At 44.4% G+C, this 288,358-nt stretch overlaps 4 protein-coding genes across 10 annotated transcripts in view; 2 read left to right on the top strand and 2 right to left on the bottom strand.

The window, feature by feature from the left end:
* The first annotated feature begins 71,251 nt into the window (after positions 1 to 71,251).
* LOC144504644 (uncharacterized) lies at positions 71,252 to 105,764 on the top strand. Of its 4 annotated transcripts, XM_078230323.1 has the most exons (9): positions 71,263 to 71,427; positions 78,085 to 78,232; positions 78,368 to 78,837; positions 83,711 to 85,054; positions 93,478 to 94,458; positions 95,117 to 95,211; positions 97,768 to 97,935; positions 100,091 to 100,248; positions 104,003 to 105,764. In XM_078230323.1, exons 3-9 carry the CDS (start codon positions 78,806 to 78,808, stop codon positions 104,180 to 104,182), a joined length of 2,958 nt encoding a protein of 985 aa, XP_078086449.1. In that variant the 5' UTR covers positions 71,263 to 71,427; positions 78,085 to 78,232; positions 78,368 to 78,805; the 3' UTR covers positions 104,183 to 105,764. The 4 variants fall into 4 exon arrangements, with proteins under 4 accessions (XP_078086450.1, XP_078086449.1, XP_078086451.1 ...); XM_078230324.1 differs by lacking the exon at positions 78,368 to 78,837 and having other exon boundaries at positions 71,252 to 71,427; XM_078230326.1 differs by lacking the exon at positions 78,368 to 78,837 and having other exon boundaries at positions 71,277 to 71,427; positions 78,151 to 78,232.
* Positions 105,765 to 111,462: 5,698 nt separating this feature from the next.
* gzf1 (GDNF-inducible zinc finger protein 1) lies at positions 111,463 to 145,934 on the top strand. 2 transcript variants are annotated; one of them, XM_078230329.1, is made up of 8 exons: positions 111,463 to 111,662; positions 116,572 to 116,622; positions 119,870 to 119,983; positions 123,160 to 124,598; positions 126,865 to 126,959; positions 137,982 to 138,149; positions 139,554 to 139,711; positions 143,403 to 145,934. In XM_078230329.1, the coding sequence occupies exons 4-8, from the start codon at positions 123,181 to 123,183 to the stop codon at positions 144,066 to 144,068; spliced, it is 2,505 nt and encodes an 834-aa protein (XP_078086455.1). In that variant the 5' UTR covers positions 111,463 to 111,662; positions 116,572 to 116,622; positions 119,870 to 119,983; positions 123,160 to 123,180; the 3' UTR covers positions 144,069 to 145,934. The 2 variants fall into 2 exon arrangements, with proteins under 2 accessions (XP_078086455.1, XP_078086457.1); XM_078230331.1 differs by lacking the exon at positions 119,870 to 119,983 and having other exon boundaries at positions 111,500 to 111,662.
* Positions 145,935 to 162,058: 16,124 nt separating this feature from the next.
* On the bottom strand, positions 162,059 to 202,164 carry LOC144504646 (beta-soluble NSF attachment protein). 2 transcript variants are annotated; one of them, XM_078230327.1, is made up of 11 exons: positions 201,760 to 202,164; positions 198,650 to 198,729; positions 185,751 to 185,867; positions 181,108 to 181,154; positions 180,890 to 180,967; positions 176,739 to 176,794; positions 176,562 to 176,646; positions 175,297 to 175,401; positions 174,066 to 174,134; positions 167,006 to 167,056; positions 162,059 to 163,295 (listed from the first exon to the last, which is right to left on the bottom strand). In XM_078230327.1, exons 1-11 carry the CDS (start codon positions 201,855 to 201,857, stop codon positions 163,197 to 163,199), a joined length of 885 nt encoding a protein of 294 aa, XP_078086453.1. In that variant the 5' UTR covers positions 201,858 to 202,164; the 3' UTR covers positions 162,059 to 163,196. The 2 variants fall into 2 exon arrangements, with proteins under 2 accessions (XP_078086453.1, XP_078086454.1); XM_078230328.1 differs by lacking the exons at positions 181,108 to 181,154; positions 198,650 to 198,729; positions 201,760 to 202,164 and having other exon boundaries at positions 163,066 to 163,295; positions 185,751 to 185,810.
* A 49,473-nt stretch (positions 202,165 to 251,637) lies between these two features.
* gpcpd1 (glycerophosphocholine phosphodiesterase 1) overlaps positions 251,638 to 288,358 on the bottom strand; it is a 56,755-nt gene continuing 20,034 nt past the window's right edge. For both annotated transcript variants that reach the window (XM_078230333.1, XM_078230332.1), the window contains exons 8-22: positions 284,668 to 284,709; positions 278,544 to 278,667; positions 276,000 to 276,243; positions 273,582 to 273,738; positions 271,434 to 271,563; positions 269,538 to 269,592; positions 266,881 to 266,973; positions 265,670 to 265,747; positions 262,936 to 262,975; positions 260,119 to 260,180; positions 259,661 to 259,726; positions 257,983 to 258,119; positions 256,191 to 256,326; positions 255,913 to 256,073; positions 251,638 to 254,512 (exon numbers count right to left, since the gene is read on the bottom strand). In XM_078230333.1, the coding sequence (XP_078086459.1) occupies positions 254,269 to 254,512; positions 255,913 to 256,073; positions 256,191 to 256,326; positions 257,983 to 258,119; positions 259,661 to 259,726; positions 260,119 to 260,180; positions 262,936 to 262,975; positions 265,670 to 265,747; positions 266,881 to 266,973; positions 269,538 to 269,592; positions 271,434 to 271,563; positions 273,582 to 273,738; positions 276,000 to 276,243; positions 278,544 to 278,667; positions 284,668 to 284,709 (1,769 nt within the window). In that variant the 3' untranslated portion in view covers positions 251,638 to 254,268. The remainder of the gene's footprint in view (positions 254,513 to 255,912; positions 256,074 to 256,190; positions 256,327 to 257,982; positions 258,120 to 259,660; positions 259,727 to 260,118; positions 260,181 to 262,935; positions 262,976 to 265,669; positions 265,748 to 266,880; positions 266,974 to 269,537; positions 269,593 to 271,433; positions 271,564 to 273,581; positions 273,739 to 275,999; positions 276,244 to 278,543; positions 278,668 to 284,667; positions 284,710 to 288,358) is intronic.

Below are 288,358 nucleotides of genomic sequence, written 5' to 3' on the forward strand. Positions count from 1 at the left end.
CTTTCCACGCATTTATTTTTTAACATATCATTTTGATGGCTTAGAGCAGACAAAATCCAGAACCACCTGAAAGAAAATGCTGCGGCATCGAAGATGTGTTGTTTAGAAGGAATTAACACTTGGCTGGGAACCTGAAGGTAATCACACTTAATCAAACCACTCTCAATACTCCACTTGAGCGTATCTCCAAACATGCTTCCATTTTCTATGTTTCTATAGCAGAGAATCTGTGGAATTCACGACCACAGAAAGTAGTTGCGGCCAAGACATTGTGCGATTTCAAGAAGAAATTAGATATAGCTCTTTGGGATCAAGTGATATGGAGGGAAGGGGGGGTGGTCAGGATGTTGAATTTGATGATCAGCCATGATCATAATGAATGGCGCAGCAGGCTCGAAGGGCCGAATGGCCTACTCCTGCTTATCGTTTCTATGCTTTTCATGTTCTCTGGCACTGTGGCACAATGGTTAGCACTGATGCCTCACAGGGTCTCAGGTTCAATTCAATTGGGTGACTATCAGTGTGGAGTTTGCACGCTCTCCCAGTGTCTGCGTGGGTTTCCTCTGGGTGCTCCGGTTTCCTCCCACCGCTGAAAGATGTGCAGGTTAGGTTGATTGGCCATAACTAAATCGACGCTTAGATGCTCGGGGAATTAGCGGGGTAAATACATAGGGCTTGGGTAAGATGCTCTATTGAAGTGTCGGTGTAGACTCAACGGCCTTCTTCTGTACTGTAGGTATTTTATGATTCATTCATCAGAACATAAGAACTAGGAGCAGGAGTAGGCCATCTGGCCCCTCAAGCCTGCTCCGCCATTTAATAAGATCATGGCTGATCTTTTTGTGGACTCAGCTCCACTTACCCGCCCGCTCACCATAACCCTTAATTCCTTTACTGTTCAAAAATTTATCTATCCTTGTCTTAAAAACATTCAATGAGGTAGCCTCAACTGCTTCATTGGGCAGAGAATTCCACAGATTTACAATCCTTTGTGTGAAGAAGTTCCTCCTCAACTCAGCCCTAAATCTGTTTCCCCTTATTTTGAGGCTATGCCCTCTAGTTCTAGTTTCACCCGCCAGTGGAAACAACTTAGACCATGAGACCATAAGACATAGGAGCGGAAGTAAGGCCATTCGGCCCATCGAGTCCACTCCACCATTCAATCATGGTTGATTTCAACTCCATTTACCCGCTCTCTCCCCATAGCCCTTAATTCCTCGAGAAATCAAGAATTTATCAATTTCTGTCTTGAAGACGCTCAACGTCTCGGCCTCCACAGCCCTCTGTGGCAATGAATTCCACAGACCCACCACTCTCTGGCTGAAGAAATTTCGCCTCATCTCTGTTCTAAAGTGACTCCCTTTTATTCTAAGGCTGTGCCCCCGCGTCCTAGTCTCCCCTGTTAATGGAAACAACTTCCCTACGTCCATCCTATCTAAGCCGTTCATTCTCTTGTAAGTCTCTATCAGATCTCCCCTCAACCTCCTAAACTCCAAAGAATATAATCCCACGATCCTCAGACGTTCATCGTATGTCAGGCCTACCATTCCTGGGATCATCCGTGTGAATCTCCGCTGGACCCGCTCCAGTGCCAGTATGTCCTTCCTGAGGTGTGGGGCCCAAAATTGCTAACAGTACTCCAAATGGGGCCTAACCAGTGCTTTATAAAGCCTCAGAAGTACATCGCTGCTTTTGTATTCCAAGCCTCTTGAGATAAATGACAACATTACATTTGCTTTCTTAATTACGGACTCAACCTGCAAGTTTACCTTTAGAGAATCCTGGACTAGGACTTCCCTGCTTCTATCTTATCTATTCCCTTCAGAATCTTATATTTTCTATAAGATCTCCCCTCATTCTTCTGAATTCCAATGAGTATAGCCCCAGTCTACTCAGTCTCTCCTCATAAGCCAACACTCTCAACTCCAGAATCAACCTAGTGAATCTCCTCTGCACCCCCTCCAGTGCCAGTATATCCTTTCTCAAGTAAGGGGACCAAAGCTGTACACAGTACTCCAGATATGGCCTCACCAGCACCTTATACAGCTGCAACATAATCTTGCTGTTTTTAAACTCCATCCCTCTAGCAATGAAGGACAAAATTCTATTTGCCTTCTTAATTACCTGCTGCACCTGCAAACCAACTCCTTGAGATTCCTGCGCAAGGACACTCAGGTCCCTCTGCACAGCAGCATGCTGCAATTTTTTACCATTTAAATAATAGTCCATTCATATTCCATCTTTTTCCAAATACTGAAGAAACTCGAAACTTTAATATAAACACTACTTTCGCTTGCACTATGAGCCATTTAATCAACTAAAGCTGGGTATAGTTGAGAGACGCAGTGCACCTGAGTTCATAGAATCATGGAACCCCACAGTGCAGAAGGAGGCCATTCAGCCCATCGAGTCTGCACTGACCACAATCCCACAATCCTATCCCCATAACCCTATGCATTTACCCTAGCTAGTCTCCCTGACAAATTTTAGCAATTTAGCCTGGCCAATGCACTTATCCTGCACATCTTTCGGACTGTGGGAGGAAACCGGAGCGCCCGGAGGAAACCCACGCAGACATGGGGAGAACATGTAGACTCCACACAGACAGTGACCCAAGTCGGGAATCGAACCCGGGTCCCTGGCGCTGTGAGGCAGCAGTGCTAATCAGTGTGCCACCGTGCCATTTGGCACTCAGCTCCAAACTCCATTCACCGCAGCGGGGCCGGAGAATTCGGACGCGGTCCGAGAATTCCGGCCGAGATCTCTGACACAAAAGCTGTTGCACAACACCAGGTTAAAGTCCAACAGGTTTATTTGGTAGCAAAAGCCATTAGCTTTCGGAGCACTTGCTGCTCCTTCAAGGATGTCTCGGCACTTCACACCAGCATCCCCCACGACGATGGCATTGCTGCAACTGCCTCAGTACTCAACGCCGACAACTGCCAGTCTCCAGATGCAATTTTACAACTCATCCGCTTCATCCTGGACCACAATGTCTTCACCTTCAACAACCAGTTCTTCATCCAGACACACGGAACAGCCATGGGGACAAAATTCGCACCTCAATATGCCAACATCTTCATGCACAAGTTCAAACAAGACTTCTTCACCGCACAGGACCTTCAACCGATGCTATACACTAGATACATCGATGACATCTTCTTCCTTTGGACTCATGGTGAACAATCATTGAAACAACTATATGATCTATATGATGACATCAACAAGTTCCATCCCACCATCAGACTCACCATGGACTACTCTCCGGAATCGGTTGCATTCTTGGACACACGCATCTCCATCAAGGACGGTCACCTTAGCATTTCACTGTTCCGCAAGCCCATGGATAACCTCACGATGCTCCACTTCTCCAGTTTCCACCCTAAACACGTTAAAGAAGCCATCCCCTACGGTCAAGCCCTCCGTATACACAGGATCTGCTCAGATGAGGAGGATTGCAACAGACACCTCCAGACGCTGAAAGATGCCCTCATAAGAACAGGATATGGCGCTCGACTCATCGATCGACAGTTCCAACGCGCCATAGTGAAAAGCCGCACCGACCTCCTCAGAAGACAAACACGGGATACAGCGGACAGAGTACCCTTCGTCATCCAGTACTTCCCCGGAGCGGAGAAGCTACGACATCTTCTCCGGAGCCTTCAACATGTCATTGATGAAGACGAACATCTCGTCAACGCCATCCCCACACCCCCACTTCTTGCCTTCAAACAACCGCACAACCTCAAACAGACCATTGTCCGCAGCAAACTACCCAGCCTTCAGGAGAACAGTGACCATGACACCACACAACCCTGCCACAGCAACCTCTGCAAGACGTGCCGGAGCATCGACATGGATGCCATCATCTCACGTGAGAACACCACCCACCAGGTACATGGTACATACTCTTGCAACTCGGCCAACGTTGTCCAACTGATACGCTGCAGGAAAGGATGTCCCGTGGCACGGTACATTGGAGAGACCATGCAGACGCTATGACAACGGATGAATAAACACCACTCGACAATCACCAGGCAAGAGTGTTCTCTTCCTGTTGGGGAACACTTCAGCGGTCACGGGCATTCGGCCTCTGGTCTTTGGGTAAGCGTTCTCCAAGGCGGCCTTCATGACACACGACAGCGCAGAGTCGCTGAGCAGAGACTGATAGCCAAGTTCCGCACACATGAGGACAGCCTCAACCGGGATCTTGGGTTCATGTCACACTATCTGTAACCCCCACGACTTGCCTGGGCTTGCAAAATCTCACTAACTGTCCTGGCTGGAGACAATACAAATCTCTTTAACCTGTGCTTAACCCTCTCTCCACTCACATTGTCTGTACCTTTAAGCCTTGATTACCTGTAAAGACTCGCATTCCAACCATTATTTTGTAAATTGAGTTTGTGTCTTTATATGCCCTGTTTGTGAACAGAATTCCCACTCACCTGATGAAGGAGCAGCGCTCCAAAAGCTAGTGGCTTTTGCTACCAAATAAACCTGTTGGACTTTAACCTGGTGTTGTGAGACTTCTTACTGTACAACGGCATCTTCACATCATGACAAAAGCGGTTTGCCAGGCAGAAAAGATTATACCATAAAAATATTTGACACATCTAAATCATTTTGTAAATATAGTTGCGGTACCAATGTAATGAAATAAAACGGTTTGTTTTCCTTTATCGCCTATTCTTTTTGGAGCAGACCCATTAAGAGGAAGTTTAACATCTAATCTTTCAAGCAAAACCACTTATCAAGCGGTGTAACATGTGCGTAGTTTGTTTCCTTTTCCTTATTTTAGTCTTGGGTAAACATTGTCCTGATGGATGCACAGAATGCTGGCGTTGGGAATTGAAATCCTTCCTTTGAACCATTTTTGGCACTCATCAATTATTCAGCTGTGACAGAGCCAAGCCCAGAATTCACTCTGCTCCGGCTCCATTCTGACCTTTAACCCCAAACGCAGAAGAACGCCCACTTACTGTAACATTCCAACTCACATTTCCCATTAGAGTTGCCAACTGTGATTAAGTGTATTCCTGGAGGTTCCATCACATGACTTGCCTTCACATTCCAGCCTTGAGTCGCAAAATTATCCACTATCCAATTGGATGATGCGTGACTATTGTCCACACAGCCCTTTTGTTTCACGTTTTCAATATTCTTATATCGTAGAATCTCTACAGTGCTGAAATAGGCCATTCGGCCCATTGAATCTGTACCGACAACAATCCCACCCAAGCCCTCTCCTCGTTGCCTCACGTATTTACCCTGCTAATCCCTCTGACACTAAAAGACAACTTATCATGGCCAATCAACCAAACCTGCACATCTTATGACTGCGGGGGGAAACCGGAGCACCCGGAGGAAACCCACGCAGGCGAATGTGCAAACTCCACACAGTCACCTGAGGCCGGAATTGAACCCGGGTCCCTGGCACTGTGAGGCAGAAGTGATAGCTACTCTGCCACCATGCCGGCCCATCTCTGGTGAAGAGAAATGTTCAAAGAAAATGACAGCCAAAAAATAAACCGATCTTTTTTAATGTCTGAATGGTTTTTCTCCAGGGTGGCACACAGCAGTGTCCTGGAGATTGATCTTCAATTGCTGGAGAATCCCAGCCATCTCGAAGGGTTGGCAACCCCTCCCCCATTTTCCATCCCAGTCACTCCTGGGCCTTGCTAAGTTAGACTGCCAACTTGGTAAAGTAGCAAAAGGAAAGACTTCTGTCTATAAAGCACCTTCCACCACCTCAGTCTTCAATGGAAGTTCAATGGAAATGAGAATAAGGGTAAATGTTTAATGAGCAGCTTATCGATGTGAGCCCTCGTACACCATCACCCCAAAAGTCAGTTTCCCATCATCAGGAACAACTCACAATAGATGTTCAGAAAATCCCAATGATGACATTCCTTTTCATAGAATAGATTAGAATCCCTACAGTGCATCGAGCCTTCACCAACAACAATCCCACCCAACTCCCCATCCCGGTAACCACATGTATTTACCTAGCTGATCCCCCTGACACTAACGGGCAATTTAACATGGCCAATCAACCTAACCCCTGGATTGTACCCAACAGTACACAAACTATGAGAGGAAACAGAAGAACCCAGAGGGAACACGGTGGCACAGTGGCTAGCACTGCTGCCTCACAGCGCCAGGGACCCGGGTTCAATTCCCGGCTTGGGTCACTGTCTGTGTGGTGTCTGCACGTTCTCCCCGTGTCTGCGTGGGTTTCCTCCGGGTGCTCCGGTTTCCTCTCACAGTCCGACAGACGTGCTGGTTAGATGCATCGGCCGTGTTAAATTCTCCCTCAGTGTACCCGAACAGGCGCCAGAGTGTGAAGACTGGGGGATTTTCACAGTAACTTAATTGCAATGCCTGTGACACCAATAAATAAATTTCACAAAAAAAAAGAATGTGCAAACTCCACAGGAACAGTTACCCAAGGCTGGAATTGAACCTGGGTCCCTGGCACTAAATGCTAACCATTGTGCCACCGTGCCACCCATTTTTTTCAGAGTTTGTTCCCTAACTGAAGACTTCACCAATGAAGAACAGCAATCCATCGCAGTGACAACTGTTACTAGGCAGTTGATAAGATACACCAGGCCCATGAAAAGAGTACTATGATTCACAAGTCTCAATTCACGATTCAGAAGTCTCAATCCTTGATTGAGCACACCTTCTTTCACCAGCCTTTCTGTGGTCTAAGTAAAATATTTAGACATTTTGTTCTAATCTTGAGGCACTACATTGTTTCTGATTTGATTTATTATTGTCACATGTATTAGTATACAGTGAACTGTATTGTTTCTTGCTTGCTGTACAGACAAAGCATACCATTCATAGAGAAGGAAAGGAGAGAGTGCAGAATGTAGTGTTACTGTCATAGCTAGGGTGTAGAGAAAGATCAACTTAATGCGAAATAGGTCCATTCAAAAGTCTGATGGCAGCAGGGAAGAAACTGTTTTGAGACAGTTTGTACGTGTCCTCAGACATTTGTTTACCTTTTTCCCGGTGGAAGAAGGTGGAAGAGAGAATGTCCGGGGTGCGTGGGGTCCTTGATTATGCGGGCTGCTTTTCCGAGGCAGCGGGAAGTGTAGTCAGAGTCAATGGATGGGAGGCTGGTTTGAGTGATGGACTGGGCTTCATTCATGACCCTTTGTAGTTTCTTGCGGTCTTGCACAGAGCTGGAGCCATACCAAGCTGGGATACATCTCGAAAGAATGCTTTCTATTGTGCATCTGTGGAGGTTGGTGCGAGTTGTAGCTGACATGCCAAATTTCCTTAGTCTCCTGAGAAAGTAGAGACGTTGTGGTGAACCATCGTTGGTTCCCACTAGATAGTACTGAGCCAGGGTCTGGCCAGTACTACACGTATGTATATATGTTGCTGTTGGGTTAGGGATGGGTTGTTCAACTTGTTGCTGTTGGGGTTAGGGTGGGGTTGTTACACCTTTGTATTATAGTATTGTGGTACATCCCAGTCGGGCTCCGCCTCCTGGGAGAGGTATAAAGGTCCCTGCTCTGGCTGGGACCCCTCAGTCTGGGATCGTGTATATAATTGGTAGCTGCCTTGTTACAGCAAATAAAAGCCTTTATTTCCTGAGCAGACGTTAGTATGCTTTCTTAACTATAGCATCCACATGGAGGGACCAGCACAGACTGTTGGTGATCTAGATCAGGTCGATGGTGATCTTGAGATACAGGGGAACTACAAACCAACCAACACTTGCATCAAATATTCTAGTAATTTTTCACAACTATTTATGTCAATGTTACATGAATTTATCTCACTATACACCGCTTGTGAGCACACACATCCGCAAGCCATGTGAGACCACGGATCTGTGATCGAGGCAGCTGCTGTAAGATGTCTTGTGCGATGAAGGCAGTACTTGTCTCAGGTTTCCCATGGGCTTGGGACCTGCTGATTCTTTCTCATGGTCGTACATGGGTGAAACCTTTTGCAGAGGGTTGATAGAGGTGCCCCACTGTGCTGCAGCTGTGGGGGAAGCAGCCTCAGAGTCACGTACACGGGACAGTTTACGACACTGTAACCTGCCTAGTCCAGAATGCTTGGGAACAAGTCATTTCTAGATTTTGACTTTTCCCGGATTTTCGAACGACGTTCAGATGCCTCAGTGCAAGTGTGTGAACAGGCAAACAGCACTGAGATAAATGGTTACCTGAAGCTTAAAACAGCGACTATACATTATGAAGCAGATGGGAACACCATCACCTGCCCCACTTTCCATCCTGACTTGGAAATATATCGCTATTCCCTTACAGTCGCTGCAGCAAAATCCTGGAACTCCCTCCCTAACGGCACTGTGGGTGTACCTACACCAGATAGACAGCAGCGGTTCAGGAAGGCAGCCCTTCTCAAGGACAATTGGGGATGAACAGTAAATGCACATCCTGTGAATGAATAAAATTTACCCAAATACTGTATCTTCCATGTTTCCGCTCCCAAGGCAGTGTATTAAAGTGATGCTATGGGTTGCTTGCATCTGCTCAAACAAATTCTGGACAACTGGTGTCTGCGTACAATAGATTTCCGAACTGGAGAGGTTATTTTTATGCTTATTTATGGGATGTGGGCATTTGCGGCCCATCCCCAATTGCCTTTGAGAAGGTGGTGATGAGCTGCCATCTTGAACCGCCGCAGACCCTGAGCAGTAGGTACACCCCAGTGCTGTTAGGGAGGGAGTTCCAAGATTTTGACCCAACGACAGTGAAGGAACGGCGATATATTTCCAAGTCAGGACCATTCAGTACCAAAACAGTAATAACAGAATCTTAGTCACTCTCAGAAAATATATACAACCAGGTCCGATGGCTTGGAAAAGATTTGGAGCTCTTCTGCAGTTGTCCGCTATCTGAGCTAAGCGCTGTCTGATTTGGTACTTTACACTGGTGAAATGGTGAGTTCTCTTAAGACCTATCTGAAGCTGGCAGAGTTAAGAATTAACTGTTTCAGTTGATCTAACTGCCCTGAACTGCCTTTAACTGCTTCAGTTGACCTGGATCTGGATCTGGCTCTGGCTCTGGCCCTGGCCCTGGCCCTGGCCCTGGCCCTGGCCCTGGCCCTGGCCTTGGCCCTGGCCCTGGCTCTGGCTCTGGCCCTTGCTCTGGCCCTGGCTCGAGAGGTGTTCCTCTGAGATGGCTGTTGCTCTGCCCTTTATACCTGCGATGACCTCACAATGTTCTTACACGATTGGTCTGAGGTTGTCAACAACAGCAAATTCAAATCTGATTGGCTCTTAATACCTGATTGTCTTTTTTATAAACGGATAGGCTATTAAAATGCAAAAGCCTGTTACCAAGGCAACCCTGATGCTTGGTCCTCAAAACAAATGTTGCAACTTAGGAGTGTGTGTCCCTGCATCCAAGCACTGAACTCCAAACCAGCTTTTAAAGGGACGACGCAGTGTTTTTCCCCTTCCAGTATTTTACATTCTTTACAAACTCTACTTCACAACACTACGCTGGTCATTTACAGCTACTGGCCTCTCTGTGGCCTGAGTCTCAACACGTGACAACATCATACCATGCACCTTACCCACGAACCCACCCATCTGTGAATGCCCGCATTCACAGGACGGCCCAAAACCGGGATCTTGGGTTCATGTCACACTATCGGTAACCCCCACAGCTTGCCTCCTGGACTTGCCGAAACTCACTGGCTGTCCTGTCTGGAGACAATACACATTTCTTTAACCTGTGCCTAATGCTCCCTCCACTCACATTGTCTGTATCTTTAAGACCTGATTAGCTGTAAAGATTCGCATTCTAATCAATATTCTGTAACTTGATTTTGTGTCTCTGTATGCCCTGTTTGAGAGCAGATATCCAATCCATTTGACGAAGGAGCAGCGCTCCGAAAGCTAATGGCATTTGCTACCAAATAAATCTGTTGGACTTTAACCTGGTGTTGTTAAAACTCTTACTGTGTTTACCCCAGCCGGCATCCCAACTTCATGAATGCCCGCATGGACATTCTCCTTGGCGGTATTCCTCCTTGGCGGGTAACCAAGAAACCAATCTCATGTTTCTGAATGTAATTTAATCCAAAGCTATTAATATCAATGGACATGTTTGTCACTCAGCCTGGTCATGCGGAGAAGGTTGTCTGCCCACTTATCACCCTGTAGACAGGTTCACCAGATAATCCCGTGGCTCTGGACCTCTTGTGCCGCCTCCAACAAGGCTTGCCTGCTCTACTGGGCGATATCTCTTCCATTCTTCCTGCAGGAAGGGTCCCTCTGGCCCTTCTGTCACAGCCTGGCGGAGGACACACAGGGAGCCCTTATTGAATCCTGGGAACACCCGGGAGATCACCCCCAGCACTGCTGCAGGCGGGACCTCCAGACATTCCAGGCAGGTGGAGACTCGGATCTGATAGGGATGCCCGGGTGCACTGGGTAGCCTGTCAGACTCCACCCTATGCCATTCGCAGGCATGGCAGCTGGAACTGGCAGTGGCCCATGAGGCTGCCAGATCGTCCACAAGAGGTTCTGATGTGCCGCCCCTCCATCTGCGGTGCAACACTATCTTTTGTTCTTTAGTTTTCTTTCCTGCCTCTGAGAACAGCCCCTTGTCGGCCACACATTGCTGGCAACTTTTTAAAATGGCTGGCTGCTCCTGGGACAGTGCCCAGCCCCACCACCTGATATTGGTGTCGCGTTTGCCAGCAATCCTTCCTGGCACCCGTTACGTGACCAGCTGCTGCTTAATCACTGGCGCTCAATCTCCTAACCCACGGGCGAAATGTCCACAAGCTTCCAGTTCCACTCCCATGGATCCACTACATTGCATCAAATTTAGCCGATAATGCAGGCTGGAATCCTGACCCCCCATTCGGCCCCCATGTCCTAACTCAAAACCCAAAGTCTTGCCCAGTGTGTGACGGCCACAGCTCGAGGAAGAGTGACTGTGGTAACGTTCTCTTTCAGAATAATACTAGGTTTTGCTCATCTACAAACATTCCTGAATTGGGGGGCATCATGGTGGCACAGTGGTTAGCACTGCTGCCTCACGTGCCAGGGACCCGGGTTCGATTCCAGCCTTGGGTCACTGTATGTGTGGAGTTTGCACATTCTCCCCGTGTCTGTGTGGGTTTCCTCAGGGTGCTCCGGTTTCCTGAGATGTCCAAAGATGTGCAGGTTAGGTTGATTGGCCATGCTGAAATTAAGCCTAGTGTCGGGGGATTAGCAAGGTAAATATGAGGGGTTAAGGAATAGGGTCTGGGTGGGATAGTGGATGGGCCGAATGGACTCTTCTGCACAGTAGGGATTCTATGAATTAGTTTAATCATAGAATCCCTACAGTGCAGAAGGAGGCCATTCGGCCCATTGAGTCTGCACTGAACACAATCCCACCCAGGCCCTATCCCCATAACCCCATGCATCTTCCCTAGCCAGTCCCCCTGATGCTAAGGGGCAATTTAGCTTGGCCAATCCACCTAACCCACCCATCTTTGGAGTGTGGGAAGAAACCGGAGCACCCGGAGGAAACTCATGCAGACACGGGGAGAACGTGCAAACTCCACGCAGTGACCCAAATCGAACCCGGGTCCCTGGCGCTGTGTCACCGTGCCACCCCCATCATTGCATTATAGCCAGACTGTGGTAAATAGGTACTAAAGGTGGTTAGAAGGCTGGCAGTCATGAATTCTTAAGGAAACTCAACCTATTTGTCACTGTTGACAAAGGCAGTCTTTTGTCAATCCTTGACAATCTGTCTAAGTAGTATCGCTGATGTGATGTATTCCTCCTTGGCGGGTAACCAAGAAACCAATCTCATGTTTCTGAATGTAATTTAATCCAAAGCTATTAATATCAGTGACCAGTGAGCAGGATAAAGATGTCACACTGTGACAGAGGCTAGACTCTACAGCACTCGAGCAATGTGACTGGATTATTAACTCTCCAAGATTTAGGGCGGAATTTTACTGGCACATCCGCCATCCCACCCGAGGCTAACGGAGAATGCCGTTCTCCGAGCCTCGCCCGCCCCCCGGAATGGGGGCAGGCGTGCAGGTAGAATTCCAGCCTTAGAATCGCTGGGCGGGATTTTATGACCTCCCTCGAGCAAGACCGGAAATTCCCGCCCAAGGTCAACAGACATTTCCATTGTCCGCCTTCGTCTGCTCCGATTCTGTGGTGGGTGGGGCCATAGGATTCCAACGATAGAGAGAAGCGGCATGGATACAGGCGCTTCAGCCCTATTCGTCCATGTAGACCTGGTTTCCTAAACTGAGCTAGTCCCATTTGCCTGTGTTTGGCCCATGTCCCTCTAAACCTTTCCCATCCATGACCTGTCCAAATGTCTTTTAAATGTTGTAATTGTACCCGCCTCTACCATCACCTCTGGCAGCTCATTCCAAATACTTACCACCCTCTGTGTGAAAATGTTGCCACTCAGGTCCCTTTTAAACCTTTCCCCTCTCACCTTAAGCCTATATCCTCTGGCTTTGGACTCCCCTACCCTGGGAAGAAGACCTTAGCTATTCACTTTATCTGTGCCCCTCATGATTTTATAAACCTCGATAAGGTCACCCCTCATCCTCCTGCACTCCAGGGAAAAAAAAGTCCCAGCCTATTCAGCCCGTCCTTATAATTCAAAGCTTCCATTCCCACCCAGGCCCTATCCTTGGAAATCTTTTACTTGGACTGAATAACATTGTAAAAATTGATAGTATTTAAGACAGATTTCCATGAATGTGTGGGGAGCTGTACTTCACTGTTCTATAATAATGAATCAAATCAAAGTATCGCTTGGAAAGATCAGCCCTTGAGTGCAGATGTTTCGAAGGAGAGTACGCCAGCACCTTCTGAAGAACCCGGCCCTTAGACCATGGGAAAACAGAGATTTATCCACTCGCACAAGTTTCTCTGGGTTGCTCTCCACTCTCTCCATCCACAGGGCCAATTTTCGCTTGATAGCATCAAGCTGCTTCTCCAGCCAGCTGTCACTGCAGTGTGCAACTGCAAGATTTGGCAAAGATACTCAGGGGAAAGTTGAGGGGCTGCCAAGTGTCGTCCCTTTTGGTTGAAAATGATGATTTATGTGCTGCACTATTCTGTACGAATCATCACGGGAAATATACCAGTGTCATATTTCTGATCCAAGATTTGGAATGGGCGTCATTTCAGCAAAGGAGAGAGAAAGTTAGACTCACCGTGTTCTATAACTGGAGGCAACACGGTGGCGCAGTGGTTAGCACTGCTGCCTCACAGCGCAAGGGACCTGGGTTCGATTCCAGTCACTGTCTGTGTGGGGTTTGCACTTTCTCCTGGTGTCTGCATGGACTTCCTCCAGTTGGTCCGGTTCCTCCCGCACTCCAAAGATATGTAGCGAAGGTTGATTGGCCATGCTAAATTGCCCCTTAGTGTCCAAAGATGTGTAGGTTAGGGGGAATTGGCCATGCCAAATTGCCCCTTAGAGTCCCAAGATGTGCAGGTTAGGTGGATTGGCCATGCTAAATTGCCCATTAGTATCCAAAGATGTGCAGGTTAGGTGGATTGGCCATGTTAAATTGCCCCTTAGTGTCCAAAGATGTGCAGGTTAGGTGGATTGGCCATGCTAAATAGCCCCTTAGAGTCCCAAGATGTGTAGATTGGAAGGGAAATGTGTTGGGGACAGGACAGGGAAAAGGACTGGGTAAGGTGCTTGTAGAGTCGGTGCACACTCGATGGGCCAAATGGCCTTCTCCTGCACTATAGGGATTCTATAAACTGGTGGAAATTGATGGAACCAAGGAGCCAGTGTCCTCTGTTTATGACAGAACACAAGGAAGTCATCCACACAAACTGCAAAGACTATGGGTGGGATGTTCTGACCGCGCTTGCCCCAAGGCCAGAAATTTCCGCCCAAAGTCAACGGATCTTTGTATGGTCCGCCCCCACCTGCTATGATTCCTGTAGCGAGCGGGACGGGAAAATTGGGTTCCCCATTGGTTTCCAAGACATCAACGATCTTACTTCCCACAGACAATCCCGCCAGCTTCCAATGAAAATGGGCACAGCCCCATCTGTATGGCGCGCAAGAAACAATACTTTTCACTGCATACCAAAACATGTGACAATAATAAATCAAATCAAATCACTTGAATTCTTCAAAACCCATATCTCCATTTATAGGTTTTACATATTCAGGGCTATGCCACCAGCAGGTCATGTCTGCTTTAACCAGCACTAACGCTATGAATGCTGTAGAATGTGATGTTAGTCCATGATGCCGAGACAACAAATGCAGAAACAGATTTTGATACAGAGCAAACTAAAAAATAAAACAGCACCGTATCCTTCAATGGCAGTGGGCGATCTGTCTCATTCTTATCTGATATTCACTAGCGTTGACAGCTCTGAAAGGATAGGCCTTTAGAATGCCTACATTCTAAAAGACATTGTTCCTAGGCATGACAATCCAATCTTGTGTTAAAACAAGAGTTGGATTGGAGCACGAAAGACAGCAGTCACTATCTGATTTCACTCCAAACAGATTTCACTGAAAACCCTGTGTGTGTGTCTGTGAGTGTAAATCCAGAATACATTAATCCGGTGGCACGGTGGCACAGTGGTTAGCGCTGCTGCCTCACAGTGCCAGGGACCCGGGTTCAATTCCAGCCTTGGTGTCTACGTGGGTTTCCTCCGGATGCTCTGGTTTCCTCCCATAGTCCGAAAAATGAGCAGGTTTTCATGACTGAGAATTGTTCTGCCACCTCTTGCCTCCCATTATTGTTAATCAAACTTTAAATGAAGATTGAAAAATAAAATGTTAACACTAACCATTAGGGTACCAGATTAGAAACCCCAAGGCATATTTTGAAGACAGCTAGACCCCAACAATTTTCAATTTTGATTTGATTTGATTTGATATATTATTGCCACATGTATTAACATGCAGTGAAAAGTATTGTTTCTTGCGTGCTATACAGACAAAGCATACCGTTCATAGAGGAGGAAAGGAGAGAGTGCAGAATGTAGTGTTACAGTCATAGCTAGCGTGTAGAGAAAGATCAACTTAATGCAAGCTAAGTCCATTCTAAAGTCTGACAGCAGCAGGGAAGAAGCTGTTCTTGAGTCGGTTGGTACGTGATCTCAGACTTTTGTATCCTTTTCCCGACAGAAGAAGGTGGAAGAGAGAATATCTGGGGTGTATGGGGTCCTTAATTATGCTGGCTGCTTTGCCGAGGCAGCGGGAAGTGTAGACAGAGTCAATGGATGGGAGGCTGGTTTGTGTGATGGATTGGGCTACATATACTATTTTGACATTAACGTGGGGATATGGGGATTTCTCCAGCCATTCATGCCAGTGGGATTCCCTGGTCTCACCGCAGTGAACAGAGATCGACCCGAGTGCCTGGCAACTATATCCACTGCATTAGAAACATGAGCTGACACAATGGAAGCAATTATGAAATTTGTAACCTCTGCCTGCCTTCATCAGAAAGAGGTTGAGGCTCCCAAAATAGGGAGGCGATGGCCTAGTGGAATTATGGCTATTAATCCAGAAACTCAGCTGATGTTCTGGGGACCCGGGTTCGAATCCTGCCACAGCAGATGGCGAAATTTGAATACAATGAAAAATATCTGCAAGTAAGAATTTACTGGTGACCATGAAACCATTGTTGATTGTTGGAAAACCCATCTGGTTCCCTTTAGGGAAGGAAATCTACAGTCCTTACCCGGCCTGGCCTACATGTGATTCCAGAGACACAGCAATGTGGTTGACTCTCAGCTGCTCTCTGAACAAGGACAACTAGGGATGGGCAATAAATGCTGGCCAGCCAGCGATGCCCATGTCCCACAAATGAATTTCAAAAAAGGTTCCTCACTTCCACATTAGAGAAGTAAGATCAAATTTTCCCTTTTATCAGTGATTGTGAAACCTGTGATCGCACATTCAAAATGTCAGATATCCCAATGTCAGAAAACAGGTGATGGCTCTCAATGGTAGATTGGGCTTAGACAATGCCAGAGACCCAGAACAAGATCTGGGTTCAAATCCCACCATGGTGAAATTTGAATTCAATTAAAAAATTTACTGATGACTACGAAACCATTGTTGATTGTCGGAAAAACCCATCTGGTTCACTAATGTCCTTTAGGGAAGGAAATCTGCCATCCTTACCTGGTCTGGCCTACATGTGACTCCAGAGCCACAGCAATGTGGTTGACTCTCAACTGCCCTCTGAAATAGTCTAGCAAACCACTCAGTTCAAGGACAATTAGGGATGGATAACAATTGTTGGCCCAGCCAGGATCACCCACATATAATCATAGAATCCCAACAGAGCAGTAGGAGGCCATTCGGCCTATTGAGTCTGCACCGACAACAATTCCACCCAGTCCCTATCCCTGTAACCCCATGTATTTACCCTGCTAATCCCCCTGACACTAATGGTCAATTTAGCATGGCCAATCAACCTAACCCGCACATCTTTGGACTGTGGGAGGAAACCGGAGCACCCGGAGGAAACCCACACAGACACGGGGAGAATGTGCAAACTCCACACAGACAGTGACCCAAGCCAGGAATCGAACCCAGGTGCCTAGAGCTGTGAAGCAGCAGTGCTAACCACTGTGCTACCGTGCCGCCCATGCATTAGTATTGATCCCCCTCAGTCTGAAAGGCCCAGTGCTACAGTGCTACAGACAAAAGTGAATAATAACAGATATTCACATGAAAAAGAAAGATGTAATAACTCGTCCGTTCAGGGTTTCTTTTCAATTGGCCCTCTGTGCTATTGAACTAGTGTGTTTGCTGCTACTACAGAATAGCGCTGATAGTACAGAATTCTATTCCAATTTATTCCTGTGAATGATTAATTCGCTAAATAACGCAATCCCCATACACTGCTGGGAACTAACCAGTTTACAGACTCAGGAGACTAAAGATTGTGAATTATGCAACAAGTGGGTTAAATTGCCGCATACTCACTGGCTTGTTTAATCAAATTTCTCTGACCTCCTTCAGAATCATTTACAATCCTCTGGAAATTGATCATTCAAATGAACGCTTGCCAAAAATAACATATTAAATACATGTTATTTCTAGTTTCTTATGCGGACAGGCCACAGGTTAGCACCTAATAACAAAATGAAGAATGTATGTCAGGTATTTGCCAATTTTTTTATTTTTAGATTAGATTCTCAAGAGTCCGCCTTCATCTGTATATTTAATGAAGTAATTGTATATTTTCAATGCCCTGTGTGTGACGTTAGTGTACCTTTAAGAATTTTTTAAAAACCATGTTCTCTGCAGTTGTAAGCAGAACTTTTCAGTTTCTTTTCCCATTGTTGCCGGGCCATCTGCTAGAAGTCCTTTTATCACTACTTCAATGGCTTAAATGGGGGTTTGTTAATTTTTACTCTGGGATCTTTTATGGCCTTGCATTGTGAGGGCGATGATTCATTGACAAGTCAGAGTCAGGTGGTTCCTCCCCAGGAAAAAATCTAAGGATTCATTTTCAGTTTTGGTTTGGAAGGGGGTCACCGTCAGACTGGAAAGCAGTGTTTCTCTCTCTCTCTCTCTCTCTCCCTGGTTTTGGAAATTCTGCTGTTCGATGGAAGCAAGGTTCCTGGCCTTCCTGGAGTAGAAAATCTGCTGTTGTTGATTGGCTTGACTATAGTCGCCCTGGTGTTTTGGGAAGTTGTTCTGACTCCAAGCTTGTCTGAGTGTGTCTCAAGAGAACTGCAGCATTCAACCAAAGGACTAAATTCTAGTATCACATGAGCATTAGTCTTTGCTGCATTAAACCTGCGGCAAAAGTTTTGTTTATGGGATTTGTTTTGCTGGAATGGTGTTTAGCAGTTAAGGTTTATAAAATATCATGATTGTCTATTCTCTTGTTTGTAATTGATAAAAGTTCTTGCTAATTTTCTTTCTATACATGTTAACTGTATTCTTAAATAAACTTTGTTTGATAAAAGCTCCCCAGTGGGTCACTTGAATTATACTGAAGTGAAACATCTCATGCTTATCCTAGCCAAATTCAAGATGCAAAACTTATGATCCAGGCGGACTCTGTAGAACACTTTGCACTTTCTGACCTGAATGTGTTTGTGAGTGGATTATTGTGATAATGTTACCCTTCTGTGCCTCCTTATAGAAACTTTGGTCTCAATATTTACTGGGGTGGGTTTGATGAGTGGGTTGAACCGTTTGGGGGGGGGGTCTGGTGTCACTCTTATGCTATTTTAACAGCAGGGGGGGTGGATCTCTTTTTTTTAACTGGGCTCCCCACCTGGAAGCCAGCCTGATTGATAGGCTTGGCTCCCTAAAGGACGGAGGGGCATGACATCTCAGGGAGGGTTGATCACTGATTTGGAGGGGGTCCGATCTCCAATCCCAGGGGTTCTGACCATGGGCAGGCCTGAGACATGAGCATAGTGGTGGGGGAGAGGGGGTGGGTGCGAGGGAGCTGGTCGCTGATCTGATGAGTGGCCCCGAGAGGACCAAATGCAGGGTGGTTGTTTGGATTAGGTGGGATGAAGAGTGGGGACCCCAATGGTGGGCAGAGAAGAAATCAAGATTGGTGGGCTTGGTGGGAGCACTCCAGTTTCTCTTAGCCCACAAGCAGTGCTCTAAAAGGCTCTCGCATTTCCCATGAAGCAATCATTATCTCCGTTTAACCAGCCAAGATTAAATCTGGAAAATTGATTTAAAATGAGGCATAGAATCTCTGCAGTACAGAAGGAGGCCATTTGGCCCATCGAGCCTGTACCAACGACAATCCCAGCCAGGCCCTAATCCCATAATCCCACGTATTTACCCATCTAGTCCCCCTGGCACTGAGCGTTAATTTAGCACGGCCAATCAACCTAACCCACACATCTTTGGACTGTGGGAGGAAACCGGAGCACCCAGAGGAAACCCACGCAGACACAGTGGAGAACATGCATACGTCCACAGACAGTGACCCGTGGCAGGAATTGAACCCGAGTCCCTGGCACTGTGAGACAGCAGTGCTAACCAATGTGCCGTCATGCCACCCTGATGATTATATTCAAATGTCCAATGGGTATCCTAGGAGTGGGTTGCTCCCATCATGCCTCTGTTAAAACAGGAACTGAAAGATTCGGAGGGATGTTTAGGATTGGGTTTTAGTTTTTACAGATTTTAACACCTCACATGACTCTATCCCCTCTTCCTTTTTTTGGTTAATGATACCATAATTTTCTCTCATTTTGGAAGCAGCACTTTTTACTTTTAGTAATCTATCCTTGACAAAGTTGTATCGAGCAAACATTGACAATTATCCTACTCGTAATAACCTGCTTGTTAGGCTAAACAGAAGCATGTGTTGCATGGTCACTCTCACTTTGGAAGTTAAATGCAGGTCAGCGTTTTTGTACAGAATACACCAGCTCGCAACATTTATTTACAATTACTGGTTAAAAGAGAGAGATATAGATCATAGAACAGTACAGAACAGGAACAGGCCCTTCGGCCCACATGTTGTGCCAAACATGAAGCCAAATTAAATCATTCCCTTCTGCCTGCTCTTGGTTCATATCCCTCTATCCTTGCATATTCATGTGCTTATCTAAAAGCCTCTTAAATGCTCCAATCACATCTGCCTCCACGACCACCCCGGTAGTGCATCCCAGACACCCACCACTCTCTGTGTAAAAAACTTGCCCCTCACATCTCCTTTGCCTCATCAGGCAGTGATTGACCTGTAGGAAGGAAGAGCAAACTGTTACAACAGCACAATATTGTTGTATTGTGCACAGTTTTGGTCCCCTTATTTGAGGAAAGTTGCAGTGGCATTGGAGGCAGTTCAGAGGAGGTTCGCTAGATTGACTCCAGAGATGAGGGGTTTGTCGTATGAAGAGAGATTGAACAGTTTAGGCCTACACTCTCTGGAAGAATGAGGGGAGATCAAATTGAGGTATACAAAATGATAAAAGGTCTGGATAAAATAGACGTGGAGCGGATGCTTCCTCTTGTGGGGCATTCTAGGATGAGATCCCTGTTCAGGATAAGGGGTGGCAAATTTAAAGCAGAGTTGGGGAGAAACTACTTCTCCCAAAGGGTTGTGAATCTGTGGAATTCGTTGTCCCAAAGTGCGGTGGATGCTGAGAGAGTGAGTAAATTGAAGGAGGAGTTAGACAGATTTTTAATTGGTAATGGGTTGAAGGATTATGGGGAGAAGGCAGGAAAATGGGGATGAGGAGCAAATAGAATCATAGAATCCTATAGTGCCGAAGGAGGCCATTCGGCCCATTGAGTCTGCACCGAGGCCCTATCCCCGTAACCCCATGCATTTCCCCTAGCTTGTCCCCCTGACACTAATGGCCAATCCACCTAACCCGCACATCTTTATCAGGCATGATGGAATGGCGGAGCAGGCTCGATGGGCCGAATGACCTAATTCTGCTCCTATATCCTATGAACTTATGAACATAGTCGTCTGCCACCTCACAGAAGTTCCGTCTTCACGTTGCCAGCGGCAAAGCTGCCAAATGCGAGATGCTGCTGATTGGAGCATGTGGCTGGGGCTGTCGACACTTTTGAATATAAACCTCGTTCTTTATTCGTGGAGGATGCATGCTCCCACACAAAAGGCTGTCCTCTGTTCAGCCGCAGTCCTGATGGCGAGGGAACTTCAGGGCTTCCCCAGCTGCAGCATACATTGTAAGGGCTGCCTCCTCAGCTAACCAAGCCCCTTCGATGGCTGTAGGTTCTGGACAGCAGAAAAATTAGGCGTTCCCAATAGGACGCATCTCTCTCTTTTCACCAATCATTGGGCAACAAGGTAAAAGTTAAAAAAGTTCATTTATTAGTGTCACAAGTAGGCTTACATTAACACTGCAATGAAGTTACAGTGAAAATCTCCTAGTCGCCACACTTTGGCGCCTGTTCGGGTACACTGAGGGAGAATTTAGCACCTAACCAGCTCATCTTTCGAACTATGGGAGGAAACCGGAGCACCCGGAGGAAATCCACGCAGACACAGGGAGAATGTGCAGACCCCACACAGACAGTGACTCATGCCGGGAATTGAACCCGGGTCCCTGGCGCTGTGTGGCAGCAGTGCTAACCGCTGTGCCACCGTGCTGCCCATGGCACAGCGGTTAGCACTGCAGCCTCACAGCGCCAGGGAGCCAGGTTCAATTCCCGCCTCGGTCTGCGTGGAGTTTGCACATTCTGCCCGTGACTGCATGGGTTTTCTCCGGATGCTCCGGTTTCCTCCCACACTCCAAAGATGTGCTGGTTAGGTTGATTGGCCGTGATAAATTAACCCTTAGTGTCAGGGGGGATTAGCAGGGTAAATATGTAGGGTTATGAGGATAAGGCCTGGGTGGGATTGTGGTCAGTGCAGACTCGATGGGCTGAATGACCTCCTTCTGCACTGTAGGGATTCTATGATTCTATGACGCTCAAACAATCACTCATGGACATGTTCTATGCACCCAGAAACTGAATGGCTGCTTCTTTTTGCACACCAACTATATCCTCAGAAAATATAGAAAAAAATGCTTGGCATATCTGGAAGGAGTTTAACAACACCAGGTTAAAGTCCAACAGGTTTATTTGGTAGCAAAAGCCACACAAGCTTTCGAGGCTCTGAGCCCCTTCTTCAGGTGAGTGGGAATTCTGTTCACAAACAGAACTTATAAAGACACAGACTCAATTTACATGAATAATGGTTGGAATGCGAATACTTACAACTAATCCAGTCTTTAAGAAACAAAACAATGGGAGTGGAGAGAGCATCAAGACAGGCTAAAAAGATGTGTATTGTCTCCAGACAAGACAGCCAGTGAAACTCTGCAGGTCCACGCAACTGTGGGAGTTACAAATAGTGTGACATAAATTCTGATTCTAGGATCGCATGATAAAGACTCAGGAGGAAAAAAGCAGAAATATTTATGTGAAATAGTGTGACATAAACCCAATATCCCGGTTGAGGCCGTCCTTGTGTGTGCGGAACCTGGCTATCAGTTTCTGCTCCGCGACTCTGCGCTGTCGTGTGTCGCGAAGGCCGCCTTGGAGAACGCTTACCCGAATATCAGAGGCCGAATGCCCGTGACCGCTGAAGTGCTCCCCAACAGGAAGAGAACAGTCTTGCCTGGTGATTGTCGAGCGGTGTTCATTCATCCGTTGTCGCAGCGTCTGCATAGTTTCCCCAAACAGAATTCCCACTCACCTGAAGAAGGGGCTCAGAGCCTCGAAAGCTTGTGTGGCTTTTGCTACCAAATAAACCTGTTGGACTTTAACCTGGTGTTGTTAAACTTCTTACTGTGTTTACCCCAGTCCAACGCCGGCATCTCCACATCATATCTGGAAGGAACACTTTTATCTAATATCTGTTATTAAGAAATGCCATTGACTTAAGTTTTGCTCAGAAGAGGTTAAATTCGCAAGGCTGTAAAATCTGTGAGATGTGAATTAAGATTCGAATGGGGTGTCTACGATTTCTTGAAGATTAGTTTGGACATTTCAATGACTGTTTATTTCCACTCTAGCTGAGGTGAAGCAATTCATTTGGATTCTTCGGGGATAGGTTCCAAAGTCAGTCTGCTAAGATTCTTGCTACCTGGGGGTCAGAGTTAACAAATGAAAAGAGAAAGATCCCTGTTCACTGTCAGTCAAGTGTAACACATTTTCTGAAAACACTGGCCTTGGACTTAAAGTGGAATTAAAGCAGAGCAGATAACCTTTTCCCAATCTAAGGCTCATCCAAAGGGGAATGAAACAGAAAATTCTGACCATTATTTGGAGCAGCTGAGAGTGTTTCATATTCTGCAAAAAAAATGCTGACTTCTTGAAGTGTCACCTACCTGACTTAATGTAACGTAACCCAACCAGACTCAAAACATTAGCTCTAAGCCCAATTCAGCACCTCATCTTCCAAGGAGACACTTTGCAGTCTTCGCATTGAGTTCAACAACTTCAAAGCATGAACTTGCTCCTCTACCTCCACTCCATCTCCATTTATTCGATTTTATTTCATTTTGTTTTACCTTACGATTCCATTTTTATTACTTTGTATTCTTATTATTATTTTTCATTTTCATTTCTTCCACCATTTCATTTGTCCACTTCTTAAAATTCTTGCTTTCCATCTTGTTTCCAATTCCCCTTTCCCCCTCCTTACTCGGGCCAACTGCCACATGCCTCAGGTTGTCCATTGACACTCTGCACCTTTTTACTGCAATTTACATATTGCAATCTCTTAATGGACGCTCTAAGCACCATTCTCAGCCTTTACATTCATAGAATCATAGAAACCCTACAGTGCAGAAAGAGGCCATTGGGCCCATCGAGTCTGCACCGACCATAATCCCGCCAAAGACCCTACCCCCATATCCCTACATATTTTACCAGCTAATCCCTCTAGCCTACGTATCTCTGGACACTAAGGGGCAATTTTTTTTTAGCATGGCCAATCGACCTAACCCGCACATCTTTGGACTATGGGAGGAAACCAGAGCACCTGGAGGAAACCCACGCAGACACGAGGAGAATGTGAAAACTCCACACAGACAGTGACCCAAGCCGGGAATCGAACCCAGGTCCCTGGAGCTGTGAAGCAGCAGTGCTAACCACTGTGCTACCGTGCCGCCCTTTTCTCTTTTTGTCTATGTCATCTTTGTCAATTACATCCCCCCGCCCTCACCCCAAAAGTTTAAATCTCATCCTATTTTCTTTGTCTTTAGCTCTGGTGAAGTGTCATCCAAACGCAAAACTCTATTTTCCCTCCAAAGGTGCTGTCAGACCTGCTGAGATTTTCCAGCAGTTTCTATTTTTATCACTCTCCCAAGTCAAACAGACTCGAAACATAGGCCGGAATTCTCCAATCTCATTTGCACCACCGGCGTTGCCCAGCGAGGATGGAGAATTTGGCACTCAGCCCAAAACTCCGTTCACTGCAGAGGGATCGGAGAATCCCAGCCGTGGGCGAGGTCGGAGAATTCTGGCCATTAACTATGTTTTTCTCTTTCGACAGATGTTGCCAGGCCTGCTGAGTTTTTCCAGCACCCTCAGTTTTTGCATCACTGTCCTCAATTGTCTTTCATAGAATCCTACAGTGTGGAAGGAGGCCATTCGATCCATTGAATCTGCAGTGACAACAATCCCACCCTGGCCCCATCGCCACAACCCCATAACCCCATGCATTTACCCTAGCTAGTCTCCCTGACACTAAGAGGCAATTTAGCATGGCCAATCCACCTAACCCGCACACCTTTGGGCTTTCCTCAGGTGCTGCCTAATGTCCTCAGTATTTTCTGTCTCTGTTTCAGGTGGGAGAAGGTGGTGACGGAGTGATGATGTCACTGGACCAGTAATCCAGAGGGTCAGGCTGTTGCTCTAACGTAGTGGGCTTGAATCCCACCAAAGGTACCTGGTGGAATTTAAATGCAATTAATAAAATCTAGAATTGATGTATATTAGAGCAACAGCCTGTCTCGGCCGCCACGGGTTTCATAGCTGGCAGGACACAAACCGTGCAAAGGTCCATTGACCTCGGGTGGGATTTTCCAGCCTTGGGGTGAGCATGGCCGGAAAATCCTGCCCATTGTCTCAATGTTTGTTTGTAAGGTTCACTGATGCCCCTTTAGGAAAGGGTATCTGCTGCCCGGTGTGGCCAATGAGTGACTCCAGATCCACAGCAATGTGGTTGAATCTAAACTGCCCTCTGAAATGGTCTAGGAAAACGCACAGTTCAAGGGCAATTGGAAATGGGAAACAAATACCGGCCTTGTCAGCGATGCCCACATCTGATGAAAGAATAAATATTTTTTAAAATTGCCCAGCAACTTTTTTTTGATTCATTCCTGGGACATGGGCATCGCTGGCTGGCCAGCATTTATTGCCCATCTTTAACTGCACTTGAGAAGGTGGTGATGAGCTGCCTTCTTGAATCGCTGCAGTCCATGTACCGTGAGTTGACCCACAATGCCGTTAGGGAGGGAATTCCAAGAATTTGACCCAGCGACTGCGAAGGAATGGTGATATATTTCCAAGTCAGGATGGTGAGTGGCTTGGAGGGGAACTCCTGTAGTGTATTTTTAATCTAACTCCTTCTTGCATGTATACACTCCTGCTTTCTCTCTCAACCCCCCCTACAAAATCTACAATTTATTTGCATTATTACAGAAATGTCTATCAGCCACTAACATGTCATTCCACTGTCCTCCGGCATACTGGGGATATTAACGTATTAAATTATCTATTTACAGATAAAGGTTTGAGTGATGAATCATGCAGACATTTTTATGTTAATATCACAGAGCTAAATTTATAGGCTAGCTTTCTTCATAAAAGCTATTCTTAATGAAAATAATCCAGTATTATTGATTAAATGTGGGCGGCATGGTGGCACAGTGGTTAGCACTGCTGTCTCACAGGGGTGCCAGGGACCCGGGTTCGATTCCTGGCTTGGGTCACTGCCAGTGTGGAGTTTGCATGTTCTCCCCGTGTCTGCGTGGGTTTCCTCCGGGTGCTCTGGTTTCCTCCCACAAGATGAGCTGGTTAGGTGCATTGGCCATGCTAAATTCTCCCTCAGTGCACCCGAACAGGCGCCGGAGTGTGGCGACTAGGGGATTTTCACAGTAACTTCATTGCAGTGTTAATGTAAGCCTACTTGTAGCACTAATAAATAAACTTAAACTATTATAATATATATATTGTATAAAGGGACAATGAATTGGATTCAATTGAACATTGAATTTGGTTTATGGAGGCAAGCAAAGAATGGATTTGGGTTTTCCCGGTTCCTTCTGAGCATTGGGTTTGTATTTTTAAGGATTGAGTAAAAAAAATTAAAAATAGATCTTTATTTACTTTTGGGTATCTCAATATGCCTGAGTAAAGTTAAGTTAGTGCAGCTTGTGGATTAAGTGTTTCAATTTATGCAGAAATTTGATGATTTGAGCGACTGTAGCTATTCTGTTTACTTTTCTTTTTTTTAATGTTCATGTGACATGGGCGTCGCTGGCTGGCCAGCATTTATTGTCCATCCCTAGTTGCCCGAGGACAGTTAACAGTTGTTGTAGCTCTGGAGTCACATGCAGGCCAGACCAGGTAAGGACGGCAGATTTCTTTCCCTGAAGGACATTAGAGAATCTCCTCCAGGTGAAAGCACTGCAGTGGTTTGCCATTGTCTTCTGTATTATAGCTGACCACAAAACTCTCCCACTCTTCCTGCCTGCCACCAGGAGAAAGTGACACTTGATACCTGTTTGACCTCACCATGCAAACACTTTCCCACGGCCCTCAAGCCCTGGAGTGGGACTTGAACCCACGATGCCTGGCCTGGAAGCAGGGAACACTACCACTGCGCTACAATGACCTGCGTGCTTGACTTTAAAAGGGTTTCTTCCCTTCTTTAGCTAAGAGCAGTTATGCAATCTGTAGGCTTGAAATATGAACATTGAAATGGGGAAGTATAGATCTTTCTGATAGATCTATAGAACTTTCTATAGATCCCCAGGGCCTGATGGCATCTATCCTAGACTGCTCAGGGAGACAAGAGATGTAATTGCTGGGCCTCTGACGGAAATCTTTGTCTCTTCATTGGACACAGGTGAGGTCCCTGAGGATTGGAGGACAGCGAATGTTGAACCGTTATTTAAGAAGGGTAGCTGGGATAATCCGGATTATTATAGGCCAGTGAGCTTGACGTCCGTGGTAGGGAAGTTGTTGGAGAGGATTCTTAGAGACAGGATGTATGTGCATTTAGAACGGAACAATCTCATTAGTGACAGACAGCATGGTTTTGTAAGAGGGAGGTCGTGCCTTACAAATTTGGTGGAGTTTTTTGAGGAAGTGGCAAAAATGGTTGACGAAGGAAGGGCCGTGGATGTCGTCTATATGGATTTCAGTAAGGCATTTGACAAAGTCCCTCATGGCAGGTTGGTTAAGAAGGTTAAGGCTCATGGGATACAAGGAGAAGTGGCTAGATGGGTAGAAAACTGGCTTGACCACAGGAAACAGAGGGTAGCAGTCAAAGGTTTTTTTTCCGGCTGGAGGTCTGTGACCAGTGGTGTTCCGCAGGGCTCTGTACTAGGACCTCTGCAATTTGTGATATATATAAATGATTTGGAAGAAGGTGTAACTGGTGTTATCAGCAAGTTTGCGGATGACACGAAGATGGCTGGACTTGCGGATAGCGATGAACATTGTCGGGCAATACAGCAGGATATAGATAGGCTGGAAAATTGGGCGGAGAAATGGCAGATGGAATTTAATCCAGATAAATGCGAAGTGATGCATTTTGGAAGAACTAATGTAGGGGGGAGTTATACAATAAATGGCAAAGCCATCAGGAGTATAGAAACACAGAGAGACCTGGGTGTGCAAGTCCACAAATCCTTGAAGGTGGCAGCACAGGTGGAGAAGGTGGTGAAGAAGGCATATGGTATGCTTGCCTTTATAGGACAGGGCATAGAGTATAAAAGCTGGAGTCTGATGTTGCAGCTGTATAGAACGCTGGTTAGGCCACATTTGGAGTACTGCGTCCAGTTCTGGTCACCGCACTACTAGAAGGTCGTGGAGGCTTTAGAGAGAGTGCAGAGAAGGTTTACCAGGATGTTGCCTGGTATGGAGGGTCTTAGCTATGAGGAGAGATTGGGTAAACTGGGCTTGTTCTCCCTGGAAAGACGGAGAATGAGGGGAGACCTAATGGAGGTGTACAAAATTATGAAGGGTATAGATAGGGTGAACAGTGGGAAGCTTTTTCCCAGGTCGGAGGTGACGATCATGAGGGGTCACGGGCTCAAGGTGAGAGGGGCGAGGTATAACTCAGATATCAGAGGGATGTTTTTTACACAGAGAGTGGTGGGGGCCAGGAATGCGCTGCCAAGTAGGGTGGTGGAGGCAGACACGCTGGCATCTTTTTAAACTTACCTGGATAGTCACATGAGCAGTCTGGGAATGGAGGGATACAAACAAATGGTCTAGTTGGACCAATGAGCGGCACAGGCTTGGAGGGCCGAAGGGCCTGTTTCCTGTGCTGTACTGTTCTTTGTTCTTTGAGTAGATTTATTTCATCTGACAACTGAAATATATGCCACTTTAATCGATACTGACACAGACTGAATAATTGTCATAAGTTAGGTCTCAAATTCTAGTCATACTTTTCATAAGGCCTAATGCAATCACTTTGTTGGATGAACGCCGTGCCGTTATTTCTGCGAATATATGACACCAGTACCTCTAACAGCCCTGAATATACAGCAGTAGATATGAGAATTATTAGAAGGTAAGTCAGATTCAATCCTCAGTCAGAGTCTTTCAACAATTTCCCACTGTCAGCTGTTGCAAAGGGAAAGGAATTGTACCACAGTCATACCCCAGAGGCATCTGGTCAATTGGAGGCAATTATTGAGAATGCAAATGGACAACAGGCATGCATAGAACGGTACAAAGAACAAAGGAGGTCATTCAGGCTATTTTGTCTTGCCTGTGCATCTAGAACAGTGATGAGCAACCTAGGCTAGTGAGTGGGCCACATTAAAATAAATAAATAAAGTAATGTTTATTTATTAGCCACATTAACACTGCAATGAAGTCACTGTGAAAATCCACTAGTTGTCACACTCCGGGTGCCTGTTTGGGTAATGAGGGAGAATTTAACATGGCCATTGCACCTAACCTGCACATCTTTGGACTGTAGGAGGAAACCAGAGCAGCCGGAGGAAGCCCACACCGACACAGGGAGAATGTGCAAACTCCACACAGACAGTGACCCAATCCAGGAATCGAACCCATGTCCCCCTGGCGCTGTGAGGCAACAGTCCTAACCACTCTGCCACCGTGCCCAAGTGGCCCTCCTTCATCTCAGTGGGCCACAAGATTGAAATCAGGCTTGTTCACTAACCATGGTCCCATGAATAAGATGAAATAGATTTAATGCACGCTGAATATTTCATAACGAGTTATAGAAAATGCTGAATCATTTATCGATTAATATTCATTCGTGGGACTTGGGCGTCACCAGCTAGCCAACATTTATTGTCCATCCCAAGTTGCCCTTGAACTGAGTAGCTTACTAGGTCCTTTCAGAGGGCAGTTGAGAGCCAACCACATTGCTGTGGCTCTGGAGTCACATGTAGACCAGACCGGGTAAGGATGGCAAATTTCCTTCCCTAAAGGACATCAGTGAACCAGATGGGTTTTTCCAACAATCGACAGTGGTTCCATGGTCATCATTAGACTGTTAATTCCAGTTTCATGTTGAATTCAAATTTGACCATGATGTATTCGAACCCGGGTCAACAATGATTTCATGGTCATCAGTAGATTCTTAATTCCAGACACTTAATTCCAGATACTTAATACATTTAATTCAATACATTTAATACACGTTGAATATTTCATAATGAGTAATAGAAAATGCTGAATCATTTATATATTAATGGAACTGTCAGCAACGTCAAATGGTAAAACCATAAGAAATATCTACACTTTAGACCAGCAGGAGCACAGTTTCCACAGTCAATGCTGTGAGTAACCAGCACACACCTCACTTCACTTTAAACTTATTTAAAAGTATCTGGATCTGCACCTTAATTGCGATAAGCTGCAAGGCCATTTGCAGGAAGATGGGATTAGAAAGGGTACCTGGGTGTGTTTGGGTCAGCGTGGACAAGATGGACTAAATGGGCAACACAGTGGTTAGCACTGCTGCCTCACAGCTCCAGAGACCCGGGTTCAATTCCGGCCTCGGGTCACTGTCTGTGTGGAGTTTACATATTCTCCCCGTGTCTGCGTGGGTTTCCTCCGGGTGCTCCGGTTTCCTCCCACACTCCAAAGATGTGTGGATTAGGTTGATTGGCCGTGATCAATTGCCCCTCAGTGTCGGTGGGATTAGAAGGCAAATATGAGGGTTAAATACAGGGATAGGATCTGGGTGGGATTGTTGTCGGTGCAGGCTTGATGGGCTGAATGGCCGCCTTCTGCACTGTAGGGATTCAATGGCCCCCTTCTGAGCTGTATCATTTCTATGGCTCTTCTATTTGCCCTTGCTTTACGTGCGAATCACTTCAGTCAGACCAGTAGGAAAAAAACTACATGGTTGGAAATCATTGGAATGTAGTAACTCTATGCATGAGCAACAGTCAACAAAATGCCTAGAGGGCTACACTCAAAACTCTGATGACCACCCCCCCCCCCCAGCCCAACCCCCCACCCCCAGACTGCAGGTTGCCTACCACTGATCCAGAGGAAGTTTGACTATGAATAAGTAGTGTAATTCAGATGAACAGTGAGACTAGTTCTGGAGTGTGCTGTGCTGTTATGGTGGCCCTGTATCCAAAAATATATTAATTCAATAGAAACATTGCAGAGGCTTTCATTTCAGTGTTAATGTAGGCTGGAGAAGTAGAAGAAATCAAGCTGGAAAGATCACAAATCTCTAGAGTGTATTTGGGACAGATTTCTGGAGCCATGTGCTATTGAGCCAACATGGGAACAGGCCACACTGGATTCAATGATTAAGAGACATGGCAGTGGACATTCAGTGAGTGACTGGTGTCATGAGGATGGAGAAAAAAACATAGAATTATACATAAAAAATTAGACTTGAAAAAGACCTGAAACACACCAATTTTTACAGATGCACCATAGAAAGTATCCTTTCCAGATGTGTCACATCTTGGTATGGCTTCTGCTCTGACCAAGACCGCAAGAAACTACAAAGGATCATGAATGTAGCCCAGTCCATCACACAACCCAGCCTCCCATCCATTGACTCCGTCGACACTTCCTGCTGCCTCGGGAAAAGCAGCCAGCATAATCAAGGGCCCCACGCATCCCGGACATTCTCTCTTCCACCTTCTTCCATCAGGAAAAAGATATAAAAGTCTGAGATCACATGCCAACCGATACAAGATCAGCTTCTTCCCTGCTGCCATCAGACTTTTGAATGGGCTTATCATATATTAAGCTGATCTTTCTCTGTGCCCTAGCTATGGCTATAACACTACATTCTGCACTCTCTCCTTTCCTTCTCCCCAATATACTCTTTTGTATGCTATGTATGCTTTTGTCCATTTGGCACGCAAGAAACAATACTTTTCACTGTATCCCAATACATGTGACAATAATAAATCAATCAATCAAAATGGACACAAAACCCAAAGATGGCTGAGAATTTGCAGTTAGCCACAGATGGAATGGTTGCAGGGTGTTTCTCTAAGTGACATTGGTTGCAGATTACTTCTAAGATTAGTGTACTTCTGAGATTAGTGTATTCTGGTGCTCCTGAAATGTACATAAGAGAGGGTTAAAAGCCTGCTTGCTACTGGCTTGCTGGTGTCTATCTGTGTGTGTGTTTGTGTGTGCTGCGAGAAAGAGCAGCAGAACCTTTTCCACATTGAAGGTATGTGAAATAGTAACCAAAGCAGGACCCCTGCAAAAGTAGTGATCTTTTGCAGGAATATCTCAAAACTCTCTATCTGACTGTGGAAGCCAAACAACCAGCAAAAGGATTGCAGCTGGAAAAAGAACTGAAATCTCTCTACTGCACCACAGTGAATGCGGCCAGCTTCCAACAAGATGTTTTTTAATATAGCGCTAAAGATCACAGAGATTTGAATTGCTCCAAACTTATGCTTAATATTCTACAACCTTTTGTACTGCAGTCATGTTGATTTTGTACAAATTGTGCCAATAAAGACAGGGCCACCTAATGGAACTGCCAGGCCTTGATGTCTGTTTTTCAAATATAGAATCATAGAATCCCGACAGTACAGAAGGAGGCCATTTGGCCCATCGAGTCTGTACCAACTCTCCAAAAGACCAGGTCCAACTCGCCATCCCCATTCCCGTAATCCTGCGCATTTACTATGGCTAATCCACCTAGCCAAAACATCTTTGGTCCTTAGGGGCAATGTAGCATGGTCAATCCATCTAAATGCATATCTTTGGACTGTGGGAGGAAATCAGAGCATCTGGAAAAAACCCACACAGATATGGGAAGAACATGCAACCTCCTGTGTGGATTATGGACAATATATCCACATAAATCATCCACCTCCTAATTTCTTAAACGTGTGTGTTGGCATACCATTGTAACTTAAAGCTACTCAGCAGATCAAGAATTAATGTGGGACGGGAGAATAACACCGTCCAAGGTATAATGTATAGAGTCACATGGTAATAGACTCAGAGAACAGTCGAGGATAAACCTGTATAGGAGCAGCACCGTGCATGGCAGTAACTGGTTAACATAGTTAAGGATTACTAACCAAGGTTCATGTATAAACACAGTGTAATGACTTCAATCAGGCCATTGAGGTTGGCCTATTGGAATACGAACTCCTTGATTAAGGAGTCAATTGATGGGCCAATCAGGGAGTCTTTTCCTTGTATTTAACCGGGAGTGTCAGTTCCTCTGGCACTCCCGAAGGGCGGCACGGTGGCACAGTGGTTAGCACTTCTGTCTCACAGCGCCAGGGACCTGGGTTCGAATCCCGACTTGGGTCACAGTCTGCACGTTCTCCCCGTGTCTGTGTGGGATTCCTCCGGGTGGTCTGGTTTCCTCCCACAGTCCGAAAAACAAGCTGGTTAGGTGCATTGACCCAAAAAGTCGCCAGAGTGTGGCGACGAGGGAATTTCACAGCAACTTCATTGGTGTTGAAGTAAGTCCACTTGTGACACTAATAAATAAATTTTACACTTTAGACTCCATTCTGCGTACTGCTGTTGGAATTGTAAATAAAGGGATTCTGGTGAAGGGACTTGTGCCTCCGAAGACTTATTACACACAGGAGTCACAAGCACTCATCAATGAGACTCTAAGGGGGAAATTTTACCATTTTGAGTCTAAGTGCCGGATCTGGGCATCAAATAGATCTGCGCCTGGAATCCTCTTTCTAGCGCGCCCAACCGCGTTTTGCCGGCTCCGGCGCAGTGGGCGGGGCTTAGCGCTGGCGGACCAATCGGAGCTCCAAACTGCGCATGTGCAGTTCGGAAAAAATCTGACAGCGCGCCCGGGTGTGAAAAAATAAGCAGAAAGCGGAGAGAGGCTCTCTGACGTTCACCCTCTGGTCGGTGGGAGGGGAGGGAGTGTGACCGATCATCCCCTGGGGGGAGGGGGTGGGAGGAGAGGGGGTGTGACGTCTCATCCTCTTGGGGGGGGCGGGGGGGGTGAGGGGAGGAGAGGGGGTGTGACGTCTCATCCCCTGGGGCGGGGGGAGGTGGAGAGGGGGTATGACATCTCATCCTCTTGGGGGAGGGGGGGGAAGAGAGGGGGTGTGATGTCCCACCCCCTGGGGGGGGGGTGGTGGAGAGGGGGTGTGACATCTCATCCCCTGGGAGGGGTGGAGAGGGGATGAGATGTCACCATCCCTCCCCTCTCACCCCCCCAAGAGGATGAGATGTCACACCCCTCCCCTCCCACCACCCCCCCGCCCCCCACCCCCTGTCCCCCAGGGGATGAGACGTCACACCCCCTCTCCTCCACCCCCCCCCCCCCCCCCCCAGCGGGGATGATCGGTCACACCCCCTCCCCTCCCACCGCCCCCCCGCCCCCCCTGCCAGGGGATGAGACGTCACACCTCCTCTCCTCCTCCCACCCCCCTCCCGCCCCAACCAGAGGACCTGGGTCAGAGAGCCATTGAAGTCTCTGACCCCACTCTTCGGAGGCTGCTGCGGCGACTGCAGACTTTTATTTTGCAGGTAGGTAAAAGCGCAGACGCGGATCAGGCCAGAAGATGGTAAAGTGGGCTTTGGCGGTAGAGTTGGGCGCGCGGTTCATTAAGTCGATTCAAATGCATGCAAATGCATTTAAATCAGCAGGCCGCCCAATTCGGGAGCGGGCCGGACCCGCGCTTGAATCGGGTGCTGGTAAAGCCGCGATCTGCTCGGAATCGGGCGCAGATCGCGGTCTAGGCCGACGCCTAACTTTACCGTGATTTCACACCCGAAAACGGGCGCGAAGATTTGGTAAAATCAGGCCCTAAACAAGACCATTATACAACAATGACAACTGGCGGGAAGACACAGTCAGCTAAGGGTTACTTTGCATGTCAAATGTAGTTTATCTAATACAGGAGGCTTGCCATGTATCTCCATCCTTGCCCATGTAAATGATTGGACTCCAAATGAGTGCCTGAGATGAATACCACTGCTGAAGAGGATACTAGTTAGATAGAGAGGGGAGCTGCATTTTCAAGGCTTAAACAGTTGAACGATTTGATTTTTGATTTGATTTATTATTGTCTCATGTATTAGCATACAGTGAAAAGTATTGTCTCTTGCGCACTATACAGACATAGCATACCGTTCATAGAGAAGGAAAGGAGAGAGTGCAGAATGTAGTGTTACAGTCATAGCTAGGGTGTTTAAAAGAGTTAGAATGAAGTTTTAGAAGCATAGAATGAGAGTAAAAGATAGAATCAGAAGGTACGCTGGGCACAGCTTGCAAGAAGTCGCCTCGCTCCGGTGCCATCTGTTCATGTTAACATTGGACGATGCATCCTCCTCAGGAATGTCTCTCTACTGAAAAAAAAACACCTTACATTTCTTTGTGACCAGATTCTAAAAAAAGACACGAAACAGTTTGAAGGAAGGCTAACAAAAAAAAACTCTTGCAAATTCCTGACACTAAGATCTGAACACGTACTGACTCACTTTGTGATTCTCGGGTGCCACAGTAATCAGAATACGTGTTGGTAATTGATTTGAAAGAGTGTTTTGTCACTCACTGTTTCGCATCGACTTGCAGAATGCATTGATTGGAGCCAGCACATTAGAGGGAGCACAATTACCTGCATTGAGGTCTGTTTTATTTCTTGCAGCCGCAGCGCCCCAGGAAGCAATATCATAAAACAATTTTGTAACAGCCAAATTAGGGCCTTTACTGGTGAAATTAATATTATTGTCGTCAATAAAGTGCACTTAAAAGTATAAAGAGGGTAACTAATCCTTCAACAAAGTCTCGACTCCTAAGGGGCAAACATCTGATTATAATGCCGCAGATGTTGTGAGAGGAACAGTTGTGAAACCGTTACATTCCTCTGGCACCTGTATTTGAAGAAATCATTCCAACTGGGAAAAGGCCAGAGGGTGTGACACAGTAACCGTAACCAAAATCAACATGCAAGTACAATGAAATGTGTGTGCTGCCCGGCACCTCAGCAAAAATGTTTTGTAAGTTTTAAAGCTTTAAAAAGTTGATTTATTAGTGTCACAAGTAGGCTCACATTAACACTGCAATGAAGTTACTGTGAAAATCCTCTATTCAGCCCACCGAGCCTGCACCGACAGCAATCCAACCCAAGTCCTATCAACGTAACCTTGCTAATTCCCTGACCCTAAGGGACAATTTTAGCATTGCCAATCTATCATGTTAAATGATTAAACAGTGGGGCGGCACGGTAGCACAGTGGTTAGCACTGCTGCTTCACAGCTCCAGGGACCTGGGTTCGATTCCCGGCTCGGGTCACTGTCTGTGTGGAGTTTGCACATTCTCCTCGTGTCTGCGTGGGTTTCCTCCGGGTACTCCGGTTTCCTCCCACAGTCCAAAGATGTGCGGGTTAGGTTGATTGGCCATGCTAAAAAAAAAACTGCCCTCAGTGTCCTGAGATGTGTAGGTTAGAGGGATTAGTGGGTAAATATGTAGGGATGTTGGGGTAGGGCCTGGGTGGCAATGTGGTTGGTGCAGACTCGATGGGCCGAATGGCCTCTTTCTGTACTGTAGGGTTTCTATGATTTCTATGAAAAATTCCCATCATCGATATCCATTACTGCAATATAAAGAAGAAGAATGTATTTATATGTGATCAATTTGATTTTTGATTTGATTTATTATTGTCACATGTATTAGTATACAGTGAAAAGTATTGTTTCTTGTGCGCGATACAGACAGAGCATACCGTTCATAGAGAAGGAAACAAGAGGGTGCAGAATGTAGTGTTACAGTCATGGCTAGAGTGTAGAGAAAGATCAACTTAATGCGAGGTAGGTCCATTCAAACGTCTGATGGCAGCAGGGAAGAAGCTGTTCTTGTGTCAGTTGGTACGTGACCTCAGATCGAGTTTAAACTTTATTTTATTAGTGTCACAAGTAGGCTTACATTAACACTGCAATGAAGTTACTATGAAAATCCCCTAGTCGCAACATTCCGTCGCCTGTTCATAGAACCCTACAGTGCACAAGGAGGCCATTCGGCCCATCACGTCTACACCGAACACAATCCCATCCAGGCCCTATCCCCATCACCCCGTGTATTTACCTCAGCTGGTCCCCCTGAAACTAAGGGGCAATTTAGCGTGGCCAATCCACCTAACCCGCACATCTTTGGACTGTGGGAGGAAACCGGAGCACCCGGAGGAAAGCCACGCAGACACAGGGAGAACGTGCAAATCCCGCACAAAAAGTGACCCAAGCTGGGAATCGAACCCGGGTCCCTGGCACTGTGAGGCAGCAGCGCTAACCACTGTGCCTACTGAGAATTTAAAAATGGTTTAATCAACAGTAATTCCCAATCAGGCTGTACTTGGTTATAGTTAACGTGTTCTGGTCTCCGACACTATTGCCAGTGATTTCAAGAAAACTCTTGTGATGAGAAGCTGTTCCAATCATCTTCATTTCATTTGTATCAAGAGCTGAATATTTCACTTGAATTTGATTGTTAAAGTATCGCACTCTCCTGCTCAAACGGTCTGTCCTTCTTTCAGGCGTTGAATCTCAGCTGTGTCATATTGTTCATGTTTATGTCATTCAGTGAACAAAATTGTTTTTTTTTATTTGTTCATGGGATGTGGGCGGCGCTGGCTGAATCAGCATTCATTGCCCATCCCTGAGGGTAGTTAAGAGTCAACCACATTGCTGTGGCTCTGGAGTCAGATGTAGGCCAGACCAGGTAAGATTTCCTTCCCTAAAGGACATTAGTGAACCAGATAGATTTTTAACGGTCATCATTAGACTTTTAATTCCAGATTTTCATTGAATTCAAATTTCACCATCTGCCATGGTGGGATTCAAACCCAGCTCCCCAGAGCGTTACCCTGGCTCTCTGGGTTACTTGTCCAGTGATAATACCACTATGCAGGGGCGGTGATGGCTGAGTGGTATTATCACTAGCCTATCAATCCAGAAATTCAGCTAATGTTCTGGGGATCTGGGGTCAGACAAATGTGAGGTAATCCATTTTGGAAGGTCTAATACAGATAGGAAATATACAGTAAATGGCAGGATCCTTAAGAGTATTGATAGGCAAAGGGATTTGGGTGTACAGGTACTCAGATCACTGAAAGTGGCAATGTAGGTGCAGAAGGTAGTCAAGAAGGCATACGGCATGCTTGCCTTCATCGGCCGGGGCATTGAGTTTGACAATTGGGTAGTCATGTTGCAGCTTCATAGAACCTTAGTTAGGCCGCACTTGGAATGTAGTGTTCAGTTCTGGTCGCCACACTACCAGAAGGATGTGGAGGCTTTGGAGAGAGTACAGAAAAGATTTACCAGGATGTTGCCTGGTATGGAGGGCATTAGCTATGAGGAGAGGTTGGAGAAACTTCGTTTGTTCTCACTGGAGCGACGGAGGTTGAGGGGCGACCTGATAGAAGTCTACAAGATTATGAGAGGCACGGACAGAGTGGATAGTCAGAAGCTTTTTCCCAGGGTGGAAGAGTCAATTACTAGGGGGCACAGGTTTAAGGTGCAAGGGGCAAGGTTTAAAGGAGATGTACGAGGCACGTTTTTTACACAGAGGGTGGTGGGTGCCTGGAACTCGCTGCTGGGGGAGGTAGTGGAAGCAGATACGATAGTGAGTTTTAAGGGCCGTCTGGACAAATACATGAGTAGGATGGGAATAGAGGGATACGGTCCCCGGAAGGGTAGGGGGTTTTAGTTAGTCGGGCAGTATGGTCGGTGCAGGCTTGGAGGGCCGAAGGGCCTGTTCCTGTGCTGTAATTTTCTTTGTTCTTTGTTCTTCTTTGTTCGAATCCCATCACGGCAGATGGTGGAATTTGAATTCAATAAAAAATATCTGGAATTCAGAATCTACTGATGACCATGAGACCGTTGTTGGAAAAATCCATCTGGTTCCCTAATGTCCTTTAGGGGAGGAAATCTGCCTTCCTTACCTGGTCTGACCTACACGTGACACCAGAGCCACAGCAATGTGGTTGACCCTCTGAAATGGCCTAGCAAGCCACTCAGTTCAAGGGTGACTCGGGATGGGCAATAAATGCTGGCCAGCCAGCGACGCCCATGTCCCAAGAATGAATAAAAAACAAATATGCCTCCCCTAAACCTTTCTTAAAGCTGCAAAGCTTGCGCAGTTAGAGCCTCATACACCACCATTAACAGGATGTGGAGACTTATGGTGATCAAGAAGGCAAATGGGATGTTGGCCTATATCGCAAGGGGGATAGAATATAAAAGCAGAGATGTCTTGCTGCATCTGTACAGGGCATTGGTGAGGCCGCAGCTGGAATACTGTGTGCAGTATTGGTCCCCTTATTTGCGGAAGGATATATTGGCCTTCGAGGGAATGCAGAGAAGGTGCACCAGGTTGATACCAGAGATGAGGGGTGTTGATTATGAGGAGAGACTGAGCAGATTGGGTTTGTACTCATTGGAATTTAGAAGGCTGAGGGGGGATCTTATAGAGACCTATAAGATAATGAAGGGGCTCGATAGGGTAGAGGTGGAGAGACTCTTTCCACTTAGAAAGGAAACTAGAACTAGAGGGCACAGCCTCAAAATAAAGGGGGGTCAGTTTAGGACAGAGTTGAGGAGGAGCTTCTTCTCTCAGAGGGTGGTGAATCTCTGGAATTCTCTACCCAATGAAGTGGTGGAGGCTACCTCGTTGAATATGTTTAAATCACAGATAGATGGATTCCTGATCGGTAAGGGAATTAGGGGTTATAGGGATCAGGCGGGTAAGTGGAACTGATCCACTTCAGATCAGCCGTGATCTTATTGAATGGCGGGGCAAGCTCGAGGGGCTAGATGGCCTACTCCTGCTCCTATTTCTTATGTTCTTATGTTCGTCTGAGGTTGTGCCCTCTGGTTCTAGTTTTTCCTCCTCGTGGAAACATCCTCTCCATGTCCGCTCTATCCAGGCCTCGCAGCATTCTGTAAGTTTCAATAAGATCCCCCCCTCATCCTTCTAAACTCCAACGAGCACAGACCCAGAGTCCTCAACCGTTCCTCATACGACATGGTGGTATCCGTGTCGATGATCCGGCACATCTTACAGAGCTTTGGCAGGGTTGTGTGGTGTCGTGGTCGCTGTTCCCCTGAAAGCTGGGTAGGTTGCTGCAAACAATGGTCTGTTCGGTGTTGCGTGGTTGTTTGAAGGCAAGTAGTGGGGGGGGGAAGGTAACTGGAAGGTTATAGTTCACAGCAGGAGCGCGCTGAATGACACAATTGATCATCAGCCGGAGTGAATGATGTGGGCCGGCTGCACAGGGGAGGCTGCTGTACTGAGGGATTCATAGCTCAAGGAGAGAACATTGTACCACTGTTGCCTTTAGATAACCTTCACTGGCTGAATTTCTGATCCTGTAAGGATTGTAATTACTGCGGTTGATGTTATCTGATAAACACTTAATATCCTCATATCAAACCCAACATTTTGCTGTTTTAAACGAGGCGTGGATTTTAAGCAGATTATTGACTTTAAAATTAATGGAATACAAAAGCATCGTTACGATAACATCAGAGACAGTCACTTCTATCCCTGTGTGGTCGGCATCCATGCAACAACATCAATTAAAGTGATTTTTACTCAATCTTATCTTGCAAACACAGTGTGCAAGCAAATTAAGACAAAGTCGCTGATTGCTGAGAACAGCCTGATCTGTCCATATAAGCATCAGCTTAGTAACAACAAAGTCATGGCTGAAATGTAAGCGGTCTGCCTGGATTGCAAAGGATTGTCTTGCTACTGTGCTTTCAAAGCACTAATATACACAAAGGCTTGAAAATTCTTGTTTTTCATATAGTGGCACAGTGGTTAGCACTGCTGCCTCACACCGCCACGGACCTGTGTTCGATTCCCAGCTTGTGTGGAGTTTGCATGTTCTCCCTGTGTCTGTGTGGGTTCCCTCTGGATATTCCAGTTACCTCCCACAGTATAAAGATGTGCGGGAAAGGTTGATTGGCCATGCTAAATTGCCCTTTAGTGTCCCAGGATGTGTCGGTTAGCGGGGTAAATATGTGGGGTTGCGGGGATAGGGCCTGAGTGGGATTGTTGTCGGTGCAGACTCGATGGGCCGAATGGCCTCCTCCTGCACTGTAGGGTTTCTATGATTATTATTAATAATCACACCTTATCCCAAGCTAAGAAGAACTGCTGCCCCTTTTCTTTAAATTCATTACTATCCATTTCCAAACCAATCATAGAATCCCTACAGTGCAGAAGCAGGCCGTTTGGCTCATCGAGTCTGCACCAACTACAATCCCACCCAAGTCTTATCCCCGTAACTCCACGTATCTACCCTGCTAATCCCCCTGACACTGAGGGGAAATTTAACACGGCCAACCCACCTAACACACACATCATTCTCTGTTAAAAATATACTCAATTTTGGTGCAGATTTATGGATCGGTGTCTGGCAGGAATGTTGAACAAGCTGTCCTGGAGTCTATTATTGTAACACTGCTCCTGAATTCAAATTATATTGCCTGAATTTTTAATCAGTAAGGAAATCAAGGGTTATGGGGATATGGTGGGAAAGTGGAGTTGAGGATTATCGTATTGGATCAGCCATGATCTCATTGAATGGTAGAGCAGACTCAGTGGGCTGAATGGCCTGCTTCTGCTCCTATGTCTTATGGTCTTATGGAATGTTAACCTTCGATATTTGCTTGCTAAGCAAGGAAATATGAGTCAGTTCAGAGTGGTGACCACTGGGCTGGTGTGCTTGAGCTGGCTGGGTCGCAATGCCCACTTACAGGATGAAGTAACATGGGACGGCACGGTGGCACAGTGGTTAGCGCTGCTGCCTCACAGCGCCATGGACCCGAATTCAATTCTGGCCTTGGGTGACAGTCTGTTTGGAGTTTGCACATTCTCCCCATGTCTGTGTGGGTTTTCTCCGGGTGCTCCGGTTTCCTCCCACAGTCCAAAGATGCGTAGGTTAGATGGCTTGGCCATGCTAAATTGTCCCTTAGTGTTCTAAGATTTGCAGGCTAGGTGGATTGGCCATGTTAAAATGCCCCTTAATGTCTCAAGATGTGCAGGTTAGGAGGATTGGCCATGCTAAATTACCCCTTAGCTTCCCAGATGTGCAGATTAGGTGGATTGGCCATGATCAATGCGTGGGGTTACAGGGTCAGGGTGGGGGATTTGGCCTAGGTAGGGTGCTCTTTCGAAGGGTTGGTACAGACTCATTGGGCCGAATGGCCTCTTCTGCACTGGAAGGATTCCAGGATTCTCTAATAACAAGAAACTTAATTAACATTGTAGGTTGCTTCCTAACATTTCAGAGAACTTTATGACTCTGTGGATAAATAATTAATTCCTCACAGGAAAATATCCAGGGATGTCTAATCCCTTTCAATCGATACCAAGAAGACAGAAACAAAGAAAGGTTTTTTTCACTTGGTGAAATAGTAATTATACATAATAAGAGTGAACCTATTGATCAGATAGTAAAGCAAGGAGTTGTTACGCCTTCTTGTTCCCAGCATTTTCAAATAATCACACTTTTAAACTCAAAATACTGGAGCTTCATTGAGTTTATTTCTCAGAGCTCTCCTGATGACAGGTGGTCTGATATATTAGAATCATAGAATCATAGAATCCCTACAGTGCAGAAGGAGGCCATTTGGCCCATCGAACTTGCACCAACAACAATCCCACCCAAACCCTATCCCCGCAACCTCACCCTGCTAATCCACCTGACGCTAAGGGGCAATTTAGCATGGCCAATCAGCCTAACCTGCACATCTTTGGACACTAAGGGGCAATTCACCATGGCTAATCCACCTAACCCGCACGTCTTTGGACACTAACGGGCAATTTAGCATGGCCAATCCACCTAACCTACACACCTAAGGATACTAAGGGGCAATTTAGCATGGCCAATCACCCTAACCCACACATCTTTGAGGAGACCGAAGCACCCGCAGGAAACCCACTCAGACATGGGGAGAATGTGCAACTTCCACACAGACCATGACCCAAGGCTGGAATCGAATCCGTGCCCCGGGTGCTGTGAGTCAGCAGTGCCAACGTGGCACACCAATATGGCCAATGTTGCTCAGCAGTGCGACAGTGAATGTGACCCCCCTGGATGTACAGCCCCACGCAATCTCTTAACTTTTATATTTGGGCTTGCGTCTCGTTCGTAACCTGTGTGCGTGTACATTATTTTTTTTAATTATTTTCATCTCGTGTTTTAGTAATCTATAAACTCACCGGAATACATGTGGACTGGGAAAAGGGATCCACAAGGGAAGGGATCCTTTTCAAAATTAACTTTGTGATGACCAACCGAGAGAGTTTTGAATAAAGAAGGGGGAACCAGTTCACCCCTACTCACCGGCAACAGAACAATTTGGGGGACAACAGCTGTACTAGTCGTAACATTCTTTTAAAAGATATCACGCCACCATATAAAAAGAAGCTGTTCCATTCATTAACATTTTTTTGCTGAAGTAAAAAGGATTAATGATCAACCTTTATAATTAAACAGAATAAATTCCTTTAAATATCCCAACTGAGAGCTTGGAAATCAAGTACAAAGAAAATTACAGCACAGGAACAGGCTCTTCGGCCCTCCATACCTGCACCAACCATGCTGCCCGACAGAACTAAAACCTCCTACTCTTCCGGGGACCATATCCCTCTATTCCCATCCTATTCATGTACTTGTCCCGACGCCTCTTAAAAGTCACTATTGTATCTGCTTCCACTACCTCCCCCGGCAACGAGTTCCAGGCACCCACCACCCTCTGTTGAAAAAAGTTGCCTTGTACATCTCCGTTAAACCTTGCCCCAGGCCCCCTAGTAATTGACTCTTCCACCCATAGGATGGTTACAGCAACGAAGAAGGCCATTAGACCCATCATGTATGTGCCAGCTCTCTGCATGGGCAATTCGCCCGGTTCCACAAATACGAATTTCCGGCTGCGCTCGCCCTAAGACCGGAAAATTCTGCCCAAGGTCCACGGATCTTTGCATGGTCCGTGCCCCGCCTCCCATGAATCCTGTGGAGGGCGGGACAGGAAAATTCCATCCAATACCTTCTTCGTGTTTAAAGTTTACTTATTAGCATCACAAGTAGGCTTGCATTAACACTGCAATGAAATTACAGTGAAAACTCCCCAGTCACCCGGCTCCGGCGCCTGTTCGGGAGGGAGAATTTAGCATGGCCGATGCACCTAACTTTCGGACTGTGGGGGGAAACTCAGGCAGACACAGGGAGAATGTATAAATTCCACACAGACAGTGGCTCAAGCAAGGAATTGAACCCGGGTGCCTGGCGCTGTGAGGTAGCAGTGCTAACCACTGTGCTACCATACACACCAAGATTCCATCACAGCTACAACTTAATTAAACAAGAACATTTGTCTTGCAGCAAGGTATTTTTCATTCCAAATGTTAAGCAATTTTTAAACGTCCCAGTTATCTTTCTGCTGGATTAGGTTACTAACTTCCCAGGACCTCTTAGCTTCTTTTGCTGCTGCCCACCCCCACCCCACCACCGCCCCCCCCCCCACCGCCCCCCCCCCCCCCCCCCCCGGTCCCCCACCCCCCACCACCGCCAACCCCCTTCTGTTAAAATGATTGTTTAAAAAAAAGATTATTAGTGTCACAAGTAGGTTTATACTAACACTGCAATGAAGTTACTGTGAAAATCCCCTAGTCACCACACTCCGGCGCCTGTTCGGGTACAATGAGGGAGAATTTAACAGCGAACCCTCACATCTTTCAGACTGTGGGAGGAAACTGCAGCACCCGGAGGAAACCCACGCAGACACGGGGAGAACGTGCAAACTCCACGCAGACAGTGACCCAAGCCGGGAATCGAACCCGGGTCCCTGCTGTGAGGCAGCAGTGCTAACCACTGTGCCACCGTAAAATGTGCAGTCTGATGACATGGTGGATATGAATTCAACTGTCGCCTCCAAAAGGGGTAGGATAAATAGTTGAAGGAGAGAGAAAATTGCGGGGAGCTGAGGAATGAGCAAGAGGGTGTGGGGGCTAACTATGTTGCCCCTCAGATTACGAGCCGGCACAGACTCGGTGAGTCAAAGAGTCTCCTTCTGTCCTGTACTATTCCACAATTCTTGATTCTAGAAAATCCATTATTCATTTTGCTTCCTGTCGCGCAGCGGTTTCTGTAGCTTCTTTGAAAACGCAACAACAACAACACGGGAAAGAAATTGAGGAGGTAAAACAATCACAGAGGACGTCGAGAGATTTGTGTGGAATTGGCAAAGGCTTGGAGAAAAGAAACTGTGCCGGGAGGAACAGATAACAAGGCAACAAAGGAGTCCAGCCAAGTGCCAAAGAACATTCAATGCCCCAAACTGATTCTTAGACAGACAGGGAATCAGTGAAGATCTGTATCATAAATGTGTAATACCTGGAAGAGAGCACTCGGAATAAGCTACTAAAGATTATTTCAACCAATTCGCACTCATTTTTGTCAACGTATTTAAAATTAAATGCCTTATGTTTAAATAAATCTCAAAATCTGCTCCCAAAGCAGAGTTGGTTATTCCGTTGAGTTTAGTTAAATTGATATGTTATGGACAACACGCAGAGCTGTCCAAAGATCGCTGACACAAGGCAGGTAATGAGGCAGTGTGGCTGAGGTTAGCAATTTAGGCTGTGGAAGATCATGTTTTGAACTAAATTCTCCACATCCCATTGTGTTGTTTGTTGGGGCTCCAACGCATTCATAAATTATTGGAAATTAATATTTTACGTTGTTTATGAGCACTGCGTAGGTCATTCTGACCTCCAGTAACCTACAGCAGGCACACTTCAACTTCGGGCTGTGTGTCTCGATGGAACATGATGAATATAGAATCATAGAATCACTGCAGTGCAGAAGGAGGTCATTCGGCCCATCAAACCTGCACCAGCAACAATCCTACCCTATCTCTGTAACCCCACATAGTTACACTGCTAATCCCCCTGACAGGTATGTCAAAATCCATGGGAGTCTCATCCAAGCTCCTAATAAACTTGTTGATCCAAGATGGTGCCCAAGCATGGCAACTTCTTGCGAGCTGTGCCCAGGACTCCCTCTATTCTATCTTTTACTCTCATTCTATGCTTTTAAAACTCTACTCTAACTCTAATACACTCTAGCGATGACTAACACTACATTCTACACTACATTGCAACACGAGGGGTGGCACTGTGGCACCAGAGGGCACAACCTCAGGCTAAAGGTACGATCCTTTAAAACAGAGATGAGGAGGAATTTCTTCAGCCAGAGAGTGCTGAATCTGTGGAACTCTTTGCCGCAGAAGGCTGTGGAGGCCGGGTCATTGAGTGTCTTTAAGACAGAGATAGATAGGTTCTTGATTAATAAGGGGATCAGGGGTTATGGGGTAAAGGCAGGAGAATGGGGATGAGAAAAGTATCAGTCATGATTGAATGGCGGAGCAGACTCGATGGGCCGAGTGGCCTAATTCTGCTCCTATTTCTTATGGTCTTACGGTGGTTAGCACTGCTGTCTCACACCGCCAGGGACTGGGTTCGATTCCCGGCTTGGGTCACTGCCTGTGCAGTGTCTACACGTTCTCCCCGTGTCTGCGTCAGTTCCCTCCGGGTGCTCCGGTTTCCTCCCACAGTCCGAAAGACGTGCTGGTGCGTTGGTCATGCTAAATTCTCCCTCAGTGTACCCGGACAGGCACCAGAATGTGGTAACTAGGGGATTTTCACAATAACTTCATTGCAGTGTTAATGTAAGCCTACTTGTGACAATAACAAACATTCTGCACCCTCCTTTCTTTCACTATGAACAGTATGCTTTGTATAGCACGCAAGGAACAATACTTTTTGCTGTATATTGATATATGTGACATATGTATTATGAATTTTGGGTCAGCATGGTGGCACAATGGTTGGCACTGCTGCCTCTCAGTGCCAGGGACCTGAGTTCAATTCACGGCTTGGATCGCTGTCTGTGTGGAGTTTGCACATTCTCACCGTGTCTGCGTGAGTTTCCTCCGGGTGCTCTGGTTTCCTCCCACAGTCCAAAGATGTGCGGGTTAGGTTGATTGGACATGCTAAATTGACCCTAGTGTCAGAGGATTAGCAGGGTAAATACGTGGAGTTACGGGAATAGGGCCTGGGTGGATTGTTGTCGATGCAGACTCAATGGGTTGAATGGCCCCCTTCTGCACTGTAGGGATTCGATGAATAATAAATCAAATCAAATTAGCATTGTAAATTGTGAAATGTGTGGAGCAGGGGTCATAGTCTAAGGATACAGGGTAAACGTTTGAGGACTGAGATGAGGAGAAATTTCATAACCCAAGATGGTAGGCCAACAATCCCTCATTCATGTTTATGTGTAGCCTGGACACTGAAAGTTGTGAGATCAGAGAAAGAGCATTTTCACAATCGGTTCCAATCACACCCTCACCTGGTCTCCACGCAAGAACAGTTCAGAGCAGTACCTATCAGGTTAGGGATGGGTGCAGAATTTCAAGATGAACTCTTTCTCTTGCAGAGATGAAGTGAGATAAGGGCAGTTGCAGCCTTGTCACTGTAGCCGGGATCATATAACATGTGAAAAACCAGGACATGCCGGTGATGAGGCTACACCTACATCCACTTCATTGTCCAGTTTTGGAGGCAGCCGCTTCACATATTTGACAAGAACATAGGAAACTTCACATTTTGAAGTTTGACAGTAAGAAACTACAAAGGGTTGTGAAGGTAGCCAAGTCCATTACGCCATCCATTGACTCTGTCTACACTTCCCGCTGCCTCGGGAAAGCAGCCAGCATAATTAAGGGCCCCACGCACCCCAGACATTCTCTCTTCCACCTTCTTCAATCGGGAAAAAGATACAAAGGTCTGAGGTCACGTACCAATTGACTCAAGCACAGCTTCTTCCCTACTGCCATCAGACTTCTGAATGGGCCTACCATATATTAACCTGCTCTTTCTCTACCCCTACCTAAGGCTGTAACACTATATTCTGCACCCTCTCCTTTCCTTCTCCCCTATGTACTTTATGAATGGTATGCTTTGTATAGCGCGCAAGAAACAATACTTTTCACTGTATCCCAATACATGTGACAATAATAAATCAAATCAAACATGGAATGGAGATATGGCAGAGAGGAGACAAATTGTCCAATTGTGTAAAAAATGGTTAATGTTAAATTTCCTAATTTAACATTAACTCTCAGCAATTTTTACAGATGCACCATAGAAAGCATCCTTTCCGGATGTATTACAGCTTGGTATGGCTCCTGCTTTGACCAAGACCGCAAGAAACCATAAAGGGTTGTGAACGTAACCCAGTCCATCACGCAAACCAGCCTCCCATCCATTGAATTGTATGCTTTGTCTGTATAATGCGCAAGAAACAATGCTTTTCACTGTATCCCAATGATAAATTGAATCAAATCAAAGAAATGTGCATGGATTAGAAATCTTTTATTCTGACCAAATGAAAATAATAAGTAAAAGAATAAATGATACAGATACTTTAAATCTGTAACTAAAAGCAAAAAGCAAAGAAGGATTTACACTCTAGCCTGTCCTTAACCTTTGTAGATGAGGACTGATCAATTGCAGACATGGGGGGTTATTTTCCCAACCCGCCTGCCACGGGAATCATAGCAGGCAGGGGGCAGCCCATACAAAGGTTGGTTGACCTCGGGGAGGATTTTCCGGCCTTTGTGCAACCATGGCCAGGGAATTCCGCCCCCGGTATTTTCTGTGGGAAGAAGTTTAACACAGGAAGGACTGTTTGATGGGCATGTCTGGAGGGTGGTAACAAAGGCAGTTGTTGCAACCTGAAGGAATGCAACATGTACCAGAAAAAGGTTCAATGACCTCAGAAGGGTAGTCAAGATAAGAGAAGGCTCTGTTGCCAATGCACACAGCCTCTACCACTCACAAAGATTTACTTAGCCGGCGTAACATTTTCTAAAGAAGAGTCAGTTTTAACTCGAAATGTTAACTGTTTCTCACCCCACAGATGCTGCCAGACCTGCCGAGTGTTTCCAGTAATTGCTGTTTTCTATTTCAGATTCCCAGCATCCACGGTTTCTTTGGGCTTTTATTTTCTCAATGTGTCTGCGCGTCAACCTCACATCAGAACAGGGCAAACGCTTCAAATTTTCAATCACTGCCTTTACACAAAATCACTTTCTCCGACTGTCACAGGACTATCCATACGACTTAAGGACAAGTGTAAAAAGACAAGTCACTGCAGCCTTTCATGGCATTCATCATCTCTTATAATCTCCATGACACCCATAAACCTTGGTACCATCTCCTCTTCAGGCCTTTAAGAATACATTCTACTCTGTTTGCTGACGCAAACCTGCCCCAAAATAGATAGCAATTCAAAGGGGGAATTAAGGTCAATGTGTCTCAACATTTCATCAGTAAGAATCAGACACTTTTTACTCAAGTTATTAGCGATTAAATGATAAAGTTTTGTATTATCACCTGGAGTCAACCTTTTTCTCTCCAAATTGAACCGTCGTGCATTTTCTACCTTTACAAAACTCAATAGTGTTGAACCTTTAGTACTACACAGCTACAACACTGCCATCTAGCCAGCGATGTGGAAAATTGCCCCAGTATGTCCTGTCCAAATAAAGCAGGACAAAAATTCAACTCGGCAAATTACAGCCCCATCGGGCTACTCCCAATCATCAGCAAAATGATGGAAGCAGCTGTCTACAATGCTCCCAAGTGCCACTTGCTCGGCAATTACCCGCTCACTGCCACTCATTCCGCTTCCTGCCACTCAGCTCCTGACCTCATTACAGCCTTGGTCCAAGCATGGGCAAAAGAGCTGGAGTCAAGAGGTGAGGCGTGAGTGGCTGCCCTTGACATCAAGGCAGGATTTGAGCAAGTGTGGCATCAATGGGTGGCACGGTGGCACAGTGGTTAGCACAGCTGCCTCACAGCGCCAGGGACCCGGGTTCGATTCCCGGCTTGGGTCACTGTCCTTGTGGAGTTTGCACGTTCTCCCCATGTCTACGTGGGTTTCGTCCGGGTGCTGCGGTTTCCTCCCACAGCCTGAAACCAGAGAGGAGGGTTCGATACTCAAGAGAGATTGTAAGACCTGGAACCAGGAGTAAATATTAGGGATAAAGCATCATTAGTTCCTAAGTCATAGCAAGAAAACTGATGGGAGGTTTTGAAGGTTAAACTAGATAGATTGATGGGCTTCTGCTTAAAATATGATCACATTGCTGCAGACGATGCATCAGCTCCTTCCCCCCACCCTACCTGTTTAGGATTTTCGAGTCACCGGGAATGTTTTTATTTGAGCTCTTGAGCTGGACCGGAAATTCCCACCCCAGGTCAATGGACATTTCTGGTGTCCGCCTCTCGCCCACTCCGATTCCGCAGCAGGCGGGGCGGTTGAATTCCAACAATAGAGTCATAGAGATATACAGCATGGAAACAGGCCCATCAGCCCAACTCGTCCATACTGGCCAGGTTTCCTAAACTGAATTAGTCCCATTTACCTGCATTTGGCCCATATCCCTCTAAACCTTTCCCATCCATGTACCTGTCCAAATGTCTTTTAAATATTATAATTGTACCCGCCTCTACCACCTTTTTTTTAAAGTTTATTTTTAGTTTATTTTATTAGTGTCACCAGTAGGCTTACATTCACACTACAATGAAGTTACTGTGAAAATCCCCTAGTCAAACTGGATCACCCGGAAGAAACCCACGGAGACACGGGGAGAACATGCAAACTCCACACAGACAGTGACCCAAGCCGGGAATCGAACCCGGGTCCCTGGCACTGTGCTAACCACTGTGCCACCATGCCGTCCCCTCTGGCAGCTCATTCCATAGACGCACCACCCTCTGTGTGAAAAAGTTGCCTCTCAAGCCTTTTTTAAATCTTTTCCCGCTCACCTTAAACCTCTGCCCTCTGGCTTTGGACTCCCCGACCCTGAGGGAAAAGACCTTGGCTATTCACCTTATCAATGCCCCTCATGATTTTATAAACCTCTATTAAGCCACCCCTTATCTTCCTACGCTCCAGGGAAAAATGTCCCAACCTATCCAGCCTGTCCTTGTAATTCAAACCTTCCAGCCCCAGTAACATCCTTGTAAATCTTTTTTGCACCCTTTCCAGTTTAATAGCATCCTTCCTATCACAGGGCGACCAGAATTGTACGCCGTTCTTTTGCATGTGGCAAGCAGAGACAAAGGGAGTGAATAATTGGCCGCACCACATTAGGAGCAGTGCTGGCAAATGCCAGGGTCAAGTTTCCTCGACAAACAGAGAATACGTAATGAATGATATTTCTGATAGGCAGGAGTGAGACAGATTGGAACCGTTATAAATGTCAAGCGATGTTAATTGTATCCATGGCATGCATTAAAAAGATTACATTAAAAAAATAAGGAAGTGTTTTTCACTCCTGATTGACACTTGGAAGGTTGCCCGAGAAATGTGCAGGAAGGCTGGGTACTATTTTCAAGAAGTTACTTCTTTTCATAGAATCATAGAATCCCCTACAGTGCAAAAGGAGGCCTTTCGGCCCATTGAGACTGCACCGACAGCAATCCCACCCAGTTCCTATACCCGTAACCCTGACACTAAGGGACAACTTAGCATGGCTGATCTATCATTGAAAAATTCCCATCATTGATAACCATTACTGTAACGTAAAAAAGAGGAATATATTTATATGTGATCGAGTTTAAAGTTTATTTATTAGTGTCGCAAGTTGGCTTACATTAACACTGCAATGAAGTTACTGTGAAAATCCCCTAGTCATAGAGTCATAGAGACATAGAGGTTTATAGCATGAAAACAGGCCCTTCGGCCCAAGTTGCCCATGCCGCCCTTTTTTTTAAACCCCTAAGCTAGTCCCAATTGCCCACATTTGGCCCATATCTCTCTATACCCACCTTATCCATGTAACTGTCTAAATGCTTTTTAAAAGACAAAATTGTACCCGCCTCTACTACTACCTCTGGCAGTTTGTTCCAGGCACTCACCACCCTCTGTGTGAAAAAATTGCCCCTCTGGACCCTTTTGTATCTCTCCCCTCTCACCTTAAACCTATGCCCTCTAATTTTAGACTCCCCTACCTTTGGGAAAAGATATTGACTATCGAGCTGATCTGTGCCCATTATTATTTTATAAACCTCTATAAGATCACCCCTCAGCCTCCTACGCTCCAGGGAAAGAAGTCCCAGTCTATCCAGCCTCTCCTTATAACTCAAACCATCAAGTCCCAGTAGCATCCGAGTAATTATTTTCTGCACTCTTTCTAGTTAAATAATATCCTTTCTATAACATAGAAACATAGAAACCCTACAGTGCAGAAGGAGGCCATTCGGCCCATCGAGTCTGCACCGACCACAATCCCACCCAGGCCCTACCCCCAGATATTTACCCACTAATCCCTCTAACCTACGCATCCCAGGACACTAAGGGCCAATTTTAGCATGGCCAATCAACCTAACCTGCACATCCTTGGACTGTGGGAGGAAACCGGAGCACCCGGAGGAAACCCACGCAGACACGAGGAGAATGTGCAAACTCCACACAACTTCAACAAGACGTCCCAACTCCTCTATTCAATGTTCTGACCAATGAAACCAAGCATGCTGAATGCCTTCTTCACCACTCTGTCCACCTGTGACTCCACTTTCAAGGAGCTATGAACCTGTACCCCTAGATCTCTTTGTTCTGTAACTCTCCCCAACGCCCTACCATTAACTGAGTAAGTCCTGCCCTGGTTCAATCTACCAAAATGCATCACCTCGCGTTTATCTAAACTCCATCTGCCATTTGTCAGCCCACTGGCCCAATTGATCAAGATCCTGTTGCAATCCAAGACAACCTTCTTCACTGTCCACTATGCCACCAATCTTGGTGCCATCTGCAAACTTACTAACCATGTCTCCTATATTCTCATCCAAATCATTAATATAAATGACAAATAACAGTGGACCCAGCACTGATGCCTAAGGCACACCGCTGGTCACTGGCCTCCAGTTTGAAAAACAACACTCTACAACCACCCTCTGACTTCTGCCATCAAGCCAATTTTGCATCCATTTAGCTACCTCACCCTGGATCCTGTGAGATTTAACCCTGCCCCCCTGCACCAGCTCTCAAGCCAGGCATTCATCTGCCTAAATGGCACCAGTAGTAGTCCTGAAATTACTACCTTCAATGTCCTGCACTTTAGCCTTCTACCTAACTCTCCATATTCACACTTCAGGACCTCATCCCTTTTTCCTACCTATGTCGTTGGTACCAATATGTACAACGACTCTGGCTGCTCACCCTCCCCCTTAAGAATGTCCTGCAACTGCTCAGAGACGTCCTTGACCCTGGCACCAGGGAGGCAACACACCATCCTGAAGTCTCAATCGCGGTGACCGAAACGCCTGTCTGTGCCTCTAACTAGCAAGTCCCCTATTACTACTGCTCACTTGCTCTTTTCCCAACCCGTTCTACAGCAGAACCAGCTGTGGTGCCACAGGCCTGGCTGCTGTTGGTATCTCCCCCTGACAGGCTATCCCACTCAAAAGTGTCAAAAAACGTATACCTGTTTGAAAGGGGAATAGCCACAGGAGACTCCTGCACGACCTGCCTGCCTCTCCTGGTGGTCACCCATCTACCTGTCTGAACTTGTGGTGTGACAACCTCCCTGTAACTAGTGCCTATCACACTCTCTGCCTCCTGTATGCTCCGCAGTGCATCCACCTGCCGCTCCAACCGAACAATGCGGTCTGTGAGGAGCTGCAACTGGACACACTTCCCTGACAAAGTTGTCATAGAGACTAGATTGCTCCCTAATTTCCCACATCTGGCAGGAGGAGCATTTCACTGCCCTAACTGCCATACTGCCTTTACACAGGTAAAAGGATAGAATCATAGAATCCCTACAGTGTAGAAGGAGGCCATTCGGCCCATCGAGTCTGCACCTACACCGATCCCACTCAGGTCCTATCCCTGCTTAGCTACCCTGCTAATCCCTCTAACCTACCACATCCCTGGAATCTAAGGGTTAATTTAGCATGTCCAATCAGCCTAACGTGCGCATCTTTGGACTGTGGGAGGAAACCGGAGCACCGGGAGGAAACCCACGCAGACACGGGGAGAATGTGCAAACTCCACACAGACAGTGACCCAAGCCGGGAATTGAACCCGGGTTCCTGGAGTTGTGAGGCAGCAGTGTTAACCACTGTGCCACCATGCCGCCTACGATTCATAAAAGAATCTCAACTCATCTTTCCCTTGCTTTGTGGTCCTGCCGACGACTTTGTTTTTTGGTTAGAAGAGGAGGTAGGAAGGGAAACACTGAAGTAGTGTTTGGGGTTTAACTGTCCCTTTACAACAGCTCCTTCACAGACCACCCGCAGTGACTGCGCCTATGCAAATCTTACCTGCAACACTCCGGCGCCTGTTCCAGTACGTTGAGGGAGAATTTAGTATGGCCTCTCCTTCTAATTTAAATCTTCCAGTCCAGGTAGCATCCTTGTAAATTCTATTTTGCACCCTTTCCAGTTTAATAACATCCTTCTTATAGCAGGGCGACCAGAATTGTACACAGTACTCCAAATGTGGCCTTTCCAATGTCTTGTACAGTTGTAACATAACATTCCAACCATAGTGAGAACATTGCACAGACTAGTCACTGAGATTCTACATGTGGCTCCAAATGCTTTCCAGTAACCCAACCTGCAAAAGGATTTAAACAATTGTTTTTTTTATATAAAAACACATCTCACAATAACATGACTACTTTTATCCACAGTGTCATCATTTATACTTAAAGGTTTCTTTAAGATTTCTAACACAGATAACTCAACCTCTCCTGGACGCCTGGGCTTTGAGATGATACTCTGTCTCAAGCTGTGACCCCATGCTGGAATTTATCTGGTTCACGCTCCTACGTTTCCTGTCATCTTGGGAGGCTTTTCCTCACCTCCAGCACTTTTGGCAATTCAGTTTCAAAGTTTTCGCTGAGATAAAGTAAGACTGAGGGCTTATTTATGAATAAAAAATACCCAAACCCAATCAATGGGGAGAGGGGGTGGGGGAGGAGGAGAGAGAGAGAGAGAGAGAGGGAGAGAGTGTGGGGTAGAATGGAATGGAGTCTTTAAAGTGAGGTGAGTGGTGCTGGAGCAAGTGAAAAATTGGTTGGTCAAAGGGGAAGAGATAGGAACAGTCATTGGAATAAAGGGATAGCATGAAGGCCAATGGGTAGTGGGAGGCTGATGGGGAGAGAAATTGATAGGACTAAAATGGTTGGAGGAAGCACAAGTGAGACTGAGGGATGGAAAGAGTACCACTGAAGGGTACACTTTTGCCACAGCCCCTCCCAAAATGCAGCTCCCTCCCCAGCTCCTCCCACACAGAAAGAAAAAAGAAAAAAGTAGAGTACGAAATAGAAATGGACAGGGAAGCTAAAAGGAGATTTAGCAAGACAGAGGCAGCAAAGAGACACGCCCAATATTGTTCCAATATCCTCCAATTTAAGTGGCCTGCAATGTATATTGGGGCATGCCCCTTTAAGGGAATGGATCAGGTGACCCAGGACACAAGCTCCACCCCGGGTGGAGCCTGCCGAGCCAGGGGGCGATTCTCCCATCCCACTGCTGCTTTTTTTGCACAGGGGGCCGGGAGATGCAGTGGCAGCCGAGTTGTGCTGGGCGTCCAGGCCTCTGAATTTCCACACCGTCAGCTGCCGAATATATGCAGCAGCTCATTTCAATATAATTTAAATAGCAATAGCGGGCTCGGGACTGAAGTCTCTGGGCCCACTAGTCTTCCCCTCCCCCCCGCCCCGCCACCCCCCAAGGCCAAGAGTATTTCACTCCAGAGGGATTTACTATAGCTCCCCAATTGCGAGGAGCTGGCAGCCTGACCCCGCTGGAGTGAAGTGTCAGGCGTCTGACCCCCCCCCCCCCTCAGAGGGTCAGGCGCCAGGGGGTTGCCCCCATGGGCATTACCACTTTGGCAGTGCCAGCCTGAGCCCCCTGGCACTGTGCAAGGGGCAAGGTGGCATTGGCCTTTGGGCAGTGCCAAGGAGGTGGGGCCTAATGGGGGCGGGGCCTGATGGGGCAGGGCCTCTGGGAGGATGATCGGTGGGGATAGAGGGTCCCACTTGCAGTCGAGGTCGATGGGGGAGGGGGGCCAACAATCGGGACTGGCCATTGGGGTGGGGTTGGGGGGCAGCCTGCTACGGGATTCAGGGGTGCAGGGAGGGGGGGGGTTGGGACTACCGGTGGGGGGAAGGGGGGTGATTGGGTAGCAGGAGATTGAGGCGGGCCGGGGAGTGGGGGTCGGGGCTGGGCTTGGACATGTTCGGGGGGGGGGGGCAGTGATCGGGCCGTGGGGGTGTTGCATGGCCGGCGATGCAGGGGTCACGGAGCTGGCCACCGATTGAGCTGACCAGCAATTGGGAGGCTGGCAGACAGGGGCCGATCTCGGCGTGGTCAGATTGGCACATGCGCAATGGCTCGCTCAGCGCTATGTTGCCGGCCTCTCGAGCGGGAATAAGCCCCACTAGTTTCTGGAGTGAGTCACACTAGTGCACTCTGCAGTGCACAGAGTGTGGGAGATTCATTGTAAAACGCCCGCTGAAAAAGTCAATGTGACTTACTCCAGTTTTAATGCAAATTTGACACTAATTATTTTTTGGGAGAATCCCACCCCCAGTCTTGCGCTGACTGTACTGGAGAATAGACGTGTTAATAAACAGGTGCCGTTAGTTTACTGCCACTTACCTCGTGGTCTTTAATTAGTCCATATTAGACCTCATACATAATAGAGAATGGACTCATTCATTATCAGATTCAAAACTCTGGTCCCTTCTGAACACCAACTTGATTGTTTCTCAATTTTCTTTCTGACAACATAATTAATTTGAAATGTAACAGGCTGAGCTTTTTGTGGAACAGCTTTATGAAACATTCACTAGTTTGTGACGTAGAGTGGGATTCTCCAAACTCGTTCGCGGCTGGGATTCTCCGCTCCTGCTGCTGCGAATGAAGATTGGGCTGAGCTCCAAATTCTCTGTTCTCGCTGGCAGTGGCAGCGAGACGTGCCAGATCGGAGAATACCAGCCAGAGTGTCTTGACTGTATCAGAGCAAACCATGCTGCTATAATACACATTTTCAACTGTAACATCAGGGAATAAACCGTGGACATGATTGTTCAGAACACTTCCCATTCCTTCAAACATGCAGGGCGGGAATTTCTGGCCACGCTCGCCCCAAAGCCGGAAAATCCTGCCCGAGGTCAACGGACCTTTACATGGTCCACCACGATTCCCGTGGCGAGTGGGACGGGAAAATTCCAGTCTCAGTGTCAATATTTGGCGCTCAGCCAAATCTCCATTCACTGCAGGAGATGGGAGAATCCCAGCTGCGAGCGAGGTCGGAAAATCCATTGTCTGGTTGACTGGCTGGTGTTTGGGCAACTCGTGGCACTGTGGTTAGCACTGCTGCCTCACAGCGCCAGGGACCCGGGCTTGATTCCCGACTCGGGACACTGTCTCTGTGGAGTTTGCACATTCTCCCCATGTCTGCGTGGGTTTCCTTCGGGTGCTCCGGTTTCCTCCCATAGTCCAAAAATGTGCGGGTTAGGTGCATTGGCCATGCTAAATTGCCCCTTAGTGTCAGGGGGACTAGCGAGGGTAAATGTATGAGGTTATAGGGATAGGGCCTGGGTGGGATTGTGGTCAATGCAGACTCGATGGGCTGAATGGCCTCCTTCTGCATTGTAGGATTCTATGATTCTATGATTTCCGCTGTGAAAGAATTCATCCAATTAGCTATTAATTATGTCCTTCAATGATATTCCACTGATACCAGGCAGGTGCCTCTAAATACAAGAAAGCTATCAAAGGCCTTTCCATAATGAAACTAAAACATCCACCAGAAGACACATGGTAGCACCTCCTTCTTGGAACACAGTACCAGCCGGTCCACAAGACAATGGGTTGGATTTTCCGACCTCGCTCGCAGCCGGGAGTCTCCCGTCTCCTGCAGTGAACGGAGACTTGGCTGAGTGCCACATTCTCCGGCCCTCCCCGCAGCGGGGGCAGGGTGTGAATGGCCGGGGAATTCCGGCCAATTTTTCACATTATTTGCACAGCGTTGTGTAGTTCAGGGGGATTAGCTGGGTAAATATGTGGGGTTATGGGGATAGGGCCTGGTTGGGATTGTTGTTGGTGCAGACTCGATGGGCTGAATGGCCTCCTTCTGCACTGTAAGGATTTGATTCTAGATAAACAATGTTAAAATACATGTAAATGCCAATCTTCAGTGTGTAACTAACTGTTCTAATGACTAGACCTCATGAATACTCACAAGAAAGGATTTGAACCAACGATTCAAGAGGGATATCTTTCTCTTATTAATCATATTTTACTTCCTTTTATCAACATGAACCCAGTTATCTGTATGCTCTAAACCTACCCGGCAAGATAAAAAGGGACAATTCAAAGCACTTGGAGCCAGTGCATCCTCTTACTTGAGACATTTTGCAATACACACAGGATTTGAAAGAAAATGCTAGCAATAAAGTCTAGAGTCACGATTGCTTCATTCTGATGCAAATTAATCTCTTACTTGCTCTATTTTAGAATCTGCTATGAGGATAATTTCCCCCAAGTTGGGTAGGGCGCATTATGTTTACAATCTTTACTTCATTTCTCCCTTCATAATAGCGGAAGGTCTCAAATGTATTTATTTGTAGAAAGTGATTTTATTTATAGCTAAACAAGGTGATACAATGCTTTGAATTCACCCTTTCTATCTTGCAGGATAGGTTTAGAGCATACAGACATCTAGGTTCATCTTGATAAAAGGAAGTAAAATATGATTAATAAGAGAAAGATATTCTTCTTGAATCATTGGTTCAAGTCCTTTCCCGTGAGTATTCATGAGATCTGGTAGTTAGGACAGTTAGTTACACCCAGAAGATTGGCATTTATAACTATTTTAACATTGTTTATCATAGAATCAAATCCTTACAGTGTAGAAGGAGGCCATTCAGCCCACCGAGCCTGCACCAATAACAATCCCAACCAGGCCCTAACCGGTGGTTAGCACTGCTGTCTCACAGCGCCAGGGACCCGGGTTCAAATCCAGCCTCAGGTATCTTTGCACGTTCTCCCCTTATCTGTGCAAGTTTCCTCCGAGTGCTCTGGTTTCCTCTCACAGTAAGAAGTCTCACAACACCAGGTTAAAGTCCAACAGGTTTATTTGGTAGCATAAGCCACAAGCTTTCGGAGCACTGCCCCTTCATCAGGTGACTCACCTGATGAAGGGGCAGTGCTCCGAAACCTTGTGGCTTGTGCTACCAAATAAATCTGTTGGACTTTAACCTGGTGTTGTGAGACTTCTTACTGTGCTTACCCCAGTCCAATGCTGGCATCTCCACATCATTCCTCTCACAGGCCAAAGGTGTGCAGGTTAGGTGGATTGGCCATGCTAAATTTCCCCTTCGTGTCCCAAGATGTGCGGGTTAGGTGGATTGGCCATGCTAAATTGCCCCTTCATGTCCCAAGATGTGCGGGTTAGGTGGATTGGCCATGCTAAATTGCCCCTTCATGTCCCAAGATTTGCAGGTTAGGTGGATTAACCATGCTGAATCGCCCCTAAATGTCCAAAGATGTGCAGGTTAGGTGTATTGGCCATGCTGATTTGCCCCTTAGTGTTCCAAGATGTACAGGTTAGGTTGATTGGCTATGCTAAACTGCTCCTTAGTGTCTAAAGATGTGTCGGTTAGGGAGATTAGCAGGGTAAATATGTGGGGTTACAAGGATAGGGCCTGGTTGGGATTGTTGATATGCAGCCTCGATGGGCTGAAGGCCTCCTTCTGCACTGTAAGGATTCAATTCTATGATAAACATTAACAAAATACATATAAACACCAGTTTCCTGGGTGTAACTAACTGTTCTAAATATTAGACCTCATGAATACTCACGGAAAAGGATTTGAACCAATAATTCAAGAAGGATATCTTTCTCTTATTAATCATATTTTCCTTCATCTTATCAATATGCATCATTCCCTCATTATGTCGATGTTTCCTTTGAAAGCCAGTTCACAGTGGATATGAATAAACATCATAAACTCTTACAGATTTGCCACTAATGAAATGATCTTACCTTCAAGGGATACTTGGATACAAAATGCAATAAGATCAATTCAATCTAGCATCAGGAGTTGTTCTGCTCCAATTCACTTGGACTGTCACGTACACTGATGTTAAATGAGCCTAACTGCCCTTCCTCTTCTCTTGATTGCTGAGGGTTGCTCTAGTGAACCTTTTTTTAGAATCATAGAATCCCTCCAGTGCAGGAGAAGGCCATTCAGCCCATCGAGCCTGCACCGACTACAATCCCACCCTATTCCTGTAACCCCACATATTTACCCTGCTCCATCCCCCGACGCTAAGGGGCAATTGAGCATGGTCTATCAACCCAACCTAGCTTTGGAGTGTGGGAGGGAACCAGAGCATCTGGAGGAAACCCATGCAGACACGGGAAGAATGTGCAAACTCCACATAGACAGTGACCTGAGGCCAGATTTGAACCCAGGTCCTTGGCGGAGTGAGGCAGCAGCGCTAACCACTGTGGTGTCGGATTTAAGAACAACAATTGCACTCCATTGCAGTATCAACAGAGTGCTAGATTGTTGCAGGTACCTTTTCTCAGATGAGGTGTTGAACTGTGGCCCTGTTTGAAAGGTTAAAGTTTATTTATTCGTCACAAGTAAGGTTTACATTAACACTGCAATGAAGTTACTGTAAAAATCCCCCAGTCGCCACAGTCAGGCGCCTGTTCGGGTCAATGCACCTAACCAGAATGTGGGAGGAAACCAGAGCACCCGGAGGAAACCCATGCAGTCACGGGGAGAACGTGCAGACTCCACACAGACAGTGACCTGAGCCGGGAATCGAACCCAGGTCCCTGGCGCTGTGAGGCAGCAGTGCTAACCACTGTGCTACCGTGCCGCCTACTGTAAGATCCCATGACATTACTTCGGTGACACAGTGGTTAGCACTGCTGCCTCACAGCGCCAGGGACCCGAGTTCGATTCCCGGCTTGGGCCACTGTGTGGAGTTTGCACATTCTCCCCGTGTCTGCATGGGTTTCCTCCGGGTGCTCCGGTTTCCTCCCACAGTCCAAAGATGTGCGGGTTAGGAGGATTGGCCATGCTAAATTGCCCCTTAGTGTCAGGGGGACTAGCTAGGGTAAATGCATGGGGTTATGGGGATAAGGCCTGGGTGGGATTGTGGTCGGTGCAGACTCGATGGCCTCCTTCGGCAATGTAGGATTCTATGATTCTAACAGACAGAAAGTTATCCCTGGCTTACATTTATCATCACTCAAAAGCAAATTATCTTGTTATTATTACATTGCCATTTGTGGGAGCTTGCTGTGCGCAAACTGACTGCTGCATTTCCCATACTACAGCAGTGCCTACAGCTCAAGGTTCTGGTCATTCACTTCTGGGAGCCAAAACATTGAGATCAAAATCGTGGGAAGAATTTTCTAGCCGTTTGCACCAACGGGATTTTCTGGTCCTGCTGCAATGAATGGAGATTTGGCTGAGCGCCAAATTCTCCGTACTTGCTGGCAGTGGCAATGGGGCGAGGGACGGCCGGTAAGGTCACGCCCCATGGTTCAGAGGTTAACTATTTAAACACACTTTTATTTCAGTATTCCAACTCTGTGTTCTTCCCAAAAGCATCTTGGCCGAAAATTGAATTTAGATATGGTTTTCCTCCAGTAAGCCAAGGTCAATATATGAGGAACAGATTTAATTTGTTAACTTGTGTGTCACATGGTGTGTTGACTATTGTAGTTCTGTGTCAGACATTGCAGAGCTGTAAATTGGGAGAGGGGAGTGTGCAGAGAGACCTGGGTGTCCTTGTACACCAGTCGCTGAAGGTAAGCATGCAGTTGCAGCAGGCGGTAAAGAAGGCTAATGGTATGTTGGCCTTCATTACGAGAGGTTTTGAGTACAGGAGCAGGGATGTGTTGTTGCAACTATACAGGGCCTTGGTGAGACCACACCTAGAATATTGTGTGCAGTTTTGGTCTCCTTTTCTGAGGAAGGATGTTCTTGCTCTCGAGGGAGTGCAGCGAAGGTTTACCAGGCTGATTCCGGGGATGGCAGGACTGATGTATGAGGAGAGATTGACTAGGTTAGGATTGCTTTCGCTGGAATTCAGACAAATGAGGGAGGATCTCATAGAGACTTACAAAATTCTAACAGGACTAGACAAGGTAGATGCAGGGAGGATGTTCTCGATGGTGGGGGAGTCCAGAACCAGGGGTCTCAGTCTGAGGATTCGAGGTAGACCATTTAGGACGGAGGTGAGGAGACATTTCTTCACCCAAAGAGTGGTGAGCCTGTGGAATTCATTACCACAGGAAGTAGTTGATGCCAAAACATTGAATGTATTCACGAGGCGGCTGGATATAGCACCTGGGGTGAATGGGATCAAAGATTATGGGGAGAAAGCAGGATTAGGCTATTGCGTTGGACGATCAGCCATGATCGTAATGAATGGCGGAGCAGGCTCGAAGGGTCAAATGGCCTCATCCTGCTCCTATCTTCTATGTTTCTATAATCAATCTGCCAGTTCATAAGCAGATCTAAGCTGTACCATATCACTGGCCTAATTATTAAGCACTGTGAGTCTAAATCCTCTTAATTAAATTTTAGTTGCCAATCAGGTTGTATATATTGCAGTTTCCCCATTACTGTGAAATATAAAAGGATAACTTTAAGTTTATTTATTAGTGTCACAAGTAGGCTTATACTAACACTGCAATGAAGTCACTGTGAAAATCCCCTAATCGTCACACTCTGGCACCTGTTCGGGTACACAGAGGGAGAATTTCGCATGGCCGATGCACCTAACCAGCACGTCTTTCAGACTGTGGGAAGAAACCGGAGCACCCGGAGGAAACCCACGCAGACACAGGGAGAACGTGCAAACTCCACATAGACAGTGACCCAAGATGGGAATCGAACCCGGGTCCATGGCACTGTGAGGCAGCAGCGCTAACCACTGATTTGATGGGCATCTTTAGATTTTCAAAGGAATTGCTTACGTAGATAGAGAGAAACCTTTGCCACGGGTGGTGACACCACTCGCTGGGGCAAGTGAATAGTAGATTAGAATCAGAACCAGGCCTCACAGGAGAGAAGTTAGGAAATACTCCTTCATTCATCGCATGTTAGTATTGATCATTTCTCCCACAGGAAAAACAATCGATTCAAGCTTCATTTTCTTTTAAACCTGAGATCAATAGATCAGATGGTAGCCAAAGAAAGGAAATGGATCCAGTGCAGGTGGATGCTATTAAAGTACCACAATCTTATTGAATAACAGCAGGTTTGAGGAGCTGCTTAGGGGGAGGTGATGGCCAAGTGGCATTATCACTAGACTATTGATCCAGAAACTCAGCTAATGTTCTGGGAACCAGGGTTCGAAACCTGCCACAGCAGATGCTGTAATTTGAATTCAATTTTTAAAATCTGGAATTAAAAATCTACTGATGACCAATTCTCCCTCTGTGTACCCGAACAGGCACTGGAGTGTGGTGATTAGGGGATTTTTACAGTAACTTCTGTGGTGGACCTCAGTTGTGCCTTTGTCCTATACGGACCACCGTTGTGTGTGTTTGTCATACCTGGACACATCCCCTTCCAGTTTGGTTCCTCCCCTCAGCACCTAGTATAAAGGTGGCTGTCTCCTCCCCCTTGTTCAGTCCAGGTCGGCTATTTGTTGGGATCTGCTCCTGATTCTGTTGTGAATAAAAGCCTACACTTATATTGGCATATCGGTAGTCTTTCGCCTTATTGATAGCGCATCAACTTCATTGCAGTGTTAATGTCAGCCTACTTGTGACACTGATACATAAACATTTATTGACCATCACTTGAGTGGTGTTGAAGCCGCCTTCTTTTGTACAACTAAATAACTTGCTCAGCCATTTCCGTGGGCAGTTAAAAGTCAACCAGGTTGCTGTGGGTCCGGAGAGATGGTCTGTGTCACCAGTTGCTTGAGTATCAATCTGTATCTGTACACTGTTGTAAGCTAAATGCAGAATTTTATTCACGCAAATAATAAATGGTATGGGTGGAAAAAACGTTGAATGTTACAATCCGATTTGTTCCATTATTTTAATCTCTCTCTATTGCGTATCCTCAATGCCATTCTGTTTTCTTTTACCCTTTGGCGAATAGGGGGGAAAGGATTTCTGAGCCGATAATCGGCCTGCTGAACTGCATTGAGTGCTCCTTCCGTGGCCATTGGATTAGACTCGAGCGGCACAGTGGCACAGTGGTTAGCATTGCTGCCTCACAGCGCCAGGGATCTGGGTTTGATTCCTGGCTTGGGTCACTGTCTGGGTGGATGTTTGCATGTTCTCCCTGTGTCTGCGTAGGTTTCCACCGGGTGTTCTGGTTTTCTCCCACAGTCTGAAAAGATGTGCTGGTTAGGTGCATTGGCCATGCTAAATTCTCCCTCAGTGTACCTGAACAGGCGCCGGAGTGTGGCGACTAGGGGATTTTCACCGTAACTTCATTGCAGTGTTAATGTAAGCCTAATTGTGATGCTAATATTAAGCTTCTGGCCTCGCAGTAGGGGTGCTACTCACTGTGCCAGAAGGCTTCCAGGCGATATTTTAAATTTATTTATTAGTCACAAGTAGGCTTACATTAACACTTCAGTGAAGTTACTGTGGAATTCCCCTAGTTGCCACACTCCGGCGCCTGTTCGGGTACACTGAGGGAGAATTTAGCACGGCCAATGCACCTAACCAGCACGTCTTTCGGACTGTGGGAGGAAACCGGAGCACCCGGAGGAAACCCACGCAGACACGGGGAGAATGTGCAGACTCTGGACAGACAGTGACCCAAAAAAGTAGAATCAATCATTTCTGTCCTCAAAGCGTTTTGGTTTTTTTCTGCATTTTGTTCGCATCATTTCATATTGCTTTTCGATAATGATTCGGTGGAAAATTCTGCAGGAGTCTGAAAAGCTGGAAAGATATCAATTGTTTCGGTGTGCAGACAGGTTGGCAAGACCAGCTATTTTAAAATTCTGTCTGGCACTCGGCAGCTAGTACATCCTGTGCTGCGGTCCTGCTTTGTTCCACAAATGCACCACCATTTGTTCCATCAGAGATGAATGTTATGGTGAAGAATATTGGCCTCGCATCTTCTATATAAAGCTTCCAAATTAATGTCCCATTACTCGTCCTTTTATTATTCTGTACTTTCCTTCTTTTAAGTTTTGCCAAAATTCAATTAGAATTCATGGGGATGGGAAAATCGATTGAGCCGTGCCTGTCTTGTAGATATAAAATAAGCAGCTAAGGATCCAATATGTTGGAGCAAGTTTATTTTATTTATTAGTGACACAAGTAGGTTTACAATGAAGTTACTGTGAAAATCCCCTATACGTGTATTGCCTCAATGCAACACTCCCCTCCACTCCCCCCTCCCTCTTCTGTATTGCCTCAATGCAATCCCCCCCTATCCCCCTCCCCCCCCCACCACACCCCACTACCCCCCCTCCCTCTCACACCAGGTCATCTGTCTTTTGTTCTTAATGTTGTTACTTTTTGTTGCAGTTTCTGCAACTTGAACACAGGGCGGAATTTTACCGGCACGTCCACCCGAGGTTCGTACAATCCCGCCCGAGGCCAACGGAGAATGCCCTTCTCCGAGCCTTGCCCGCCCCCGGAATCGGGGCGGGCGTGCCGATAAAATTCCGGCCACAGTCTCCCTCCCTTCGCTTCTGACAAAGAGTCAAAGGACTCGAAATGTTAACTCTGTTTCTCCCCTAACAAGTGCTGGCAGACCTGCTGAGTTTTTCCAGTGTCCACTGTTCTTGTGGAAGGTATCTCATAGAATCCCTACAATGCAGAAGGAGGCCATTCGGCCTATCGAGCCTGCCCCGCCAACATTGCCACTCAGGCCCTATCGCTGTAACCCTACATATTTACCCCAGCTAGTCCCCCTGACACTAAGGGGCAATTTAGCATGGCCAATCAACCTAACCTGCACATCTTTGGACTGTGGGAGGAAACCGCAGCACCCGGAGGAAACCCACGCAGACACGGGGAGAACGTGCAAACTCCACACAGACAGTGACCCAAGCCAGGAATTGAACCCGGTCCCTGGCGCTGTGAGGCAGCAGTGCTAACCGCTGTGCACGAATAAACATGAGTCAGGAAACAGAAAGCCAGTAGTGCTGATACATCGTCCATGTGAAACATAACTTCTTATTTAAAACAATGCTACACCAATATATTGTATTCATTCAATAGGAACAGAACACCTAGAATGTCAATGTTACTTGTGAATTATCCTTACAGTACAGTGGTTAGCACTGCTGCCTCACAGCACCAGGGACCCGGGTTCAATTCCCAGATTGGGTCACTGTCTGTGTGGGATCTGCATGTTCTCTCCGTGTCTGCGTGGGTTTCCTCCGGGTGCTCTGGTTTCCTCCCACAGTCTGAAAGACGTGCTGATTAGGTGCATTGACCATGCTAAATTCTCCCTCAGAGTACCCAGGCACCGGAGAGTGGCAACTAGGGGATTTTCAGAGTAACTTCATTGCAGAGTTAATGTAAGCTTACTTGTGACACTGATAGATAAACTTAAAAAGGCAACTCGCCCTGTTGGTCGTATAATCTTCATTTCACAGTAGCACTCTGACCTCTAGTGGATACTGTCATTTGTGCACAAGAACTAGAATTATAAAGAGTTCATTTCAATGTTCCAAATTCTAGAGTAAACAAATTTCAATTGCTTTATTTTACCTAGTCTGCAGGTTACAGCAGCCACATTCTTTTATTACACACTTAAAAAAGTTTTAAAGTTGGAAAGGTTTTCTGTAGTTGGCAGGGCTGAAGCCATTGTCCCAGAATTCCGAGCTGTGGGAATGATGAACAGGTTGCCGTTCCACTTGAAAATTCCTCCGACTCAGCACCGTGGCACGTTTCCTCCAGAGTCTCCCAATCCAGACTACATTTTTTTTGTAAAGATGTACCATATTTATAAAGTATCTGAAAGAACATTACAAAATTGCTGCCTCAGAGCGCCAGGGACCCAGGTTTGATTCCCAGCTTAGGTTACTGTCCGCGCAGAGAATGCACGTTCTCCCCATGCCTGCACGGGTTTCCTCCGGGTGCTCCGGTTTCCTCCCACAGTCCAAAGATGTGTGAGTTAGGTTGATTGGCCATGCTAAATTGACCCTAGTGTCAGGGGCATTAGGAGTGTAAATGTGTGGGGTTACAGGAATAGAGCCTGGGTGGGATTGTGGTCGGTGCAGCCTCGATGGGTTCGATTCCCGACTTGGGTCACTGTCTGCGCAGAGTCTGCACGTTCTCCCCGTGTCTGCGTGGGTTTCCTCCGGGTGCTCCGGTTTCCTCCCACAGTCCGAAAGACGTGCTGGTTAGGTGCATTGGCCGTGCTAAATTCTCCCTCAGTGTACCCAAACAGGCGCTGGGAGTGTGGCAACTAGGGGATTTTCATTGCAGTGTTAATGTCAGCCTACTTGTGACTAATGAATAAACTTTAACACTTCAAAGTGGCCATCACACAAAGTGCAATAATGTTCAGGTTCTCTACATGTATTATGTTGCCCTCTTGAGGTGATTCAATGCAGTCAAAGAAACATTACACACATTTTAAAGTGGTCATTACAAATGGTGCAACAGTATTTAAGTTGTCTACCTAGAGCAAGTTGCATTCTGAGGTGTTTCAATACCATGATGATACATGTAATATTCACTGTGCACATTCAATGTGAGATGTACAGCCCGAGGGGTTTTGATGCAATTCCACTCCTCTCCTGGCCAAAAGCTCTTAGACAGTGACTTTCCCCCGTTGCATCTCCATGGCAGCTGCCCCAAGCTTCAGTGTGTTCCTCTGCACATGGTCCTGGTCTTTGAAATGTGCCAGTCTGCATCACTCTGTCAGGGACACCAACTTGTACTTGGGCGGCACAGTGGCACAGCGGTTTTAGCACTGCTGCCTCACAGTGCCAGGGATCTGGGTTCGATTCCCGGCTTGGGTCACTATCTGTTTGAAGTTTCCTCTGGGTGCTCCGGTTTCCTCCCACAGTCTGAAAGACGTGCTGGTTAGGTGCATTGACCCAAATAGGCGCTGGAATGTGACGATGAGGGGAATTTCACAGGAACTTCATTGCTTAATGTAAGCCTTACTTGTGACTAATAAATAAACTTTAAAGACCAGCAAGTTTCGGGCAGGCCAAAAGAGTGTCTTTCACCCAGTCGATAGCTCCCCTGAAGCAGCTAATGTTTGATGCGGAGTGCATCCCTGGGAACACCCCATGGAGCCCAGAGTCCTGCGTCACAGAGTTGCTCAGGATGAACCTTGACACAAACCATCTCACTTCTCTCCAGGCCTCCTTTGCAAAGGCACGGATAGTCAGCCAAATTGCTATCTAGCGATGCCCATTTTGTAGAGCGCAGCTCAGTACAACTTATATCTTTGCGACATGTGGAAAATAAAAACAGTTTTCACTTATAGGAAATTGCAATTCCGCTGCAGATCCATTTCAATGCTGGACGTATTCAAGGCAACTCCTTTCTCCTCAAAACACAATTCCATTATGACAAATAGAAGGTCCAATCTTTCATCATAGAATAGAATCATAAAATCACTACAGTACAGAATGAGGCCATGTGGCCCATCGAGTCTGTACCGACCACAATCCCACTTAGGCCCTATTCCCTTACACATTTACCCTGGTAATGCCCCTGACACTAGGATCAATTTAATATGGCCAATCAACCTAATCCACATGTCTTTGGAGTTTGGGAGGAAAACAGAGCACCCAGAGGACATCCACGCAGACACGGGGAGAAAGAGCAAACTCCACACAGACAGTCACCTGAGACCGGAATCGAACCCAGGTCCCTGGCGCTGTGAGGCAGCAGCGCTAACCACTGTGCCACCGTGGCGTCCCACTACAGCCACATCAAGGGCAACAAGCAGACGGGGGGAGATTCAAAGCATGTCAGAAAGATCTGACTGGAAAGGTTTTTCTCATCACCAGCCAAGCTAGGTCTTGGTGCTTGTTTGAAAGTTTTGGTCTTGAGCCCTTCTGCCAGTCTGATAGTCTGCTCAGGGAACCCCCGACAGGATCCACCATCTCCTATTCCCATAGGGCCTCTGGCACATTGCCTGGTGGATTTGTGGTCAAAGGTGTATCTCTCCTCAGGGAAGTCAGAGGGAGGGCAGGACATGCCCCTTTCCTATGGCGGTAGTTCCTGGACTGTACGTATTTAAAGGTTAACTCTTTGAAAGTTAGTGAATGGATGAATAGGTGAGTGGGTGGGTGAGTAAGTGGCTGGGTGGGTAAATGTACAGGTCAGCAGGGTGGGTAAGTGTGTAGGGTGACTAGGTGGGTGAGCTGGAGAGGTGGCTGGGTGAATGAATGGGCAGTCATAGAAACATAAAAGATAGGAGCAGGAGGAGGCCCTTTGGCCCTTGGAGTCTGCTCCGCCATTCATTAAGATCATGGCTGATCATCCAGCTCAATAGCCTAATCCTGCTTTTTCCCCATAACCTTTGATCCCATTTCCCCCAAGGGCTATATTCTACCGCCTCTTGAATGCATTCAATGTTTTGACATCAACTACTTCCTGTGGTAATGAATTCCTCAGGCTCACCACTCTTTGGGTGAAGAAATGTCTCCTCACCTCCGTCCTAAATGGTCTACCCCGAATCCTCAGACTGTGACCCCTGGTTCTGGACTCCCCCACCATTGGAAACACCCTCCCTGCATCTACCCTGTCTAGACCTGTTAGAATTTTATAAGTCTCTGTGAGATCCCCCCTAGTCGAGAATGGTGGGGATAGTTGGGTCTGGGGGATAGTTGGATCTGGAGGGTAGTCGGAGAGTCAGGAGGGTGGTCAGGTGATTGGGAGGGGTAGTCAAGTTGGGGGGGGCAGATGGAGTAGGTGGGTTTGGTTAAAAGTGAGTGTTCAGGGGAGTAGTCAGCTGGTCAGAATTCCAGTAGTCAGGTCTGGGCAGGTGGTGATGGATTGTATACCGTTTAATTGGGGGTGGAGCAGATGGTGCAGAGTAGAAGGTCAGTGATTGGTGGGAGCAAGGTTAAGATTGTAAAAAGATCTGTGGGTCACGAAACAGAGGAAGCGTTAATAGCAGGAGAAGGTGCTCAAAGCTGTGTAAAGGGAAGGTACCAGAAGGTGTTAACAGGACAATAAAGGTCAGTGCTCAGTGAAAGCTAAACAGAAGAACAAGTGACAGATGGCCCAGTGGAGGTGGGGGGGAGCATTTTTGCACTGGGACAAAAAACGTTTTGGATCATTAAAAAAAAGTCAAGATAGAGGGGAAAGCTCGCAGTCCAAAGTTGTTGAGCTCGAAGTTGAGTCCTGAGGGTTGTAACATGCTGACTTGGAAGATAAAGTGCTGCTGCTCCAGTTTGTGTTGGGCTTCGCTTGAGCATTGCAACAGGCCAAGGACGGACCATGTGGGCAGGAGAGCAAAGGTGCTGAGTTGAAGTGGCGATCGACAGGAAGGTTGGGGTGATGCTTGCGGGGCTAAGTGAAGGTGTCCCGCAAAGTGGTCACCCAGTCAGCCTTTATACTCCACAATGTCGAGGGGACCACATTGGGCCGACAGTTGACCAAATTGGAGGAGGTACAAATGAAAAGCTGCTTCACATGAAGTGACCTGCTGAGATTTTCTAGGTATCCAGATCACCAACAGTCTATCCTGGTCTCTTGATGCTGACGCTATAGTTAATAAAGCCCACTAAAGCCTCTACTTTCTCAGGAGGCAAAGGAAATTTGGCAAGTCCGCTCCGACTCTCACCAATGTTTACAGATGCACTATAGAAAGCACCCTTTCTGGCTGTATTACAGCTTGGTATGGCTCCTGCTCTGCCCAAGACCACGAAAAAACTAAAGGGTCGTGAGAGTAGCCCAATCCATCGCACAAACCAGCCTCCCATCCATTGACTCTCTCTATACTTCCCGCTGCCTCGGCAAAGCAGCCAGCATAATTAGGACCCCACGCAGCCCAGACATTCTCTCTTCCACCTTCTTCCGTTGGGAAAAAGATACAAAGTCTGAGGTCAGGTACCAACCGACTCAAGAACAGCTTCTTCACTGCTGCTGTCAGACTTTTGAATGGACCTACTTTGCATTAAACTGATCTTTCTCTACACCCAAGCTATGACTGTAACACTACATTCTGCACCCTCTCCTTTCCTTCTCTATGAACGGTATGCTCTGTCTGTATCACGCGCAAGAAACAATACTGTTCACTGTATCCCAATACATGTGACAATAATAAATCAAATCATTTTTCTGTTTTTCTTTCAGATTCCAGTATTTGATCATGGGGTGGGAGACTGTGAGGGGGCGGGGAATGCAGATGATTGACGTGCTGACCGACCAATGGTAGGTGTGTCTGTACATGGGGCGGGATCTGGAATGATGGATGTGTTGGACAGCCAATGGTGGCTGTGCTTGCCCGTGAGGGGCAGAGCTGGGAGTGATTGACGTTCTGGGCGACCAATGGAGAGAGAAAATGAAGGGGGCGGGTGATTGACATTGCCGGGTGACCAGTGGAGTGGGAGAGTGAAGCGGGGGGGTGGGGAGAAGAGAAAGGGGCTGATGATTGACGTCTTGGACGACCAATGAAGGCCGGGTGTGTGTGTGAGGGCTGGGTCTGAAATGATGGACGTGCTGAGCGACCAATGAGGTGGGGGAACGATAGAGGGGGGGGCCCGGCGTCTTGTGCACCCAACGGTTGGGCCAGTGTGCGCGAGCTGAGCGCAATTCTAAACCACGTGACGAAGACGGTTGCCTCGGCGCGCGGCGACGTCAGGCCCCGCCCACCACTGCACGCGCGTGTACACACTTTGTTGGCCAGTGCCGTTTTGCAGCGGGCTGTCTCTGGCCTGCCGAGGCGCTTGCGCGACATGCTACCCTCTCTCTCTCTCTCTCTCTCCTCCCCCTCCCCGCCATCCCCATCCAATCAGCAACAGCGGCGCGCGCTGGTGCCGGCGGAGCGCGAGGCGCGGCGGTTGGGACCGCCTGCGCCGGGAGGGGAGAGGCGGGGCCTGAGTGGCGCGTGCGCGGAGTTGACGGGCCGTTGGAGCAGCCCCCGATGGTCGGCTAGAGTCCCGCCGCCCGGGGGTGAGGGGGGGGCAACAAACCACCTCCTCCCTCAACCCCCAACACTTCCCCCAACACGCACATACACCCTGTACAGGCCGAGTCCCGGACAGCAGGTCAGTCGGTGCGGGGGAAAGTCGTTTGTTTTGGGAGAGAGGGAGGCAGGGGAAGCGCGTTCGGCCCGGGGCTCAACCCCCTCCCTCACAGTCTGTATGGGGGGAGACAGGCTGCAGGCCCGGGGGGGAGACAGGGGACAGGCTGCAGGCCCGGGGGGGGGGGAGACAGGGGACAGGCTGCAGGCCCGGGGGGGGAGGTGAGAGACCGACAGGCAGTGGGGGACAGGCTCATGTCCAGCACTGGACACCCCTCTCCCCTTCATTTTGTCCCCACTGCTTGGAGGTGGAGAGGCTCCAGGCAACCAACTGTCAGCTACCCCCCCCCCCCCCCCCCCCGCCACGCAGCAGCCCCTATGGATCTATTTTGTTCATCTTCAGCCTGCATTTGGTTCAGTAAGGAGTCCTCCCCCCCCCCCCCCCAGACATTACTGAGCTACCCCTTTTCATCTTGGGTGGCACAGTGGGTTAGCACTGCAGCCCCACGATGCCAGGGACTCGGGTTCGATTCCCAGTTTGGGTCACTGTCTGTGCAGAGTCTGCACGTTCTCCCTGAGTCTGCATGGGTTTCGTCTGGGTGCTCCGGTTTCCTCCCGCAGTCCGCAAAGACGTGCTAATTAGGTGCATTGGCCGTGCTAAATTGTCCCACAGTGTGGCGATTCGGGGATTTTCATAGTAACTTCATTGCAGTGTTAGTGTAGCCATGATGTGGAGATGCCGGCGTTGGACTGGGGTGGGCACAGTAAGAAGTCTCAACACCGGGTTAAAGTCCAACAGGTTTATTTGGAATCATTAGCTTTTGAAGTGCTGCTCCTTCATCAGGTGAGTCTAATGAAGGAGCAGCACGCCGAAAGCTAATGATTCCAAATAAACCTGTTGGACTTTAACCTGTTGTTGTGAGACTTTTTATAGTGTCAATGTAAACCTACTTGTGACACTAATAAATAAACTTAACATTTCCCAGTTCAGGTGCAGCTTAAAGGTCTACCTGGGTTGGGGCAACCCAAGTCTTTGTGAATTGATGTAAGGCTTGTTTCTGCTGCTGGAGTGTGGAGTGACACAGTGGTTAGCACTGCTGCCTCCCGGCACCAGGGATCTGGGTTCAATTCCCGGCTTGGGTCACTGTCTGTGTAGAGTTTGCACATTTCCCCATGTCTGCGTGGGTTTCCTCCCACCGCCCAAAGATGTGCGGGTTTGGTGGATTAGCCATGGTAAATGTGTGGGGTTATGGGGATAGGATAAGGGGGTGGTGAACCTGGGTAAGATGCCATGTCGGAGAGTCCAGGCTGAATGGCCTCCTTTTGTCATGTGGGAATTCTATGGGATGCTTCAATGGGGGTGATTAGTTGGGGAGGTGCTGGATGCTGTGACAGCAGAGGCATATGTGAGAAAGACGTTACAATTAACTCAAATTACTAACTTGAGTCATAACATTATCATCTCTCTGCTCGCTAATTCACTCATCTGCAGTTCTGTTGCAATCACTCAAGCTCGCCCTGGAGACTCCCAGGTTTAGGCTCCCTGAGAAAGGTGTCCCTGAAGGAACATGGACAAGCAGTCAAAGGATAAACCCTTAAAATACAGGCCAGTTGGTTGCGATGGGCTGTAAGTACAGAAGTGGTCCTGGGGCTAAACTTTTTAGTCAGCATCTTATTCCCATCATACAATAAAGAGCACGGACTGTGGGGGGTAAAAGTCAGAGGGTGTTGGAATGTCAGCATCTCAACTGGGAAAGGACAGGTTAGCAATGTCAGAGGTGCACAACACTGCTATAATAGCGCTGTCTAAAGTAATCTCTTGATTTTTATGAAGAATCATTCATTGCTGGTGAGGCTTGCTTGTATTTACAGTATATGCATTGTTTCATTGCATGTTTTCGCCTTAAAACTCCTGCAGACCTCACGTCACATATTATGCTGTGGTTTGTTATGACTGCAGCAGTTGATATTAGACCAAGAAATGAAGAGCCTGGCAGCATCTTGTGGAGTGAGAACAGCAGCAATACAGCTTTGGGTCTGTGATCTTTCATCAGAAAGGACCTGAAATGTTAACTCTGCTTTTCACTTCACAAATGCTGCCTGTCCTGCTGGGTATTTTCATCATTTTCGGTTTTTGCTTTTGTGTTGTAGTTAATATGTCAGTGCCGTGCTGGACCACAATAGTGTCAAGCATCAACCATGTTTGACCGGGTTACATATCGGCCAGATCAAGTAATGACGGAAGATTTCCTTCTCTAATGGACATTTAATGAATCATTTTTTTAATGACAATCTTTTGCGACGATCTAGTAATCTTATTTTTTACTGTCACAACCATTTATTTCCAGATTTTTAAAAACTGAATTCATATTCTCAAACTGTCATCATGGGTTTTGAAGCGGTCTCTAATACCTGGTTCAATAACAAGTACTGCACTTCTGTCATAGATACTAATTGACTTGCATATGAATTAGGAACAGTAGTGGACCATTTGGCCCCTTGAGCTTGCCCCGCCATTCAGGAAGAGCATGGCTGATCTGATTGTGGTCTCTAATCCACATTCCATCTACCTCCAATAACCTTTAATTCCCTTGTTAATCAAGAATCTAGCCTTACAAATACTCGATGGCCCTGCCTTCACTGTGCCCTGGGGAAGAAAATTCCAAAGATTCACGAGGGAATCTGAGGGAAAGGATTTCTTCTCATCTGCCTGAAAGGGGTGACCCCTTATTTTTATACTTTGTCCCCTAGTTCTGGATACAAGTAGCCTTGCTGTATAATCCCAGAATTTGTTCTTATTAAAATTCACTAACCAGTAAGATAAAATTTTCATGCATCCCGAGCAAAAAATGTTTTTAAGAAATTCATGTGGGTGATGAGGGATTTGCTGACCTTCAGTTTTGCGAGCCTTTTTTCATTTTTCTGTGCAGGTTTATAAGCTGAAGCCTGCTCCTTTGCGGAAAGCAAGGCTATTTTAAATATTGAAGTGTTAGTCCTAAAACCCCAGCTTCGTTTTTGCTGAATTGTTTTATGACTGCTATCACTCAGCTCCCAGTAGCATCTGTGGGTTCAATGAACAAAAAGATGTAAACTAGATCCAAATGATTGTGGTATGGAGCGGCACAGTGGTTAGCACTGCTGCCTCACAGTGCCAGAAACTGGATTCGATTCCTGGTTTGGGTCACTATCTGTGTGGAGTATGCATGTTCTCCCCGTCTCTGCATGGGTTTCCTCTGGGTGCTCCAATTTCCTCCCACAGTCCGAAAGACATGCTGGTTAGGTGTATTAGCCATGCTAAATTCTCCCTCAGTGTACCTGAATAGACGCCGGAGGCGACTAGAGGATTTTCACAGTAATTTCATTGCAGTGTTAATGTAAGCCTACTTGTGACACTAATAAATAAACTCTAAACTTTAATTTGTTAAATCTTATCTAGAAATTCAAAACTCTTTAAATTGTCTGATTTCATTTTTTAGCATTATATGTTTATAACGGTTAATTCAAATTATTGGATAAATCAATTTGAATATAGATTATTGAATATAGAAAGTGTGTTTTAATTATTTTGATTGTTTTTAACCTTTTGAACCAAATTCCATTCACAGAAAAAGACTTAAAAACAATATTGCTTTTTTTTTCTTTTAATAGGCCAACCAGGTTTTTGTTTTGTTAACTTATTCTTGAAGTGCAGGACAGAGTTAGAAGGTTGAGGTGAATTAGAAATGATATTTAAATTTTACCAAACTGAAGTTTTAGAAGTACAAATACAAACTGCAAATCCGAAACTAAATTAAAAATGTTGGAGAAACAATTCGGTTAGTGCCTTCAAAAACAAAAGCAGATTATAATGCTCAAGGTGAATATCAGGCTTGACTTTTCTCATTGCAGGTGCTGACTGCCTTTTTAAGTGCACTTTCTCCATTGTTATGAGTTCTATTCAAAGATGTGCGGGTTAGGTGGATTGGGCATGGTAAATTGGCTCTTAGTGTCAGCGGGATTAGTAGGGTACATGTGTGGGGTTACGGGGATAGAGTCTGGGTGGAATTGTTGTTGGTGCAGGCTTGATAGGCCGAATGTCCTTCTTCTGCACCGTAGGGATTCTAACTTGTAAAAGGAAAGAATGATCAAGAGAGACAGGTTTCACAGTTTTTAGACAAATGCATTATGGTAGGAGTATAAGATAAGCTTTGGTTTCAACACAGTGTAGAGACACAGGAGCATATGGAATGACACATTTACAACTTAAAACAAAAGTTCTGAAGGATCTGATCATAGCGGTTTCAATAAAATAAAAATAAAGCTTCCGGAGAAGAAAAAAGAGAAGTTGGAGACTAGAGATGCCTTTTCTTGTATCTCTCCTCTAGTGTGTGACATATTAGAATCCTATCGATGTGGGGTTGTCAATTTGGAATTGAATCAGTCTAAGCTTGATGTGAAAGCAAGGAAATTTGATTTCCATTTGAAGTCCAAGAGTTCCTGATAAGGGAAAAAAAAGTAAGCTTATAGCTATGAAATGCAGCAGCAGTTAGATTGAGGGACATCCAATTGAAAAACCTGAAAATATATTGTCCAGGAGGCCAAAGGGCACCGACTAATCTTTTAAGACTAGAACAGATAAACATTTGAAGTTGATGAAGCCACAGAATATGGGGAGAAGCCAGGAAGTGGGGTTAGTTTCAGATTGCATAAATCCAGACACAATAGGCCAAGTAACAACCTGCTCCACTGTAAACCTCTGTTCTATGTAGTGATTATTACTCTGCAAGGGGAGAATAGGTTGTGTGCAGTTAGGAATTGTAATCGGAACTAAATTGATCATCAGTAAAAGAATTTGAGGTCAAATGCTAAATTTAGGAGGTAATTTGTATGGAGTAAGAACAGAGTGGAAGAGGAGAGAGCACTGGGAAACTCCTGAGTTAATGGAAAACAGCCTTGGAACATGCTACCAATTACAGTGCAGATGGAGGGTAATAATCAGCAAAGTTATGTTCATGATAAATTGCCAGTTTTTGACACTTCATTTTTAAACATTGTAAAAGGCAAATCCCAGGGCTGGATCATGCCGGCATTTTGAAATGATGAAAGTCATGATTCATTAAAATGTAGAAGTATACAATTCTAGGGCAGAAAATAAAAATTGAGCTGCTTCAATCGTTTTTTTAGAACTTGTAAGTTTTAATTGGCAGTGCTGCTGAGAGCCAATGTATTCATGACTTTCGAAACCATTAAAGCGCAGAACTGTTCCGAGATGGCATTGGTGCCTCTGAAAGAACACTCCAGTTTGTGTTTTCATCCTTTTTAGGCTAGAATTTAGTGTCTATTGGCATAATCTGTCTCCCTTCGCCATGCCCCATGAATGTTTCTGTTGCCAATGTACCTTTCGTCTGGAATTTCAGCAAGTCGCCACTAGCTCTTTGACTGAGGTAAATTGGTATATTCACTTTGACTAGGTGCCAACAATGTCAACTTGGCACTGAAATTGTATGTATTGGCACCAGATGCTTGGAAGACAATTTTGCCAACAAAATGCTGAAAATTATTAATAGAAAACTTAAGAGGAGAAATCTTTGTTTGATCAAATTAGTTTTAGAAGTTCCTTTTTAACTCAGATATGGTTTAGTCTCTAAGAACTAAAAAAGTCAAGTGAGAGAAAATGGATTGGTCTTGCCTGTTGAAACACATTGCTTAAAAATAACTTGGAGGTATTTGCTTTGTGGACTGTTAGTGGTTATGTTTATGCTTAACTGAAATACTGTGGCCCACTGAGTATTGACAAGATAATGTGTTTCATCTCAAAGAGCCTTTTGATTTGCGCTCTGATTGCTACTGGTCTAAGCTGCTTGTTTGAAAAAATGGGGGAAACTTTGTCCAAGGGAACTGTTACATGCTTTGGCACTAACTTTGAGCATATATTGATGTGGAATAACTGTCATATTTTCCTTCCATTATAATTTGCAGCTGGCAATTACGATCCATAATTAAATTATGCGTAATTAGAAATAAATCTCTTGGGAACAAGTTGCTCTAATTTGCAATTAAAGTAACCAAGATAACTTGCAAAAAGAAGTTCATTTTTAAAAACAAAATCCTAACTTTTAAAATGAAGATTAAAAGTCGCATATAATGCATTGTGTGGTACTAGATTGGTGCTCGTGTGATCACTAAACACTGATTTCTTAGCACTGCTAGCATATTCAATATCCGGCAGGTTCCACACAGCCCTCTGTTTTCTCTATACATAAGTAACAAAAGCAAATTTCTGAGATTTGCTGTTTGTCTGCTAAAGAGTTGGAGAGAGATTTCACTGCAGGGAAACGTGCCACTTACATAAAGCCAGAGAACCTTGGGGCAAGTTGGTCCTGGCTTGTGTTCTTTCTTTCATGGCTACTTTATAAAGGGGATGCAGAAAGGTTGTTCGACCAATGCCCATTTTGTAAATGATTCTGTGGCAATAGTTGAAGAGGAGAGGGGAGTTCTCATTGTGTCCTGAAAGGGGTGCACAGCTTATAGGTACTCTCACTGGAGGACAGTGATTTCTAGTTTAAAAAGAAAGAAAATAATTTAGTTGGTTGTAACAGCTTGCATCTTCAGGTTCAGCAAAAAACACTATTGTTTAACAAAATATCTGACCAGCATATAGAAAATAAAATTGATTAATTTTATGAATTTTAACCTGTAAAAGGTTGCTGAATCAAAGTGAATTGAAGGTGGCACACAGTGATACAAGACTCCACTGCTATGCCCTTAGGAAAATCTTACCAGCTGCTGTAAGGAGGATAAGCTTCAGCTTTATTACACAGGAGAAGATTCAAATAACTCATTTATATCTGGTAAGTTGATTTCCATTATATACATTATGCACTTTTATGCAACTATGGCAGATAATTTGATCTAAATTACTTAGAGTATTAATTTGAAGTTTTAATGTTCATTGTCAACTTACATAAGCAATTTTTTATTCGTAGGTTGTTATTCAGATCAGAAAGGTTCACCGATCTTTCGATCAACATAAATTCAGTATTTCAGCTTTCATATATTCACAGATTGAGTTTGCTTTACGATCCGGTGAGAAAACTTGCCCCTGCAAAGAAGGGGCTAACAACAAAATTACCACCTTTGGAGGAGTTAACATCTAGTACGTTGGGAGGAAGACCTCTCCAAGACAAGGATCTCTGCAGTCACCTCCAAAGGCGATGATGTGTTAGCCATAGGGATCAGTGCTAAAGTTGATTCAACAATGCTGTTCCACAGTCAGATCTGGAACATGTTGAGACTCGGGACATCGTGACTGAGGTTGCATCCAGAATGCTACTTTATGCAGCTGCTTGAAACTAAATTCCAGTGCATCACAAAGATGATCCAGTACCCAAACCTTGCAGTCAATCTGTTGTTGATGCATATGTATGACCACCTATGACCTTCAGTGCCATGCAAGGTGATGACCAGAATTGTCAAAGAAATAGCCTAAAGTACCACGATACCTGATGATGTCATTTTGATCTTGAGGAAGAACCTGTGGAGATTAATGCCATAGAGAGAACAACGCTAAAAATTGTAAAGGAAAAAATCCTATGTGATTTGCTATTGCCAGCCTGGCTTAGTTGTTAGCAGGCATTCTTGAATCAAAAGATTGTGGATTCAAGCCTAAATATAGACTTGAGCATGTAATCCAGGCTGAGGTTTTCGTACTCTGCTGAGGGAGTGCTGTAAACCTAATCTGCACCTGCCTAGCTGGATGTAAACGTTCCTGTGACATATTGCTCTGGCCAATTCCCCTCCCCTCCCCCTCACCCACTTAGACCAATAGATCCAAAATAGATTACCTGTTCATTAATTTGCCATCCATAGGAACTTTATTTTATGCAAATTGGCTGTTGTATTTGCTTCAAAAAAAGTCAAAATAGTTATTGAGCATTTTGGAATGCCCTGAGAACATTAGTCATGATATTCAGTTTCCTTCTTCCTTTCAAGTAACCATGTGAGTTGTTTTGAATTTTGCATTTACTGTGTAGCAAGTAATTGATTCATGAACTATTGTTCATTTTTGCAGAATAAACGGCTGAATTTCACCATCTAGTGCTTCTCCGATTTGTTTTTTCCTCTACATAGATGGTTAATTAAAATACCTGAGGAATATCTCTCTCTCCCAACCACTCTTCTACCAATCACCTCGTACACACATTGTACTGCAGCGTAGTTTCTTGTCTTCTAGATCCATGTTTTAAACTTTTTGCAACATAGCTTTGAAAATAGGAATGCAAAACAAAATAAATGATTAATTTCATAATCTATAATAGTGGGCTAGAAATACAATTGGACATTTATCGTGAATGTTTTATATCAGTGTCTTGTTTTTAAATTGGAGTGTGGAAGGGTTGCATTTGGTGGTTATGTGGTGTGGATGAGAAGATTGAGAAATACCAGCGTGATTGCAGTTTTCTTCTAGGAGAACTTGAAGATGGTTCTAATTTTTTTTGCAGGTGTTGGGAAAGGGTCAGGCTGGAGAATTCAAGAACATGTGGAAATGGGATGAGAATAGTTAGAGGGAACACTGGAGGGAGAACAACATTGAGGATTGCTGAAGTCAGGGTGGGGAGCTCAATAATTGCAATGTTTGTAATCTGTCAGCAAATTACTAGTGATAGTTCAAAGGGTTTCGCGTTCAAAATTCAACATGTTGAAACTGAAGACCTGTTTTCTGACACATTTTGGAAATGAGAATATTTAAAAGACTGAGGAAAGATATTGCCTTTTTGGCCAAAGATCAACAACATGAAACATTAATTCTGTTTCTCTCTCCACAGATGCTGACAGAGAATATTGTTGGTTATTGACCACCTCTTCCCAATTCCAATAATCCTTCCCTCAGTTCTCTTCATCCCCCAATCCCCAGATTTCCTCCAGTATTCCCACTAACTCGTCTCAGCCCATACCCACAAGGAATTGAATTCTCCAGCCTGATTGCCTCCCCAAACTCCACAAAATAAAAATAGAGCCACCTTAAAGTTCTCCCAGAATAGACTGCAGTCACACTCATTTCTCACCCATATCACCTGATGCAGCCGTCCCACACTCTAACTCACTTGTTTGCTACGAAAAGCATCAGCTGAATGTTTTCAGCTGTTTCTGTTTTTATTAGTGCCTATCACTATGTGTCATGGTTCAGAGCTTTCTGGAATTTATACATCTGCTGCACCTTTAATCAGTACAGCTGTCTCTTTTGGTTGCACTCACTCTCAAAACCTATGTACAATACCTACAATCTCTCTGTTCTAAAAGGTCAGCCTAAATTTTACCTGACGACAATGCTTTGAAATTTGTCCTCAAGCTTTCCTTAACTTCATTTTCAAAAATAACCGAATTGTTTGTTAGAAGCTGCAAGAACATTGCATTACCAGGCGCAAGGTGTAATTAGTGCATTTTAGGGCATAGTGCACACGATCTGCTTTCAGTTGACAGTGTCAACACTCAAAAATATGAAATCTGAACCTCACCCTCAATTTGTGGCATTTAATCAAAGTGGCCAATTTACCCCATAAATGCACTAATGATGAGTTGGCTGTCTTGTAAAGTCTTTAACGAATAGAAATTCACATGATCTAAATCGTTCTGATGAAACACTCAAGTTCATAAATTGCAGTTTCCAATTTTCCATATGAAGAAAAACCTAAACCTCATTGTTTCAACTGCATTCCTGCATGAAAGCAAGTGACTGAAAAGAAACTTTATTCTCAAACTCTCTTCTAACCACAAACAAAAAAATCATAATTATAGGCAATGTCTGCTTGCGGAATTCATAACAGAAAAATACAATGAATAAGTAGTCGTACTGAGACCTTTAATGAGGTAGTGGTGAGGGCTTGTGGGGCGAGTGGTGAGGTTTTGTGAGCGAGGATTTCTTTGCTTCAAATGGTTTTTTAAGAATTCAACTTGTTTGGAAAGGTTTTGAAGATTTTTAATTCAATTCCACACACGCAGTGCATCATCCCGCACTGATGCGGACAAATTCTGCAAACAGCATGTGCTCAGCAGGCACAGATGTGTTTGAAAGTTTGTTCAACTGCACTGAGCCGAAAAACCCACTGATGCTCAGGTGCAACAAATTGAGACCTTGAAGTAAAAGCCACATGATTAGTGGGTAAATGTAATCTTGTTGTTATGAAATAAATTTTTATTTTGTTTAAAAATTTATTCTGGACCCAAGTTTCTGTCGCTAAAATAAGACGGTGAATGAATTTGTTTCGCAAAATGTGATTTCTGTTGGTTTCTCAAAATATGGCAAATGTTTATATAGGGACCCAATTCGGGCCTCAGATGACTGTCTATGTGGAGTTGGCACTTTCTCCTCATGTCTGCATGGGTTTCCTCAAGGAGCTTCGGTTTCCTCCCACAGTCTAAAGATGTGCGGGTTAGGTTGATTGGCCATGCTAAATTGACCCTAGTGTCGGGGATTAGAGTTTAAATATGTGGGGTTGCGGGAATAGGCCCTGGGTGGGATTGTGGTCGGTGCAGATTCGATGGGCCGAATGGCCTCCTGTACTGTAGGGATTCTATGACTGGTTATGCCTGGCAGCGATGACTCAGTTAGACCTCCCAGCTCTTGAGTCACAACGTTGTGGTTTCAAGTGCTGCATTAGAGAGCACAGAAATTTTGGCTGATGCTCCAGTGCAGTACTGAGCAAGTACTGCGCCATCTGAGATGGATTCTTTTAGATGAAGCATTAAGTTGAGGCCCCATCTGTCCCACATGAATGTAAAAGATCACATGGCACTTTTTCAAAGAAGAGCAGGGATCTGATCTTCGGTGTCCTCGCCAATATCCCTCAATCAACATCTCAAAAAATAAAATCTGCTCACTATCATATTGTTTGTGGCAATTAGCTAATTGTGTAAATTTGCTGCTGCATTTGCTACGTTACAATAGTGACTACACTTCAAAAGGACTTCACTGGTTTTAAAGTGCTTTGGAATGCCCGGTGGTTGTGAAATGTGTAATATAAATGCAAATCTTTTGAGTTTTCCCATCATGTACGTTTGCGTAACGATTTGCAGTGTTGAATGTCGATGTAAAATGGCATGTCTCAAAAACGTGATGCAAGAATTTGGATTTGTAGACAGGGATTGTGTTTTGAATGCTAGATGGTGCATGAAATGTACCAAATATTCAGAAAAGGAAAAGAAAAGAGCCTAATATAAAAAGAGACTATATGAAGTGTCATTAAGAGAATTTAGGAGGCGTGCTGAAATGAAAAGATGTAAATAAAGATACCAGTGTCTACTTTTCAAATTATGTGCAGAGGCACAGAAAAATTGCCCTTTTCTGCCATTAGTCAAACGATTCTATTGATTTGAAAGGTTCATGGTTGAAGTTTTAACGCTGGAATAGTTCCACTGGAGTCTTAGTGCCAGAAGAAAATGTATATTCGTTAGGTCTTTAATCTGGTCAAAATTAAGACTTCTAAATTTCATCATCGAAGAACTACTGTCATCATATGGAGAGACCTCTGTTTTTTAGGAGATGTGCAAGTAAATGTTCATCACAAGGTTTGAACTTTGGCATGTTTGTGTAATCTTAATTAAAATTATAATGAAAGCACGATGCACATTTTATAATTTTTCTTACAATTGGACATAGATTTTTTCAAATGTGAACTTTCTGCTGTTAAACTGATTTTTAAAATAAACTCTCATCTCAAATGCTGAATACCTGTAAAATCATTAGACCGTAACTTATGTAATCCCTGTGGGACATATTCAATGTTGTATGTTCATTTTTGAGCATCAAGTTCAATGTCGGATGAATTTTGGGCACAATGTCCTATGTCCGATTGCCCCAGAAGTGCAGTGGCTGTCAAATTAAGTTCGTAGAGTGCCTGCCTGAAACAGCAAATGCATCTTGCAATGTAAATCAAGGTCTTAACACATTTTGTACGATCCACCTGAAATTGATCAAGTCATAGGAGCTTCCAGCCAAATGTTCTAATTTAATAAAGCAAAATATTGCGGATGCTAGGAATCTGAAATAGTAACAGAAAATGCTGAAAGACCTTGGCAGGTTTGGCAGGATCTGTGGAGATAGGAAAACAGAGTTAAAGTTTCGCATCCGTATGACTCTGCCAGAAAGTTAATTAAGATCACTAAGTTCTAGATTTGGAAGTGGAATTATTGCCTTGAATAAATAATTCATTCAAAATTGATTGTTATTTACCCCTTTGTTTACTAGTTGAGTCATTGATAGATGTAAGAGTAATACTTTTAATTGTCCTGTTTTATTTCAATTTTATATTTTCCTGTTCCTATTCCAAAAGGATGGATCCATACAGAGTTACCATGGAATCAAAGGCTGCTGCTTCAAATCTTCTGAGTGCGCTGCATTCTTTCTATCAGTTTGGCCATCTGTGTGATGTGACTGTCCATACAGAGCACCTTGGGGTTCAAGAAGAGTTTGCTGCTCACAGGGCGGTGCTGGCCGCATCTAGCAATTACTTCAGAGAAATATTCCTCAGGGAGGAGCTGTCTGAGAAAAAGGAAACTACAGTCACCTTGCAAGATATTTACACTGAGGATTTTACCTCCTTTTTAGAGTTTGTGTACACAGCAAAAATGGAGATTGAACCTCAGAAAGTGTATCGAATGCAGGACATTGCTGAGAGATTAGAATGCAAAGATCTTGTGGAAGCCTGCGAGCATCTAAAGGTTGAGCTATCGAGGCAAAGCCCGGAGGTGAAGGGGCAGGTCTGCCAAGAGTACCAGCTTGCTGGTAGATCGGAAAGTGTTTGGAATACAACCGACTCAGAGCATCTGGATAGCCAGGAGATGGAGAGTTCATCCAGGATTGTAGCTGCACCAATGAAAAACAGACTTTGGGACAAAGCACCAAAAAAGAAAACCTTTGAAACCGGGCAGCCAGCGGTAGAACACTGCACACAACAGGGAAATGTAAAAGAAGTCACTGAGTCAATCACTGTTATTGATCCTAGCACAGGAATGGTTAAATCGAATACCTATACCACAGAAGAGGTGAACGAGGAAGATGCTGATGCTGCTGATCTTGGTCAGAAAGATGATTGTAAAACCAATCCAATAATCCATGCAGATTCCCCAGAAACACGAATTGTGATCAAGAAACTGCACTGTCTGGAAGATGAGGACGGAATGCATGATGAGCCTGAAGGCTCAGAGAATAACAAACTAAAAAAAATGACTAGGAGCATGTCCAAGCGAATGCCGCAGAGTTATACATGCGACAAATGTCACCAGATTTTTCAATTCCTGAAACCATATCAAACTCACATGACCGCCCAGCATGGCATTACCATTGTGGTAAAATACAGCTGCAGTATGTGTTCTCAGCTTTTTTCTAATCATCAGAACCTAAGACAGCACAGACTTACTGTTCACAACAATGAGCGCCCCTTTGCATGTTCATTATGCGACAAGCGATTTAAGCGCCAAAAGGACATCAATGATCATGTTAGGAGAGTGCACGAGAAGAGAAGGACTCCACAGACATGTCCTTATTGTGATAAAATTATTAGTTCAAAATGCGGACTGACGGTTCACATCAGAACACATACGGGGGAAAAGCCATATAAATGCCAATTTTGTCCAGCAAGCTTTGCTCAGAGATCTGCTTACAACACTCACGTAAGGTATTCCCAATTTCTGTATATATTACTGTTCCACTTTTGAAACTGATTTGTTTCTTTATATGATACCAATGCACCCATACTGGGGTTTTAAAAGGAAGTTGAAATCAAGACTAGTATTAAATTGTGGTTCCTAATAGTGGCAGAAAAAATATAACGTAGAATTCCTACAGTGCAGAAGGAGGCCATTCGGTCCATCAAGTCTGCACGGACTTTGACAGAGCATCTTAACCAGGCCCAGCCCCTGCCCTGTCCCTGTAACCCCACACATTTATCCTACTAATTCCCCTAGCCTACATCTTTAGGGGCACTAAGGGGCAATTTAGCATAGCCAATCTACCTAACCTGCCCATCTTTGGGCTACATAAACAGAAAATGTTGGAAATGCTCAGAGAGCATCTATGAAGAGAGAGCGTTACTGTTTCACTTTTCATGAAATATCTGCTTAGTACTTCCAGCATTTTCTGTTTATATTCCAGATTTCCAAGGTACTTTGCATGTTTGATAAAATTTGAAATAGCTCTGATATATCATTTTAAGCCTGGCACACTTTCCAACACACTGTAGATGGTGAGAGCATGCCCAACTCCTGAATGTTTGTTTATCCTTGAGGAAATGGAGCCATAGGATTCTGTCTCTCAGGAAATAAATCTACCTGATCATACTTTTTGTTTATTATGATGGGAGAGAGAACATCTCAACAAATTATAAGAAAGCAGCCAGAATATCTGTTACCATTGCCAAGAAAAGAGCTCTCTGCTGTCAAACATGCTGAGGTTTCAATTGCGTTGCCAGGGTTGTTAAATCCCCATTCTAATGCCAGTGAACAAAGTAATATTGTTTGACCCTTTGAATACTGATTGGGGAATAGAAATGAGTGCACTGACTAAGTAAAGAATGCAAAGCATTTCACGTTTTTAGTGGCATGAGTGCCAAAACACATTGGACCAGATCCTGTTGGAATGGGGCATCTTGTAACATAGAGCATTAGTTAGTTAGACTTTCTCCTACACCATTCAGTTCAAGGTTTTTGCACCATAGCTTGCTGGAAGCACAAAGCTGGTCATGTGGTCACTGCATGTGAGGCCAATGAATCATCTGGATCTTGGTTACATGTGGGACCAACCGTCTATCTCCTTAACCAAGAGATTTAAGGATTGAGAATGGAACAAGAACAACAGAGAAGGGGAGGATGAATTAGTCACATCAGGTATAGAAAAATAAATAAATAGGAAAGGAAAAAAAAGAGAAAATGCTGGAAAATTTCAGCAGGCCAGACAGCATCTGTGGAGAGAGAATAAAGACAACGTTCCGAGTCTGGATGACCCTTTCGGAGTCTCCAGACTCAACGTTGGTGGGTCTGATGCTGTTTTTTGTTTCAGATTCCAACATCCACAGTATTTTGCTTTTATCTTTAGGGAAAAAAAAATTCCAGCAAGACTTGGAACAAAGGGACAGAGCAAAAGAGTACTTTTTAAAAAAGAATACATTTTTTAAAATCTCAAAGCAATTGAATCCATGAAGGAATGAAATTGAGCCTTTTAAAATATTTCTTCCTGGGTCAGAGAGGTTGACTGGATTTGCATTAACAATTGTTAATTGTCATGCAATTAAAGAGGTACTTATGTTAATTACCCAACTTGGCTTTGTGTGTTGAGTTTAATGACCAGGTAATATGTAATTCCAGGAAGCTCTGTTGGGGGGTCTTGGAAATAAACGTGGCTTAAGAAAACAAATACCAGGGAGGGTGAGATGCTGTTTGTGAAAATCAAATGATAGTGCAGTGTTGTAGAGAAATGCAACTCTGTCAACCTTAATCACATGGATTTGCTGACTGATTTGCACATTAATAATACTGGGTCATTAACACGCTTTTTTAAAACATCATTCGGCCCATTGTGTGAAGGTGTTTTATGCTCATTTTGGGTTTTAGAAGAGCAACACTACACCTAATCGGTGTTACGGGTAATATATTAGCATGGATAGAGGATTGGTTAACTAACAAAGCAAAGAGTGGGGGTAAATGCGTGTTTTTCTGGTTGGCGATCAGTGACTAGTGGTGTGCCTCAGGGATCAGCGTTGGGATCGCAATTGTTTACGATTTACATAGATGATTTAGAGTTGGGGACCAAGTGTAGTGTGTCAAAATTTGCAGGTGACACTAAGATGTTTGGCAGAGCAAAGGACGCTGAAAGTCTGCAAGGGATATAGATAGTCTTAAGTGAGTGGGTGAGGGTCTGGCAGATGGACTACAATGTTGGTAAATGTGAGGTCATCCATTTTGGTAGAAATAACAGCAAAATGGACTATTATTTAAATGGTTAAAAAATTGCAGCGTGCTGCTGTGCAGAGGGACCTGGGTGTCCTTGTGCAGGAACCTCAAGGAGTTGGTTTGCAGGTGCAGCAGGTAATGAAGAAAGCAAAGGGAATTTTGTCCTTTATTGCTAGAGGGATGGAGTTTAAAAGCAGTGAGGTTATGTTGCAGCTGTATAAGGTGTTGGTGAGGCCACACCTGGAGTACTGTGTACTGTTTTGGTCTCCTTACTTGAGAGAGGATATACTGGCGCTGGGTGGGGTGCAGAGGAGATTCACTAGGTTGATTCCGGAGTTGAGAGAGTTGGCTTATGAGGAGAGACTGAGTATACTGGGGCTATACTCATTGGAATTCAGAAGAATGAGGGGAGATCTTATCGAAACATATAAGATTATGAAGGGAATAGGTAAGATAGAAGCAGGGAGGTTGTTTCCACTGGCGGGTGAAACTAGAACTAGAGGGCATAGCCTCAAAATAAGGGGAAGCAGATTTAGGACTGAGTTGAGGAGGAACTTCTTCACACAAAGGGTTGTGAATCTATGGAATTTCCTGCCCAGTGAAGCAGTTGAGGCTACCTCATTGAATGTTTTTAAGGCAAGGATAGATAAATCTTTGAACAGTAAAGGAATTAAGGGTTATGGTGAGCGGGTGGGTAAGTGGAGCTGAGTCCACAAAAAGATCAACCATGATCTTATTGAATGGTGGAGCAGGCTCAAGGGACCAGATGGCCTACTCCTGCTCCTAGTTCTTACGTTCCACTGTTCAACACTCACCTACGTCTATACATTATGTGCCTCAACTGTCCTTTCCCATCATTCAATGTGGATTTCTAAAATAAGAGGCCTGGCAATTGCCTGAATCTGTCCCCTCCAGTTATCCCTCGGGAGGTTGGAAGAATATTTTGCTGGGAGGCACTAAGCTACTTAATCATAGAAATCATAGAAACCCTACAGTGCAGAAGGAGGCCATTCGGCCCATCGAGTCTGCACCGACCACAATCCCACCCAGGCCCTACCCCCACATATTTTTACCCACTAATCCCTCTAACCTACACATCCCAGGACTCTAAGGGGCAATTTTTTAACCTGGCCAATCAACCTAACCTGCACATCTTTGGACTGTGGGAGGAAACCGGAGCACCCGGAGGAAACCCACGCAGACACGAGGAGAATGTGCAAACTCCACACAGACAGTGACCCGAGCCGGGAATCGAACCTGGGACCCTGGAGCTGTAAAGCAGCAGTGCTAACCACTGTGCTACCGTGCCGCCCAAGTTACTTAAGGTAACTTGGTTGAATAGGTGCATAATTATCAGTAGCAATTTTACATCATGACCTAAGCATGCTGAGTCAGCTAAGCATGGTTAGATGCAAAGATGGGAATTGTAATGGTGGCTTTATAAATGGGAACACAAAAAATGGGGGTCCTCCAATGCTTTCAATTGAATGAAGGCAGGTAGCTTTACTTTGGGTGGTGTTGTTGACTGTGCTGGACCTGTGTTATGAATAGATGGCATAATAATGTAAAGATAACATTATACCTGTTGGTAAGAATCAAAGATGTCCCGCTGTTTGTTTATCAGATCTGCCACTTTAGGAAAGTTGTCTCACCAAGAGCTAATAGTAACATGGTAATATTTTGGACAGGGTGGGACCATGTCATCGTGACACAGTGGTTAGCACTGCTGCTACACAGCGCCAGGGACCTGGGTTCGATTCCTGGCTCGGGTTACTCGGGTCTGCGCGGAGTCTACACGTTCTCCCTGTGTCTGTGTGGGTTTCCTCCGGGTGCTCCGATTTCCTCCCACAGTCCAAAAGACGTGCTGGTTAGGTGCATTGGCCATGCTAAATTCTCCCTCAGTGTACCCGAACAGTGTGGCGACCAGAGGATTTTCACACTAACTTAATTGCAGTGTTAATGTAAGCCTACTTGTGACTAATAAATAGACTTTAACTTTTCTTCTAAATCTCCCATTAGTTTCCATACTGTAATTTTAAAATCAATGATACTGAATGCTTAACTGTACACTGAAAAATTTTATTTGCGAACTTGACTGCTTGTGAGGATTGTAACAAGTTTTAATAATCAACCAATTCCCAGCACTCTCTTTCTTGCTCTGTTGCCCCAAAATGCTTATCCATTTAATACATACTCCCACAAGTTGCCCCTTTTACCTAATCTTGAGTGCACGCTAATTTCTGTTGACCTCTATCTGCCAACTCTCCACCTATTGATTAAACCTATACAGAAACATTTTTAAAGTTTCAACCATTGTTTAGTACCCAATTTGATCTCATCAACAATCTATCCTCGTTACTGTAACGGTGTCCAAGAAAGAATGAGAGGTTATTTGGACTGAAAAACTACCATCCGATCCTATATTATGAAGTTACTGAGCATAGATTGCTTCATTGATTGCAGAGTAGATGCCTTCGACACAGTAATTCATTCTCAACCCTGTGAGGAAGAAAAAAAATCATTTTCGTTTATTCCAAGTAATAGGGCTTAATTTAAGTATGCAAAGTGTTGTATTAATGTACAGTAAAGCCAGACTGAGAAATTGAAACCAGGTAAAATGCTACCGGTAGAAGCAAATGTTTGTTCCTGCCAACAGTATGTCATTAAAAGCAGAGATAACGATGCAAATAATGCTAGAATATTTTGTAACCACACTTGATGAAGGTGAAAATCATTATCACAAATATACTGTATTTTACTTTTACTCTGGAAGATGTAGCTCACTATCAGCTCTCCAACTGAGTTGATTATGGTTGGTCTGGGATCTGCAGCACAGTTTGTACTGCTGATCTGGCATAACTGGCCAGCCTGAAGCTATTGATGTGCTGTGTCAAAATGAGTTCTGAGATCAAATACTGTTATGGGAGGTTTTATCTAGTTTGATTAAAGCCTGTAATCTGCCATGTTATCTGAACCTTCTCTTCAGATTATCTCAAATGCAGGAAATGATCAAGAAATATTTTTTAAAATCCTAGAAAAACTCTTGTGGGTATGGCTGCAACTGCAGAGAAATAAAAGTTAGCGTTTTGACTCTTATTGGAAAAATCATGAAATAACTGGGTTTCTTCATAAAACTGCCTTTCACACATCAGTGCAGGGGGATTGTAATATGTTATATACTTATACCCAGGATACATCCACTTAATGTTAATCAGTCACGTGTATTATGCTATCAGATTTCAATATTTGATTTGTCAGGTTTTAATTATCTAAAAAAAATATTGTGGACTCTTTTTCTGAAATAAAATGATGACATAATCAAGCTTTATATTGCCAGTGATCAGTAAGAATGTTAAATTTTGTCTAACTTCATAAAATTGAGAAGCTGGTAATATACATAAACAGGTTAGTCACCTGGCACATTATCGTATCAAAAGCAGAGTCTGTCTGCAACATTTTAGATAAAATTAGATAATCATTTTAAAATCCAGACAAATACAAGCAAAAATCCATCAATAAATTTGCCTAAATTAAAAATTAAGCTATTAACAGGTATTATGCTGCCCATATCAGGAAATGGAGGTTCATTTTTTTTCTATTAAAAAATTGGTTTATTGTATAATTAGATTTGGTTGTATTCTGCTGGGACTTTGATATTGGTAGTAGTGAAACCCAGGGTGCTGGTTTATTTATGTTCATTATTTATCCTATAAAGAGAATTACGTTTTATTTTGGGCTGATTAATCACACTTGCATTGGACACCTAAAATCAATGATCATGGATAACAGGGGAGTCTTAGTGCTTGCAGAACGTGCTGCACAGTAGTTGCTAAGGAAGCAGTTTCCAACATAGAGGTTGCCTCATTAAAACTCCCTTACCATGTGCCGAATCCATGAACCCTTTGTAGCCAACGCAAAGCAAGGTTACTTCAGTCTTTCAAAATCAAAGTCTCCAAGATTGCAACTATTTTTTCAGATCTTTCTGTAACAGGTGAGGGCGGGTTAAAAAGAGATGAGGAAGAAATACAGTTTACATTGAATCAATGCGGAAAGGTGATTTGGCAAGGATATCACAGCAGGAAAAATTAGAAGGTGTAAATCAATAATGCTACATTATGCCGTAATTAAAACTGAGAGTGCTTTATTAAAATAACAAAATTCATAGATCTCCTTTAAAATTTAAGAACTAGCAAAAACTGAGCTCTTAAAAACCTTCAGTTATAACATTATCTTTTGAAGTTCTGATATTACAGCTGAAAGCAGCACTTAATATTGATTAAAGAGTTAGATTTAGTTGACATTAGATTTATTCAGGATATGTGAAACCTTGCAGGGAAATTGCAGTATAGTGTCTTCATAAACTAATACAGCGGACTAACTTAAGCTCCATTTATAGGAACAAGCAAAGATTAGATACCTCAGAAATCTGACCTTCATTTGCAACTTAAGTTACGAATTCTAAATCAGAAATAGTATCAACTAGATATTACTTAGAAGTCATTTGTTCACACATTGGCATTGTTTTCATCAGCCCTATCTTTCAAATAACATGACATATTCCTCCTTCTGTTTTAAAAATCAAGTACTTTATTTTCCTTATCTACTTTCTGATCCCATAGTTTCCAAATGCCACAACATGAAAGATAGCAGCAGGAGTAGGCCATTTGGCCCATCGAACCTGCTCCACCATTCAGTATGAGCATGGCTGATCCTCCATCTCAATACCATACTTCCGGTCTCTCCCAGTACCCATTGCCACCTTTAGTGTCTAGAAATCTCATGTATTTCTTTCTTACATCCAGGACTTTGCCACACAGCCTTCTATGGTAGAGAATTCCACAGGTTCACCATTCTCTGAATGAAAGAAATTCTCCTCATCTCAGTCCTAAATCACCACCACATATCCTGAGACAGTGACCCCTTGTTTTAAACTCCTCCTCCCCCCTCCCCCCAAGCCTGGGAAAAGGTCACCCCTGCACCCAGTCTGTCCAATGGCTGGCTGTAGAGATTTGCATTCTAATTAGTATTCTGTAACTTGATTTCTGTGTCTGTGCACTGTTGGAGAACAGAGACCACTCCATCTGACGAAGGAGCAGCAAGCTCCGAAAGCTTATGGTATTTGCTACCAAATAAACCTGTTGGACTTTAACCTGGTGTTGTGAGACTTCTTACTGGATTTTGAAGTCAGTGGCACAGGAACTTTCTATATCACAAAGACCACCTCTATAGCCTTTTCTGCCTTTGTTTGTACCGTAGCCTTTCCGTCGATTGGAATCCTCATTAAGGCCTATAATGCTTCCAGACCCAGCTGTTGCAATATTCTCCAAGCCAGTCTCTGATCGTCTACCTTCCATAGACAATGGCCAGTATTGGTTCTTGATCCATACATTTACATATTGAATTTAAAATTATATTTAACATTTAAATCCATCCAACACTTTGCTCCTCCTCAACCTCTAACCTTCTGTAGTGCGACAGCTACCTCCTTCTCCCCAGAGCTTTCTGTTCTGAGTACAGCTTGCACGTTTTCCACTTTACCCAACCATTAGTGGTTGCCTTCACCTTGGTTTTACTACATTAGTGTCACCATACATGATTGTTCCCAAAAGTGTGATAAATTATGAACTGGAGGATGATTTCAATATTGCTTATCTAAAAGTATTAGCGATGAGAAATCAAATTATTATATCAATCTCTGATCATATGAGTTTCACTTGTGATTTGATTATGTTCCAAGGAATCCAAGGGAGGCATGGTGGCACAGTGGTTAGCACTGCTGTCTCATAGCACAGGGACCCAGGTTTGATTCCTGGCTTGGGTCACTGCCTGTGCAGAGTCTGCACGTTCTCCCCGTGTCTGCGTGGGTTTCCTCCCACAGTCCAAAAGATGTGCTGGCTAAGTGCATTGGCCATGCTAAATTCTCCCTCAGTATACCCGAACAGGTGCTGGAGTGTGGCAACTAGGGGATTTTCACGGTAACTTCATTGCAGTGTTAATGTAAACCTACTTGTGACACTGATAAATAAACTTTAAACTTAAATTAGGTTTATGTGAACAGGAGAAAACTATTCATGAGATTTATGTTGTGATGCCATTGTACTTTTTGAACCTAGAAAACTACATTTAAAATTAAATGAGGTGTTTTTCTTTACAGAAAGATACACGAATCTGGCCAAGAGAAGAAGCAGCCATTTATTTACTGGAAAGTAGTGCCACAAGTAGAGAAGTCAGATAATGTGGCTGGTTTTGTCATGGACGTCAATAGTAACAGGGACAAATGGGATAGATCAGAAGATAATGACTTGGTCATGGATGTTAATGATAACAAAGAAACAGATCATGAAAAAGAGCAACAGAGCACATTCGATACAGAAATTGGATGTAATAATAGCAGTGAAATGGAAGACGAGAGAGGTGCAGGTACCAGGAATTCACAGAATAGTCCACTAAATCTCAAAGGAGCTCATGTTAAGAATGAAGATGATACTGGAGAGGATGAAACTGAAGACTTGGAAAATGACGACGATGATGATGACAACGATGGTGACACAGAATGTGAGTTAGAGGCTGAAGAAGAAAATAGTACAGACGCTGAAGATCATAATAGTAAAGATGAAGACTATCCACATGAGCATGATCCTGAACCAAACGATTCCGATGAGGACTTTGATGTGAAGAAAAACAGCAAGAGGGGAAGATCACGAAAATCAAATCACATCATTAAATGTGACAAGTGCGATGATGAATTTGATTCCAGAAAGGATTATGTTGTTCACTGCAAAGATGTTCACCAATCATTACCGGGGAAAGTCTATCACTGTGAGATCTGTGGGAAGGCTTTTGCAACCCATAATAGTTGGAAAGAGCATTGCGCTTGTGTTCACAGTGATGAAAGACACTTTGCTTGCACTCTGTGCAATGCAACCTTTAAGAGAAAAAGAGATGTACGAACTCACTATGCTCGGAAGCATGAAGGGCGTATCAAACGTCCGCTATGCTCTGTTTGTGGCAAAATTCTGAGCTCACGAACAGCACTGGTATTCCACATGCGGACACACACTGGAGAGAAGCCTTATGAATGTTCCATTTGCCATTCTCGATTTGCCCAACCATCACAGCTGAAAATTCACACAAGGTCATGCCCTTATATTTAGTTTCTATTTATCCACAATTTTCTTTCTTCCTTGCAGACGTCCATCTGTACAAGACATCCCTTTCTAAGCAAAAGGGCAAGCAGGCTTTCCCCCTCTGCAGACTTTTTCCTTCTAGTAGTGTGGACTAAAAGCAAACTCTTACTTCATTAAGTGTACTGTGTTGGTTGGATGGGTAGGTGAGCAGACAGGCAGCTGTCATCTCCACGTTTGCACCAACTTGGGTTAGAGCTGGGTAACTTCTTCCTGCAGCAGCGTTGCTTATTTGAATGTTTTTGCTATTCAACAACCTGTGCAAGAACTAATAAAGCTCATCACAATTGTTGGCTGGTGCTGTGTCACATCTCAGACAATTCTGGGACTTGTGGAGCAAGTGGCTTATCTGTACAATATTAGATTTATCCCTAAAGGTTTTCAGAATGTTGTAATAAACTTTTAAAGTGATAGATTAACTGTTGCATAATAGTTTTTAATTTAAACATATATATGTTATCTAATTATATTAAAATGTCGGATCATGTGGTGGTGAATCTTGTTTGTCTACGTAGTGTCTGTAATGTTACTTATTATTGCTTTCATAAGATTACTTATTTTGAATCGAAGGTCGTTTTAAAACCTGATATCGTTTTATACAAATTTCAGGTCACACACTGGAGAGAGACCCTATATTTGTGAGGACTGCGGGGCCTGTTTCACTGATAAGGCTAAATTAAACGGTCATAAGAGGACGCACACAGGTACAAAAATGTTGTAGGTATATGCTAAAATTATTGGTAGAATAATCATGACTGCTAAGGTAGTGAATTTCCTGATATTCTACCAGGAAGGCTGAAATAAAAAAAACTTGTTGACAATTGTCCATTCCAGATGTATTGGGAACTAAGGTCCTCCAGCCTCTCCAGATAGATACTATTGACATTGATTGTTACTGTTGGCCTGGTAACTATCAATTGCTAGAAGAGTTATCTTTCATCTCCAGCACATAGGCTGTGGAAGATGTATCCTGTGTCTAATTTTAGTTGTGGAATTTATAGAGTATTAAACTAAAATTGAGCTATTCATTATAAGAACATAAGAACATAAGAAATAGGAGCAGGAGTAGGCCATCTAGCCCCTCGAGCCTGCCCCGCCATTCAATAAGATCATGGCTGATCTGACGTGGATCAGTACCACTTACTTGTTTATGGGTTCTAAGATTATGGGTTCTATGATTTTGTATTGCTCAATTCCTAGAAGCTGTTAATTTTCTAGAAACTACACTAAATATATGTGCTATACTGCTATTATTGGGGGAGGTAATGGCCTAGTGATATTATCGCCAGACTGTTAATCCAGAAGCTCAGCTAATATTCTGGGGACCCGGGTTCGAATCCCACCACGGCAGGTGGTGGAATTTGAATTCAATAAAAAATATCTGGAAGTAAGAGTCGACTGATGACCGTGAAACTATTGTCGATTGTCAGAAAAACCCTCCTGGTTCACTAATGTCCTTTAGGGAAGGAAATCTGCCATCCTTACCTGGTCTGGCCTACATGTGACTCCAGAGCCACAGCAATGTGGTTGACTCTCAACTGTCCTCGGGCAACTAGGGATGGGCAATAAATGCTGGCCAGCCAGCGACACCCATATCCCATGAACGAATAAAAAAAATTGAAACTGTGAAAATGTTAGGATTTATGAAGTGACCACAATTGCTCCCTTGATCAGGTCTGTATTGCATTTGTCAATTATAGGTGTCCTAACCAGTGCAATTTTTATGGTACAGCTCTACCTGTGTGATAAAGTTAAAGTTCATTTATTAGTCACAAGTAAGCTTACATTAACACTGCAATGAAATTACTGTAAAAATCCCCCAGTGGCCACACTTCGGCACCTGTTCGGGTGCACTGAGGGAGAATTTAGCATGGCCAATGCATCTAATCAGCATGTCTTTCGGACCGTGGGAGGAAGCCGGAGTACCCGGAGGAAACCCACGCAGACACAGGGAGGACAGATCGTGACTCAAGCCAGGAATTGAACCCGGATCCCTGGCACTGTGAGGCAGCAGTGCGAACCACTGTGTCGCCCTATGCTCTACGATACTCTGTATACGATGATTACTGTGGCTGCATCAATCTACAATGGGAGCCTTTTCTCATCAACTAGATTCATACAGCCAAGAAGACACATTACTCAATTATTTTCAAGCAATGATCATTTTGTTTGAAGAAAAACAACATAAAGAATCATCATTTATAAAATTCTCACCGATTTTCTGGAAGTTACTGGAGGATTTTCACAGTATCTTCATTGCAGTGTTAATGTAAGCCTACTTGTGACAAATAAGCTTTAAACTTTATCTCTTCCTGCTTTGCACTACTGTTCAACATTAAAAGTACTGGATGCAAGTAAACTACATTTTGCTTCTTAGATGTAAAACTTAAAATAACTTTCTTAGAATTCTTTTCTTAGAATCCCTACAGTACAGAAAGAGGCCATTCGGCCCATCGAGTCTGCACCGACCACAATCCCACCCAGGCCCTACCCCCATATCCCTACATATTTATCCACTAATCCCTCTAACCTACGCATCTCAGGACACTAAGGGCAATTTTAGCATAGCCAATCAACCTAACCCGCACATCTTTGGACTGTGGGAAGAAACCCACGCAGACATGAGGAGAATGTGCAAACTCCACACAGACAGTGACCCAAGCCGGGAATTGAACCCAGGTCCTTGGAGCTGTGAAGCAGCAGTGCTAACCACTGTGCTACCGTTGTCAAAGCTTCTCTGTTCGTGCTCCTCAAATGGCTCAGCTACTTAAGTTAGTGAGTCATACAGACCAGAAGGAAGCCAGACCTGATTCTCTGAATTACCTGAGTTTGCTGATTTCAGCACTTCTGGCAAAAGACAGAAAAGAAGGTGCCAGATTCCCACTTGTAATTGCTATCCAGTGATCGCTGGTGGAAGTGCAATTGTATGAGTATTGGGTGAGGGGACAGGATGGACTCAGCAACACTCAGTCCTAAGGCGCATGCTTTAGGAATTGTCACTTAATTGACGCTTTGGGGTTCGGATGGGCAGTCAGTGTTTTGTTAATTTACTCAGCAAAGAATCAACTTTAAGAGACAAGTAGAGGAGAGATTTGGCACAAAAACATAGAAGAAACATTAAATCTTTTGCGTTATGAATGTATTTCTGGTCAATGCAACATTGGTTAGACCTAACCGTGTGCTTTAGTGGGTCCTTTATATCTTGATTTAAAGAGGCTAGTTTGATCAATAACTGATAAATTTAATGATTTATATTGCAGGGGAGCGCCTTTTCGGGTGTGATGTTTGTGGGAAACATTTTGCCACCAATGAGTATTTGAAGTGCCACAAGCGATGTCACATGGGTGCCAAACCTTATAAGTGTGATGTATGTGGGAAAACCTTTGGGTTGAGAGCATCCTTGGCCCAGCACAGCAATATACATGCAGGTGCGTAGCAATTCTACTACATCTCAATTTGAAATCTCTGCATAGGTTATAATAGTTTTTATTCTGGCATAAAAAACAACAGTGATTCAAGATATCAGGTAGACTTTGTGTAAAACATTGTTAGAGAGCCAACCAAAGTGGTCATGTTAGAAAAGAGCCTGTCTGAACTATTGACAGATGTTCATGGTGGTACTTTTACAAAATGTAGATGTTTTAATTGCCAGTATTTGTCAATACTTCTGATACTAAGCAGCGGTGTTTTGAGGTTGAAATGTCTAAAACCACTGTTACCATCCCAGTTGGTGTTACTACTGGACAGGAAGATTCCAGAATGGAACTTTGGCTCAGATGATCCTAACTTTTACCTTTCTTTTAGAAAAAGTGGAAGAACAGAGTCACATGACCGCTAATTAGTTTTAACAACAAGAAAATACATTTATTAAACATGAAAACTTTGATTGTGATACAATACTCCTTTACTCCCCCCAACTTCACAAATGTTCACTGAATCAAAAGACCGATGCCACTTAGCTGATCTCTCATGGCTTTCTCTCTCAATCCCACCAGATAATTGTCACGTCAGAGTTTCCAAATTCCACTCCCAAAAAAACACCCTTTGAAATCTTCTTTCATAGAAATCATAGAAACCCTACAATGCAGGAAGAGGCCATTCGGCCCATCGAGTCTGCACCGACCACAATCCCACCCAGGCCCTACCCCAATATCCCTACATATTTTTACCCACTAATCCCTCTAACCTACACATCTCAGGACACTAAGGGGCAATTTACCATGGCCAATCAACCTAACCAGCACATCTTTGGACTGTGGGAGGAAACCGGAGCACCTGGAGGAAAGCCACACAGACACGAGGAGAATGTGCACACTCCACACAGACAGTGACCCAAGCCGGGAATCGAACCCAGGTCCCTGGAGCTGTGAAGCAGCACTGCTAACCACTGTGCTACCGTGCCACCCAAACAATGTTGCAAACAATGTTTTCCATCAACTCCAAAAATGTGCAGGTTGGGTTGATTTTTCATGCTAAATTGCTCCAGGGTGAGTAGGTTAGGGGGATTAGTGGGGTAAATGTGCATGATTATGGGAATGGGACCTGGTTAAGCAGCTCTGTCCGAGAGTCAGTGCAGACTCGATGGGCTGAATGGCCTCCTGCACTGTGGAGATTCTGTGATTATTTATAATGTTGATAAGTTAAGCACGATGATCATACTGCCCAAGTTCAGCAATGTTGCAGCATAAAATACAGGTAAATAGCTAGCTCCTGTGGCATTTATTTTTTTTAGAACAAACCACCTTACATCTTGACCTGGACCTGCTAAACCTCAGTGGCTGAACCATAGGGACCAGGAAGGTCCCATAATTAAGCCCTAGCCTCCACTGAACTAGCTAGTCTCAGCACGGACAGAACCATAAAGTGGTACAGCACAGAAGGAGTCTGTATCTGTGCCAACTATTTCAAGTACCTCTATGATCTTGTCCTTTCCCCATAATTCACCTTGTTCCATTCTTCTGCCTTTTCCCTCCTTTTCAGATGACAGTCAAACTCCCTTTGGAATGCTTCAGTTGAGCTTGTCTCCAGAGCATTCCAGACCCTAACCACTCGCTGCATGAAACTCGTAGATTAGACCTGTTTAGATTTCTTTACCTTGGGGAATGAGAGACTTCCCAAACACCAATCTTCCTTCAGCTCCACTAAGTGCTTGTTTAATAGCAATCAGACACTGAAGCCCCGATAGGAGAATTTTATGTAGAAACGGTAAAATGACCTCAACTGGTCAGTGATTTATAATAAAGCAGTGGACTGAATAGATTTAAGCAATACATTTTGTAGATATGTAACAGACAATTTTAAGACGCTCATTAACAAATTTTGCAAGCGTACCAAGTGAGCAAATTGATCAAGTTCAAAATTTGTGTCCAAAGTATACATAATTAAAATAAATAACAGTAGCATGACCTCATACAGAAATTAGAGTCTGAATTACATTCCTGGGCCCCAAAGGACTGGATTGACTTGCATGTTTAATCATAAAGTCAGACGTTTAGACATAGTTATTATGAATGAATGTGGCAATGTCTTATTGCCTCTCTATATCTTGTGGAACTTTTCCTTGACTCCTGTAATTTTCCACAGAAACACGTCCATATTTTTGTGAACAGTGTGGAAAGGCGTTTACTCAGCAGGGAGCACTTCGACGTCACCAGCGAATTCACACAGGGGAAAAGCCTTATAAATGCAAGGCCTGTGAACGAACTTTCACAGATATGTCCACTTTGAGAAGACACGTGTCTGTAAGTGCTCCCTGACTTTGCATTTTGAGACAATACATTTTCTTTCTCACTGAAAATACATGTTGGAAAATAAAGTAAAACCAGTTTATTTATTAGTCACAAGTAGGCTTACATTAACACTGCAATGAAGTTACTGTGAAATTCCCCAAGTCGCCACACTCCAGCGTCTGTTTGGGTCAGTGCACCTAACCAGCACATCTTTCAGAATATGGGAGAAAACCCGGATGAAACCCATGCAGACACAGGAAGAACGTGCAAACTCCACACAGATAGTGACCCAAGTCAGGAATCGAACCCAGGTCCCTGGCTCTGTGAAGCAGCAGTGCTAACCGCTGTGCTACCAATCACATATTGTCAATGATTATCACTATTAAACCCCTCATCCCCATTCTTGGGCTGTATAATTATATTAGTTGGCATATGTCTGTACCCGATAGGATGTCATTTGTGCTCTGTTTCGGTGCTACCTGATTGAAGGGTTCAAATATGGAGTTCCCAACACATGATATGTACAAAGGCTTTGGAGACGAGAGCAGTTTTCCACATAGGCTGGAGCCAAGGTTTGGCTTTTGAGGAGAAGGGTGATGGCAGCAGATTTAAAGGAGTGAAGGACAACTGAAGAGAGAATTGTTTTCGATATTAGCTAACAAATGGGCTAGGAGGGGAAGTTGGGTGGCCAACAGTTTAGTGGGAATATGATTGAAGGGGGCAGGAGGTGGGTCAATAAGACATTGTCACATCCTATCCGACTGTGGCAAAGGTAAACGATCCTTCCTCGACCTGTCTGCAGCCTTTGGCATGGTTGACCGCACGATTCTTCTCCAACCCCTCTCCACCAGCTGGGTGTGACTGCTCTCTGTCACATTCTAATCTACCCATTGTAGCCAGAGTATCACCTGCAGTGGCTTCTATTCCCACTCCTGCACTATTGTCTCTTGTATCCCCAAGATCTATCCTTGGCATTTTCCTATTTCTCATCTACATGCTGCTCCTCAGCGACTTATCCGAAGGCACAGCATTTGTTTCCACATGCACACTGACATCCAGCTTTATCTCCCCACCACCTCCACTGACTTCTCCACTGTTGCTAAATTATCACACTGCTTATCAGAAGGGGACGACTCCAACTGGGGGTGGGGAGCAAAGCCCCCTGAGACTTCTGTGGTGGGCTGGTGTGAAGATTTATACAGGTTCTGATTGGGTGCCCTTTAAAGTTGGCACCCTGATCTCTATGCAGCCAGGTTTTGCTGGTATGTTTAGGCCCAGCCCCCTGTATGATGGCGTGGGACATGTCCCCTCATTTCTTTGGCACTCCTAATGCTGACCAACAGTATGTTCTTCAGAGGTTTTCCGTTATAATTCTGTTCCAGGACACCTTCAGAAGCTCACTGAATAGTGTAGTTCAAGGTTCAATAGATGTGTCCGCTATTCAAACTCTAAGTTGGAGCTGTGCAGGCATAGTATTGTGCGCCTAGTTAAATGTGGGAAAAGGACCAGCTAATGGACAACTGCAAGGAGGTTGGGGGAGGGGGAACGTACTCAGAAACCCCAGGAACACTTTTTCTTTCACAAAAGGTTAATGATTTCCCTCAACTGTCCTCATTTGTCAGCCACACATGTCACTGAATAACTATCAGAAGAGTTAACCCTACTTGATTTTCATACCTGATGCAATGAAAATCCCTTTCACTTTGGATTTCCTCTGGCACCTCATCCAACTGGCCAATATTCATGTGTGGACTGGTAGGTAAGTGCTGGCAGGTTATTCCTTGGGGGCATTAAAGCCAAGCTGAGTCATGTTCACACTCGAAGCATTCTGCAGTTGATCGCAGGAACCCTGGCAAGCCCAGGCAAGTCGTGGGGGTTACAGATAGTGTGACATGAACCCAAGATCCTGGTTGAGGCTGTCCTCGTGTGCGGAACTTGGCTATCAGTCTCTTCTCAGCGACTCTGCATTGTCATGTGTCGTGAAGGCCGCCTTGGAGAACGCTTACCCGAACGCTTAGACCTCGTCACCGCACAGGACCTTCAACCGATGCTATAGACTAGATACATCAATGACATTTTCTTCCTTTGGACCCATGGTGAACAATCACTGAAACAACTATATGATGACATCAACAAGTTCCATCCCACCATCAGATTCACCATGGACTACTCTCTGGAATCGGTTGCATTCTTGAACACGCACCTCCATCAAGGACGGTCACCTCAGCACTTCACTGTACTGCAAGCCCACGGATAACCTCACAATGCTCCACTTCTCCAGCTTCCACCCTAAACACGTTAAAGAAGCCATCCCCTACGGACAAGCAGGGTCTGCTCAGAGGAGGAGGATCGCAACAGACACCTCCAGGCGCTGAAAGATGCCCTCATAAGAACAGGATATGGCGCTCGACTCATCGATCGACAGTTCCGACGCGCCACAGCGAAAAACCGCACCGACCTCCTCAGAAAACAACCACGGGACATGGCGGACAGCGTACCCTTCGTCGTCCAGTACTTCCCCGGAGCGGAGAAGCTACGACGTCCTCTCCAGAGCCTTCAACATGTCATCGATGAAGATGAACATCTCGCCAAGGCCATCCCCACTTCTTGTCTTCAAACAACCGCACAACCTCAAACAGACCATTGTCTGCAGCAAACTACCCAGCCTTCAGGAGAACAGTGACCACGACACCACACAACCCTGCCACAGCAACCTCTGCAAGACATGCCGGATCATCGACACGGATGCCATCATCTCATGTGAGAACACCATCCACCAGGTACATGGTACATATTCTTGCAACTCGGCCAACGTTGTCTACCTGATACGCTGCAGGAAAGGATGTCCCGCGGCATGGTACATTGGGGAGACCATGCAGATGCTACGACAGCGGATGAATGAACACCGCTCGACAATCACCAGGCAAGAGTGTTCTCTTCCTGTTGGGGAACACTTCAGCGGTCACGGGCATTCGGCCTCTGATCTTCGGGTAAGCGTTCTCCAAGGCGACCTTCACGACACACGACAACGCAGAGTCGCTGAGCAGAGACTGATAGCCAAGTTCCCACACATGAAAACGGCCTCAACCGGGATCTTGGGTTCATGTCACACTATCTGTAACCCTCACTACTTGCCTGGGCTTGCAAAATCTCACCAACTGTCCTGGCTGGAGTCAATACACATCTCTTTAACCTGTGCTTAACCCTCTCTCCACTCACATTGTCTGTACCTTTCAGACTTGATTACCTGTAAAGACTCGCATTCCAACCATTATTTTGTAAATTGAGTTTGTGTCTTTATATGCCCTGTTTGGGAACAGAACTCCCACTCACCTGATGAAGGGGCAGCGTTCCGAAAGCTTGTAGCTTGTGCTACCAAATAAACCTGTTGGACTTTAACCTGGTGTTGTGAGACTTCTTACTATTTCTTCCTCATCAGGGAGGATGATCGTGCAGTCAAACTGTATAATACTTGCTGTTCACTTAACTCAGAGATCAGGTGTTGAACATGGGTACTTCTTGTCTAGCTTTTTCCTGTCACCAGACAATACGTTACCCATTTGGCGATCAAGAGAGTTAATACAATCTGTCGTCTTGTATATATAGAAGACTTTTACTATAATATGCACATACATTGTATGTTGTCTGGTTCCTCAAGTACCTAATTAAAAAGTTGCAGTTTAATGAATTTGTGCTAAAACATTTGTTGGCAATTTGTTTAAAAGGTGTCAATTCAATTTTCTGGTTGCATTATGTTTGCTTCTAGGTCCATGACCGAAATGCTCATTGGAGATCCTACTTGATTGATCTTACCTCAAAGAAAGATCATAATTGGTCCAAAATTGAAACTTTAGCAGACGTGTGCCTCTCTGATGATCCTGTACCTGTTAGCTGGATGAATATTCGCAATGAACGACCAGTGGGAGGAATGCAACCAAGTCATTGACCAATGTGACTAAAACAGGCGCACACAACACAAACTATGTATTGTTTTCAAATTGATAATGAAATATAGGGTATATTTTTATTTCTACTGAACTGTTTCTGTATAAAGCTAGTAATTTAATCATATACGTCGCATACATACACTCAGTGAGTCAAATATACAACGATCGACCACATTGTCATTTATAGATCTTTTGTTGTGCATCAGGCACAGTTTCTGTAGTCAGTCCATTAATGCAAACCTGAACTATCAAAGTCCATCATATTGATTCGGTATTAGTGAAGCATGATAGGTAATCCATGTCAGACATCTGCTTATTTCCAATGGTGAAAGTAATTATTTTGTACTTGGCTATTGGAGTTCAGCGTATCACCAGGGCATTGTATGGTCTGACAGAAATAAAACCTTTTCCTCAGAACCATTATCTTTTTTTTAAAACAATTACCAGTAAGCAGTGGCGAGTGGAGGAAGTATGCTTCATTGGTGCAATGGATTAAAGTGCATCTGCAGGTTAAATCTACACGGGCTAAATTGTTTTAATAAATCACTTCAGTAATATTCTAAAATGTAACTCTATCTTTGTTTAAGATTAGATTATTTCTAAGATGTTAAAGTGTATTTCTTGTAATATTAGAGAAGTATAATTCGTAACATGTTTTCTGTGAAGGTGGCTGTTTGCATCTCTGCTTGTATCCCTAGATTAATTTTTAATCTTTTTTAACGTATTTAAATGTGATAGCGTAACTTCTGAATTTGGGAATTTAGAAGAATTTGGTTAATGACATAAATTGCCATGGGATTTTTTTTCCAATGCTTGCAATATGTTTAGAATCAAATATGCAGCATAATACTGCAGAAGATGAACGGTTTGCAAGTAGGGAAGCAAAAACGCCATCGAGAAGCATTGTTATTGATCAGAATAGACCTTCACAAGGTGTCCGCTTTTGGTACTTGCTGCAGACCTACTGTTGATCATTTTTCAGCATTGTGATTGATACCTGAAAATTGAATGTCCTTTCCCTCCACTGATCAAACCTTGGTAACACTGTATATGTTGGAACATACTACACTCTGATCCTACTCAGACTAGTTGTAAACTTTTAGTGTGCAATAAAAACTCAGTGTTAGACATGTACTTGCTCAGCATCTAAAGGATTACGATGTCTCGTTTGCCAATAATATCATGTCACTGCATTGTAATATCCTGCCTGAAGGATTACAACTATATGATGTTATTTTACTGGCCTTTTGTGTATTGTGCACCATTTATTCCAGTGTGGTCATAGAGAGTGAACATCTGCTCTGATACAAAGCTTGTTATTTTTAAGAGACATTCATTGTAATTTAAGGATGCATTAATTAATCCTAGTCTGTCAAATATACCATAATGGTATATTTTAATGAATTTAACTTTGAATTGTTAATAGAGATGTCACATTGGAAATTTTAGTGCAATAATCATAGCAAAACATATGATTGTTAATCTATTGCAGCAGCAGTATGAAATCAAGAAGCATTAAAGTGTTTTATTTCAAACAACCTTTAGAAATTAGTATTTATTTTATTAAAGCAACAGCATATGAAAACTAGATGTTTTAATACCTATCTTGACAGTTTTTTCTAGCGATTCTCATACAGTATTAGTGAATGTAACTTTTACAATTGATGAATTTTACATTTTCACAAATTTAGAAAAAGACTATGTGTGGATTTCACAGTAAAAATGACGGTGAGGTTGTTAGCTTCAGACTGAACCAAGGCCTAACAAAAAGCAAGGGAGGGAAAGGTCCCCAATATCAGACCATCTGCCTTGAAAATGTACATCAGCAAGTCTAACACTGCCACTCCATCTCCTGGTGATCTCAAGACAAAGGTGGCATGGGCAGAAAGTAAGGTATTGGGCAGCGAGCCTGGCTCCAACTCACCAATGTTACCAAGGTCCAATGGGCAGGGAAGAGATGACGAACAGCCATCGTTATTGGAGCGGGAGAGATTAACAGGGTAGTATTATATTATGGTCAGATTTCCCCATGTTTTTCTCCATTTTTAACAGCTGACTAATTCCCAGACAGGAAGAGTTACAGGTCATTCCCTTCACTTGTCCAACATGAGAGCACAGGCATGTGATTTGTTCAACAATTGAACATAAGAAATAGGAGCAGGAGTAGGCTATCTAGCCCCTCAAGCCTGCTCCGCCATTTAATAAGATCATGGCAGATCTGATAGTGGGTTCAGTTCCAGTTACCCGCCCGCTCCCCATAACCCTTAATTCTCTTAATGGTTAAAAATCTATCTGTGACTTAAACACATTTAACGAGGTAGCCTCTACTGCTTCATTGGGCAGAGAATTCCAAAGATTCACTACCCTCTGGGAGAAGAAGTTCCTCCTCAACTCTGTTCTAAATTGACTCCCCCATACTTTGAGGCTATGCCCCCTAGTTCTTGTTTCCATTGTAAGTGGAAATAACCTTACTGCTTCTACCCTGTCTAGCCCCTTCATTATCTTGTATGTCTCTATAAGATCTCCCCTCAACCTTCTAAACTCCAATGAGTACAGGCCCAGTCTACTCAATCTCTCCTCATAAGCTAACCCCTTCATCTCCGAAATCAACCTGGTGAACCTTCTCTGTACCCCCTCCAAAGCTAATATATCCTTTCTTAAATAAAGGGGCCAAAATTGTACACAGTGCTCAAGGTGCGGCCTCACCAGTACCCTGTACAGTTGCAGCATGATCTCCCTGCTTTTATACTCCATCCCTCTCGCGATAAAGGCCAACATTCCATTTGCCGCCTTGATTACCTGCTGCACCTGCAAACTGAGTTTTTGTGATTCATGCAAAGGACCCCCAGGTCCCTCTGCACAGTAGCATGTTGTAATTTTTCACTGTTTAAATAATAGTCCATTTTACTATTATTCCTTCCAAAGTGGATAACCTCACACTTACCAACGTTAGCCTATCCAAATCTCTCTGCAGACTCTGTGTCCTCCATGCAATTTGCTTTTCCAATCATCTTTGTGTCATCCGCGAACTTTGTTACCCTACACTCAGTCCCCTCCTCCAGATCGTCTATGTATATGGTAAATATTTGAGGCCCCAGCACCGATCCCTGCGGCACGCCACTAGTCACTGATTGCCAACCGGAAAAGCACCCATTTATTCCGACTTTCTGCTTTCTGTTAGATACCAGGTTAAAGTCCAACAGGTTTATTTGGTAGCAAATAAACCTGTTGGACTTTAACCTGGTGTTGTGAGACTTCTTACTGTGTTCACCCTAGTCCAACGCCGGCATCTCCACATTCTGTTAGATAGCCAATCCTCAATCCACGCTAACACCCCAACTCCGTGTACCTTTATCTTATGCAGCAACCTTTTGTGAGGCACCTTATCGAATGCCTTTTGGAAATCTAAATACACTACATCCGCCAGTTCCCCTCTGTCAACTGCACTCGTTATATCCTCAAAAAATTCCAGTAAATTAGTCAAACATGACTTTCCCTTCATGAATCCATGCTGCGTCTGCTTGATTGAACCATTCTGTTCCAGGTGTCCTGCTATTTTTTCCTTAATGATAGATTCCAGCATTTTCCCAACTACAGATGTTAAGCTAACTGGCCTGTAGTTACCTGCCTTTTGTCTACCTCCTTTTTTAAACAGTGGCGTTACATTAGCTGTTTTCCAATCAGTTGGCACCTCCCCAGAGTCCAGTGAATTTTGATTAAATTACAACTAATGCATTTGCTATTTCTTCTGCTGTTTCTTTTAGTACCCTGGGATGCATTCCATCCGGACCAGGGGACTTGTCTACCTTTAGTCCCATTAGCCTACCCCAGCACTACCTCTTTAGTAATAGTGATCGTTTTAAGCTTCTCACCCTCTACAGTCCCATGACCGTCAATTATTGGTAAGCTATTTGTGTCCTCCACTGTGAAGACCGACAAAAAACTTGTTTAAGGCCTCGGCCATTTCCTATTATTAAATCCCCCTTCTCATCTTCTAAGGGACCAACATTTACTTTAGCCACTCTTTTCCGTTTTTGTATTTGTAAAAACTTTTACTATCAGTTTTTATATTTTGCGCTAGTTTACTTTCATAATCCATCTTTCCTTTCTTTCTTGCTTAGTAGTTCTTTGTTGTTTGTTAAAGCCTTCCCAATCTCCTAGTTCCCCACTAATTTTGGCCACTCTGTATGCATTGGTTTTTAATTTGAAACTCTCCTTTATTTCCTTAGTTATCCATGGCTGGTTATCCCTTTTCTTACATTCCTTTTTCACTGGAATATATTTTTGCTGAGTACTGAGAAAAATCTTTAAAATCCTCCACTGTTCCTCAACAGTCCCACCAATTAGTCTGTGTTCCCAGTCTACATTAGCCAACTCTGCCCTCATCCTATTGTAATCCCCCTTGTTTAAGCAGAGGACACTGGTTTGGGACCCTACTTTCTCATCCTCCGTCTGTATTAGAAATTCAACCATATTGTGATGACTCATTCCAAGAGGATCCCTCACAAGGAGATCATTAATTTTACCTGTCTCATTACACAGGACCAGATCCAAGATAGCTTGCTCCCTCGTAGGTTCTGTGACATACTGTTTGATTGAGATGATATCAGTCATATTAAGATAGAACCAGTTAGATTCAGAAAGAACTAACATAACAGGCAAAATGTCATTTTGTTTCCTTTGTCACGTGAAATGATGCAGTATTATACTGAAGTGCATTTGGATTGCTCCAATTTTTTTTTAATTCACTCAATAATTGTACAATAAACCAGTTGGCTGATTTGTATTATTTTAGAAGATAAAGGTGCAAATGTGAGAATTGAATATGCCCCTCAATCAAAATGAGGACACACTATCACTCGATTAATTATTGGGCAGTAAAGCTGGACTCCTGAACATAAATGGCTTTTGGAAAAATTAATGATGCTGGGTATTGTACATATTCACAACTGGGTCTGAAGCTGACACTTTCGAACTTGGAAATGCCCAGTCTACTTCAAATTACCCTGGAAAGGTATGGTATTTCAAAACTTTGAGCAATAGGTGAAGCTAGCCGTTGTGCAGTAGCAACATCAGTAGTATTTTCCACTTCCGCCTTGCTGCCATTATGTCAAAATGTTGTTCTGCCTACCACACAAATGAGTAATGTGTATGAATTTCAGTGCCAGGTACGTAGGCCATATGTCCCAATGACTGCTGGATCATGTCAGACAGTACGTCCCTTCAGCTGTTCGCAGTGGACAGAATACTAACCGTACTCAACCAGCCTGTGGTTGTAAAACCCAGAACATAATGCCTAACAGTAGATGTGATTCTGCAATTGGACAGCACTTGCTGAACAATACCAAGTGTGCCAAGAATTACACTAACAACTGATTTAAGATATCAGCCTGGCTTACAATGTGGCTCACTTAGGCTTGCTAGAAGCTATAATATTCATAAGTAGAGACCTGTCCTCTGCAGCAAAAGAAACATGTCAAGGCATTGCATTGATTTTGAATTGAACCAAAGCATGAGGACAGCAGTTCCCTGGTGCATTCTCCACGACTACACCTCTACCAATCAAACTTGAAATGTTTCTCCCTTTGAAATTTGGCATTCTTCCATCTATCCTGATGAATGCAAGATGAAAAGCTTCGACAGTGTGTCTCTTTTTTATGCAATATTTCATACCACTTTTTTGGAAGCCATTCTTCGTGCTAAAAAAATGAAGATTCACTAGACTTGAATGTAAATGCTTTAGAAAAACTGTTAGGTGAATTAAAAGAATATGTCAGATGAAGATGATAGGCCTATACCTTAAAGTTTCTGCACAGTCTAAATCAAATGGGCATGCCAAGGCACAAACTTAGACTCAAGAAAGGATCGTGCTGTTGGTACGAAATTTGAATCCTAAACATATCACAGAACAAATTGATATTTATGGAGCTGTTTTTTTCATTGATAGAAATGAGGAAATATTTTTCTTTGAGGGTGTGGATCTTTGGCATACTATTTGCAAAGGTTAAGGCAGTCTTTGAATATCTTTAACACAAAAGTAGATAGATTAATGAGCAAAAGGGGTGAAAGGTTACTGGGGCTAGACAGGAATGCAGAGTTGAGGTTAAAACGAGGTCAGCCATATTATTGAATGGCGGAGCAGGTTTGAGTGGCCTACTCCTGCTCTTAATTCATACGTTTCTATAGATGCTGAAATTATAACAGGCAGATTTCAAGAAAATAGTGTTTATTCTCAAGTAATACTGAGTCCATCAGATGTTGAGTCTTTCATATTCCATGACTATAAACAAGGCACAAGCGTCTTGACAACATTTGTACTTTTATTCAGAGGCTTAGTCTGCTGTAGCCTTTTTTCCCAATTGAAGCATTAGAAGGGAATTAAAGCTTATTTATTAGTGTCACAAGTAGGCTTGTATTAACACTGCAATGAAGTTACTGTGAAAATCCCCCAGTTGCCACACTCTGTACACAGAGAAAATTTAGCATAGCGAATGCACATAACCAGCACGTCTTTCAGACTGTGGGAGGAAACCGGAGCACCCAGAGGAAACCCATGCAGGCACGGGAAGAACATGCAAGCTCTGCACAGACAGTGACCCAAGCCAGGAATCGAACCTGGGTCCCTGGCACTGCAAGGCAGCAGTGCTAACCACTGTGGTGCCCACTTGTAAATTAAACTTCTTTCTGAAAAATAAGAATGTGCAGGATTACAGGGACAAAGCAGGAGAATTAGGCACCAAGCGAATGCTCATACGGGGACACCTGCAGTGTAACAATTTTGAGGGAAGTTCTGATCCTGTTAAAAAGTTTCTCCTGAAATAAGAAGCAGAAATCCTGCAGTTCATTTGCCATAAAGATACCAATCTGGAGACCAGGGGATTGAGGGGCTGTGTTGGTATATTTTCAAAGGGAGGTGGCCAGATCCATATTGCTGCAAACCCGCCCCCCTGGGTCTTTCCCAAACTCAACCTCTTATCTGTTGCTGCTGGAGTAGGGGACCCCGCGCATGCGTGTCACGGCAGTGCCGGGGAGCATTCTGGACGCATGCGCGTCACGGCGTTGCCGAGGACAGAGGATGGGTCGTATGGTGGGCGCATGCGCATCACGGCAGTGACGGAAATAGCATTCTGGATGCATGCGCGTCACGGCCGTGCCGAGGAGCGTTCGGGGCGCATGCGCGTCACGCCAGGGACAGCGAGCATAGTGGACGCATGCGTATCGTGGCGGCGATGAGGCGGAGCATGCTAGGCGCCTGCGCATTGTCACGCCCCGCCCCCCCAGCGGCGCGCGCAGGTGCCGGGAGCGCGAGGCGCGGCCTTGGCCTCGGAGTGCGCATGCGCCGAGTTGAGGGCCGCTGGAGCAGTTCCGATGGTCAGCTAGAGCCCCGCCGCCCGGGGGGAGGGGGCAACAAACCCCCTCCCCCCTCAATACCCCCCAACACACACACGCACCCTGTACAGGCCGAGTCCCGGACAGCAGGTCAGTCGGTGCGGGAAAAAGTCGTTTGTTTTGTGAGGGAGGGGAACCGCGTTCGGCCCGGGGCTCAGCACCCCCCCCCCCCCCCCGTCTGTATTGAGGGGGGTGGAGAGAGACTGACAGGCAGTCGGGGAGAGGACATTGTCTGCGGGGCAGGGATTGGGGGCAAAGAGGCTCAGAGGCTGTGTGCAGAACTCCCCCCATCACCAGGACCTGCTGCCAGGAGAATGGGGTCACTGACCCCCCTCCCCATTTCCCCCTCCATCTACCCCAGCCCCCCCCTCAGCACCGCCCCCTCCCCCCCTCAGCACCGCCCCCTCCCCCCCTCAGCACCGCCCCCTCCCCCCCTCAGCACCGCCCCCTCCCCCCCTCAGCACCGCCCCCTCCCCCCCTCAGCACCGCCCCCTCCCCCCCTCAGCACCGCCCCCTCCCCCCCTCAGCACCGCCCCCTCCCCCCCTCAGCACCGCCCCCTCCCCCCCTCAGCACCGCCCCCTCCCCCCCTCAGCACCGCCCCCTCCCCCCCTCAGCACCGCCCCCTCCCCCCCTCAGCACCGCCCCCTCCCCCCCTCAGCACCGCCCCCTCCCCCCCTCAGCACCGCCCCATCCCCCCCCTCAGCACCGCCCCATCCCCCCCCTCAGCACCGCCCCATCCCCCCCCTCAGCACCGCCCCATCCCCCCCCTCAGCACCGCCCCATCCCCCCCCTCAGCACCGCCCCATCCCCCCCCTCAGCACCGCCCCATCCCCCCCCTCAGCACCGCCCCATCCCCCCCCTCAGCACCGCCCCATCCCCCCCCTCAGCACCGCCCCATCCCCCCCCTCAGCACCGCCCCATCCCCCCCCTCAGCACCGCCCCATCCCCCCCTCAGCACCGCCCCCTCCCCCCCTCAGCACCGCCCCCTCCCCCCCTCAGCACCGCCCCCTCCCCCCCTCAGCACCGCCCCCCCCCCCCCTCAGCACCGCCCCCCCCCCCCTCAGCACCGCCCCATCCCCCCTCAGCACCGCCCCATCCCCCCCCTCAGCACCGCCCCATCCCCCCCCTCAGCACCGCCCCATCCCCCCCCTCAGCACCGCCCCATCCCCCCCCTCAGCACCGCCCCATCCCCCCCCTCAGCACCGCCCCATCCCCCCCCTCAGCACCGCCCCATCCCCCCCCTCAGCACCGCCCCATCCCCCCCCTCAGCACCGCCCCATCCCCCCCCTCAGCACCGCCCCATCCCCCCCTCAGCACCGCCCCATCCCCCCCCTCAGCACCGCCCCATCCCCCCCCTCAGCACCGCCCCATCCCCCCCCTCAGCACCGCCCCATCCCCCCCCTCAGCACCGCCCCATCCCCCCCCTCAGCACCGCCCCATCCCCCCCCTCAGCACCGCCCCATCCCCCCCCTCAGCACCGCCCCATCCCCCCCCTCAGCACCGCCCCATCCCCCCCCTCAGCACCGCCCCATCCCCCCCCTCAGCACCGCCCCATCCCCCCCCTCAGCACCGCCCCATCCCCCCCCTCAGCACCGCCCCATCCCCCCCCTCAGCACCGCCCCATCCCCCCCCTCAGCACCGCCCCATCCCCCCCCTCAGCACCGCCCCATCCCCCCCCTCAGCACCGCCCCATCCCCCCCCTCAGCACCGCCCCATCCCCCCCCTCAGCACCGCCCCATCCCCCCCCTCAGCACCGCCCCATCCCCCCCCTCAGCACCGCCCCATCCCCCCCCTCAGCACCGCCCCATCCCCCCCCTCAGCACCGCCCCATCCCCCCCCTCAGCACCGCCCCATCCCCCCCCTCAGCACCGCCCCATCCCCCCCCTCAGCACCGCCCCATCCCCCCCCTCAGCACCGCCCCATCCCCCCCCTCAGCACCGCCCCATCCCCCCCCTCAGCACCGCCCCATCCCCCCCCTCAGCACCGCCCCATCCCCCCCCTCAGCACCGCCCCATCCCCCCCCTCAGCACCGCCCCATCCCCCCCCTCAGCACCGCCCCATCCCCCCCCTCAGCACCGCCCCCCCAGCACCGCCCCATCCCCAGCCCCCCTCCCCCATCCCCATGCTGTTTGCACACCATTGCACCTCAGGTTTGCATGTTGACAGCCACAGGGCAAGGAAGGAGTCTCTGGTCCATCCATCTGCTGATATTAAGGCGGCGTGTTAGCACTGCTGCCCCACAGCGCCAGGGGTCTGGTAATATACAGGCCCAATCTGGCCCATGGGCCACATTTTGCTCACCTCTGTTGTAACCCTTGTGGAGATGCCAGCGTTGGATTGGGGTAAACACAGTAAGAAGTCTCACAACACCAGGTTAAAGTCCAACAGGTTTATTTGGTAGCAAAAGCCACTAGCTTTCGGAGCGCTCGCTGCTCCTTCATCAGGTGAGTGGGAGTTCTGTTCATAAACGGGGCATATAAAGACACACACTCAATTTACAAAATAACGGTTGGAATGCGAGTCTTTACAGGTAATCAAGTCTCAAAGGTACAGATAATGTGACTGGAGAGAGCATTAAGCACAGGTTAAAGAGATGTGTATTGTCTCCAGACAGGACAGTGAGATTTTGCAAGCCCAGGCAAGTCGTGGGGGTTACAGACAGTGTGACATGAACCCAAGATCCCGGTTGAGGCCGTCCTCGTGTGCGGAACTTGGCTTGGCTTGACTGTAACCCTCGTTACCCAGTATCCATCTAACCAGAATGGTTAGCACTGCTGCCTCACAGCGCCAAGGACCCGAGTTCAATTTCGGCCTTGGGTCACTGTCTGTGTGGCGTTTGCACGTTCTCCCGATGTCAGTGTGGGTCTCTTCCAGGTGCACCGGTTTCCTCTTACAGTCTGAAAGACATGCTGGTTAGGTGGATTGTCCATGCCAAATTGCCCCTTAGTGTTCCAAGATGTGGAGGTTAGGGAGATTGGCCATGGTAAATGTGTTGGGTATAATGTAGGCCTGGGTAAGATGCTCCTTTGGAGTGTCGGTGCAGACTCGATGGGCCAAATGGCCTCTTTCTGCAGAGTAGGGATTCTATGATTGAGAGAGGCCGATCCAAAAGCAGCAGCTTTCAACCACCCCCCATGGCAGTTGTAACTAGTCCAGAAGATCAATCTGACCCGGCATTCCAGGTTCTACCCTCTGTACAGGGTGAGTTGTGTTACGGTCGGAAGCTGGTGCTGTTTGTGCTTTGGGGAATTTGATAATCCAGTGTCCCCTGTGCATGCCTGTTCCAGGGTTTCAGGTCCAGCCTTGTGCGGAATTGTGACATCTTTAATTGGGGCAAACTGTTATGTTGAACACAACCTATTGTTTCCATTATCATAAAACCTCAATTAAATGACACGCCCCTTTCCCCTCCCCAATTATTCTTCTCTAGGAGGGAAGCCTCCTTAAACTGTTTTTAAAAGAACTGCTCCCAGAAGCAGTAGAGTTATAGAGTCATAGAGGTTTACAGCATGGAAACAGGCCCTTCGGCCAAAATTGTCGATGCCACCCTTTTTTTTAAGCCCCTAAGCTAGTCCCAATTGCCTATGTTTGGCCCATATCCCTCTATACCTATCTTATCCGTGTAACTATCTAAATGCTTTTTAAAAGACAAAATTGTACTCGCCTCTACTACTACCTCTGGCAGCTTGTTCCAGACACTTACCAGCCTCTGTGTGAAAATATTGCCCCCCCTGGACCCTTTTGTGTATCTCCCCTCTCACCTTAAACCTATGCCCTCTAGTTTTAGACTCCCCTACTTATGGGAAAAGAAATTGACTAACTGATCTAGGTCCCCTGTCTAGCTGATCTATGCCCCATGGATGGACATGTGACGTGTGGTCGCCCAATTCTGATGGAACCTTTGGATTTGGTCCCAGTTGAAGTGGAGCAGATCCATATGCTGCAATTCTCATTTCTCATATTTAGAGGACCAATCCAAAGATCTAAATTGGAGGAATTAGGAGATTGAACAAAGAAAGAATTTATAACCGTAGGGCAGCCCAAAATGCTTTACAGCCTTTACATCTACTTTTGAAGTGCAGTCACTGTTTTAATATAGGGGATGTGGTAGCCATCATTACACACAGCAAGATCCCACAAACGGCTCTGTCGACTAAATAATCGATTTAAATGACATTACTTGTTATATAAATATGGCACTGGGAAGAATTCCTTTCTTTAAAATACAGCAATGGGACCTTTATGTCCAGCTGAGAGAGCAGAAGAGGCCTTAATTTAACGTCTCATCTGAAAGCCTTCTTATGGATTCAAAACTGTCAAAGATTGTGCTCAATTTAATCTTGCTCTGCTTGAGTGAGGAGTAGGAGAGGGATACACTTCCCCAGCAATGGGAGGAAGATATCTACTGCTGCAGTGAAAACGGCACGCAGGAGGTGACCCAGCGGTTCAGTAGCCCCACTTTTGCCTTGCTAATATCTGAGCACCAATGGGGCAACATAACATTTGCTTGACCCCTTTAGCATTTCACAGCATCAGAAGGCTGTCTGGAGTAAGCATGCTTGCCAGCAATTTGAACATTCAGTGGTGTTTATGTGCAATCTAGGAAGTGTTCAAACTATCCGGTTGACCTTTAGGCTGATCTGAATCAGTAGCAGTGTTGGAAAAGAGCACTATATGTATAAAACATAGATTGCCAATTTTAAAAGAAAGATCAAGTTTAATTGCCATTTTGGCAACAGACTGCTGTATACAAATAATTTGCTGAAACCAATTTCTTATTACGCTGTAATGAAATTGTCTAACACTCTTGCAACTTTTTTTTACCTACCTAATAGGATTATATAAGAATGTAAGAATTTGTGCGGGATTAGGCCATAAGGCCCCTCAAGATCATCCTCAAAATCCATCAATCCTCTTTGCTTTATCATTTCACATTTTCATCTGATCTTATAAGATGATTCTTTTAACTTATCCATGATTTTATATTTACCATTTTAGGAAACAACACTATTTCAAAATATTGTGATATTTCGCAGTACAATCATTCTGGTAAGTTTTCTGAAAGCAAGTGATTATATTTGTGCAATTAATTATGCTCTTCCCCAATTCACAATTTTCAAAGCAGGAGCACTGCTACCTCACAGCGGCAGGGATCTGGTTTAATTCCCGGCTTGGGTCACTGTCTGTGTGGAGTTTGAATGTTCTCCCCGTATCTGCAAGGGTTTCCTCCAGGTATTCTGGTTTCCTCCCACAGTCTGAAAGACATGCTGGTTAGGGTGCATTGACCCGAACAGGCGCCGAAGTGTGGCGACTAGGGAAATTTCACAGTAACTTCATTGCATTCATGTAAGCCTTACTTGTGACTGACAAACTTTTTAGATCTGACCAAACGGAACAATGTGCCCTGCTTCTGTGACAAGACATTGCGGACTGCTGCTGATAAAGTATTGTAAAAGTGGAGACCATTTTAACTTTTGGCTGTGCCGAGGACAGCTTTATTTCTGCCCGTTCTGGGTTACTGAGGCAATAAATCACGGAACAGGAAAACCACTCAGTCCGTCGAGCCTGCTCCTTCCACAGACGCCTCATAATCAGATCAACAATGGGATCTATTCCACTCACAATGGGAACATAATTTTTGGCGTTGTAATTATTTTATCTTCCTGCGTAACCACTGAAAGTCTTGTGTGAGACATGGCAAGCCTGTTTACACCAGTTTTTTCCTGCCTAATATAAATCGCCTCCCCAAGAAAAATTAAATTCAGTTTGAACTTGTTTTCATTCCAATGTCTGGGGAATTGCCGTTCCGTGCATGCAAAACTAAAATTTGGAACTCTTCAGCAGTTTCCATTATTCATGTTTGGGTCCCCTCCATTTGGTGAATAATAGACGTTCCACTGTATCCTCAAGTGGCATGTTCTGTATAAATACTCCCAGTTCTCCAAAGGTAATCAGGCAAAACTCCAGAAGAGTTAATTTATTCCAACATCTGTACGATTAAGCAAAGCTCTATTGTCCTCAACAGATAATACTCACCCGCGAAACACAACGGCAAAAATGTTTTTTTGGAATATTCATTTCATTCAACATGTTTATCAAAAGGCAATCAGTTTGATCTTTCACTTCATAATGCAGCTCACACTCAACTTATGGGGTGGCACACTGGCGATGGGGCAACACGGTGGCACAGTGATTAGCACTGCTGCCTCACAGGGACCTGCGTTTGATTCCCGGCTCTGTGCGGAGTCTGCACATTCTCCCCGTGTCTGCGTGGGTTTCCTCCGGGTGCTCCGGTTTCCTCCCACAGTCCAAAAGACGTGCTGGTGCATTGGCCATGCTAAGTTCTCCCTCAGTGTACCCAAACAAGTGCCGGAGTGTGGTGACTAGGGGATTTTCGCAGTAACTTCATTGCAGTGTTAGTATAAGCCTACTTGTGTCACTAATGAATAAACTTTAAAACTACACAACAGAAAATGCTATTGAGCAGCCACAGATGCAGTTCTTTTAAGGAAAAGCTGCTACTGAGAACCATCATTGTTAACAATGCAAGTGTAGAATTTTTCTGGACAGGATGAATTTTTTTATCTTGCAGCTTGTTCTTGTTGGAGGTGTTCTAAAAATATAAGTTTTAGAATCAAAGCAATACACTGCGGATGCTGTTTTTTTAAAGTTTATTTATTAGTGTCACAAGTAGGCTTACATTGACATTGCAATTAAGTTAGTGTGAAATCCCCTAGTCGCCACACTCAGACGCCAGTTCGGGTACACTGAGGGGGAATTTAGCATGGCCAATACACCTAACCAGCACATCTTTCAGACAGGGAGGAAACCGGAGCACCCGGAGGAAGCCCACACAGACATGGGGAGAGCCCACACATGCAGTGACCCAAGCTGGGAATTGAACCCGGGTCCCTGGCGCTGTGAGGCAGCAGTGCTAACCACTATGCCACCGTGCTGCCTTGATATGTAAAACATACATGGAAACAGGTTGTTCCGTCCAAGGGATGTATGTCAATATTTATACTCCATGTGACCTCTTTCCAGCCTTCTCTTCCCTTCTCATATACATGCACCAAGCCTCGCCTTAAATGCAGCAATGCTTTCTGCTTCATTCATTCCTATTTAGTAGTGAGTTCAACTCTCACCACTCTCTCTCGTCACGTGTAGGAGTGCTGAATTAATTTGGCTTCTAGGTCTGGATAAGTGCCAACTTCCCAGTTCAGCTGGGCTGTGACATTAACCAAGCACCATCCATAGTCTCAAAAGCATGGGTTGGTAGTAATTGCCAATCAAGCCTTGATTATAGATTATACTTTACAGCAAGAATTCGAAATGGAAAATTGATACTGTGGAAGATTAAAGAGGATGAGACCTTGCCTCAGCAACAGTTCTGTTTTATCAGTCAGAACTATTTTTTATGACTGAGACTTAATATATCTTGCATGAAAATTCAGGTATTAGTTTGAAATTATTCAGTGATGTAAGTGTGTGAGTAACATCCTCCAAATTCCTTGTTTGAAGTAATGCGTCTTTTTTTGTAATACGCACTGATTTTCCCAACTAGTCATATTCAAAAGTCAACTTTTGCAAAGTTCTGCCATTCCTTCCACTACACTATAAGAAGAGAGATTGGATACTTTGAGATATGTAGAATAAACAGTGATATATTGTTGAATTTTTTTCACCTACGGAATAGGGAGTGTAATTCAGATGGGATGTTCATTGAATCATATCTCTAGCAGCTATCTGAGACATCGATTACAAACTGCCTTCCAGTCCTCTCTCCTATAGAAGGAGACTAACCTAGTGGAGAGAAAACAAGGTTGTCTTCATATAAATGGGGTGCATGCCCTCCCTGCAAAAACTGCATAGCTTCCTTAATGTGATCATTTAAATGATGCTAAAGTTAAGTTTATTTATCAGCCACAAGTAAGGCTTACATTAACATTGCGATGAAGTTACTGTGACAATCTCCCTAGTCGCCACACTCCGGCGCCTGTTCGGGTACACTGAGGGAGAATTTAGCATGGCCATTGCGCCTAACTAGCACGTCTTTCAGACTGTGGGAGAAAACCGGAGAAAACCTGGATGGAACCCACGCAGACATGGGGAAAATGTGCAGACTCCACACAGACAGCGACCCAAGCGGGGAATCGAACCAGGATCCCTGGCGCTGTGAGGCAGCAGTGCTAATCACTGTGCCACCATGTCACCCTAATGTTGTTAGATCAGATTTGAATGAATGTGGCTTTTATTCATTGTTAAATGTGTTAACAATTATACTGTTTTTATTAAGGTTGACAACATCACTAGAATTTAATCTGCACTTGATTTATATTTATACTTCAAATACACAATGGCGATCATCATAATCGTGACAAAATTGACTCTGGCACACTAAACCTCGCAAGTAAGTGTGCATCATTTAGGTTTTTTTTTGCTGCTTAAACTGAATTGCATTGTTGGGCCTTTAAGGCTTGCAATCTCCAATGTAATGCCAATTGTATTGGTGGCAGCAACTTTTGTTTACGTAGTGCCTTTAACTTAGAAAAATATCCCAAGGTCAGACTTAGAAGTTGAATCCGAATGGACGCCGTACCTAAGAAGAAGCCATGAGGAAGTTAACAAAAGCTTGGTAAAAGCCTTGGATTATAATTTGGTCTCAAAGGGGGAAAAGGCGATGGAAAGTTTTAGGGAGGAAATGCCAGAGCATTCGACCTAGATGGTTGAAGGCATGCCACTGATGATGGGAAGATTGGAGGGAAAGATACCTAAGAGGCCAAAGTTGGAAAGCAGAGTTTTGGGGGCATATACACTGGTGAGAGGGAAGGCAACCTGGGGGAAGTTGCACACATGGAACAGACAAAGGTCATGAAGGGATTTAAACCACGGGGGTGAACATTTAAAGTTGAAAGTATTTGAAGACTCAACCCAACATAGTAAGAAGTCTCACAACACCAGGCTAATGTCCAACAGGTTTATTTGGAATCACGAGCTTTCGGAGCGCTGCTCCTTCATCAGGTGAGTGACAAACCAACATAGATCAGCAAAGGTAATGGGTAATTGCTATTTATTGTCAGATGTTTACTTTTAAAAAGATCTAAGTTGAGTTGAAACTTGTGCAGGACGAGTGGCCAGGACTGTGTTAGAACAGTCAAATCTGAGATGGGTAAATATTTAACAGCATGTGGGCTGAAGTAATCCAGCCATGGAGGAGAAAGTAGGCACTCTATCTGACAGAGTAGATGTGGGGTCACAAGCTAAAATTGGTGTTGAGTCAGAGGTGAATATGGCAAACAGTTTGTTTCAACCTGAGACAGCGGCTGGGGAGAACGACAGAATGAGTGGCCAAGAACATGGTGTTTGAGGGAGGGATTGCTTTGGTGTTCTGTGGTTCTGAATGTCAGACAAGCAATCTGACAAGACAGAGAAAACCGTGTGGTCAAATCAGGTGGTGGAGAAATAAACATAGAAACTAGAAGTAGGAGAAGGCCATCCGACCCTTCGAGCCTGCTCCGCCATTCGTTTTGATCATGGCTGATCATCGAATTCAGTATCCTGATTCCCCCTTCCTCCCATATCCCTTGATCCCTTTAGCCCCTAGAGCTATATCTAATTTCTTCTTCATTCTATGGTAGTGAATTCCATACATTCACCACCCTCTGGGTGAAGAAGTTTCTCCACCTCAGTTCTAAAAGGTTTACCCCTTATCCTCAAACTATGATCCCTAGTTCTGGACTCACCCACCACATGGAAAAACTGATTCAACATTCAAAATTCAATAGTTAACATTTGCTGATTTTTATAGGACAATATTATGCTTCACCTGATAGCTTTTGAACTCCTTGATTGGATTTCTAGCTTGTAACAATTATCTTGCACTTTCCAAGGGAATGGATAATTTAAGTCATGGGAGCTATATAATAGCATGTGATATTCATTTAGCCTATTGTTTATCTAGTTTTTAAATTAATCTCTTGTTGAAGACAGGTTGTCATGTCCATCGGTAGTTGATAAACAAAAGTGCTCTTTTTTTTGCTTTATATGGTCCTAAACGTTTCAGCTGGGAAGAAAAAATATCTAGATTTATTTTTGATTTGAAGCCCAAAGTAAGGCAATCCAGACCCTTGCAGTTCATAGAATCCCTACAGTGCAGAAGGAGGCCATTCAGCCCATCGGGTACGGAAACAATCCCACCCAGGCCCTATCCTTGTAACCCCACGTAATCCCCTGACACTAAGGGACAATCTCACCCAGACCTGTTCCCCATAACCTCAAGTATTTACCCTGCTAATCCTCTTAACCTACACATCTTGGGGCACTAAGGGGCAATTTAACATGGCCAATGCACCTAATCTGCACACTTTTGGAGTGTGGGAGGAAACTGGAGCACCTGGAGGAAACCCATGCAGACACGGGCAGAAAGTGCAAACTGCACTCTGTTAGAAAAGATATCTTCATATGTCAAAAATAAGTTTAATTCTTATGTGGATTTTGTGTGTTGCTGTTCTACATGGGTTAGCTCAGTTGGCTGGACAGCTGGTTCATGATGCGGAGCAATGCCAACAGCGCCGGTTCAACTCCCATACCTAATGAGATTATTCATGAAGGCTCCACTTTCTCAACCTTGCTCCTCACCTGAGGTGCAGTGACCCTCAGGTTAAATCACTACCAGTCAGCTCTCCCTCTCTCTCCGAAAGGGGGAGATCAGCCTTTAGTCTTCTGGGACGTTGGCGACTTTCATTAACTGGCAGTGAGCTAATTTTTATATAAGAGGACTGGTTCAGGGGATGGTTTCAATATGTCCTCATCATGAATGCATTGATTCAAATAAATTGGTAATTTGTAAGATCAGATTTTTTTTCTAAAAACGTGGTTGCTAAATTAAATTGGAAAAATCTGAAGAGACAATGTTGAAAACATTATTGTGCACTTTTTAAGGATAATTAAATGTTTGTAATGTGGGCTTGTATTAAACTTTGCACCGTATGATAACTCGTATATAACACACAAAAAATGAAAAGTTATCACATTATGCTTGGATTCATTTTTTTCTTCAAATCCAAAAGAAAAGTTGTTTTTATTAGATCCATTTTACATAATACTTGGCTATTTGCCATCCAAATTTAGAATGCAAGACATGAACGTAACTAACGAACAAAGAAAAGTACAACACAGGAACGGGCCCTTCAGCCCCCCAAGCTGAAAATAAACTGTGGGGGGAAAAACCTTCCTCCCTTACTTGGTCTGTGTCCCTCTATTCCCTCTCTATTCATGTACCCATCCAGATGCCTCTCACAATACTCCAAATGCGGCCTAACCAAGGTTTTATATAGCTCCAACATGAATTGCCAACTCCTGTACTCAATGCCTCGGCTGAAGCACGCCATATGCCTTCTTAATCACCTTGGCCACCTGTGTTGCCACTTATAGGGAACTGTGGACCTGCACGCCCAGCTCGCTCTGTCTGTTAATGTTCCCAAGTGTTCTGCCATATACAGTACAATTCACACCTAAATTTGATCCTCCAAAATACAGCACCTGGCATTTGTTGAGCTTGACTATGTAATTTCTGTTACATTGCAGGGGTTGACGAAATAAAGGAAGATGGTCAGCAATCAAGTAGTACTGGAGTCCGGGACAGCCCCTAAAAACTTGTTGGATGAGATGCACAAACTGCGGATCCTGTGCTGTTTGTGTGATGTGACAGTGCAGATAGAGCACCAGGGCAACAAGGAGGAGTTTGTTGCTCACAAAGCTGTGTTGGCAGCTGCCAGCAGTTACTTTAAGGAGCTATTCCTCAGTGAAATGGTGAACACCAAGATTACCATTGTCACTTTGCAAGACATTTACACAGCAGACTTTGCCTCTTTCCTGGATTTCGTATACACCGCAAAAGTGGAAGTTGAGGCTGACCGGGTGCAACGATTGCAGGAGATTGCGGAGAAGTTGAAGTGCAGAGAACTGGCAGAAGTCTGCAGTCAAGTAAAAACGCAGATACTTGAGTCGGCTCTGATGGACTTGGGCAATTTGGCTGACTCCCAGGGAGTAGAGGGGATTAGGGGCAATCGACAGGACAGCGATTCTGTTCCAGTTTCTTCTCCGAACGCAGCAGCAATTCCTTCAGCGCACAATCGGCAAGCACCCACTGCCCAAGAAGTTTCAGACGAAGAGAAATCTCGTCAGCAGGATTGCAAGCCGTCGCTAGCGGCCACTCGGAGCAAAGGATGGGAAAAGGAGAAGAAAATGGGGAAGCCTGTGAGCGTAAAGCCGAAACGAGCCAGCGGAAGGCTGGCGGGACGAAAGGTCTTTCTGGAAATCCCCAAAAAGAAATATACGCGCAAGCTTCGCGAGCAAGAGAGGGTTGATCAAAATTTGGAAGAGGAGTCTGGAAAACTGACCTGTGTAGATGATAATCAAGACATTGAAGACCAAGTTAAAAAAGAAGCAATGACAGACATTGTTGAAGAGCCGGAGGGTGACGTTGAGATGATGGGGGGCGATGAAGATGAGGAAGAGGAAGCAGGGAGCGATGATAGCGACTTTGAATTGGATGAGGATGCAAAAAAAACACCTGATGAGATAGAGAAGAAGAGAAGAGGTGGAAACTTCAAGTGTGACAAATGTGAGAAAGATTTTCAGTACGAGAAGAGCTACTTGAAGCACATAGAGCAAAATCACGGTGTTACGCCTGAAATCATTTACCGCTGTGAGACCTGCAACCAGACATTTGCCAATCGGTGCAACTTAAAAAGCCACCAAAGGCATGTCCACGTTGAAGAGCGCCGCTTCCCCTGCTCTCTGTGTGGTAAAAAATTTAAAAGGAAAAAAGATGTGAAACGGCATAACCTACAGGTTCACGAGGGTGGTGGGGAGCGCCACTTATGCTTGCAATGTGGCAAAGGACTGAGTTCCAAAACTGCCTTGAGACTCCATGAAAGGACGCACACCGGAGACAAACCTTATGAGTGCACGGAATGCCATGCTAAGTTTTCTCAGCCATCTGCACTGAAGGTGCACTTGAGGTACAGCGTAACTTTTTATAGTATGCACTTTTCACCAACTCAGTTAGATGTGTATGGTGGCACAGTGGTTAGCACTGCTGTCTCACAGCTTCGATTCCTGGCTTGGGTCACTGCCCGTGCGGAGTTTGCACATTCTCCCTGTGTCTGTGTCGGTTTCTGCAGGGTGCCTGTCCGGTTCCCTCGTACACTCCAAAGCCGGTTAGGTGCATCGGCCATGTTAAATTCTCCCTCCGTGTACCCAAACAGGCACAGGAGTGTGGTGACTAGGAGATTTTCACAGTAACTTCATTACAGTGTGAATGTAAGCCTATTTGTGACTAATAAATAAACTTTAAACTTTTATTACCTGGATATGAGATTGTGAAGAAGTTGTCCGATCAGTCTTGTTCTTGTTCCAGCAGTATAATCTCGCTTCTTAATAGTCACAAAACTAAAGTATTACCTTGAAGGAGTAAGTAATCAGTATAAAAGTACAGCAATCAGAATTCTCGATCATACAATTTGTGAAAAAAACTCTGTTTTCTGTTCTTATTGTTTCGTTGAATTCTCATGCTGTATCTCAGACCAAAAACTACATGACTAGCTCACCAAAATAAAATACAAGGGATTATGTGATGAGGCAGCCTCATACCTATGGTTCCACATAGCCAATTCCCTGAGGGAATTGAGGGTTTTGCAATGTAGATGCAATATCTTCTGCAGGGAAGAACCAGAAATTGAAAGGCAAATTAGATGCTTACTTCCTGAAACCTAGCACTGGGTTAGAAACCAGCAGTGACGGCAACCCGATGTTCCTTCTCATTTCCCTTTGTTGTGTGAAACCTGTTTTGTTGCACTGTACGGTCCCTTTAAGACTACCATCTGGCCGTGTATGTGCACATCTTAAAATAACCACTGTTTGCAAACAGCCTGTTTGTCCATTACACAGACGTAGTTTATGTACTATGTGGTTTGTCCACACTACATGTGGGTGGCACAGTGGTTAGCACTGCTGCCTCACAGCTCCAGGGACCCGGGTTCGATTCCAGGCCGTGGGTCACTGTCTGTGTGGAGCTTGCACATTCTCCCGTGTCTGCGTGGGTTTCCTACAGCTGCTCCCGTTTCCTCCTACAGTCTGAAAGACATGCTGGTTAGGTGCATTGTCCATGCTAAATTCTCCCTCAGTGTACCCGAATAGGCGCCGGAGTGTGGCGACAAGGGGATTTTCATGATAATTTCATTGCAGTTTCATAAGCCTACTTGTGACACTAATAAACTAAACTTAAAACTTAAACTTCAATGGCACATTCCCTATTGCGTTGTAGTCATGAACACACAAACGTAGAAAGTCAATGATGACTTTTATATAATGTTGTACCTCTGCAATAATGTTAAAAACAAAGGCATGGGTACTAAGCTGGAAAAGTTTAAAGTTTATTTATTAGTGTCACAAGTAGGCTTACATTTACATTGCAACGAAGTTACTGTGAAAATCTCCTAGTCGCCACACTCCGGCCCCTGCTCAGGTACACTGAGGGCGAATTTAGCATGGTCAGCTCACCCATCCAACACGTCTTTCAGACTGTGGGAGGAAACCAGAGCACCCGGAGGAAACCCACGCAGACACGGGGAGAGCGTGCAAACTCCACACAGACAGTGACCCAAGCCGGGAATCGAACCTGGGGCCCCTGGCGCTGTGAGGCAGCAGCGCTAACCACTGTGCCAACCGTGCCGCCCCAGGGGGTCGGGGAGAAATCCCAAATCACACCTGAAGCTTAAGGAGACAGTTGAAGGCGGAGAAAGTTAGTTAACAAGACAAAGTTGTTTCCGGAGTGAATTTCAGCAGATAGTGGTGCAGGCGCACACTGCTTTCTTATCAGCCCCTTTGTTTCGTGACTGAGATTGTCGAGGAAATTAGGGGAAAACTGAGTTCACGTGTGGTTCACGTGTCAAAAAATTGATTTTTTTTTAGACTGATGTTGTAAAACAGTCATCATGTTTAACATCTGAATAATTTATCAATAAAAGGAGAAAGCAACTCTGGATACCCAGTTGAAAATTGAGATTTTGTCAGAAAGAGTTCCTAATGCACTAAATTTTAGTACACATGGAAAAGTAAACAGCTAACTGACACTGGGTGTTTTGGAGTGGTAACTATGGTGCATACAGCATTGGAAAAGCCTTTGAGAATTCAATCTAGTTCTTTTACAGCCTTTGAAGTTTAATCTTTAAACAATAGTACCTGTATGTCAAGACTCTCTTTCTCTCTCTTGTATGCACTCTCAAGGGTCCATACCGGTGAAAAGCCATTTGCCTGTGATGAATGTGGTGCCAGGTTTACACAGAATCACATGTTGATATATCACAAGAGATCTCACACAGGTAACTTGTTTCATGTGTCTTTTTCTGAACTCTTATTTGTATAACTGCTTCGAGCAGTTCATTTAGTACAACCTGAAGCAAGATGTTTTTGATTTGATTTATTGTTGTCACATGTATTAGTATACAGTGAAAAGTATTGTTTCTCGCACGCTATACAAACAAAGCATACTGTTCATAGAGAAGGAAAGGAGAGAATGCAGAATGTAGTGTTATAGTCATAGCTAGGGTGTAGAGAAAGATCAACTTAATGCGAGGTAGGTCCATTCAAAAGTCTGAAGACAGCAGGGAAGAAGCTGTTCTTGAGTCGGTTAGTACGTGATCTCAGACTTTTGTATCTTTTTCCTGACGGAAGAAGGTGGAAGAGAGAATGTCCAGGGTGCGTGGGGTCCTTAATTATGCTGGCTGCTTTGCTGAGGCAGCAGGTAGACGGAGTCAATGGATGAGAGGCTGGTTTGTCATGATGGATTGGGCTACATTCACGACCCTTTGTAGTTTCTTGCAGTCTTGGGCAGAGCAGGAGCCATACCAAGCTGTGATACAACCAGAAGGAACGTGCAGTGTAAGTCAAGATTGTGACTCGCCCATGTCTCATCGCCTGTTAGCGAGTATTTGAAATCGGCTACACTGATGAAAACAGCTTGGAGTTGTGCCACAGCAAACCGCGCACAATTGAAGGGGAGAGAAGATTGAAACCAAAAAAAGGAGTAAATATAAATAATAAAAGAATTGTGTGCATCACAGGTGTGTATAGGAAAATATAATGACAATATGAAACTTCTATATCTGGAGCGGTCTTAACATGACCAACACTGGCTAGTGTATTGTTAATCAGCACCAATAGCCCATGGGCATATTAGCCTCTGAAAGGGAAGTCTCCAGACACTAGAGATATTGAGGAAGTTTCTCAGTATGGCAATGTTGGTGGAAATTGAGTGAAAATATAGTCCTGCCAAGGACTGCCTTCTACATTGTTAGTTTTTACAATATTAAATCAGGCTGTGGGGAAGTTATGTTCTTTGTGCTCACTGGATGGCAGTCAGGAGCACAACTGTGACCACTTTTCCTCATCCTGCTGCTAGCTGACAGACCAAATAAGCCATTGCTGACTGGAGATTGAAGTTAGGACTCTTTTTTTTCCTCGTGTGTAGCTTAGTTACTCATGTGATGAACTTGTTGAGACCCAGAGACAGCCCTGAGGAGATCTTTTCAAATTTTTTTTTTTTGAGTTTGCAAAAGTTTCGAAAGGAAAGAAGGGTGCTTGTGTGTAAATAGCAAACTGCTGAAAGTAATTGTAACTGCCACTTTCTGGGTAGTTCCAGACGTGTGAAGAAATTTAGGAACTGCTGCTATTCCGCTAAAGTTTGAGTGTTTCTACAAGCTTAAATTATCGAAGAAACCCGAGAGCCAGGATTTTCTGGGGAATTAATTTGCTCTGTCGATGGGAATAATTCGCAGATAGTTAATCAGTGTTAACATCGAGTTCAAAGTTTTAGCGACTGTGAGTTACAGTTTATTTCTCCAGCGTACCAATGCTTAGTGTTTAGTGGTGTGGTATGCATAGTTTGTGCATCTGAAGACTTGGAAATGGTTGCAGAAGAACTGCGACGGAACTGGTTATTGAAGGATACAAAATTAAATGCTCCAACTTATGGAATACATCAACACAGTGCTAAAATGCCAAACTTCATGTGAGCCCATTACTGCTTGAAGTGCAGAATGACTCATTTGATGTTTCTCAATGAAAAGAGAATGTAGGTTTCACGGAAATGCCTTTGCGATTAACTTCCATAATGTAAATGTTCCAATGGCTGAAATCCGAAAAGTTGAAATGTTTGTTTCTAACTGAAATGCTTTTACTGGCTCCGGGTCTTTCCTGCACTCTCAAAGATTTTGTTTTGGGTCGTGGTACGGTTTAGAGGTGGCAGTGGCCCCCTCTGTACATTCACTGGTTGATGATTCTTCCTTTTGAGAACTTGGCAATGAGCTTTACTGTAGAGAGCATGAGAATCAAGTCTGATTCTCATCCTCGGCTGACGTTTGTCTCCGTGTACTTTGCGGCAGGGACTCCAGAACAGCCAGGAAAGCTGCATGAACCGGGATCCTGGGATAATTCTGATGCTCTACCTACTGCCCTGGCTAATATCAGCTCGCAACTTTTCTGATCTGTTCTGTTTTATGCAATGTAATTGTAAATATCAGATTGACCTATTTGACGAACTCCAGCCAACAGGTTGACAATTCAAGACCCACTCCACAGTTAGGGCGCTCACTTCATTGCAGTTGAATTGTACTGTCAGTTGAAGTGAACATTGAAACACTATGACTGCGTTTGAAACACAGAATCTTTCCACATTTAATTTGATTTTGATTTGATTTATTATTGTCACACTTATTAACATACAGTGAAAAGTATTGTTTCTTGCACGCTACACAGACAAAGCATACCGTTCATAGAGAAGGAAAGGAGAGAGTGCAGCATGTAGTGTTACAGTCATAGCTAGGGTGTAGAGAAAGATCAACTTAATGCAAGGTAAGTCCATTCAAAAGTCTGATGGCAGCAGGGAAGAAGCTGTTCTTGAGTCGGTTGATACGTGACCTCAGACTTCTGTATCTTTTTCCCGAGGGAAGAAGGTGGAAGAGAGAATGTCCGGGGTGCGTGGGGACCTTAATTATGCTGGCTGCTTTGCTGAGGCAGCGGGAAGTGTAGACAGAGTCATTTAATTTATCTCCATGGGAAGAATCATTACGTTGTAATTCATTGATTGTGCCGTGCTTTGCGACATTCCTAAGAAATAGAATAAGGTACTTTATGAGAGCAAGTTTGTTCATTAAATTAAGGAAAGCAAACTGGTACAAGTCGCAACCACCCATTTGTAGAAGAAATATTGATGGATGTAGCTACTGCATAGAATCTCTACATTGCAGGAGGCGGCCATTCAGCCCATCAAATGTCCCAGGATGTGTAGGTTAGAGGGATTAGTGGGGTAAATGTGTGGGGTTGTGGGGATAGGGCTTGGGGTGGGATTGTTGTCAGTGCAGATTCGATGGGTCGAATGGCCTCCTTCTGCACTGTAGGGTTTCTATGAAGTCTGCACCGACAACACTGCCACCCAGGCCCAATTTCAGTAACCCCACATATTTACCCTGCTGATCCCCTGACACTAGGTTTAGCATGGCCTATCAACCCTAACCCGCATATCTTTGGACAATGGGAAGAAACCCGGAGCACCCGGAGGAAACCCGCACAGACACGGGGAGAATGTGCAAACTCCACACAGTGACCCGAAGCTGGAATTGAACCCAGGTCCCTGGCGCTGTGAGGCAGCAGTGCTAACCCCTGTGCCACCGTGCCGCCCCTAAAAAGAAAGCTGCTGGTTAATGGATCTAGACCTGTGGAAGCAGAAAATGATGGAAGAGTATAGCTGGTTTAATGAGCATCCAAAGAAAAGGATAGAATTATATTTTGGATGCAGTTCTTATCTCCAAAACGTTTAACATGTTCTTCTTGACAATACCAGGTTAAAGTTCAACAGGTTTATTTGGTAGCATGAGCTTTCGGAGCGCTGCTCCTTCATCAGGTTAGAAGGAGCAGCGCTCTGAAAGCTCGGGCTACCAAATAAACCTATTGGGCTTTAACCTGGTGTTGTGAGGCTTCTTACTGTGCCCACCCCAGTCCAACGTCGGCATCTCCACATCATGTTCTTCTGAACTGATGAGCCTACTGTGAGTTTCTAAAGCTTTCTAGTTTTTATTTCATGTATCAGCCATAAATAGTTTTCTTTGTAAAAGATCGCAATGTGAATACCTGATGATCTACCATGTTGTTCAAACGGTTGTATCAGTCAAACTTCAGTCTCAACTTGTGCGCATCTAACAAAGAGGGTATAATGTATAAACGCTTCCACAATATGGTACATGGTCATCTGAATAAAATTCAGCTGAAACTTCCTAATAGACGTAAGTTGGCGTTCTGGTTATTTGTTTGACTTTGTTCAATCGCCAGTGGTTTCGGTATGTATCAGGTTTGTATTTTGTATTTTACTTTAATGCTGTTGAAAATAGGAATTAGGAGCAGAAGTGGGCAAATCCAGCCCTTCCAACCTGCTCCGCCGTTCAATCAGATCATGGCTGATCTCTTCCCTGGTCTCAAATCCACCTCCCCACCTCTTGAGGCCTATGAGGTCTTTTGTATTCTATTAGTTGGCTGGTATATATTTTTTCCCCTATCCCTTGTATTATTTTGATGAAATGGTTGACGTTTGGGTTTATACTCGCTGGAGTTTAGAAGGACGAGAGGGGATCTGATCGAGGTATATAAAATACTTAAAGGCATTGATAAAGTAAATGTAGACCAAATGTTTCCCCTTGTGAGGCAACCTCGAACAAGAGGTCACAGGTAAAGGTTGAGTCAGATACATATTGTTATTAGAACCTGGGTGGCATGGGGGCACAGTGGTTAGCACTGCTGCCTCACAGTGCCAGTGAGCCGGGTTCGATTCCTGGCTTGGGTCACTGTGTGGTGTTTGCACGTTCTCCCCGTGTCTGCGTGGGTTTCCTCCGGGTGCTCCGGTTTCCTCCCACAGTCTGAAAAACGAGCTGGTTAGGGTGCATTGACCCAAACAGGCGCCAGAGTGTGGCGACGTGGGGAATTTCACAGAAACTTCATTGCAGTGTTAATGTAAGCCTTACTTGTGACTAATAAATAAACTTTAAACCTGGGAGCACGGGTGAAAATTTAATGCCTTCATGAACTGGAGGAAAGGGCCATAAATATCGTAGCTAGTTGGAATGGATTGTCTTTACAAGATTTTATAGTTCTGATTAAAAATCCACAGGATAAACCTCAGATTGCAGTCTTGACCAGGCAATTCTTGTTAGTTAGACTTCATTATTAAAACCTCTTGAAGCCGTTAATAAAGTTTATAATTACAACAGTTTGTCAAACTGATTGGCCTCTTGCAGAATTTTCAATTCTGGAATTTCTTCATTTGTTTAGTGACATTATTGACAATTATTCTAGTTGATCCACAGACTGGGTTACAGTTGGCAAAATAAATGTTTCAGTAAGTTAACTGTCTCTAAAGTCTTGTTAACTATCCTCTAATTTCTGGCATGTTTCCGCCATTTGTGTAACTCAAAAAAATTTTTATTCGTTCATGTTTCATGGGCGTCGCTGGCTGGCCAGCATTTATTGCCCATCCCTAGTTGCCCTTGAGAAGGTGGTGGTGAGCTGCCTTCTTGAATCGCTGCAGTCCATGCGCTGTGGGCTGACCCACAATGCCGTTAGGAAGAGAATTCCAGGGTTTTGACCCAGCGACTGCGAAGGAACGGCAATATATTTCCAAGTTGGGATGGTGAGTGGCTTGGAGGGGAACTTGCAGGTGGTGGTGTTCCCATGTATCTGCTGCCCTTGTCCTTCTAGATGGAAGTGGTCGTGGGTTTGAAAGGTGCTGTCTAAGGATCTTTGGTGACTTGCTGGCTTGAATTGCCATTTTCTCTGACCCTGAAAGCCTCTGACTGCTTCTGTTTTCTCCTTCGAAATGGGAAGGGAATAAAGATAGGTTTTGGGAAATACTGTTGGAGCATTATTGAAAACTGACCAACTCGGACTTAGCTTAATTCCCTTCTGCCCTCTGTTTTATTAGCCATGCTCTCACTACGATATCCATCCAAGGTTTGTACTTTATTTTTGTAAATTCTTCAACAAAATGAGGGTGACCGCCATTTCAAAAAATAAAATCTAATCCATAACTTGAGCTGATTGGCAGCAGAAGTTTGAGTTTGATTTTACCAAGGTTCAAGCACCAAGAGCCATTATCTTGAAAAAGTAATGAGTGAAGCAAGCTTAAATTTTCAACGCTGATCGGAAGAAAAGGCAGGGAAGGTGAAGAGCTCATAGCTGTGAGGTCAGGAGAAGAAATGGATCTCGATTTCATTGCATTGAGAAGGACGGGAAAGCATTTGCGGCTTAGAACTGTATTGCAAAGCACTAATCAAAAATCTTGATAAAACAAAGGTCACAACACAGTGAGGGGTGAATCGTCTATCACCACCTTAGGCGCAAGAATTGGAGAGAGGAAAATGGATACTTGAAATAGAGAACTGAATTTAAAGGCAGCTTTAACAATTGGAAGAGTTATGGCAACTATATTTGAACTGAGGAGAGAGAATGGGCAAGATGTTAACAGTTGAAAACTATTTGAGGTGGAGCCATTGATGGTATCTGGTTGGGTTTGCAGGAGGCATGAAGAAACTAGAGTTCTGATCCTGATCTGTCAGCCAAGAACAGGGGAATGGACTTTTCTCTTTAATTATAGACACTAACAAAATTGCGCAGAAATAAAAAATATGATATTTCTATAGCACAGTTCACGCAGTCCAAATGTCCCAAGCCTTGTCACTAATAATTAGGATGCGAGCTACAATGGCATAGTGGTTAGCACTGCTGCCTTAGTGCCAAGGACCCGGGTTCGATTCCCGGCTTGAGTCACTGTCTGTGTGGAGTCTGCACATTCTCTCCGTATCTGCGTGGGTTTCCTCTGAGTGCTCCGGTTTCCTCCCACAGTCCGAAAGAGGTGCTGGTTAGGTGCATTGGCTGTGCTAAATTCTCCCTCAGTGTACCCGAACAGGCACGAGGGTGTGGCGACTGGGGGATTTTCACAGTAACTTCATTGTAGTGTTAATGTAAGCCTACTTGTGACACTAATAAATAAAACTTTACAAACTTAGATTACTGCTGTAATGAAGACAAACGCAGTAGGAGTTTGTACATATCAAGGTCCAACAAACAGCAGTGCAATGAATGACCATACCACTGGGACATGCAAACCATCCCTACCACTGGGACATAGGAACCACCCCTACCACTGGGACATGCAAACCATCCCTACCCCTGGGACATAGGAACCACCCCTACCACTGGGACATGCAAACCATCCCTACCCCTGGGACATAGGAACCACCCCTACCACTGGGACATGCAAACCATCCCTACCACTGGGACATGCAAACCATCCCTACCACTGGGACATAGGAACCACCCCTACCACTGGGACATGCAAACCATCCCTACCACTGGGACATAGGAACCATCCCTACCCCTGGAGCATGCAAACCATCCCTACCCCTGGAGCATGCAAACCATCCCTACCCCTGGAGCATGCAAACCATCCCTACCCCTGGAGCATGCAAACCATCCCTACCCCTGGAGCATGCAAACCATCCCTACCCCTGGAGCATGCAAACCATCCCTACCCCTGGAGCATGCAAACCATCCCTACCCCTGGAGCATGCAAACCATCCCTACCCCTGGAGCATGCAAACCATCCCTACCCCTGGAGCATGCAAACCATCCCTACCCCTGGAGCATGCAAACCATCCCTACCCCTGGAGCATGCAAACCATCCCTACCCCTGGAGCATGCAAACCATCCCTACCCCTGGAGCATGCAAACCATCCCTACCCCTGGAGCATGCAAACCATCCCTACCCCTGGAGCATGCAAACCATCCCTACCCCTGGAGCATGCAAACCATCCCTACCCCTGGAGCATGCAAACCATCCCTACCCCTGGAGCATGCAAACCATCCCTACCCCTGGAGCATGCAAACCATCCCTACCCCTGGAGCATGCAAACCATCCCTACCCCTGGAGCATGCAAACCATCCCTACCCCTGGAGCATGCAAACCATCCCTACCCCTGGAGCATGCAAACCATCCCTACCCCTGGAGCATGCAAACCGTCCCTACCCCTGGAGCATGCAAACCGTCCCTACCCCTGGAGCATGCAAACCGTCCCTACCCCTGGAGCATGCAAACCGTCCCTACCCCTGGAGCATGCAAACCGTCCCTACCCCTGGAGCATGCAAACCGTCCCTACCCCTGGAGCATGCAAACCGTCCCTACCACTGGAGCATCCAAACCGTCCCTACCACTGGAGCATCCAAACCGTCCCTACCCCTGGAGCATGCAAACCGTCCCTACCACTGGAGCATCCAAACCGTCCCTACCCCTGGAGCATGCAAACCATCCCTACCCCTGGGACATAGGAACCATCCCTACCCCTGGGACATGCAAACCATCCCTGCCACTGGAGCATCAGGAGCCCACATGCTGTCTGAAGCATAATCTCAAGTTGGGATCACTTGACTCTCAAACTCTGCATTTAAAATAACCAAACATACAGCATTTCTCAGGGCTGGTCTGTTCCCCGAGAGCATTTTGATTCTGGTACACATCTTTATCTGGAGTTTCTCCATGCTCAAACTTTACCTTGTATCGGCATTTGGAATAAAAGCTTTCTGCAGATTTGTAGAATGTAAGCAATATTTGCAGAGTGCAGGCCAAAAGCAGCTTTGACAGAATAGGGAAAAAAGGAATAAATGGAACACTCTCTCCACAATAGGCTAACGTTTCAAACATCAGCTCTGTGTAGGCATATTCTTTGCATACTCTGCTGTCAATTCATTAAACTGCTCTTTCGACTTGAACCCATTATCGCATTTTGTTCTTGCATTCTTGGATCTATTGATCCTCGTGTGTGGGAACAGTTACAACAGTTTGTACCATTTGATGTTTCAGTTAGCCTGTCTTTCTCTTTCAGATGCTGACCGGTCCATCTATATTTCCGCAATTTGTGCTTTTGTTTCCGAATTCCAGCAATTACACTTTCTCTTTATATCTCTGTGAAGGGGGAACTGTTGTCACAATTATAGAAGTCCAGATTTGGACTGCAAGTGGAATAGTGTGCACGGTTCTGGACAAGGCACCTGAGGATATATTGGCTTTAGAAGAAGTCAGTTTACAGTCACCAAGGCTCCAAGAGTTAGGTTATGAGGAGAGTTTGCATAAATGTATGCACTGGAATATTGAAGGTTAAGGGGTGAATTGATTAAAGTGTCTAGTATTTTGAAAAGAATTGATAGGGAAGAAAGAAATTTTTCGCTGGTGGAGTTGTCTAGGACCAAGGGACATGACCTTAAAGTCAGCCAGGCCATTCAGTGGGAACTAGGAGAATCTTGTTCAGGTAAAGGATGATAGGAGTGTTGAACTCTCTTCCACAAAGCAGTGGATGCTAACTCAGTTAGTAATTTTAAATTTGCTATCAATATGGAGCTAAGGTATATGAACGAGCCGACACAGTGGTTAGCACTGCTGCCTCACATCTCCAGGGACCTGGGTTCGATTCCCAGCTTGGTTCACTGTCTGTGTGGAGTTTGCACATTCTCCCCGTGTCTGCATGGATTTCCTCCGGGTGCTCTCGTTTCCTCCCACAGTCCAAAGACGTGCGCGTTAGGTGCGTTGGCCATGCTATATTGCCCCTTAGTGTCCAAAGATGCATCAGTTTGAGGGATTAGCGGGGTAGACATTAGGGTTACGGGGATAGGGCCTGGGTGGGATTGTTGTCAGTGCAGACCTGGTGGGCTGAATGGCCTCCTTTCTGCACTGTAGGGATCCTTGGATTCTCTGAACATATGAATTAGGAGCAGGAGTAGGCCAATCGTCTCCTGAAGCCTGCTCCACCATTCAATAAGATCATGGCTGATCTGATTGTGGCTTCAACCCCACATTCCTGCGGACTCCCGCTCACCTTTCACCCCCTTGTTAATCACGAATCTACCTAACTAGGCCTTAAAATTTTTCAGAGACTCTGCTTCCAATGCATTTTGAGGGAGCGAGTTCCAGAGACTCACCACCCTCTGAGATAATTTTTTTTTTCCTCATCTCTGTCTTAAATGGGCAGTCCCTTATTTTTAAACAGTGACTCCTAGTTCTAGATTCTCCCACAAGAGGAAACGGCCTCTCCACATCCACCCTGTCAATACCCCTCTGGAGTGTAAAGGTTTCGATCAGGTTGCCTCTTACTTTTCTAAACTCTAGTGGATACAAACCTAACCTCTCCAACCTTTTCTCATAAGACAACCTGCCCATTCCTGGTATTAGTTTGGCAAACCTTCTCCAAATTGCTGCTAACGCATTTACATACTTTCTTAAATAAGGAGACCAATACAATACACAATACTCCTGGTGTCCTGTATAACTGAAGCATTACCTCCCGGGCAACCCAGTGGCACAGTGGTTAGCACTGCTGCCTCACAACGCCAGGGCCCTGGGTTTGATTCCCGGCTTGGGTCACTGTCTGCACGTGCAGAGTCTGCACGTTCTCGCCATGTCTGCGTGGGTTTCCTCCGGGTGCTCCTGTTTCCACCCAGAGTCCAAAAGACGTGCTGGTTAGGTGCATTGGCCATGCTAAATTCTCCCTCAGTGTACCCAAACAGGTGCCTGAGTGTGGTGACTAGGGGATTTTCACAGCAACTTCATTGCAGTGTTAATGTGAGCCTACTTGTGACACTAATAAATAAGCTTTAAACTTCACATTTGTAGTCAATTTCCCTCACATTAATTGATAGCTTACTGCACCTGCATACCTAGTACTTGCTGTACCTGCATACTTAGAATATTAGAAACCCTACAGCACAAAAAGAGGCCATTCGGCCCATTGAGTCTGCACCGACCACAATCCCACCCAGGCCCTACCCCCATATCCCTACATATTTACCCATCAATCCCTCTAACCTACACATCCCAGGACACTAAGGGCAATTTTAGCATAGCCAATCAACCTAACCCGCACATCTTTGGACTGTGGGAGGAAACCGGAGCACCCGGAGGAAACCCACGCAGACACGGGGAGAGTGTGCAAACTCCACACAGACAGTGACCCAAGCCGGGAATTGAACCCAGATCCCTGGAGCTGTGAAGCAGCAGTGCTAACCACTGTGCTACCGTGCCGCCCTACCGTACTAGCCTTTTGTGATTCATGCACGAGGACACTCAGATCCCTCTGCACCTCAGAGCTCTGCAGATGGATGGAGTTAGTATATGGGTCAGCCATCATCTCATTGAATGGTGGGACAGGCTTGTGGAGCTGAACGACCTTCTGTTCCTATGTGATAGTCACCGCAGTTTCTGATCACGAATTTCAATATTATGCAGTTGTATTAATTTGACTTTTATCTTGCAGGTGAAAGACCCTTTATGTGTGAAACATGTGGCAAGAGCTTTGCTTCAAAGGAGTACCTGAAGCATCATAATAGAATCCACACCGGATCAAAGCCATTTGTATGTGAGATCTGCTACCGCGCTTTCGCACAAAGAAATTCTCTTCACCAACACCTTAGAGTTCACACAGGTGTGACAGGATCTGTTCAAACTTTTATTCCTTATGAAAGCTGAGTGGACCAAAACACAGGCCTCATTTTATTATTTACTTCAGTCAAACGCTAAACCTGAGCATGCTTTAATGTAGATTCTCTAAATGTAGCAGTCATCTGGAGCAGTTGTTTCAAAACAAGTGGCATTACAAATCAAAAACGCAACCCAATTGGAGGAAAGAAATGTCTGGCTTTGTTATGGGGGCGGGGGGAAATAGTTTTTGCTCTGTTTCTGATATAGGTATTAAAAATCTTTGTAATAATTTACTAACTTGAATTTTGAAATAATTTCTCAGGCTGTAAAGTATATATCAGAATCCTTTGCCATGCCATTACTGTTGGAAAGCATGTGTCATACAACAGATCAGTCTCGGTTGTAAAGTCCTCAAATGCCACCCATTCAACTCCAAACATGGAAGGAAGCCGGTTGGGTGGAGCAGCACAGTGGCCCAGTGGTTAACACTGCTGCCTCACGGTGCCAGGGACCCAGGTTCGATTCCTGGCTTTATTTTTTATTTATTTATTAGTCACAAGTAGGCTTACATTCACACTGTAATGAAGTTACTGTGAAAATCCCCTAGTCGCCACACTCCAGCGTCTGTTTGGGTACACTGAGGGAGAATTTAGCACGGCCAATGCACCTAACCAGCACGTCTTTCAGACTGTGGGAGGAAACCGGAGCACCCGGAGGAAACCCACGCAGACACGGGAAGAACTTGCAGACTCCACACAGACAGTGACCCAAGCTGGGAATCGAACCAGGGTCCCTGGCGCTGTGAGGCAGCAGTGCTAACCACTAGGCCGCTTGGGTCACTCTGTGTGGAGTTTGCAGGTTTTCCCCATGTCTATGTGGGTTTCCTCCCACAGTCTGAAAGACGTACTGGTTAGGTCCATTGGCCATGCTAAATTCTCCCTCGGTGTACCCGAACAGGCGCCGGAGTGTGACGACTAGGGGATTTTCATAATAACTTAATTGCAGTGTTAATGTAAGCCCACTTGTGACAGCAATAAATAAACTTATTAACTTTTTAGCAATGAGCTCTTGGTGTGAGTCGTCAGCACCCTAAGAAAGGAGAAGGAAAAAAAATAATCATGAAGTTATGGGTGACCTTCGGCTAAGTGCGTTGGCCTTGGAAGGAGTGTTCATGTCACAGCTTGTCCTGCTGAATCAGCCTGCGATCACTTCCACTCCTTCACCCTACTTCCTAAAGGAAGTGTGTAAAGAGATTAAACAGCACCACCCTGGATGCATAATTTGAAATTTGTATTTGCTCTTATAATACTGCCAGCAAATTGCTAAAGGTCCCGATGTTTGAAGGTTTTTGAAACATTAAGGCAAGCAGTGTTGTGTTTTAGCCTCCAGTAATTTGTGTCTTTTTCAGGGGAGAGGCCCTATTGCTGTGATCAGTGTGGCAAACAGTTCACACAGTTGAATGCCCTGCAACGCCACTATCGCATACATTCAGGAGAAAAACCTTTTATGTGCAGTGCATGTGGGAGGACCTTTACTGATAAATCTACACTCAGAAGACACGCTTCCGTAAGTATCTGAGTGGTTCCACTTACTAAATCTGTTTCCTCTGTAAAGCCCGCTTCAGTGTTCTGGGGGCGGCGATGGCCGAGTGGTAGTACCTCTGGACTATTAATCCAGAAACAACTCTCATGTTCTGGGGACCTGGGTTCGAATCCCATCATGACAAATGGTGGAATTTCAATTCAGTAAAAGATATCTGGAATTAAGAATCTACTGATGACCGTGAAACCATTGTCGGAAAAACCCATCTGGTTCACTAATGTCCTTTCGGGAAGGAAATCTGCTACCCTTTCCCGGCCTGGCCTACATGCGACTCCACAGCCACAGCAATGTGGTTGATTCTCAACTATCCTCCAAGGGCAACTAGGGATGGGCAATAAATGCTGGCCAACCAGCGACGCCCATGTCCCACAAATGAATATTTTAAAAAAGCTTCAGTCTCAATTGGAGCATCGTGTCTGAATCTGGGCACCACCCTTTAGGAAGGATATGAATTCTTTATAAAAATAACGCAGAAAATATTCATGACAATGATTCCAAGGGTGAGGGACTTAAGGTCCGTGGCTAGATTGGAGAGACTGGTGCTTTTCTCCTCAGAGAAGAGAAGGCTGAGACGAGATTTTATAGAGGTGTTCAAAATCCGTCAAGGAGTCTGGACCAAGAAGAGAAAGAGAAATCTCTTCCATTGGTAAAGGGTGAAAAAGCAGAGGATGGCAAATTTAAGAATAAGGGGACAACAGAGGAAAATTATTTTACACAGTGGGTGGTTAGGATCTGGAAAGCCTGTCAGTGTGTGCTAGCGGCAGATTTAATCATGGCTTTCCAAAGGGAATTGTATAATTATCTAAAGAGGAAAAAAAATGTGGGGCTAGTGGGCAAAGGCAGTGTAGTGGAACTAGCTGAATTCTTCTTGCAGGGAGCCAGCATGGGATGTGATCATCATCATACCATCCGTACGGTGCAGGAGGAGGCCATTGGGTCTGCACAACTTTCCGACAGAGAGCATTCCACCCAGACCCCCCATCCTGGCAGTCCAATGCCCCAATAATTCCCCCTTTATCTAAGTTTAAATCTACTTATTAGTGTCACAAGTAGGCTTACACTGCAATAAAGTTACTGTGAAAATCCCCTAGTCACCACACTCCGGCGCCTGTTCAGGTACACGGAGGGAGAATTTTTAGCATAGCCAGCACATCTTTCAGACTGTGGGAGGAAACCGGAGCACCCGGAGGAAACCCACGCAGAGACAGGGAGAACGTGCAAACTCTGCACAGACACTGACCCAAGCTGGGAATCAAACCCGGGTCCCTGGCTCTGTGAGGCAGCAGCGCTAACCACTGTGCCACCATGCCACCCCACAGTTGGAAGAAAGAGTTGCATTCCTTTATTTTGATGAATGGTCATTTTTCTCTCATGTTAAAACCTCATTGTCCTTATTGCATTAAATATTGTTTAAATATCTTTAGTTTTCTAGCCTTCGATATTCGCTAAAGCAGTCACAGAATACTGCAGTGCAAAAGAGGCTCTTTGGCCCATCGAGTCTGCACCGATACATGAAAGGCCCCGATCTGCCCACCTAATCCCACTCGCCAGCACTTGGCCCATCGTCTACTGAAAAATCTTTCCTAGCGTTGGAATGCTACAGTTTCTGTTCTGTAGGCTGCATCATCTATAATTGAAATTAATTTATAAAACAACTTTGACACAGTCTTATTTTCCAACGTTCCACTAGCAGTTCTAAATTTCGAGGTTTTCTGCTTTAGTTGAGACCAGCGCCTCGAACTGAATCCTGCATTCCATGTCTGATCCAGCTTCTCCTCCGCATCATTTTAATGGATTTGTCTTAAATTGGGATATTCTGTCTCTCATTACATGGACAAAAGACTCAAACAGCTTAATGGGCTTTTCGCTGCTAAAAACCCCATTCGCTGACCCTTAAATTTAGAGGCTCAATCAAAGTACTGCAATGTGGAATCAAAGTGAGTACCAACAGAAAGGTGCATTGGCCATGCTAAATTCTGCCTCAGTATAGGCACTGGGGTGTTGTGACTTCATCACAGTGTGAATGTAAGCCTACTTGTGACTAATGAATTAACTTTAGCTGGTTACTGTAGCACCTGGCCTTTCCCTAGATGGTCCTACAGAATAAACACGATCCACTTTGCTCCGCATTGATACCAAATAACGGGGACATGACTATCCTTTGCACAGGTCAAATTTCTTCTGCAAATTTTGGTTATTCTGAATTTTGCTAATTTTATTGAATGAAATCATTGCTTTCGCCATCACCTTGTAAATCTGTAGAATTATGTGAAATGCTTTTGAAATTCCTGTGAAATTCTATGATGCTGAACTATCAAAATTATTTGTCCTGCGCTGGTCTTTTAAAGCAAGATTTCATGTGACTTCCAAAGTATTTCATGCTCTTGGGAACACTGATATATAGTTAAAGATAACAATGATATCCTTCATGGTGAAAGTGAGACTTGTGGATCTATTCCACCTGCTTTTCATACTCTAAAATGTTTCTGTTGCACTATGTAGAATTTCCAGCAGAGGAACAGGCTATTTGGTCCAACTGGTCAGCACTCAGGATTATGCTCCTTGCATCTCCCACCCTATTTTCTCCAACCCTGACAACATAGCCTTCCATTCCTTTCTCCTTCATTCATTTATCTAACCGCCCCATAATTGCAACCATGCTTTTGTCTTTAACACTTCATGTGTAGTATGTTTCAAATTCTAATCGATTTCTGGGTAAAGAAGTTACTTCTGAATTCCTCATTAGCGAATATTTTAGTGGAACCATACTTTCTATGTCATCTCTTATTCAACCCCTTCATAATTTTAAAAACTTGTTATCAGGCCACCCTTCAACCTTTTAGAGAAATATCCCAGCACCTAATAGTTATGGCCTCTCAGTGCTGGTACCTCTTGCAGCTTGTCTTGTTATCCCGTAAAACTTCTCTAACCTTGATTACAAACATAGGAATCATAGAATCCCAATGTGCAAGAGGAAGCCATTCGGCCCATCTAGTCTGCACAATCCCACCCAGGCCCTATTCCCGTAACCCCATGTATTTACCCTGCTAATCCCCCTGATACTAACGGACAATTTAGCATGGCCAATCCACCAACCCGTACATCTTTGGACTGTGGGAGGAAACCGGAGCACCCGGAGGAAACCCACGCAGACACGGGGAGAACGTGCAGACTCCTCACAGACAATGGTTAGGAATCATATGCCAAAGAGCCCATTACCTGCTTCAAATCATCAGCTGATGCACTAGTCGGTTCCGAGACCAAAATTGAACCCGGGTTCCTGGCGCTGAGCGGCAGCAGTGCTAACCACTGTGCCGCTCCTAATTAGACATTAGGAGTTGCAGGAGGCCATTCGGCCCCTGGATCCTGCTGCACCATTCAAAAGACCATGACTGATTATGGCCTCAACTCCACGTTCCGCTGTTTATGCTATTTCTGGACCATTTTCGCTTTCGGTCTGTAATAGTCATGAAAGTGACATATAGCGTGACAGAATGAGCACATTCAGCAAGGTTCCAGTTCGGGTGCATTGTGCTTGGTAAGTGCTTCATTAATTATTTAAAACTTGTGTGCATTTGAGCTGTGCTGTGTTCTAAACTGTTTAAGTAATCTTTCAATGACTGCTGCAATTTTTTTTTAAATTCATTGTTAACAGGTTCATAACAAGAATGCACCATGGCAATCCTTCCTTGTCATTTTGGATGAGGGCTCTAAAAAGAGCCATATTCAAAGAACGGATCTCCACCCATTTGTCGATTGTGAGCAAGTTGCCCCCTCAGAAACCCAAGAGGAATCAGTGGCTTGTCCAGAAATAATCAGTGACCAGAATGCAGTAACGCTCCATGGAAGCATCTCTTCGCACGAACAACATACGTCTGGTACGTCAGATTGGAGGTCAGCTGGTTTGCCTTCCATTACAATGGTAACTCAAGCAGCCCCCATGACAGCCACTTTCAATGAGCTTGCCGTACTCCACGCGCCAACAGATTCAGTGCAACCTCACTTGCACACCTTGGCTAATGTTGAACAGCTGGGCGCTGCAAGTGCACAAGCTCTGGTGCTTGACAGCAGTGCATTGGAAAAAAGCGGGACCCCTAGCACGAGCATCGTGACTACAATTTCTGTACCTGCATGTCTAGCCATGACTAGTCACATCGGTAACATGTTAACACATGCCGCTGGGGTTGGGCAAATGCAGAGTGCAACACCTGTCACCATATCAACAGGTTCTTCACAGCTAACTGTTATGCAGACTGATAATCTGCCAACATTGCAGAGTACGGTGAATGGAGTGACCAGTATGCAGAATATTCAAATGTAGATTGTATTAATCAGCTGTATTGTTTCCACAATCCCCTAGATTTATGGATTAACTTTAAAGTGATCAAAATCTAGGTTTTGGAAGGGAGTAAAGAATAAATTATAAGTCACGTTTTGCCACCTTTCGGTTATCTGTGAAATACTTGCAATTTTTACCCTGCAGCCGGATAATCTGGAATATCAAGAGCACTGGTTTATATCCTTAACTCCTTTTGAACCTCAGAAAGCTGCAATTGAGTTTATTTTTGTGCTTCCAATTTTTCCTGATATATTTTGTGCTGGGTTTCCATGCAATGTGTTTTTCCTTGAAGCAAGTACATTTTAATGAGCAGTTAAGCTTTGACTATTGGATGATGAAGGGTCGGAGGCCCTTTTTACCTGGTATGATTTGGTGGGTCCTCCAGAGCAAATCCAGTGATGCTAAAAGGGCAGGATTTTCCGGCTGCGCTCACCCCGAGACCGGAAAATCCCACCCAAGGTCAACGGATCTATGCCCGCTACAATTCCCGGCGGGACAGGAAGATTCTGCCAAGTGTTTAATTGTCCTTTCGTTACACAGAGTGATTAATCTGTAATCTGGCATTAATTGTGGATTCGTAATATGGCACATAATTCTTTGATAACCAAAACTGCATGTTTAGGTTTTCTTCAAAAAAATCTCGGTTAACAATGGACAAATGTGCTTTCTTACTATTTTTGTGGATAACCGTAGCGTTTCAGGCCCGTAGCCTTACGATGTGGGTAACAGCATTTACCTCCCAGTATCCCCCATGGAAATGCACGTACCTTTTAATACCGTGTAGACAGATGAGTAGTTTTGAAAGAAAAAATTGTCATTTGATTTCACAATTTTTTTGGTAACGTCATAAAACCAAACACGTGTGTAAATTGAACATGTTTTTTTTTTAAAAAAACTTCTTTAAAGATTGCAAATTACCCGCCAATGTCTTGAAGCTTAAGCCAGGACGATGATTAACCCTGTAAAACACATGACGTGGTAATTTAGAATGTATAAGGCATATAGTGAATTCTTGTAGTAGGTGAGATTTGCTTCACTCCATCGCTGAATATGATATTCGGGTTTTGTGAACATCTTGTAAACCTGTATTTAACTTTATTATAATTTTTGATTTTTTTGCAAATCTCGCAAATGCGGTTGTGGGGAAGATGAAGTCAAAATGTCGTGCGTCTCTCTCTCTCTCTCTCTGTGTGCTAACTTAACAGCTTCAGACTTGCTTTTTGGGAAATTTATCAGTTTTTCTGATTGATTTTTTTTTTGTCAGATTGTGATCTCTTTTGAAAACGAATGTGGTGGGAAAGTTTTTAAACACCAATATGTCCGATCAGTAACGAACAAACTCCTCATCAGTTTGTCCAGACTTTCTTCAACCTTATTTCATTTACCAACTCGACATCTGGCTCTTCTCAAAAAGAAAACTTGTTAGAGGTTTATCGATCTAATTCAATATCTTGATAGACACTCTGTGCCCTTCAGTCTATCTTCCTATTTTCATTTAAAAGTTATGGAAGAACTTTAAAAGTAAAATCACATTGCCTTCTTCCCCCTCCCTTGATCCAGTAAGGCGGCACAGTGGTTAGCACTGCTGCCTCACAGCGCCAGGGTTCGATTCCCGGCTTGGGTCACTGTCTATGTGGAGTTTGCACATTCTTCCCGTGTCTGCGTGGGTTTCCTCCGGGTGCTCTGATTTCCTCCCACAGTCTGAAAGACGTGTTGGTTAGGTGCATTGACCCGAATAGGCACTGGAGTGTGGCGACTAGGGGAACTTCACAATAACTTAATTGCAGTGTTAATGTAAGCCTTACATGTGACTAATAAATAAACTTTACTTACTTTACTTTTACAGTGATGGAAAATTGTGGATGCCTTTCAATTTGCCCACTTCTCTCACCAAACAGCTGATAAAGTCTGCCTGACCTCAGGCTTACTTACAGCAATAGGACTCTGTGGTCTTAAAGAGCCAGGGCTCATTAAACCACGTTAGCATTACATGGACACGCCTGGGTTATTTTAACACTTAGAATGGGTCCCATCGTAGGCAGTGCTTGGGGAGGCCCCCTGGCAAGGTGTTTCATCTTCAGATTCCATCTGGGAAGGTGGGAAAAAAAGTTTTACCTCAGCTTTTCCCTGCTGCCAGGCATTTAAGCAAGATTGAGAAATCCTTGTCAACCCTTGGAGGCCACCCTTCAACCATCAAAGATGTGTGTCATGAGGGTCTGGTGACCTATCCTTTCCGACTTCTTTCAGAACCAACTCTTTTTCCACAGCAGTTGTTCCACATCGTCTGGTTGTACTTAAATTTTCACTTGCACTGCAATTCATTTTTTAAAAACCACTAAATATTCACTTAATCCCTCAACCTCCATTCTCCACAGTTAAACCGGCTTCATCCCTGAGTGGTTCTCCCTCTTTAACTATTTTTACTTTTGATTTACCTATGAAAGCTCTTACTCTTTTCCTTCTCCCGCAAGTCTTTTCATACGTTCTTTTAACCTTTAAAGTTTATTTATTAGTGTCACAAGTAGGCTTGCATTAACACTGCAATGAAGTTACTGTGAAAATCCCCTAGTCGCCACACTCTGGTGCATGTTCGGATGAACCGAGGGAGAATTTAGCACGGCCAGTGTACCTAACCAGTATATCTTTCGGACTGTGGGAGGAAATCGGAACACCCGGAGGAAACCCACGCAGACACAAGGGAAACGTGCAGACTGCACACAGACAGTGACCCAAGCCGGGTCCCTGGCACTGAGTGCTAACCACTGTCGCCTGGCAGTTCTAATCTTCCCTTTCACCTTATGATTAATTTTATCAGATGTTGCCTTTTAAGTTTCATTTCAGTTTTAATCTCTATCTAGGGCTCTCTACCCGCTTTCTGTTTAGGTTCTTGCTGCTGGTCCATAGGTAGTCTTGCAAAAGATTCCTGCCCTGTGAACCTAAACTGTGTCCTTGCCAAATTTTACTCGTCTCCATAATTGCACAAGCAGAAATATGATTTTTGTTGCTGTCACAAATGAAACGACATCTCTGTCATAGCTTCAGTATCATATTCCCTCACAGCAGTGAGGAAATGTGGGTGCCCTGGCTAGGGCCAGCATTTATCGTCCACTCCTAACTTCCTTTGAGAAGTTGGTGGTGAGCCACCCCCTTGAGCTGCTGCAGTCTGTGTTATAGGAAAAGAGTTCCAAGATTTTGACTCTGCACCAGTGAAGGAGTCGTGTTACGCTTCAAGCCCAGATGGTGTGCAGTTTGGAGGGGAATATGCAGGTGGTGGTGGTGTTACCGTGTAGCTGCTGCTCTTGTTTTCCCAGATGGTAGAGGTTGCAGGTTTGGCGCGCGCTGGTGAAGAAGCTTTGGCAAGTTGCTGCAGTGCAGCATCCAGATGGTTTCAAACTCTTGACTCTTGTTTTGAATACTTTGTACATTCATACATGTGCCACTCAAATCTGCCACTGTTATTTTTGAACATTTACTTCTATTCACCAATTTTCTAATGTTTTATTCCCCTTTGCCCCTTCTGCACTAGTGTTTTCACATAGAATCCCTACAGTGCGGAAGGAGGCCATTCAACCCATCGAGTCTGCATCAATCACAATCCCACCCAGGCCCTATCCCCGTAACCCCACATATTTACCCTGCTCATCCCCCTGACAGTAGGGTCTATTTAGCATGGCCAATCAACCTAACCCGCACATCTTTGGACTGTGGGAGGAAAACGGAGCACCCGGAGGAAACCCACGCAGACACGGGGAGAAAGCGCAGACTCCTCACCGACAGTGACCCGAGGCCGGAATTGAACCCGGGTCCCTGGCGCTGTGAGGCAGCAGTGTTAACCACTGTGCCAACTCTACGCCTTGTCGCTGCATTCTACCCTCCAGTGGTGGCAGGATCCATTTTAGATGTTCTGTTGATCCTTCTGGATTTTAGATGGTCTAATCTACCATTGTTTAATACGTATCGTCTATTTTTCAGTTTTGAGCACAGATTGGTAATGTCACCTTGTCCCACCCCAGTCGGATTTTCCATTAGTTGATTATGAAACAAGATGATTGCAGTCGTTTGGAGTTCTTGGCCCAATTACCCCCCTCTCAGCCTGAGGATTATGTTGTGGAAAGTGCCTTCGATAGAAAATATTTTGGAGATAAACAAAGGTATCACTTCCATTTGCAAATAATAGCATTTTCTGCTCCGCGGAAATGAAGTAGTTTCAGTCCAAATTCCTCGGTCAAATATCCCGTTTATAGGGTTGAGCAATTTTCACTGGGTCACACGAGCAACGATTGACGGAAATAAAAGCAAATTACTGCGGATGCTGGAATCTGAAGCCAAAAGAGAAAACGCTGGAAAATCTCAGCAGGTCTGGCAGCATCTGTAAGGAGAGAGAAGAGCCGACGTTTCCAGTGCGGACGACCCTTTGTCAAAGCCCAAACAATTGACGGTTGTGCAGAGTGACATTTTCAATTGGTGATGGTAATTACGTGACAAAACTGCTCGAGAGCATTCCGGCTTCCTGTGTCCCCATCCAAGATAGTGGGCACAAACCAAACTGCTGCCAATGGCACCTTTTGTTTTAAATCACCAGGTGAACCCTCCCTAAAGGTGGGAGTTCAAATGCTTCCAATGCTACTGATGTTGCTTGATTCAATGGTTTCCCCCCCCTCCTCCCCAACAGGTGTGTAGCCTGAGGCAAACGTGTAAAAAAAAAATATGGGGGTGAATGTGTATATTTTTTAGGGTGATTAAAGCATACAGAAGGCTTGCCACGCTTGAAACCTTCTGAAGTTTTGAATTTGAGAACAGTATCTTAGTTTTTTGTAAATTTTTCTCTTTCTCCTGTTTTAAGTTGACGTGATGAAGTGTTCCGATTTTGCAACTCTTTTGTGATCAGATATATTAATAGCAATTTGAAATACGAACTGAATTTTTAACCAGAGCAGTCAAAGTGTCTGTTAGAGTAGAATTTAAAAGCTCCACGTGAGACAAGTTCATTACGGTGCTGGCTCGGTTACATTTGTGCATGATCCAAGCGGCAATAATTGGTTTTTTCACAATTATTTTGAAAGTTCTGATGAGCAAAGTTTCCAGTAGCTTTTGATGCTCTCACACTGGCCATGTATTTCCCCAAATGCTGGCATTTTCTGTTCTCTTGTCCTGTAGCATCCCTGCCTATCTATTTCAATCTCTCTGTCTGTGTGTGTCTCTCTCTCTCTCTCTCTTGCGGTCTCTCTCTCCCCCTGCCTCCCTCCCTCTCCCCCCCCATCTCCCCCTCTTCACTCCCCCCCCCCCCCCCTCACCCCCCCCCCTCACCCCCCCCCCCCCCTCACCCCCCCCTCACCCCCCCCTCCTCACCTCACCCTCCTCCTCACCCTCCTCCTCACCCTCCTCCTCACCCTCCTCCTCACCCTCCTCCTCACCCTCCTCCTCACCCTCCTCCTCACCCTCCTCCTCACCCTCCTCCTCACCCTCCTCCTCACCCTCCTCCTCACCCTCCTCCTCACCCTCCTCCTCACCCTCCTCCTCACCCTCCTCCTCACCCTCCTCCTCACCCTCCTCCTCACCCTCCTCCTCACCCTCCTCCTCACCCTCCTCCTCACCCTCCTCCTCACCCTCCTCCTCACCCTCCTCCTCACCCTCCCTCCTCACCCCCATCCTCACACACCCCCCCGTCGTCCCTCCCCCCTCCTCTTGCCCCTCTCCCCCATCTCCTCCACCCCCTCCCCTCTCTCTCTCTCTCTCTTTCCGCCTCTCTCTCTCCCCCTCCCTGATGTGGAGATGCCGCTATTGGACTGGGGTGGGCACAGTAAGCAGTCTCACAACACCAGGTTAAAGTCTAACAGGTGTATTTAGAATCACGAGCTATCGGAGCGCTGCTCCTTCATCAGGTGAGTGGAGAGATTTTTTGTGAACCTACCTACCTCTCCACTCATCTGATGAAGGAGCAGCGCTCCGAAAGCTCGTGATTCTAAATACACCTGTTAGACTTTAACCTGGTGTTGTGAGTCTTACTCTCCCCACACCCTGCTCATACCCTCCACCCGTTTGCAGAAAGAAAATTGGCAAAGTAAATGCAACCTTTAACTTCGAATGCAGTGTTGCGTCGCTGCACCCACTCTAATATTTCATTCTGTCTTCCACATAGCAAATCTTGCTGAAAACTGAGTGATGCAGGAAAGGAATTTATTAGTGGAAAAGTAAATACTGCACACGGTCTAAATAAGGAAATGTCACAGACAAAGCACCCATTAAATTCAGGCTATGTTACAGACTTGACAGATTGTACATTGGGAATTTTTAGATAATTAAAAACTCAATAGTCAAACTTTGACATGAATGGTTCTCCCAAAAATGTCTTATTTATTTTATTTTCATACCTCAAGTATGTCATGGTGTGTATTTTCATCATGTGAAAATCAGAGCAATTGAGCATTGCCATTATTACTAATGATTTGTTTGCATTTTTAGTCTAATGCTTCAAACAAAAATGTTATTTATCTTAGAAAACATCAAGTACTATGTTTATTTTCTTATTTTCCTATGAAAGTGCTTATATAGGTAGTAAAAGATATAAATGTACAACTGACCCTTTTTATGTTGTGTTTTCCTTTACCTGCTCTCCACACACTTGAACAGCTTGTAAAAGTTTTACGAATCTAGTATTTCATTTAAATGTAATAGGTCTTGGCAAAATAATAAACACCGCACACCGAGAAAGAATATAGGAACAGGAATAGGCCATTCACCTCCTTAAGCATGAACAGAACAAAGAACAGTATAGCACAGGAACAGGCCTTCCAAGCCTGCGCCGATCATGATGCTTGCCTAAACTAGAACCATATGCACTTAAGAGTCCGTATCCTTCCATTCCCATCCTATTCATGGTGGGCGGCACAGTGGTTAGCACTGCTGCCTCACAGCGCCAGGGACCTGGGTTCAATTCCCAGCTTGGGTCACTGTCTGTGTGGAGTCTGCATGTTCTCCCCGTGTCTGCGTGGGCTTCCTCCGGGTGTTCCGGTTTCCTCCCACAGTCTGAAAGATGTGCTGGTTAAGTGCATTGACCCAAACAGGTGCCGGAGTGTGGCGACTAGGAATTTCACAGTAACTTCACTGCAGTGTTAATGTAAACCTTACTTGTGACTCATAAATAAACTTCAAAAAACTTAAACTTAATTTTTTATTCATGTATTCGTCTAGTTGCTCCTTGAATGCTGCTATCTTACCTGCTCCCACCACCTCCCTGGGCAGCGTGTTCCAGACATTCACCACCCTCTGCCTCGCACGTCTCATCTAAACGTTTCCCCACGCACCTTAATTCCATGCCCCCTGGTACTTTTCTGCCCTAGGAAAGAGCATGCTCCACCATTCAATTAGACCATGGCTGCTGTACCCCTGAACCCCATTTACTCACATTTGTTCCCTACCACTTAACAAATATCTGTTAATCCGTCTACACTTTCCGCTGCCTCAGAAAAGCAGCCAGCATAATCAAGGACACCACACACCCTGGACATTCTCTCTTCCACCTTCATCCGTCAGTAAAAATACAAAAGTCTGAGGACACGTACCAACCGACTCGAGAACAGCTTTTTCCTTGCTGCCATCAGACTTTTAAATGCACATACCATATATTAAGCTGATCTTTCATAGAATCTACAGTGCAGAAGGAGGCCATTTGGTCCATCGTGCCTGCACCAACAACTATCCCACCCAGGTCCTATCCTTGTAACCCGATATATTTACCCTCCTAATCCCCCTGACACTCGGGGGCAATTTAGCATAGCCAATCAACCTGACCCACGCATCTTCGGACTTTGGGAGGAAACCCACGCAGACATGGGGAGAACTATCCCTACACCCTATCTAACTGCAACACTATATTCTGCACCCTATCCTTTCCTTCTCCCCTGTGTACTCTGAATAGTGTTCTGCCTGTACATGATCTAAATAAGGAAATGTCACAGACAAAAGTATTGTTGAGAAATGGACCAATTGCCCGCATAATCAAGGACCCCACGCACCTCGGACATCCTTTCTTCCATCGGGGAAAGGATACAAAGTCTGTGGTCAGGTACCAAACAACTCGAACAGTTTCTTTCCTGGTGCCATCAGACTTTTGAATGGATCTACCTCGCACTAAGTTGGTCTTTCTCTACACCCTAGCTATGAGTGTAACACTACATTCTGCACTCTCTCCTTCTCCCCAATGTACTCTATAAATGATATGCTTTGTCTGTAGAGCGCGCAAGAAACAATACTTTTCACTGTATCCCAATACATGTGACAATAAATCAAATTAAATCTTTGTCTTGTAGGCTCCAATTATCCTGTCATCCACACCCTTTGGGATGGGCTAGAGGTGTGGATAGAATTCTAGATATCTACGGTCTATCTTTAGTATTAAAATTAAGGCCACTTGTCCCTGATTCCAGTGAACACGGGGTAGGTACGGAGAACTTTCAGATCATAATTCAAACACCTTGATTCACTTTCCCTTCCACGCTCAAGTGAGTACAAGCCCAGTTTACGTCCTTATAATCTAACCCTCTAGAATTCTACAATCCCTATAGAGCAAGAGGAGACCACTTGGTCCATTGAGTCTGCGCTGACCACAATCCCACCCAGGCCCTATCCCCATAACCCCACGTATTTACCCTAGCTAGTCCCCCTGACACTAAGGAGCAATTTTAGCATAGCCAATCCACCTAACCCGCACATCTTTGGAGCGTGGGAGGAAACTGGAGCACCTGGAGGAAACCCACGAAGACACATGGCGAATGTGTAAATTCCACACAGTCACCAGAGGCCAGAATTGAACCAGGGTCCCTGGCACTGTGAGGCAGGAGTGCTAACCACTGTGCTGCCCTAGCTCTCTATCATTTTGGTGAATATATACTGCATTCCCTCAGTGGCCAATGCATCGTCTTTGAGATGCAGTACTCCAAATGGGAGATATACAACTGAAGTAATTCTTCACTTTGTATTCCAAGTACCTTGATGTCAAGGCCAACTCTACATTATCCTTTTTCATTGTTTTAGTACCTGTCCACTAGCTTTTAATAATTGCTCTGCTTGGACACTCTACCAGTCCTAGTTTCTCAGTAATTGGAAAATGATCTTCCTTGGGTCCAATGTGGATGATCTCTCAATCGCCCATGTCAAACTCCAGCGTCCACATTTTTGCCCACTCTGCAACTTACTGTTCCCACTTTCACCACTTGCTGATCCTTCCAGCTTGGTATTGTCTGCAAACTTGGATATGCAACTTATCCTTAATCCAAGCTGTTTCTGAATACGGTGAAAAGTTGAGTCCACATAAAGGGATACCTGGGGCACGCCACTTTCATAGCATCCTGATAATCAGAGTGCGTACCCTATGCCCCACACCGAACTCCCAACCAAGTTCTCACCCAAGCGAAAGGCTAACTCCAATTTTGTGTGCACTCATCTTTGCTGATGTCCTGCTCATTTTTGGGTTGTATATATGAAAGAACACTGTACTTTAGGAATCCTTAAAGTGTAGAAAGAGATCATTTGGCCCATCATGCTTGCACCAACAACAATCGCACCCAGGCCCTATCCCCACGTATTTACCCTGCGAATCCCCCTGACACTAATGGTCAAATGAGCATAGCCAAAACCTAACCCACACATCTTTGGACTGGGGAGGAAACCGGAGCACCCGGAGGAAACCTACGCAGACACGGGGAGAATGTGCAGACTCCACACAGACAGTTACCCAAGGCCGGAATTGAACCTGGGTCCCTGGCGCTGTGAGGTAGCAGTGCTAACCACTGTGCCACCATGCCACCCTAGCTGTACCATGTGCTCCCGATGTTTCAAGGTACTTCTCACCCACAAATTACTTTGGATTGGATCACTGTCACTTCTGCCCAGCATAGCCTCCCCACCCCCACCCTACCCCAGCAGCAACTGGAAATAAGGCAAGCAATATCGATCTGGACAGCTGGAGACCTGTGAATGGTGATGGGGGATCCTTGATGGCAACCTTCAGGGGTAGGCAAGGCCATTGTTCGATATGTGATTAAAAATATAGCAGCACCTCCAATCAAATGGTGGAGAGCTTCAAGCTTCTAGGTGTCCAGATCACCAACAATCCGTCCTGGTCCCCCCATGCTGACATTATAGTTAAGAAAGCCCACCAATGCCTCTACTTTCTCAGAAGACTAAGGAAATTTGGCATGTCAGCTACGACTCTCACCAACTTTTACAGATGCACCATAGAAAGTATTCTTTCTGGTTGTATCGCAGCTTGGTATGGTTCCTGCTCTGCCCAAGACCGCAAGGAACTACAAAAGGTCGTGAACGAAGCCCAGTCCATCGCGCAAACCATCCACCCATCCATTGACTCTGTCTACACTTCTTGCTGCCTCGGCAAAGCAGCCAGCATAATTAAGGACCCCTCGCACCCCGGACATTCTCTCTTCCACTCCTTCCTTCTGGAAAAAGATACAAAAGTCTGAGGTCACATACCAACCGACTCGAGAACAGCTTCTTCCCTGCTGCCATCAGACTTTTGAATGGACCGACCTCGCATTAAGTTGATCTTTCTCTACACCCTAGCTTAGTAGAGGCATCCACCTTTCTGAGCTAGCAGTGGTGTTTGTGTTTGGATTTAATTTATTTTTCAAAGTTTAAGCTTATTTATTAATGTCACAAGTAGGCTTACATTAACACTGCAATGAAGTTACTGTGAAAATCCCCTAATCGCCACACTCTGGTGCCTGTTCGGCTACACTGAGGGAGCATTTAGCACGGCCAATGCACATAACCAGCCTGTCTTTTGGACTGTGGGAGGAAACCGGAGCACTCGGAGGAAACCCATGCAGACATGGGGAGAACGTGCAGACTCTGCACGGACAGTGACCCAAGCCGGGAATCGAACCCGTGTCCCTGGCGCTGTGAGGCAGTAGTGCCAACCACTGTACCACCATGCCGCCCAAATACTGAGTTTTAAAAATTTGTTCATGGGATCTGACTAGACCAGCTTTTACTGCCCATCCCTAATTGCCCTTGAGAAAGTGGTGATGAGCTGCCTTCTTGAACCGCTGCAGAAACACCCACAGTGCTGTTAAGGAGTCAGTTCCAGAATTTTCACCGAGCAACAGTGGAGGAATGGTGATATATCTTCCAAGTCAGAATGGTTTATGGTTTGAGGGGAACTTGCAGGTGATGGCGTTCCCATGCATCTGCTGCCCTTGGCCAAGAGGATAGCAGTCATGGGTTTGCTGTTTGGAGCCTCAGTGAATTCCCCTGGTGCATCTTATCGATGGAACATTTAAATGGCTAGTCCAGTTTCTGGTCAATGGTAACCCACAGGATATTATTAGTGGGGGATTCCATGATAGTAATGCCATGTCATGGGGCAATGGTTAGATTCTCTGCTGTTGCAGATGGTCATTGCCTGGCACTTGTGTGGCACGAATGTTAGTTGCCACTTATTGCCACGAGGGACAGCTCGGTGGATAGGATATTGGTATCCTATTGGTATATTGGTATGAAGATAGGCTGGAAAATTGGGCGGGGATCCTGGATTCAGGATTCAATCCTGGACCGGGGGGCGGCGCGGGCTTGGAGGGCCGAAGGGCCTGTTCCTGTGCTGTATTGTTCTTTGTTCTTTGTTCTTTGTTATCAGCACAAGCCTGGATATTGCCCTGGTCTTGCTGCATTTGGACATGAGCTGATACTGATGAATTAGTTTGTGTTAAAATTGACTTTTTCATGCCATTAATTCATTAATAAATATTTATTGTAAAAATGGTGCATGAATTTATCTTTTGAAATTAAACTGAAAGCACTTTTGTGTTTTCTCCTATATTTAAGAGCAGATGTGAGAGGGGCTTTAATGCGCTTCCAGTCATTTTTACTGCAGCGTAAATAATATTTTTCTTCAGATTTCAGTTGTTTTTCTTTGGTAGAGCATTTAAGACACTGAGATCACAGATCAGTAGCTCATTCTCAATTTTCTATATTAATCATGATGAGCAACTCCACTATCGTGTACAATCACGGTGGCACAGTGGTTAGCACTGCTGCCTCACAGCGCCAGGGACCCGGGGCAGCACGGTGGCACAGTGGTTAGCAGTGCTGCCTCACGGCGCCAGGGATTCGGGTTCAATTCCTGGCTTGGGTCACTATCTGTGTGGAGTCGACACGTCCTCCCTGTGTCTGCGTGGGTTTCCTCCGGGTGCTCCAGTTTCCTCCCACAGTCCGAAAGATATGCTGGTCAGGTGCATTGTCCATGCTAAATTCTCCCTCAGTGTACCCGAACAGGCGCCGGAGTGTAGCGACTGAAGGTTTTCACATTAACTTCATTGTAGTGTTAATGTAAGCCTACTTGCAACACTAATCAATAAATTTATTAACTTTTTAGCAAAGGGCTCTTGGTGTGAGTAGTCAGCACCTTTGTTGCAGTGTTTATGTAATCCTACTTGTGACAATAATAAATAAATTTTAAAACTTCAATCAAGTTTTTAGTCAGTCCTTTGAAACCATAAGCAATCTGTGACACTGTGGATTTCTGACCTCTTCTGTACGATGGGAGATAATGAAACAAAAGGTAAAAGATGTATTGATTGCTCAGTGTAAAAGTTCACTAAAGCAAAATTATAGGCTAGGGAACTCTTTCCTCCCACAGTCCATAGAAGTGTGGGTTAGGTGGATTGGCTATGCTAAATTGCCCCTTAGTGTCCCAAGTTATGTGGGTCAGGGGGATTAGCAGGGTAAATACATGAGGGTAGGGCCTGGGTAAGATGCTCTGGTCATAGAATCAGTGTAGGCATGATTGACCGAATGACCTCCTTCTGTAATGGATTCTACAATTCTGCCTTACAGCACCAGGGACCCGGGTTCCGGCCTCAGGTGACTGTGTGGAGTTTTTGCACATTCTCCCTGTGTCTGCGTGGGTTTCCTCCCACACTCCAAGGATGTGCAGGTTCGGTGGATTGGCCATGGCAAATTGCCCCTTAGTGTCCCAAGGTGTGTAAGTGAGGTGGATTAGCTATGGAAAATGCACTGGGTTATGGTGATAGGCAAGATGGTCTTTTGGAGATTTGATGCAGACTCCGTGTGCCAGATGGCCTCCTTCTGCATTGTGGGGATTCTATTCTATGGTTCTAAGATTACTGACACCAGAAACCTAAGTCCTCTGACCTCTTGCCTGTCCCAAGGGTAGTAAGAACCACAGGACCAGATTTGGGCTCTGTGGCCCAAATTTCCAAAATATGCCACTGATGTATCAAGCTTCCTGATGGGAGAATAAATGAAGAGGACCCACTTTGTAGTGCTTTAGCTCTTAGAGCAGGAATAATGTTACGCTTTTTCTCATATTTCTTTAACAACAACAATGTCCCTGTGTAGGTTGAGTTTTCTGTTTGTAGGATATATATCCCAACAATTCCCCTGAATGATTCAGAACCTCTTGTTGCACCTTAGAGAGGTTTCCATTTGACCCGTGTGGAAGGGATCCAGAACCAAGCTGAGACACTTTGTTCTTAAAAAGACTATTTGCTTGATATTATCAACCTGCATTTTGTAACAATTATATTGATAGAAAAATAGTTTTTGTTTATGGTGTTAACATTCTTCCACTGAACAAAATAAAGCTTGAGAAAATGATTGGTGTACTCTGCATCCCACTGTTATTTTTATATCCCGTGTTGAAGGCAATAGATTTCACAGTAGTGCTGATAGACACCAATATAGACGGGGTGGCACAGTGGTTAGCACGGCTGCTTCACAGCGCCAGGGACCCAGGTTCGATTCCTGGCTTGGGTCACTGTATGGAGTCTGCAAGTTCTCCCTGTGTCTGCATGGGCTTCCTCTGGGTGCTCCAGTTTCCTCCGACAGTCCAAAGATGTGTGGGTTAGGTGGATTGGCCGTGCTAAATCGTCCCATAGTGTCAGGGGGACTACAAGTTCAAGTTTAGTTATTATTGTCACAAGTAGGCTTACATTAACACTGCAATGAAGTTACTGTGACAAGCCCCTAGTTGCCACACTCCGGCACCTGTTTAGATACATTGAGGGAGAATTTAGCACTGTGCTAAGTGTAGGTGTTACCGGGTAAAGTGGAAACAGCCTCTGTTCCTCTGTAACCCACCGCTCAATATTATTATCCAATGTGCATGAGCAACTGCAGTAAGTAGTCTCACAACACCAGGTTAAAGTCCAACAGGTTTATTTGATAGCACGAGCTTTCGGAGTGCTGCTCCTTCTTCAGGTGCTCCTACTTCAGCACTCACCTGAAGAAGGAGCAGTGCTCCGAAAGCTCATGATACCAAATAAACCTGTTGGACTTTAACCTGGTGTTGTGAGACTACTTACTGTGCCCACCCCAGTCCAACGCCGACATCTCCACATAATGAGCAAGTGGATAGGAACTAAGGGTGGAACCCCAATGTGAGATCAAGGCTCAGGGAAAAACAAGTCAAGGAACACAAAGCTTTGATAATAGGCGGGATATTTTATTTTAATGGAGGAATTGGGGTTTTTTTTTATTTGTCTTTCAGTATCAGACCAATTTTCAGAATCACTGGTCTTCACATTTCTGCAAAACTGACAAAACACCACAAAGACTCGATTGTCTTGATGCATTCGATATTAAACGATTTCTAATACACAGTCACAGATTTGTTAACGATACCTATGAAGACATAACATGCCGCATGTAAATAATTACACTGGGACAACGCTCCGTAACATCTAAACACAACACGTTGAAACAAGCGTACAATCTGCACAACATAGTGGCAAACAGCTCGGTGCTATTACGAACAGGCGGGGTAAAATACCAAGGAAAAAGCCAGTGAAATTCCTGCCAAAATACTCGCTGGTCATCCTAACGAAAAGGGATACACAGCTTTGCAGATACAAAGGACCTTCATTTCAAATTTAAACCGGGGAGATGGACGGAGGAAGTACTTATAATGACCTCTGAACACTAGTGCACCACAGCCAGTCCTTAGAACATTAAAGGGGTGTCAGAATACCTTCTCAAGTGGAAATAACAGCACCATTTTCAACCCCATCTTCTTTCAAAAACTCTCTGGCTTTCTCTGGCGCTGTTAAAGCTATCATGTCCCACAGTTGTCAAACATTTTCAACTAAGTTTGGTGAGAGCTAATGGGATCTCGCCCATACTTGCCAAAATGAAAGTCATCCATTCTGAATATATTTACAATTTTACAGGCGGGAATGTTTTTAAAAAAAATTCCAGTGTTGCATACTTGGATGAGCGCTTCTCTTGTACCCCTGTTTTTAACCAATCACCTAGCCAGTGTATGGAAGGTACAGTTTTGTATATAAATTGCTGGGTCTCTTGCTACATCTTGTTTGTGGTATCACCAGATTTATCAAGAAATTGTAGCTATGGATTTTATTCTTAAAAAGGGATGAGGAAGGAGACTGGATTTCTCAATTCCTACTATAAAATTGGCAGGGTTGCAGGGGGAAATATTCCTGGCAACTGTGGGTCAGTGTGTTTCTGGTCAACTTGGGTTTTGAGGGGGGAGGGGGTCTAACTCAATCTAAACAACTTCTTTAAAACAAGGAGATGGAGCTTTATTCATTTGAAAGTCATTTGCTAAAACCTCCAATGAAACAAGTTGCAGCCATTTTCAAACAGTACTGAAGCGACATACTTCAAAGGAACGCAAGAGAAGTTATTTAAATGATTACTACATTTGTGTGCGACAGGTTGCAACTCACTGGATTACCACATGTTGACATTTTGCTGTATTTCACTGGGAACATAACAGAGGAAACCCCAAGTAAAGTATTCTTATTTAGTATCTTAAGCATAAAAAGTTTATCCAGCGCAAATAATTCATACTGCAATAAAATTTGGCCTCCTTCTGCACTGTAGGGATTCTATGGTTCTAATCAAATCCACCATGAATAGATTGCCTAATAAGGAAGTTTCATCTACTTTTGTAAGCAAATGATTGGAGAATTGCATTTAGTGAAAATAACCAAGCTTGCTAAATTGGACCTTTGCAATAACTTGAACCGTGGTCACAGACGTTTGTCTAATTATTATTCACTCAATTGTAACTTCTGTTTTTTGCTTTCACACAATTTCCAATTGCAGGTACAAATTGGACGAACTAACTAGACATTGTAGCTTCTAGTTTCTCTCCACTCGTCAAAAATAAATAACTTTCGTTCAATCGATTAACTGTTGAGGATTTAGTTTTTTTTAAAAATCAATTTACAAAATACTGAGACAAAGGAACATAAATTACTCAATATAACTAAACAATATAACTAAACTAAGCATTAGTGAACATGGAAGATACTGTCCTGACTTTTGTTTTTATTTGTTCATGGGATGTTTTGTGCGCTGGGTCAGCGTTTACTGCCCATCCCTGAGGGAGTTAGCCACATTGCTGTGGGTCTGGAGTCACATGGAGGCCAGATCAGGTAAGGATGGCAGATTTCCTTCCCCGAAGGACATGAGTGAACCAGATGGGGTTTTATGACAATGGTTTCATGGTCATCATTAGACTTTTAATTCCACCTTTTTATCGAATTCAAATTTCACCATCTGCCATAGTGGGAATCGAACCCGCGTCCCCACAGCATTACCCTGGGTCGCTGGATTACAAATCCAGTGGCAATACCACTACGCCCACCGCCTACCCTTAACTGACACCAAAACCTCTCGCTTTAAGATCAGCCTGCAGCTTTCATTCTGAAAATAGTGAAATTGTCACAAACTGAAATTACACAGCAATACCTGGACTCAGCTCGTCTGGCAGTACACAGCATTTGCATTTTACAAAATTAAAATATTCTGAAACATAAAATGCCTATTCGTGCAACATGAGCCAACAAGTCTTATGTTTTCATCAAACGGCCAAGTTTGAGGCCGTGAAGCAGGTCAACAGGTTAAAGGTCAGAGTCAAGACTGAATGCGCAATTTCACAAACACAGGAAACAAGATGTCATTGAATGAAGTCATGTGTGTGGCTAAAATGTGTCAATTACATCCACAGGGAACACTCACTGGCCAACTTCTTTGGGACACTTTACAAAACTCCCACAAGAACACATATATATATTGGCCTCTAAAGGTTAAATAAGGGGAAGGTTTGTATTTATTTGATGAAGTATACTTTACAAAACCGGACACTTGGAATAGATTTATCTGCATCTCCGTCTCCCTCCCATGCCCCGAGTTGCTACGTCTTGTCCTCCATTCAGCTAATTGGCCGGAATTCTCCGGCCGTTCAAGCCGGCGGGATTCTCCGGTCCTGCTGGCAGCGCAGCCCCACCCGTGCATTTCCCACCGGATTGGTGGTGATGTCAACGGGAATTCCCATGGACAGCGGCGGGACCAGAGAATCCCGCCACAAGCAAACAACGCGTCACCTCCCGACGGTGGGGAACGTGTGGCTGGAAGGCCGGAGAATCTCACCCATTGTCTCTACTTGTCATTGGTAGATGGACATTTATTTAGTCTTGAAAACACTAAGGATAAAACTGCTTATCTAAATCCAGGACACTTGAGGTGTTATGACTCTGGGTGGCTTTTCGGAACAAAAGCAAAAAGGAAAACAGTGGGATTTGGTGACATTTCTTTTTGTTCTCATGAAGCTGAGAGACTAGGAAATAGAATATTTCAGACCATTGTTATACATAGTTTCATTAGACATGTGTTTACCATTATTTGTGGGAGGCAGTATTTGATCAGTGGACTCATCTGTTGCATCAAGTGCTTACAGTGAAATAACAAGACCCTAACTAAATCATTTCTATTTTTCTAGAACATAGGTAGATGTTTCACGCAGTAACCAAGTGAATAATTTTGCTCTGGGAAGCTTCACCTTACAGGAACTTCTGCAAAATCGTTGCCAACAATAACAGTTCGTAGCTGAACACCTGGCTAATATTGTGTCAATGATGGACTTGCACCCGCATACAACAACATAGCAGCACACAATGAGACGCAAGATAGGCAATTATAAACTTTGTTACAGCCACAAACACACACATACATACACGGGGGGAAAAACTTGCGAAAGCCTTTCACAAAATATTCAATTTTCTGGATTTACAAAAAAAAACAACCTTCCGTTTATATAAAACATTACACGGAGCATTCTTGTAGCTTGCAACTCAATCATACATGTTGCCAGTTGGAAAAGTCTCCACATCATCAACTATGCACCTCAAACAGAAACAACTTGTGCCTGCCACTATGTTATATAACCAGTTTAAAACAACCCTTTTCCACCACGTCTAAGGTTAAAAATAAATAACTAATAGAGTAAGTGGTTAAAAGAGCGCCAATTAAAAAGAAAAACGCACCTCAGCCATCCCAACAGGAATGTTTACAGCTGAGAGATAATTGTGTTTTAATACATTCTTGATCCATTCCAAGAGTCAGATAGAGCTAACCAGTTTACAAACCATTCAATCCATAACCCTACATGATATGGCTAATGTCAAACAGTTTGAATCAATACAAAACCGGAATTGAAGGACTTGTTGAATTTCTCCTGTTCCTTATAGTCATCTATAAATCCTGACAAATATATATATATATTTTAACTCAACTCCTAAGAAAAAGTGCAGGTTAAGTTTTCCAGTGGACCATTTGGTACGGCTACAGAATCAACATTTTTTAAAACTGTTTTAACGATGTGCCATTTGGTAAATTAGCACCATGAACTTCAGGGTTGCTCAGAGTAGCAGAATTTCTGGAAACAGTACTCCAACGTAAGACTCTCCACAATCCTTAGCCGTTACCGCCCGGGAGACTTTCACAAAACAGGAAATTTTACTAGGTTTCAGAACAGCGGACAAGCAAGAAATGAACGTTACGGTGTCTTAACCATGCCCCTCACAGTGCTGCCATGCTTATGGCTGGGATCATTGCCCCCAAATTGGACGTTAATCAGCAGGATGGGCAAAAAAAAAACCCAAAACAAAACCCAAAATAGTTGAATGATACATTACTCCGGCGTGTTACACAAAGAAAACAAAACTGAACTATTAACATTGAAACAGGTATATCCATGTTTGTCACAACCCAGTACACACAATAGCATGTCACAACTTGGGAACGATGGCTCAATGTGTGCAAAGGCTTTCACTTGAGGTCTCCCTCTCCGTGGATGGACTTCTTGATGCGCAGCAACATTGTCGTCAGCCACTGGTCCAGTCGTGATATCGAATCGAATTCTTTCACCTGCGGGAACAGACAAAAATGATGCCCATCTAACTGACAAGGACTATTTGACGTGAGAAAATTTCACCTGCTTAATAAAAACACACGCGCACACCTAGAGATAGCGACCAACTGGGCTGCCACACAATTCCCTTTAAGTTAAGTTTAGGTTTATTTATTCGTGTAACAAATAGGCTTATATTAACACCGCAATGAAGCCACTGTGAAAATTCCCTAGTCGCCACACTATGGTGCCTTTCGGCTACGCTGAGGGAGAATTTAGCACCTAACCAGCATATCTTTTGGACTGTGGGAGGAAACAGGCCCTATCCCTGTAACCCCATGTATTTACCCTGCTAATCCCCCTGACACTAAGGGTCAATTTAGCATGGCCAATCCACCTAACCCGCACATCTTCGGACTGCGGAAGGAAGCCGGAGCACCCGGAGGAAACCCACGCAGACACAGGGAGAATGTGCAAACTCCACACAGACAGTGACCCAAGCTGGGAATCGAACCCGGGTTCCTGGTGCTGTGAGGCAGCAGTGCTAACCACTGTGCCAACATGCAGCCAAACATTACGGACAGTCTGGCAGACAGCAACACAGGGGAAACGACTATTGTTGTTGGCAATGAACATACCAATTAGATGTACACCATTCAGTCTGTGGAGCCTGCTGCCCCTTTCAATATGATCATGGCTGATTATCCATTTCAATGCCTTTCTTTCCCCCACACTTGTATCCCTTTATATCATTGGTATTTAGAAATCTATCAAACCCTTGCTCTAAACACATTCATTGACTGAGCTTCCACAGCCCTCCAGGGGAGAGAATTCCAAAGATTCATAACCCTTTGATTAAAGAGATTCCCCTCATCTTGGTCCGAGTGGTTTCCCCCTCATTTTAAAATTATGTCTCTTGGTCTAGACTCCCCAACGGGGGAAACATCTTACCTCGCATCTACCTGGAACTTCTGGTCAGTTTCCAAAAGGTGCTCAGTCAGAGCTTTCTTTGCCCATGTTTGATCTGATGCCATGAGACTTCATGTAGTCCAGATTCAATACTAAATGCTCCCTCCTACGGCTTACTACTGGGATGGCACAGTGGCACAGTGGCTAGCACTGCTGCCTCACAGTGCCTAGGGGCAGCACGGTGGCACAGTGGTTAGCACTGCTGCCTCACAGCGCCAGGGACCCGGGTTCGATCACTGTCTGTGCAGAGTTTGCATGTTCTCCCCGTGTCTGCGTGGGTTTCCTCCAGGTGCTCCGGTTTCCTCCCACAGTTCGAAAGGCGTGCTGGTTAGGTGCTGAATTCTCCCTCAGTGTACCCGAACCGGCGCCGGAGTGTGGCGACTAGAAGATTTTCACAGTAACTTCATTGCAGTGTCAATGTAAGCCTACTTGTGACACTAATAAATAAACTATAAACTTTAAAACCTGTGCCATCACCTCCTGTGTTTCAGGACATTCCCAGTGATGGTGATGAAGGAAACTGGGGACAGGTATAGCTGCAAGTAACGATTCAGTGAGTATGGTTAAGTTGCGTTATTGCCTGACTGGTCTGTGAGACAGCTCTCCCAATATTGGTACCTAGATGTTAGTAAGGAGGACTTTGCAGTGTTAGTGAGATCAGGGTGTCCATCTGTCATCTCCAATGCTTAGATCAATACTGTCCAAACTGTCCAATTCTTGTTTGACTTTTCTGTAATGGTTTGATAGAACCGAGTAGCCCACAAGGCTGTTTCAGATGGTAATTCGGAGTCAAGTAGGCAGTACGGTGGCACAGTGGTTAGCACTGCTGCCTCAGAGTGCCCAGGGACTCGGGTTCAATTCCCGGCTTGGGTCACTGTCTGTGACTGCACGTTCTCCCCATGTCTGCGTGGGTTTCCTCCGGGTGCTCCAGTTTCCTCCCACAGTCCGAAAGACGTGCTGGTTAGGTGCATTGACCGTGCTAAATTCTCCCTCAGTGTACCCGAACAGGCGCCGGAGTGTGGCGACTCAGGGATTTTCACAGTAACTTCATTGCAGTGTTAATGTAAGCCTACTTGTGACACTAATAAATAAACTTAAAACTATCTGTGGGTTGGGGGCATTAGCAGGGTAAGTATGTGAGGTTGCAGTGATAGAGCGGGGGTGAGCCTGGGTAGGATGTTCTGTCAGAGAGGCAGAGCAAACTCAATGGGCTGAATGACCTCCTTCTGCTTTGTAGGGATGCTATAAAGTACATTGCTGTGGGTCTGGAATCCTGTGTAAAGCCAGCCTGCCTAAGGACAACAGATCTCATTCTCCAAAGGCGGTTAATGAATCAGATGGGTACCCAGAGCAATCTGATCGTCTCAGGATCATGATTAATGAGGCTAGCATTTTTTAACCAGTCGTATTCAAATTCCCCCAGCTGCCATGGTGGGATTAGCATTAGTCCAGGCCTCTGTAGTGCTAGTCCAATAACATTACCACCAGGTGACTATCCCCATATATCTTGCAATATGGCCTTGCAGGAGTTGAAATTTCTCGATAGAAAAAGTGAACCAATATCAACAGTAAAATCAATAATATCCATCAGCCCCGTATCTCGTTACAACTGAGAGATTTATAAGATGCTTATGTTTTGGGATTGCGTCTATAATTTAAGGTAAAATGAAGTTGACAATGCAACCTGCTCTGAGGTCTGCCTGACAGCCAAGCTTGGCTCCTCTGATTGTTAAGAGATTAAAGAGGGGCCAGATTGCTTACTTGGAGAAAGATGCAAGGTATTTACATATTGAGTCAATGCCAGGAGCCTCTGTGCTAACAGACTGCAAGTCTCCAAAGTCCCAGAAAAGTGTCAAGAATGTCTGATTGTAAATAGTTATGCTTTACATTAGTCAAGTACTTTAAAGATTTAAAAAAAGTTGGAGTCTCAGGGATAACTAATCAGCATTTCTACCTGGATACAGGACCCATGTGATTCACATCACCATGGATATGTGCTTTGCGAGGGGAAGGATGTGAGATATCCCTGAAAACTCTCAAACAAGGTTAGTCTTCCAGAATCCCGGAGACAGAGAGCAGCTATAGACAGCAAGACACTGCGGTTCACATGAGAAAGAGGGTGGGGATTCACACTCAGACTAAAAAGACCAAATTCACGAGGAGTTAAAATGAGACTGGAAGATTCGTCTAGCATGCACTTATAGGAAGAGCTTGTGAGGGGAAAGCTTCACTGTGAAAGACAGTTCTTAGATTAAAAGCTACCATGCTGAGGGAGGAAAAGAGCAGCAGTAAACCCTCATGAGCTACAGATTTTCTCGGACTGATGCTGGGAGAATTGAATGTCTGCTTAAAGGACAGTGTACATCTCTGAGGCGTGTTTCTGGTTCATACTAAAAAGAAAAAGGGGAATGTTCAGTTTTGTAATTTGTAGTATAAATTACCCACAAAGATAGTGTTTGGTCAGTAGTGTTTTAGCCTTTTGTTACAGTAAAAGTCATAAAACGTGAAATTTTGTTTGGTAATCCTTTCAGCTATTAACTGGAAATTTAAATTTGTTTTTAAAAGGTTATTGGTCTCTATAGAGATCTTAACATTATGCATCCAATTCCAGAGCTCTTTCAACAAGCGAAACAATGAATAAATTTAAACTCTCACATCACAATGGATGTACAGCTATGTTTGTGAAACAAATGTCATTCAGAACATGCACATTGAAGTATTAATGGGTATGAACCTTCCACAATTTGTCAGTACTTACTGCCTCGGTGTAAGCTTCACCATTTTGTTCCTCGTGAGCTTCAAGCAATTTCTATCAACAGGAAAAGAAGAACAGTCAATGCGGAAGCAGTAGTGAATACACAATCCATCTGCCGTCACGCGTGTCGCAATGGAAACCGGGATTACGCAGGCGAAGAGGTTAAGACTCAACAAGGAGCTGAGGGGGGGATATCCTGGGGAGTTCTGATTTTTTTTAAAAAAGGGACGACTTAAAGGACTTGCAGAGATATAGCACCTTTGATGACCACGAGACTTTACAAAGAGCGTTACGGCCAACGAAGCAATTTTAGAGAGTGAGAAATAGCCCACGCCAAAGATAAAAATATAGTGAGGGGAAATCCTGATGACAGATCCTGCTCCCATGTCCACATGTCTGTCCTTGGCCTGCTGCAACGTTCCAGTGAAGCTCAACGCAAACTGGAGGAACAGCATCTCATCTTCCGGCTCAGCACTTTACAGCTTTCTGGTCTCAACATCGAATTCAACAACTTCAGATGATTAGCTCTACCCCACCTCCACCGCTGTGATTTTATTTTATTTTATTTTTAAACTGTGCTCTACCTTTTATTTCTTTATTGTCTTTCTTTATTTTTCTTCCCCCCAATCTTTCCCCCCCTTTCTCTCAATTCTACCTCTCTCCCACCCCTCTCCCCCCACATCTTCATCTGTCACAGTTTACCCTCTGATTTCAGCTTCTCTGCCATTTGGCCATTCACACCTATTCTCTCGATGGGCTGCCATTAGCAGCCTTTCCCTTGGTTTTTGTGGCTATTACTCCTCTATCATTCCCTCCCCCTGCAGTATAAATATCTCCCACTTTCTCTGCCTTTTAGCTTTAACAAAGGGTCATCTGGACTAGAAACATCAGCTCTTTTCTCTCCTTGCTGATGCTGAGATCTGCTGAGATTTTCCAGCATTTTCTCCTTTGGTCACTGAGGACGGATCTTAAATTGGGGCCGGAATTTTCTGACCGTTCATGGCAGTGGGATTTTCCCATCCCGCTGCAGTGAACAGAGATTTGGCTGGGTGGCAAATTCTCAGTCTTCGCTGCAGCGGGAGCTTGAAGTGAACGGGTGGTAAAATCATACGATCAATGCATTTCTAACTGTTGTTTTTAATTCTGTCGATGATACAAATATTTATTCTGATTTATTCTCGCAACTTTATTTATTTTTTAAGTAGTTTTGGGACTGATGCTTTCCCCGAACCTTGAAGAATAATCCCTGTACTGCAAGATTACCATAATAACATAGCAATAGCAGGTGCAGCATGGTGGCACAGTGGTTAGCACTGCTGCCTCACAATTCCCGGCTTGGGTCAATGTCTGCGGAGTTTGCACATTCTCCCCGCGTATGCGTGGGTTTCCTCCGGGTGCTCCAGTTTCCTCCCACAGCCTGAATGATGTGCTGATTAGGTGCATTGGTCATAATAAATTCTCCCTCAGTGTACTCGAACAGGCGCCGGAGTGAGGCAACTAGGGGATTTTCACACTGACTAATCTAGGGGGAGGAAGGGGGAATCAGGATAATGAATTCGATGATCAGCCATGATCAAAATGAATGGCAGAGCAGACTCGAAGGGCCGAATGGCCTCCTCCTTCTTCTAGTTCCTATCATTCTTACAAGATTCAACTTTAGCTGAACTGCAATAAAAAGAGAAGGCTTGAACGTTTCATGACCTCATAATGCATGGGGGGCATGGCAGCACAGTGGTTAGCACTGCTGCTTCACAGCACCAGGGACCCAGGTTCGATTCCCGGCTTGGGTCACTGTCTGTGTGGAGTTTGCACGTTCTCCCCGTGTCTGCGTGGGTTTCCTCCGGGTGCTCCGGTTTCCTCCCACAGTCCAAAAGACGTGCTGGTTAGGTGCATTGACCTAAACAGGTGCCAGACTGTGGCGACTAGGGGAATTTCACAGTAACTTCATTGCAATGTTAATGTAGGCATATTTGTGACCAATAAATAAACTTTAACTTTAATGCACAAGGGAATATTAAGCTGTCCGTGCACTGAAAGCTTAAACCCATTCTTATAAAATACAACTTCTGAGAAAAAGAAAGGAGTAAAAAGTCATCACAGACGTTGCCGCTGGAAGGTATTGCAAACAGACATTGGCCAGATACACAATGTTCACATAAAAAAGCAATCCTTAACAACTCAAAAATGATCAATAATAGGCCTTATGAAAAGGGAAGGGGTTTATACAGAGAGGTTGCACCCACAGCTATCAAAAATGATGTGATTTAATTCAATAGAATATAAAATGATCAGTTCAGACAGACGTGTCGAATGGAAATCTTTGTGTCAATACTTCTCGCCCCAGAGATCACTAAACCACTCGGGATTCAAGGTACCAGTTTGCTTTAATTATTTAATGGATATTCTAAGACATCTTAGTCTGTAGTAAGAGTCGTTTTTAATACAGAATTCCATGTAAGAAATATTATATTTTCTAATGTCTTTAAGGTTGCAATGTGCTTCATGATTTAGAGTATATTGCCAGTTATGGTTCTGTAATTAATTTTTTTAATTCATTCGTGGACATGGCTGGCCAGCATTCATTGCCCATCCCTTGTTGCCTGGAGGTAGTTGAGAGTCAATCACATTGCTGTGGCTCTGGAGTCACCTGTAGTCATGATGTGGAGATGCCGGCGTTGGACTGGGGTAAACAAAGTAAGAAGTCTCACAACACCAGGTTAAAGTCCACCAGGTTTATTTGGTAGCAAAAGCTACAAGCTTTCGGAGCGCTGCTCCTTCGTCAGGTAAGTGGGAGTTCTGTTCACAAACAGGGCATATAAAGACACAAACTCAATTTACAAAATAATGGTTGGAATGCGAGTCTTTACAGGTAATCAAGTCTTAAAGGTACAATGTGAGTGGAGAGAGCGTTAAGCACAGGTTAAAGAGATGTGTATTGTCTCCAGACAGGACAGCCTATAACACAGGCTACGCTGAGAGACTTTGCCGTCGCAACTCTCTCATACTCCTCAACCACCTCATACACCAGCTCTGCAGCAAACGCCGCATCCTGGAAACCAAGATAGAGTCCATATTCTCAGCTTGCACTCAGGACGCAGACCAGCTGCGAAACTCTGCCAAGCAGACAAGACAAAGGAACTACGCCATCTACATGCACACCAAGAACAGGAAACCTGAGAAACTCGGCATCACCACCAGCAGCAACCAAGCCCCCCCCGGTACCACAGTAGAAAACAGTACCACTGCAGGGAAGTCCATTGTCAACTTGTGGGACTACACACTTCAACCAGACGAAATCGAAGTTCTCAGCCGAGGGCTCAATTTTTGCCCCACCACCAAAATAGACCCCATCAGTCTCGCAGCAGACACAGAGGAATTCATCAGGCGAATGAGGCTGCAGGAGTTCTTCCACAAACCCAACAGGCCAACAACGAACACAATGAGACAGCCAATGAAACGGAACAGCCGACAGAGAGATCCGCAGTGCAGCAACCGAAGAGGATAGATTCGAATTGGACTCCTCCGGAAGGCCGCTGCCCTCGACTTGACATGTATGCCCAAGCCGTCAGGAGGTGCGTCAACACCAGATTAATCAGCCGCACTCACAAGACAGCCCTGAACATCACCCAAGCACAACGCAACACCATCCACGCTCTCAAGACCAACCGCAACATTGTCATCAAACCGGCAGACAAAGGAGGTCATACTGACCAGAACGGATTACTGCAAAGAAGTGTACCGACAACTGAACAACGAGGAACACTACAGACAGTTACCCTTAAATCTGACCAAAGAACACATCCGTCAACTCAACAGACTGATCAAGACCTTTGATCTGGACCTTCAGAACACCCTCCGTGCGCTCATCCCACGTACTCCCCGCGTTGGAGATCTCTACTGCCTCCCGTGGATACACAAGGCAAACACACCCGGCCGTCCCATCGTATCGGGCAATGAGACCCTGTGTGAGAACCTCTCCGGCTACGTCGAGGGCATCCTGAAACCCACTGTACAAAGAACCCCCAGCTTTTGTCGCAACACTACGGACTTCCTATAGAAACTCAGCACACATGGAGCAGTTGAACCAGGAGCACTCCTCATCACAATGGATGTCTCGGCACTCTACACCAGCATCCCCCATGACGATGACAACTGCCTCAGTACTCAACACCGACAACTGCCAGTTTCCAGATGCAATTTTACAACTCATCCACTTCATCCTGGACCACAATGTCTTCACCTTCAACAACCATGGAACAGTGTGTCTGGATGAAGGGGACCAAATTCGCACCTCAATATGCCAACATCTTCATGCACAGGTTCGAACAAGACCTCTTCACCACACAGGACCTTCAACCGATGCTATTCACTAAATACATCAATGACATTTTCTTCCTTTGGACTCATGGTGAACAATCACTGAAACAACTCTATGATGACATCAACAAGTTCCATCCCACCATCAGACTCACCATGGTCTACTCTCCAGAAACGGTTGCATTCTTGGACACACGCACCTCCATCAAGGACGGTCACCTCAGCACCTCACTGTACCTCAAGCCCACGGATAACCTCACGATGCTCCACTTCTCCAGCTTCCACCCTAAACACGTTAAAGAAGCCATCCCCTACGAACAAGCCCTCCGTATACACAGGATCTGCTCGGATGAGGAGGATCGCAACAGACATCTCCAGACGCTGAAAGATGCCCTCACAAGAACAGGATATGGCGCTCGACTCATCGATCAACAGTTCTGACGCGCCACAGCGAAAAACCACACCGACCTCCTCAGGAGATAAACACGGGACACAGTGGACAGAGTACCCTTCGTCATCCAGTACTTCCCTGGAGCAGAGAAGCTACGACATCTTCTCCGGAGCCTTCAACACGTCATTGATGAAGACGAACATCTCGCCAAGGCCATCCCCACACTCCCACTTCTTGCCTTCAAACAACCGCACAACCTCAAACAGACCATTGTCTGCAGCAAACTACCCAGCCTTCAGGAGAACAGTGACCACGACACCACACAACCCTGCCACAGCAACCTCTGCAAGACGTGCCGGATCATCGACATGGATGCCATCATCTCACTCGAGAACACCATCCACCAGGTACACGGTACATACTCTTGCTACTCGGCCAACGTTGTCTACCTGATACGCTGCAGGAAAGGATGTCCCGAGGCATGGTACATTGGGGAGACCATGCAGACACTACGACGACAGATGAATGAACATCACGCAATAATCACCAGGCAAGAGTGTTCTCTTCTTGTTGGGGAACACTTCAGCGGTCACGGGCATTCAGCCTCTTGTCTTCGGGTAAGCGTTCTCCAAGGCGGCCTTCACGACACATGACAACGCAGAGTCGCCTAGCAGAGACTGATAGCCAAGTTCCGCACACATGAGGACGGCCTCAACCGGGTCTTGGGTTCATGTCACATTATCTGTAACCCCCATGACTTGCCTGGGCTTGCAAAATCTCACTAACTGTCCTGGCTGGAGACAATACACATCTCTTTAACCTGTGCTTAACCATCTCTCCACTCACATTGTCTGTACCTTTAAGACTTGATTACCTGTAAAGACTCGCATTCCAACCATTATTTTGTAAATTGAGTTTGTGTCTTTATATGCCCTGTTTGTGAACAGAACTCTCATTTACTTGACGAAGGAGCAGTGCTCCGAAAGCTAGTGGCTTTTGCTACCAAATAAACCTGTTGGACTTTAACCTGGTGTTGTGAGACTTCTTACTGTGTCACATGTAGGCCAGACCAGGTAAGGACAGTAGACTTCCTTCCCTAAGCGACGTTAGTGAACCAGATGGGTTTTTCCGACAATTGACGTTGGTTTCATGGTATTCAAAAGATTCTTAATTCCAGATTTTTTTTAAATTGATAGAATCCTACAGTGCAGAAGGTGGCCATTCAGCCCATCGAGTCGGCACCAATCTCAATCCCACCCAGGCCCTATCCCCACAAGCCTATCCATTTACCTTAGGTGGTCCCCCTGGAACTAACGGTCAATTTTGTGTGGCTAATCCACTGAGTCCAAAGGTGTGCAGGTTGTGGGAGGAAACCGGAGCACCCGGAGGAAACCCACACAGACACGGGGAGAATGTGCAAACTCCACACAGACATTGACCCAAGCTGGGAATCAAACCTGGATCCCTGGTGATTTGAGGTAGCAGTGCTAATCACTGTGCCACCGTGGCGTCCATTGAATTCAAATTCCACCATCTGCTGTGGTGGGATTTGAATCCAGGTTCCCAGAACATTAGTTGAGTTTCTGGATAAATAGTCTAGTGATAATACCACTAGGCCATCGCTTCCCCCTAAGTTAGTAAAGTATAACAGCTCATGTATGCAACTTTTAAGAACACCTTTCCTTGTACACTCCTAGTAAAGAGGGACTCCTGGATATAATATCCTGGTAATTGCAACATATTTGATCATTATTAAAAAGGCTGTCTGGAAGGAGATATCTCCTGATGATTATCTTCCTTGGGAAAGTAGTTCACTTGCTTTGACCCAAAGTAAGTGTCTGCAGGAAGTGGCTGCTATAACCTCAAGTGAAGGTCTTTGTTAAGGGAGAATTCCTCATACAATCATAGAATTCCTACAGTGCAGAAGGAGGCCTTTCGGCCCATTGAGTCTATACTGACAACAATCCCTCCCAGGCCCTATCCCCGTAACCCCACATATTTACCCCGCTAATCCCTCTAACCTACGCATTCCGGGACACTAAGGGACAATTGAGCATGGCCAATCAACCTAACCCACACAACTTTGGACTGTGGGAGGAAACCGGAGCACCCGGAGGAAACCCACGCAGACATGGGGAGCATGTGACAGTGACAGACACACAGACAGTGACCCAAGCTGGGAATCGAACCCGGGTCCCTGGCGCTGTGAGGCAGCAGTGCTAACCACTGTGCCACCGTGCCGCCCATTGTGCCAGCATTATGCTCATGATCGGAGATGGCTTTCAGTAAAGGAGTTAGGGTTAAAATCCACTTCAAGCCCTCTGGTTTTTTTTTGAGAACCTGGTAGTGCATTACCTTTAAAAGTTTGCATTCTCGTGAATCTGAAAATGCTGGGAACATTTCTTCATACTTCTCCAGAGCAAGCTGTGGATAAAACAAATGATTTAATTTCATTATACACTCACCAAATACGCAAATCAAAATGGGAGGATAAAAGAAAATATTGAACCAATTTTTTATGTGAATCAGTTCTCGGGATGGGGGGAATTCTCTTGGCTGTTCAGGCCGACGGGATTCTCTGATCCCGCTAGTAGCACGCCCCCTCCTGTGGGTTTTGTGGCGGCATTGGGTGACACCAAGGGAAAGCCCAGTGACAGCGGCGGGACCAGAGAATCTCACTGGCAGTGCTACTCGTGGGGTTTATAAACTGAGGCCCCAGATTAACTTTCTTTTTGGTCCGCTCAGGGGATCCCAGCTGCACTAGCAATTATTATTCATCCTTAATTGCTTCATCTTATTCATTAATGGGACGCGGGCATCGCTGACTAGATCAGCATTTGTCGCCCACCCCTAGTTCCCCACTAGAAGGAGCTGCCTTCTTGAACTGCTGCAGTCCATGAGGTGTGGGTACACCCACAGTGCTGTTAGGGAGAGAGTTCCAGGAGTTTGACACAACACCCTTCAACTGAGTGGTTTTCTAAGCCATTTAAGAGTTAACCACATTGCTGTGGGTCTGGAGTCACATGTGAGCCAGACCAGGTATTTGGATATTTAATTTGATTTATTATTGTCACATGTATTAGTATACAGTGAAAAGTATTGTTTCTTGAGTGCTATACAGACAAAGCATACCATTCATAGAGAAGGAAAGGAAAGGGTGCAGAATGTAGTGTTACAGACATAGCTAGGGTGTAGAGAAAGATCAACATAACGCAAGGTAGGTCCATTCAAAAGTCTGATGGCAGATATCCTCACCAGTTGGGATTTTACGACAATCGACAATGGTTTTATGGTCATTAGACTTTTAATTCCATATTTTAAAAAATTGAATTAAAATTTCACCACCTGCCGTGTTGGGATTTGAACCTGGGTCCCCAGAGCTTTACCCTGGGTCTCTAGATTCCTAGTCCAGTGACAGTGCCGCCATGCTTCCCTAAGAACAGGGTTAAGGCTGTGGAAACTAATTTTATTTGCAGGCCTTACAAAATAAACTTGCAACTCACCAACCGGAGCTTGACCTTTAGCCGAATTCTGCTGTACACCCAGCTCCCCAAGTAATGATGCGTGAGAATGAACTTGCACCCACCTTAGCATTCAGCTCATCGACAATAAAATGGCACAGCGCTGCTTTGAAGAAATATTCCTTTGCACTATATTTCAGCAATGGGTTGTCCATGGTATTGGTCCCAACCTGGAGAACAAAACAAAACCACCACAACATACTTGACTGGCACGTAACAGAACAATGGGAATTTTTCTTCCTAATCAGAGATCCAATATCTGAAAGCAATTATCACAGCCCGTCATGCACCTCAGCACTCCAAAAACCACAACCGGGTCTCAAGGCTAGAATCGGATACCCTCCAAAGGTGTGAAGAGCTGGGACGCCTCGAGAGTGATCCGAGGTAAGAGAATGGAAATTATCCAGGGTTGTGAGGTTAGAAAGACCTAAAACGTTGCAACACTGCAGTATAACCAAGATGCCTCTCCCACTCTGGCTTACAAAGAAGCATTCAAGTGGTACAGAATATATATGTGGATTACAGGGTCAAAGGTAGGGTTCTGAAGACTGTGGAGGAACAGAGAGATCTTGGGGTCCATATCCACAGATCTCTAAAGGTTGCCACTCAAGTAGATAGAGCTGTGAAGAAGGCCTATAGTGTGTTAGCTTTTATTAACAGGGGGTTGGAGTTTAAGAGCCGTGGGGTTATGCTGCAACTGTACAGGACCTTGGTGAGACCACATTTGGAATATTGTGTGCAGTTCTGGTCACCTCACTATAAGAAGGATGTGGAAGCGCTGGAAAGAGTGCAGAGGAGATTTACCAGGATGCTGCCTGGTTTGGAGGGTAGGTCTTATGAGGAAAGGTTGAGGGAGATAGGGCTGTTCTCTCTGGAGTGGAGGAGGCTGAGGGGAGACTTAATAAAGGTTTATAAAATGATGAAGGGGATAGATAGAGTGAACGTTCAAAGACTATTTCCTCGGGTGGATGGAGCTATTACAAGGGGGCATAACTATAGAGTTCGTGGTGGGAGATATAGGAAGGATATCAGAGGTAGGTTCTTTACGCAGAGAGTGGTTGGGGTGTGGAATGGACTGCCTGCAGTGATAGTGGAGTCAGACACTTTAGGAACATTTAAGCGGTTATTGGATAGGCACATGGAGCACACCAGGATGATAGGGAGTGGGATAGCTTGATCTTGGTTTCAGATAAAGCTCGGCACAACATCGTGGGCCGAAGGGCCTGTTCTGTGCTGTACTGTTCTATGTTTTTATATTCGGGATGATACAAACATGGGGGAAAGAGGTAGGACAAACACAGAGTAAAACAAATTCCTTCTGGCAACTGACCTGCTCGTAGATTTCTATTGCCTTCTGATATTGCTCCAGCTGCGCTGCGTAAGCAGCCACTTTTAGCAGACACTTGTTGGCAGAACTGAAAGAAGATTGGCCAAATCAGTAGTGCTTCTAGTAACGTGAATAGAAATATGATGTATTTATTTATTGCCGGTATAAACTTTTAAATACCTGTTTGATTCTTCTCCTTTGTAGTAATCTGCAGCTTGCTCATAGTGAGCGATAGCCTGAGAAATTAAACATGTATTAAATGGTTAATTGTCACCATAAGAAATAGGAGCAGGAGTAGGCCATTCGGCCCCTCATGCCTGTTCTGTCACAGTTCCACTCTTCGCAGTCCTTACCAGCTTCTGTTGACCTCATAGAATCATAGAAACCCTACAGTGCAGAAAGAGGCCATCTGGCCCATCGAGTCTGCACCGACCACAATCCCACCCAGGCCCTACCCCCATATCCCTACACATTTACCCGCTAATCCCTCTAACCTACGCATCTCAGGACACTAAGGGGCAATTTTAGCATGGCCAATCAACCTAACCCGCACATCTTTGGAGTGTGGGAGGAAACCGGAGCACCCGGAGGAAACCCACGCAGACACGAGGAGAATGTGCAAACTCCACACAGACAGTGACCCAAGCTGGGAATCGAACCCAGGCCCCTGGGGCTGTGAAGCAGCAGTACTAACCACTGTGCTACCGTGCCGAATTTTTAAAAAAAATTCATTTGTGGCACATGGGTGTCACTGGCTGGCCAGCATTTATTGCCCATCCCTAGTTGCCCTTCGAGGGCAGTTGAGAGTCAACCACATTGCTGTGGCTCTGGAATCACACGTAGGCCAGACCGGGTAAGGATGGCAGATTTCCTTCCCTAAAGGACATTAGTGAGCCAGATGGGTTTTTCCTGACAATCGACAATGGTTTCATGGTCACCAGCAGATTATTAATTCCAGATATTTTTAATTGAATTCAAATTCCACAATCTGCCATGGTGGGATTCGAACCCGGGTCCCCAGAACATGAGCTGAGTTTCTGGATTAATCGTCTAGCAATAATACCACTAGGCCACCGCCTCCCCTGATCTCTGTGCTATACATTGCCAAAGGAGCCACCTGTGCTATACATTGCCAAAAGAAACACCTATGCATTATCATAAAAGACTTTGGCCAGAATTCTCCAGTCTCACCCGTGGTTGGGATTCTCCAGTTCCGCTGCAGTGAATGGAGAGTTGGCTGAGCGCCACATTCTCCATTCTCGCTGGCAGCAGTGGTGGATGAATGAGATCGGAGAGTTCAGGCCTTTATTTTTCTTATCACCAGTCTTAGACAGGTTCCTCCTCCAATCCAGAGGATATTATTTTAATTCATTATTTCATGTGATGTGGATGTCACTGGCAAGGCCAGCATTTATCGCCCACCCTTGAATCGAGTGGTTGGCCACACCATTTCTGAGGCCAGTTAAGAGACAACCACATTGCTGTGGCTCTGGAGTCACATGTAGGCCAGACCCGGTAAGGGCAGCACATTTCCTTCCCTAAAGAACATTAGTGAACCAGGATTTTGGGACAATTGACAATGGTTTCATGGTCAGCATTACTGAGACGAGGGGAGGGATTCTCTGATCCCACCCCGTGGCCAGCGAGAATGGAGAATTTGGCATTCCTGGGATGGCAGGCCTGTCATATGAGGAGAGACTAAGTCAGTTAGGATTATATTCACTGGAGTTCAGAAGAGTAAGAGGGGATCTCATAGAAACTTATAAAATTCTAACAGTTTTATTCAGGGTAGATTCAGAAAGAATGTTCCCGATGGTGGGGGAGTCTAGAACTAGGGGTCGTAGTTTGAGGATAAGGGGTAAACCTTTTAGAACTGAGGCGAGGAGAAATTTCTTCACCCAGAGAGTGGTGAATGTGTGGAATTTATTACCACAGAATGTAGGTAAGGCCAAAATGTGTGATTTCAAGAAGAAATTAGATATAGCTCTTGGGGCTAAAGGGATTGTTCCAATTTGATCAATTTGTAACATAGAATCCCTACAGTGCAGAAGGAGGAAATTCGGCCCATCAAGCCTGCACGGACAACATTCCCACCCAGGCCCTCTCCCTGCAACCCCAGGTATTTACCCTGCTAATCCCCCTGACACTAAGGCCAATGGCCAACCAACCTAACCCGCACATCTTTGGACTGTGCCTATCATCATCATTTAGTCCTTTTAGCAGCAGGGGCAAATGAAGGCTGCATCTCCGGAGCACCTGGAGGAAACCCACGCAGATACAGGGAGAACGCGCAGACTCTGCACAGTCACCCGAGGCCGGAATTGAACCCGGGTCCCCTGGTGCTGCGAGGCAGCAGTGCTAACCACTGTGCCACCGTGCTGGCCGGGGGTTTCAACTCCAAATAATCACTGGAAGAATGAAGGGGAAATTGGAAGAGCTTTTTTTCCTCCCGCCACCCCCAACCCTTCTCCCACCCCTGCTACCCCACACAGAGGTTTGTGAGCATGCAACAACAAAACCAACAATAAAAGGAAAATGAACATGAACAGAGCAAGAAAAATCATGACAGGAAATGAAATTCAATCGGGTAAATTGTGCTGAAATTTGAGCAGCGATAATGCCCAGCGTTACGATCCCGCCGCAGAGCCAGGTAACGTTTAAAGGAAAGGAATCCTCACAATGCCATTGGAAACAAAAGCGATAGACAAGATTTATTTTACTGTAACAAACCAACCAAAAGCAACATAATTCAAACATTTCCAGACAAAGGATATTTCATATAAAACTTTAGATAGTCAATTCAACAAAGCTGTGGCTACAGTCGTTACAAGGACTTGCATTACTTCCTGGGGGCAGCACGGTGGCACAGTGGTTAGCACTGCTGCCTCACAGCGCCAGGTACCCGGGTTTGATTCCCGGCTTGGGTCACTGTTTGTGTGGAGTCTGCACGTTCTCCCCGTGTCTGCGTGGGTTTCCTCCGGGTGCTCCGGTTTCCTCCCAGAGTCTGAAAGACCTGCCGGGTAGATGCATTGGCACGCTAAATTCTCCCTCAGTGTACCCGAACAGGCGTCGGAGTGTGGCGACTAGCGATTTTCACAGTAACTTCATTGCAGTGTTAATGTAAGCCGACTTGTAAGGGCGGCACGGTCGCACAGTGGTTAGCACTGCTGCTTCACAGCTCCAGGGACCTGGGTTCGATTCCCGTGCTTGGGTCACTGTGTGTGTGGAGTTTGCACATTCTCCTCGTGTCTGCATGGGTTTCCTCCAGGTGCTCCGGTTTCCTCCCACAGTCCAAAGATGTGCGTGTTAGGTTGATTGGCCATGCTAAAATTGCCCCTTACTGTCCTGAGATGTGTAGGTTAGAGTGATTAGCGGGTAAATATGTAGGGATATGGGGATAGGGCCTGGGTGGGATTCTGGTCGGTGCAGACTCGATGGGCCAAATGGCCTCTTTCTGCACTGTAGGGTTTCTATGATTCTACTTGTGACACTAATAAACTTAAACTTACAGACATGTGGCACCAAATGCAAGATTATAGTCTTCCCCGCATAACCTCCTCTATATAGGATCTCTCATTTCCCATTCAACCATTGAGTTACATTCACCAGTAGCCATATTCCAACCGCAGTTCCTGGACCCTGTTAACACCAACTAGGCACATGCCAATGACCCCCTCTCACTTGAGTCATGACAATCTTATTGGGACAGAATTCCCAGAACCTCCTGCGGACCCCTTTAAATGGTCTGGTTGGCCCCGGAAACATTGAAATTGTAGCGGTGTGTCTGTCCCAATCCACCCATCTTCTGCTCTTCCCATCTTCAGCCCACTGCCCTTTCCAGCTGTATAACGTCCACACGTTAACACAGTCTCTGCTCTATTCTCAGAGACCTGCTTCAACACCAGGATCTGTTCTGAAGGCCGGACAGAAAACAGACCCATTCGAAAAGAGCCCGTTTCTATCACTCCAATTGTGTGTTCTGAACTGCCCCGTACCAGACAGGTTGCTATCCCACCATTTTGTACCTAGCTTCTTTGTTTCTTAACTTTTTATCCCCGTGTCAACCTCATGTCGCGTGGGCATTCCTTGGAACCTAATTTTGTCAAGGTCAGGAAACTAACTAACCGCCTTCCAGAACACTCCCAAATTCACCTTGGCTTAATGGAGACAACACACAAAAAGAATGGGCCTCTCCGAATGCACATGGGCTGTTACAACAGTGTCTGCAAGCTCTACGATGATACAAAATGGGTACAAAGCGGTTTCACAGTTCAAACACATTATAACAAAAGGCACATGGTGCGCGAAGAAGATTCTGTCTAACATCGTACCTTTTCAATATCTACCAGTTCCGACTCATAGATTTCTGCAATGGTGATATGGTGCTTTGCTGCAATTGTAAACCTCCCCTATGGAATGAAATTAGAGAATCAGTCATTAAACAGTGCCTTCAAATGAATTTGCCATGTAAACATCGTCCGTTATTCTGCACAGCCCAGGTACATTAATTCATTTCTGAGATCGCAACAACTTAAATGAAGCTTCTTACCATATCGGTGTAAATGTCAATGGCGGCATTTAAGCAGCTGATCGCCTCTGTGGGGAAACAACAAAGGTTACTTCAGAAAAGCAAAGTCCAGTTTTCTAACTCTTCAATCCGGGGAGGGTATCGCAGTCACTTCTATCTATTTTCCCACGAAGGCACAGGGGTCTGCTCAAGTGTCCCATGGTGTTATTTTTTTTATTCATATATTGGACATGGGTGTCGCTGGCTGACCAGCATTTATTGCCCATCCCTAGTTGCCCTTGAGAAGGTGGTGGTGAGCTGCCTTCTTGAATCGTTGCAGTCCACGTGCTGTGGGTTGACCCACAATGCCGTTAGGGAGGGAATTCCAGGATTTTGACCCAGCGACTGCGAAGGAACGGGGATATATTTCCAAGTCAGGATGGTGAGTGGCTTAGAGGGGAACTTGCAGGTGGTGGTGTTCCCATGAATCTTCTGCCCTTGTCCTTCTAGATGGAAGTGGTCATGGGTTTGGAAGGCGCTGCCTAAGGATCTTTGGTGAATTGCTGCAGTGCATCTTGTAGATGGTACACACTGCTGCTACTGAGCGTCGGTGATGGAGGGAGTGGATGTTTGTAGATGTGGTGCCAATCAAGCGGGCTGTTTTGTCCTGGATGGTGTCAAGCTTTTTGAGTGTTGTTGGAGCTGCACCCATCCAGGCAAGTGGAGAGTATTCCATCACACTCCTGACTTGTGCCTTGTAGATGGTGGACAGGCTTTGGGGAGTCAGGAGGTGAGTTACTCACCGCAGTATTCCTCTGACCTGCTTTTGTAGCCGTTGTGTTTATGTGGTGAGCCCAGTTGAGTTTCTGGTCAATGGTAACCCCAAGGATGCTGACAGTAGGGGATTCAGTGATGGTAACACCAATGAATGTCAAGGGGTGGTGGTTAGAATGTCTCTTATTAATGAACCAAATGCAATATTTAGGCAGGCATATATTATTTAGGATGTAAATCAATAATCTGCAAAGATTGACAATCATGTGGATAAACCTGATCCAACAGGATCACCCTCTCAGTTTTTCTATTGGCCACAGGACAATTGTGCTTTCTTTAATAAAACATAAACTAATGTTTTGTATGGGCTTGATTCATTCATCTGGGCCTAGACACACTCTGGTCCTCCCATCTTCTACACACTGCAAACTTGGCGCCATCCAAATCTTGCAGCCCATGTCCTGACGCCAACTCCCATTCACCCATCATCCCTGTCCTCATTGCCCATCCCCCTCCCCCGCTCCCCCAATGTTTCAACTTTTGGTTTGATGTATTATTGTCACATGTATTAGTATACAGTGAAAAGTATTGTTTCTTACGCGCTACACAGACAAAGCATATCGTTCATAGATAAGGAAAGGAGAGAGTGCAGAATGTAGTGTTACCGTTATAGCTAGAGTGTAGAGAAAGATCAACTTAATATGAGGTAGGTCCATTCAAAAGTCTGATGGCAGCAGGGAAGATGCTGTTCTTGAGTCGGTTGGTATGTGACCTCAGGCTTTTGTATCTTTTTCCCGACGGAAGAAGGTGGAAGAGAGTATGTTTGGGGTGCGTGGGGTCCTTAATTATGTTGGCTGTTTTGCCGAGGCAGCGGGAAGTGAAGACAGAGTCAATGGATGGGAGACTGGTTTGCGTGATGGATTGGGCTATATTCACGACCTTTTGTAGTTTCTTGAGCGTTGTTGGAGCTGCATCCATCTAGGCAAGTGGGGGGTATTGCATCACACTCCTGACTTGTGCCTTGTTGATGGTGGACAGGCTTTGGGAAGTCAGGAGGTGAGCTACTTGCTGCAGTATTCCTAGCCTCTGACCTGCGCTTGTAGCCAGTGTGAAAATGCTCATCTTAGTTTTCAGTTCCCTCCATTGTTTCAGCCCCTCCCTTTCTCTGTTGTTCCACCCCCCACCCCCACTCCCCCAGCCTTACAACCCTCAAGAGATATCTGTGCTTCTGGCCTCTTGAGCATCCCCGATTTTAATCGCTCCCAGCTTTCACTGCGCCCATATTTTTTGTCTGGATAGAGATGAAACACTAATTTTCCGGGGAGGGGCTGCTGAGGGACATGGGCTCACCTGTACAAACATGGCGGTTGACCCCACTGAGGACTGAAGTCAATACACCAATTCCCACACATGCCGCCTTCCTTTGGCAAGAGAAAGGTTTGTGTGCAAAAGGGGCAGTTCAATTCTTTTAATGGACCAGGTGATACCAAGGGTTTCCCAACTTATCACGCTGGGCGAGCCATAAAAATGTGTACAAAAACAGGAGAACCTTTATCTTAGTCTTTCCCCCAATGCCCATTTCTTCCTCAAATGTCACCAGGTCTGAGGGTTTTTATTATTCATTCAGGGGATGCAGGCGTTTTATTGCCCATCCCTATTTACCCTTCAACTGATTGGCTTGCTTGGCCATTGCAGAGGGCATTTAAGAGTCAACCACATTGCTGTGGGTCTGGAGTCACGTGTAGGCCAGACCGGGTAAGAACGGCAGATTTCCTTCCCTAAAAGGACATTAGTGAATCAGATGGATTCATGGCCATCAGCTGTTTTTAATTTCAGATATTTGTTGACTTCAAATTTCTTGATCTGCCGTGGCGGGATTTGAACCCATGTCCCCAGAACATTAGCTGAGTTTCTAGATTAATCGTCTCGCAATACTACCACTAGGCCAAAGCCTCCTCCAATTGACAGTGGTTTCATGGTCATCATTAGACTTGTTAATTCCAGATATTTGTTGATTTCAAATTTCACTATCTGCCGTGGTGAGATTCGAACCCAGGTCCCCAGAGTATTACCCTGGATCACTCAATTACTAGACCAGTGACCACTACACCACCACCTCCCCACTGCAATAACTCAGTCAAGGCCGTCTCTGGCACCAGGCGGCTTTGCTTCAGATGGGACCATTCTCCTTTGGTGCATCCCCTGCAGTAGAACAGACAACCCTCCCACCTCAATTTTAAGAGTCCTGCCCACACGTGTCCTCTGAGACATTTCAGTATGTTTTGCCACAGTTACAATTCCCTTTATTAAAATGGCGAGCCACAGTGTCTGTTGCCTTGCTGTATTTGACGTATTCCCTGACCAAATGCAAAGCCCTCAGGGCAAACCTTTCACATGCCAGGCGCCTGCCCATTCAACTAAAAAAGGCTTCCATGACAAGATTAAGCAAAGGCATTCCCGCTAAACCTCCGCTGCAGGTGGGCCCAGCATCCTAACCATCTCTCCCCACTCTTGCACAACTGATGCTTGCAGGGGTAATCCTAGATTGGGGGAAGTTGCTGATGGAGCATACTTGGGGCTCTAAACAACTCACCAACAGAAGGACAAAGTATGCTACTTTATAGCAGCAATTCTTCACTCTCAGATATCAGGGGACATGCTGACCTGTCCTGGTCCCCCCATGCTGACATTATAGTTAAGAAAACCCACCAAAGCCTCTACTTTCTCAGAAGACTAAGGAAATTTGGCATGTCCGCTACGACTCTCACCAACTTTTACAGGTGCACCACAGAAAGCATTCTTTCTGGTTGTATCACAGCTTGGTATGGGCTCCTGCTCTGTCCAAGACCGCAAGGAACTACAAAAGGTTGTGAATGTAGCCCAATCCATCACGCAAACCAGCCTCCCATCCATTGACTCTGTCTACACTTCCCGCTGCTTCGACAAAGCAGCCAGCATAATTAAGAACCCCACGCACCCCGGGCATACTCTCTTCCACCTTCTTCCGTCGGGAAAAAGATACAAAAGTCTGAGGTCACGTACCAACCGACTCAAGAACAGCTTCTTCCCTGCTACCATCAAACTTTTGAATGGACCTACCTCGCATTAAGTTGATCTTTCTCTACACTTTAGCTATGACTGTAACACTACATTCTGCACTCTCTCCTTTCCTTCTCTGTCAATGGTATGTTTTGTCTGTATAGCGTGCAAGAAGCAATGCTTTTCACTATATGTTAATACATGTGACAATAATAAATCAATCAATCAATCACTCTTGCACAAATGCAGCTTGGGGGGGGGGTAATCCTAGATTGGGGGAAGCTGCTGATGCAACTTGCTTGGGGTTCTAACCAACTCACCAACAGAATGACAAAGTGTGCACCTTATAGCAGCAATTCCTTACCCTCAGCTATCAGGGGATGTAATGAGTGCAAAACTAGATGCCTCCTCCTCACAGGAATCTTCAAACTGGGTGGCTTGCTAGGCCATTTCAGAGGGCAGTTGAGAGTCAACCACATTGCTGTGGCTCTGGAGTCACATGTAGGCCAGACCAGGTAAGGACGGCAGATTTCCTTCCCTAAAGGACATTAGTGAACCAGATGGGGTTTTGTTTTTACAACAATCAACAATGGTTTCATGGTCATCAGTAGACGAGATATTTGTTGAGTTCAAACTTCACCATCTGCCGTGTGAGATTATGGCACGAATTGGAGAAGGGCTGGACATGGAGATCTGAAAGCAGGTCGCACTTAAAGAGGAAATAACAGGAGTATTGCTTATGCCCTCTCCCACCCATCCACCAACAATTCCCCCACCCAATTATTACCAAGGCCCTGCGTCACTCAAACAGAACGTCTGAATAAATAAACGAAGCAGGAATTCTGCATCCGGCTTATTTTAACAACTCTTACCTTGTGGGTCTGCCTTCTTGTACGCATTCCCGGCATCCACAAAACTGGTGGCAGCGTCATGTTTGCTCTGTAGCTGTAGATGCAACTTGGCAGCTTGGCAAAATGCATTCCCCGCAGCTAGACAAGGCAAAGAAAACAATAGAATCTGCTGTAACACATGGAGGGCGACAGTAACTTCCCCCGTGGAACCCATCAAGACAGCCTCTGCCGTCCAGGACATTTAAACAGCCTGCGGATCGTCATAAATCATTACATCTGTGATGACTAAATTCTGTGACCAAGTTCTGGTTTACATCATTGCATGGAAACGGGATGCATGGACAGGGCGGCACAGTGGCAAGCACTGCTGCCTCACAACGCCAGTTCAATTCCAGCCTGGGTCACCGTCTGTGCGGAGTCTGCACGCTCTCCCTGTGTCTGCATGGGTTTCCTCCAAGTGCTCTGGTTTCCTCCCACACTCTAAAGATGTGCGGGTTAGGTTAGATTGGCCATGCTAAATTTTCCCCCGAGTGTCAGGGAGATTAGCAGGGAAAATACATGGGGTTACAGGGATAGGGCCTGGGTGGGATTGTTGTCGGTGCAGACTCGATGGGCTGAATGGCCTCCTTTTGCACTGTAGGGATTCAATGTAATTCTATGTTTTGCTGTACGCTTTGATCCTTTAACAACTGCTCCAACAGCATTAATTTGTATCGACAGTATTCTCATCTGAGGTGCACCTTCCTTTTACACCCTTGCCTTGAATTCTACAAATCCATTGAAACTCCTTTGCAAAGCTGGGCTAAAGAAACGCAGGTAGGAATTACTGTTGCCAATATCAGTGGGTTGACACATATCTATGTGACATTGTCTGGATTCATGCCCAGTTAAAATAGCATTAAGAAGAATGCCATCTGAAAATTTGAATGGTTCACCCATAAATTGTGGGTGGCACGGTGGCACAGTGGTTAGCACTGCTGCCTCATAGTGCCAGGGACCCGGGATCAAGTCCAGGTCACGGTCTGTTTGGAGTTTGCACATTCTCCTCGTGTCTGTGTGGGTTTCCTCTGTGTCCTCCCACACTCCAAAGATGTGTGGGTTAGGCCGATTGGCCATGCTAAATTGCCCCTTAGTATCAGGGGGATTAGCTGGGGTAAATTAGCTGGGGTTACGGAGATAGGGCCTGGGTGGGATTGTTGTCAGTGCAGACTTGATGGGCCGAATGGCTTCCCTCTGCGCCGTAGGAATTCTATGATTCTATAAAAATGACGTCCAATAAGGTAGCTTATTCAAACGACTCTACAAAAAGCTTGGAGTTGCTAGCACATCCAATTCGATCATTTATTCCATTTTAGTTTCTCTTGGATTAATACAGTTTAACACAGCAATGAACTGCTACCAATGTGCGGGTGGGTAACTGAACTAAATGTTCAGATAAATGCCACTCAATCGTATTTCAAAGGCTCTGCAAAAAGAATCAAATGTCTCTGCCACACTATGAATAAAGGTGGAAAAGTCATCCATAAAGAAAATATCTTTGATGTGACATTAATGAGACTATCCCATTCACATTCAATTATAAGGGAAAAAGAAGATTCTATTGTGTGCTCCACGGCAGTACTAACAAACGTTCTGTTAAAACAAAAAGTTTATGTGGGAATTAAGCATGTAAAAAGGACACAAGTTCAGAACACTTTTGTCTTTACCATGGTGCTAGTGAACTTCACAAATAGGAAGAAAGCAATTCATGAAGGTCACAGGTCACACACAGGTCAAGAGGTCACAGGGAAAGGTTGCGAGGCAGTAGAGTTAAAACTGAGATGAGGAGGAACTACATCTCGCAGAGGGTGGTGAGTTTGTGGAACTCGCTGCCCCCATAGCGCGGTGGAGTCTGAATCGTTGAATGGTTTTAAGAAGGAAGTAGATATATTTCTAATTTTAAAAAACGGATTAAAGGGATATGGGGAACAGGTGGGGAGGTGGATTTGGGACCAGGGAGAGATCAGCCATGATCTGATTGAATGGCGGAGCAGGCTCGAAGGGCTAAATTGTCTATTTTATTTATTAGTGTCACAAGTAAGCTTACATTAACACTGCAATGAAGTCCCTGTGAAAATCCCCCAGTCACCACACTCCAGTGCCTGTTCAGATACACTGAGGGAGAATTTAGCACGGCCAATGCACCTAACCAGCACGTCTTTCGTACTTCTGCTCCCAATTCCTAATGTTCCTAAAGCTGAACCCAGGGTCGAAGGGTAGTATCTCGGATGGTGGTCACACTAAAAGTAAAGTCGCCACAGTCCCAGATGACCATAGGCTGCTCTCTCCTTTGAGGGGAAGAGCTGACTGGTGGCGATTTAACCTGAGGAGCTCCACACCTCAGGCGAGGGGCAAGGTTGAGAAGGCGGGGTCTTCATGAACAACATAGTTAAAATCAGCAATTAAAAATCTGAGCATCAAAAAGAATCATTTTCATCCAGGCTGAAACTGCATCAAAAGGTACTTTGAAAACTAAGTAAGAAGTCTCTCAACATCAGGTTAAAATCCAACAGGTTTATTTGGAATCACGTGCTTTTGGAGCACTGCTCCTTCATCAGGTGAGTAGAGAGGTAGGTTTCACAAACACGGCATATATAGACAGAGACATAATTGCAAGATAATGGTTGGAATGCGAGTCTTTACAGATAATCAAGTCTTTACAGGTACAGACAGTGCGAGTGGAGAGAGGGATAATCACAGGTTAAAGAGGTATGAATTGTCTCAAGCCAAGATAGTAAGATTTTGCAAGCCCAGGCCACACTACGTGTAACCCCCCATTATTTGGCTTGGGCTTGCAAAATCCTACTAACTGTCCTGGCTTGAGACACTTCATACCTCTCTAACCTGTGATTATCCCTCTCTCCACTTGCATTGTCTGTACCTGTAAAGACTTGATCACCTGTAAAGACTCGCATTCCAAACATTATCTTACAATTGTGCCTTTGTCTATAGCAACGCCGTGTTTGTGAAACCTACCTCTCCACTCAACTAATGAAGGAGCAGCGCTCCGAAAGCTCATGATTCCAAATAAACCTGTTGGACTTTAACCTGGTGTTGTGAGACTTCTTACTGTGCCTACCCTGAGTCCATTGCTGGCATCTCCACATCTTGAAATCTAAGGGCCTAACTTGTAGCCATAAGGATGTAGGAGGTCCCCACTTTTATCATTGGTTGTTGCCTATTCAAGGGATGAGGTAGTGCTGTCTTAATATGTTTTGATGACCATGTCCCTATTTATGGACATCTTCTTTCCTGGAAATTCCATGTTTCTTTTAATCTGTACTTATTATTCTTCTTCAAGTGACTGCATAAACACTTCCACAGTAGCTCTGTTTATTAAGGTAGTGAACAGTTTAGCCATATTAAACAGGGGGAAGTCCCCAGTAGAGATGCTACAATTGGCCGCAACAGTTCTGAGATTGCAGGTTAGAAAATAATAATCACTCAGCCAGTCTTCCTGCCATTGACTGGTTCTCAGTAACAATGCTGGATGTTTATATGTGTGCCTAGTATGTGAGGACAGGCACAGGCTGCTTTGATACCGTTCCATGACCAAACTGCGTGACGATACTAACTGTCCAAACTCAAAAGGGGGATGGCTAAATGGGTGAAGTTTCTAGAGGAGGAATTAATCCCTGCAAACTAACCCGAGAAGAGGGACTTTTGGTGAAAAAGGCACTGGATACTGCAGAGGCGATGGACCTTGACAACATCCCAGCAATAGCACTGAGGACTTGTGTTGCGGAACTTGCCACACCCCTAGCCAAGCTGTTCCAGTACAGCTACAACATTGCCATCTGCCCAGCAATGTGGGAGATTGATCAGGTGTGTCCTGTATGCAAAAAGCAGCTCAAATTCAATCGGGTCACTTACCACTCCAACAGTCTACTCTTGATCATAGGAAGAATGGTTGAAGGGTTTATCAACAGTGCTATTACGCAGCACTTACTCAACAATAACCTGCGCACAAACACTCAGTTTGGGTTTCGCCAGGGCCACTCAGCTCCTGACCTCACTACAGCCTTGATCCAAACATGGACAAAAGAGATAAGCCCCCAGAGAGTAAGTGCCCTTGACATCAAGGCAGTATTTGACTGAGTATGGCATGAAGGATCCTTAGCAATTCTGGAGTTAATGGGAATCAAAGGGAAAACTCTCTGCTGGTTGGAGTCGTACCTAGCGCAAAGGAAGATGGTTCTAGTTGTTGGAAGTCAACACGTCAGGGGTTCCAACCATCTTCAGCTGCTTCATCAATGACCTTCCTTCTGTCATAAGGTCAGAAGTGGGGATATTCGCTGATGATTGCACAATGTTCATTACCTTCTGTGACTCCTCAGATACTGAAGCAGTCCATGTCCAAATGCAGCAAGACCTGGCCAATATCCAGGTTTGGGTTGACAAGTGGCAAGTAACATTCACACTATGTAAGTGCCGGGAAATGACCATCTCCAACAAGGGAGAGTCTAACTACTACTCCTTGACATTCAAAGGTATTACCATTACTGAATCCCCAACTATCAACAGCCTGGGGAGTTACCATTGACCACAAACTGAACTGGACTAGCCATTGTCCAGGGGTGGCACAGTGGTTAGCACTGCTGCCTCACAGCACCAGGTACACCCCGGGTTCGATTCCTGGCTTGGGTCACTGTCAGTGAGAAGTTTGCACATTCTCCCCGTGTCTGCGTGGGTTTCCTCCGGGTGCTCCAGTTTCCTCCCACAGCCTGAAAGACGTGCTGGTTAGGTGCATTGGCCATGCTAAATTCTCCCTTGGTGTACCTGAACAGGCGCCAGAACGTGGTGACTAGGGGATTTTCACAGTAACTTCATTGTAGTGTGAATGTAAGCCCACTTGTGACTAATAAATAAACTTTGACTTTAAACTTTTATAAATAAATAGAATAACTATCACTGGAAAAAAAGTACTAGGGAAACCAATGGGGCTAAAGATCAATAAATCCCCTGGGTCTGATGTATTGCATTCTAGGATATTAAAGGAAGTAGCTACAGAGATAGTGGATACGCTGGTAGTAATCTTCCAAGAGTCCTTAAGTTCTAGAAAAGTCCCAGAGGAATGGAAAATTGCCAAAAAGGGAGAGAGACAAAAAACAGGTAACTATAGGCTAGTTAACTTAACTTCTGTCATTGGGAAAATGTTAAGAGTCCATTATAAAGGATGTAATAGCAGAGTATTTAGAAATTCATAATATAACCAAGCAGAATCAGTGGTACTTCATGAAGGAAAAATCATGGCTGTCAAATTCATTAGAGATGGTAATGAGCAGGATAGATAAAGGGGAACCAGTAGATGTAATATACTTGGATTTCCAAAAAGCTTTCAATGAGGTACCACATAACAGATTACATAATAAGATTCCATGATGTCGGGGGATAATATATTAGATGGACAGAGGATTGGCTAACTAACAGGAGACGGAGAGTTGGGATAAGAGGGGCATTTACAGGATGCCAACTTGTAATGAATGGAGTGCCACAGGGATCAGTGCTGGTGTCGCAATTATTTACCATATATATTAATGACTTGGATGAGGGGAGTGAATGTATTATTGCTAAGTTTGCGGGTGGATAACACAAAAAATAGTTGGGAAGGCAAGTGGTGAGAACGACACAAAGAGTCTATAGAAGGATACAGATAGGTTAAGTGAGAGGGCGAAAACTTGTTAGATGGAATATAATGCAGGAAAAGGTGAAATTATGCACTTTGGTAGGAAGAATAAAGGAGCTGAATGTTATTTAAATGGAGAAAGACTGCAGAAAGCTGCAGCACAGAGGGGATTTGGGGGTCCTCATGCCTAAGTCACAAAAAGCTAGCATGCAAATTTAGCAGGTAATAGGGAAGGCAAATGGAATGTTGGCCTTTATTTCAAAGGGAATGGAGTATAGAAATAGGGAAGCTTTGCTAAAACTATACAGGCGCTAGTTAGACCACACCTGGAATACCGTGAACAACTTGGTCCCCATATCTAAGGAAAGATATATTGGCATTGGAGGCAGTCCAGAGAAGATTCACTAGGTTGATCCTGGGTCTGGAGGGATTTTCTCATGTGCAGAGGTTGAGTAGGTTGGGTCTGTACTCATTGGCGTTTAGAAGAATGAGAGGCGACCTTATTGAGACATATAGGATTCTCAGGGGGCTTGACAGAGTAGACACTGAGAGGTTGATTCCTCTTGTGGGACCGGAAGGGCACAATCTCAGAGTAAGATGGTCACCCATTTAAGACAGAGAAATTGAGTAATTTCTTCTCTCAGACAGTAGTGAATCTGTGGAATTCTTCACTGCAGAGGGCTGTGGAGACTGGGTCGTTAAGTATGTTCACGGGCTGAGATAGACAGATTTTGAATCAGTGAGGGGATCAAGGGTTATGGGGATAAGGTGGGAAAGTGGAGATGAGGATTCAGGGGGAATAATATCCATTCTAATAATTCTGGAGGTGAATAGTAGCCATATTAATAACTGTGTCCAGTGAAAGGGTTAAAAGAGATAAACCACTAAAGCCTGCACAACGTTTCACTGCAGGATAGTGAGCAGCTAGTTCCAGACACCTGACCTTCAGATAAGAAAGGGAGAAATACACTAGAGTGTGGGGACTGTTCCTGTCTCAGACTGATAAACACCACTAAACCAGACATTTGGAAAGGTCTATTGATGTAATTAAATCTCACGCTGAGTGGATATTATAATTAAACAAGTGTGAAGTTATTGTGATTGATTTTAATATCGGAATGATGTAACCTTAATCAATAACCGTGAGTGGATAGAGATAATACCCTTACCTTGAGTGGTATATGCTAATTACTTGTAACCAAATTTGAAACTATAATTACTTGTGTATTTCTGAATTCTGCACTCTGACTGGATCACAATGGCACAGTAGTTAGCACTGCTGCCTCACAGCACCAGAGACCTGGGTTCGATTCCCGGCTTGGGCCACTGTCTGTGTGGATTTTGCACATTCTCCCGAGTCTGTGTGGGTTTCCTCTGGACGCTCCAGTTTTCTCCCACAGTCCACAGATGTGCGGGCTGGGTGGATTGCCCATGCTAAAATTGCCCCTTAGTTTCAGGGGGACTAGCTAGGGTACATGCATGGGGTTATGGGGATAGGGCCTGGGTGGGATTATGGTCGGTGCAGACTGGATGGGCTGAATGGCCTCCTTCTGCACTGTATGCTGTTAAGGTGCTGCAATGAAACGTTGTGCAATCAATAAATTGTCTTGAATCCACTCTGCGACTTTGTCTGGCTATTTGAGGAGAATGGCAGTTTTAACTACAACAACAAATAAAACATTGTGATAGGCCTGTAACAAAGATTATCACATCAGATCAGTCATTGAATGGCAGAGCAGACCTGATGGGCCGAATGGCCTGCTTCTAATCCTACGTTTCACAGTCTTCGTGTAAAAACAGGCATTGGCAAACAGAATTGAATGTAAAAGAATTGAAATGAATATCGATGGCCCAAATTGACTATTTTCCCTCCTGCGTTCTCTGATTCCCTCTGCAGGGATGGAGGCAGCCTGTCCTGCAACAACTGCGCAGTGTTTTACTATAATTCACTGCGACTGAAGACAATCTGCTGTACAATGATTATCTATCACCCGGTTTGACAGAAACCTTTGCACCGACTGTTGCAAACATTGAATAGAATGCAAAAAAGCTCAAGTTGCCAGCATCAATTTGCACAGTTAAATCATTGGTATGAAATTTAAACAGCAAAACGAAGCAGAATCTATTAACACCCCTATAAAGGATAACAATGAGCAGGTGAACTATTCCATTACATAACCTATTGGTTAAAAGCCAAGGAAGCTGATCAGATAACGTTCAGCGCTGAGATTCTTGCTTGTGGGCGGCTCAGAATCTACATTTTTAAAGTCAGTGATTCAATAATAACAGCAGTTTGTGTGGGGGAAATAAGCTAAAAGGCTGAGGGCCACTTTCCTGAAAGCTAAGAAATCTCATCCAAATAGCCCTGCATTTCCTAAGTGGGAGCTGCTCCTGCTGGGAATCCCGCTGCACTGTTGGAGATTAATTGCAACACAAGAAAGCTAGAATATCATAGAATAGAATATCATAGAATCACTACAGTACAGAAGGAGGCCATTCAGCCCATCGAGTCTGCACCGACCACAATCCTACCCAGGCCCTATTCCCAGCAACCCCATGCATTTTACCCTGCTAATCCCCCTGACGCTAACGGACAACTTAGCACGGCCAATCAACCTAACCCGCACATCTTTGGACTGTGGGAGGAAACCGGAGCACCCGGAGGAAACCCACGCAGACACGGGGAGAATGTGCAAACTCCACACAGACAGTGACCCGAGGCCGGAATTGAACCTGGAACGCTGGTGCTGTGAGGCAGCAGTGCTAACCACTGTGCCACAGTGCCGCCCTAACTCGGAATAAAATCCCAGCCAGTGCCAGCGGGGCTTGTTCCGTGCTTGCACTGGAGAAGGAAGCTATCCGTCCATTTCCTGGACAGCAAGGTCGATACTGCAATCCTCTTCAGCCTGTGTTATTCCTCTACCCACATTTAACCTAATGGATCTTGACAGAGCTGTCGGAAGGTATCAAGGGGTGGGAGTTCCTCGGGGGAAGCAATCTAATCCTTCTAAGTGGGAGAAAGGAGGGGCATTTAGAGTGACACTGTTGTTACCCTGGGCAGCATGGTGGCACAGTGGTTAGCACTGCTGCCTCACAGCGCCAGGGACCCGGGTTCGATTCCCAGCTTGGGTCACTGTCTGTGTGGAGTTTGCACGGTCTCTCCGTGTCTGCGTGGGTTTCCTCTGGTTTCCTCCCACAGTCCAAAAGACATGTTGGTTAGGTGTATTGGCCATGCTAAATTCTCCCTCAGTGTATCCAAACAGGCGCCGGAGTGTGGCGACTAGGAGATTTTCACAGTAACTTCATTGCAGTGTTAATGTAAGCCTACTTGTGACACGAATAAATAAACTTAAACTTGTATCTTGCCAATGCAAGATGGCTGCCAATAGCCATCTGTGCAGAACAAGCAAAGAACAAAGAACAGTACTGCTCAGGAACAGGCCCTTCGGCCCTCCAAGCCTGCACTGATCATGATGCCTGCCGAAACTAAAACCGTATGCACTTACGGAGTCCGTATCCTTCCATTCCCATCCTGTTCATGTATTCGTCTAGTTGCCCTTTAAATGCCGCTATCGTACCCGCTCCCACCACCTCCCCCAGGCAGTGCGTTCCAGACATTCACCCCCCTCTGTGTAAAATCCAACAGCAACACTCCAGTGGGCCGAACCTGGCAGTATTCTTAATGTTTGAGGTTGATGGTCTCTCATCAACAACTCTGCTGAAAGGTCATAGACCTGTTTAACTCTGTTTCTCCCTCAATCCCCAGAGGTACCACCAAAGCTGCTGTGTATTTTTGGCATTTTCTGTTTGTATTTCAGATTTGCAGCATCCGCAGTATTTTTGCATTTATAATTTATTAGCGGGTGGTGGTGATTGGGCGGGAGCGGGGGGGGGGGGGGGGGGGGGATTAGGTGCTGAAACCAAACCGGGGAACTTGTGTTTGTTCTTAGAATAATGACATCATACAACTGCCATGTTACACGGTTAATCAAATGAACCACACATTTGCTTCAAGCTACAAGTTGAATTCACATATTATGTGTACATAGCTACAAACATAACGCCAATCAGTGCATGTAAGACATAGGAGCAGAATTAGGCCACTCGGCCCATCGGGTCTGCTCCGCCATTCAATCATAGCTGATATTTTTTTCTCATCCCCATTCTCCTGCCTTTTCCCCATAACCCCTGATCCCCTTATTAATCAACAACCTATCTATCTCTGTCTTAAAGACACTCAATGACCTGGCCTCCACAGCCTTCTGCAGCAAAGCGTTCCACAGATTCACCGCTCTCTGGCTGAAGAAATTCCTCCTCCTGTTTTAAAGGATCATCCCTTTAGCCTGAGGTTGTGCCCTCTGGTTCTAGTTTTTCCTACTCGTGGAAACATCCTCTCCACGTCCAGTCTATCCAGGCCTCGCAGTATCCTGTAAGTTTCAATAAGACCCCCCCCTTCATCCTTCTAAACTCCAACGAGTACAGACCCAGAGTCCTCAACCGTTCCTCATACGACAAGCTCTTCATTCCAGGGATCATTCCTGTGAACCTCCTCTGGACCCTTTCCAAGGCCAGCACATCCTTCCTTAGATATGGGGCCCAAAACATGTAGAAATATATGGCATTAAAAAATTAGAGGTGCTGTAGCAATTATTTTTCGGAGACCACTTGCTCAAGCTTAACAGTGGATTTTACAAATGGGTATCATCGTCGAAGAGATAATTTTGCACTGCAAATTGTGACAAGACTGTGCCTTTAAGGAATGTATTTATGTCATGTACCTTGTGCAGGATTTTCTTTAGCAGACAGTTCTCTTGTCGATGCCGCTTTGTTTGTCCCTGGCAGCCCATGTTGTTACTGCAGCAGCCTAACTGATCTTAATTGCTGGTATGTTTGTTTTAATGCAGTTCTGGTATTTCAGTGTGTCCCCCCCCCCCCCAAGTTTTTTCAGAATGGGGCTTGATTCGGTTGATTGACAAGTGAGGTTGTGTGACTGGGCAGGGCTAGGCTCACAGAGAGAAACCCAGTTCAATTGCTGTAGAGAGAAGAAATAGCTCTGTGTCTATCTCTTTCTTTCTTTGGGTTTGGAGACTAGGATCTGCCAGAAATCAGGTCTCTCACTCTGAAGTTCTGCTGCTCGAAGGTCGATCTTTCTCTGGAAACTGCTGCATGGGAGTCAGAGGGCAGGTATCTTTCTGTCTAGGGAGGTTAAAAGGCTGGAAATCCAGCATCCATGTGAGCATATTTGTTTTTGGTGCTAATTGGTTCTGAAGAAGGATGTATGTCTATGGGGATATTGCTTAAATTGGAACTACAGAAATAGATAACTGCTAAGAATTATCATGTTTCAGTATTTTAATTAATTACACTAATTCTTTTGTTATATTCTAATTCAGTTCTTAAATAAAGTTTGCTTTCATAAAATCTAACTCGTGGGTCAATAGAATAAAAGTTGGAGTGAAACACCTTATGCTCACACTAATGCCGAAATGAAATAAAGTTGGGGTCTAGGCTAACTTCATAACATACCTTGGAGTTTCTGATCTGGTCCCTAATAGAATCAAGTTTCACATCATTACTGCTGACAAGTAGCGGATGGTTTTATTTTGAGTCCTGTTTTTGGGCAGCGTGGTGGCACAGTGGTTAGCATTGTTGCCTCACAGCACCAGGGTCCTGGGTTCGATTCTCAGCTTGGATCACTGTCTGTGTGGAGTTTGCACGTTCTCCCCATGTCTGCGTGGGTTTCCTCCGGGTGCTCCGGTTTCCTCCCACATTCTGAAAGACGTGCTGGTTAGGTGCGTTGACCCGAACAGGCGTCGGAGTGTGGCGACTGGGGGAATTTCACAGTGACTACATTGCAGTGTTACTTGTGACTAATAAATAAACTTTACTTTTTTTTTTAAAAACAGAAAATCCCAATCATGTTTTTTCTTTAGCTCAATCTATTTGGAGTAAGAGAGTCAGAGGTTTACAGCATGGAAACAGGCCCTACTTGTCCATGCTGCCCTTTTTTAAAAAACCACTAAGCTAGTCCCAATTGCCCGTGTTTGGCCCATTTAATATGACATCTGTGTAATATCTACACACTGAAGCTACTTTCTGTTCACTCCCAAGAACAGTTTGAAGAGTTTGGACATGATGGCAGGTAAACCTGGTCAAAACACCTCAAAGTGCAACTAGCTGAAGTGTGAAAGGTAAGCCATGTGCGAACAATTAAATGATGCAAGTTAAAATAGGAATCGCCTTCGAAACTCACGAGAAGCTTCAGCAATCCATTGGCATGTGATTACCTCCAAACGTCACAGTTAATCCTCTAATCTCCTTTCATCCATTTTTTGTAGTGTTTTTCAATGAAGATTTATTTTTGCTCACCCTCCCTAAGTAGATCTGTCGTTTTTTTTTTAATCTGTTCTTCCATCTATCTATCTATAAGATCTCAAATACTGAGCATTATTGTTTAGAGTTAAATTTAGTTTGCAAACAGCTGATGTGGTGGAGGTGGGGTTTATTGCAGAGACTGGATGAGGAATGATTTCCTCACTCGCTGAAATCAGAATTCATTACAAAAGTAAGCAACAGATAAAACAAAAAGAAGCCTGAAGCTGCCACCAGTCACATTCTGATCGGCGCTGTTGGCAAAGCAGCATTGTGGCTCTGCAGAGGCTGAGTGTAGGCACACATGCTTGACTGCAGCATGACTCAGTTTCACGGGAGGCCGCTGGTACAGTAACATAAGCCACAGGCAATCTGTTGCATTTATCAGTCCAGCAGATGTGGAGGAAGGCAGCCTCCCCCCCATTGCACATGTCGGGACTGCTGCACTGAAATCGATGGGGCGAACATGTCCTTCGACTTTGCTGAATTTTAATCCCATTTAATCAAATCTTGCATTGTGTGGGATTGCAGCCTCACTACACACTCAGAATTTGTATTGTTGAAAGCAAGGTTCAGATCACACAGAGATTCCACCCCCCCCTCCCCGGTAATCTCTGCCGACAAGAAATCTGGGGAGATCTCAGAATCCACAAACAGGATTCAGTCATTTACCCAAGGACTGATTTGAAATGTAACAGCGCTGTTAGTAATAATTTCACCCATAGATCATGGAGCCATGCAGTCCAACCATGTTGCATTAACTTGATATCATTCCCTTGGACACAACGAGTGCCTAGGATGTGTTAAGTGTAATTATCCCTGTACCTTGAGCAACATTGAGAAAGCATTCACCCTGTAACCCGGGTTTAAAAACGTAACTCACCATTCCAGTTTTTAGCCATCTTGAACATGTTTGCAGCCCTGGCAAACATTTCGCACGCCTCTTCCACTCTTGTGTTTCCTCTGTTATGAAATACAACATTAAAGATATAACCAGCTGTGAAATACTTACTCCATTTGTCCTGTTTTCCTTCCTGTAATGTTATCATAGAATCATCGTAGCATCCCTACAGAGCAGAAGGAGGACATTCGGCCCATCAGGCCTGCATTGACTCTTCGCAAGAGCATCTCACCCAGGCCCAATCCCCGCCGCCCTATCCCCATAACCCTATGCATTTACTATGGCCAATCCACCTAACCTTCACATCTTTGGACATTAAGGGGCAATTTAACATGGCCAATCCCCCTAACCTGCATATCTTGGGACACTAAGGGGCAATTTAGCATCGCCATTATCCTGCGACTACCCTCTCCTCACCCCCCTCACTGGAAAGTGTGCCAGGGTAGATATTCAGCGAGGACAGAATTGGAAGGGGCAGTGATGGCCCCACAGGTCAAATAGCCTGTCGATGCTCACCTACAAGACTCACATAAAGCAATGACCATTTAGACGAGGTATTAACACCTGGTGGGTGTACAGTTTTCTGCAAGGAGGAGGGGAGGGTGGGGGGGGGGGAATTTGGCTTTTTAGCCAATTTTGCCTTGAATGCATAGACAGGCTCTAAGTGTTACATCTTGCACATTTCCAATAGAATCATTGAATCCTTAGTGCAGAAGGAGGCTATTCGGCCTGCACAGACAACAATCCCACCCAGGCCCCATTCCTGTAACCCCATGTATTTACCCTGCTGATCCCCCCTGATACTAAGGGGTAATTTAGCATGGCCAACTCACCTAACCTGCACATCTTGGCACACTAAGGGGCAATTTAGCTTGGCCAATCTACCTGCACATCTTAAGAATAGAATTCTCTTCCCGAATCACTGTTTCCAGATAATTTTTCATTTAACCACATTTTCAGTTATTTTTGCTACGATGGGATGCTGCTGTATGCATTTGATTGTGTCAGGAGATAGGAATTATTTATTATAAAACATTCTTTCTTAATGAATACAAGACAGAGATTGGCAGATTTCGGGATACTAATAACATCAAGAGATATGGGGATAGCATGAGTAAATGGTGCTGAGACCAATGATCAGTCATGATCTAGTTGAATGGTGCAACTCGATGGGCTGAATGGCCCACTCCTGCTCCTATGTTCCTACATCATATACTATGGAATATAGGCAGAGGTAGGCCTCAGGCTTGTTCTGCCATTCAGGAAGATCATGGCTGATCTATGATCTTAACTTTACTTTCCTGCCTGGTCTCATATCCAAAATCTGTCAATCTCAAGCCTTGAGTTTATCGAGTAACTCTGGGATGGAGAGTTCCAGAGTAGCAATTACTCCTTCTCTCAGATCCAGGTGGCCAATCCCATATCCTGAGACTGCCCCCCCTCCTTCAGGACTCTTTAACCAAGGAAATGCCTTTAGCATCTACCCTGTCAATCCATTCTCAGAGTGAGGCCACCTCTTGTTCTGCCACAGAGCACGTAGGGCCCATTCTGCTTGACCTAATCTCATAGGGCAACTGTCCCAATCAATCCAGCAAATTTTCAATGCACCCACTCTAAGGCAATCCTGAGGTATGTTAAACTATTACAGAGAAAACTTTGATCCAGGAACCTATAGAATCACCACAGTGCAGAAGGAAGGCATTTGGCCCATCGAGTCTGCACCGACTTTTCAACAGAATATCCCTCCCAGGCCCTATCCCCATAGCCCCATGTATTTTTCCCACTAATCCCACTGACCTGCACACCTTGGGACACTAAGGGGCAATTTAGCATGGCCAATCCACCTAACCTACACATCTTAGGACACTAAGGGACAATTTAGTATGTCCAGTTCACCTGACCTGCACATCTTTGGATGGTGGGAGTTAACTGGAGCACCCGGAGGAAACCCCCGCAGACACCCAAACATCAGGAATGAAATCTGATACACTAATAAACTACACTTCAAGTCTACACCAGAAGAGATATTTTAAGTCCCATTTTATGGCAAACTCCACACAGACAGTCACCCAGGGTATGGGAGGAAACCGGAACACCTGGAGGAAGCCCACGCAGACGCGTCGAGAACGTGCAGACTCCACACAGTCAACAGAATCGAACCCGGGTCCCTGGAGCTGTGAGACAGCAGTGCTAACCACCATGCAGCCCAATAAGAATAAATAACCCTGAACTTTAGCAATATTGTGCGAAATCACATCCCTTAGCCTTCAAAAAAAAATCAAACCTTAAAAATGTTGATGTCATGAATTTTCAGTTAAATTAATTAGAGACACAAAAATTAAACACAACTTTTATTTGAACAGCATATTAATTTTCTTAAAAGTCACTTGGGGACATTTCAGGGATCAATTTAAATATCTGTGCGACCATGGCTGGTAGGCGTTTTTGCCACTTGCAGTCTTCAGGGCTGTACCATGTGGTCAAAGTCTAATATTGTGCAGAGGCCACACAGCAAAAGCTCATCATGATTGTCAGGAATCAGCACCAGAGACTGGACAGCTCCTGTCACCTTGAACTGCAACCCTTGATTGCATATACACCTCCCTTTGATACTCTGCAACGCCGCATTTGAGACAATTTCAGGGGGAAAAAATCATCAAAATTCCCCCCCAAAATGGAAAAGATATTTCCCAACTCCCTGGAAGATCAGTTCTACATGTCATTAACCCATGTCAATCTTAATACATGCAGTGCAGATGAAGAAAAATATCATAAATTCTCCCTTTTATTCCCAAGCAGAGAGGGAAAAAAAATGCACCTGAAATTCTGCCAACCCCCCCATCCCCCCCCCAACCAAGATAGAAAGATGGCAGCCAGTACACACTGCAGTATTTTCAATGAATCTGCAGAATAATGCACCCCAGAGAGAGGGAGAGAAATTCTGAATTGCAATTTTGTACAATATTATTTCATTTTTAAAAAAAGATTGCAAGCATTATTTGACGGAGGCAACCTGGAGCATTAAAGGCAAAAAAAAAACAGGGCTGCCCCACAAGACAAAACACAGAGCAATGCTGCTGTGCTGTTCTTACCCGAATAAACCTCCCAGGAAGGAATGCGATGATTTCACCTTCTTCTCGGCATCAGCCATCAGCTGCATGGCTTCTTTCTCCTTGCCGGAGTTGTCCATGTTCTTTACTGTTCGTGCTGTCTGTCTGTGTGTCTCTCTCCCCCGTCCTTAATTCAAAGCAACATGCAATTTATTGCTGCTGCCCTCTCCACCCCAGGCTTTGCAGATGGTACAAGCTTGTTAATTTTTCCCCCTCCCTCCCCCCACTTCCCCCCAAAAAAACACCTCCTCCTCCTCCTTCTTCTCCTCCTCCTTCCCCCCCCCACCCCGGCTTTGGCACAGTGAGAGGGATCTGAGTCTCTTTAATCCGCCCGCAGCAGAGCCCTGACTCACTCTCTGTCTCCACCAGCTGATCGCAGCTCCCCCCCTGGAGCAGCGCCGCGCGCAAAGCTTACCGGTCTTTGTAGTCCTCGGGCCCCTCCGCCTCCCAGCGCTCCCGGCGCCCGGCGCCCACCAGAAAGACTACAGGTCCCAGGGGGCCGTGCGCCCACTGCTGGGACTTGTTACATTGGATTTGTTACATTGTCCCCACATTGCTACACAAGCAGCCTTGATGCCCACTGCATCAAGACTATTAGATCAAATGAGTCTAGTGAATCTGCATCAAGACTCACTAGACCTGGCTGCTGGAGGATAATTATTCAGCAATTATTCTAACAAACTCAAAATTGCAATCTTTTTTTATTTGATTTATTATTTTAAAAGTTTATTGATTAGCGTCACTAGTCGGCTTACATTAACACTGAAAACCCCCCATTCGCCACACTTCAGCGCCTGTTCGGGTTACACTGAGGGAGAATTTAGCGCGGCCAATGCACCAAACCAGCACGTCTTTCGGACTGTGGGTGGAAACAAGAACACCCAGAGGAAACCCACACAGACACGGGGAGAACGTGCAGACTCCGCACAGACAGACAGTGACCCAAGCCGGGAAAGACAGACACGAGGAGAATTCTGAAAGACGTGCTGGTTAGGTGCATTGACCCGAACAGGTGCCGGGCTGTGGCGACCAGGGGAATTTCACAGTAACTTCAGTGCAGTGTTAATGTAAGCCTTTACTTGTGACTAATAAATAAACTTTAAAAAAAGAACATGCGAACTCCACACAGCCAGTGACCCAAGGCAGGAATCAAACCCGGGGCCCTGGCACTGTGAGGCAGCAGTGCTCACCACTGCGCACAGTGCTACCCTAGTTGCATTCTTTAAAAATGTGACTTCAAGTTTATTCATTAGTGTCACTAGTAAGCTCACATTAACATTGCAATGAAGTTACTGTGAAAATCCCCGAGTCGCCACACTCCAGGTTCAGGTACACTGTTCAGGTACACTGAAGGGAGAATTTCGCATGGTCAATGCACCTAACCAGCATGTCTTTCAGACTGTGCGGAGTCCAGCCCTGTAGCAAAAAAAGGAAAGGAAAGGAGTAGGAAGGCAGTGGTGATTGGGGACTCCACAGTGAGGGGGTCAGACAGGCGTTTCTGTGGAAGAAGTCGAGAAACGTGGATGGTGGTTTGCCTCCCTGGAGCCGGGATCAGGGATGTTTCCGACAGGGTCCAAGAAATCCTTAAGTGGGAGGGAGAGGAGCCAGAGGTCGTGGTGCATACTGGTACTGCCGATGTAGGCAGGAAAGGGGAAGGGGTTATGAAAAGAGAATATAGGGAGTTAGGTAGGGAGTTAAGTAAAAGGAACGCTAAGGTCGTAATCTCAGGATTGCTGCCTGTGCCACGAGACAGTGAGGGAAGGAACGGAATAAGGTGGAGGATGAATGAGTGGCTGAGGGATTGGAGCAGGGGGCAGGGATTCAGGTTCCTGGATCATTGGGACCTCTTTAGGAGCAGGTGCGACCTGTACAAAAAGGACGGGTTTCACTTAAATCCCAGGGGGACCAATATCCTGGCGGGAAGGTTTGCTAAGGTTACTGGGGACGATTTAAACTAGAATGGTTGGGGGGTGGGAATCAAAATGTGGTGACTGAGAGAGAGGAGGTTAGAGTAAAAATAAGAGGGGCTGGTCGGCAGTGTGAGAGGGAGGATAGGCAGATGAAGGGGAAGGGGAGCTCTCAGACCGAAGGGTTGAGGTGTGTTTATTTTAACGCAAGGAGTATAGTGAACAAAATGGATGAGCTTAGAGCGTGGATCGCTGCTTGGAAGTGTGATGTGGTGGCCATTACAGAGACTTGGTTATCTCAGGGTCAGGACTGGGTACTTCAAGTGCCGGGTTTCAGATGTTTCAGGAGGGACAGGGAAGGAGGCAAAAGAGGTGGGGGAGTGGCACTGTTGATCAGGGATAGTGTCACAGCTGTAGAAAAGATGGATGCCACGGAAGGATTGTCTACGGAATCCCTGTGGGTGGAGGTTAGGAACAGGAAGGGGTCGGTAACTTTACTGGGTGTTTTCTATAGGCCGCCCAATAGTAGCAGAGATGTGGAGGAGCAGATTGGGAAGCAGATTCTGGAGAGATGTGATAATAACAGAGTGGTTGTGATGGGAGATTTTAATTTCCCAAATATCAATTGGAATATCCCTAGGGTAAGGGTTTAGATGGAGAGGAGTTTGTTAGGTGTGTTCAGGAGAGCTTCCTGACACAGTATGTGGATAAGCCTACAAGAGAAGAGGCTGTGCTTGATTTGATATTAGGGAATGAACCTGGGCAGATGTCAGAGCTGTGGGAGAGCATTTTGGGGATAGTGACCATAACTCTACCTCCTTTACACCAGCATTGGAGAGAGATAGGATCAGCCGAGCTAGGAAAGTGTTTATCTGGAGTAAGGGCAACTATGATGCTATTAGGCAGGAAATTAGAGGCATAAATTGGAAGGAGGTTTTCTCAGGGAAATGTACAGAAGAAATGTGGCAAATTTTCAAGGAAAATTTCTCTGGAGCTCTGCACGGCAACGTTCCGGTGCGACAGGGGAGTTATGGTAGGTTACAGGAACCGTGGTGCACGAAAGCTGTAATGGATTTAGTCAGGAAGAAAAGAAAAGCCGACAAAAGGTTCAGGGAGCTAGGTAATGTTAGAAATCTAGAAGAGTATACAACTAGTAGGAAGGAACTAAAGAGGGAAATTAGAAGAGCCAGGAGGGGACATGAGAAGGCCTTGGCAGACAGGATAAAGGAAAACCCCAAGGCAAGTATACAAGTATGTGAAGAGCAAGAGGATAAGATGTGAAGGAGTAGGACCTATCAAATGTGATGGTGGGAAAGTCTGTATTGAACCGGTTGAAATAGCAGAGGTACTCAATGAATACTTTGCTTCAGTATTCACAGTGGAAAAGGATCTTGGTAGTTGCAGTGCAGACTTGCAGTGGACTGAGAAGATTGAGCATGTGGACATTAGGAAAGAGGATGTGTTGGAGCTGTTGAAAAGCATCAAGTTAGATAAATCTCCGGGACTGGATGGGATTACCCCAGGTTACTGTGGGAGGCGAGGGAAGAGATTGCTGATCCTCTGGCGATGATCTTTGCGTCGTCAATGGAGACGGGAGAGGTTCTGGAGGATTGGAGGATGGCGGATGTGGTTCCGTTATTCAAGAAAGGGAGTAGAGATAGCCCAGGAAATTATAGACCGGTGAGTCTAACCTCAGTGGTAGGTACGTTGATGGAGAAGATCCTGAGAGGCAGGGTTTATGAACATTTGGGAAGGAATAGTGTGATCAGAAGTAGCCAGCACGGCTTTGTCCAAGGCAGATCATGCCTTACGAGTCTGATTGAGTTTTTGAAGATGTGACTAGACACTTAGACGGGGGAAGGGCGGTAGATGTGGTTTATATGGATTTCAGTAAGGCGTTTGATAAGGTGCCCCATGCAAGGCTTATGGAGAAAATGAAGGGGCATAGGATACAAAGGGACGTTGCTTTGTGGATTCAGAACTGGCTTGCCCACAGAAGGCAAAGAGTGGTTGTAGAAGGGTCTTTTTCAGAGTGGAGGTCGGTCACCAGTGGGGTGCCCCAGGGATCTGTTCTGGGACCCTTGCTCTTTGTGATTTTTATAAATGACCTGGATGAGGAAGTGGAAGGATGGGTTGGCAAGTTTGCTGATGACACAAAGGTTGAAGGTGTTGTGGATAGTGTAGAGGGATGTCAGCAGTTGCAGCGAGACATAGATAAGATGCAAGACTGGGCAGAGAAGTGGCAGATGGACTTCAACCCAGATAAGTGTGTGGTGGTTCATTTTGGCGGGTTGAATAGGATGGAAGAATATAAAATTAAGGGTAAGACGCTTGGCAGTGTGGAAGATCAGAGGGATCTTGGGGTCCGGGTTCATAGGACGCTCAAAGCGGCGTCGCAGGTGGAGGCTGTGGTTAAGAAGGCGTATGGAATACTGGCCTTCATCAATAGAGCAATTGAGTTTAGAAATCGGGAGATAATGCTGCAGCTGTATAGGACCCTGATCAGACCCCACCTGGAGTACTGTGCCCAGTTCTGGTCGCCTCATTACAGAAAGGATGTGGAAGCCATAGAACGGGTGCAGAGGAGATTTACGAGGATGTTGCCGGGATTAAGTGGTATGCCTTATGAGGATAGGTTGAGAGAGCTAGGTCTATTCTCCTTGGAGAGGCGAAGGATGAGAGGTGACCTGATAGAGGTGTATAACATGTTGAGAGGTATTGATAGAGTGGATTCTCAGAGGCTTTTACCCAGGGCTGAAATGGTTGTCACGAGAGGCCACAGGTTTAGGGTGCTGGGGAGTAGGTATTGAGGAGATGTTAGGGGTAAGTTTTTCACTCAGAGGGTGGTGGGTGCGTGGAATCGGCTGCCGGTAGTGGTGGTGGAAGCGGATTCGATTGAGTCTTTTAAGAGACTTTTGGATAGGTTCATGGAGGTTAGTAAGATAGAGGGTTATAGATGATCCTAGAAGGTAAGGAAATTGTTCGGCGCAACTTGTGGGCCGAAGGGCCTGTTTGTGCTGTAGCTTTTCTATGTTCTATGAAGCCCACACAGACACGGGGAGAATGTGCAATCTCCACACAGACAGACGGTGACCCAAGCCGAGAATTGAACCCGGGTCCCTGGCACTGCGAGGCAGCAGTGCTAACCACTGTGCCGCCTCAAGACCTGGCTGTCAGAGGCAACTTCTTCAACAATTATTTTAATTTTAAAAATTGCAACCTTTTTTTATTTGATTTGATTTATTATTGTCACTCTACAGACAAAGCATACCATTCATAGAGAAGGAAAGGAGAGGGTGCAGAATGTAGTGTTACAGTCATAAAAGTGTTAAAGTAAAGTTTTAAAAGCATGGAACGAGTAAAAGATAGAATTAGAGGGTCTGCTGGGGCACAGCTTGCAAGAAGTCGCCTCGTTCTGGCGCCATCTTCGAATTGAGTATTAGTATACAGTGAAAAGTATTTTTAAAGTTTACTTTTTTTGTCTTTGTTACTCTGGACTTAGCAATGCAGAGGTGCTGGAAATAATGAGACCAAAAGATCTGAGTTAAAAGTTGGAATTTCTTGGGTACATATTAAGAAATCATGATTTAGAAAGTCTGATACTGATGGGGAAAGATCGAAGGTAAAAGATATCATAGAAAAGACATAGAAACATAGAAACTACAAGCAGGAGGAGGCCATTTGGCCCTTCGAGCCTAGTCCACCCCGCCATTCATTCTGATCATGGCTGATCATCAAATTCAATATCCTGATCCCCCCCCCCCCCCATATCCCTTGATCCCTTGAGCCCCAAGAGCTATATCTAATTTCTTCTTGAAATCACACAATGTTTTGGCCTCAACTACTTTCTGTGGTAGTGAATTCCACACATTCATCACTCTCTGGGTGAAGAAATTTCTCCTCACCTCAGTTCTAATTGGTTTACCTCTTATCCTCAAAGTATGACTTCTAGTTCTGGACTCCCCCCACCATCGGGAACATTCTTTCTGAATCTACCCTGCCTAACCCTGTTAGAATTTTATAAGTTTCTCTCAGATCCCATCTCACTCTTATAAACTTCAGTAAATACAATATAATCCGTCTGCACTTCCTGCTGCCTCAAAAAAGTAGCCAGAATAATCAAGGACCCCACACACCCCGGACATTCTCTCTTCCACCTTCTTCCATTGGGAGAAAGATGCAAAAGTCTGAGGTCACGTACCAACCAACTCAACAATAGCTTCTTCCCTGCTGCTATCAGGATGGGCCTACCTTATTGATGCGCTATTCAGACACGAGGCTTGAAGCTCAGTAAATGAAAGGCTTTTATTTACTGTTAACGAAGCTACCAGAACTTATGTACACTATCCCAGACTGAAGGGGTCCCGGCCAGAGCAGGGACTCTTATACCTCTCCCAGGAGGCGGAGCCCGACTGGGATGTGCCACAACACTACAGTACAAAGGTGTAACAACCCCACCCTAACCCAACAGCAACAATAGCACAACCCAACAGTAACATATGTACATCCTTGTAGTCCTGGCCAGCCCCTGGCTCAGCACTATCCAGTGGAAACCAACGATGGTTCACCACACTTATATAACGCTGATCTTTCTCAACACCCTAGCTATGACGGTAACACTACATTCTGCACTCTCTCCTTTCCTTTTCTATGAACGGTATGCTTTGTCTGTATACTGCGCAAGAAACAATACTTTTCACTGTATGTTAATATATGTGACAATAATAAATCAAATCAAATCAAAAACAATCCAAGATCGTGGTAGACAAAGAATGATCTTTTTAAAGAGCCTTGCAAACTGGACGAATGTTCCACCAATGAAGGTAACCCACGTCTCCAGAGCAAGATTATCATAGAGGGCATGACCACTTTGGGCATGGTACCTGAAGAGAGAACAAGAGAGAGAGAGAGAGACCTCTAGGCTTGACTGTTCTGATGCACTCCTGAAAAAACACAGTGAAACTTGGGAAATGATTGGCACTGGCCTAAGCTGGTCTTGTGCACCTTAACATGGAACTCCAATTCAGATACAATCAGGTTCAAGAGCAGGGATGTACTTCTGAGGCTGTATAAGGCTCTGGTCAGACCCCATTTGGTGTATTGTGAACAGGTTTGGGCCCCATATCTAAGGAAGGATGTGCTGGCCTTGGAAAGGGTCCAGAGGGGGTTCACAAGAATGATCCCTGGAATGAAGAGCTTGTCGTATGAGGAACGGTTGAGGACTCTGGGTCTGTACTCGTTGGAGTTCAGAAGGATGAGGGGGGATCTTATTGAAACTTACAGGATACTGCGAGGCCTGGATAGAGTGGATGTGGAGAGGATGTTTCCACTGGTAGGAAAAACTAGAATCAGAGGGCACAACCTCAGGCGAAAGGGACGATCCTTTAAAACTGAGATGAGGGGGAATTTCTTCAGCCAGAGTGGTGAATCTGTGGAACTTTTTGCCGCAGAAGGCTGTGGAGGCCGGGTCATTGAGTGTCTTTAAGACAGAGATAGATAGGTTCTTGATTAATAAGGGGATCAGGGGTTATGGGGAAAAGGCAGGAGAATGGGGATGAGAAAAATATCAGCCATGATTGAATGGCGGAGCAGACTCGATGGGCCGAGTGGCCTAATTCTGCTCCTATGTCTTATGGCCTTATGGTACTAAGGTTCCATGATAACACATCCTGTTACAGCATACATATCTAAGTATGATTGTGATTGATCCCCAATGCACACTCCTTACACAATACATTTGGTTGTACTATTCCTTTGTAAACTCTGGGATTGTGGTCGGAAAGTCCAAGGTGTCAGGACATTTGTAAAGTGTCTCAGTTACTCGTGTTACAAAACAATATTTCCATCTTCCAGCACATACACCAGGGGCTATTCTCTGCACAGATTTCATTCAGTCTCTCGGTCCACGTGCCACTCTGAGGAAGGAGGAGATGGGATTTTAACTGTTTGTTTGAACAATCACAATTGAGTTTGAGGGAGGTCTTGTGGAGCAATGGGCAGTATCCAATCTCAGATTAAGGGCGGCACGGTAGCACAGAGGGCGGCATGGTAGCACAGTGGTTAGCACTGCTGCTTCACAGCTCCAGGGTCCCGGGTTCGATTCCCGGCTCGGGTCACTGTCTGTGTGGAGTTTGCACATTCTCCTCGTGTCTGCGTGGGTTTCCTCCGGGTGCTCCGGTTTCCTCCCACAGTCCAAAGATGTCCGGGTTAGGTTGATTGGCCAGGTTAAAAAATTGTCCCTTAGAGTCCTGGGATGTGTAGGTTAGAGGGATTAGCGGGTAAAATATGTGGGGGTAGGGCCTGGGTGGGATTGTGGTCGGTGCAGACTCGATGGGCCGAATGACCTCCTTCTGCACTGTAGGGTTTCTATGATTTCTATGATCCAGACGTTCTGTGTTCGAACCCCACTCTCAGACTAGATGGCCACAGAAGGTGAACTCATTCCACAGCCAAACAGGTTGACTAGCAACCTACAAATCCATCCAACACACCAATGGCAGGTGGTAGGAGTAAGAGAGTCTCCTAGTCGGCCAAGATCCTATGATAGCTACAGTCTCCAGACTTATATAAATTTCTTGCAGAAGTAGGCCATTTAGCCCCAGAGCCTGCTTCACCATTCAGTGAGATCATGGCTAATCTGACCGTGGCCCTCATCTCCACATTCCCTCCTACCCCCTGATAACATTTCACTCCCTCGCTATGAATTAGGAGCAAGAGTGGGCTATCAAAAGGTTCCACACATTGGGTTTTGGACGGCACGGTGGCTAGCACTGCTGCCTCACGGCGCCAGGGACCCGGGTTCGATTCCCGGCTTGGGTCACTGTCTGTGGAGTTCGTACGTTCTCCCCGTGTCTGCGTGGGTTTCCTCCGGGTGCTCCGGTTTCCTCCCACAGTCCAAAGATGTGCGGGTTCGGTGGATTGGCCGTGCTCAATTGCGCCCACAGTTTGACTCTATTTCATGCTGCCGCATTCAGTCTCCTCTCACTTTCACCCAGCACTTTATTCTCCACTCTTTCCCCCTCCATATAACCTGAAAGATCAGAGTCTTTCCAATAGCCTCGAAGGACGTTTGCCTCCCTCCATCCCAGTCACTCCCCTCTCAGTATCTTTAAATCATTCAATCCCTTTCAGAGTCAGCTGAAATATAATTTCCCAAAATAATAATCTCCATCCAAAGCCTGTGCTTCCTGAAGAACTGCGATTAGTAACGCAAATCCTTTTTTCATTCCTTTCACCAGATCTGGGCGTCTCTGGCTGGGCTGGGATTTTTATTGCCCTTTGCTAATCACAAATGAGCCAATTGCCAGCATAATCAAGGACCTCACGCACCCCGGACATTCTCTCTTCCACCTTCTTCTGTCGGGAAAAAGATACAAAACTCTGAGGTCATGTACCAACCAACTCAAGAACAGCTTCTCCCCTGCTGCTGTCAGACTTTTGAACGGACCTATCTTGCACTGAGTTGACCTTTCTCTACACCCTAGCTATGACTGTAACACCACATTCTGCACTCTCTCCTTTCCTTCTCCCCTATGTACTCTATGAATGGTATGCTTTATCTGTATACTGTGCAAGAAACAATGCTTTTCACTGTATCCCGATACATGTGACAATAATAAATCAAATTAAATCAAAATCAATGGTAGGAAACTGTAGGCAGCCCAATTACTGTTTAGTCAGCCCACTTTGACACCATAATCATCAGCTTCAATCCCCACAATTTGCATAAATCTGAAGAAAGTTTACCATAAGAAGGTATCTTTTGAAGGAAAACATTCATATTTAATTGATATAAAGTGGGAGTTACATCTTTTAGACACCAGCTGCTATTTCGAGACAGCCTCAGTCAAGGCCCTGCAAAGAACCAACATCACACCAGCATCTTACTGATTCAGCTGACAAAGCTGTTACCTACCCTGCAATATCCAATATGATATCAGGACTTCTGGGTGAGTATTCACTACATCCTGGGTAATGGCTAATGCTGCTATTGCACTTAAGCTAATAACCACATGGTGGCAGTATAAGACCATTGTTCTGCTTTGTTGAGCACAATGACATCTACGAAGCGCTTCTTTGTAAATGAACGTTTCCAGATTTGCTTAGATTCATTCCTGGGATTTGGGCCTTGTTGTCTGAATCAGCATCTACTCCCTATCCCTAATTGTCCCTGAGTAGGCCAATTAAGAGTCAACCACATTGGTTAACCTGGTCAGACCAGGTAAAAATGGCAGGTTTCCTTCCCCGAAGGATCTTAGCGAACCAGATGGATTTCTAACAACAATCAACATGGGCGACACGGTGGCACAATGGTTAGCCCTGCTGCCCCACAGCACCAGGGACCTGGGTTCTAATTCCTGGCTTGGGTGACTGTCTGTGTGGAATCTGCACATTCTCCCCGTATCTGTGTGGGTTGTCTCCGGTTTCCTCCCACAGTCTGAAAGACGCGCTGGTTAGGGTGCATTGACCCCGATCAGGCATCGAAGTGTGGCGACTGGGGGAATTTCACAGTAACCTCATTGCAGTGTTAATGTAAGCCTTACTTGCGACACTAATAAATAAACTTTAACAGGGTCGTAGCTAGACTTTTAATTCCAGACTTTTATTGAATTCAAATTTCACCATCTGCTACAGTGGGATTCGAACTCGGGTCCCCAGAGCATTCTCCTGGGTTTCACTATTAGCGACAATGCCACCATCGCTTCTTACAGTAATGACCCAGCCTTCCGTTTCAATCCCGTGAATGTTTGATTCCCTTAATGAACCAATTCCCTTTCAGTGCTAAGACAGACGCCAGGGATGTACAACACACTCCCTTGGATTGCAGTTCAGAACCGGTCAGACTATGAGCCAAACGCAAAATACTGCGGATGCTGGAATCTGAAACAAAAACAGAAAAATGCTGGAAAATCTCAGCAGGTCTGACAGCATCTGTGGGAAGAGAATAGAGCCAACGCTTCGAGTCTGGATGACCCTTCCTCAGCTTTCATGATGGGTCATCCAGACTCGAAACGTTGGCTCTATTCTCTCTCCACAGAGGCTGTCAGGCCTGCTGAGTATCTCCAGCAAATTATCAGCAATTTCTCATTCTAATCATCTCACAATAATATTTATTTGTCACACATTTCTGCAGTGTTTACCTTATTCGGCCGAGATGCAAACAAATGATGTTAGTCCACCTACCTAATATAGATTTACTTTATCGATGTCACACCTAAGATGGTGTTGCAATAGTTGCGAAGAGGTACTAGCTTCATAAGAAGATTTGCAATTGCTTGGGCAGCACGGTGGCACAGTGGTCAGCACTGCTGCCTTACAGCGCCAGGGACCCGGGTTCGCATTCCCGGCTTGGGCCACTGTCTGTGCGGAGTCTGCACGTTCTCCCCGTGTCTGCGTGGGTTTCCTCCGGGTGCTCTGGCTTCCCCCCAGAGTCTGAAAGACGTGCTGGTTAGGGTGCATTGGCCGTGCTAAATTCTCGCTCAGTGTACCCGAACAGGCTCCGGAGTGTGGCGACTAGAGGATTTCTAGCCCAGTAACACAAAATCCATAGAATCACTACAATGCAGAAAGAGGCCATTCAGCCCATCAACTCTGCACTGACTCTAAATTGCCCCTTAGTGTCCAAAGATGTGCTAGTTAGGTGGATTGGCCATGGTAAATTGCCCCTTTGTGTCCAAAGATGTGCAGGTTAGGTGCATTGGCCATGCTAAATTCTCCCTTGTGCACCCGAACAGGCGCTGGAGTGTGGCGACTAGGGGATTTCACAGTAACTTCATTGCAGTGTTAAGGTAAGCCTACTTGTGACAATAATAAATAAACTTTAGACCATTGTTTTGCTTTAAAAAGAAAATACATCTTTTCCATTTATTTGAAACTCAAAGGGCACATTTAAGTCCTACAATCGAGGTATAATGACGCCTGACTGATTTTATAATTTTCTGTTCCTCAGTTTTAATAAAGTTTATTGGATGAAGGGCATGTTTAATCTGACACACAGGTGTCAACACATACTAACTACACTTTTTTAAAACTCAAAACCATTCAGTGTTTTGTGGAGGAATTAAATAATGTTCAACTTTTTCTATTAATTTCTCATCAAAACAGTTACATAAATGTTAACTTCCTCTAAATTGTGCAAAATAATGGTCTAAAGTTTATTTATTAGTGTCACAAGTAAGCTTACATTAACACTGCAATGAAGTTACTGTGAAAATCCCCTAGTCGCCACACTCCGGCGTCTGTTTGGGTTACACTGAGGGAGAATTAAGCATGGCCAACTCACCTAACCAGCACGTCTTTCGGGCTGTGGGAGGAAACCGGAGCACCCGGAGGAAACCCACGCAGACACGGGGAGAATGTGCAAACTCTACTCAGACAGTGACCCAAGCCGGGAATCGAACCCGGGTCCCTGGTGCTGTGAGGCAGCAGTGCTCACCACTGTGCCACCGTGCTGCCCAATGGGATCAGATATACGAAATTTGCAGGGTTGATTTAAAAAGAAACACCTCTTCCCTTTTAAAATAATTGGTGCCATCTCTATAACTTGTGTGAGACTAATCCCTTACCTACACACCCAAAAGTAGCAGCATTAAAGTCTGGCAGAAGCTGTTTGCAAACACACAAAATCCAGGCAGAAGTAGGCACCTCGAGCCTGCTCCACCATTCAATAAGATCATGGCTGACCTGTTTGTGTTTCAAACTCCCGATAACCTTTGATTCCCTTGCCTCACAAGAATCTATCCACCTCCACCTTAAAGATATCCGATGTCCCCGCCCCACTGCCTTCTGGGACAGCGAGTTCGCACAGCCCTCTGGGAGAAACATTTATCTCTGTGACCTTAATGGCAGCACAGAATAAAATAGACAAAATGTGCCTGATACGTGTTTTAATAAGTTGTAGATTCCCCGTGTAATTTCTCTGGACTTTTCTCACTTACCCGAACAATCTATGAAAGTCCCTTTGCCCAGAGATAAGAATGACCTTATTTCTGGAATATTAATGCTTTCAGGGGGCGAGATATAAAATACTTCCTGTTGTGAATTCTGACTTCCACATTTTGTTGATCTGTCTCAGTTTCAACCACATGCGGAAATTGAAATGACGTGCGGTCGAAATCTTCCCCTGCAATCAAATATTTTCACAATGTTTTTAAGGTTTATTTATCAGTGTCACAAGTAGGCTTACATTAATATCGCAATGAAGTTGGGACGGCACGGTGGCACAGTGTTTAGCACTGCTGCCTCACAGCGCCAGGGACCCGGATTCGATTCCCGGCTTGGGTCACTGTCTGTGCGGAGTCTGCACATTCTCCCCGTGTCTGCGTGGGTTTCCTCCGGGTGCTCAGGTTTCCTCCCAACATCCTAAGATGTGCAGGTTATGTGAATTGGCCATGCTAAATTCCGCCCCGGTGTACCCGAACAGGCGATGGAGTGTGGCGACTAGGGGATTTTCACAGTACCTTCACTGCAGTGTTAATGTAAGCCTACTTGTGACTAATAAATAAACTTTACTTTAAGTTACTGTGAAAATCCCCTAGTCTCCACACTCTGGCGCCTGTTCAGGTACACCGGGGGAGAATTTAGCACGGCCAACGCACCCTAACCAGCCCGTCATTCGGACTGTGAGAGGAAACCGGAGCACCCGGAGGAAACCCATACAGACACTGGGGAGAATGTACAAACTCCACACAGACAGTGACCCGAGGCTGGAATTGAACCTGGGTCCCTGATGCTGTGAGGCAGCAGTGCTAAGCACTGTGCCGCCCGGTGGTCTCGATAGCAGGTTTCCTGTATATCCTCAAGGTGTCAGCCTTGCCTCAGCGGCAGCACTCTCTGTCTCTGAGTATAGAAGGCTTCACATTCATCTAATCTGACACTTAAGTGCGGTTCTGAGAGAGCTGCACTATCGGATGTGCCACGTTCCAGATACAACTTCAAGCTCAGGCTCTGACTGCCCTTTAACATGTATGCAAAAGATTCAACAACAGCCCAACATGAAGAAGAATAGGGAGATTTTACTGAGTGCCAATGTTTATCCCAAAACCAACTCAACCAGATTAAGTTTAGTAATGTCAAAAGTAGGCTGACATTAACACTGCAATGAAGTTACTATGAAAATCCCCTGATCGCCACAGGCGCCTGTTTGGGTACACAGGGGGAGAATTTAGCATGGCCAATGCACCTAACCAGCACGTCTTTCCAGACATACTGACTGGAAAAAATGACTGAATCTTAAAACATTCTACAGAGACATAAAATGTATATCAATAGCACAGTATCATCACACAATACCACCGTGCCTCAGAAATTACTGATACAGTTGAGAGAATAAGAATTTGAATTTATATATTGAGCTGAATTTATATATTTTCCAGCCCTTTCTGCTGGCAGGATCTTCCAGTCCCGCCAATGGTGCCCCACCCGACCCCCCCTACCCCATAGTGGAACATGCAGACTCCGCACAGACAGAGACCCGAACCGGGAATCGAACCTGGGCCTCTGATGCCGTGAGGCAGCAGTGCTAACCACTGTGCCACCGTGTGTGAAGGAAATCTGCCGTCCTTACCCGGTCTGGCCTCCTTGTAATTCCAGAGCTACAGCAATGTGGTTGACTCTCAACTGCCCTTCGAAGTGGAGGGCAGTTAGGGCTGGGCGATAAGTGTTGGGCCCAGCCAGCGACGCCCATGTCCCGTAAAATTAATTAAAGGAACCTCATCGACCTCATCAGCTCGCGAGAATCTTTCAACTGTAATGGGGGAGCAACAATTTATGAGAGGAGGGTGCTGATTGATTGGTAAGTGGACTTGGATTGGTGGAAGTGTTGCCATGGAGAATGCAGCGCGGAACAGTTAACTGCCCAGCGTTGTTCAAATTCAAACAGGTCGATTGTTCAAGGTATTAATCACAAAACTCTCTGCACAGCAGCTCAGGGTAGTCAATTCATCCAATTTCTCTCTGAAGACCTGTTGAGGGAATTACACTTTTTTTGGACTGGTTCTTTGACAGCGACTTGCCCTGTGAAAGCTGGCAGGACGTCTCTGGGCAAGTGAATGTCTGACTAGTGGGCGGCACGGTGGCACAATGGTTAGCACTGCTGCCTCACAATGGCAGGGACCCGGGTTCGATTCCCAGCCTTGGGTCACTGTCTGTGCGGAGTTTGCACATTCTCCCAATGTCTGTGTGGGTTTCCTCCGGGTGCTCCAGTTTCCTCCCACAGTCCAAAGATGTGCAGGTTAGGTGGATTGGCCGTGCTAAATTGCCCCTTAGTGTCCAAAGATGTGCAGTTTAGGTGGATAGGCCATGCTAAATTCCCCCTTAGTGTCAGGGGGACTAGCTAGGGTAAATACGTGGGGTTATGGGGAAAGGGCCTGGGTGGGATTGTGGTCAGTGCAGACTCGATGGGCTGAGTGGCCTCCTTCTACACTGTAGGGACTATATGACGCCATCTCTTTGCTGCCCTGAGCAGATGGTGGCCCATTCCTACCTTTATAATCTTTCAATCCGCATTGATTCAATTTTTTACACCGATTCATTCTAAACCCAGCGCTTGAACTAAATGTCGGGGACACAATTGCCATTGGGCCAATAGTGTAGCTAACTCAGACTGCTGTTTTGTTGCTTAAATCAGAGGTTTAGGTTTGAGCAGTTCAGGCTGCCTTGTTCCCGGGTTCGTGCGAGAGAATGAGAGGAGATACCCTGAAGAATAAAGGATTTTATTCTCTCGAAGCCAAATTTCGAGTGTGATTTGTTTTTCCTCTGAGCAGCCATGCCCTTCACACTCAACACAATGTTGTACAGTGTGGACTGAGAGAATGAATCGTGCCAAACCCTCTCGTTCTCATGCATCTTGCGTGTGACATCTGCATTTTTCTTTGCAAAGCCTTTTGTGCCCAATTTGCTTTTCCTTGAACCCACGCTGTCACGCACTAAAGAATTCTCTTGGGAGATTTGAAGGCTAAGGAAATTTGGCATGTCCACTACGACTCTCACCAATTTTTACAGATGCACCGTAGAAAGCACCCTTTCTGGTTGTATCACAGCTTGGTATGGCTCCTGCTCTGTCTAAGACCACAACAAACTACAAAGGATCGTGAATGTAGCCCAGCCCATCACTCAAACCAGCCTCCCATCCATTGACTCCGTCTACAATTCCCGCTGCCTCGGAAAAGCAGCCAGCATAATCAAGGACCCTATACACCCCGGACATTCTCCCTTCCACCTTCTTCCATCGGGAAAAAGATACAACAATCTGAGGTCACGTACCAACTGTCTCAAGAACAGCTTCTTCCCTGCTGCCATTAGACTTTTGAATGAACCTACCTTATGAACCTACCAAGGGAAGTCAAGGACAGCATAAAAGAAAAAGAAAAAGCATACAAAGTGGCAAGTATTAGTGGGGAGGCAGAGGATTGGAAAGCCTCTAAAAGTGAGCAGAGGATGACTAAAAAAGCAATAAGGGGGAGAAGATGAAATATGAATGTATGCTAGCTAGTAATATAAAAGAAGATAGGAAGAGTTTTTTTCAATATATAAAAGGTAAGAGAGAGGCAAAAATAGTGATTGGAACACTGGAAAATGAGACTGGAGAAGTAATAATAAGAAACAAAGTAATGGCAGAGGAATTGAATAGTTACTTTGCATCAGTTGTCACGGTGGAAGACACCAGTGGGATGCCAGAGCTCCAGGAGAGTCAGAGGCACAGGTGAGTGTAGCGGCCATCACTAAGGAGAAGGTTCTGGGGAAACTGAAAGGTCTGAAGGTGGATAAATCACCTGGACCGGATGGACTATAACCCAGGGTTCTAAAAGAGATAGCTGAGGAAATTGTGGAGGCATTGGTGGTGGTCTTTCAGGAATCGCTGGAGGCAGAGAGGGTCCCAGAGGACTGGAAAGTAGCGAATGTAACACCGCTGTTTAAGAAGGGAGGGAGGCAGCAGATGGGAAATTATAGGCCGGTTAGCCTGACTTCGGTCATTGGTAACATTTTAGAATCATAGAACCCTACAGTGCAGAAGGAGGCCATTTGGCCCATCGAGTCTGCACCGACCACAATCCCACCCAGGCCCTACCCCCACATATTTACCCGCTAATCCCTCTAACCTATGCATCTCAGGACTCTAAGGGGCAATTTTTAACCTGGCCAATCAACCTAACCCGCACATCTTTGGACTATGGGAGGAAACCGGAGCACCCGGAGGAAACCCACGCAGACACGAGGAGAATGTGCAAACTCCACACAGTGACCCAAGCCGGGAATCGAACCCGGGACCCTGGAGCTGTGAAGCAGCAGTGCTAACCACTGTGCTACCATACCGCTCCTGCTAACCACTGTGCTACCGTGCCATCCCATTTTAGAGTCCATTATTAAAGATGAGATCGCAAAGTACTTGGAAGTGCATGATAAAGTAGGACTGAGTCAGCTTTGTCAAGGGGAGATCATGTCTGACAAATCTGTTAGAGTTCTTTGAGGAGGTAACAAGGAAGTTAGATAAAGGAAAAGCAGTGGACATGATTTATTTAGATTTCCAGAAGGCCTTTGACAAGGTATCGCATAAGAGACTGTTAAATAAGTTAAATGCCCATGGTGTTAAGGGTAAGATCCTGGCATGGATAGAGGATTGGTTGACTGGCAGAAGGCAGAGAGTGGAGATAAAGGGGTCTTTTTCAGGATGGCAGCCGGTGACTAGTGGTCAGGGGTCAGTGCTGGGACCACAACTTTTCACAATATACATGAACAATTTGGAGGAAGGAACTGAAGGCACTGTTGTTAAGATGATACAAAGATATGTAGAGGGACAGATAGTATTGAGGAAGCAGGGGGGCTGCAGAAGGACTTGGACAGGTTAGGAGGGTGGGCAAAGAAGTGGCAGAATGGAATACAATGTGGAAAAGTGTGAGTTATGCACTTTGGAAGGAGGAATGGAGACATAGACTATTTTCTAAATGGGAAAATGCTTAGGAAATCAGAAACACAAAGGCACTTGGTAGTCATTGTTCAAGATTCTCTTAACATGCAAGTTCAAGTCAGTAGTTAGGAAGGCAAATGCAATGTTAACATTCATGTAAAGAGGGCTAGAATACAAGAGCAGGGATGTACTTCTGAGACTGTATAAGGCTCTGGTCAGACTCCAATTGGAGTATTGTGAGCAATTTTGGGCCCTGGATCTAAGGAAGGATGTGTTGGCCTTGAAAAGGGTCCAGAGGAGGTTCACAAGAATGATCCCTGGAATGAGGAGCTTGTCGCATGTGGAACAGTTGAGGACTCTGGGTCTGTACCCGTTGGAGTTTAGAAGGATGAGGGGGGTCTTATTGAAACTTACAGGATACTGCGAGGCCTGGATAGAGTGGATGTAGAGAGGATGTTTCCACTAGTAGGAAAAACTAGAACCAGAGGGCACAACCTCAGGCTAAAGAGACAATGCTTTAAAACAGAGATGAGGAGGAATTTCTTCAGCCAGAGAGTGGTGAACCTGTGGAACTGTTTGCCGCAGAAGGCTGTGGAGGCCAGGTCATTGAGTGTCTTTAAGAGAGAGATAGATAGGTTCTTGATGAATAAGGGGATCAGAGGTTATGGGGAAAAGGCAGGAGAATGGGGATGACAAAAATATCAGCCATGATTGAATGGTGGAGCAGACTCGATGGGCTGAGTGGCCTAATTCTGCTCCTATGTCTTATGGTCTTATTAAGTTGATCTTTCTCTACACCCTAGCTAGGCCTGTAACACTACATTCTGCACCCCCTCTCCTTTCATTCTCCTCTGTGTATTCTATGAATGGTATGTTTTCTCTGTATAGCACGCAAGAAACAATACTTTTTACTCTATCCCAATAATAAATCAAATCAAAAAACATCAAATGAAATCAAAGAATAACACCATTGCCAAAGCCAGCATCCACTCACCTTTTTTAAAAAAATCTCTTTTAACCTCCTTGGATATCCATATCTATTTGAAATGTATTTTCTCATTTGCCTCCATGGTACTTGCAAATCAGGGCTGACTGAATTTTCATTGGGTGGGCACAGTGGCACGGTGGCACAGTGGTTAGCACTGCTGCCTCACAGCGCCAGGGACCCAGATTCGATTCCTGGCTTGGGTCACCGTCTGTGTGGAGTTTGCACGTTCTCCCTGTGTCTGCGTGGGTTTCCTCCGGGTGCTCTGGTTTCCTCCCACAGTCCAAAGATGTGGCGGGTTAGGTGGATTGGCCACGCTAAATTGACCCTTAGTGTCAGGGAGGTCAGCAGGGTAAAATGCATGGGATTATGGGAATAGGGCCTGAGTGGGATTGTGGTTGGTGCAGGCTCGATGGGCTGAATGGCCTCCTTCTGCATTATAGCGATTCTATGAAAGGCATTTTCATTTGACTGGCGCCTACAGGCATAGTTTGTTCTCAGTATAGCGCGTCCATCACAATCACAATGAGATTGATTTCTCCTTGGATAATCACATCATGGCTGAGATGATTAATATTCCAGCGGAGAAAATGCTGGAGCAGGTCTGACAGCATCTGTAAGGAGAGAAAAGAGTAGACGTTTGGACTCCAGGTGACCCTTTGTCAAAGATTCCAGCATCCGCAGTAATTTGCTTTTATTTAATTATTTCAGATATTGTTCTGCTCCATGTTTGTAGAATAATTGACTTGAGAGCTGGGGAATGATAGATTAAACCACCCAGTGAGTGCTAAAACAACTGAAGACCTGTTCCTGTTTTCTTATGCACTTGCTTGAGTTACACTAGCGTTTGTTTCTCAAAAAATGGTTTCCAACCACAGGATTCAAAGCTAATAACACCATCGACTCAAATAATGACTAGACCAACCATTCCAATATTGGGGCTATAAGAGCAGGTCAGAGGCTAGGAATTCTGCAGTGAGTAACTCACCTCCTGACTTCCCAAAGCCTGTCCACCATCTATTTATTTATTATTGTCACATGTATTGGGATACAGTGAAGAGAATTGTTTCTTGTGCGCTATACAGACAAAGCATACCGTTCATAGAGAAGGAAAGGAGAGAGTGCAGAATGTAGTGTTACAGTCATAGCTAGGCTGTAGAGAAAGATTAACTTAATACGGGGTAGGTCCATTCAAAAGTCTGACAGCAGCAGGGAAGAAGCTGTTCTTGAGTCGGTTGGTACATGACTTCAGACTTTTGTATCTTTTGCCCGATGGAAGAAAGTGGAAGACAGTATGTCTGGGGTGCATGGGGTCCTTGATTATGCTGGCTGCTTTTCCGAGGCAGCAGGAAATGTAGACGGAGTCAATGGATGGGAGTTTCGTTTGCGTGTTGGACTGGGCTATGTTCACAACCCTTTGTAGTTTCTTACGGTCTTGGTCAGAAAAGGAACCACACCAAGTTGTGATATATCCAGAAAGGATGTTTTCTACAAGGAACAAGTCAGGAGTGTGATGGAATACTCTCCAAGAAGCTCAACACCATCCAGGACAAAGCAGCCCGGTTTGATTGGCATCCCATCCATTTCAGTAAACCCTCCACCACCAATGCACAGTGGTAGCAGTGTATACCGCCTACAAGATACACTGTAGGAACTCACCAAGGCTCCTTAGACAGCACCTTCCAAACCCGCAACCTCTACCATCTAGAAGTTTCCCTTCCTTTCGGGGAACCCTTCAGCAGTCAAGGGCATTCAGCCTCTGATCTTCGGGTAAACGTTCTCCAAAGCGGCCTTCAAAACACTCAACACAGAATCGCCAAGCGGAAACAGATAGCCAAGTTCCGCATGCATGAGATGGCCTCAACCGGGATCTTGGGTTCTTGTTGCACTACATGTAATCCCCACCATTTGGCCTGGGCTTGCAAAATCCTACTAACTGTTCTGACTTCAGATAATTCACACCTCTTTAACCTGTGATTATCCCTCTCTCCACTCACACTGTCTGTACCTGTAAAGACTTGTAAAGACTCGCATTCCAACCATTATCTTGCAATTGAGTCTTTGCCTATATATGCCGTGTTTGTGAACCCAACTTTCCACTCTCCTGATGAAGGAGCAGCACTCCGAAAGCTCTGGATACCAAATAAACCTGTTGGGACTTTAACCTGATGTTGTGAGACTTCTTACTGTGACCATCTAGAAGGACAAGGGCAGCAGATACATGGGAACACCACCATCTACAAGTTCCCCTTCTTGCCACTCACCATCCTGACTTGGAAATATATCGGTGTTCCTTCACTGTCGCTGGGTCAAAATTCTGTAACTCCGTCCCTAACAGCACTGTGGGTGTACCTACACCACATGGACTACAGCGGTTCAGGAAAGCAGCTCACTGCCACCCTCAGTTAGTGATGCCCAATAAATACTGGCCTTGCCAGCGATGCACGTAGCACAAGAACAAATTAAAAATAAATAACATTTTAATATTTTGGAAAACGTACTGATCAAAGCTCCGAGATTAAACAACCACATTAATGAATGTAAATAACGTGTTTCTCTGTGGGAATAAAGCCTCATATTTTACTAATCAACTGGAACAGGGATGTCTGACTGGATATATTACAATGAAATTAAGTAGAATATTCAAGCAACGGCTGGTCTAATTAATGATATTTGCATATTCCCTTTGACCATCAAAGATTAAAGTCATATAAAATAGAACAAGCATTATTTTGCCATTTACGAATGAACTACCCATGCACCCATTATGAATGTCGCAGAGGCCTGGATTAATAACCCACCGAATGTAACTTGAGATTTTGGATTGGGTTTTATTTTCAATCTAGGCAAATAAAACTTTGCCATTGGTAAAAGTGAACAAGAGGTCACCAGATTGTCATTAAAATCTCAACCGGTATGAGAGTGAAGGGGTTATGCTGAACAAGATACTAGTTAGATCTTAGTTGGAATATTGTGTACAGTTCTAGTTGACACACTGCACGGAATTTTCCAGCCGCACTCGCTCCAAGGTCGGAAAATCCTGCCCGAGAGGTCAACGGACGTTTCTTGTGGTGGGCAGGACGGGAGAATTCCGCCCACTATGGGAAGGATGTGAATGCATTGGAGAGGGTGCAGAACCTGGGCAAATGGTGGAATTTGAATCCAAAACAAAATTTGGAATTAAGAGTCTACTGATGATCCATGAAACCATTGTCGATTGTTGGAAAAGCCTGTCTGGTTCACCAAAGTCCTTTAGGGAAGGAAATCTGCCGTCCTTACCTGGTCTGGCCTACATGTGACCATGATGTGGAGATGCTGCCGTTGGACTGGGGTAAATACAGTAAGAAGTCTCACAACACCAGGTTAAAGTCCAACAGGTTTATTTGGTAGCACAAGCAACTAGCTTTTGGAGCGCTGCCCCTTCATCAGGTAAGTGGTAAATGTAAATGGTAAATTGCACTTATCTGATGAAGGGGCAGCGCTCCGAAAGCTAGTTGCTTGTGCTACCAAATAAACCTGTTGGATTTTAACCTGGTGTTGTGAGACTTCTTACTACATGTGACTCCAGAGCCATAGCAATATGGTTGACTCTTAACTGCCCTCGGGCAACTTGGGATGGGCAATAAACACTGGCCAGCCTTGTCCCATGAATGAATTTTTAAAAATGCTCGTTTGGAGAGCCAGTGCAAACACAATGGGCCCAATAGCCTCCTGCACAGTTACTATTCGGTGATTCTGTGAAAGGCCTCTAGGGAAACAAACCTGCCCTCCTTACCCAGGTTGGCCTATTAGTGACTCCAGTCCATCATCAACAGGGTCACACCAAATAACATGGCCCAGCAAAGAACTCAGTTCAATCAAGATGGCAGCAACAGGAGATGGGCAATAAATGCCTAAGACGCTCAGGTCCAAAGAAGTAGATTTTAACAAGGAAATCCGGTTCCATGTCTTTGAGTCGGAGAGTGTTCTCAGCAGAAGATGAAATGGAGAATATGAAAGTCCCACAGTTTCCTTCAGACAGCCAGTTGTTGCCATTGAGCAATTGCTGAAAACATCATCTCAAAGAGGGGAATGTGGGAGGAAGGCGTAGAATAGAGTACACAGAAGAATTAACCATCATTTCAATGATATTAGTTGGCAGTTGTACCACGTTCCTAGCTAAGTATTGAACATAATTTTCCATTGATAACTCTCACTTTTTGTTAAAATTCAATTCTATCCACCATCTTATAGGATCACAGAATCCCTACAGTGCAGGCTATTTGGCCCATCAAGTCTGCACCTATCTCACCCAGGCCCTATCTCCATAACCCCATGCATTTACCCTAGCTAGTCCCTCTGACACTAAGGGGCAATTTAGCATGGCCGATCCACCTAACCTCACTTTGGAGTGTGGGAGGAAACCGGAGCACCCGGAAGAAACCCACGCAGACATGGGGAGAACATGCAGACTCCGCACAGACGGTGACCCAAGCCGGGAATTGAACCCAGGTCCCTGGCGCTGTGAGGCAGCAGTGCTAACCACTGTGCCACCATGCCGCCCCAAATATTATCACCTTACTAATATTGCCTGACAGATATTTTGAAAGGAAAAGTATTCCATAGAATCCCTACAGTGCAAAAGGAGGACATTCGGCCCATCGAGTCTGCACTGACTGTCTCGCAGAATATCTTACCCAGGCCTTCTCCCCCCCGCCCTATCTCCGTAACCCCACACATTTAGCATGGTTAATCCCAACTAATCTACACATCTTGGGACGCCAAGGGGCAATTTATCATGGCTAATCCACCCAACCTGCACTGCACTTAGACTGTGGGAGGAAACCGGAGCACCTGAAGGAGACCCACGCAGACATGGGAGAACATGCAGACTCCGCACAGGCAGTGACTCAAGGCAGGAATTGAACCCGGGTCCCTGGCACTGTGGGGCAGCAGTACTAACCACTGTGCCACCATGTTACCCATATTAACCACCATATTAATGTATTTCTTATGAGCTGCCAGTAAAACAGGATAAGGAATGTTTTAGAGTTATGCTATCGATGTGAGTGCAGTCCAATGGTAGCGTAGCTCCTTTAAGGGGACCACGTGATCAGGCCAGACCCTCTGGAGAGGCAGTGCAGGAAGACAATCATGTGCAAGGGTTCATGTCCTGAGTTGGGGAGGAACCTCAGTTGGAGCCAGGGAAAAGAGAACAATATTGCAGTTTTGAAGACCATTGCTTGTACATATATAAATATTCTGATAATAAATCCTTCATAACTCAAAGCTACAGTGAGTCCCATTCAGAGATATCACAGCTCCCAAGCGAGATAATGGTAGTCAATACTTTTTTCTCTTATTCGAGCCAACTGCCGGCCAGACCTACTTTCCCGAAGGTGTGACGAACAATTAGTGTCCCAGAGTTCAACTTTAACAGTGTAGATAACGCACGTACTTGTACATGTAAACACACACAGATAACACGCACTGAGTCACAAGGCAGGCTCACATAACTGCACAGATAAGACCAAACTTGGCCCTGATTGGCCATGCTAAATTGCCCTTAGTGTCAGGGAGAGTAAAGTGGCTACTTAAAGGCCTTAACAGGGATGGGGGTGGGTTTCCTGTCCCTGCCCCTGCTTGCCCCACTATGACATTGCATTTGGGGTGGGATCCCGGAGGGATCCCCAAGTAATGTTTTGCTCCCTACACGCCTAGGAACCCAACCTTGGCGGGGGGACCTAGGGTGTTTTAGAGCAGGGGAGTGTAAACTTCTGCACCCAATGTAATGCTCTGTGGACCCATGTTCAAATCCCAGGCATGCCAGTTGGTGAAATGTGAATTTCATAAGAATCTGGAAATAAAATCTTCTGATGACCATGAAACCATTGTCAATTGTTGGAAAAATCCACCTGGTTCACTAATGTTCTTTAGGGAAGGAAATCTGCCATCCTTACCTGGTCTGACCTAATGAGGGTGGCATGGTGGCGTAATGGTTAGCACTGCGGTCTCACAATGCCAGGCACCCAGCCTTGGGTCACTACCTGTGCGGAGTCTGCATGTTCTTCCCGTATCTGCATGGGTTTCCTCCCACACTCCAAAGATGTGCAGGTTAGGTGGATTGGTCATGCTAAATTGTTCCTTACTGTCCCAGGACGTATAGGTTAGGAGAATTTGTAAGGTAAATATGTGGGATTACGGGGATAGGGCCTGGGTAGATGTTCTGAAAGAGAGTGGGGCAGACTCGATGGGCTGAATGGCCTTCTTCTGCACTGTAGGGATTCAGTGATTCTATGTGACTCTATATCCACAGCAATGTGGGTACCCTATGCAATGTTTAAGCAGACTACTCAGTTCAAGGGTCAATCAGGGATGGGTAACAAACGTTGGCCCAGCCAGTGACACCCACATCCCATGAGGGAAGAAAACAAAAACCAAACATCTGTCCAGGAAATGAATGATATTGTGGAGATACAGCAGTCTCATTTTGTAACATGGGATTGTTTACACCACAGCTGTGATTTGGTGAACTTGATATCAAATGTTATCAATGAGGCCTTCCTAGTATTTGTGATGATGCACGCACCCTGTATATTATTGTTGAATCGCTCGGCTAGGAAAGTATTGTTGCCACCACAATATTTGGCATTCCAAGGTCATCAGCAACAATGGCTGCCTTATAGTTATCCTCTTCCTACTCTTCACCGTATTTACCAACGCACCCATGTAGTACCTGGATAGCGTGGTGGCGTAGTGGTTAGCAGACTACTCAGTTCAAGGTGAATTAAGGGCAATTTAGTTAAGGAGTCAAGGGCTAGGTCTAACAATTAATCATAGAATCCCTACAGTGCAGAAGGAAGCCATTCGGACCATCAAACCTGCACCAACTCTCCGACAGAGCATCTTAACAAGGTCCACCCCCATCCTTTTCCCGTAACCTCATGTATTTACCCCACTAATTCCCCTAAGATACACATCTTTGGACACTAAGGGGCAATTAAGCATAGTCAGAATTACCTATGGAGCCTGGTTTTGACTTTGTATCTGCTGTGGCTACATCAAAACCATAATTTAATAATGGCTCAGATTTAAAGTTTATTTATTTCTCACAAGTAGGCTTACATTAACACTGCAATGAAGTTACTGTGAAAATCCCCTGGTCGCCACACTGCAGTGCCTGTTCGGGTACACTGAGGGAGAATTTAGCATGACCAATGCACCCTAACCAGCACGTCTTTCGGACTGTGGGAGGAAACCGGAGCACCCGGTGTGGTAAACCACTGTTATCTGTGGTGGTTAACCACTGTTAGTTAGTATTTATTATTACCTGTATATGTGGTACATCCCTGTCGGTTCCGCCCAAGACTCCTCCCCCTGGTCCGGGTATAAAGGCGGTGGCTCCTCCCCCTAGCCTTCAGTACAGACCAGATCTCCAACAGGGATGGCTCCAAGTTCTTGCTAATAAAAGCCTATTTGTCTTGCTCACAACTAGTCTTGACTCGATTGATAGTGCATCACCCGGTTAACTTAGAAGTTAGGTTCCTCAGGGATGATATCGGGAAGCAAGTCTTCACATAAAAGCTAGACAAAGCCCGGGACTCTCATCCCCAAAAAGCTGTCAAAGTTTGGAGTCAATTAAACATTTCAAAAAGAAATTGAAGGATTTTTGTTAGACCAGGATATCAAGGGTTACGGAATCAGAACGGGTAGCTGTTGTGAAATGCCGTGACCTAATTGAATGACTAAATTGACTCAAGGCACTTAATGAGCTCCTCTTATACTTACATTCCGGTTGTTACGATTAGGGGAGCTTTAAAAAACAATTCACCCACTTATTCCACCCTCTGAGTAGGTTTACTGTGCTCTGTAATAACCTCCTCACGCAATCGAAACATTAACCAAACATCCTCCTCCTCTCTTAATGGATGGAATTTCTTTGCACAGTTGCTAATCTGCTTTGCCACACAAACATGAGGGGGGATTTTCTCGTTCTGCAGCCACCTGATCACCTGGGGCCCAGCAAACGTTTGAAAGCCAGGCGGACTGGAACCCCTGTGTTGTGAGGTTGAGTTTGTAAGGATATAAAGAATGTTTATAAAGATATAAAAGAATGTTTAAAAAAAATGTTAGCGGGAAAGGGCCAGTGCGTGGTCCCTTTAAAAGCTGTTTTGTGCTAAAATGCAGAGTAAACACAGACTGCAGGTTGCAACATTTGTTTTAAAAGGACCAAAAGCATCAGGGTTGCCTTCGTAACCGGTTCTGCAGGTTTTTGCATTTTTGTTAGCCTATGAGTTTAAAGAAGACACAGTAAGACGTTTAACAACACCAGGTTAAAGTCCAACTGGTTTATTTGGTTTTTTGCTACCAAATAAACCTATTGGACTTTAACCTGGTGTTGTTAAACGTCTTACTGTGTTTACCCCAGTCCAACGCCGGCATCTCCACATCTTTAAAGAAGACACTCAGCTATTAATAGCCCATCAGATTTGAATTTGATAGCATTGATAGCATCACACCAATCATGGGGTAAGAAAATTGAGAGGTCATAGCAGGTATAAAGGCCAAAGCAACAGTCTTTTCAAGAGAGAACAAGATGTGAGAACATCTCGAAATGCCAGGGTAGCCAGTCAAAAGGCCACCATTCCTCTCTAGCGAAGCACGCCACCCTGCGAGTGTAAACAGCTCCTAAGAGAATTATCCAGCTATCTAACAGAGGGATATCGAGTCCGAAGAACCTTACAGACAGCGGAAAACTGCCGAAGAACTCCAAAACTTGCGAACGCTATCAGACCTCGTTATGTATATTTTTTTGAGAGTGACTAAGATACCATTATTACTGTTTTGGTAATGAATGTTCCTTGTATTATTCGAACAGCATTTCAGTCAAAACGTACCTTGGTTAATATGTTACTTGTTTAGTTAAAGTTCCTAGTTATTTAAATAAAATACCTTGTTAATTATTCACTTAAAGCAAAATCAGGCCTTTACATTAATGAATCTCTGACCAATAATTAGGAACAGATAACACCTTCCCAAATAATTGTAGCAGATTATGACACGCGGTAAAGAGGATTAACCTCTGTGTCATAACACCTGTAATATTTCAAATGGAAGGAAGTTCAGGCCTGTTGCCTCAGGCAGGGCACCAACTCGAGCAATTCACTGATATTCCAGCCAGGAAAACCAAGAAGGATCATCAGCCAACATCTTCTGCCCCCGCAGGAGGCGAGGTATGGGATGGTATGGCCTGGAAGTTTGGTAGGTTGGCATCGGGGCCAATACCTGATGCCTTTCCGCCTCCGTTGGGAGTTTCCGTGGGAGAATCTAGGTCCATGGGCCTCATCTCAGAGTCAGGGGGGTCACCCATTTAAGACAGATATGAGGAGGAATTTTGTCTCTCAGAGGGAAGAGAATCTGTGGGATTCTTTACCGCAAAGGGATGTAGAGGTCGGGTCGTTACCCATGTTCAAGACTGAGATAGACAGACTTTTAATCAGTAAGGGAATTGAAGGTTCGAGGGAAGTTTAGAAAAATGAGAGCCAATCTTATCAAGACATGCAAATTCTCTGGGGTTTTGATAGGGTAGATGTTGAAAGGTTGTTTACCCTGTGGGTGAGTCTACGACTAGAGGGTGTACTCTCAGAGTAAAGAGGCATCCATTTAAGACAGAGATCATAGATTCTGTACTGTGCAGAAGGGGGCCATTCGGCCCATCAAGTCTGCACCGACCACAATCCCACCCAGGCCCTATTCCTATAATTCCACTTGTTTACCTGGCTAATCCCCCTGATACTACGGTCAATTTAGCATGGCCAATCAACTTAACCCGCACATCTTTGGACTGTGGGAGGAAACCCACGCAGACACGGGGAGAATGTGCAAGCTCCACACAGGCAATGACCTGAGGCGGGAATCGAACCCGAGTCCCTGGCGCTGTGAGGCAACAGTGCTAACCACTGTGCCACCATGCTGCACAGATGAGGAGGAATCTCTTCTCTCAGAGGGTAGTGAATCAGTGGAATTTTTTACCGCAGAGGGATGTAGAGGCTGGGTCATTAAGTATGTTCAAAGTTGAGATGGACAGATTTTTAATCAGTTAGGGAATTGAGAGTTATGGGGATAAGGCGGGAAAGTGGAGTTGAGGATTATCATATCCAATCAGTCATGATCTCATTGAATGGCAGGACAGACACAATGGGCCGAATGGCCTACTTCTGCTCCAACTTCTTATGGTCTTATAACTTCACGTGGCTCAATGGATAGTACTCTCGCTTCGGAGTCAGGAGGTTACTGCGGATAGTTGGGAACCTGTTGGGAACCTGTCTCGGGGGCAGGGAATTCATATGGTGTTCATGGAAGTGGAAATGACTAGGGTTGGGAAGCATTTTCCGATCAGGGCCATTGTGATCTCCTGGACTCGTTTCGATCGCCTCAGGGGATCGGAGAGGAATTTCCCAGATTTTTTTTTCCCCATATTGGCCCTGGGGTTTTTCACTCTGGGTTTTCGCCTCTCCCTGGAGATCACATGGTCTGGAATGGGGGGGTGGGGGTGAGTTAATAGGTTGTAATGAACAAAGCATCGTAGCTGTGAGGGACAGCTCGGTGGATAGGATATTGGTATGTAGATAGGCTGGAAAATTGGGCGGGGATCCTGGATTCAGGATTCATTCCTGGACCGGGGAGCGGCGTGGGCTTGGAGGGCCGAAGGGCCTGTTCCTGTGCTGTATTGTTCTTTGTTCTTTGTTGTTCTTTGTTACATCTTCAAGCCCTTCTCCAGAGCCTTAAGCACAAAATGGTGGTTGATGCTTCAATGGGAGGGTTACACCACATTTCACATTAAACCTGTCTGTTCTTGGGGCTGGTGTAAAAGATCCCATGGTACTTTTTCGAAGAAACGCAGGGAGTTCTCCTGGTGTCCTCGAGAATGTTTATTCTTCAACCAACATCACTAAGTATGGATTAACTGGTGATTATTCCTTTGCTGGTTGTGGGAGTTGCTATGCACAAATTGGTTGACCTGTTTTCTACTTTAGAGCAACCCTACACTTCACGAGTGTTCAGCTAGCTGTAAAAGACTTTGCAATGTCCTAAAATCCCTACAGTGCAGAAGGAGGCCATTCATAGAATCATAGAATCCCTACAGTACAGAAAGAGGCCATTTGGCCCATCGAGTCTGCACCGACCACAATCCCACCCAGGCCCTTCCCCAACATATTTTACCCACTAATCCCTCTAACCTACGCATCTCAGGACACTAAGGGGCAATTTTAACATGGCCAATCAGCCTAACCCGCACATCTTTGGACTGTGGGAGGAAACTGGAGCACCCGGAGGAAACCCACGCAGACACGAGGAGAATGTGCAAACTCCACACAGACAGTGACCCAAGCCGGGAATCGAACCCAGGTCCCTGGAGCTGTGAAGCAGCAGTGCTAAGCACTGTGCTACCATGCCGCCCATTCGGCCCATCGAGTCTGCACTGACCACATTCCCACCCAGGCCCTATTCCCGTAACCCCACATATTTACCCTGCTAATCCCCTGACACTAGGGTCAATTTAGCATGGCCAATCCACCTAACCTGCACATCTTTGGACTGTGGGGGGAAACCAGAGCACCCAGAGGAAAAACCCATGCAGACACAGGGAGAATGTGCAAACTCCACACAGACAGTGACCCAAGCGGGGAATTGAACCCGGGTCCCTTGCGCTGTGAGGCAGCAGTGCTAACCATTGCGCCACCGTGCCGCCATGTCCTTTGGTCATGCAAGACGCGGCTCTCCAAGTGCAAATGGTTCTTCCAGATTCCAGTCGGGCCTTTCATTGCATCCAGCAAATCGGTTTCTCGCTGGCTGCTAACGGCTTTCCCGAAATGCCACGGCAGGCACCAGCAAAAGGTCCCACAGGAAACTTACAGAAGCCTGAAAACAAATATTTGGACCCTGCCGAATCCTCCCCGTCCATTGAACCCGTCAGTGGGGGACATGAGAGAATTCCGACCACACAGCTTTGACCTGTCAAAGCCCGTTCACCAGCAGCCGTTTCTGGATGATGCTCCAGTAATGCAAATGGACTAAACGCTAACATGAGCCAGCACACTTTCAGACAGAGAGCACATTTAACATTCCAGTACTGCATTAACTTCATGAATAAGCTGTTCACCATACTGGCGACGACGGTTCCTAAATGCGTGTGACGAATTGTAATGCGTGTCTGCACTGGCTGCCAGTCTACAAATAATGAGGGGTTTGGGAAACATTTATCCCTGAGGACTTTGCTCTTTTGAGGTGTTTTAGGATATCTGTGGCTCCCTTTAAAAAGTCCAACTTAATTCTGAGATTCTTAATACAACATGATAATGTCATCATGATGATGTGTTTCTTAACTAGCAATCCAATACCCAAGCCAGTTTACACTGTGCTAAGATGTCAGCTATAGCATTATTAGTTAGGATTTATTAAAATAGATCCTGATAGCTACAGGAGTAACTCAATCCTGAATCTACTCAGAGGCCCAGTATGTTTCCTGGAATTCAACACTCAGTTACAAATTCTAGGAACGTGGAGGCTAATAGGACTCATGTTTGGTTATTTTCTACTTGCATTGCTGCTTGCGTGAAAGAATTCCACCCCACCCCAATCACATGTTTATCCGTTGTTGCCTGCCAATTATATCCTAAGTACCATTGATTCCAACTGCTTCACTGAAAACAGAAGGGACTGTTTTCACCACCCCCCCCCCCTCCCCCACACCAATGGTCACCAGCTCAGCCGCTACCTAGCAGTAAAGGGCAAAGGTCAATGTCACTTGCTAGGTTGATGCAAGATGGTGGTGACAGGGGCAGCAGAGATACAGACCTTCCTTTTTCCAGCTCTGAAGGTACACTGCTGTTCCTCACAGCCCCCACTAAAGGACATTCTTCTTCTACAATTGCCTTCAGTTGACTTTAAGGTTATGGAGGGCTTCGAGAGGGTAGACACAGAGGAGGTATTTCCACTTGTGGAGGAGCAAATCAAAACTAAGGGCAGCACGGTGGCACAGTGATTAGCACTGCTGTCCCACAGCGCCGGGGACCTGGGTTCGATTCCCAGCTTGGGTCACTGTCTGTGTGGAGTTTGCACATTGTCCTCATGTCTGCATGGATTTCCACCGGGTGCTCCGGCTTCCTCCCTCAGTCCAAAGATGTGCGGTCAGGTTGATTGGCCATGATAAATTGCACTTTAGTGTTGGGGTGTTAGCAGGGTAAATAAGCGGGGTTACAGGGATAGGGCCTGGGTGGGATTGTGGTCGGAGCCAGGCTCAATGGGCCGAGTGGTCTAAATCACTGACTGTCTGACCTTGAAGCAAGTGTGCCACCACTGAATCAATTCAGAGAACACTTCTGGACTCCATGTAAGGCTTTGATCATTCTGTAACTGATTCATAAGGGTTTTCTGTGTGTTTGATAAGTCCATTTTACTGCATAGAATATGGATGTCTGCTGACACAGTTCTAAATTATATCTGCAGTAGTTTGTACAAAATACCCCTTAATGTAAAGTCCACAGCTTAGCAATGCTCCATAATTCAGAGTGAAGTAGCAGAGAGGAAAATAACTGAAAAAGTCACTTAGGTTAGTCTTAGCAGAGGTTTAGATGGTGCATCCATCTTTCCGAGCTAACAGTGGTGTTTCGGTTTGCATAAAATCTTATTATTTTTCAAATACTCATTTTTTAAAAGTTTATTCATGGGATCCGACTAGACCGGCTTTTATTGCCCATCCCTAATTGCCCATGAGAAGGTGGTATTGAGCTGCCTTCTTGAACCGCTGCAGCCCATGAGGGGTAGGTACACCCACAGTGCTGTTAGGGAAAGAGTACCTAGATTTTGACGCATTCACAGTGAAGGAACAGCCGATATATTTCCAAGTCAGTGCAGAAAGAGGCCATTTGGTCCATCAAGCCTACACCGACAAGAGCCCCACCCAAGCACTTATCCTGCTAGTCCTCCTGACACTAAGGGGCAATTTAGCCTGGCCAATTAAACTTCGGACTGTGGGAGGAAACCGGAGCACCCGGAGGAAACCCACGCAGACATGGGAAGAATGTATAGACTCCACACAGACGGTGACCCAGGCTGGAATCGAACCCGGGAACCTAGCGCTGTGAGGCAACAGTGCTAACAATTGTGCCACCATGCCGTTAAAGGTGCCAATAAAAACAAGAATTTGTTGTTGTTGGTGTAGGTGCCTCAACCATTCCTGGATGACCCTGCAATATGTCAGGAAACAGGTGTAAAATGATGTGCTATACCTCATGCTGCAGAACTTACATTCAGTCCATTTAAACATAAGGGACTGACCATGAACTGTGATAATAAAAGATGATGTGGCATAGCCAGGGGAGACTGGAAATAGTCTGATTGTTAGCAAATCCAGTTGGAAAGCTTTCTATGTTAAGAAGAAACATTCTGCTTGGATTCTAACAAATGATATTTATAGATCTATCTTGCAAATCTTGCACTCACATAAAAGATATAATATCTGCAGCAACTCCAGACATTATCTGCTTTTGATCTAGTCTGCCTTCCCCTTATTGTTCTGCAATCGCCTCTAACCAGCAATGGTATTTTAATAACCAGTCAAAAGTACACATAACTGGAGGAAAGCAGATAATAAACTGACTTATTGGGTGGCACAGTGGTTAGCACTGCTGCCTCACAGCGCCAGGGACCCGAGTTCAATTCCTGGCTTATGTCACTGCTTGTACGGAGTCTGCATGTTCTCCCCGTGTCTGCGTGGGCTTCCTCTGGGTGCTCCGGTTTCCTCCCACAAGTCTGAAAGATGTGCTGGTTAGGGTGCATTGGCCGTGCTAAATTCTCCCTCAGTGTAACCCGAACAGGCGCCGGAGCGTGGCGACTCAGGGATTTTCACAGTAACTTCATTGCAGTGTGAATGTAAGCTGACTTGTGACGCTAATAAATGAACTTATTAACTTTTTAGCAAAGGACTCTTTGTGCGAGTAGTCAGCACCCTAAGAGAGGAGAAGGGAAAAAATAATAATAGTTATGGGTGATATTTGTCTGAATGTGTTGGCCGTGGAAGGAATGTTATTATTCAGTTACTACATATACTTCTTAATCTTCTCAGTGAAATGTGAGATTTCAAGTTCCTCCCCTCTGTCCTTGTGCACCTATGAAAGTTGCCCTCTGTACTTCCTGTTGAGCAGGAGTAATAGGGTGGTGACTATAAGAGTTACCAGAGAACAATCCAAATAATACCATGGATAACTTGCATTTCACTTGGGGATTTTTTTCCCTGGTGGTGACTGCCTCAGTCTAGCGCCTTCTTCTGCTTGCCCGACCTTTTAAAAAAAACACTGAGTAAGTCAATGGGTGGGATTTTCCCGTCCCGCCCCCTACAGGAATCGTAGCGTGCTGGGGGCGGACCATGCAGACGTCCGTTGAGCTTGGGTAGAAGTTTCCGGTCTTGGGGCAAGTGCAGCTGGAAAATCCCGCCCAATATGTCAACACGTGCGAATGGTATGCAGGGACTTTTGGAGGTTTCACAGGAGCAGGGGGTGGTCGAGAACTGGTCCATTTTATATGGTTGTCAACTGACATGACAGCACTGTGAATCATCTCATGTCAGTATTCAATAAATAATACCAGCTATGTTGTCCATGCTGCTGTTACATTGTTCTGTCCCAAATTAGAATGTGCGGAATGTCGGGGACATGGTGGCACAGTGGTTAGCACTGCTGCCTCACAGCGCCAGGGACCTGGGTTCGATTCCTGGCTTGAGTCACTGTCTGTGTGGAGTCTGCACGTTCTTCCCGTGTCTGCGTGGGTTTCCTCTGGGTGCTCTGGTTTCCCCCCACAGTACAAAAGACTCTGGTTAGGTGCATTGGCTGTGCTAAATCCTCCCTCATTGTACACTAACAGGTGCCAGAGCGTGGTGACTAAGGGATTTTCACAGTAACTTCATTGCAGTGTTAATGTAAGCCTACTTGTGACACTAAATAAACTTTAACGTTAACTTTAGATAAAACCATCTGGTCCACTGCTTCGAAAAATCAACCTTCATCTATGAGGTCGAATAATATCCATGCTAATAATTATGAAGGTGAATAGTAGCCATATTAATAAGCATGTGCAGTGAAATAGTTAAAAGTGGCAAACCAAGTGGACAAGAGTCCGCACACAGTTTAACTGCAAAGACAAGCATCTCATGACACCACGTTGTAGGCTGTTAGTTCTAGACAGTAAAACAAAGAAAGACTGTCCTAATGACAGATGTGGCCTTCAGATAAATGTATGGAGGCAGACTCTATAGTATGGGATTGTTAATGTCTCCGGCTGGGAGAGGCCATTAAACCTGGACATTTGGACATGGAAGGATAGATTTGTGATCTACAACCCAGACAAAAGCTGGGATGTTACAAGATAGCCCACTAATGTGGTTAAACCCAACACTGATTGGATATTATAATTAAGCAGACGTGCAATGATTGTGATTGGTTTTAATATCTGTATCTTAGAGAGATAGAGGTTTACAGCATGGAAACAGGCCCTTCGGCCCAACTTGTCCATGCTGCCCTTTTTTTTAAAAACACCTAAGCTAATCCCAATTGCCCGCATTTGGCCCATATCCCTCTATACCCATCGTACCCATGTAACTATCTAAATGCTTTTTAAAAGACAAAATTGTACCCGCCTCTACTACTACCTCTGGCAAGTTGTTCCAGACACTCACCACCCTCTGTGTGAAAAAATTGCCCCTCTGGACACTTTTGTATCTCTCCCCTCTCACCTTAAACCTATGCCCTCTAGTTTTAGACTCCCCTACCTTTGGGAAAAGATATTGACTATCTAGCTGATCTGTGCCCCTCAATATTTTATAGACCTCTATAAGATCACCCCTCAGCCTCCTACGCTCCAGAGAAATAAGTCCCAGTCTATCCAGCCTCTCCTTATAACTCAATCCATCAAGTCCCGGCAGCATCCTAGTAAATCTTTTCTGCACTCTTTCTAGTTTAATAATATCCTTTCTATAATAGGGTGACCAGAATTGCACACAGTATTCCAAGTGTGGCCTTACCAATGTCTTGTACAACTTCAACAAGACATTCCAACTCCTGTATTCAATGTTCTGACCGATGAAACCAAGCATGCCGAATGCCTTCTTCACCACTCTGTCCACCTGTGCCTGCACTTTCAAGGAGCTATGAACATGTACCCCTAGATCTCTGTAATTCTCCTCAACGCCCTACCATTAACTGAGTAAGTCCTGCCCTGGCTCAATCTACCAAAATGCATCACCTCGCATTTGTCTAAATTAAACTCCATCTGCCATTCGTCAGCCCACTGGCCCAATTGATCAAGATCCCATTGCAATCGGAGATAACTTTCTTCACTGTCCACTATGCCACCAATCTTGGTGTCATCTGCAAACTTACTACCCATGCCTCCTATATTTTCATCCAAATCATTAATATAAATGTCAAATAACAGTGGACCCAGCACTGATCCCTGAGGCACACATTATACATGATGTAACCTTAATCAATAGCTGTAAATGAAGGGAGATAACTCCTATACCTTGATTGGCATCTGTTAATGACTTGCAATTGAATTTGAAACTACATCTGCTTGTGCATTCTGTACTCTGGCTGGCCTTGATGACATTCCAGAGTCTAGTTGCTATAGACTAAATCATTTGAACCACTCTGTGATTTTGTCTGGCTAGTTCAAGGGAACAAAGTAATAAATACACTAACAGACAGAACAACAAATAAGCCCTGCAATCATCTACATGCTTTCCTTTGTACTTGTATTTCCTAAGACAAGTAATTCAACAGAAGTAAGAAATCAGAACTGTAAATTAATGTCGGCATGGCCTGTATAATGTATATCTTTATGATCCATTAATTATAGAATCATAGAATCTTACAGCTCAGGAGAAGGCCATTTGGCCCATCATGCCTATGCCAGTTCTTTGAAAGAGCGATCCATTTAGTCCCACTCCTCCTTCTTTCTCCATAGCCCTGCAAATCTTTCCCCTTCAAGTACTGATCTAATTGTCCTTTTGAAAGTTCCTGTAGATTCTGCTTCCCCCACCCTTTCAGGCAGTGTCTTCCAGATCACCACAACTCGCTGTGCAAAAAAAAAGTTCTCTTTAACTTCTTACTCCATCCTTAAAGTTACAAAGCCAATCTCAGAAAGAACCAAGCAAACCCATATCCATTCCTTGCTTCCTCCAAAAACCAAATTCAAAATCCAATTGATGGTCCCCACAAGACAGACAAACCAGATCTAAGCTGACAAGATAAGGCTTTGGACCTCATCTTGGGCTTGATCTGATGCTTGATTTTAGCCAAAATGCCAAGAAGCCTGCCTTATCATTGACCAATCAAAACCCCACTCTGAGACCCCAGGGGAAAAACCAAAATAAACAGTAATGCATAAACTCAGGTTAAAACAAACACCTGATTACCTAAAACCAATTATTCTCCTACATAGTCAACATGGAGCTGCTTGGTGCATACAAATTGGTACCTGTGTAAACCAGAGCTGAATTTTAAACATACCTCTCACAAGAAACATGACAAAAATACATTTCTCAAAAGCACAGTATCATCACAATAGCCACTGCTATATAAAAAAATATATCTATTTTGCACACAGCAAACTCCCTCAAACAATAATTTTTGATTTGATTTGATCGATTATTGTCACATGTATTAGTATACAGTGAAAAATATTGCTTCTTGCACGCTATACAGACAAAGCATACTGTACATAGAGAAGGAAAGGAGAAAGTACAGAATGTAGTGTTACAGTCATAGCTAGGGTGTAGAGAAAGATCAACTTAATGCGAGGTAGGTCCATTCAAAAGTCTGACAGCAGCAGGGAAGAAGCTATTCTTGCGTCGGTTGGTACATGACCTCAGACTTTTTGTATCTTTTTCCCAGCGGAGGAAGGTGGAAGAGAGAATGTCCAGGGTGCGTGGGGTCCTTGATTATGCTGGCTGCTTTGCTGAGGCAGCGGGAAGTGTAGACAGAGTCAATGGATGGGAGGCTGGTTTGAGTGATGGATTGGGCTTCATTCACGACACTTTGTAGTTTCTTGCGGTCTTGGACAGAGCAGGAGCCATACCAACCTGTGATACAACCAGAAAGGATGCTTTCTATGGTGCGTCTGTAGAAGTTGGTGAGTGTTATAGTGGACATGCCAAATTTCCTTAGTCTCCTGAGAAAGTAGAGGCACTGGTGGGCTTTCTTAACTATAGTGTCGGCATGGGGAGACCAGGACAGGTTGTTGGTGATCTGGACACCTAAAAACTTGAAGCTCTCGACCATTTCTACTTCGTCCCCATTGATGTAGACAGAGGCATGTTCTCCACTACGCTTCCTGAAGTCGATGACAATCTAATGTGATAATGGTGAAATAATATGTTTCTGTACCATGGGTTGAGAGACAAATGTTGGTTCCCCACCTCCCCACCCCTCTACTCTTCTTCTGGGTACTGCCATGGGATCTTTTACATCCACTGGAGAGGACAGACGGGCTTTGGTTAAACATCTTAGCACCTTCGACGAGCACAGCTCCTTCAGAAATGCACTGGAATGTCAGCCTTAATTTTCGAACTCAATTCCTGGATTGGGAATTGAACTCAGAACTTTGTGTCTCAGCGACAATCCCAAAGAGATCACGAGAACGAATTGGAACTTGTTTACAGATTGGAAACAGCACTGAAATCTCTCAAATCAGCTGAGTGGGATTATTGTTCAACACTTCCTAAGTGAGATAATGCAAAGGAATTATTCCCAATGTTACAGAACATATAAAACCTGGTGATTAAAAGATAGCAGGTGATAAATAAGGCGGCACGGTGGTTAGCACTGCTGCCTCACAGCTCCAGGGACCCCGGTTCAATTCCGGCTGCGGGTCACTGTGTGGAGCTTGCACATTGCCCCCATGTCTGTGTGGGTTTCGTCTGGGTTCTATGGTTTTCTCCCACAGTCCAAAGATGATGGATTAGCCATGGTAAATTGTCCCTTAGTGTTCATAGATGTACAGGTTAGGTGGATTGGCCATGCTAAATTGGCCCTTAGTATCCAAAGGTGTGTAGGTTAGGTGGTGACCTGGCAAACCACTCAGTTGGATTAAAGTGCTGCAAAGAATGACCAGTTTAAGAAGATGGCCAATCTTCACCTGCTCAGTGCTACTTGGGCTGTGCAAGAAATATCAGCCTCGCCAGCGAAGCTGGGTTCCCGAGAATAACATTGTTTTTAAAAATAACAGAGCAATGAAAGAAAACGACAACGCTCTTTAAAACCTCCCCCAGTCAAAGAAAGTACCTATCAAGCACCTCCAGCTTTGCAATTATTGTATTGTCCCTTCAACTAACAAGGCTGGATAATCATTCCGTTTCAGTTCTTCACACACACATTCAAGAGCAGAGGGAGATTTTGGTATCTACAGGGTTGAGAGTTTGGAACTTACTTTTGTGATCTAGTTACCCAAAGCAGAATTACAAAATGAGGAAGTATGGGGATGGAGCCAAATGAATGCTTGATAATCCCACAATAAAAAACAGAATCGACCATTGATTTGATTTGATTTATTATTGTCACATGTATTAACATACAGTGAAAAATATTGTTTCTTGCGCGCTATACAGACAAAGCATACTGTTCATAGAGAAGGAAAAGAGAGTGCAGAATGTAGTGTTACTGTCATAGCTAGGGTGTAGAGAAAGATTGCAAACAGCATTCATCCAAATGAAATTATTTTGCCTTTGTTTTATGCAGTTTGAAGCAAATGTTTGGGGTGGCACGGTAGCACAGTGGTTAGCACTGCTGCTTCACAGCTCCAGGGACCTGGGTTCGATTCCCGGCTTGGATCACTGTCTGTGTGGAGTTTGCACATTCTCCTCGTGTCTGCGTGGGTTTCCTCCGGGTGCTCCAGTTTCCTCCCACAGTCCAAAGATTTGCGGGTTAGGTTGATTGGCCATGCTAAAATTGCCCTTAGTGTCCTAAGATGCGTAAGTTAGAGGGATTAGTGGGTAAATATGTAGGGATATGGGGATAGGGCCTGGGTGGGATTGTGGTCGGTGCAGACTCGATGGGCCGAATGGCCTCTTTCTGTGCTGTAGGGTTTCTATGATTTCTTTCTATGTTTCAAAGCTATTTGGCTTGTCCTAACATGTTGAATATTTTTCCAATACGGCACAGCGTTATTCTAAATGAATTATGCCATGTGGTGAAAGGGTTAATGATCACACAAGTTTAACAATTTCACTCACACAGGGAAAGCCACAGGTCTTGATTAAAGCAGACCCAGATGAGAGTCAGGAACCATTTAATTGAACGATCTGTCGCTCATGTTTGCTCATTAGAACAATGGAAAGGGAGGTTGATATACCACTGGTCAGAGCTATAGCTATCATTTCTTGTTGATATTACATGCACAAGTTATAATTGGACACTATACCCTTATGTATGCATGATGTAACCTTAATCAATAACTGTGAGCGGATAGAGATAACTCCTTTTATTTGTACTTGTAATTGAATTTGAAACTATTCTGGGGACGGCGGGACTGATGTATAAGGAGAGAATGATTAGGTTAGGATTGTTTTCGCTGGAGTTCAGACGAATGAGAGGAGATCTCATAGAGACTTATAAAATTCTAACAGGTCTAAACAGGATTGATGCAGGGAGGATGTTCCAGATGATAGGGGAGTCCAGAACCAGGTGTCACAATCTGAGGATTCAGGGTAGATCACTTAGGTGAGGAGACATTTCTTCACCCAAAGAGCGGTGAGCCTGTGGAATTCATTACCACAGGAAATAGTTGATGCCAAAACATTGAATGTATTCAAGAGGCGACTGGATATAACACTTGCGGTGAACAGGATCAAAGGTTATGGGGAGAAAGCAGGATTAGGCTATTGAGTTGGATGATCAGCCATGATCGTAATGAATGGCGGAGCAGGCTCGAAGGGCCAAATGGCCTCCTATTGCTCCTATCTTCTATGTTTCTATACAATTGCTTGTGTATTTCTGAATTCTACACGCTGACTGGTCAGAATGGCTCCGTCAGAGTTCTGTAGCGCTAAAGTTCTCAATAAATCATCTTGAAGAACTCTGTGACATTGTCTGGCTACTTGAGGGGAACTATAGTTTAAAATACAACAAAAAGACACTGTGACAGTCACGTAACATGTGGCACATCAAACCTCTAAGTTATATAAAAACTGCAGTCACATTTGTCAGGAGCAAGGGAATATCAAATCTCATGTGAAGATTTTTATCATTAGCTCTGCTAACAGAGCGATAAAAAGTGAGATGGAATATCTGACACCGATGTTTCACATTTCAGTGAAATTAAAAAACACCAAATTTATTATTCGCTGCAGCAGAATTTTCATTAATGCACGAATCCCCGTAGAACAGCAGACAGCATTTTCAGTACAATCAAACTTAATTAAAAATTACACTCTACAAGTTCAGCAAGCTGTGTATTCCAGCTCCCTTTTCCCATTCCGGAGGATTTCCCTGGCTGCACATCAACAATCATTTTAGGGGCTACTAGAAAACGCAACAGAAATGACGAACTACCCCACTGTACTTATTGCAGCATTACTGATTTTGATTTGATTTGATTTATTATTGTCACATGTATTAACATACAGTGAAAAGTATTGTTTCTTGCGCACTATACCGACAAAACATACCGTTAATAGAGAAGGAAGCGAGAGAGTGCAGAATGTAGTGTTACAGTCATAGCTAGGATGTAGAGAAAGATCAACTTAATTCAAGGTAAGTCCATTCAAAAGTCTGGTGGCAGCAGGGAAGAACCTGTTCTTGAGTCGGTTGGTGTGTGACCTCAGACTTTTGTATCTTTTTCCCAAAGGAAGAAGGTGGAAGAGAGAATGTCCGGGATGCGTGGGGTCCTTAATTCTTTGCCGAGGCAGCAAGAAGTGTAGAGTAGATGGAGGGGAGGCTGGTTTGCGTGATGGATTGGGCTACATTCATGGGCCTTTTGTAGTTCCTTGCGGTCTTGGGCAGAGCAGGAGCCATACCAAGCTGTGATATAACCAGAAAGAATGTTTTCGATGGTGCATCTGTAAAGGTTGGTGAGAGTCGTACTGGGAAGAATGAATCTCCAGCTCTAAACCATTGCTGAGTCTTTGCTTTATGCCCATTGTAATGCATTTTGTGGTGCAGTAGGTAGCGTCCCTTCCTCTGAGCCTAGGAGCTCCAGGTTTCAGACCTTCTCCAGGACTTCATAGAACCTCTACAGTTCAGAAGGAGGAAGAGAGGTTGAGAAGAGGGATAAGAAAACAGCAGACATTGAATGAGTATTTTTCCTCTGCATACATGTTAGAAGGCACATTCCAAAAACAAAGGGGAACCAAGAGTCCAATGAAAACGAGGGGCTTAAGGGTGTCGGTAAAGAAATGGTACTGGAGAGATTAATGGCCATAAAGGCTGATAAATGCCTAGACTTTGTGGTTGACGTTGTCGGGTTTTCAGAGGTGGCTACAGAAATAGTGCCTGCACTGGTTTTGATCTTTCAGAATTCCCTATATTCTAGAATGCTCTGTTTCTTCGAAGGTAGCAATTGTAACACTACCATTCAATAAGAGAGAGAGAAAGGGAACCACTGACCAGTTAGCCTGACATAGGAAGCAGATAAAATTCCAGAATATTTGCCATTTGCCATCCCGGACGAGCCTTTTAGTGGGGTACAGTGGCACTGTGGTTTTTGATTTGATTTGATTAGATTTGATTTATTGTCATATGTATTGGGATACAGTGAAAAGCATTGTTTCTTGTGCACTATACAGACAAAACATACCGTTCATGGAGAAGGAAAGGAGAGAGTGCAGAATGTAGTATTACAGTCATAGCTAGGGTGTATAGAAAGATCAACTTAATGCAAGGTAGGTCCATTCAAAAGTCTCACAGCAGCAGGGAAGAAGCTGCTCTTGAGTCGGTTGGTACGTGACCTTTTCTTGAAGGAAGAAGGTGGAAGAGAGAATGTCCAGGGTGCGCGGGGTCCTTGATTATGCTGGCTGCTTTGCCAAGGCAGCGGGGAGCGTAGACAGATTCAACGGATGTGAGGTTGGTTTACGTGATGGATTGGGCTACATTCACAACTTTTTGTAATTCCTTGCGGTCTTGCGCAGAGCAGGAGCCATACCAAGCTGTGGTACAACCAGAAAGAATGCTTTCTATGGTGCATCTGTAAAAATTGGTGAGAGTTGTAGCTAACATGCCAAATTTCCTTAGTCTTCTGAGAAAGTAGCGGCGTTGGTGGGCTTTCTGAACTATAGTGTCGGCATGGTGGGACCAGGATAGGTTGTTGGTGACCTGGACACCTAAAAACCTGAAGCTCTACTTCATCCCCATTGACAGGGGCATGTTCTCCTTTACACTTCCTGAAGTTGATGACAATCTCTTTGTTTTGTTGACATTGAGGGAGAGATTATTGTTGCCGCACCAGTTCACCAGATTCTCTATCTCATTTCTGTACTCTGTCTCATCATTGTTTGAGATCCGACCCACTATGGGTGGTGTCATCAGCAAACTTGAAAATCGAATTGGAGGGGAATTTGGCCGCACAGTCATAGGTGTATAAGGAGTATAGCAGGGGGCTGAGAACACAGCCTTGTGGGGCACCGGTGTTGAGGATGATTGTGGAGGAGGTGTTGCTGCCTATCCTTACTGATTGTGGTCTGTGAGTTAGGAAGTTCAGGATCCAGTCGCAGAGGGAGGTGCCGAGGCCCAGGCCACGGAGTTTGGAGATAGGTTTCGTGGGAATAATAGTGTTGAAGGCTGAGCTGTAGTCAATAAATAGGAGTCTGACTTAGGTGTTCTTGTTATCTAGGTATTCCAGGGTTGAGTGCAGGGCCAGGGAAATGGCGTCTGCTGTGGACCTGTTGTGGCGATAGGCAAACTGTAGTGGATCCAGGTAGTCCAGGAGGCTGGAATTGATTTGTGTCATGACTAACTTTTTGAAGTACTTCATAATGATGGATGTCAGAGCTACCGGCCGATAGTCATTAAGGCACACTGCTTGGTTTTTCTTAGGTACTGGGATGATGGTTGTCTTTATGAAGCAGATAGGGACCTCAGATTGTTCTAAAGAGAGGTTGAAGATGTCTGTAAATACCCCTGCCAGCTGATCCACACAGGATCTGAGTGCACGTCCGGGTACCCCATCCGGGCCAGTTGCTTTCCGTAGCGCTGCCGCCGCACAGCATCAGGGACCTGGGTTCGATTCCCGGCTTGGGTCACTGTCTGTGTGGAGTTTACACATTCTCCTCATGTTTGCGTGGGTTTCCTCCGGGTTCTCCAGTTTCCTCCCACAGACCAAAGATATGCGGGTTAGGTGGATTCGCTATGCTAAATTGCTGCTTAGTGTCAGGGGGATGAGCTGGGGTAAATGCATTAGGTTATGGGGATAGGGCCTGGGTGGAATTGCGGTCAGTGCAGACTCGATGGGCCGAATGGCCTCCTTCTTCGCTTTAGGGATTCTATGATTTGTGCACCGTGTGAAAATAAAGATTTCAATGTAATCTTTGCCTTTCTGGCTATGTGTTTAGCATTGCTTTATTTGTGCTTTTGATAATATTGGTGTTCTTTAGGATGGCATTGCAGTGTTGCAATGGGTTTCTGGCTCCCTTGGGTATATAAAAAAATAAATGAAAAAGATGTGCTGCATGATTTTTAATTCGTTCATGGGATGTGGGCAAGGCCGGCATTTATTGCCCATTTCTAACTGCCCTCGAGAAGGCGGTGGTGAGCTGTCCTCTTCAACTGCTGCACTCCGTGTGGTGTAGGTACATCTACAATGCTGTTAGGGAGGGAATTCCAGGTTTTTGACCCAGTGACAATGAAGGAACAGCCACTACATTTCCAAGTCAGGATGGCGAGGTGTTCGGGGGGGAACCTCCAGATGGTGGCGTTCATTAGGATGCTACCCAGGATGAGAAGTTACATTCGTGAAGAAAGGTTAGGGAGGTTAAATTTGAGATCAACAGATTCTTGTTAGGATAGGATATAAAGGGATATGGATGAAATGAGGTTGAGGTACAGATGAGCTAGGATCTAAATTGAATGGTAGAAGTCCAAGGGACTGAATGGCCTGCTTCATTGTTTGGACTATTTTGTGAGAGTTCTTCAAGACTGTGAAGGATTATGATCAGGTAAATATTGATTGATTGTTTGCAATTGTCCATGAGTCAGTAATGAGGGGAAGCAAGTGTAAGATTATCATTTAAAAGAATTCAAGGGGAGACTAGAATTGATTGTTGTGTAAGGCAGAGGAATTCTCTGCTGTGAACTATTATTGAAGCAGAGTCTATAAATCCTTTGGAAGGGAAATTAGAAGGTTATTGAAAAAAGAATAATTAAACTCTATGGCAAGTGAGCAGGATAATGAGAAGCAACTAGATGGTTTATGTAAAAGAAAATGCCATCACAGACTTTGCAAGCCAAATGATCTCTCACTATGCCACATCATTCCATCATCTGAAGATAACTTTGATCATTGTCTTCTCTGTTTCTGTCCACAGATTGTGGCAGATCTGCTGAGGGTTTTCAAGATTCTTCTTCTCCAAGTGGCACAGTGATTAGCACTGCAGCCTAGGGACCCAGGTTCGATTCCTGGCTTGGGTCACTGTCTGTGTTGAGTCTGCATGTTCTCCCTGTGTCTGCGTGGGTTTCCTCCGGGTGCTCCAGTTTCCTCCCACTCTCCGAAAGACATGTTGGTTAGATGCATTGGCTATGTTAAATTCTCCCTCCCGAACTGGCGTCAGTGTGCCGACTAGGGGATTTTCACAATAACTTATGATGCTAATAAATAAACTTAAAGTTAAACTTGCGATACTGCAGGATCAAGCTGATGTTGTAGCCAGGAATTTATAGAATCCCTATGGTGCAGAGGCCATTCAGTCCATTGAGCCTGTACTGACAACAATCCCACCCAGGCCCATAACCTCATGTATTTACCCTGCTAATCCCCCCTGACACTAAGGGACAATTTAGCATAGCTGACCTGCACATCTTTAGACTGTGGGAAGACACCGGAGCACCCGGAGGAAACCTATGCAGACACAGGGAGAATGTAGAGACTCCACACATACAGTGACTCGAGGCTGAAGTCGAACCTGTGTCCCTGGCACTGTGGGGCAGCACTGCTAACCACTGTGCCACCGTAAATGTACAAAAATTCTGTTTATGCTCTCTTTTAATCCCTTTCCCTCTTTTTACAGATTGATCATGCCTGGCTGTAGGGTTTTCTGGTAAGAGTTTTAACAACACCAGGTTAAAGTCCAACAGGTTTATTTGGTAGCAAATGCCGTTAGCTTTCAGAGCGCTGCTCCTTCGTCAGATGGAGTGGAAATCTGCTCTTAAACAGGGTTTTCTGGTGTCATTGGCAAGGTCTATCAGCACTATAGGGATTCTACGTTAAGTATTCAGTCACTTATTAATTCTAATAACTTCCCCCAACAGTCTCCCATTTCCTGGTTTCTTTCGCTCATGCCTCTTAGATAATGGAATTACCTTTAAATTTTTCCCAGCTGAGAAGGTTAATTCCTGAATTTCTTTTTATTCATTCATGTTCAGCATTTATCATCCATTCCCAATTACCCTTGCCCTGAATGGCTTGCTAGGCCATGTCAGAGGGCATTTTAAGAGGCAACCAATTGCCTTGGGCCTGAAGTCACATGTAGGCCAGATTGGGTGAGGATGGTTGAGAGCACTTTGGAAGATTAAGGATGAAACATCTACAATTTCCTCATCCAACTCCCTTAAAAGCAAGGGAGGCCAGCAGGTCCTGGGGATTTGTCAATTTTAAATGTCATTATTTTTTCTTTTCCTTGGAATTTCAGAATTTTTACTCTTCTCCCTTCGGGTGAAATCTAAGGCAAAGTGGCAACTTATTTAACAAGTTTGCCATTTACTATATCACCTTGTCTTGTTGAAGTTGTACCAGACCTTGGTAAGGCCACACTTGGAATACTGTGTACAGTTCTGGTCACCCTATTATACAAAGGATATTATTAAACTAGAAAGAATGCAGAAAAGATTTACTAGATGCTACCGGGACTTGATGGTTTGAGTTATAAAGGAGAGGCTGGATAGACAGGGACTTTTTTCTCTGCAGCTTAGGAGGCCGAGGGGTGATCCTATAGAGGTCTATAAAATAATGAGGGGCATAGATCAGCTAGATAGTCAATATCTTTTCCCAAAGGTAGGGGAGTCTAAAATTAGAGGGCATAGGTTTAAGGTGAGAGGGGAGACACACAAAAGTGTCCAGAGGGGCAATTCTTTCACACAGAGGGTGGTGAGTATCTGGAACAAGCTGCCAGAGGTAGTAGCAGAGGCGGGTACAATTTTGTCTTTTAAAAAGTGTTTAGACAGTTACATGGGTAAGATAGGTATGGAGGGATATGGGCCAAATGCGGGCAATTGGGACCAGCTTAGGGGTTTATAAAAAAGGGCGGCATGGACAAGTTGGGCCGAAGGGCCTGTTTCCATGCTGTAAACCTCTATGTCTCTATGACTATGACCTGCATCTGCTCTCAAAATACCTTCTAAAATAATTCTATGAACCTGTGTAAATCTTGATATGCCTTGCACGTTTCTTCGTGGATTTCTTTTTGCAACTCTTGCCTACCTTTGCTGTTCCTTAGATATACCTCAGCCCCCTGTAATCACTATTCTTTGCATTTCCATTTTGTTGTTGTCTTCAGTCTACCATGGCTGTTTTACCTGGTAAGACTTCTTGCTCCTTAATGGCATATACTGGTCCTGCACCAAGCTAAACGCTTGAGCACATCCAACTATTAGTCTGTGGCTTCCTGATGGAACTGTTGAAAAGAGGAACTCCATGTTGTGATCTGGAGGAATTCTACTGCATAAATGGCGACTTCTCTGGAGTTTCCACTGAAGCTGCAGCAGATAATTGAGAAATGATAGACAAGGAAAGCCATTTATCCCATCTTAGTTTATCAAGGGGAAAACTTGATAGAGGTGTCCAAGATTAGGACAGGTTAGGATAAGGTAAAGAAAACCTTTCCTCTCTAGTTGATTAGTGTGCCCTCCAGTGTGTGCGCACTAAAGATTTTGGGCAAGAGATGCAGGGGAAATGATAGCATTTTATGCAGGGAGTGGTAATGACCTTCATTTCACCACCTATCATGGTGGTAAGTAGCAGTGACAATGAATGACTTCAAAAGCAAATGGGAGGGAAACAAACTTGCAGGCCTAAGGAGATGATGGGACATTTGGATCACTTGACAAGAGAGCCACCAATGACTCGATGGGCTGGATGGCCTCTTCCTGTGTCAGTGTTTGTGCCTCTTAAGAAAGATTTTAGCTTCTGTGGCCCCCATCAATCCTGATTGTAGCATCCAATTGCTTCTCAAATTTTCACCTCATGATAAGGATGGGCACCATTGCACTGGGCGGCGTAGAGATGATTCACCAGGATATTGCCTAGGATAGAGCCTTTGAACGAGAAAGAGGCTGGCTAGATTCTGTTTGCTTTCTTTAGAGCAGAGAACACTTGGGGAGGGGGACAAGGAGAGGTCTGATTGAGGTGTATAAGATTATGAGTGATATGGACAAAAGGGGCATAGGAAGCAGCTGTTCCCCTTAGGTGAAAGGTCAATAATGAGGGGGCATAATTTTAAGATTTTGGGGCAGGAGGATGGTGGAAGTTTGGAATGCACTCCCTGGGAGGGTGGTAGAGGCAAGAAATAACCTTTACAAAGTATGTGGATGTCGTAACATTCAAGGCTATGGGCCAAGTGCTGCAAAGTGCCATTTGTGTAGATTTAGTGCAGTTTTGTTACAGTAGTTATGGCCCGATGACAAGGCTTTATTTTTGAAAATATGATTTTTCAACCAACTGGAAAGTTTGCAGTTTGAACGAAGATAAAGCAAACTGCTTTCGAATGCAAGGCCACATCCCAAGGTGAAGATGAGAAGCCAACAAATCAGGTGTGTGAAGAGAGACATTTCCTATAATTCAGACACCCATTGGAAATAATCACTTAAGGAAGCAACATTAAAATTACAAAGTACTGGATATTGAAACAATGGCTGTCAGACTGACCCACACAAAACCTCTTGGAAACACAATGGATGAAGTTTTTCAAGGTAAGACTGCCGGCCACAAGGGGTTGCAAATGACAAAAGTGGTGTCCAGAAAACCTCAGCAGAGGAAACATGCAGAGGGCTGCTGCCTTTGAACAAAGAGCTCTTTAATAATTGTAGCATCTGACTGAAACCAACTAGCCCAAGTCACGCACAGCATTTAAACACACTAGGAAAACATTAGACTCCAACCCCCCTTATTTCTGATACCAGTGTGTGCACGTGACCTAATGATTGCACAAGGATCGAATGCTTAACATTACATCATCATCCCTCTTGGATTTAGTGGTTAATAAGTCTGCCCTTTGATTCAAGATCCTGAGACAGCATCTTCCAAACCCACGACCATTTCCATCTTGAAGGACATGGGCAGCAGATACATGGTGACATCACTAAGCTTCCCTCCGAGCCACTCACCATCCTGACTTGAAAACAAAATAGCCGTTCCTTCACTGTCGCTGGGTCAAAATCCTAGAATTCCCTCCCTAATGGCACTGTGTCAACCCACAGCACGTGGACTGCAGCGATTCAAGGCGGCAGCTCACCACCACCTTCAAGGGCAACTAGGATGGGCAATAAATGCTGGCCAGCCAGCGACACCCATGTCCCTCGAATGAATAAAAACAGGTAATGAGATGGAATAGTGGCCAATCAAAAAAGACAGTACTATCAGACCTATGACCTCTGTTTAGTGTAGTCATTCCCATGCCCTTCCAAATGTGTTGACAAATGCCAGGAGTATACCATCACTTTCCAAAAAGGAAACTTTTAACAAACTTAAAAACATCCCCCAAAGTAATTTCCAGAGGCCAACGAGACAAAATGTTTAGGCAAAGAGTTAGGCTCTAAGAGACATCTGAAAGAGAGGCAGAGCATGGTTGAGTGAGAGGGGCATGCACAAGGTGCCAGACAAACAATTGAGTATTTCTATTTCATTTAAGATATGGCATAAATAACCATGATTTTATTCTACATTAAGTATACAATTATGTATAACAGTTAGGACAAGAACAAAGTTACAGTCAATCCATGCTTGACTACATATTTCCTGAGTACACAGAAGTGGTTTCAGTCTTTAAGATTCCAAAACTACTTTTTCATGCATAGAAATTGAGATTAAAATGAAAAAATATGCAAAAACCTATAGTCAATTATACTGATTTGCTCACCTGCTGCACACAAAAAAATATAATTGCTAGCTTTAGATCCTATTCAATTCTGCTTGGTAGTACAGAACTTCCATGCTGTCAAACGTTGTCTTGCGCACATCAGGGCAGATGCAAGAATACCAAATTTCAAAAAGGGAATAATTTATTCTGCGTAAGTAGTGTTGGTTGGTTGGCAAGTGGACTCTGGTTGAGATGTTATCATAGAGAACACACCAGGGAACAGATAACTGTCAAACCTTTGCTTTAACTCAAATCAGAGTCGGCTTGTCTGCTTTGAATTGAAGCAAAAGCCTGGTAGTTAACTGTTCCTTGTTGTATTCTCCATGGTAACACTTTTGACCAGAGTCCGCTTGCCAACCAACCAGCACCCTCTCATTATGCAATACAACTGTTTCCTCAGAGATTTGGTATTCTTGCACCAGTCCTGGTGAGCGCAAGGTGAAAATTTTCAAGTGTCTCTCTGCTTTCAGCAATTCTCAAGTTCTGCAGCATTTATAGAATTCCACACCATAACTGTAGACGCAAACATGCAATGAGTAATTACAGCTGTGCTCGCTTGGACTGCAGTAAAGATGGGTATTGAACAAATCAATGCAGAGCTGACACTCGAGCAAAATTTCTATTAATCTGACACTTGCCAAAGCAAGGCGTATGGAAGAGATTTGTAGACCTTGAGCAACTGAAAGCCTACGCAGAAATGCAAAAACAATATACTGAACAATTTTACAGTAACTTGGATTAATAGAATCGACTATAATTTGTACTTAAATTGTCAGTGAAAGATCAACAATTCGAAGAATTATGTTTGAATTGGCAACATTCAAGAGTAAACTATAAATGCTGAATTGTAAAAATGTAGAAATTTAATGTGCACTTAGATCCCCATCACTGCTGAAGGTACACAAAGGCGGATGCTGCTGCCTCATTATAAAGGATGCATCAATGGATATCCTCATGCAAATATGGACTCAACAGTAGATTTTAGTGAAGAAATGGTTATTTAGTGGTTTAAAGGCTACATAATGTTAAAAGTTCAAGCCAAATCTTGGAAACGAATGAGGTTATCAAGTTGCTCAAATTTTGATCACAGCTCATATTAGAATCTTCACCCAAACTGCAAAGTAACTTATAGAATCATCAAAAGATCTGTGTGATAAGTGTAGATACTATGGAAATAAATTTATAAAAATCCAGAGATACATGCAATGTTTTTTGCCCAGTTGAAAAGTGCAGTACCATTTACATGACTGCAAGCATTGGCCTATACAGCTGTATGGTGTATTTCACTTTCATTTTATAGAGATTAATATTTATGCTGAATTAGAACAATTAATGCTGAATTATTGTTCCAAATTCCATGCAAGTATAGCGTATTTCTTTTCATTCTTACTTTGTAAACTACAATAGAAAGTCACACAATTCTTTCACTATTCTTAAAACACAATATTTTAATAGCAAATTTACTATCTGTACAATGTCAAATTTATGAAAGGTATGATTGCAAGAGCTGTACCCATCAGCCTGTATAGCAGAAATATTGATTTATGGATTTTAGAAACAGACAGCTGACATTTTTACACACTGAAGGTGAATTGCAAGATTACCTTTTTCATACTGAAAAGAATTCATAATATTCTATTAAATAGTTTTGTTCCTTGTAACATTTAGCTCATTTATACAGCAGGTGGTGTTCCACAAGGTAAAATGGTGAAGTCAATACTCAACTACATATAAAACGAAAAATATAATTGCCACTCGAATGAATAACCTTTCATATATTAAGAGTTTTGTGGCATGGACAGTGGAGACCTGGAACAACCATGCATACGCTTTTACAACATCTAAACGTAAAAAAATAATTCAGCCAATGCAAACTAACATTTGGCCTCCATTTCTGATCATAAAAATAATCATAATTTGTTTCATAAAATGCACACTTAATGGCAAAGGAAGTAATGTTCATCACACCCATGAAGCAGACCATATATTACCATAGTTGGTGATTGTAATAAAGCCATCACTTTCCTTTTCTATTTGTTAGCTTCCATGAAAACAATTGAGCTTTTCTCCCCCAAAGTAGAAAAGAAAATTGCAATGCATGCACTCAAATCTGAAATCAATGCACAAACTACAGAAGGTCACAGAATAAATGTAAAGTGTAAACATTGACATAACTGCATAATGCAAATGCCCCCACTATAATAAAACTTAAAATGGCACACCGAATATATTATAAAATAAAAAAGCTATCGCTCCCCCTGAAGAAACTGCATATACAATAACCAAAATGATTTTAAAAAATAAGCAACATGAAAACTAAGGAACTAAATTATTGTTCATGCCACCGTGGACTGAGGGACAAAAAACAAACAAAATTGCGGAAGGATCAAAATGAACTGCAACTTTGCCCAGAATCAGATTCTGTACTGTATGCTTCTTGTTCACAACTCTTTATTTCGCTTGGATAACTGCTCTTATTGAAATTGTCCACAGGAGTTGACTGACAACTAAAATGGTTGACATCAGAACATGTGCAATCAACGAATGCTTCCTCTGACAATTGTTGCTTCAATTCATCTAATTCTTCTACTTGGAAGATATTGGTCTGTCCCAGCAGTAAGTCACAGATCCTGTTTTAAATGAATAAAATATTTGTAATAAGTGCACAGTATGTTAAAATACTCCTAGTTAACATGTTTAGAAACAAAATCATTGCAATTTAGAAAAGAATGGCTCAAACTAGTAAAATCAGGAAGGTCTCACTTTCAAACCTCAGTGGATACTGAGTTAGCAATTTCACAGCACAATTGATCTTATACCACTGGACTTGGGAGGGAAGATGGAAGGGGAAAAAGCCACAATCCCAGCTTACTATTGACTAATGGCTAATGAAAAGGTATGCTTGTAGCTATCTGGTGAAGCCTGGTGAGGTTTGCCATTGCATATGACAGATGAATAACTCATCAAACATTCACTGCCATGACTCCACTAGCTTGGTTCGAGGACTATTGGCGTGGATCTTTATGGTGTGACAAATATAACATGACAATGCACTTACTAAACTGCGATTTTTGAAACAAACAAGAGGACAATGTGTAAGATACTGTCTGAGGAGTTCAAAAATTAAATTAAAATATTAACGGAACATTGCAATGTCAAAAAATATGCAATTCAAGAAATTCTGATTTATTTTATGGTAAAAGACCCAAATACACCATGAAAATAGGGAGGAGAGAAACTGAACAACTATTTAGTAGTAAGAACATGGCAGAGAGTAACTCAGCAGGCACATAAATATAGGAAAGCTAGACTTAGAAACACACAACCTAATATCCTCCACACAACTTAAATAGCTCCAAGCATTTTACTGTCAAAAAGAATTATTGGAACGACTTAGTATCAAGGTGTCTGAGGTATAAACAAACCAGAACTACAGGGCGATTAGGTGTTTGAAATACAGGCAGGTGGATTCTGCACCTATTCTGTATCGGCAGTAGGCCGAAAGACGAGTTGATTCATTTGCTGTGTAGCTTAGATTCAAAGACATTCCCTGATTAAAGTCTTAATTAACAACATGAGTTTTAAGCTCTCTTTCTTATATAGAAATGGCCTGAAAATGTACTACAGCATCAAATTTGCTGCACTTTTCTATTTAAAAAAGGGTTATAAAAACAAATGTTACTTCTATAACACTATTAGCGTATCCTAAAACTATTATTTAGTAAACTTGGGTCAAGTTTACTGATTGTGTGTTTATCTGATGTACATAGGATTCCAATCACATACCAATGTTCTTGATTGAAGACCTAGCAAACTACTCTGAAGCATGCCGAGTTCTCGGAGAAGATGCTCCACCTTGACTTTGTCAGGCCAATTAGGAATGGGCAGTAAATGCTGGCATTGCTAGTGTCTAACATACTCCAACAATGCTAATAAAACAAAGATGTATTCTTCCCAGTGATGAGAATTCACTGACTTTGACATTTAACAGCAATTCAAGTACAATTCAATGTTACGGTTTTGATCTTACTTATCATAGATGAGGCCATCAATTCCATTCTCCTTCAGTATTTTCCTGTTTTCAGAGTCATTGGTATCATCTCCCCAGCAAAAAACGACCAATTCTTTTGACTTGGCTTGTTGAATATAGTCCAGATTTCGTAGCAAGTCCTCAGTGTGAACACTAATTCCCTTTTAACAAAAAAATCCCAAAACGTTTAAGTGAAATAAATAGTTATTTGAAAGCATAATATTAAAGACAGTACTCTTTCACCCAAGTACATGGAAATGTACAGGAGCGGTACTCACTAGAATGTTTTCTGACTGTGCAAAACTCATTGCAATTGGTGTGCTTCGGCACCGGAGGTCCATCAACTCTGGATAGATGTTGGAAAAGCCTTGGGTCAAGAAAAGAACTGGATACTTGTTTTGCTTCTGCCTGATCCTGGGAAAATAAAATGGTTCAGCATTTAAACTTTGGAAGAATCTAAACATTAACTTCCCTCTTTTTGCCAGTTCCTTTTAGAAGACCAATGGGAAAGGGGCAGTAATGCCCATTGCCTCCAACATATGACAAATATCATGTTCTAGGCACTGAGGGAGGCACAGAACATGCTGCTGTTATTTCATACTATGATACTGGTGGCAGGTATAGTTCATCTCTGGTACATTATTGATGTAAAAATGTTCAAACTTGTTAACCAGTTCTAACAGATCAATTTAACCATTAGCCTTAGAAATTTGAAGAATCATAGAATGCTGATTAGTGGCTTATATGATTTTGCAAACACTGAGGAAATAAAATTGGTTTTGCTTCTTGCTAGATATCGGAAATTCCAGTATTAGGCAGTCATTTATATTAGGCGGACTTCAAACTAGGGCACAGAAGTATCCACAAAGACAGTAACTACACCTCACTGTAGTAATTTATTGGCCATGAAATAGTTGGGGAAGCTCAAGTGAAAAGTGCCATTTAAATGCATGCTTTTTTTTAAAGAAAGGTGATGTCTAGTTACATTCAAATTTGTCAAAAAAATCTTATCAACTCAACATTTAACCTCTGAATGCAGTAACAAGTAAATCAGCTTGTCAGCAAGAGCACCACAAAGCACTTTGGCAGCTGTAACTCCCAAACAAAATGGTTAGGTTCTTGGATAGGAATCAAGTCTTGATACTCCATATTTGACTTTCTCCAAATGTCAAGATTTTCCAGTCTCAAACATACATGACTTTTCATTGCAAAGGAGAAAAGGAGTGGGAACAGTAAATTGGTCCCTTCCTAGGCTGCCAAACTGCTGTTTGAGGAAGCATCAGCGTTATATATGGCTGGGATCCATTTATTTTATTTCATTCTGTTTCTACTTTTCATCTCATTCATCCATTTTTATCATCCCTCTTTCTCTCTTCATTTTTCCAATCCCCCTGTCCCCTTTCAGGCCAACTGCCTTAACTATCTGTACCTCTGTTTTACCATTCACACATTCTGATCTCTTAATGGACACTTTTAGCATCTCTCTCAGCTGACTTTATCCTCATTTACATTCCCTTTGTCCTTTCACAACATCCCCCCCTCATAGCATAAATCTTTCCCGATTTTCTTTGCCCTCAGCTCTAATGAAGGGTCATCCAGACTCGAAACATTGGCTCTATTCTCTCTCTCCACAGATGCTGTCAGATCTACTGAGATATTCCAGCATTTTCTGTTTTTGTTGCATATGATTATGTTGTCAAGTCCAAATCTAAATTCACCCAATTTGTATTATATAACGATGAGGGAATTTTTCCCCAAGTAGAAGTTAACTCATGGTCGGAAGGAACTCTTTGATTAGCAATGGGGTGGAAAATGAAGACTCAGCTACAACTGCTACACCCATTTTCCATCTGCTTTAAGTATGTGCACGTGTATATAGGATGTTCTTGTTAAGTTGGATGAGGTCAGGATCAAGCTGCACACCACCAGGAAAAAGATACAATACTTCTGCAGTGTAGATGGCTAGTGATCTCACAGAACCATACTCAAGCAACATGTCAACATGGTGATCAGAATCTGAAGTTATGTGGAAGTAAAAATACTAACCCTGAATATTTAAAATAAACTTACATTGAACAGATGTCAGCAACAAACGAGGAAAACACTATTCTCCGATTAGATGCATTTTCCAAGGTACATTTTAGGATTATGTCAATAACGTGATTCATGTCCAAATAGGATGGCAAGTTGCCCTCCCAGGTACCATCCTAGTAATGGGAAAATACACAACTAGTAGGTCATTTTTAAACTTGTTTTAGTTAACATCGACAGCTAATACAGTTTAAAAGTAATTGATAAGCAGTGCAGAAAGCGAAACTTCAAATATGACAGCATACATGAGTCACAGTACCCTTTGGCCAATGTTGCAGTGACTTTCAGGACATGACAAGCCTTTTTTATTGAAATCAAAACTAAATTTAGTATCTATATTGCCCATTCCTTCCTCCTGTTTCCTTTCTGCTTAAATAGAAGATTGCCACACTGGTAAGATCCTAGAACAAAATTGATTATTATATGAACAAATAGCAGTAGACCATTTAGCTCCTCGAGTCTGCTCGGCTATTTAATAACCGTTGATCTTGGTAACCTTAAACTGCATCCCACTCCCCCCGATAACCTCCCTTGTTTAACAAGAATCTATCCACCTGCCCTAAAAATATTTCAAAGACCCTGCTTCCACCACCTCTTCAGGAAGAGAGTTTCAAAGACTCAGCTCAGTGAAAAAAGCTTTGCCTCATCCTCATTTTAAATGGGTGGCCCGTAGTTCTAGATATTCCCACAGAGGAAACAGCCACAGCAAATCTATCCTGTCCAAGGCCCTTGAGGATCTTGTGTTTTGTACGTTTTTTAGTTAGCAAATGGTGCAGAAAGCGATCAATATTGTGCTGCAGGCTTGTGCTTATGAGTTCATATTTCAAATTAATTTCCCTGTAGGGTCAACAAATTGAAAATCTTAATCTAAAGTCTATGCTAGCTTTAAAAGCAGATAGCATAGATGCACAGAAGAATATCTGCATCTTCAAATAATGCTTCTTGGATCTCATGAGAATGTCGCTTTCAATAGAATAGAATAGAATCCCTACAGTATAGGGAGTTGTCATTCGGCCCATCGAGTCTATACCGACCACAATCCCACCCAGATCCTATTCCCGCAACCCCAAACCTTTACCCTGCTAATCCCCGACACTAGGGTCAATTTAGCATGGCCAATCAACCTAACCCGCACATCTTTGAACTGTGGGAGAAAACCAGAGCACCCGGAGGAAACCCACGCAGACATGGGGAGAATGCGCAAACTCCACACAGCGTGTGACCCAAGGTCAGAATTGAACCTGGGACTCTGGCGTTGTGAGGCAGCAGTGCTAACCAGTGTGCCGCCCAATGGAAAAAACAACAAAACAGTAATGCAGCACACACCTTGTGCCAGCCTAGATTAGCTTTTCAATTCACTATTTTAACACTCAGCCTCAAGACAGAGGCAGCAGTGCTACTACTGACTGAAGTAGACATTTGCTAATCCACTGAGCTTAATGATCGCTTGAGGCCTTCTTTCCAGCCCGATAAAATTCAACAATCGAAATTTACCCTATAAAATATACCCAGAATAGACAAACGCTCATCAATTCATTTTCATGAAGGGCTGCCCTAGAATTCATCATCAACAGTTTGTGCTATCAGGCTTTTGCACCGACCACAGCACAACAAAAAAACCCTCAAAGTTGAGGTACCGAGGATTTAGGTTACTTACCTTTTGTTGATAAGGCCATTTAATTTCAACGTTGAATCCAATATGCTCAGGCACACATGCTAAAACCTAAAAAGACAAATTATATTCTTAATTCATGCAAAAATGCATCAATATTATCTGAACCACAAAGGGTGCAAACTTAAGTAAAAAATAACTTTCTAAAATTGACCATTAATTGCACAACTGAATAAAAGTTGTCTCTGAAAGAATAGCATTTGGAGAGCACCATAATCCTTACTAAATTAAATCAATGCCGTTGCACATTTAAAAAAAAACTGATGCTAACCTCAAAAATACCCATGGTTGAATGAAAATGTCAACAGTGGCTTACCATTCCGCGCATGAAGAGCGCCACAACTCACATGCAAACTCTTCTCATTTAAGAGATGGAAATAGTGCTTCAAAGTTAGCTACTGGATATTCTATACAATCAACATTTTGTACATCAAATTGTGTACCTGCTGCAAGGAAGGGAATGGCTGGTTATCTGATGCATCATTTTCATCATCCGCTGAGTGTTCTAAGGAATTAAAAGAACTTGGATGTGAGTTTTGAACACATTAGATAAAATACCTGCTTATGAAATTAACACAGCAATGGTTATTTGAAGTCTATATCTAATTTAGAGTTCAATTAAATGAAAATCTGAATGACATGTTTCAAGCACTAATTTTCAAAAGTTGCCCAAAGGTTAATGCACAAAATCAATTGTGTTGATTTTGATTTGCTTATGTATGAATTCAAGAAACTAGTTTTATATAGCAGAAGCAATAATTGAATTTCTTAATTCACTTTTTGCTGTATTTGATATTTCTAATCCTCTGACCAGTATACTCAGAAATGACCTATTAATCCTATTCCAACTTTGTGCAAAGGTTGATCTTGCAGGCGGTGGAGAGTTTCACAGAAAACCTCAGTGCAGAAGGAGGCCATTCGGCCCATCTCACCTGCACCAACAACGATCTCACCCAGGCCCTCTCTCTGTAACCCCATGTATTTACCCTATTAACCCCCTGACACTAAGGGTCAATTTAGCATGGCCAATTCACCTAACCCACACATTTTAGAGAGCTTCTATGAAGCTGGTAGTTTTAGGGCTGGGCTGACATCAAAATTTCAAGGCAACATTATCCAGTGGGAATAAGGAACATGGTTGGTGAGCAGAAGCTCAAACTCATGTCTATGTATGAAAAATGCATGTAGTAACCATTTAAACCATAATGATTGAAAAGACTACGATGGCCAAACCTCCCATGGTAAACTATGAAATATTTATATTTCACTGATCCAGATTGGAGAATCATGACCAAGCTGCATAGGGCATTCTCAAGTAAAGATAGCTTCTATACTATACATTCCACTAATTTGGATTTTGCAAAAATAAATAGAGACATTGGAGTGAAGTAAAAAGTAAAGTCGCCTTGGCCCAGATGACCATAGGCTGCTCTCTCCTTTGGGGAGGAGAACTGACTGGTGGAGATTTAACCTGAGGATCTCCATACCTCAGACAAGGGGCAAGGTTGAGAAGATAACCTCAGCCGGTACAGGAATTCAACCTGCACTATTGGCATCGCTCTGAATCACGAACCAGCTGTCCAGCCAACTGAGCTAATTGATAGGTAAAGGAGATGGAAAGTCTATGGGAATATTTGTTATTCAAGTACTCAATTTTCCAAACGTAATGGAGGCCAAGGTGGGAAAGCAATACAGGCCATTAGACACCCTGCTTCAATTGGTCTGCAATGAGTTAATTAATCTCCATCAGGATTGGGAATATGGGGATGCTGGAAGTAGTAAGGATGTTACAGTTAATACCCTGTATCCTGCACTGAGGATCAAATTGACATGGGTTCATAAATCCTGATCAATGGCCAGTGACATTACTATAAGTGCACTTATTTGAGCATCAGATCAAGACATTTTGAGACAGTCACCAACAAAACTCACATGAACAATGTCTATTTGGATAGGGGAAGTGAGTAGTGGAAGAGCAGCTGTTGCCCATGGAATCCCATCAGCAGCGGGAAGGTGGAACGAGGGGATAAAACAGTGGGGGTGGGGATTGGGGAGAGAGAAAGTATTTTCCCATGCTACAGGAAAAGAACCTTAAAAGACCTTAACAAATGTATCCACGTCATTTTTCTCAGATGCAAACTGCATGTTAAAGGCTCAAGTTCCATGCTAAGCATTTATACCTCTTGTGTATATTGGGTGAATCAACACCATTTCATTTCTTTGTCCTTGTAAATATAGTGCTCATTAAATATCAGGAGAAATGGAGAGAGTTTAATTATAGCTATTGTATAACGTAACTCGATTAGGTATCCACCCTGGTAACTCATTGTTTTATGTGCTACAAAGTTATTAGGAATACATAGGCAGCACATATTTCTGTCAGTTTGAGCCTAACTATTGATGTCAGTGGAACAAGGTTTAAAGATTACATTTACTTTCTTTACTTTAAATACTGTCACAGCATCTGCAACAACCTTGTGCATAAATGTCTTCCATATTTCTACATTATTCTTGCTGGCAATTCTGGGAATATTTGTTTATTACCCCGACAATAAATAAAATCCAGCGATTCTAAACTTAAAATTTGATGCATTACAAACATTAACTCTTTTATTTTGCCTTTGATAGTGCAAGTGATCCCACATAGTACTGCAGCAATGTAAAAATGGGTATTAGTATGAATTTTAGATTCTGAAATTTCATTGCAATTCAAGTTAACCTCAGTGGGGTTGAGAGAATAAGTTGCAAGAACGAAGATTCAGAGACTTTTAACTCAAACATGAGATCATAGCCCTGAAATCATTTCCACAACCTCACTTTTTAAAAATGAGAATTTTATTGGGACTTCCTTTGCTCAGATTACGATCCGTTGACTTTCAACATTGTCTACAATCGACAGCAACTGTGTTACACGACAAGCAATTTTGTTGGTAATCAGTTAAAAATTTGTTTCAAAGTACGAATGTTCTTTTCAAATAACTACATAGAACAACATTCCTGCTTGTGAATTTACATACGGAATAGAATAAAAGGTCCACAAAAACAAAAGAATATTTTTGAATTCAAAATCAGTCTTGTTACTCTTGCAGAAATACTGCAAATCACAAAAGAATTAAGCACGCATGCTTAAAACGTGGTTCAGAAGAACATTTATTTTCTCGACTGTCATTCAGGAGAATACCATATGATACCTCTCAAAAGGATTTCAAAATGCATTGCTAAGAAAATAAAATAATGACATTTTCCAGCTCTATATGTACCTTTATCGCCATTCATCTTCAAAGCAGCCACATGAGCCAACTGAAAGATAAAAATGGCAGATGATTGTGACAATGTACAAATACAGGAGTTCTAAAAATTGCACTAGCATGTAATCTTGCTTATACAAGCATAAACATGCATCCTTGCTTACATGCATTTAACATTTGCATGTCATGCAAGATGAAAGCATGAAACCAAACAAAATTTCAACACATAAGACAATACTGAATGATTAGAATTTGTAATTTTTCAGCCTTGAGATTTTGCTTATAAGTGGCTTCACGCAAAAGATTAAAGAAAGCAAATGACGATACAATAATTATCCCCAAGTAGATTTTTAATTAATTATAGCAGTTTGTCAAATCCTCTTGGTTTTAGGGTTTTCCACACCAGGCATTATTTCATAGCTAACACAATGACCATCTGACCTGCTCCCAAGTCTTCAGCACTGTTGCCCAAATACATTGCTAAGTGATGAGAGAGAGCAGCTGGGAGAAACTCATCCACTGATTTTTGCCTTCTCTCTCTCTCTCTCTCTCTAAGGGTTACATCCAAAACTTGACAATATACAGATTCATGAGTGGGAGCGGTGTAGTAGATTGCTATACCAAATACAAAATATTATACTGAAGCAACAACTTCCGGATTTCTCAAAAGGACCGATTTATTTTAGTACTCAGGGATTTCCCAAGCAGTATTAATGATTAGCATGGCTTAAAAACCATAAGCCTATGGGTATTTATCAAACCAGAATTAGAAGGACCAGAGATTGAAGACATTTTAAAGAAAAAAGTGAATATAAATAGAGTGGCATGATTGTAGTAAATTTCACTAATGCTGAAAATCAGAGTCAAAGGTTTTCACCTTACAACCAGACAGATGCAAGAATATCAGATTTTAAATGCAGCATAAGGGTTGACTGGTCAAGGCATTGCCATGGAGAATGTACCAGGGAACTACTATCAATGCTTAGACATGCTCCTGTTATTTGCAGATGAGCCATTTTATATGAATACATGTAGCTAGCAAGTGTGAGTCACATTGTAAGCCCAATTGATGATTTAAAATTGATTCTTACTCTTAATTCTTAGAACCATAATGGATGCAAGTCTGCGATTGGACAGCACTTGCTGAACAATTCAAAGTGTGCTGAGTTGTACGGGCATAGGCCATGACTCTGCCTATTGCAAAAAGCTATGCTGTTTGATACAATCCACCACTCACAAATGGGCCAAGCCACCATTTTGAGATCCAAAAAGTGCCGAGTCTGTCTGCCTCAAATTACCCTCGAAGGGCAAGGTACCTCAAAAATTTCAGCAACAATTTAAGCTAACTGTCTTACACAGCTACTTTGGAATAGCAAACAAGTGCTATTTTTCATTAGCAGGATGCGTGAGTCAAGCCAAAAAGGTGTTCTGCCTACCACATAAATAAACAATGCAGTATATGAGTTTTAGAGCCAGTGAGGGGAGAAGGGGCGGGGTGCATATGTCCCAATAACAGACAGATCGAATCAAACAACACACAAGGATCTGATCTCTGAAGGCAGAAGGAATATATCCAGGCATTGCACTTTTTCAAATGTGGGCAATAGTTCCCTGTTGCATTTTCAATGGCAACAGCTTGACCAGATTCATCTTGCCAATCAGCACCCTTGCTTGCTTTGAAGTTTGACATTCTTGCATCTGTTCAGATGGTTGCGAGATGCAAAACTTTGAAAGTATGTCTCTTTTTTCAACAGTACTAACTGGTCATTCAAGAGGGTCAAAGTTAAACTTAAAAAATTATATTAATGAACAGAACGAACACTAGGTAGAAAAAGCTTATAACTACAGACTAGAAGATTACAATTAGACAAGGCTTTCAATAAATGGAACTGACTGGCTGCTTCAATGCAAAAAGATTTTCTTCCAAACAGAATTTGGAACAGGCTGAGGCTCCCAGGGAGGAAAAAAAATGACAGGTGACCTGATAGATGGTCTTCAGAACTGTGAAGGGATTGACTAAGGTAAACGCAGCTAAAATGTTCCTACTTATGGAGCAATTCAAAACTAGGGACCATCAGATGGCCATTAATAAATCCAAGAATTCAGGTGAAACTTCTTTCATTCAAAAGTAGTGGGAATGTGGAAATTGCAGCAAATGGAATGGTTGAAATAAATAGCATAATCCTATTTAAGAGAAGCTAGGTAATTAGGCAAGGGAGAAAGGAATAGAAGGATGCCTTGATAGGCTAAATGAAGGATGAAATTTAAAAAAATTGAAGAGTGGGAGTAAGTCCAGGTAGAACATGAACACTGGTATAACTGGTTGAGGTGAATAGTCTGTTCTTGTGCGGATAACAAAATAAAACCCGAGAAAATTCTGGTATAAAATGGTTTTAATTGAGGCTGTATTGTAACCCAAGAATGTTGTTAATAAATAGCGAATCAGGTCTCAATGCAGTGAATAGAAACAAAACATTCCATCCAGTTGGCCCCAAGCAGGGCCACTTAATCCACTATCTCTAGAACTTTGAGAGATGTTTTTCACATATCCAAGGTTTCTAAACCTCTAACTAAAGTAGAGGCTTTTCTTTCTATTAAACTAGCCAAACGTAAGCGGGTGTCTATTTCATGTGCAAGTTAATTGTATTCATCCAGATCAGTCTACCATATCTTGCTCTTTTTGACATTAAATATATGACTAAAGTGCACAGCACTGTTAGATCGTCTTAACGATAATGTTTCATACCTTTAATAGTTGCAACTGTTCAAACGTAAGTTCCTTTACTGGAATTTCAAATAATTCTGAAGATTCTTTGTCCACTTTCTGAAAGCATAACAACAATGTTGGAAACATAAATAACGCACACAACAAAAATCAGAACAATTCAGAACCTATTCAGAAAAATCAGAACCTCATCAAAAGGACCAAAAACGAGGGGGCACAGATTTAAAATTATTTGTAAAAGCAGCAAATGTGAGGTGAGAATTTTTTTTTCCCCACACAGCGAATGCCTGGAAGTGTGGTTGCAGGTTCAATCGAGGTATTCAAAATCTAATCAAAGTAATAGTAAGAAGTCTCACAACACCAGGTTAAAGTCCAACAGGTTTATTTGGTAACACAAGCTTTTGGAGCCCCCTCATCAGGTGAGGGCCAGCACTCTGAAAGCTCGTGCTACCAAAAAAACCTGTTGGACTTTAATCTGGTGTTGCGAGACTTCTTACTGTGCCTATCCCAGTCCAATGCCGGCATCTCCACATCAAAATAATGTACAGGGGGTATGGGAAGAGAGAGTAAGTCATGGTGCTCGCTTGGAGAACCGGTGCAGACACGATGGGCCAAATTATCTTCGTCAAAGGGTCATCTGGACTTGAAACGTCAGCTCTTTTCTTTCCTTACAGATGCTGCCAAACCTGCTGAGGTTTTCCAGCGTTTTCTCTTTTGGTTTCAGATCCCAGCATCCGCAGTAATTTGCTTTTATTTTGAGCCAATTATCTCCTTTTGCACCACAACAATTCATAGAATCAGAATTCTGAGATTCTACTGCACAGATTATGTTTTAAAAACACAGACAATGTAAAAATTGGCCCAGGAAAAATAATGTCCAGCATGTTAAGCTTCAATGAAAAATAAGATGGCAGCCAGAAGGCCGACTGATTTTCTGTAGCTTTCAATCCTGGGAATATCAAGTTTCCTCAGCAAAACAATGACTAAAATATTACTAATCAAAAACAAAGTACACTGAAACACTAACTTCAAGCAGCAGATGCATATTTCACACAAGGTAAAGTAGTACCATCACCTAAAAGGGCTGAGTCTTTCACCCCACGTTGAATAAAAGTCACAAGGCATATTTCACAATGTTTGTAATCACTTTAAAGATGTGCTATTTGCACCAGTGTTGCCAACTGGCTGTGTTCTCTTACATGCAGACGGTGCAAAAATGAAATATTACATACCTTTTTCATTGATATACAACAGGTCAGATCGTGGTATACAATAGGAACAAGGTCTTTTGAAAGATGGACATCAAACTCTACAAAGGCAGCACCCTGCAAGAAATCAAACACTTCTTTATATTCGAAATACTTTATTACAATTAGCTGGTGTAATTGAAGCCCTGTAATCAACTTATCAATTTCAGGCTTTTTTCCAGAAACTTAATAGATTCTGATTTATAATTAATTTGTAAAATAGAATTACATTTCATTAACTAAACTTTTAAGCTTCCGCTCAACACCTCGTTAATGGTTCAACAAAAATCAATATATTCAAGGGAAAGTGCTATTTAAACAGGTCTTATCATGTCTTGTATAAATGCTTCAATGTTTCCCAACTTGTTACACAAGTAAACATGGTAGCATTTTGCATAAAACAATGGATGAATGCACTTTAGCGGACGATGATTAACAGAGGAATCACAGTAAGAAGTCTCACAACACCAGGTTAAAGTCCAACATGTTTATTTGGTAGCACAAGCCACAAGCTTTCAGAGCGCTGCTCCTTCATCAGGTGAGTGGGAGTTCTGTTCACAAACAGGGCATAAAGACAAACTCAATTTACAAAATAATGGTTGGAATGCGAGTCTTTACAGGTAATTAAGTCTTAAAGTTACAGACAATGTGAGTGGAGAGAGGGTTAAGCACAGGTTAAAGAGATGTGTATCGTCTCCAGCCAGGATAGTTAGTGAGATTTTGCAAGCCCAGGCAAGTCCTGGGGGTTACAGATAGTGTGACATCAACCCAAGATCCCGGTTGAAGCCGTCCTCATGTATGCGGAATTTGGCTATCAGTTTCTGCTCAGTGATTCTGTGTTGTCGTGTGCCGTGAAGGCCATCTTGGAGAACGCTTACCCGAAGATCAGAGGCTGAATGCCCGTGACTACTGAAGTGTTCCCCAATAGGAAGAGAACACTCCTGCCTGGTGATTGTCGAGCGGTGTTCATTTATCCGTTGTCGAAGCGATTGCATGGTCTCCCCAATGTACTTTAAGACTTGATTACCTGTAAAGTCTCGCATTCCAACTATTATTTTGTAAGTTGAGTTTGTGTCTTTGTATGCCCTGTTTGTGAACAGAACTCCTACTCACCTGATGAAGGAGCAGCACTCTGAAAGCTTGTGGTTTGTGCTACCAAATAAACCTGTTGGACTTTAACCTGGGGTTGTGAGACTTCGTACTGTGCTTACCCCAGTCCAACGCCAGCATCTCCACATCATAATAGAGGAATGAGAGAGACATTGGGAGAATGCCAACTTCCTTTCATTCGTCCATGCTTGCTTGAACCATTGCAATGATTAGGTACAGTTTGGTTTCATATTTCAGTTGAACCAACATCTTCAATAATTCATCACTTGCTCACTACTTAAATTGGAATGTCACCCTAGATCATTGGTTTGTAAAGCCAGATTGCAGAATGTTAAAAATGGGTCGCCAAAATTGATTTTGCAAAGATTCTCTGACCCTTCATCATCCAGATTTGAAACGTTTTCTCTATTCTTTTCCATAGATGCTGTCAGATCTGCTGAGATTTTCCAGCATCTGCAGTATTTTGCTTTTAAATACACAATGAATGATTGGACACCAGGAAGTAGAAGGATCTTGGGTTCCATGTCCAAAGATCCCCAAGCCAACAGGACAGGTAGATAAAGTGGTTAAGGCATGTGGGATACTTACCTTTATTAGCTGGGGCAGAGAATACAAGAGCAAGGAAGTTTTGATAGAGCTATATAAAACACTCATTAGACCACAGCTAGAGTACTGTGTGAAGTTTTGGTCACCGCACTATATGAAGGATGTGATTGCACCTACAGGGATGTAGCAGAGATTCACCAGGATGTTGCCTGGGCTAGAGCGTTCCAATATTTAGGTGAAGAAAGCCATGGCTCTTACTATAGATGAAGGGCAAGCAGTCTAACAGGGTAAAGGCACAGGAGACCTTGAGAGAAGTCAAGGAAGAGAGCTGATGCTATCAGCATGCATGCAGCCGACCCTATCACGTTGGATACTGTAGCAAGGACGACATGTGGATTAGAAATGGGTGGGGAGGGGGCGTTGGCAGGCAAACATGAATCCTTGCAAATAATGATGTTAGGATGAGAAGAGAAGCCAACAGCAGTGAAGAATGAAACCAAACAAGGGCTGTGGGGAGAGGGATTGATGGAGGATCATATACCCAATTGCATGGAAGACTACAGAGACTGGAACATTATAAGATAAAGTATTTTATAAAAAAGAACATTAGTAAGAAGAATAGACCCATTTGGCTCCCCATGGCTGATGATCTACCTTAACTCCACTGTAACAGGTACCACAGAGAGGCCTTAGACTTGTACAATAGCAAACTTTTAAATAGCCAACATCTCCTATATTTTTGACTCAGTTAGATGAACAAGATACTCAGCTGTACAATTATAATTCACTTTTAAGATCTAAAATCTGCTTCTCATGTCAAAAGTGCAATTTTTCTTGTATTGAAAACAAAATTTATAGTTTGAAACTGTGCCATAAATTTAGTTCCTCAAGTTAAATCTAGCAATACCAGTCTAGATCAGAAGGTGTGTTTATTGTGACCTTTAAAGCCACATATGCCAGAAAAGCAGTGTTGTTATTCTACTTACGTGACTAGCGGCATTTTTAAAGGAAGCTATCGTGTTTTCTCGAACTTTTGCGAGGCTGAAACACAATTTGGAAAAGGTTAGCACCATTAAACTGAAATGTGTTGAATGCACATGTACACTTAAATAATTTCAGAAATTAAAGATGAACTAACCCTCATCAGACCCCACTTGGAGTACTGTGCTCAGTTCTGGTCGCCTCACTATAGGAAGGATGTGGAAAAGATTGAAAGGGTGCAGAGGAGATTTACAAGGATGTTGCCTGGATTGAGTGGCATGCCTTATGAGGATAGGCTGAGGGAGCTCGGTCTTTTCTCCTTGAAGAGACGAAGGATGAGAGGAGACCTAATAGAGGTGTATAAGATGTTGAGAGGCATAGATCGGGTGGACTCTGAGGCTTTTTCCCAGGGTGGAAATGGCTGCTACGAGAGGAGACAAGTTTAAGGTGCTGGGGGGTAGGTACAGGGGAAATGTATGGGTAAGTTTTTCCACACAGAGGGTGGTGGGCGAGTGGAATCGGCTGCCGTCAGTGGTGGTGGAGGCAAACTCAATAGGGTCTTTTAAGAGACTCCTGGATGAGTACATGGCGCTTAATAGGATGGAGGGTTATAGATAGGTCTAGAAGGTAGGGATGTGTTCGGCACAACTTGTGGGCCGAAGGGCCTGTTTGTGCTGTAGCTTTTCTATGTTTCTAATCATTTTTATTAATTCTCCAGTGTGAGCAGGCAATAACATTTTGGTTTAAAACCGAAACAAAGAAAAAAATCCAGAAAAATATTAATGACAATTCTGTTTACTGCTGAGACACCAAACATCACTTCTTGTTTAGGGAGGGGTGCACAGATTTTAAAAACTTGCATGATTGCTTCTATTTTAACCAGGCAGATGGATTGCACTTATGTTACAACTCCCAAATGAAAAAAAAAGGACAAATCATTATACTTGCTGAGCTGAGGCTAAAAAACAGCCTTCAGGATGAAGTGAGATTACAGCACAGGGGATAATTTTCTCAAGGAGAGCAGATATAATTTAGTCACCATGCTGAAGATAAGTCTGCTTTTATTTTTATATTTCCTTTATAAATCCATATTTACAATGGAAAACAGTACAGCAAGCGTATCACAATGCAATTACACACTTGCACTTACTCTGGTGATGTTGAGTGAAGAGGGAGGAAAGGAAAAGGACAGAGATGGAAGGTGAAGAAAAAGGATGAAGGAGAAAAGCAGGAAAGGGATATCTCTTAACCACAATTAAAAAAAAGGCCCCGTCTAGATTCTCCATCTCAGCAACAGAATGGGGAAATCACTGCTCCCATAGCCCCATGCTCGTGGGCAGAGATGTCTCTCATGCTGGGGACTGCATGGTTGGCCTACCTGCATCAAGAGCCAGGGTAGAAGTCAAGAGGAAAGAAAGCACAGAAACATCTTACTCATGACAGACTCAGTTAAAGGGGGCTAGAGGCATTCAAGTCGCCAGTGCCTACGGTTTGTGACTTTTTGAAACAAAATTAAACTTTAGGTTTTAACACAGATCCAATTTTATGTCTATTCAGACTGAGAGCAAAAATAATTTCAATGTTTAGCTTAAACAGTCATTCTTTAAATTTTATATTGCATGTTATGAATTATGTGGCATCTTCGGAAGAGCAGTTCACAAGAGGTAAATTAATCTCTTTAAAAAATGAGCTGATAACAGGTTTAAGAATACAAGTGAAGGTGGAAATGGCAACTGCAGCGCCATATGCTCCTGTGGTTTGTATTTTGGGGTAAGTTTGAAAAGAAAATTCAGCTATACACCCAACTTAGCACGAATACACAGTACAAAAGGTATCGTCTCTCACAACTGCTTTATTTTGATTACCAAAAATGAGAGGATTTTAACTAATTTAATACTTACTTTGCAGATGATGTATTCACAGCACCTCTGTGCCCAACATCTAAAGCCATTCTTGGTTTCCAATACTTGGACAAGGAAGGAGACATGTCACAAATATAGACGTCCAAAGGCTTAATAACGAGGTAGTCAACTATGTACACAGATAAAGAAAGTCAGAAGTGGTTAGTACTTTACAATCCAATTAAGATTGCTAAAGCAGTAGATTTTGTTGCATTTTAATTTCATTACAATTAAATACCCCATTTTGTAGATGAAAGGCAACTCCTTCAGAGAGCCTCAACACGCCTGAAAGGGTGTAACTTAAATAAAATAGCCTTGGACAGTTCCTATTTTCTCATGAATATATCTTTTGATGTGAATGTCAATAGATAAGACAGTTTATGTTATGTCTTCAGACCATGCTGTGGATGGAGCCTTTTACCTCCTGATTAAGCAGAAACTAAATCTTTTGAATGTTGAGCTAACAACAGCCACTAACATCGGAAATGAAAGTCACGGAGGAGGTGATGTAATAGTCTTGTGGCCGAGCTTATAGAGTAATATGACCTGAGGAGCACAAAGATAAACAGAAGAGATCTGAAAAGTGGAATTCAATTACTGTAGTTTGTGTGTGTGTTTTCTGCGCGTTGTCTAAGTATGCTCATGTAAATGTTACTAAACTTGCATTTGACTCATAGGACTAGAACCCTCGTTTCTAGTACATAGACCGAGGTTAGTTCCAGTCCATCATCAAACATTTAAATAATCTTAATATATAATGATCCAACTATTATTTGTTATTTTCAAATGAAAGCTTTAACCGTTGCAGCTAACTAGCTTGCTAAAAGATCTTAATTTAAGAACATTTTTTAAAAACTAGCATCTTACAGTATCCAAGGCTTTATTAAAAGCAAGGAGGTTAAGCTGACATTAGGTTAGATTTCAGCTGAAGTATTGCATCCAGTTCTGGTTGCCAAATTTTAGGAACAATTTGAATGAAGGCATTGGAGGGAGTGCAGAAAAGGTTTATCAAAATGGGTTTCAGGGATGAGAAACTTTGGAAAAGTCCCTGGACAAAAGACAGCTGACAGGAGATTTGATAGATGTATTCAAAATCATGAGGAGGCTGGACAAAGTGGATAGGGTGGAAACTGTTCCATTGCTAAAAGGATTGAAAGTCAGAGGGTATCGATTAAACATAATTGATAAAAGCAGCAAGTGGTTAGAGGTCTGGAATGCAGTCTGAGGATGTGTTAGAGGCAGGTTCAATCAAGGCATTCAAGAGGGAATTGGATGACTGTTTGAAAACAAGCAAAGTGCAGGGTTACAGGGAGAAGACAGGAGAATGGCACATGGTGAAATGCTCAGAGAGCTGATGCAGACAATGGGCTGAATGGCCTCCTTCTGGCTGTACTAATTCTGAGATTCACATCATATCCATTTTTTAAAAAAAAATTGGGCAGCAAAATATGACAAATTCCCTAAATAATTATGAACAGATGGCAGAGGTTTCATTATGGTAGGAGATAAACCAGGAAGTCCAGGAGGAAGGTTTCAGCTTTGATATTGTCCAGTATTAACAGATCGCAGCTTGGAGGATAATTAGGTTTAGTGAGGAAAGATCACAACTCTAGTTCTCAACACTACCCAGCTACCACTGCTAGAAAGTTGTATGCAATTGTGGATCGGAATTTATTTTGACGCAAAAATCACCTACTTACACTTGACTAATGGCCAGAATCCATTACTTTATCTACAATGAACAGTCAATAGGTTTGAAAGAGGATGAAAAATAAACTTGGCAAAGGAACAGAAAACAAAGGCAGACAAAATAAAAAAAAACACAAATACTGCACCAGCACATTATTCTTATAGCCTTTAAAATCTAGGTTACTGAACTGTTGGATAATTTATAGTGCTCATGATTTAGAGCTATTTTGTATTTAAAATCATTTTAATTATATATAACTGACCAAAAATGGTTTGTACATAGTATTTAACTTTCTACCCGCTGTCCAAAGCATATGGTTAAAATATGAACATATGGCAGGAAATCTTTAAATTGAACAGAGACAACCACAGACTATTATGACTAGTTTATTGAACACACATTAGTGTATAATTTGCAATGATGCAGTCACACAATCTTCCAGTTTTGAGTAGTGATACCTTTCACTTTTCCAATAGTTTGTCTAGAATTTCTGCTCATGATGGGAAGTGTGATAATTCCACTGGATTTTTCTACAATTGTTGAAGATAGAAGACAGGCTGTTCCTACAAGCCCAGGTAATGCATCACCTTGTACTACTGCTACACCCAACTCTTCCTGAAAAATAGACACACAAGAGGTACAAATTTAAACAATATTTAAAAATACAAGCGATCCAACTTGCTCATACTGGATAAAATAACAAATCCAAGGAGAAATGTAGTAGGAAAAAAAATGATGTACGTAACTATTCTTCAATACTCCTGCCCAATTTTTCAATCCCCATTCCCAGCTGAGTACCAATCAATCATCCTTCCATCTCCAAGGTCCTTCAATGTGTATACAGTCTTCAAATTCGGTGTCCGTTCATGATTTTGAATATTTCTATCAAATCAAGTCTCTCCCTACACTGCATTATCCAAGCCATTGTCACTCGGAGTTGATTACACCAACACACTCTGCGTTGGCTTATTTTCCTACAGTCCAATTCATCTTAAATTTGGTTGGCAGTATTTTTATGCTGCACTGCTTTCTGCTTACCCATTCCATCTGCCCGTACTCAACTGTATTGGCTATCTTTACTATCTACTCTTCAAAATTCATCTGACTTTTTTGGTCATTCTCAACTCCTCCTTTGCCTTGATCTTAACAGTAGTGCTCATGTGGTGCTTTAAGCTCTTGCTTAACAGCTTTATTGAGCTCTAGATTTCCTTCAGGCAATGAATGGAGGCAACACCAAAAGCTACATAGCCATTTGAAGATTATGAGAACTAGAATCTTCACAGCGCCAGGGTTCGATTCCCGGCTTGGGTCACTGTTTGTGTGGAGTTTGCACATTCTCCTCGTGTCTGCGTGGGTTTCCTCCGGGTACTCCGGTTTCCTCCCACAGTCCAAAGATGTGCGGGTTAGGTTGATTGGCCATGCTAAAATTGCCCCTTAGTGTCCTAAGATGCGTAGGTGAGAGGATTAACGGGTAGATATGTAGGGATATGGGGGGTAGGGCCTGGGTGGGACTGTGGTCGGTGAAGACTCGATGGGCCAAATGGCCTCTTTCTGCACTGTAGTGTTTCTATGATTCTAGATCCAGATAGGAAAAGAACATTTCTGCCAAGTGAGACGTCAGAAAATGAAAAGTCGATAAAGAGAGCTTTTCAATAGCTGAACCCAGAAAGACTAACCTGTAAATATATTTATTGTATCCAGGATCTTTACTTACTACCAGCACAGTCTGGGTGTATGCTCATCAAGAGTGAAGTGCTGTCAATGCTCTCGGAAGAAAAAACTTCCTGGAATAGAACTCCCTTCATTTTCACTTTGTTCTTCAAAAGAATGCAGGTTCACCTTTTGATTAAAAACACTTCCCACCCTATGAACAGTGAAGTGGCTGCATTGATGAGAACTCAAGTATCAGTAAGGGGTCAAACATTCCACCTATTGCTAATAGCAACATTTGCTGATTCTGATCCAGTGTCGTAATCCAGAGGTTAATATATATCCAACAACAGAAGCAAAATGAGAATGACATTCTCTGTCCCCCCCATAAGCATACGTTTTGCTAACAGACAGGATATGATATAGTGCCTGATACTTCACTCTTTATTCTGGGGTTGGAAGAGTTCTTTGTTAAGCTGGATAGACAAACACCTATATATTCAGGCGGACAGGATTTTCTTTCAACAACTAAAGCAGCTATAGCAAATGTATTTGCAGAGTCTGGAGAAAAGGTTTGCCTGTGAGAAAATTGGAAAGCAACTGACACTGGAAGATGCACTGTGACTGACTGTTGGTAGGAGGGCTCCTCAACAGCCGATGGTTTGAAAATGAACACCAATAATAAAGACGGGGAGCAACACAGAAGACAATTCATCCCTGATGTAAAGTGACAAAAAAATTCCAGCACTGAAGATTTTTTTCAGAATGAAATACAAGTGGAAACTAAAAATACATGGACTGACCTGCTCAAAATCTCTCCAGGACTCAAACAGAGGCCTCACATTTCCTAATCACTAAACAGTGAACCTATAACATGTTGCGTTACCCAAGAAATCACAAAATTTGTTGAAGAGACTTAAAAATACAATGTTTATTTCCACTGTCTTGGAGAAAACCCCTATCGCTGCTTCTGACTGAATAGCAAAGGCTTACTTCAGAATGAGGTTGTTTCAGCAGCAAGGTGTTGGATAGGGGTGCAAACTTTGTCAACAAAACTATGCTTTGAATAATTTTTCTCATTGAATAGAGCAATTACTTTTCCAATATGAAGGTTTCATAATCAGTTCTTTCCTTCAATCCTGAGCTTCACAAAACATAAGTTTCCATAGTTCCTTCAGAAGATTTTTATTTCATAAAGAACTGCAATAGAACAAAAACTACCATACCTCAAAGAAGTCAAAAATGAGCTCCAGGTTATCTGGCTCCATGGTTTGAATGCTATACTCTGTCCACTGTCCAGGTTCCAAGGCATATCCACACTCTGGCTGGGAATGACGCGATTTGTATCCGCTGTTGCTGATTAAGGAAATTTCTAAAGTATTGGACATTTTCTGCACTGAGGTAGTAACCAGTTTGGGGTCATCGTCTTCATCCTCCTCCTCCTCAAAACCCTCCAATGTCAACTTCACCCTTTAAACACAGAATGGGTATTAAAGAATTCAAATTTTAAAAAATTGCAGGGCATTTACTCAACATTCAGTTCCTGTTGCAGAATCTGTAATTTTACACTTCTTTTATTTAAAAAATGACTTTTTGTAAAAGAAAAAGGGCAAATTAATTTCCTATCGGTGTGTGCAAGGTCAGTGCATCAGCCAGGCAATTCAAGCAATTCCTAAGGTTATCACAAACCTCTGACATTCAGCTAGAACCATATAATTACCTTGTTCATATAACATATGTTGCATACCTGGGTAAGCACCATTAGGCAATCCCATCTACATAAAGCAATCTTCTATTCAGAATGAATTTTATTTTAAATTGTAAATGTTTTCAGCTGCATTGTGTGTTAATTTGCTGGTCCGATGCATATCCTCTTGCATAGTGGATTGGGGTTTGTAGCATTGACGACCACACGCCAACCAAATGGAAATGGGATATCCCTCCTTCCCAAGTGGACCATGATTTTCCCTCTCCCTATGGAACATTCAGGTAACAGCCTTCTCTTTATTTGCTACTCGGGCCTCAGTTTTTCCTTTTAGAGGAGCTGGGTGGGAGGAAAATTTACTTTATGCATTACATTTATTCCTGATCTGCTGCAGCAGTTGATTTTGTTGGGGGTGGAGGTACGAGTATCAAAAAGCCAGATTCTTTCCTTCAGCTAAACATGTCCATAGCACACACGTCTCGAACCATTTTCTTTATTCTATAATGCATTTGTTCTCCCTCAGAGAGCTTTCCAAATTTGGACTGTTATTCCTACAAGGTTAATTGGAATACTTCAATTGTATCTCTTATGATGCTTTTCATAAGTTAAGAGAGTTTGCTAAAAACAGCTGAGTGCATTCTGCTAATTTTCTACACAGTGGCTGCCTCTCAATTCACTAAAAAACCCTCTGCTTGTCTGACATCCAGAACTGGATGAATAGAAATTTCCTCAAGTTGCACACTGGGAAATGGGAAGGCTGAAAACATAATTTTTAGCCCCCACCACAAACTCCGTTCTCTACTCACTGACTGTCCCTAGCAACAGCTAGAGGCTGAAGCAGAGTGTTCACAATCTTGATTTCATACTTGAACCCAAGATGAGCTTCCACCACATACCCATACTATGGCTGCTTCTCTTTACCCTTAACATTATCCAACTCCGTTCCTGCCTCAGCTTACCTGCTGCTGAGTTCCTCTTCCAAGCCACCGTTGCCTCTGAACTTGACCATTCCAATGCACTCTTGACAATCCAAAATTCCAATGCAAACATCCTAAAGCCCACCAAGACATGTTCACCCATCACACCCTTGCTCGCTCACCAAAACCATCCAGTTAAGCATACCACAATTTAAAAAATCTTGTCCTAGTTTTTCATGCCACTACATTGCCTTGTCCTCTCTACCTCCAACCTCCTCCGTCTGCAAAATCCTCAGATGTTGCATTAGTCTAATTTAAATCACTTAACCACTGTTAGCTATGTCTTCAGATGTCAAGGCCCTACATTTTGGTTATTCCCTCCGTGAACATCCCCACCTCTTCTCCCTCCTTAAAGACGACGCTCCATAACATTAAGTACCAGAGCAATATCCTCATATTAATCCTCCTTATCTTTTGTATTGCTAAAACCTTTGTTGATTATCCCATTTCTTTACAATGACCACCTCTGTTCAGGCAAAAGAAAAGCAATGGACTAATTCATACCACACTGAGATCCAGAAACTCTTCAGTCACAATTCAACTTCTCAAAATTGAGTTTTTAAAAACCCTGCAGGTGGTCCAGACACAGTAAATTCCATTTGCCTTTATACAAGGAAATATAGCTAAAAGTAACTATGACAGAAGCAATTATTTCAAAAATTTTATGTTATCTTAAGATTGAAAGTCTAGAGCTGCAAAATGGCTAATTGTGGCAAGATCCAGAACCCTTAGTGCGCTAAACATACGTTCTAACAAACGCTATTTCATGGATAGCTAGCAAAGCAATGACACTATAAACATTTCCACAGAGAAGTAATAGTGTCTGTAACTTTACTGCCATGATGCAAGCTCTTTTGGGAGCAACAAAAGGTTAAAACATCTATAAGGTTCAGTTGTTTTCATACCAATTCATTAATACTACTCCATGGTTGCAGTACCTAGAAGTATTCACACAAATCTGTGGAGAATAAGCCCTCATTCAGTTTAGTGGTCTCAACCTACAGCTCACAACAGTTTCAAAATCCATCTTGTCAAGTCCAGGTTTGATGTCCTGAATGGCCTTAAATGTTTAGAAAGAGAAAGTTTACCTAAATCTGGACTTCTTGAACTTCTTCTTGGATATGGAAACTGGAGGTTTCTCAGAATAGTGCAACCTCAAACGAATTTCACTTTGGCAAGTTAACCACCCAGAATCCAATTTCTCAACACCATCTGTGAACACAAATCATGTTACTTGGTTTATGTCCATTAGCAGACATCCTATAAAATCATCCACGTCAAGTTATATTTTTAGAGCTCGGCAGAGCCAACTATAACATTACACCAGGCTGTGCAAGGTTTTTGTAAACAGCATAGTGAATGTCTATTTGTAATAACTGCCAAATATTAGAATGTTAGTATTCTGGTGACTCTATAAACAATTAGATGCCAAAGATGTTACAAAGTAGGGCTGCTGATAATTAATTGCCTTTACTAAATATTATAAAGTACTAACAAATTAATCATTAATTAAAAACACAAAGTATTGAAATAAAACAGTCGACCATAACAACCGACTCTATGTCTTTGTCCAAATTGCATTGAATCTTCACATCAAAAATCCCACGTGTCTCTCTTTCACTATGCACCCTCAATAGAATCGCTCATCTAACATTTCTCCAATCTTAAGAAATAAAATGATTTGGGTTGCTGTTACCAAAAGCTAGTGGGCTAATAGAGAAAGAACTAGAAAAAGCACTAGTGGACCAACGGCATAAGAGAAGGGACAGAACATCTCAATTCTGCCAGCCTTAGTTCAGCAGTAGCACTCAATTGTATCCAAGCCTCATTCCCGAGACTTCAGCACATAACCTATCTTGGCATTTCTATGACATACACAAGGTATGCTGTACTATGGGAAGTGCTCTTTCAGATGCAAGTGGAGATCTTAGTTGTACACCCAGATGGACATAAAAGATCCTATGGCATTGGAGTCCTCCCTGGTGTCCTAGCCAATATTTGTCAACCAAAATTTTAAAAACCTTTCCTGGTCATTTATTTCGTTGCTGTTTGTAGGACTCTGCTGCGTGCACACTGGCTATCACATTCCCTTACATTATTAGGTCCACCATACTTCAAAAGTACCTAATTGGCTATGAGGCTCACTGGTATGTTCAGAGATCATGGAAGATATTTTATAAATGCAGATTCTTCCTGTTCAAGATTTGGACTGGAAAAACGTAATCTAAGAGAATTTACTGCCTCTTCAGTATGTTTATCTAGATGGCGATTCTGTAATGTTTCTTTATTCACACCATAGCCTGAGACAGATGGTAGAGTTGAGGCAGTACTAAATGAGGAAGGAACTACTGTCCTTGTTCACATGGGAACAAACATTATGGAGAGTTGGCCACATAAAAAAGATGGTACATCAACATGCGATAGTGAGTGTTGTTTCACCGAAGTATGAGGTTCTGCCGCTATGCAATCAGAGCCAGTAAATGGAAGCCAATATAGATGAAAGGTTTTGATTAAACGGAGACAAACATTGCGTAAGTATAGAGATAAGCAGCCCTATAAGAGGTATTCACAATAAACACTGGTTTCTTACTCATGTAGAGACTAGTCATACAGACAATGACAATACATTGGATTTAGTAATCAGGAATAGCTGATAGGAAAAGATTTTGGACACAAACTGCTGGTGCCACATTTTAAAAAGGGCGGCATGGTGGCAAGCACTGCTACCTCAAGGCACCAGGGTCCCAGGTTCAATTCTGGCCTCGGGTCACTGTGTGAAGTTTGCACATTCTCCCCATGTCTGCGTGGGTTTCCTCCCACAGTCCAAACATGTGTGGGGTTAATTTAATTGGTCATGTTAAATTGCTCCTTAGGTGTCAGGAGGATTAGCAGGGTAAATGCATGGGGCTAAGGAGTTAGGGTGCGATTGTCATCAATGCAGGTTTGATGGGCCGAATGGCCTCCTTCTACACTATAGGGACTCTATAAGTCAATTTATGGGAATGTAAATAGCAGCAGTTATGGGGGAGCCAAGTATAGAATATTCTAGTGCACCAAAAAAATGTACTTATGTAAAGTTCTGAAAGGAAAAGAAGCCCATACATTTTAGCAGCTACATTCAGCAACTGGCCCTTAAGGAGCTATAATAAGTAATAAACACACTAATCATTTAGACAAAAGGTACAAATAGTAGTTAATGCTCACAAGGAAAGCACTGACAAAGCTAAAATTAATTAACAGGATGAAGACAGGAGTCACAACAATGCAGAAGTATTTTATTTCTTTCAGGAGTAAAATTCAGTTAGGGGCAAATAAAACAATTAAAGGATGACTTAAAGATTATGGTCTGATTTTCAGTAGTAATGATGTTAAACTGTCAGGGTTCAGCATCACTGTTCCTCTGAAACTGACAGTAACTTCTACAGCCTGTACGTGTTGTGTTAAATGTGCAAATCCAGAAGCTTCTGACAGTGATTACACACTTCCCCAAAAGAATGTGCTACTGACATTCCCACAGACTGAAATCTATCGGAGTATAGCCACTCATGGTGCTGCTTTTGGTTCAGGTCAAAAACTCCAAACTGTTTTGTGAAGCCCGCCTGAGCCATAAGTTTTGCATCCTGAATTTGGCTAGGATAAGTATGAATGTTTCACTTCAGGTATAATTCAAGTGATCCTTTTATCCATAATTCAAGGGAGCTTTTATCCAACAAAGTTTATTTAAGAATGCAGTTAACATGTATAGTAAGAAAATTAGCAACAACTTTTATCAATTACAAACAAGAAACAAAACAACCACTATAATGTACATCCCTTAATGAATATCTCAAATGTGTTCCAATTAAAACTAAAATCCAACAAACAAAAACCTTCGAACAGATTTATCACTGCACCAGCTAAAGCTCACATGATACTGGAATCCAGTTCTGTGGGTTGAATGCCGATTTCAAATGATCTTGAAAACTCTAGAGCAGCTTGTAGTTTTCAGCTTCCCAACAATACCAAAACAGATTCTTTACTGCAGGGTGGCAATAAGCTAACTGGTAAAATTTTCAAAATAAAAACAGAGAGAATTCTTTTCCAGCTTGCTTCTAAGGCTGCCTCTAACACTGCAGCCAAAACAAAACTAAAAACAACCTTTGTCACCTGACCTGCAGTTTCTTTTTCTCCTCCCACCAATGGCATCACCTCATTTTTAAAAATCTCAAAAAGGTACACCAACATCACAGTGCCCTTAACCTCGTTGCAAAAACTCTTGGAAAATGAGGCCCTGCTGAATTTACTTAATACTGAGCTTTTAACCACACACCAAGTTCCTAGTTACTGCTAAATTCAAATCAGATGAGGTAGCACGAGATGGTCCAATCTGGTCTACATGGGACAGGGGGTTGTGAAGAGAGGGAGAGAGAAGCAGTGGCTCCATTAACCAAAGCTTGAACAGGGGAACAGTTGAAGCTCAAGTCACCATCCCATTGCCAACAAACACCAGGAACAGCAGAAGAATGTTGCCGGGACTTGAGAAGCTGAGTTACAGAGAGAGATTGAATAGGTTGGGACTTTATTCCCTGGAGCGTAGAAGATTGAGGGGAGATTTGATAGAGGTGTATAAGATTTTGATGGGTATAGATAGAGTGAATGCAAGCAGGCTTTTTCCACTGAGGCTAGGGGAGAAAAAAACCAGAGGGCATGGGTTAAGGGTGAAAGGAGAAAAGTTTAAAGGGAATATTAGGGGGGGGCTTCTTCACGCAGAGAGAGAGTGGTGGGAGTGTGGAATGAGCTGCCGGATAAAGTGGTAAATGCGGGGTCACTTTTAACATTTAAGAAAAACTTGGACGGGTTCATGGATGAGAGGGGTGTGGAGGGATATGGTCCAAGTGCAGGTCAGTGGGACTAGGCATAAAATGGTTCGGCACAGACAAAAAGGGCCAAAAGGCCTGTTTCTGAGCTGTAATTTTCTATGGTTCTAATTAAATGTGTATTTTGAAGGCTGCCAAGCGAGGCAGGAAGAAGCAGATCTTCATTATAAAAGAACAGCAAAGGTAGCTAGTCAGGTTACAGAAAAAGATGGGTCCGAGAAAATTTAAGTTTTTGCAGCCTATCAAAATAGTCAGTGGAACCAATTTTACATTAGTTTTCTTACCAATGAGAGACTGAAATTAAGTTGCATTTTCTTTAACCACAGCTTTGTAGACTCATTTATTGACGATAAAATAGAACAGCTTAAAAATCCTCACCTGTCCTTGACTCACTAAGTGCTACAGTCCAACAGGGGGTAAATGTGAAGGCCATGACATCCCGCCATTGTGACAATGCGTTAGATTAAGATGCATCTTGATATTGGTCGGTGAACACAAACTTCTCATTGTTGAGGGACACAGGCCCAATTACAAAACAACAATGATGTGAATCTGAGAGAATACTTTAAGAGCAGAAATTGATAATACCCGGATTTCATATAATGTAGCTAATGTCTCAACATTCTGTCATCTGTGCAATGGAATGTGAATAAAGGGATTAAAAAATACACTGGCTTGGCTGGTGCATGGTAATATGTACAGGTCCAATGTATGATGAGCTTGAGAGAAAAATATCAAACCTATACAAATAAACATGGTTCATAACCATCATAGCTTGAAATTTCACTCATCAACCAAGATAAAAAAAAAATAGAACTAGAAGTGAACCTATTTACAGATAACTATCATAGGAAAAATTACAAGCCGATAGTTTCTAATGAGTACAGATTATGCATGTGCACAATCCTAAATGCCATGAATCACAATCACATCAGCATCTTATAAAGCATGTTCAAACTTACTCATAGTACATAGAATGGGTATATAATACTGCTATTCTACCAAGTGGTAGGAGCCCACAATGAGTTTCTATCTCAAGACAGCCATGAATCCTTACCAAAAGGAGGGTCAGAAATAAAGTACAAGCACAAGTCCATTCTTACACACACCCCAATAGGAACTCAAAAACAGAAAAGGGCCACACAGAAATCATCAATCCACCCTGATTAGTAAAATTAGATGGTAGTGAATCAAATTATATCTTCTGAAGATAATAGAACTCCACTAGTAACAAGGTAGCCAAATAAGTAGCTAAGATAAGCAGATAGTAGCCCAAATTCCAAACCCGCTCTGTAATGAATTAACTGACATCAATCCGGGCAGCTTGACAGCTGTCTGAGCCACCAGATTGCAACATAGTAAACTTGTAGTGCATATATGCCACAAGTGTATATATTTTAAGGTGCAAAAGGATCGGATTCACTTGTGCTACCTTTAGCAACCTGTGATGCACTCCTGAGGCTCAAATAGGGAGACATCTGAAAAGCTGAGTCCAATACAATGCTTCTTTGGAATTATCCTATACTTGTGATGCTGTTTTATCTCACATTAACAAGAGTTGACACTTTTGGAAGTCGAAAGGCTTCATTTGATTTTTCTTTAAAATCAGCAAATTAAACCCTGCGGGAATTCTAAAATTCTACTCCCCAATATTAAAAGTCTTAAATTTGTGCACACTTCCACCTCAACATTTCTCCATTATAAATTCACGCATCAACACTTATGTTGGAATTCATCCCTGTAAACTGGTCAGACTATAATTATACTTTTCTGGTAGAGATATTGCATTAGCAAGAGCAGGAAAGTGCCACATTATAATTGCAGACTTTACATAGGAAGCCCCATTATAAATGCAGACATAGGAATCTATACCAGAAATACAAAAATAAGGACAGAGAGTATGCATTAAAATGGGGATTGAATGATGTCTGCACACACTCATTAATTCATTCCCACTTTCCAGTTTTGCTTTACCTGAAATCTGCACTTGGTCTTGACTCCCCATATGCGGTATGACAGGGGCAATTTAGCATGGCAATCCTCCTAAACTGCACATCTTTGGACTATGGGAGGAAACCCACGCAGACTGCTTTGAAAGACAGATTCACCTCCAAGGAATACACTGTACTACATTGCCGGATTCTCTTCTCCATACAGAACTGCATCAACTAACTTGAAAACCATCCTATATTTATGATAAAAAGCAAAATACTGCAGACTCTGGAAATCAAAAATAACAGTGCTAAGAAATCTCAGCACATCTGGCAGTATCGGTGGACATTTGAGTCCAATATGACGCTCCTTTGGAATTATTTTACATTTAATATTCAATAATAAAATATTGCAGTACACTTACTGAAAATTCCAAAGTATCCATCATTCAAAATGCACTCTCGTTCTAGAACAGAGAAAGGAAGCATTGGGAGAAGTCAATAATTGTTGCACTAGACACATTACTCAGTTCAAAATTAAACAATTTTGTATTCCTAGCTGTAAAGACGACTAAATTAATTTTAAAAAGATACATTTCCTTGATGCACAAATGTTACTTGATTTAAATGCATTAACATACAAGTGTTTTTTAACCACAGACCGGTCTTCAAAAATAAAGCCCAAAAATTGATTCAGCACCCTTTTCGGGTAGCATACTGAGCAGTGAAGGTCATTTCCAGCTCTTAGAATGTAAGCAAAATTTGTAAAACTTGGAAATAAATGTTGAGTCATTTCTTTCCCATAGCCAGTCAAGGTGAACGATGGGAACAATGACGTCAGCACTGATTAGTGATTTATAAGGGAGCGAAAGGAACCAACATCACAACTAAACATAGGTTTCAACCAAGAGCACAAGAAATAAGAGTAAGCCATACAGCTCCTCAAGCCTGTGACATTCCCCAAGATCATGGCCAATTCCACTTTTCTGCCCAAGCACCACATTCTTTGATTACCTCAGTTCAAAAACTTATCTTAATCTTGAGTCTACTTGATAACCAAGAATCCACTGCCTTCTGGAACAGAGAATCTCAAAGATTCACAACATTGAATGGAGAAATCCCTCAGCTCAGTCTTAAATTAATCGTATCAGAAACTGGGACACGGGGCGGCACGGTAGCACAGTGGTTAGCACTGCTGCTTCACAGCTCCAGGTACCTGGGTTCGATTCCCGGCTTGGGTCACTGTCTGTGTGGAGTTTGCACATTCTCCTCGTGTCTGCGTGGGTTTCCTCCGGGTGCTCCAGTTTCCTCCCACAATCCAAAGATGTGCGGGTTAGGTTGATTGGCTATGCTAAAAAAATTGCCCCTTAGTGTCCTGGGATGTGTAGATTAGAGGGATTAGCGGGTAAAATATGTAGGGATATGGGGGTAGGGCCTGGGTGGGATTGTGGTCGGTGCAGACTCGATGGGCCGAATGGCCTCTTTCAGTACTGTAGGGTTTCTATGATTTCTATGATTCTATGACATATGCAATATATTCTGTATTATTGTGAAATTCCACTGGGCAGAAGTAAGTGGGCTACCACCCCTTGTGGCGCTTTTAAAATGGAGAGAAACTTTCCCAGCCATTTTGGTGAGTAAGTTGGCCAGTGGCATGTCAATGAGGCTTGGTCATTAAAATCAGCAGAGTCTCCCAGTTGTCACTCATCTGGATGGATCAGGATCAGCTATTCATTGGGCTACTGTCCTCTATGAGAGTTAAAAGTCCCCAGCATCTGTTAATTTCATCCATTTTGTTCAGTTCCAAGTTTCCTTAAAGATGGCCTTTGATGATAAAGCAACCAAAGCATACTTTTGATATTGTAAGCCTTCATTAACAGATCAGCCAGCCAAAGGTCTTTCAAAATTGACGGAAATCCTTCAGCATGCGTGTGTTACGCCCTCTCTTTAGTTTGTTTTTGTAGTGAAAGTAGTTAGGTGGATAAAAAGGTGTTCTCATGGTCACACCCATCCCCTCTGAGCCAATACTTTATGATCTACTATTAACAGGGTGCAAGACTGAACTTCCCCTTCTAAATTTGTCATTTTATGGCAACAATTGATACTTCGTTTAGGTCTGGTCATAGGCTTTTGCATTTTAAAAGATCTTTACCGTGGATGTAGATGGTTTGCACCTATAAAAATGGATGTGGCCATTGTGAGTGCTTTAGAATAAGAACTATATTCAACCTTGCCTAAAAATTGACCTCAACACTAATAACAACACTACATTCTTAAAATACATCAGTAGTAAGATGATATTAACAAATTTCTCAAGCTCAGAAAATTACCTAATCTCCAGTCAACCTTTATTTGATGTCTTTTTAAGAGAAGACTCGATAAAAGTGAAGTAAAAAAGAAATGCTGACTGGGTTAGGAGGATCGGAGATGGCATGTATGAGACACGAACATTGGCATGGATCTAATGTTTCTGTGCTGCAGTTAGGATGTGATATAATTTAACACTCTGGTACTTCTTGTTGGTAAGAAGTCTCACAACACCAGGTTAAAGTCCAACAGGTTTATTTGGTAGCAAATACCATAAACTTTCGGAGCACTGCTCCTTCGTCAGATGGAGTGGATATCCACTCCATCTGACGAAAGAGCAGTGCTCCGAAAGCTCATGGTATTTGCTACCAAATAACCCTGTTGGACTTTAACCTGGTGTTGTGAGACTTCTTACTGTGCTTACCCCAGTCCAACACCGGCATCTCCACATCATGACTTCTTGTTGGAGACAGACTACTGTACACAATAGTGTTTCTAAACTCCAGGTCCTTATTCCTTGTGCTCTTAGTTACCCAATGTTAGAATCTGGACAGGAGACCTTCAGAGCCCTTGATATGCATGCATGACAATACCTGTTTTACTTGAATCTCTTAATGGCTTACTCCAGCATAGCAAAGGCAAGAAGCCCACACACAAAGGGATAGGTAAATAGAGACAAGGGAACCTTTGTATACAATCAGAATGGGATCATTTGCAAAGTTTAGTCACAAACAATATCTCCTTTACAAAACAGTCAGATGCTAACACAACTGTTGAGTCGCCAGAAGTCAAGTGCCATTCTTCTAAAAGATTTTATAGAGTAGCTTGTTGGTATGTGACACCCACGTGCTACATATATTTGATGTCCAAAGTTGTTAGCTGTCTTTATGCTAGATGCAAAATATGGGATTTATTGCATTCCCAGACATATGAGACAGAATGGCAAAGCTAGGCTGCATAAGAAATGTACACTAATGTAATCTTAAATACTCCATTTTACATCCTGGCTCGCCTTACAATTTGGGACCAGGTTCAATCAGGCAGAAGAGGTGCTGCTGAATTCTATATCTTCATCAGCACCAGAAGCCAGGATGATACTGGAATTCCCGATTTAAGAACATACCTTCAATAGTGAAAGGACTAGTCTCCTGGGATTGTATTCCAGTTTTAACAGAAACTTTTGTTACTCGAATTGTAAATATTGATGAAAGGGGTGGTACTGAGGTACTGGAAGGAAGCTGATTTTACTTCAGTAAAGAAAGTGAGTCAGACATTCCAGACCACAGCTCAAGTGATCTCTGATCACTTAAGGGATAGTTACCTTCATTATGGAAATGTAGGGAAATTCAGTGCAGAACCCAAAGATGTCCTATTTTCATGAAGCACCAGAGATGGTATTGCCTCAACTACAGCAGTGACATCTTGGGGGAACTGGGCAACCAGTTCCTTTGCTCCATTGTTGAATACATTTAAGGCTGGGTTAGACACAAGTTTGGTCTCGGGATCTAAGGCATATGGGGAGCAGGCAGGAAAATGGCATTGAAGCCCAAGATCAGCCATGATCCTATTGAATGGCAAAGCAGGTTTGACGAGCCATGTGGTGTATTCCTGCTCCTGTTTCTTTTGTTGTGTTTCTTCAGCATCACGTGTTATCTTGTGTTGGCTCTAATGATGATTTATACACCCTGCTCCTAAATATTGTACTTACCTGTGATATGCAATTTAATTCTTCTCAATTTATAGCTCCTAGGTGTTTTAATTGCTTTCTTCTTCTGTCTTTAACAAACCTTAATAAAAAACTTAATGGCA

Source organism: Mustelus asterias, chromosome 15 (assembly GCF_964213995.1).
Source record: "Mustelus asterias chromosome 15, sMusAst1.hap1.1, whole genome shotgun sequence".
Lineage (NCBI taxonomy): Eukaryota > Metazoa > Chordata > Chondrichthyes > Carcharhiniformes > Triakidae > Mustelus > Mustelus asterias.

What these genes read in the sequence shown, in the direction of transcription:
- LOC144504644 (XM_078230323.1), top strand. Translation starts at nt 78,806, where the DNA reads ATGACCACCTATGACCTTCAGTGCCATGCAAG. An exon ending in CAGCTGAAAATTCACACAAG is followed by an intron (nt 94,459 to 95,116) that starts GTCATGCCCTTA and finishes TACAAATTTCAG; the next exon opens with GTCACACACTGGAGAGAGAC. An exon ending in CTTTGAGAAGACACGTGTCT is followed by an intron (nt 100,249 to 104,002) that starts GTAAGTGCTCCC and finishes GTTTGCTTCTAG; the next exon opens with GTCCATGACCGAAATGCTCA.
- gzf1 (XM_078230329.1), top strand. Translation starts at nt 123,181, where the DNA reads ATGGTCAGCAATCAAGTAGTACTGGAGTCCGGGACAGCCCCTAAAAAC. An exon ending in GCACTGAAGGTGCACTTGAG is followed by an intron (nt 124,599 to 126,864) that starts GTACAGCGTAAC and finishes TGCACTCTCAAG; the next exon opens with GGTCCATACCGGTGAAAAGC. An exon ending in TCACAAGAGATCTCACACAG is followed by an intron (nt 126,960 to 137,981) that starts GTAACTTGTTTC and finishes TTTATCTTGCAG; the next exon opens with GTGAAAGACCCTTTATGTGT.
- LOC144504646 (XM_078230327.1), bottom strand. Translation starts at nt 201,857, where the DNA reads ATGGACAACTCCGGCAAGGAGAAAGAAGCCATGCAGCTGATGGCTGAT. An exon ending in TTGACATTTACACCGATATG is followed by an intron (nt 180,968 to 181,107) that starts GTAAGAAGCTTC and finishes TTCATTCCATAG; the next exon opens with GGGAGGTTTACAATTGCAGC. An exon ending in GAGAATGCAAACTTTTAAAG is followed by an intron (nt 167,057 to 174,065) that starts GTAATGCACTAC and finishes TCCTGTTGATAG; the next exon opens with AAATTGCTTGAAGCTCACGA.